The sequence below is a fragment of the Brienomyrus brachyistius genome, chromosome 13, assembly GCF_023856365.1.
Source record: "Brienomyrus brachyistius isolate T26 chromosome 13, BBRACH_0.4, whole genome shotgun sequence".
NCBI classification, from domain to species: domain Eukaryota; kingdom Metazoa; phylum Chordata; class Actinopteri; order Osteoglossiformes; family Mormyridae; genus Brienomyrus; species Brienomyrus brachyistius.
The window spans coordinates 8,455,640-8,730,478 of record NC_064545.1 but is presented as its reverse complement, the minus strand read 5'-3'; the positions used below and the strand labels follow the sequence as shown (position 1 = coordinate 8,730,478).

General features: G+C 45.7%; 12 protein-coding genes, 3 long non-coding RNA genes and 1 other non-coding gene across 45 annotated transcripts; 6 read left to right on the top strand and 10 right to left on the bottom strand.

The window, feature by feature from the left end:
• Positions 1-4,565: 4,565 nt before the first annotated feature.
• On the top strand, positions 4,566-4,658 carry trnai-uau (transfer RNA isoleucine (anticodon UAU)). The gene is given in 2 exon segments: positions 4,566-4,603; positions 4,623-4,658. It is a non-coding gene; the product is annotated as a tRNA-Ile (tRNA).
• A 2,458-nt stretch (positions 4,659-7,116) lies between these two features.
• On the top strand, positions 7,117-9,014 carry fibinb (fin bud initiation factor b). The gene has a single exon (XM_048973768.1). It carries the CDS (start codon positions 7,560-7,562, stop codon positions 8,187-8,189), a length of 630 nt encoding a protein of 209 aa, XP_048829725.1. The 5' UTR covers positions 7,117-7,559; the 3' UTR covers positions 8,190-9,014.
• A 7,499-nt stretch (positions 9,015-16,513) lies between these two features.
• Positions 16,514-38,353, top strand: bbox1 (butyrobetaine (gamma), 2-oxoglutarate dioxygenase (gamma-butyrobetaine hydroxylase) 1). 4 transcript variants are annotated; one of them, XM_048973762.1, is made up of 9 exons: positions 16,514-16,705; positions 16,792-16,845; positions 19,921-20,379; positions 21,179-21,293; positions 28,889-29,087; positions 32,202-32,307; positions 32,896-33,092; positions 33,323-33,489; positions 33,653-34,634. In XM_048973762.1, the coding sequence occupies exons 3-9, from the start codon at positions 19,939-19,941 to the stop codon at positions 33,811-33,813; spliced, it is 1,386 nt and encodes a 461-aa protein (XP_048829719.1). In that variant the 5' UTR covers positions 16,514-16,705; positions 16,792-16,845; positions 19,921-19,938; the 3' UTR covers positions 33,814-34,634. The 4 variants fall into 4 exon arrangements, with proteins under 4 accessions (XP_048829719.1, XP_048829718.1, XP_048829717.1 ...); XM_048973760.1 differs by lacking the exons at positions 16,514-16,705; positions 16,792-16,845 and adding exons at positions 18,075-18,287; positions 38,222-38,353 and having other exon boundaries at positions 33,653-33,717; XM_048973761.1 differs by having other exon boundaries at positions 16,514-16,845.
• Positions 38,354-45,938: 7,585 nt separating this feature from the next.
• On the bottom strand, positions 45,939-59,996 carry LOC125706894 (synaptotagmin-9-like). Of its 2 annotated transcripts, XM_048973758.1 has the most exons (7): positions 59,526-59,994; positions 55,573-55,939; positions 54,453-54,993; positions 50,188-50,308; positions 48,667-48,838; positions 48,395-48,524; positions 45,939-46,383 (listed from the first exon to the last, which is right to left on the bottom strand). In XM_048973758.1, the coding sequence occupies exons 1-7, from the start codon at positions 59,671-59,673 to the stop codon at positions 46,309-46,311; spliced, it is 1,554 nt and encodes a 517-aa protein (XP_048829715.1). In that variant the 5' UTR covers positions 59,674-59,994; the 3' UTR covers positions 45,939-46,308. The 2 variants fall into 2 exon arrangements, with proteins under 2 accessions (XP_048829715.1, XP_048829714.1); XM_048973757.1 differs by lacking the exon at positions 45,939-46,383 and having other exon boundaries at positions 46,628-48,524; positions 59,526-59,996.
• Positions 59,997-75,688: 15,692 nt separating this feature from the next.
• On the bottom strand, positions 75,689-82,184 carry LOC125706783 (spondin-1-like). The gene is made up of 11 exons (XM_048973604.1): positions 82,139-82,184; positions 81,609-81,741; positions 81,194-81,267; positions 80,963-81,082; positions 79,816-79,964; positions 77,994-78,058; positions 77,479-77,680; positions 76,908-77,048; positions 76,511-76,583; positions 76,209-76,412; positions 75,689-75,760 (listed from the first exon to the last, which is right to left on the bottom strand). The coding sequence occupies exons 1-11, from the start codon at positions 82,182-82,184 to the stop codon at positions 75,753-75,755; spliced, it is 1,215 nt and encodes a 404-aa protein (XP_048829561.1). The 3' UTR covers positions 75,689-75,752.
• A 21,072-nt stretch (positions 82,185-103,256) lies between these two features.
• Positions 103,257-138,996, bottom strand: LOC125706565 (UPF0606 protein KIAA1549L-like). 2 transcript variants are annotated; one of them, XM_048973298.1, is made up of 23 exons: positions 138,510-138,996; positions 126,514-126,876; positions 125,778-126,275; positions 125,579-125,694; positions 124,222-124,441; positions 123,778-123,911; positions 123,178-123,346; positions 122,291-122,350; positions 121,680-121,831; positions 121,341-121,512; positions 120,435-120,586; positions 120,313-120,348; positions 117,929-118,104; positions 115,837-115,955; positions 114,582-114,703; positions 113,392-113,579; positions 112,623-112,755; positions 111,416-111,781; positions 108,486-108,577; positions 108,181-108,326; positions 107,643-107,785; positions 106,599-106,672; positions 103,257-106,482 (listed from the first exon to the last, which is right to left on the bottom strand). In XM_048973298.1, the coding sequence occupies exons 1-22, from the start codon at positions 138,688-138,690 to the stop codon at positions 106,643-106,645; spliced, it is 3,768 nt and encodes a 1,255-aa protein (XP_048829255.1). In that variant the 5' UTR covers positions 138,691-138,996; the 3' UTR covers positions 103,257-106,482; positions 106,599-106,642. The 2 variants fall into 2 exon arrangements, with proteins under 2 accessions (XP_048829255.1, XP_048829254.1); XM_048973297.1 differs by having other exon boundaries at positions 103,257-106,418.
• A 10,514-nt stretch (positions 138,997-149,510) lies between these two features.
• On the bottom strand, positions 149,511-156,686 carry LOC125706277 (transmembrane gamma-carboxyglutamic acid protein 4-like). 4 transcript variants are annotated; one of them, XM_048972891.1, is made up of 8 exons: positions 156,611-156,686; positions 156,216-156,321; positions 152,696-154,015; positions 152,258-152,347; positions 151,693-151,856; positions 151,582-151,609; positions 151,280-151,421; positions 149,511-151,159 (listed from the first exon to the last, which is right to left on the bottom strand). In XM_048972891.1, exons 4-8 carry the CDS (start codon positions 152,334-152,336, stop codon positions 150,880-150,882), a joined length of 693 nt encoding a protein of 230 aa, XP_048828848.1. In that variant the 5' UTR covers positions 152,337-152,347; positions 152,696-154,015; positions 156,216-156,321; positions 156,611-156,686; the 3' UTR covers positions 149,511-150,879. The 4 variants fall into 4 exon arrangements, with proteins under 4 accessions (XP_048828848.1, XP_048828850.1, XP_048828849.1 ...); XM_048972893.1 differs by lacking the exon at positions 156,611-156,686 and having other exon boundaries at positions 149,511-150,439; positions 150,983-151,159; positions 156,216-156,320; XM_048972892.1 differs by lacking the exons at positions 156,216-156,321; positions 156,611-156,686 and having other exon boundaries at positions 152,696-155,596.
• Positions 156,687-159,285: 2,599 nt separating this feature from the next.
• On the top strand, positions 159,286-186,848 carry LOC125706274 (liprin-beta-2-like). Of its 16 annotated transcripts, XM_048972877.1 has the most exons (29): positions 159,357-159,594; positions 164,137-164,224; positions 167,967-168,127; positions 170,449-170,477; positions 170,514-170,535; positions 171,036-171,149; positions 171,854-171,985; positions 173,084-173,176; positions 174,339-174,450; positions 175,124-175,185; positions 175,586-175,658; positions 175,938-176,017; positions 176,137-176,207; positions 176,316-176,366; positions 176,494-176,554; positions 177,807-177,848; positions 178,161-178,284; positions 178,377-178,488; positions 178,565-178,693; positions 178,785-178,935; positions 179,154-179,265; positions 179,364-179,452; positions 179,550-179,672; positions 179,758-179,883; positions 180,467-180,655; positions 181,130-181,291; positions 183,130-183,210; positions 185,402-185,464; positions 186,052-186,848. In XM_048972877.1, exons 2-29 carry the CDS (start codon positions 164,161-164,163, stop codon positions 186,073-186,075), a joined length of 2,652 nt encoding a protein of 883 aa, XP_048828834.1. In that variant the 5' UTR covers positions 159,357-159,594; positions 164,137-164,160; the 3' UTR covers positions 186,076-186,848. The 16 variants fall into 16 exon arrangements, 15 of the variants coding, with proteins under 15 accessions (XP_048828832.1, XP_048828836.1, XP_048828834.1 ...); XM_048972875.1 differs by having other exon boundaries at positions 159,286-159,594; positions 170,449-170,535; XM_048972876.1 differs by having other exon boundaries at positions 159,358-159,594; positions 170,449-170,535; positions 176,140-176,207.
• LOC125706278 (uncharacterized) lies at positions 161,279-163,020 on the bottom strand. Of its 2 annotated transcripts, XR_007381962.1 has the most exons (4): positions 162,818-163,020; positions 162,317-162,467; positions 162,137-162,172; positions 161,492-161,518 (listed from the first exon to the last, which is right to left on the bottom strand). It is a non-coding gene; the product is annotated as an uncharacterized LOC125706278 (long non-coding RNA). The 2 variants fall into 2 exon arrangements; XR_007381961.1 differs by lacking the exon at positions 162,137-162,172 and having other exon boundaries at positions 161,279-161,518.
• On the bottom strand, positions 181,310-181,868 carry LOC125706279 (uncharacterized). Its single transcript, XR_007381963.1, has 4 exons — positions 181,789-181,868; positions 181,502-181,624; positions 181,379-181,460; positions 181,310-181,337 (listed from the first exon to the last, which is right to left on the bottom strand). It is a non-coding gene; the product is annotated as an uncharacterized LOC125706279 (long non-coding RNA).
• On the bottom strand, positions 186,491-194,168 carry LOC125706782 (ovochymase-2). The gene is made up of 15 exons (XM_048973603.1): positions 194,145-194,168; positions 193,923-194,020; positions 193,657-193,829; positions 193,104-193,199; positions 192,406-192,557; positions 192,138-192,333; positions 191,984-192,038; positions 191,618-191,680; positions 189,557-189,690; positions 189,294-189,434; positions 188,892-189,022; positions 188,713-188,806; positions 188,048-188,179; positions 187,857-187,922; positions 186,491-186,549 (listed from the first exon to the last, which is right to left on the bottom strand). Exons 1-15 carry the CDS (start codon positions 194,166-194,168, stop codon positions 186,491-186,493), a joined length of 1,614 nt encoding a protein of 537 aa, XP_048829560.1.
• A 4,175-nt stretch (positions 194,169-198,343) lies between these two features.
• On the bottom strand, positions 198,344-208,344 carry LOC125706465 (dickkopf-related protein 3-like). Of its 2 annotated transcripts, XM_048973177.1 has the most exons (8): positions 208,236-208,344; positions 206,608-206,776; positions 206,248-206,373; positions 205,549-205,629; positions 200,826-200,918; positions 199,954-200,098; positions 199,446-199,602; positions 198,344-198,905 (listed from the first exon to the last, which is right to left on the bottom strand). In XM_048973177.1, exons 1-8 carry the CDS (start codon positions 208,325-208,327, stop codon positions 198,815-198,817), a joined length of 954 nt encoding a protein of 317 aa, XP_048829134.1. In that variant the 5' UTR covers positions 208,328-208,344; the 3' UTR covers positions 198,344-198,814. The 2 variants fall into 2 exon arrangements, with proteins under 2 accessions (XP_048829134.1, XP_048829135.1); XM_048973178.1 differs by lacking the exon at positions 206,248-206,373.
• A 5,662-nt stretch (positions 208,345-214,006) lies between these two features.
• Positions 214,007-237,311, top strand: LOC125706459 (anoctamin-9-like). Of its 2 annotated transcripts, none has more exons than XM_048973168.1 (24): positions 214,007-214,491; positions 219,838-220,020; positions 220,626-220,748; positions 221,087-221,226; positions 221,332-221,387; positions 221,488-221,549; positions 222,684-222,763; positions 223,108-223,242; positions 224,777-224,870; positions 224,988-225,048; positions 225,300-225,382; positions 227,054-227,158; positions 227,722-227,886; positions 227,977-228,013; positions 228,612-228,723; positions 228,814-228,871; positions 229,282-229,379; positions 232,332-232,528; positions 233,345-233,497; positions 233,587-233,734; positions 233,970-234,092; positions 234,512-234,605; positions 234,832-234,944; positions 235,305-237,311. In XM_048973168.1, the coding sequence occupies exons 1-24, from the start codon at positions 214,474-214,476 to the stop codon at positions 235,351-235,353; spliced, it is 2,487 nt and encodes an 828-aa protein (XP_048829125.1). In that variant the 5' UTR covers positions 214,007-214,473; the 3' UTR covers positions 235,354-237,311. The 2 variants fall into 2 exon arrangements, with proteins under 2 accessions (XP_048829125.1, XP_048829124.1); XM_048973167.1 differs by having other exon boundaries at positions 219,838-220,041.
• On the bottom strand, positions 232,857-233,300 carry LOC125706467 (uncharacterized). 2 transcript variants are annotated; one of them, XR_007382001.1, is made up of 3 exons: positions 233,196-233,300; positions 233,085-233,158; positions 232,857-232,899 (listed from the first exon to the last, which is right to left on the bottom strand). It is a non-coding gene; the product is annotated as an uncharacterized LOC125706467 (long non-coding RNA). The 2 variants fall into 2 exon arrangements; XR_007382000.1 differs by lacking the exon at positions 232,857-232,899 and adding an exon at positions 233,005-233,047.
• Positions 237,312-237,955: 644 nt separating the features above from the next.
• sigirr (single immunoglobulin and toll-interleukin 1 receptor (TIR) domain) lies at positions 237,956-250,187 on the top strand. Of its 2 annotated transcripts, none has more exons than XM_048973176.1 (9): positions 237,956-238,163; positions 242,936-243,137; positions 243,888-244,018; positions 244,976-245,116; positions 245,331-245,474; positions 245,923-246,025; positions 246,909-247,059; positions 248,530-248,772; positions 248,990-249,119. In XM_048973176.1, exons 1-8 carry the CDS (start codon positions 238,103-238,105, stop codon positions 248,734-248,736), a joined length of 1,140 nt encoding a protein of 379 aa, XP_048829133.1. In that variant the 5' UTR covers positions 237,956-238,102; the 3' UTR covers positions 248,737-248,772; positions 248,990-249,119. The 2 variants fall into 2 exon arrangements, with proteins under 2 accessions (XP_048829133.1, XP_048829132.1); XM_048973175.1 differs by having other exon boundaries at positions 237,957-238,163; positions 248,530-248,713; positions 248,990-250,187.
• Positions 250,188-253,720: 3,533 nt separating this feature from the next.
• Positions 253,721-273,729, bottom strand: LOC125706461 (plakophilin-3-like). 2 transcript variants are annotated; one of them, XM_048973170.1, is made up of 14 exons: positions 273,574-273,729; positions 268,890-269,070; positions 265,015-265,100; positions 262,360-263,072; positions 261,056-261,170; positions 260,400-260,604; positions 258,990-259,164; positions 258,713-258,830; positions 258,312-258,476; positions 257,887-258,066; positions 257,557-257,713; positions 256,959-257,154; positions 256,288-256,375; positions 253,721-255,439 (listed from the first exon to the last, which is right to left on the bottom strand). In XM_048973170.1, the coding sequence occupies exons 1-14, from the start codon at positions 273,574-273,576 to the stop codon at positions 255,398-255,400; spliced, it is 2,424 nt and encodes an 807-aa protein (XP_048829127.1). In that variant the 5' UTR covers positions 273,577-273,729; the 3' UTR covers positions 253,721-255,397. The 2 variants fall into 2 exon arrangements, with proteins under 2 accessions (XP_048829127.1, XP_048829126.1); XM_048973169.1 differs by lacking the exon at positions 273,574-273,729 and having other exon boundaries at positions 268,890-269,414.
• Positions 273,730-274,839: the final 1,110 nt, after the last annotated feature.

Sequence of the window (274,839 nt, the reverse complement as noted above, 5' to 3'; positions counted from 1 at the left end):
ACAGAGACTGTGTCTCACTGACCAAGACCTGCTCTCGAGCTGAAATTTAAGAACCTCATTTATGGCTCTAGCATAAGTAAGTACATCTGTGTATTTAATAGTATTTTCAATCGCTAATGTAAGCTTTCCTAGAGCTGCATACATAAAATACCTGCTGCAAATGGACCTGGCTTCCATCGTCTACTCATTCTGCCAAGAAGAGCGATGAAGTTTCAGTCACTGTGGAGGGTAGATGTTGGCCAGTGTTCCAACTGGAGGTGGGTCTATGTTTAAGAATGACAATTATCTGGCCCTGTTCTGGACTGTAGTATTTCAGGATGGTATAAATAGATTTAAAAAAAACTAAATCAACTTGTGCATTTGTACCCTCTGTGTAAGGGTATATAGAAACATCAAGTCTTACAAAGGAAAATGCCCACAGACATGATAGATCAGCAAGCATGCAGAGGTTTGGGTAAATTCACCCCCTCTCGTGTCGGATTAGGGTGGCCCTGTGGCTCAGGGGGGGGCCCTAATGCCTCACACGTCCCGGCTTGACTGTTTGTACCCTCCCCCAGGCTCCTTGTGGGGGATCCTCCCCATGTCCACGCTGTCCGCTCTCTAATGCATCATGTCCTCATCATGTCTGTGCCAGATTCTCGGTCCTCTGCGTGCCGCTCATTCTGACCTTGTATTGCACATGGATGTCAGATCAGTGGATGTGCTGGAACACATGTTCTGTCAGGTGTTTGTAGGCTGAGCACTTTAATGACTTTGGTGAATGGGGGGAAAATGCCATAGTTATTGTTTAAAGACATTGTAGTGTTTACAGAAACCCTGATGTATGTCTGCAGCCCTCTATGTATGTATGTAGACCCTTGTGTCCAGCCTTTCCGATTTGCATTGTCCTGTGTTTCGTATTCTAGCCAAGTTTGTATTACAGTAGCTTGGTTCTCTTAAACCAGTGTCAGAATGCATTCACTGGTGAGACGTCTAAGCGCTTATGTAAGTCACTCTGACTAAGGGCGTCTTCCCAATTCCGTAAATATAATGTATTCTCAGTCCCCCAGTCACTCTCTGTCTCTGAGTGGCACAACGGTCCTGGGGGAATGTTATTTTGTGCCGCTGTATACCTGTATGTGTATGGTATGATAGTAATGCCTATTCGACTTGACTTGCCTAGACCAGTGTTTCCCAACCTAGACTGCAGACAGTCCACGTTTTTGCTGTCTCCCAGCTCCTTGGGAGGAGGCAAAAATGTGGACTGTCTGACAGGGAGCTGGGAGAGAGCAAAAACGTGGACTGGATGACAGGGAGCTGGGAGGGAGCAAAAACGTGGACTGGCTGACAGGGAGCTGGGAGAGAGCAAAAACTTTGACTGGATGACAGGGAGCTGGGAGGGCGCAAAAACGTGGACTGGCTGACAGGGAGCTGGGAGAGAGCAAAAACTTGGACTGGATGACAGGGAGCTGGGAGAGAGCAAAAACGTGGACTGGCTGACAGGGAGCTGGGAGAGAGCAAAAACGTGGACTGTCTGAGAGGGAGCTGGGAGGGAGCAAAAAAGTGGACTGTCTGACAGGGAGCTAGGAGGGAACAAAAACATGGACTGGCTGTGGGTCCCCAAGGACCGGATTGGGAAACACTGGACTAGACTAATGTTCTTTGGTGGCTTCCTGCTGGGTAGCAGGATAATCAGGGACAGCTGCAATTGCCATACAGTTTGCTGTATAGAGTGCTGTTTCCTGAACTGAAGGCCCATCCTCAGTGCCGCCAATGGGGGGAGGGGCGATTAACAGCTTCACCCCCCCTCAACCTTCCTCATCCAAACAAATAGCTGCTTGTGGTTATCCAAAAGCATCACACACCAAAGAATGGTTTACAACATCCATCCATCCATCCATTTTCCAAACCGCTTATCCTACTGGGTCGCGGGGGGTCCGGAGTCTATCCCGGAATCAATGGTCACGAGGCAGGGAACAACCCAGGATGGGGGGCCAGCCCATCGCAGGGCACACTCACACACCATTCACTCACGCATGCACACCTACGGCAACTCCAATTAGCCTCAGCATGTTTTTGGACTGTGGGGGGAAACCAGAGTACCTGGAGGAAACCCCACAACAACATGGGGAGAACATGCGGGTCCCAGAGGTGTGAGGCAACAGTGCTAACCGCTGCACCACCATGGCTGCTTGTGGCTAAATTGTGGAAAATTGTGTCTGTTCAGCCTGATGTGGTTTTATGACGTGTAACATTATAATTATAGCACAACCGTTGCCTGCTAGCGAATCCTCGGCCAAATGCGTACTTGAGGTAAATACAATTTAACTTTACCTCTATTACCAGCGTTATATATTTGTCCTAGTTCAATTAGGTTTATTAATTGGTGTTAATTAATTACAATGCCCGGTTATAGCTAATTGGCGAAGGTCATTAATTAATCAGCGTTATACAGTATTAGCCCCAAGTTACTGTGGCCTCTGTGAGTCACTGAACAATTCTCTATTGTTCAGAGTATTAATGGATTGACCAATTAGCTAAACTGAGGTATGGGCTGGAGTTTTGGCGGTTCTAGCCTGACCCCATGCCGTTCAGGATGATGTCGAGTCTGCCAGATTGTGTAATGTGTGTGAGTTTCATAGGTCTCTGGAGAAGGGAGTGCTTGGCAGCAGCTGGTCTGGATACCTACCTGCTAATTAGGGAGGAAGCCAGTGGTGCTAGAGGTCACTAAAAGCCTCTTCTGTTTGGCTGTACAGCAGAAGCCGGTCTATAGGCGTCTGGTTAGAAGCCAGGCCATGAAAGGAGGCCGGTTTACCCAAAGTTCAAGACAGGGTCAGCAAAAGGTTGGTAATAAATCCTACAATTCAGCAGATTGTCTGATCTTGTTCTTAGCAGATTACCTGAATGAACCATCTGGATCACCTTCCTGTCCGGCATTCTCGCTTTCCGTAACATTAGAGCGCTCTTAAAACTGCTTCACACCTGTTATTTTCATCACAGATGTATGTTTATTTGTTTTAAACATTTGGTTCATTTGCACACCGGCCTCCATGAAAGGAATGTATAAATACCACCACTGGCAGATGCCTGCTTCCAGATGGTCACCGTCGTCGGTCGTAAAAATCGATAAATAGTTTATGAACATGCTTCGTTTCCTCTTGACATTTCTTTCTTTATCAAAGGACCTACAGTATAAGTAGACTTAGAAGTGTATTTGGAAACAAAGGTATGATGATGGGTATAGAATGGCAGCTTCTGCAAGCGGCTTGGGGTGTGGTCCTACAGTGAGCTCGTTCTGCTCTCTGTGCCACACAGTGTTATTCTTCTCAGTTTGGGCACAATGGGCAGGGTCTCGAGCCCCATCCAAATGAATGGAATTGGAGTAGGTGGCCTCCACGACATCTCTGTGCAGAACAGTCTGTTCAGTCTGGCTACTGCACACAACGATGTCTTGATAAACTGGGTCCCCCCCGGTTTTGTCTTACGAGGATGACATCAGTGCTGCTGATATCATCCTGGCCTTGCTTTACGCATACCACTCCCCCAGAGTGCGGATTTTAGTGGCTGGATGGAAGCCGTTTAATGTGTGCCTCTGAATAGCTGCGTTTATAGGTGGCACTGTGGCTGACTCCTAAAAGTCTGATGTCACTTTTGGAGCGGGCGCAGGACCACATTCTGAAAGGGCTGTACGCACGCGATACAAGGCCTGAATTAGGCACTGCGTAAATATACTGCAGAGATGCTGCTGGCCATCCCCGCTCCTCTGCTGCTGTAAACTGTGTAGGAAGAGCGCATGTTTTTATTAAAGAGGTCTCCCATTGCAGGGATTACAGCTCTAACTAAACATGGCTAAATCCCACTCAAGCTACACTCATGGCTCCGAGGAAAGAGTATTTATAGCGGTGAAGATTTCTAAACCAGAATAAAGTTTCATTCTAATTGTCAAAGCAGAAGAAATCGGAGTCAGGGATTATTTTGCAAGATGGCTTCTTTCTGCCACATTTATACTACTTTTAAGTAAAGCACAGTTTATACTAAGTCTATGTATCATTATGTACAACATTTGGCAAAGTTGCTGACATGTACAGAGTTTAGGGAATGGAACTTGTGTTTTTTTTTTGGTTGCAGTGGTTTTGTAGCGTGGTTCTGCCTGTGCATTGTATTGCCCCAGTCCAGGGGTGTTTCGTGGTGACATCATGTTTAGCAGACACCTTCATCCAAAGTGAGGATCAGAGAGCAGGGTCAGCAAATGGGGGTTAAGGGCTTTACAGTAAAATTGCTTAGCTGGGATTTGACCCAACAACCTTCTGATCACTGGTGTAGCATTCCAACCTGAAGGAGCATACACTGCCACTGGAATTTTTATTTCTGTAGCGTCTCATATCATCTTTGTATACGAGTTTGCACCTACTAGCTATGATCTTATTTACTCTTTTTGTATATATCTTACCCATATTTATCGTTTAGTTAGTATTGATTAAACATTACTGACCTGTACTTGTTATGTTCACTGCTCCTGGACATGCCACATTGTGTGGGAGACTTGGTTCAATCCCTTGGATTTTAGCACAGGGTGCCTTTCTAGAGCTCCAGTGGCGCAATCGGTTAGCGCGCAGTACTTATATAGCAGTGCATGCGGAGCTATGCTGAGGTTGTGAGTTCAAGCCTCACCTGGAGCATCATCTTTACCTCTATGACCCCAAAATGCTCTTTATATTGGGAGCCGGTTCCATAGGTTATTTAAAAAAATAATAATAAATTTGGGAGCAGCATGTGGCTCTGTGGGCTATGCCTGTGTGCCTGTAATCAGAAGGTCGCAGGTTCAAACCCTGCCTCAGATTGTGGGTCCTTGAGCAAGGCCCTTAACCCCCAGCTCCCTGGGCACCACTTCGGGTGGCAGCCCTTCACAGACAACTTCCTATATGAAAAAAGAGCAAGTAAAGGAGGCGTAAAGACAATTTCCCTACAGGGATCAATAAAGTATCGATGATTATTATTAGGTTTGGCCCCTGTGGCTGTAATTGGCAGAACAGGCTCATCCCTGCTAGATCCTTGAGCAAGATTGTCTGAAAAATTCCCTAATGGCGTCGAATAGACGGCTGACCCTGCACCCATGCCTCGAGTATCACTCTCGCCTCTGTATGAGATTGTGTGGGGAAAAAACACATTCCAATGTACCTGTATTACTTGTACAAATTGTTCATAAAGCTAAATTTCACATTCTGTTTGGGATACGCTTTTCATGCTTAGGGAGAATCTGAGTCTGATTTCGATTTTACTTCACTTGGCGCCGGATTTAATGATGAACGTCTGAGATCATCTGGAGGTAAAGGGCACAGCGGACGCCGGGCTGCGTTTCATTGCGCTCTTATTTCAATCGAGCCCATTTCTCCATACTTTATAGCTTAAAATGTGGCAAAAGCTCTAACGATCTAAATGTTTCTGTTTCTTTGGAAAAAGTCGTAAGCGACACTGACCGGTTTCTTTGTTGCTAGCTTAAAAAAGTCCGTTTTAATGGTTAAATAAATGCCTCATGGGGAAAGAATTGGCTTTCAGGATATTTTTCATGCTCTGGGTTCATTTAAGGTGCAAACAATTCACTAAACAAAAGGTCGGGAAGCTTATGTCTCACCTTTCATCTGCTGCTCTCTACCAACCACCAACAGGGAGGTTGCCAAGGGGGTTGCATGCTAGCATTGATTAAACATCATCATTCCGCCTGTATTTATTGCTGCTGGGAAGACCAGCAGGAGATAGTGGGCATTGCTGATGCCAGGGTTCTCTGTCCCTCTTTCTCTCCAGCTCCCCTCCCAGATCAACCGGACATTTTCTCAGCCGGGGGATGTTTTGTTACGCTAATGAGCATCAAGGCTGTCAGTCATCAAAGCAGATTTGTGCTCCATATTTTTTCCAATGTACATACCTTTGGATGAGAGGATGCCTGATCACACAAGTTTAGAGTAAATTAATATGTATTGTTTATTCATTTGTCTCATTTTTCGCAACAATATCCACCCATCTCCCTGGCCCACCTCCTTGCGAGGGCAAAGGTAATTGCAGTTAAATATATGCTTACCCAGATGATTATTAATTTATAGCCACTCCAAAATCATGCCATGATTTTTTAAATTTTGTTGGAGTTTGTCAATAACGGGGAATTACTAAAAACTCTGTGCCTGAAAAGTCCTGCCTGTCTCCCATAGAGAAACATCTCTTAATAATGCAGCTTATATAAAGCTTATATAACGTGAACTGCTGCTTATAAGGTACTTTATATAATGTTTTATTAATCATTAAACTAATTTGGCCTCCTCCAATTTGTACTGCAATGTTTTTACTTGAAATGTCTGTTTTGCTGTCTTAAATAAATGTAGCCCGCACGAGTGATTCTATAGTTGTAAAAAATACCCTGAGTGTCCTCAAGGGGGCGCCTCATCTGCCACTTTAATAACGGTATGTAGGGGATCATTGCTGCAAATTATTATGCTGTACATATTAAAATCCACTGGTGACTTATTCATAATTTCAAATGAGTAAAGACAATTCAATACCCTGTGCTTCAAACCACGCTTGACTAGACAGTGACAAGATCAGCTCAGCCCGTCTCCAGCAGTTTCCGTTTTAAAATACACTAATACAGTTAAACTGAAAAGCATTAGCACTGTTTAAATTGAAAATCGAAAAGCTTAAGATATAATTTAAACCAGTCATAACAATAATAAATTCAAAGTGTTTACTCCACAAACTCACCCATCAAATGTGTAAGTCAGGGATGCCATTAAAGACTTTGTGCCCCATAAAACACATCATGTCGGGCCCCAAACCCAGACTAGCCCAATTATGTTTTAAAACTTTGGAATCGTCCTAACTTTTCCCGGCTGTAAGGCGCCCCTGGTAGCTTATCAATAATGGGTGAATATAAGAGACCTATGTTTATCACATCACACATATATGTGTATATTTATTTATCACATTTCGTATATATGTATGTGTATATGATGCGACTGTTTAATTAAATCATGTCTCTCCTGGATGCGGCTCGTTTTGCGCGTTTCGCTGCGCGCTCAGCGTCCGTCCCTTTTAAACTGCGCGGCGCGGCTGTAATATGAGCGTCGGAAGCGCGGTTTAGGGTTACTGCCATCATTATCCGGAGCGGCCGCCGAGCCTCGTCACTCCTCACGCTGAAATAGGGGTGCAGAAGGCTGCCGGGAGCGCTGCGAAACCTCGCCTCTGAACTGAGAAATGCACACATAACCACGGGCGGCGTTGGTAAACTTTTTATTATATAAATATATGCATTTTTATTGCCTGGACTAGAACCGGGCGTAAAATGGGAGGTTTATAGTAAAAATAGTTTAAATATCGGTGTACATTTCAGTAAACGTCTGTTAAATCCCGGCTTTGCTTGGAAATGCGCATAACGGCGTGAGTAAAGCGTGTCTGAACCTCGCCGCGGACCAGGAACGGGACCGGGCCGTAAAGGGGGGAGGAAAGCACGTCTGAGGTTTGCCGCGGACCGGGACCGAGACCGAGACCGGGACCGTGGTGCTTTCCGTGCGGACTGTTCGGACTCCCTGGATATGGCCATGAATCCTCTCAGCTTTATTCTGGCACTGGGGCTGCTGTCGGTTCCCCTCTGCGGCGCTTTCTTCACGGGACCTCTGCATCCCGAAATGTCTAACGGCACCTTCCACCATTACTTTGTTCCGGACGGTGATTACGAGGAGAACGACGATCCGGAGAAATGTCAGATGCTCTTCAAGATGACGGACGAGCGCAAATGCGGACTGGATGAGGACCAGGACTCCGTGATCCGGGATGATTTCACCATCATAAAGCGTCACATAGAGGACGCGGCACGGGTGCTAGAGGGCGTCGGCAGGAGCATCTCCTACGACCTGGACGGCGAGGAGAGCTATGGCAAGTACCTGAAGCGGGAGAGCACACAGATCGGCGAGGCTTTCGGTAGCTCGGAGAAGGCGCTGCTGGAACTGGAGGTGAAGTTCAAGCAGAGCCAGGAGAGCGACCTGAAGGAGGACCAGCGCATCAACGATCACTTTCTCACCATGATGGTGCACACACGGGACGTGCTCAAGGAGACGCTAGACATCTCGCTAGGTCTGAGGGACAAGCATGAGCTACTGTCCCTCATCATCCGCAGTCATGGGACGCGGCTAAGCCGCCTGAGGAACGAGTACATAAAGGTGTAATGTTCTCAAAAAATACACTGATATGCATGCATACATGCATGCAAATATACTCCACTACCGTCGGAGTAGTAGCCTAAATAAGTTTAACTTATTTTTAAACTGACGCAGCGTATCGCGTAGTATTCGGATGGTATTCAGATGGTATTCAGCACGGATCGTGTCCCATATCCATGTTCTTAGCCTTCGTGTAGTTCCTCGGAAACCCGTAAAGCAATTACAAACGTATTAGAAATATTTTTTTATGCATATGAAAAACTATACAACGAATTTGTTATATAATAGTACTGACGGTCACTTCACGTTATTGCGTCAAAACTTTCCGATTTGTTTTATACAAATGCAGGACAATGATTGATTTACCAAAGAATTAAGCATTCAGACATTTTTACTTGAATTTGTTGCGCTTTAATCTATTTCTACCCTCGGATCTATTGAATCTACATATTGATAAAGCCATGTAAAAATTAAATATTAATATAAATAGCAATCGGCACCGCGGTGTGCTACAGTTTTGTTTTATATATCGAATTTTTAGCGCGTATTATTCATTTATCATACAATAATTTAATACCTTGTGTGTTTGCAAGCATATATTTAATTAATAAGAAACTGTAATGTTGTATGATATTTTATAAGTACATTATATCTTTGTGGTTCTCTTTTTATAGCTTGTAAAGTTAACATCATTGGGATTAATCCATGAACAAGAAAAAAAACTGCTGGCAGGAAAAAGGGAATTCAGACGCTAACGAGGTGTATTTCCGTCTCATTGGCGCTATTTGTCTTTCTTATAATAAAGGCGTTTATGTATCCTGGTTTACACCACCTACAGTGCTACGCAATTATTATTTTTTTTTTAAGAAAGTATTATCGGAGATTAAATTAAAAATAAAGGTAACACTTTAATTGAGGTGGTACAAATAACTTACTCAATTATTACTCAAGAACAAATCATGAACTAATATATAGTTCCTGCATGAAATACATGAACCAAGTGATTAATGATGAATGAACGTGGGATCGGTATGTAATTAACACTGATTAATAGTTGTGATTATAACTGTGTTGTGATAACACAGTTATAGTTGTGATAATTAATAGATTAATAACTGATACAGTAAGTAAGAATGTACTACTACATTATTCGTGTCCGCTCAAGTAAAGTGTTACCAGAAGGATAATAATGGTGAGGGAATAAGGGAACCGGTTTGCTGCAATTTTCTACAAATCAGTGTTCATTTAGAAAGCATTGACTTTTCCTTCCTTAAAATTCAGTAATAGGTACTCTTCATAATAACTATTAACTCCCCTGCCTGCGTCGCATGCAGCCTCTGTACTCGGCTACATCTCCTGGCAAGGCCACGGGCATCAGCAAGCCGATTTCGCAAAGCACAGGGTGTAGACCAGAGCACACGTTCAACAGGACATTGTCAGAGATGTCACACACAGTAAGGATAGATCATCGATTCTTTGGAATGTGGGTGGAAATTATACTACCAAGGTGAACTCAAGGAGTACCGTAAAGATGCGCACGGCTCGCGGCCAGATTACAGCACGCATCTCTTAAAACGGTGAGGAAAAAGTCCCAGGAGATACGCTGCGCGGCCAGGCGAGTCTGCGGGAGACCGGCAGCTCACGTGCTGATTTTACACCAGCAGTGATCTGGTGATACCACGGAGTCAGAGTTACCGCCGATTGGATGTAGTGCGATTTACCCGTGTAACTAACCAATTAAGGGTTAAAAACTCAGTGACTCAGACAGGGACCAAAAACAATATTAGGATTATTTACAAAAGAAGGAGAGTATAGAATCCACAGCTGTCACCTAAATGTGAAGCACATACGTCAAACTCCTCATTCTTTCCAGTTTTCCATATTTTTTTTATCATTAAATCCATTTTATTGTAATCATCCAGAATTCTCCTGTTTTGCATATTTGCACTCCCAGTTGTATAAAATAGGCTGGCAAAACTTCTCACAGCCATGAAGGATTTTCATCTTACTTTCCTTGATATATTTAAATTACAGAATATTAGTAAACATTTGAAAGACCTTTGTTTATCTTCCGAACAAGTCTGCGGTTTTCCTGCAGCTGTGTTGGATGATGCTTGTTTCTGACTGTATCAATACCAGAAAGTGTGATGCAGTATTGTGTCAGAGTGGGAAAATGACAAAAGCTCTACAATGATTTAAAACCCAAAACAATTACTGCTTTTTGCAAATCACATCTGTTTACCTGGCAGTGCCTGATCTCCGGCTGCAATCCTCAGGGCAGTTCGGATGCTGTGTCTGTGATCAGGCTGAATCCCGGGCTGAATCTCTGTGTTGCCACAGTAATTTTGTCTCTGGGCCCGTAAGCAAGTCCCGCAACCTCAACTCCTCCAGGAACTGACTGATCCTACTTTCTGAAAAAATGTGTTCCATTTTGGATAAAAGCATCAGCTAGACAAATAAAAACTAAAGCGGCCTCATAAACAGCTGGCATATTTCAACAAAGTGAAATATGTTACTAAAAGCCGCACAAAAGAGCAATGATAAGCTTGGCATGTGTGCACAGAAAGAGAAATTCAGATGAACTTCTGGCTTTCGGTAATGAACCATATCAAACACAGAGCACTGCTTCAATCAAAAAATCATGGTGACGATTAGTACTGAGTTTTGGTATTGCATTTTTTAATAGACATTAATTTAGCAGTAAACACTCTGGGACCCCTGGCAGGGTGTCACGGTTGGATCCACGCTCAGTAGGACCGTCCGTAAGACAAGCAGGTATAGAAGATGGATGTACCTCTTCAAACATCCATCCATCCATCCATTTTCCAAACTCCATTATCCTACTGGGTCGCAGGGCCTCTTCAAATAAAACCTTTAAATTCAACTTTCAAAAGCAAAAGAAGATTCTTTCATTCAAGTGGCACCACAAATCAGAAAGAAGCTTTTGAGCAGTTGCAGAGTGCAGTCTGCTGTACACGCAATAACATAAGCATTGAATTACAATAAATCACCATAATAAAATTAGCATGACATTATTTCATATAAACATACTTAATTTCAATAGAATATTTGACCACTAAATTTATAAGGAAAAAAACTACTGTATTCATAACATTGTCACTCCACCCCAGCAAGATTTGGAAATGAAAAATATGATTCTGATTTAAGAAATAAACCACTCAGACAGATTTGGCATGGTGGCTCAGTGTTTGGTACTGTTGCCTTGCGTCTGTGTGACTGGGGTTTGAGTCTCTGCCCTGGCTCCATGTGTGTGGAATTATGTTCATCCTGCATTGCTGTGGAGAACCTTCCCCAACACACACACACACACAGTCCAAAGACATGCTAAGGTTAGTGGGTGTCACTAAATTCCCTTTAGGTATGAATGGAATGGTGTGTGTGTGCACAGTCTGTGATGAGTTGGCATTCTTATCTAGCTTGTTCCCTGTCTTGCTTCTGGGATAGGCTCCAGACCCCCGCGACCCTACATAGGAGAAGCAGGTATAGAACATGGTTGGATGGACCACTTTAAGCAAAACCTTTAAAATCAACCCTCCAATGCAAACAAAAAAATTCTTTTATTTAAGTGGCAGTAAAAATTAAAAAGATTTTTTTGGCAAAGTGTAAAAGCGTGAAAATGCCATTATCCTCATTTCATACACTTGAAAGGAAATTGCAAGCAGCCAATCCCAACCAGGGGAATCCCCCGACGCCCGTGTGATTAGGGGGGCTCCTTGAGATGAGCAGCTCGGTATGAATCCTCAGCGTGACCCTGAAGGCCCTGACCTGCTGCAGGGCGTGCAGCCTGGCGCTGAGGATCTCTTACTGACGCTAGAGCGCTGCTGTCAAATATCCAGACAGGATGCTGTCAGCAGTCAGAGACCTTGGCTGGATTCTCCTAGGAGAGGCAGAGAAAACGAAATGCAGAACAAGTGGGTTACGTGTTGCGGTGAGTTGCGTCTGTGTGGTGGAAGAGCTAGACTGCTGTTAAAGCCAAGGATCCTTCACCAAGAAGACACTTGTGGAAGCTTTGTGTACAGCGTCGTTCTGGACTAAAGGACTCTCACACATTTTTAATTTGCACGTGTTTATTGACTATTCTGTTCATATTGTTATTACGTGTCTCGTGTTTTTGTTCGCTCAGGACGTTGCTAGCCAAGACTCATTGTGCTGTCGTGTGCGATGACAGCGAAGAGCTGAATCTTGAATGTTAGTTCCAGAAGGAACTTTTGCTTTTGAACGAAAAAACAAACTGGGCTGTTCTATCGCTAATGTAAGAGCCACTGTTCACAAAAAAGGACTTTTTCATATCGACTCATGGAGGATCCCAGCTGCACGGCCCTCTGTGAGCCAAACCCTTGACCACAGGCCCATCACAAAGAGAAACATCCAAAATGTCATCACCTTGTGGCCCTCCCTTTGAATGCACCCCCCCCCCCCCCCCCACACCTTCACATCCAATCAGCACGTCTCATAGGTGAAGAAAACGTCCTTCCTAATGATGTCACCTCCCTGCTCATGGCTAAGACTGACACAGAAATAGCACATTCTTACTGCAGCTGATAAGGGTCTAAGCCACACGGAAGTCGCTGATCCCTTAACGTTATGATATAATCCAATTAATAACATCTAATAGCGTCGCAACATTCACTGGTAAATAAATTCGATGTTTTGACACTTTATTAATGGCTGCTGTAGGTTACTGGCGCACTTTACAGACACGCACACTGCAGGACAGTGATAGCCCACAAGAGGCCCAAACAGCTTCCCTCAAGTGAGACCAGCCTCCAGGTTCAGGGTCTAACAATCTCCTCTATCATCAATCATTCCATCTGGCATTCTGCCCCCCTAGGGTGACCCCCAAGAACAACAACACTAAGAAGCTATTTACAATAAAAACCACAGCCCTTTCCAGTGACCGGGATGCTACTGTATTAAAATGATGCAATAATGTCAAGCATTTACCGAGCCATTGTGAGTTTTCTGAATCACGCACAGTGCAGCCTGCGATCTGAGAAGCCTGTGATGTGAGCAGCCTGTGATGTGAGCAGCCTGTGATGTGAGCAGCCTGTGATGTGAGCATCCTCACAGGGCTCCAGGACGTGCAGATAGAGGATAAAGATCAGCTGAGCCAGACTTTCCAGTGCAGGTCAAAGTGCAGTGCTGGTCTCTGTCAAGTGAAATTCCTGAAAGGGGCCTTTGGAGCTTATGCAGGAGAGGAAGGGTGATGAAGGTGGAGAGCAGGATAGTGGGGGGGGCGGCATGATAGAAACAGGAGCTGACAACATCAGTCCCTGGACTTCCAAAACTGATCAGAAGAAAAGCGCATGACATTCATAGATATCACTGGGTTCAGCTAAAAATCTATAATGGAAGATACCGATAGCTCAGGTGACATCTTATTGTGGGGATATTATGTTAATCGGAATCTTCATTTGGAGCATTTTTAAAAGATTTTGGTTTTATTAAGAGCAGAAATTAGTTTGTGGTTCTAGTTTGTTGTCGTCACATCCCACATGCCTTTCCCCTGTTCTCACTGTTGCATGGTGCTAACGAGCCACACCTGTTCCTCGTTTAACCCTTCCTCTCGTAACAGCACTCGTGTGGACGATCCCAGGGGCCTCTCGTCTGCTCCCTCATCTGTGGTGTATATAGCGCCTCCCCGTCCTGAGCTCCCCAGTCTGGTCATTGTAATGTTACTGCCTGCATGTGCTCTCCTAACTCTCCCTACATAGTTTTGACCCCTGGTAGTTCATTACCTTTTGCCGTTTTGTTTGAATAAAGCCCCTTCACTTTTTCCCACATCTGCCTTGGCTTTCATCCTTCCCGCATCATGACAGTTGTTCCTTTGACAAGCGATGTTGTCATAAAAAGAATTTTGCTTTTGTTCCAGCTAAGCTCTAAATTTTTCTCTGTTTTCAGTTCGTAAATAAAGGATGTCTTCACGTACAAATATGTAAGTGAAAGGTGTGGTAACCGTGGTAATGGCTGATTAATGATCACAAGCCCTGCCTTATACATTTTTAAACACATTCCACTACATATCAGTCGTTCTTCACCTTATGCAGCTCTGTGTTATGATATATGATGCATAGCTGTTGTGCATTAACACTTAGATATCGGTCAAACAAACAGATCTGACAGAATCTGGCATTCAGTTGTGTATGGGTTGGGGGGGGGGTTATGCTCGGGTTGATATATGCTTTCCTTATAGAGATGGTTATACACAAACTGTTAAACTTTAAATGTGTTAAACATTAACACATCCCTTCACACTGGACTAATTCCTCTCAATTTCATGATGACTGCTATTATATTTGTCTTAAAAAAAAACTAGCCTTAACCCTGCAGATTTCAGAGAGTGCTGGCATATTTCAAACTCACATTTCACAGTAAAACTCACATTTCACATATTTCACCTTGCTTCAAATGGTCTGTTTGAGCAGTTTCAGTCTGGGTTCATGGCCAGTCACAGTACAGAGACTGTCATTAATGATCTCATAGTTGCAGGTATCCATGGTTTATTAACACACATGATTTTCTTGACCTCAATGCTGCCTTTGACATAATGCATCATAATGTTCTCCTGTCTTAACCTGAGCATGAACTACATATCATTAGAACTGCCCTTTCCTGGATCAAATCTTACCCTACCAAACGATATCAATTTGTCACTGTTAGTGGGTTTAGGTCACACCCATCCAGGCTGTGTTGTGGAGTCCTTCAGGGATCAGTTTTTGTCCCTCTACTATTTGGTATCCATACACTTCCCCTAGTCACCATCATCAGACATCATGGATTGCACTTCCATTGCTACGCCAATGATACTCAGATCTATTTACAGGATCCACGCAAACAGGTGCACTTGCACTGGCTAATGTAAAACAACGGCTGGCCAAAAATATCCTCAGTTTAAATAGCGAAAAAACAGAAGCCATGATAATTTCATCCCCAGGTGTTTTACGGAAAATGGGCAAACTTTCCTTGACATTCCCAAGTTTTATTACATCTACAAGTTAGAAATATTGGTCTTATACTTCATCCCATACTCCCACAGACTGCGAGGTTGTGTCTGCCTCTTCCCAATATCATAGGGACCCTTATTCATGCCTTTATCACCTTGAGACTTGATAACTGAAACACGGTTCAATTTAGTGTCTTTGCGCAAAACTTCGGCAGCCCACAGTATTTACAGCAGTCAGCAGCAAGAATCTTCGCACTTTCAAAAGCCTGGGAACACATCACTCCAACACTTTGGCAGCTACATTAGCTCCCTGATTACTTTTGCATTCATTATAAACTCCTCTTTTTGGTTTTTAACTCCTCTTTTTGGTTTTTAGGTCCCTTCACAGACTGCACCCACCCAACCTGTCTTTGTTATTTAAACCGTACACCGCACTGCGTTCATTCCATTCCTCCGGCACCTTGCTGCTTAACGCCTCCTCCTCCCGGCTCTGTGCCCTGGGTGACACTAGTCATTTAGTTGTAATGCTGATGGATGCATCCATCCATAACAACAGTTTCTGCAAATACGGACCCACCTTCCAGGAGGCCCAGAATAAAGTTCAACTTAATCTAAAACTTTCATGCAGGCACCTCTGAAAAGCTGATGTCTAAACATTTGTATACATCTGGTATCATTTAGGTCAGCTTATATTGCAGGAATAGTAGATTTTAAAAAGCTGTGATGTAAATGATCTACTTCCCTTATTCTGGGGTCACCTTTGCTCCTGCCTGAGCTTGGCTGGTATTCATGATTTACACTCTCTTCAAATACCTTGACAGTTCCTTGAGAAGTTTCATAGGAATTTGCTCTACAAGACTAGCAGAAGACTTGCAGGAGGAAATTAAGTTCAAAAGTTCGGATTATTTTGCAGGAAAGAAAAATTTAAAGGTGTCATTATGGGTACTAATGGCTCTAGCAGTAGACTGTAAACTGTACGTAGCTACAGACATGCTCTGGTAGGTCTCTCTAATCTTAGTTATTTCACCATTAAAAGATGTAATAAAGACATCACTCCTAAGAGCTTCTGAGACTTGTGAGTTTAACATTGAAGAGTTTAAGAACTGTCTAAAGAAGACCCATACATAGCAAAGACGGATTCTGGTCTACTGCAGACTGATGTGGATGTAAGCAGCAATGGAAAGGGTTCAAATATCACAATAACACGCACGATTCCCCCAAATGTTCATGTACATTATTAACTGGTTTATAAACAATGTTCACCTTAAACTGGTATCAGCTCTGTAACATTATGCTTAGCCATTAATCTGCATCCAACTGAGCAAGCAAGCATAACAGGTATTAAACTCCAAGTCTGTGCCTTCCAGAGACCATTAGTGAGCCAGCCGGGTGACACATTGCATGGGATTATAATTCTGATTCTAAACAGCCAGGGAGAAGCAACCACTGGTCCCATTGTTGGGAAATGGAAATCATTTACCTCTGAATCCAGTCCAGAAGGGGGAATGTAAACCCACCAAATCATGAGCAGGTGGTGTACTCAGCACCTCCTTAATCTGTAAGGGTCATCAGTAAATCAGTAAGATTAAGAGATTATATAAGAATCCAGGTCCTCAGATACTGACAGCAGTTTTATAAATCCAGCAGGAAGCTTCTGGATCTTGGACTCCTTGGATTTGTACAGAACTCAAAAGTCAGGTAAGTGGATTGATGAGAAACTACCTCAAATATATAAACACCTGAAGAGCAGCATCAATCTGATGCAGCAGATAAACGCCACGTTTTTACAACAGGGAAAGGATAAAAGTCTCACTTCTGAGCCTAGCATATTGTCATAAGAAAATTAAGAATAAAAATCGCTCCATTCATGTGCTTAAATCATTTTGTAGGGATGATGTGAATTCACTTTTATGAACACTGAATACACAGATGTTCTGTTTGATAACTGGAATGTACTGGAAGCCCGCAAAACCCGGATGAAGAGAATGACTTAGACAACTAAATGATGTGAACTAAGTTTTGAACTAAACATTTTGTCATCACTAGGACTCAGTAAAGAAGCTGATGTCTTTCTAAATAAAATATTTGTTCAATGTATACAGTTACTCTAAAATGCTAGGGAACATTTGGTGCTGGCATACATTACTGTAGTTAAACAGGCGGACTTTGTTTTATAAACTGTGCCTTTTAAACATTTGCATGTGTTGAACATGTGCAGACTATTGATGCATGTTTATATTTTAAACAATAATAAAGCAATTTGAAATGATTCTGGGATCCAGCACTTGGGGGAGTGATTATGAGAGATTTGAGGACAGGATTTCATTCCCTCCCGTTTAATGTAATGGATGCACAAGCTTAAACATTTTATGTGCATCGTAAGTGTAACAATGGACATGCTTAAAAGTTACAGACTGAAACATGAACAATGACAAAATCAGAATGTCTTGATCCTTTAGAACATGGTACAGAAAGGCTGTCTACATAGAACATGTTGAAGATAAACCTTATATGTGTGTGTGTGTGTGTGTGGGGGGGGGGGGGGGGGGGGCATAGTTACAGATTAATGGATAGGGGCTTTACTATGGGGTGCCTTAAGCAAAGACTTAAGAAAATAAATACATATTTATTTTTTAGGGCTAAAACATATTTTAAAATAGCCTTAACGACTATATATATATATATATATATATATATATATATATATATATATATATATATATAAGTGTGTGTGTGTAATATGTGTATGTTATACTATAATGATGTGACCTCAAAGGGATCGAGCGCGTTCATTGGCTTAAAGCAGGAGCCCTTGGGTTGCCAGACATGCCGCCCTAGCCATCTTTTCCTACGTTATAGACAAGCTACTTGTATATGTGCATGACATTTTGTAATTATATTTCGTTGTAGGGAAGTGTTGTAATCGTATTTATCTATATGAAACATCTAATCAGTATAGTACGTGTTTGCCCTTTTGGACCACGGTGTTATTGATGAAGTTTTTAGGTAATTCAGCGTTATCAGCTTTAAAATCCCTGCGGAACTCTGGAAACCCTCCGTGCCCTTTCTCCTACTTCTACACCCTGTCCCACGTTGTATTGTCATTAAAGACGAATTTGGGCTTTCAGATCTGGACGAAGGTAATATGAAAATTGGTTATTAATATAAAAATTTATATTTACTAACTTTTTGAAATCTCGTGCGTATCGGTGAAGTGCATTTCAATAAAAGAAAACCGCTTGTCTGAAAGGCAGAATTTTTTTATCGTCACTCACCATAACTCTGCTTCACAACAGTACAGACACGGGAAGTCAATAATTTACTAGACAGATTATGCATTCAGGTTACTCGGTAACAAAAACACTGAACGATTACGACAATTACTATTTGCAACTTAAATACACGAATTCACATGTTGATTTGCAGTATTACAGATATGCTGTGCAGGGCATGCCGGTAAAGTGCAGGATCGGTCCTAAGGACCAGCTCCGCGGCGTCGCAGTATTTATTCGCAGTAGTATGCTGGCAGGTCACTCCGCTTTGGCAGCCCGGCGGTCAGGGCTGCGCGGTGCCGGTCTCGGTCTCAGTCTCAGTATCGGTCCCAGCTGCTGTTCGCGTATTTACTGCACTTTTTCATTGAAAGCACCCGGGTGGAAATCGCCCGGAAACAGAAAGTAACGCCGGCCGGTAGTTTTCTAGCTTCTGACTTTTTTCACATATCCCTCAGATGAGCTCGTCAGTAAACTAAATAAACTTGGGTGTCCGTGAATGATGACGCTCACCATCCGACCGTCCTGTGATTAAAAGCCATTATTATGCCCGAAGCAGATGGCAGAATGAGCTAATGTTACCCGGCACCAGGAATGCTTAGTGTATTTTCATACATGCATGCATGCATACATACATACATGAAATTAAATTAAAGTAAAATAAGAAATTAAGAAAAAATGTGTATTTTCAGCATACCTCTGTCCCTGTTAGTGTGTTTTTTTTCTTTTAACAAAAAAACGGATTATTATTATTATTATTGTTGTTATTGACTGCATAAGTACCCATGTGATGGTAGATAGTTTTGACAGTCTGGAGTGTTTATACATGCAGTTAAAATTAATGTTTGCACTGTGTTGTAAGTAGAGGCGCAGCAACAGAACAGGCAAGGCAGGCCATGGCCTGGGGCCCCAAGCTGGGAGGGGGCTCCCGAGGGCGGCCGATTACATAGTACATTGCAAGAACAAACCTGCTTTATTTGTCATTCTGTTTTTCACAGAAGTGAAAAGAAAGGTCTTGTGTTTATTAAATTCTCTGTTAAATATTATAACTTTACACCTCATAATAATTTAAAGGTAATACATTTTACCATGCTGGGGGAGTTGGAGGACCCCGCAGAATTTTTTGCCTACTGCCCCCAGAGTCCCTAGAATCGCCTCTCGTTGTAACTGACACAAACTGACGTATGACAGCATGTGCTTTTTTGGTGATTAAGGCTTGTTTTAAATCCACCCCACATGCTGCCCCTGCTAGCTGCGCTTCCTCGGACCTTGATTAATGCCCTGTGACGTTCCTGTCCTTTAGTGTAAACCGATTAGTCACATAATCACACGCGTTTCTTTTTAAGGGTAATTTATTACTTTATGGGATCCTACAAATGACACAACGCCCCGGAAACCATCTGTCCTAAAGGCACAAAATTTGGTTTATGTTCAGCTTATGGCTTGGTTAATTCAGTGGGGGTACCCTGATAATAGCGTGCTTTCCTTCCCACCCCCCTCCAAGGCTGCTGAGCACCATTGCATGGTTTGGGGCCCCAGCACTGGCCACAGGATGTGGACGGCAATTCGCAGATGCTTCCCAAGGGCCATGCTGAACCCGAGGGGCTTTAGGGCCCTGCGGCAGCTGTCTGGCGGAGGTCAGGCCTCTCTGGAGATCCCGGTCTGTCCCTCCTCACGGGGGAGGTGCTACCAGCACACCCTGGCGGCTCCGCTGCCTGTGCCCCCCCAGCCCATGTGCACCCCCAGCCTAGGCATCAAACGGGCCATGTACCTGGAGCGAGAGCGCCAGCTGGAGGTAACATGGGAGGATGGCAGCAGCAGCCGTTATCCACTGATCTGGCTCAGGGATAACTGCCAGTGTGCCCAGTGCATGCTGCAGTCGGCCAGTGCCCGCAGCCTGCCCCTGTCCCACCTCGATATGGACACCGGCCTTGAGAGGGTCCTGATCACCGAGCCCTCAAAGGTAGGTGGCTTCTTTAGTGCCTGCTTAGTGTGAAACCCTCAATCTCCAGTTGCCCATCCATGTGTGGTTCCTCGATGGTGGACTGAGTTATCCATCCTCATGAGGTCATTAGAGTACCTTTCAAGGTTCGAGAAACGCCTCAAGACCCATCTGCTCCACCAGCACCTCAAGTAGCTCAGCCAACCACTGACCTGCTGCATCTTCATCTGCTAACCCGTGGTCATAGTCTCTACTGGCTTTTCTTATGTTATTGCAGTTGTTATGTAGTGTGTGGGCAGAGTGGTGGCTCTGAGGCTAGGGACTGCCAGGAGTAATTCTACTCCATTGGTCCCTTGAGCAAAACCTTTAACCTGCAAATGTTTCATCCTGGGTATGACGTTAATCTACATCCAGCCCTGCAAGCAGTTCCTCCAGCTTCCAATGAAAATTTGGGGGTTGGTGGTAGGGTTGGCATCACCTGCTGCACTCAGGTTCTCACCCCTGAAGTGGTTCATCGTGTGGTTGGTGCTGCAATGTGCTGTATCAGTGTATGCTCCTTACCTCTTCTTATGTAGGAACCTCAAAGTCCTTGTGCTGCCATTCATCTCAGTTGCTCATTTTAGATTCTTGCAGATTTTAAATATACTGTATTGTGTAGCTCTTGCTCCAGCACTAACATGCTCTCGTCACTGCTCACTCATTGGGTGCTCATCCTTCCTGTACTTAGCCCTAACTGACTCCAGGTCAGGCATGTGGTTGTGATATCCCATTGCTGCTGGAGATGTGCTGACCCGTATGACCGCCCTGCCTGCTTTCCCAGGTGTCCCTAGTGTGGCCGGACCAGCACATCAGCGAGTTCCACGCCTCCTGGCTGAAGAAGCGGTGCTTTTCCTCCAGGGCGCGCCAAGAGATGCAGGATGAGCTCTTCCTCAACCGTAAGCCTCTGACGCTCTGGGCCCTCATCACCGTAACAACCTCCCTCAGACTCTCCTCCATCCAATCATTCTATGTCTCATCTTTAGTAGTGCCTGGATATTAACACTTAAATGTTCCTAAGATGTATCCATTTATCAGCTTCATTTATTTGCTCATCCATTTTGTGCTGGATACCAGCAAGCCACAGCAGATATCCCTACTTGTCGTGGACGGGATGGGTGACTCTTCAGTCCTGTCCGCTTATTACTGGGGTAGTGTGCAGCCCACTGGGTCAAACACCATAGCAGCAACTGCTTACCCTCCAAGGCCAAATGGGAGGTGAATGGAACGAGGAAGAGCACGTCTGGGACAGAATCGAACCTCCATTCAACCGGTTCAGTTTATTTTTATCTAGCGCGTTTTGCTACACGGTTGCCCCGAGCCACTTGAGAAGAACGAGTGACAGGCCATTATTATCTTTGCCAGATAAACACCCTGAAATGTGGACCTGCCTAGCTGCTGAGTGACTCAGCTCTGGTTACAAAAACACATTTTATTTTATAAAAAACACATAACTCTTGTCCTGGAGAAGCAAAGGGTATAATTTGCCAGCCTCCGTAATCCTGCGCGTTACTCCTACCCAGTTTCTGAGCTGTGGCTGCCGTGGTTTTCACAATCACAGGGTGTTCACAATCTGCATGTGTATCAAGTTCTCATAAATTAAATGATAGAATTTGTGACCGTAGCTTAAATTTTTCCTCCTTTGACACTTTGTGATGATAAACCTCTGACAATAACACCCGCAGATTAGTTAATTTTGCAGCAACAAATAAAAGTCAACTAGTGAGACTAACCAGTGTTGGTTTTGTTCTCTGTACGCTATACAGGTACGATATGAGCGATAGGGTTGATATATTCAGACCTTCACAAGGATGCGTCTGTCTTCATTTTGGTACTGTGATGCCGTCAACGGCAAATGAGGTGCTTGGTTGTATGTGTTTGCGTGACTCAGTGGGTTACAACATTGCCTGTGATCGGAAGGTAGTTGGTTCAAATCCCAGGGTCAGCAGAGTGACATCACCTTTCGGTGCTTAACTAGATCCATAAACCTAATTGCTTCAGGGGTTGTCTGACCTTGCTTTCTGAAGATGTATGTCACTTTGGATAAAAGTGCCTGTTAAATAAATAAATAAATGTGAAAATTATGCTTGAAGAGTTGGGCCCATAAACACCTGAGAAGGGGAAGGATTTAAATGTACTATGAAGGCAGATGGAAAGGACCTTCCCAAAATGATGGCTTGAGTTACTGCTATGAGGCAGCGGGGCTGCGGCATCCAGCTGTACCCTCCGAGCTCGGGCATGTTTTACTCCTCATTATGCACTCAAAGAATTATCCGTCCGTCCTGCTTACGTCATAAAAGTCCAGAATTGCGTCGGAGTGTGTTTCCCTGCTCACTGATTTTAGAGCTGTTGTTCTGTGCTTCATTAAATCCCGTCCGGTGAGTTACAGGCCAGACGCGTCTGGAAAAGCGATTAACGTGAGCAGCATAATTCATGGAGCTTTTTGGGCAGTGGGGAATGTAGCGTGGGGGCGTGCTGGTGATGGACAAGCCCGTGAGGCCTGTGGGGTTTGGCTCGGAGCCTACAGAGGGGGTGGGGGCTGTCCAGACACCATCCCCCCCCCCCCCAAAAAAAAGCAGGATTCCTAGGGCTCCCTGGTGGATCTGCATAGCCGACTCAAAAAGCAGAGGCAGTTATCTCCATGAACCTGAGGTTGTTCAGTAAGAACGAAACCTGGTTTCTAACATCTGAGGTTCAAATCCCAATTGGCCTGTAGTGGCTGCTTGGTTTCGGGGGCAGTATGTGCTCTGTGATCAGAGGGACATCAGATATAATCGCAGACATATGTAAACACTATAAACACTATATATGACAAACAAAAAAAAAATGCCCTCACACGCAAAGAAGTGCGTATGTTCACTTAGAAGTTGTTTGCAGAACTGCAATGGAAGCAGAATTTGCCAATGAATAGATACATAGGAGATGGTAATTAGACATGGATCTTAATCTGGCGGAATGATAAATGGAAAGTACTATTTGCATGACACCCATTAATGGAAATTCACCTTATTCACAATATCGACTTACAGAAAATGTATTCATAATTAGCTAGTGTGATCTCCACTTGGGGACACCCCCTCGCATTGGGTCCGTCGGCGACGTCGGTGTGGAGCGGGCCGGGTCTCGATGGGCCTGGTTACCAGCAGTGTGGTGATCCCACAGGCCTAGAACTGCTCGCCAGCCTTTCTCCATCTGCCGCTGATTTGCATTGATAAGCATGTAATCGTATTTCACGCTGGATCAAAGGAAATGCGGTTTCAGTAGTGAAACACATTCGACAGTCAGTGTTTTCCATTTGTGCAAATTGTTCTGCATAAAAGAATGTGTGGGTTTCTGTGAATATGCATTTTAGGGTGAACAATATGACATCACCACATGTATTTCTTGGGGTTTCTTCTGAATTCAACCATGTGACTTTACTTTTCACCATCAAACTGTGGCCCAGATCAGGGCCGATATATGGGTTGTGTGGCCCCTGGGCAAAACGTTCGCGAGGGCCCCCCACCACCACCACAACCACCACCACAATTCAAGGGCCCTTGGCAGCCAAACGCCCTCCCTATAGGATCAGGGGCCCTTGTAGGCAGAAGATCAAAGACTGTAGGCCCTCTAAAATAGACAAACGAAAATACATTGTTGATAAGCATTGCAAATTGTTTTTGGGCTAGGGGCCCCACGGGCCCCCTGCACCCCAAGGGCCCCTGGGCAGCAGCCCCGCTGGCCCGGTCCGTAATCCGTCCCTGGCCCAGATAGTGGTGTATGTCCCAAATGTAGGGTTTGGTGTGTACCCTGAGTTGGCCTCTTTAATTCATCCCGTGCAGACAATCATTTTATTGGATGTCATGATGCCAGTCGACCGGTAGGTGATATGGCAATTATTGAGTCACACTAAGCTGGAGGCGTGATGCTAGGGCACTCTTAGTCAAGCAAACTGATCAGAGATTGTGAAATATCCAGATTTTTGGAGGTGTGATCCTTCCAGGCCTTTTATGTAAGTGCTTTGGGAATAGCACCTCCTGCTGTATGTACTGTAACATGCTCCTTGATTTCACTACTTGATTGCCTTCCTCACTTCCTCCATGCAGCTGATTTTGGTGCTCATGTGACCTGCATACAGTGTATGCTCCTCAGCTTTGCTTTCCCCTCATCCTGGCCCCTTTTTGGGGACGCTCCTGTTTTAGCTGGTGTTCCCTTCTGTGACTGGCTTATGACATCGTGACTTGGTCATCCCACGCGAGTGTCGCTGGGGAAAAACACCCTACAAAGTGTTTTACAGATGTCTGTGCAAGGGGCCATGCTGATTCAGGGGATTATGGCCCCCTGCTATTCAAGCTTCCTTCCCCAGGCCCCCAGCAGGCCCCCGGGCCACCCTCTCTAAGGGACTCCCCTCCTTCTGTCTGCGGTTCTGCTGGCGGCTGAAGAGAGGGAGAGAGAGTCTTGCAGGACATGTTTTTCCTGAGTGAATTTTCTTGTACATAATTAGACTTTTTAGTCAGACGAAACTAGGGCTGATTTACAGTGATGTCAGTGTCCCTAGGGGGCCACAGTGTGAAGGGGAGGGTGGGCTCCCCGACGGCTCCAGTCCTGTTGGGTTGCCGACGAGCAGCCGCCTGCGGTCTGCACACAGCCTCCGTGGCTGCGGTAATGTGCCGCTGGTTTCTGATTGGCTACTCAAACCCGCAGCTGAGCCCTTGGTGACCCAGCCCCTTTCCCAGGCAGCTACGCTCACCAAGAATCAAACTGAGTGAAGGCTGAGCTCCTGTCAGGAACGTGTTACATAACAAGACGTGTGGGGGGTCGTAAGACCAAATACTCTGTGTGTCGTGTCTGTTTACTGGCTGTGATCGCTTCGTTTTCTGTGCTTCTTGGGAAAGCAGCTGCTGTCCATCACGAAACACCTCCCTCATCTGCAGCTGCTCCTCCACATCTTCAGCACATATACACCACGCCCTCCACACCTCCTCCGCGCTCCTCCCTACTCCTCACACACCCGCATGCACGCTTAGCACACAGGTGTGTATGCGCTTAGCGCACGTGCCTCTGCTTAGTGTCTTAAATTAAGTCATGCGGGGATTTTTCACAGTTTTCCTGTCTAAATAAATCAATTTTCTCTGTATTTGTATCGGCAGTGTTTTAAGGCCAAGTCTCCAGTTTAAAAATGTAAACAAAGCCAAAAGAATTTCAGCAATAGCCATTATATTTATGTTTTTGGTTTACAGTTGTCAATAAAACTGATTTTTCTCTGTTTAGGAGCCACTGAGGTGCCAGTGTTATTGACAGACAGTGACTGTACTCAGTAACTGCGCTGGTAACATTTACAGCTCTTAGCGGCTGATTGGTTTGTAATGAAATTGCGTGTTTTGGCCACTGCGCGTGCTTGTTGGAATCTCCCATGCTGAGATTGTCTTTAAGTTTTATAACCAAGTCGAAAAGGAAATCAGGCAGTTTCTTTGGGGAGGTAGTGTGAGATCCAGAAGGGCTGTAGGTCATGTCTGACCTATAATGTAGATCAGAGTTTAATACAATTAAAGTTTGTGGATATAGGCAGAACCTTCATGTTGCATCCTGGCTGGGGACCTTACCGTTGGCAATATACTTTAAAATATGTTTGTTTTCTTCCTTTAGGCCTGAGAGTCGTGTCAGTAAAACTGAAGTTAGCATCTGTGAGCAATTAGGCTCCGTTTTGCGCTGGTGATGCATCATTCTGCAGTCCTACAGGAGGACGCTGCTGATTTTGAGACTGCAGGCGCTTTTAATAAGGTTATGCGAAAACCACTCTGGCTTACGTCATCAAAGGATGCTTTTGTAGGAATGGGGGTCAGTATTAATAATGTGGCCTTGGTGATCAGCTCATTATTTAACCTTTTGTTGGCCATTTGGTAAAGACCACGCTTTCCAGATTAAGGTGGGTTTAGGTAAAGGGGAGGGGTTCTCTTTAAGTTCATCACTCTTCAGTAAACTCACGTCTCTGACTATTCTTGTGCTTCACTTGACATTTTATTTATTTAGCAGGTGCTTTATACAAAATGGCGTACCTTTGGGCAAAGCAGGCTTAGCCAGTCCCCGGGGTGGAGTTAAAGACCAAGGCCGAGGGCGAAATCCTACTGCAGGCGCTGGGACTTGAACCTGCGGCTCAGGAATCACAGGCACAGAAGCCTAAACCGCTGAGCCACGCGGCGCCCCTGTGGATGCTGGGATATCTTAGATATGTGTCATTAAAGGAAGTCGAGCCTTTAAGGGATTCTCTCACTCCTTCACCCATTATACTCTGGCCTGCCCCCCCTCGCTCGCTGCCTCAGTGTAATATTATTCAGGACTTTTCTCCTGGAGTCTGTGGACCGTAGATAAGCCAGATCTTGATGACAGCTGTTTGTAAAAATGTGTCCCATTTTAAACCTTGGCGTCGAGTACTTTCAGTATCCACTGCTGTAGTGCAACATTAGGAGAGTTTTATATATATATATCAAAGCTTTGAATTCTACTTTAGTTCTTTATTGACTTGGATATTTATCAGGAGAAATTGAGGTTAAATGCATAATTTAAGGGTACGACAGCAGGACCTGCTCTTGGGAACTGAAAGCAGTGTTTGTGCAAGTCTGTCCTTAAACTTTGCCTGGGCCTCAAAAATGCATCAGAGCCGAAAGCGAAAATCACAAAACCGCTGAGAATTTATGTGCCGCTGATCTACATGATTTTGTTTTTCTGCCTCCAGAACATCGACATTGACAACTGGAAAAAAATACCCTTGATGATATTAACACCATTTTGACAAATTAGATTTTCCAGTCTTTCTGGCTTGACGGGAATTTGGCTCCTGAATTTCAGCGTTGGGAGACAACGCGGTCTTGTTCGATTTAACATGGCAAGTGGCGTGAAGGTCGCTGATTAGCATAGGCGAGGCATTCGGAGGGCCTTCTGCCGCCGGCTGTGGGTGCGAGCGACAGGCAACAGCCCTGGACTGTGTGTGTTCAGTTTAACCTACATTTTGAGGTTTTTTTCAGTACATTTCCATGAAAAGTGTCTGAATTCGTCCTGTGAGGCCCCGGGAGAAAGCGGTTGGTGTTCAGGGGGGTGAGGGGGGGCTTTGTGGAAGCCGAAAGTGCCAGGACCAGTGTGGCCAGTGAAAGGGGGGCTTGTACCAGGAGAGAGTAGCCTGCATGGAAAACACACCCACCCCCGCACGCCGAGCGAGTGGAAGGATCGATTACACTGAGAGTCAGCTCCGACGTCCTCTCAGGAAATCTCCACATCTCCCTTTGAAACGCCGCGGGGGGGCGGGGGGCGGGGGGGCTCTAATGCTTTTCATTTGTCTTACTGCTGAGTTTGAGAAATTTCAAGGAGAGGAAATGCCGAAGTGCATTCTGGGAAAATGGCCTGTCCGCCCGTGGCAGAGCTGCACAACCGTCACATTTTTCTGCGTCTGGCTTCCCTGAGTGCCCCAATCCCCACCCCACCCCCCCCCTCGCTCGGAGACTGTGGCCCCGGCTGCTCACTGTTTTGATGGGAAATGCTTCCCAGCTGGCCTTCGCTGGGATGGGGGCACGTGACCATGCCACACGTCTGCTGTTATGTAAGACTGAAAGCTTGCTGCTCGTCCCTTCGGGCGAGCGAGAGGACGATCCAGCGTGGGTTTTTTGGGGATTGTCTGTCCCAGCTTCTCGCCAGACTTTCGGGAATTTCCTGCATCCCAGGACCGATTAACAGGGAGGAAAACAAAGGCATGAACCTGACGCTGAAAACACAGCAGGGAATCCGGCAGGGATTCCAGGGGCCTGTGACAGACTGTCACCGATTCACTTCTTCTGGGGGGTTTTATTTGCGTACAGATAAAAGTTATCATAGTGCTTATAAAAGTTATCGGCATCATTATCTGCCCTTCTGAGGAGTGTAGCCCTGCCCACTGCACTGTACTGGCTGCCATCTGTGCTAAAGGCAGATGCTAATTAAAAAGTGTGAAATATTACATCGTTACTTATTTACATAAAACCACGAGTCCAAATTGGCAGGTTTTGAATGCATCTACAGTCTCCATCATCTCTCCAGAGCTCTTCTATCCACAGTCTCCTTTAACTTTTCAGATCATTATGAAAATCTGTTTTCCACTCCCACGTACAGTCTGAAGGAACTCAATAACGTCCCAAATCAGCAGTTTGGACCACGTGCCACATCATCTTGTGCCTCTTTAAACAAACGTGCAGCTTGCTGTTACACAGAATGCTGTCATAGGATTAAGTGCCGTGTCAGATCCGAGTAAGATTCTTATCCATCCCAATGTGGTTTTATGGAAGGCTTCATTCTGCTGTGTCAGCTTCCACGAGCTGCTGCCTTTCCCCACAGTAATATCCTGTCGCTCTTTTTTTCATTAGTAAAACATGCTGTTCTGTATGTCCCTGACCGTGTGATCAGTGTGTGTTTCTGTGATGGTTTTTCTGAGTGCCTCTGATGACATCGCCGATGACTTTCCTGACCGTCTCTCTCTTCTCCTTCCTCCCAGAGCGAGTCTACTGGGGCTCCGAGCTGCAGCTCCCCACCACCAGCTTCCAGGAGGTTCTCCATGATGACAAAACCGCACTGGCCTGGCTTGCCACCCTGCGACGCACTGGCATAGTCTACCTGAAGGGGGCATCGCTGGAGCAAGGTCAGGTGGCCAAATTGAGCCAGAGGATTGGCTACCTTAGGCTGACTTTCTACGGGTGAGCGTGCCCTTCTGTTTTACACGGAGCTTGTGAAATCGGCCACTTTGACCGGCGTCCGCGGTTTTCCCGTCTGCCAAAGAACTAAAAAATATATATATTTTTTTAAATACCAATAGCATCTTGTTGCCTTTGTTTTTTTTGTAGTTAACTGTAAACCTGCGCAGTGTCTGTGTCTGCTACATACCAACTTTGCCAGAGCTGCTCGGTTTTTGCGTCAATGAGCTCCATCCCCACGGCCAAGATGCGTCCAGGCCTGTCGGTGATGTCTGCCGCTGCGATCGCCAGCTCTGGCGTTTCCTCTGACATGCCCTTTGCGGTTAATTTGTAGATTTCCGTCCTGGTAATAACGTGCTTGTAGTTAGCTGGTTTTTGACAGGGTAAAGATCTTGGGGTGACAGTTGGAGCCAGAAAAGTCCATAATTTTCTTCCTGCTACTTACACTAAAAATATTTTTATAACAATTTGTACCAATCAAAAAGTCAGTCACAGCGCAACTAATCTTGGCATGACTTATGGACTTTTTAATCACCGAATTTGAACATTGTCCTTTGGATTTAACGTGCATGTTTTGAAATTTACCCACAATGCTTCAGTGGATACGGTGATGAGGTTTCAGTTGCCTTCACGGTGCATGATGAACTGCCCTGTTGGCAGGATGTGTCTCACAGCGGGGAGACGTTCGCAAAGGACCTCTGTGGGGAAAAACCTCCTTCTGCCATGAAGAAAAATTTGATTTATCTCCTTATGTCACTTCAAAAAAATCCCGTGTTTGCATGCCGTGAGCCGACCGCTCTATTAAGAGCAGATGTCTGAAGCTGTAGGTGAGCCGTGTGTGTTTCTGTTTGGTCATCGTTGCTAGGTGTGCGTCTGTGCGGATTGATGGCATGTGTGTGGAGATTCCGGACACCTGCCCTTTGGGATAGCGACCCCACCATGGGCGAGTTCAGGGATGATGTTTCCCCCCCCCCCCCACCCCCCCGGACCTGTCAGCAGCAGGACCGTGCACCACTAACAAATCGCAGTCTTCACAGTTGTTACTGGCAGCTGGAAAACGACGTCTGTCTTTTCCGTTTAAAACGTCTGCTGTCACATTACCTGAGTTTCGTGTGCTTTTCCTAGTTCTCTTTAATAGTGTCTGACAGGAAATCGGATGTTTTTCTGCTCATTCTTTTACATAAATAACTCCCTACTGCAAACCTGCTCCCTTTCCAGCATTATCTGGCATGGAAGTGATTTCGGAATGATAACCAAGAAAAACTGACATCATGAGTAGAACATATGAGAGTAAAGCTGTTCGGTTCTTGTTTATTTAAAAAAGTGTCTGCGTTTCTATAGCATGAGAAGGGGCTTTCAGCATATCTGTGTATTTCTGTGTGTGTGTTTGTGTTTCAGTGTGTGTCTGTCTGTGGTGTATGTGTGCGTGTCTGTCTGTCTGTCTGTCTGTCTGTGTGTGAGTGTTTGTCTGTTTTTTCGCCTTCTGTTCATTCTGATCTACCTCTGAATCCGTGTGAGGGACTGAGTTTCCTTGCGGAAAGCGGCCCACAATGCACTGCATGCCGCACTGAAAAACACCAGATGTTACGGCACGAAAACACAGACGAGCATAAACAATCAGCAGGGTTCTCAGAGTGTGGTGGAGAGCATCCAGGCTGGGGACCGTCATCATCATCAGTCAGGAGTCAGAGATGGGACGTGTGAGAGCGCTGGGAAAACCTCAGAAGAATCCGGAATAAGTGACCGGTGTCCCTGTCATAGACCCTCTGAGGAGCGGCACGTCTGATCTCCACGAGGCACGTTTGCGCAGAGCTCTTGTTTTGCAGGAACAATGATCATTCCGACCAGCAGGGGGAGGCATGGCGGAAGCGAGTGGTGAGGCAGGCAGTGTTGGCTGTGGTACCTGTGGCTGCAGTGGGGGGGTGGGTGGCACTCTGCTCCCACAGCACGTTAAAGCACGGAAGCTGTAACGGGGGGGCCGGGGAGCAGGCGGAGTCTGGAGGCAGTGGGTCTGGGTTTTATTGCCGGTCTTCGGTTTGTGGTCAGAGCCCAGTTCAGTCACTCTTGGTCAGCTTTCTAAGCATGACGTTCCTTCACAAGTTAATCTCTGCTGTTACAATCCAGCAGTCACGCCATAAACCCACATCATCCATACGCTACAGTCTGAAGACAGTCTGTGAAACATGTTGTCATGCAGATTTTTTTTGTTTAATTTCAAGTGCAGGTTTTCAATACAAGTTTGTCCCAAAACTTCCTCTGTACTCAGTTGTTACTCTTTGCTACTGTTTACTTTGTGGTGCATTGTGGGTAACTGAGAGGTGAAGGTGTCTCATTCCTGCCTGCATTGTTTTCGGTCCCTTCGCTTCTGGGATAAGGCACGGAATCTTGCTCATGGCTGTCTCCCTCCAGGGGGTCCCAGCCAGCTCTCAGGTCCAACGGCAGGCTCGCTCCATAAAGCAACAGCGCCCCCTGGCGTCACTGCCTCTTTTCAAAACTCGCTTGGTTTTCTGCTCTCTTTGATATCTTGAGATTCGTATTAGGGGATGATCTCTCCAAAGCCTCAGAAGTGATAAAAACTGAATCACCGTAAAGCGAAGGCTTGAAACTCACAGCCGACCCATGACGCTTGTGTCTGAGAGCGTGTGTTTGAGCTCTGTTACAGTCATCTGGAAGAACATTTAATCCACAGGGTCTCTGGGAGTTTAACATGAGTTTGCAGGGGCGCCATGTGTGTCATTAGCAGTTATATCCACTGTGAGACAGCTGTAGCGGCTTAACACACAGCACAGCGCTACTGTTGTCCACAAAACCACAAGTGATCTTTTAAAACATCTTCAGCTCTTGGCATTACATGGCTGCCTCGCTTCGCTCCCTGAAAAGCTGTTTGCGTTGTTAAACGGGGATGTTGAGCGCTTAAGCTCTGGGTTTAAGGTGCAGACTTTTGCATGATTAAACATTAAAATGGCTGAAAGCTGTGGGAGAAATCACACCGTTGACGGATCGAAGCAGAGGCAGAGGGAGAAAGTGAATTCCCGAAACTCGTTTTATACCCCCCATAAACCCTGCTGGCTGTGGGATATCGTTTTGGCTACATCTGTCTGTCGTTTCTGTCTGCAGGCACACGTGGCAGGTCCAGGACAAGCCAACAGCCAACAATGTAGCCTACACCTCTGGAGACCTTAGCCTGCACACGGACTACCCCGCCCTGCACCACCCACCGGGCGTGAGTGAGCGTGCGAACAGGCTCACACACGCACACACTGAACAAAACATCCTGTTCTTAATCTGTCCTCCATAAAGCAAGAAAACATCTTGGAAAACCCAACATAGCATGATTAAAGTAATTTATTTTAGCAGCTAAAGTAGTATTTCCCAACCTGGTCCTCAGGGACCCACAGCTGGTCCACATTTTTACTCCCTCTGAGTTCCGTGTCAGACAGTACACATTTTTGCTCCCTCCCAGCTCCCATGAGACTGTGGGTCCCCAAGGGGCTGCATTAGGAAACACCGCTTTAAAGCCTTAATGTCGCATATAGTTACAGTACAATCGTTTTGTTGAGCCTGTGCTAATTTTGCTGAGCCTTTGCAGTCCAGCTCTAACCGTCATCCCTTCGAGAAATGAGCCTCTTAAGGTCCCAAGCCTCCATTCTGCTGTTTGGAAAATGGCTATTAGCTGTTTTGATGAGGCACATGATATGATACAAACTGTTATAGTCTTTGATATTGTAGTACAGTCTATAATACTGTAACTTTCTTTAAGAGCCACTGTGTTGTTATTCACCATCCCCCCCTCCTCTGCGTGGGGCTCCAGGTGCAGTTTCTGCACTGTCTCAGCCAGGCCCAGCAGGGCGGCGACAACGAGGTGGTCGACGGCTTCCACGTGGCCTACCAGCTGCGGCAGCAGAACCCGGAAGCCTTCCGGATCCTCTCCTCGCTCCGGGTGGACTTCACCGACACCGGCTCGGATTACTGCGACTTCGCCGTGCAGTCGAAGCACCGCATCATCGAGTGAGGCCCCTTTACCTGCCCGCTGTTTATTCGCCTGCCGTTCTCATACTTTTGCTCGCACGTCAGTGAGACTCATTGACTGATTTTCTGCGATCGTTTATAAAAAAACCCGACTGCTGTAGAACTTGGTGAGAATGTACCTCTTTGACTGTTTTGAATTAACGGCAGCTTATGCGTATATGTACTATATGAACTCAGGAATGCCGTGATTCTGCCCCCTCGCTCCGCAGTGTCGACTCTGAAGGGCAGGTTGTGAGGATCAACTACAACAACGCTACCCGAGACTCAGTGTTGGACCTGCCTCTGGAGCAGGTCCAGCCTTTCTACTCGTCCCTGAGAGCCTATGTGGACCTCATGACCCGGCCCGAGAACGTGGTCACCTACAGGATGGAGCCGGGTCAGTACCCCCGCCTCTCGTGAAGCGTGTCTGATTTTAGCCGTGTCCCTCCGAACTTTAGCTCCTGCTCCTCTGAACGTCGGCTGAGACGGAGCTGCGTGGTTAGTCTGCCTCACGGCTGGATACCCGCCACCTAACCTACCACTCTCACCCGTGTTCACAGGAGACATCATCACCTTCGATAACTGGAGGCTGCTGCACGGACGGCGCACCTACACGTCCGATCCGGTGAGGCCGCGACACCTGGAGGGGGCGTACCTGGACTGGGACGAGGTCATGTCTCGCCTTCGACTCCTGCGTAGGGCCGTCTACGGGGGGTGCTGACAGGTTGCTTTTAATAAACAAGGAGATCCCACACCCCCATGCAGGACACAATGTTCATTTCTAAGGATGGAGCGTTAAGGCCACACCCACCTTCCTCAGTCACCTGCACGCTCGGAGTGCCTTTCCTCTGAGGTCACCCCTCTGCCGCGGATCGGTCCGGACCCCCGACCCCATCGGGCTTGGGGCCCAGCTCCTTACGCATTGCATTGTGGGTGATGCTTTTTGCGTGAATGTATGCAGGATCCACTCCCACTCAAGTGGTTCCCAAATAATAGCATTTTTCTGTATTTCATTAAGGGATTTTGGTTAGTTTTATGGCGTCGTCTTAATACTTAACATGGGCTGTTTGAATGTAGTAGTATGATTTTGAATAAGATGATATGAGGATATATAGGAAATATTTCCAGGTCTTAAATTAATTCTTATAAAATCAGCTATTTTATGCGAGTTTAAAATGCATAATTTTAAAATAACACCAAGTATATTTTTATTTAAATTACGTGAGATCAGTTAAAATATACCATTTTAATTTTCAAACAACAATAATTGTTTCTTGTATGTAATGTTGGAAATCCATGTATGTCTGTAGAACATGACTTTTGTAAATCGAGATCCCTCAGCACATGTACAATGCAATACCTAACAATGCAATACCTAACAATGCAATACCTAACAATGCAAAACCAGAGAATATTTATGGCGTATATATGAATTATGCAATACCTCATCTATTTTTTATACAGACAGAGATGCACATAAAGACTCGTGGGTGAAATGTGTCGTATGATGTATAAGGGTCATTAAAATCATTTACTGTTGAATTCTTGATTCTGATTGGTCACATAGGTGTTGATTAATTGTCCATAATCGCACACGTAGTGCTGGCCAGACAAGACAGAGTAGTAAATCAACATACTATTATAATCTCCAGCTGTAATGCATGTTGCTGAATGGAAAGAATAAAGACAGAGAAATGACTAAAAATCACTTAGACAGTAACAGTGCTTCAGACACTAATTACACTAATTACGCTGGGTACTGTAACACAGCTGAAGACCAGGAGGTACTTAAAGCGAAATTAGTTAATTACTGAATATATATGTACAGTTCTTTTCCTCCGCAGCTGTGTGTTTAAAACATGTAATGCACGACTTGGGAGCTCATTTATGCTATTTATCCCACGATTACAACACATTTGGCTTGAAAGTTTGTATCTAAAGACTGGCTTTTGGGCTTTCCCACAGAAAACCTGTGCCCATGGGTGTTGGACGAGCCCTGTGTTAACTCTGTACCCTGCTATGGGTGTGGGATGAGCCCCTATGCTGACAGCTCCTGGCGCCAGTATGGATGTAGGACGGGCCCCTATATTAATTGAGCTATGGGCGCTGGTATAGATGTAGGATGACCCTCCCTCTCTCTCTCTCTCTCTCTCTCTCTCTCTCTCTCACTCTTTCTCTCTCTCCTTCCCTCTACATACACATCTGGCCAGGTAGTATCAGAAAAACAGTATATAAGTCTATTGTGATGATTATTGACATTTGTGCCACTCATGCGGCGCCACCCAGTGGAGTAGCCTGGCATCTGAAACTTGGCTGTGCTTGGTAGCTGAAGCTGTACTGAGCTGTGGCTAAAATGGTTTGTCTTAGTACAAATCCTACAAAGGACCACAAGGTGGCAGCATTACAATATCAAAGAAAGTAGTGATACTAAAAATGTGTGAACATGAACCCATTTGCCTTCACCCTGGATGGGATGCCAGTCCATCACAGGGCACGGGGCTGGGTACACCCTGGACGGGATGCCAGTCCATCACAGGGCACGGGGCTGGGTACACCCTGGACGGGATGCCAGTCCATCACAGGGCACGGGGCTGGGTACACCCTGGACGGGATGCCAGTCCATCACAGGGCACGGGGCTGGGTACACCCTGGATGGGATGCCAGTCCATCACAGGGCACGGGGCTGGGTACATACTGGATGGGATGCCAGTCCATCACAGGGCACGCACCTGGGTACACCCTGGATGGGATGCCAGTCCATCACAGGGCACATTAACACACTAGAGGGTGGTAAGCCAAACTGCATGGGGAGAACATGCAACCATGTAAACTCCACACATACAACCACACAGTCCATTTGCTCATATATTTATGGCGACTCTCCATTCATTTAGGCATAATCCCAAGAATAACAACCTCAACCATAAGTAGCCAAACAAAATACAAGACTATTTTATCTCTTTGATCGCAGTCACAGATTACAAGGTAAAAAGTATCAGTCCCCACAATGTAATATATAAAAAAATCACACACAGACAGGATTCATGCGCACAGCCCTTGTAACGTGGTCACAGCACTACTCACTGCCACTGTGACACCTTAAGCTCCAAATGTACACATGCAAAGAGAGCAAAGGACCGGGAAGTTACTGTAAAACCTAAATGTTCAGAGACCAGAGGGGATAGCAGAATGTCTGACAGATCAGTGGTCACTGTCTTGTCAGAGTCTTATCTGGTTATAATGGGGTGCCTGGGAGTGGAAGGACGTTGGGGTTAAATCCCAGAGTCAGCACATGTGATGTCACCATCGGACGCCTGAGCAGGACCCTTATTGCCCAAGTGCTCCAGGGACAGACTGACTCTGTGTCCTCAAACCTGTCACTGCTCCCCACAAAGGGCTCTCAGACGCGCCTCCATGGAGCGATCAGCAGGCCTTTGGCCCAGTGAGTTTTAAAGCCTTGTTTTGCTCTTCCTTAGTCAGGAAGAGTGACAGCTTAACAACACACCCCTTCCACACGCCGGAACTCTCCTGCAGCCCCACCTGACCTGTTATCATCATGCTGGGTACATCTCTGGTCGGCATAGCAACAGAATCACATGACCCGGGGGGCTGACAGTGAGAAATGGGTCGATTGACAGAATGTGCAATCTGCCTTCGGAAGTTGGGGGGGTGGGGTGGGGGGGGGGGGCAGGACTATGGTGACACAAAGAGAAAGAATCTGCTGGATTCGCTGAGGAAGTCAAACATCAACAAGTTTAGGGGTCCGGGGATTTATGCAAATAGGATTCTGAGTCATACGGCTGAGACCAAACAGGGGACAGACACAACTGATGGATGTTTACATTCACAGTGATAGTGTGACAAGTCCTGTGCTCTGACATGTAGGGGCAAGTTCCATGCTGAGGCTATGACAGTCATGTAGAGGGGATGAGGAGAGAGAGGAAGAGAGGAAGGGAAACAGCAGTCAGACGAGGCAGGAAAGACGAGAGCGAGCAGCAGCTCACTCCAAACGTGCTTCTTACTGCTAGATAACAGCAGCTGTTGTCATGGCCGCCTCTTATGCTGTCGTTGCTGGAGTCTGAAAGAGCCGAGCTTTTGCCTTCAGGTTCTCCCTGCGGATAGAGCGTTACGCTGCTCCTTCAGCGAGAGACAGTGCATCCATCATGTAAGGAGGAAGGCTTTCACAAGTCCTTCATTCTGTCTGCCATTACACTTCGTAACGGTCGTCCGAAGTCAATTCATTTTTCCAACTGACAGTATCTACTGCATAGAAGTGTGCAGCTTAGGTGGTTAGATCGGCTGCCTAGTAAATAGGAACCCATGGGTTTGAATCAAAGAGGTTCCTGGGTCATTTCAATGTGGGAATGAAATGGTTCAGTGTTCCCTTATGTGGAAGGTAGTGGGAGTGATGTCTGGATTCTCCAGTCCGGGGGGGGGGGGGGGGTGAGGGGCTTGGCAGGCTAAGTTTCTGCACTCGTAATCTGGGGCATCTGATGTGAGATGGGAGTCCACCAACCACAGCCTCAGTCCTTCCCAGCTTGCTAATTGCTGTTCTTGGGCACTCCAAGGATTGCAGGTGAGATGACACATCCTTCTAGGCCTTCAGCACACCCTCTCATTTGTTGGTAGATGCCTTCACAAATATGCAGCTGCTAGATTGTTCTATGAACTGGATGAAGCTGCAAAGCATTTTGGGCTGGTACTGTCCGCATGGACCCTTTGGCAAACCGTTTGAGTTTCCACCCCTTAGCGATCCAGTGTTTGTTTCAAAAATACTTTTGTTTTCTGTGTTTGTGTTGGTGCTCCAGAAAATCTTCAGCAGATGTTTCCACACCTTATCAATGATTCAGCTTAATTACTAATGACGCACGTTTCTTCTCCTCGGTCACATTGTGGGGCACTGTTTCAAAATGTGCTTGTTGTTATGCTTTGTGTCTGTACAAATGGTTGTGTAAGACTCTAGCTTAATCCCAAGGCACCAAGATCAGCTCCAAACCAGCCTGTAATGCCAATAATCACAAACAAATCACATGTCAGTGCCACTTCTCTGCCCCTGGAAGGCATCACTCCTCAGTTGCTCTCAGGCTCCTCCCTGGATCCCCCCAGTAACTCCTCTGCTTCCCCCATAGGCTTGCTGTTCTTCTTCCTGAGCCGATGCCCCATCCCACATCCACCTGCGCTGGACTGTGGGCCGTCCTACTTGCCTCTGGACAATTGCACATCCATCACACTGCATTGTGGGCCACCCCACTCATCGCTGGTACGTCGTGTATCCACCTGCACTGCATTGTGGGCCGCTCTCCTGCGTCTGGCCAATTATACATCCACCTGCACTGCATTATGGGTGTAAAAGGTGTCTAATCTCAGGTGTCTGGTAATCGTCATTGGAGACCAGGCTGCTGATGCTTGGATCCCAACAGATGGCCTTAGAGTGTTTCTGATCCGTAGCCCTCGCAAGCCACCAGCAAGCTTAAATATCATCCTGTCACAGCCATTTATTGAAGAGTCCTCAGACTATATCGTCTTCATACTGGATTATTAATCTTAAATCTCATGCGTAAATCATGTGTTTTACGAGGGGCCCCCTATTGGCCATAAACAGTTCCTTCACTAAACATTAAATAAACAGATTATTTATTTGGGAGATGCTGAAGCAGCGTGTTATGCTAACCAGCTAGCTAGCTGACTGTACTTGCTAGCAATTTATTTTGTTTTTGAAACATCTGACTTTTTCAGTGAGGCTCCAGAAAGATGATTGTGTCGTTCACTGTTTGGGGATGCAGGGACGAAGAGGTTAGTGAGGTGGTGTGAGATGAAAAAACTAAAAATGCAAAAACTCTTGTATTTTGCTTGGTTACTTATGGTTATGGTTGGGGCAGGGTGGGGGTTAAGGTTGTCATAGTTAGCGTTAGCATTTTTCCCATAGAAGTGGATGAGCAGACCCCATGAGGATAGGTATACCCTACACATGCGTGCGTGCGCGTGTGTGTGTGTGTGTGTGTGTGTGTGTGTGTGTGTGTGTGTGTGTGTGTGTGTGTGTGTGTGTATGTATACACACATAATGCTAAATGCAGTATGCAGTAAGATGGACCAATTATGGCTATTCTTGTTGGTGTATTCATACATTGTGTATACCTAAAAATATGACCATATTAAATACTGACTGAGAAATGATTTTCTGTATGAGTGAAGTTCCAGTTACTAAACACAGATTAAAAAGGTGGAGATACCCTGTGTGAATATAAACATTTCATAGTAAATAAGTTATTTGCAATTGCTTAGGGATATGAATGCTTCATGATGATGTTGCTTTAATAATGTGAGGATGCTTCAGTGACCTTTACAAAAGCGTTAAAGCTCACGAATGACAACGTCTTGAACACGGAACCTGCTCAGTCCCGCTGGGAGTTAATGAGGCGTCTCTCAGAACAGACGCTGGGCCATGATGGAGGGAAGGAGGCCTCAGGATGGGGACAGGAAATGAGCGTGTGGAGGGGGCCGCTGAGCACGGAGCAACCCCAGCCCCAAGCCCGGCTCCACAGCCTGCTTCCTGTCTGAGGGACTTGCCGGGTCTTTGCTGCTTAGTGCTGCACCTACAAAGCACATCTTCATGTTAGCCTACATCCTCAAGCCTCGTATTGTAGCAACAAAAATATCACTGTGATTAAGCTACATGACTGTTCACACCTTCACCATGTAGCCCTTCAAAACTGCTTATATAATTTAAAACAAAGCAGCACATGTATATTTTAGAAAACAGAGACAGAAGAACAGGGACAGACAAATAACTCACGGTGACTCAGACTGTGTCCCGTCCATCATCCCACTGCTTTTTACAGTCAAAAATGGTGGCTGATTGTTCCTCAAAAAAGCGGCCGTCTGTTGGCTCTTCTCTGCTAACCTTGCTTGATGGCTGATCTCTTTTTCTGTAATCCTGCAGCGGACTGGCAACAAAAAGCAACCTGGGAATTTGCTGTCAAGCTCCCCCAATTTGACTTTTCGCCGCCAACTGTGATGGGGGAGTAGCCTTATTACATTGGCCCACCAGGACATTTCCCACACCTGTCCGTCTCCAGTCATGGGCGTGTATCACTGTTACGTATCGATCTTGTCCTCATTGCACTTGGACTCAACTCAGAGAAGGTGACCAATGATTCCTAATCAAGTACTGGCCATAGAAAATAGAGCTTGTGTTTCCTATCTGGCAGAAAATACTTAAGTAAACTGTGGCAATTAACCTTTGGCATGGTTGTAAATGCAGTAGATTGTTCTCTCTGGATCTAAAAGACCTTCATATTAGGTCATATACAGTGTAATGCCCAGGGGTAACATCTCTGCAAACAGAACAGGAAGTGAATTGACTTTCCAGTCATGAAAGTAGTATCGTGATCATCTGAATATTTGGTTAGATGAAAGTAAGTGCATTCGGCAGCCGGTTAAGCAAAGTGCAGACATACAGGTGGTGTAAAAAAAGACAAAATGCAGAGACAACACAGTGCAGACAAATTTTAATATAATAATAACTATTCTGTAGCTAAGACTGCTTGGACTTCTAATAAATGAGCCCAGTCGTTCTCTCTAATCTCTGCATCATGATCCAGCTGTAAGTTAGGGCTGAGTCTCACTGTGCCTGGTGTGTGGCAATGAAACACACACCCCTCTAATTCACTGTTTCTATCAGGACTCAGGGCACCAGGCTTCTCTGCCTGCAGGAGCCTTCAGTCTGGAAGTGTTCCAGAAGCTTCCAGAAGCCTCCAGAAGCCTCCAGCCCCACCGATGTGCCTGGCCGAGGCACCAACCAAAGATCTCGGTTCAAAAGATGTTATAGATAAATGTCAGAGGTCAGAGCACTGCTCATTGCTGATATGAAATAACATGCATCGGGTGTGGGGGCTTTCCCAGGAAAAGGGGGCCAGAGGCTGGATTACGAGCAGGTGCCTGGATCTCTGCCCTGTGACGGGCTCCATGTGCGGCTGGAGGTCATCGTACATCTTCTCTAACAACCAGGAACCCAGTGCAGCTGTACGATGTAGAATGTTTCATTTAAAGCTGAAGAAGTAGATATTTCATACTGGTAATGGTTTCCAGCCCTGAGAACGTAACATTTTTTTTATTGTTCACTTGAATTTCTGTTTAATAGGCCTCCATCCTGGGCAGTGGTGGTATTTATCAGCAGTTAAGTGGGCGCATGTTTTGGGTCCATGGTCTTGGGTCCCCCGTTCACTACACTTAATATACACGTTTCTTATTTAGGAGATTCTGAAGCTAACCAGCTAGCTAGCTACAATCTTCTGAAACTGCTGACTAGCTATTTATTTGGTTTTTGAAAGACCTGGGGGGGGATTTTTGAATGAGACCATAGAAACATCGAACCAGCACAGGAATTCCCCGAAGTCGTTCTGAACTGATAATTTCCACAGAAAACTAGAAGCAAGGCCAAGAGAGTCACTACCTCACACGCCAATAACTCTTCCCTCCAGCAGGGGGTCATTGTCTGAAGGAGACACGCCTGTTTAAGGAAGGATTTGCACATATTTCATCGTGTATGAATTCTGCTGGAGTGAAATGCCTCCGATGTGTGGACATATGGGGAATATGGTGGTTTATTTATGAGAAAAATAAAAGAAAATTTTTTGACATCAAACTACATCAACAGCAAATGGGCTGATTTATTTCACGCTGATTTTATGCAACTTTATACAAATAAACATATATCAAAGCCAAAGTTTTAAAGATCTTTACTTTACATAAGGTCATGTTTTTAGTAATTTATAAACACATTCATAACAAGTAATTATGCATTCATAAAGCATTATAAGCATGCCTATACCTATTTATCAAAAGGCATAACATATTATAGCCATGTTTATTGTGCATTATAACTGCCTTATGAATGTGTTTTTTAAAAATTACTAAAAACATGCCCTTAAGTAAAGTGTTACTGTTCTATTTTTAATTAATAATAAGCAGTTAATTAAAACAATAGCTGAGATTATTACTCATCTTGGGTTGCCAATAATCGTGTTACTTTATTGGTGACAAACGTAGGAGTTATGAAAGGGATGAAGCGCGAATAGCGGATGTAGCGAATCCCCACGCCTTCCTTGCATTTAGTGTGATCAGAATCACGCAGCTGAGCCGCTCAGTCAATGCCAAGTCGTTAAGGACTGGAACGATCCTAGGGGGCTCGCAATCACAGGCAACTTGGGCATGAAGAACAATGGCGGGCTGTTGCAACATGTCCGTCACATCTGAAGAACGTCGACAGCTGCGTTTGCTTCCAGTGCGAAAATGAGAAGCATAAATCAGGCGCTCATGTGTTTTGAATTTGACTAATACATTGTTGTTTGTAACTCAGCTCAAGGGGAGTGGGGGGTTTGGCACAGTGGCTCGACGGGTAGCGCCACTGACTCACACTTCCAAGGTTGGAGGTTTGAATGCCAATTTTGTTTTCTCTGTGTGTGGAATTTGCATGTTCGTCTTCTGCTACTCAGGTATGCCTTCTAGACTGAAAGGTATCTCCAAATTGCCCATAGAGTATTGATTGTGTGTGTGTGTGTGTGTGTGTGTGTGTGTGTGTGTGTGTGTGTGTGTGTGTGTGTGTGTGTGTGTGTGTGTGTGTGTGTGAGCGGGTATACCTATTCTCATGGGGACACAATGTCCGACCAGGAAACCGGTCCCCATAAGGGAAAATAAAACTATTTTATAAAAATCTGTGACTACAATGAAAAAACTAAAAATGCTAAAACTCCTGTATTTTGCTTGGCTACTTATGGTTATGGTTAGACCAGGGTGGGGGTTAAGGTTGTCATAGTTAGCATTAGCATACTATGTTATTGATATGTATATTACTTTTCTTGTGATTGTTTACACATTTAGCATTGAGGCAACCCAAAAGTAATGGAAAGCAATCAGGTGCTTCTTCCTAACGGTTTGATGAATGTTCACGTTCACTTCCCTGCACCAAACATATTTTTTTTAATCAGAAATATGACTTGAAAGCGAGAGCCAGTGAAACATGTAAGGATGTGCTGTAAGCAAGCTTTTCATTGGCTGGAAACTAAACTCGCGACTGAACATATAGAGCGACTCTCTTTTTCACCCACCAATTCGATCATTCCTTTGGGTCTCTTGTTCTCATTCTGACTGACACCAACAGGGCTCGCTCTGAGGACCGTATTGGTCCCAACGAGTCTCATGACCTTGGTGAAAGGACCTTGGCTCCGTGCTCCTTGACTTTACAAAAAAAAGGTCAAGGTCTGCAAGTTGCTCCATCCTGGTTCCATCGCCCTGAGCTGCATCGTTTGATTTCAATCTCCCGAAGGAGATCGTAAATACATGCTGAGAGCTCCTACAGAAATGCAGGGCTCACAGAAGTGTCCATTCTGACCACAACTTTGTTGTTGCTACTCTGAGGATTCAACTTAGATCCAGTAGGCTACCACCTCTTAGGAGAATGAGGCTGGACCTGGCCAGACTACAAAGCTGTTTATAATGAGTTTGCATGCAGTTTATGTTTGAAAACCTGCGGACTAGGGTGCAACTGCTGATCCCAGTGTGATGTAGTAAACCTTCCACGACAAGACCCTGAACACCCTGGGTATTATTAGGAAGAGTTGCAGCATACAGTTTGATGGCATCTCCAGTCTGTACAGGAAGGATGGTTGCCTGGGTACTGAAGGCAGATAAGGAGATTTTTGTTGGAGGAATCTGTGACTATCTGTGGTCTAGCAACCCACATCCTGCTTACAGAGGAATCGAAGCATTACGCATCCGAATCTGTTCCTCAGTGTCACAATCATGGCAGGTGATAGAACGGTCCTTACGGATGACACTGCAGTTGTGACCTGCTGGGGCAACTATTTTGAGCAGCTGTTTAAGGCTGATCTTCGACTAGGAAGTCAGAAATCTCTGGGTACATGGTTCATGCGGTTGATCCTTCAATTAGTTGTAAACCCCGTCTATCACTGAGATTGCGTAGGTGGTGAACCAGATGGAGTAGGGAAAGCCACAGGGATCTGTGACATCCCGGTTGAACTTCTCCAGGCTGATGGTGAAGCTGTCCGCCTGGCATTGCAAGCAATCTTTGCTTTCATTTGAAAGACAGGCATCAACCAAACCAGCTGGAAAAAAATGACTTGTTACCCCTACCTGGAAAGGGAAGGGTGATCACCTGGACTGCGACAACTACGGGGGATAACTCAGTGCCGGACAACGTCCTCGCTGGGGTCGTCCCTGGGTCTCTTCTCTGGATTTGTTGCTGTTGTGCAGATGGAGCTCTGGTTGGGCCCATATGCTCAGTCAGTATCGAGTGAACATCTGGCTGTCATGTGACCAGTGCACCTCCTACTTCTGAGGCAAGGCCAAGATGTGCGGCTGTAAGTGTCACCGGCCAGCGCAGAAACTGGGGAATCGCAGCTACATTCCTGACCAACTGGCTTTCTTACTTTTCACTCTGTTTTTGTTTGTTTTAAATGTGCAGTGTTTGACATGGTGTACCACAAGAAATGCCGGTCAAAGATCATCAAGCACTGCTACATCCCCAGGAAGGCAAACCTTTAAAGCTCGGCCTCCATCAATAGATGGTACTAGAATCTCCGCTACTCACATTACATCATCTTAAAAACGACACTGCTGTCATTGGGATGCCATCTTAGCAAACCTGCCTTCTGTACTCTCTGGTTGTCTTGCTTAATTGTTTTTATTAAAGTAAGTCCTCCAGCAATAAAGAATTCATCGCCTCTCTTTGCATTGCTCTCATTACCCAGCCATCAGAATAATGCACCTTTTCCATCAATAATGATTGCGCTTGAAACTGAGGAGCAATTTTCCAAAACTCAAGCAATCCACAGGATTCATTTTTCACAAAATTTCTGTGGACTTTCAAATTCCATTTGTGTTTTAAATATCATTTAATTAGTTTTCTGTTTTTTTTTGTTAGTCTGTACTTCTTGATCACCTCTTCATTGCTGAGATCTTCACTAGGGGGCAGTAAAGAGCCATTTGATCATCTAATCTTTTGAGTGTGGCTAGAAGCAGTGGATTGTTTTTCAAATGTTGATTTTAGAACTGATGGTTAAAGAATACTTAATTTTATTTCTTTATGTAGTATATTGACAATTTGCTGTGCAAACATGGACAATGTTCAGGGCTGTTTAATAGTTAATAGCTATTTAACCCAGCTATGCAGCTACCTTTGCAGTCAAGCACACTACATAGTAAAAGAGATTCAAACCTTTTGCCTTTCAGGTCTCCCACAGTTGATTTTGGCTGAAGGCAGCAGTAAAGTAAGTATATACTATCCAGTATTAATTATTAAACGTAATAATGTTAAATCTCATGTTGAAACTGAATGGCTAAAATGAATTTTACTAAATATTCCTGTGATGTATAATGGAGTGACCTTCAGATTGGGCCAGCTTCTCTCTGCATGTTAAGCATCCTCCTAGAGGTATAAGGGCTGTTTGCAGGGGGAGGAAATGTCATTTCTGAGCTTGTTTTCATCAAAAAGCCACAGTAAAGAGCCTCCCACCTGTACGGTGACATCCTGTGTTTGCCAGCGAGCAGCGAATGATGTTTTTGTACGTCTAGTCAAAGGGGTCATAGCGGGTACTTCAGAGCTTCAGGGAAAGGCTTCCTAAGCTAAACTTCAGTTTTAAGGTCACTGCCACTTAGGAAAGTGAGACATCTGTCACACATCATGGTGACTGTGAGACGTTTGGAAAGAAAAGGGCTCCACTTGTGCTTACACAAAGGTCAGGCCTTGGAGGGCGTGATTGTCTGCTGGTGGAATTTTTATGTACGGTTTTGCAAGTAAAACTGCATCTTAAATATACTGCACTAGAGTTGTGTTCTCCTCATTTTATTTCAAAAGAAAGCCATACAGAAATAGAGAAGGGGGAAACAGGTCATGCACCGTATTCAAATTTAGACGAGTGTGATGTGTGATATAAAAATAGGGACAAAGTAGAAAACTTTCACTTAAAACTAAAGCTCTAATGAAACTATAACAAAGTTTAGGTACTTTCGTTTTACTAAATAGAAAAGAGGGGGGATAATTACTAAACATGCCATCAAACAAACATGCAAACAAACAACACAGAATGAAACCGCAGCAAACATTGCTCAGCTCGAGTCGTATCCCTCTGGAAAGCCGTTGAGGTTTTACGATCTTGTCGAGATTGGAGCCGGGGTCGTGCCCCAAGCACTGGTGCAGTTAAGGTGACGGAGGTGTTTTTAGCGAGCTGCAGGAGCCCCCTTGACTCCCACCTGAGGCCTCCGGTCCCACCCACTGAAGGAGAGAAACCAACAGAGCCAGTTAAAAACAGAGGCAATTACAACAGGAAAGCACCTGATCAGAGGATGGACAATTATATTTACATATGCTAACGAGGTCAAACAAAAGTGAAACGGTATGGTGGGGGCAGACTCTACTCGATGCTGGGATCTGGGATTCTGGTGAATGGAAGCAGTTTCTGTTCTGGCTGCGGAATAGCGGGGTAAATCTCCCCCCCCCCCCTCACAGATTTTGGGAATTTTCTTACACCACTGACATCCATTTTGTGTCCTTGGAGATGCTGCATCATGGTAACTTGTTCAGAAGTGCTTGGAAGAGGGAAGATGAGATTGACTTGTGAATAGGTTTGGTGGCTGTGGATTTTAAAACAGTGAACAAGTCAGGTGAAATGACTGGACAGAGCTTGCGGTTTACTGGCCAATCAATGTCCTTATCCTCACCTATGGTCATGAGCTACGGGCAATGACCAAAAGAACAAGGTTGTACAACCTGACCAGTTCTTGGATGGGCAACCAACTCAGAAAGCTGGGCTGCTGCTGGAAGAGGCGTTGGTGTGGCCAACATGTTAGCCTATCCTGTGGTCTGTGTGGATCCCAGATGCTGTGCTGTAAAAATGGTCCCATCCTTCTGATTAGACAAAAAACAAAGGTCTTGACTCTCTCACTTATAAAAGGTCCCTGGGCGTCCTTTGAAAAAGTAGGGGTGGTAGACCGATGTCCTGGCTAAAATTGCCCACTGAAGCCCAATCAAATCTGGCCTCCTAATCATCCGCTATAATTTAACTGGTGGATTCTCTCCTGTCTAATCACCGCCTTAGCTATTGTGTGGTGAGTGTACTGTTGCAGAATGGCTGCTGTCTCACCACCCAGGTGGTTAAAGTGGCTCCCCATTCATTCTGTAAAGTGCTTTGGGTGTCTTAAAAAGCACTATATAAACGGAACATTCATTCATCCTGAGGGACCTTGAAATACAGCTGCTGCTCTGTTGTGGTGAAAGAGAGCCAACTGAGGTGGTCTGGACATTTTCTAAGGTTGTCCCACCAGGAGGAGTCCCTGAGACACGTTAGAGGGATTATATCTCCCAGCTGGCCGGGGAACATCTGGGAATTCCGCAGAACGAGCCAGAGTCCACGAGCTCGATAGAGGAGGCCAGACCTGCTTGGCACGCTGCTGCTGCAGCGACCGGCCAGGAGAAGCAGCATGAAGACAGAGAAGCGAAAAACGTCTGTCTGCCGGTGTGTTCCGGAGGAGGCGGCTTACGGCTTTATTAAATCTGCGTTACCAGAGAGATCCTGCCATTCCTATAATTTTTTTTTTCTGCATTCGCCTGAATACCAAGCAGTTATGGAAAGCAAAGGTGCGCTTTTGAAAACATTTACCTGACCAGGAGTCAAAAGTGTCAGTATCATTTTCAACGTTTTTTCTAAGAGCGAAAGCAGCCTTTTACCACTTATCCACAGCTGATAAGTAAGCTGGCGAGGGATGAAAGGGCAGCTCACAGGCGCCCAGGCTTTCAGAAACAGCCTGACAACATGAACACATTTCAAAAAGCAAATTTCACCTCTGTTGCAATGGCTCTCTCTCTAGCGAGTGGCTGGACCCACGATTTGAAAGACCCCCAAGCTGCAGTAAAATCCTTTACGGAAATGAATCCCAGTGACTGTACTCTCTCTATTTTGTTATTTCTGCCACCTCGACAAGGACATTTCTGAGCATGTGGCAAAATGCTTCTCTACTGCAATGTGAACTGAAGCTCCTACATCTGTTTTTATGTTTTTTACTGTTACCCAAAATGCAGTGCCGACGTTTACAATCACTCAAACCGCTCATTTGCCTGGGGTCCCAGAGGTTTGGGGGGCCCCTATTGGTTACGAAGAGTCACTACACTGGGGGGCTGGTGGCCGCAAATTGACAGTTTCTTCTAAAAGACGACATGGGATGATTAACAAACCTTGATGTATGGCAGAGCTAAAGGATAGGAAGTAAGACATGGGCTTCAGTCTTACCTCCACCAGAGGGTGCCAGTGAGCGATGGGCTTGCGTGGGTACGCCATCATCTCGCACCAGTGGTCATAGCCAAGCCTCTCGGCTTCACTGCCCACCCGGCACACGCCTATGACCTCATTGTGCCCTACACTGTAGAAAGGATGAAGAAGACGCTTTTCTCAGTGCCGCTGATGGATCAGTACTGTGATCACGAGCGCTTCTCTGAAAGGAGTCTCTCGTTTTATCCTTGATGTTATACAACAAAGCAGGTTCACCGATGCAGGATTCTCACCGGTCATAGTCCATGACGGCTATCAGGAGGCTGATCTGGTCGATGTTCTCAGGAGGGACATCAAAGACTATGGCTTCATTGTAGATGGGGTTCAACGTGTTTCTTTTCGTGGAGGTTTTCCTCTTCTTTAACCTCCGCCCTTCACACATTAGAGACACTTTCACATAAGGATCTGGAAAGAAACACAGTGGATGGATGTGTTGTGAGGAGACAGGGCAACAACAGCCTTTGAGGTGCAGAATATAAACAGGTCTCAGCCCCCGGATCACAGGCACCTCATAGCACACACACAGCTCTTTGCCTGCATGCTACACAGCAGGTCCTCCATATAAGGGGTACAACACTGACTTCTATATACCAGTCATTAGGATTTACCAATACACACCTGTAACCTTGCAGAAAATACACTTTATAGACAAAAGAACGGGGACACACCTCTTAATCATTAAATTTGACAGACCCATTGCCAAATAAACTCGAGCACCTAGCCATGCAGTCAGGTTTACAGACATTTGTGAAATAACTGGTCATTTTGAAGAGCTTAATGATTTTGAGTATGGTATTGTCATCGGATGCCACCTTTGCGATTCGGTTTGTGAAATAATTGCAAATGGAACTGTTTAGGAACAATAAAAACCCAGCCATAAAGCGGCAGGCTTTATAAAATAACAGACCGTGGTCGTCAAATACTGAGGCAAGGAGTGCGTATAAGTCACCAGCACTCTGTTGACTCCATAACTGCAGATTTCTGTGGAGTGACGAATCTTGCTATCTAGCAGTCTGATGGACGGGTCTGAGTTTGGCAGATGTCAGGAGAATGTTACCTACCTCACTACATTGTGTCAACTGTAAGGTTTAGTTGAGGAGGGATAATGGTATCGGGTTGTTTTTCAGGCCCTTCCAAGGAAGGAAGGAAACCCTTAATTGTTCAGCATACCTAGACATTTTGGACAATTCTATGCTTCAAAATTTGTGGGAGCAGCTTGAGGAAAAGCCCTTTCTGTTCCAGCATGACTGTGCCCCAGTGCACAAAGCAAGGTCCATAAAGACATGGTTGGAAGAATTTGGTGTGGGAGAACTTAACTGTCCCACACAGAGCCCTGACCTCAATCTCATTGAACATCTTTGGGATGAACTTGAACAAGATTGGGGGCCAGGCCTTCACATCCAACATAAGTGCCTGATCTCACAAATGTTCTTCTAAGTGAATGGGTATAAATTCCCACAGACACACTCCAAAATCTTGTAGCAAGCTTTCCCAGATGAGTGGCAGCTGTTATAGCTGCGAAGGAGGGACCAACTCCATATTGATGCCTATGGATTTAGAACAGGATTTCATAAAAGTTGCCATCGATGTAATGGCCAGGTGTCCCAATATTTTTGCCTGTATCATAACTTTTATCAAAACACAATTACCCTAAAAGTTAAAAGGCAATGGATTAATCCAGCTATAGTTTCCAACTATGAAGTGGCTCAAATTAATCAGGACCAAGAGGACCGAGAACCGACAGACACGCTCACCTGATGCCCCGGTGATGTCCATGGCCTTCAGGTTCCTGGCTTTGATGATGGTGATAGTCAGGCGTCCAGCCGTGGGAAGGTAGCAGAGTGAGAACATGAGGTCCCCCAGGTCCACGTTGTCCTACAGAGAAAAGCACACAGCTCGTCACTTGTGTAAGAAAAGTGGTGGATTCTCCCACGTGATGCTAAACCACCATCATGAACCTGAAGTCCATCATACTGCTCTACCAGCCCAAACACCCTATCCCAGTGTGTCCACCACGCGTCCTGCAACCCAGCCCTGCATCGCCTCAGCCCCAGCTAGGGTCTGTCTGAAGTTCCCCCAGGATGTTTCGCCGTGCTGCAGTTTGGCCGTCGCTGCTGCTCCTGTGAATGTGTCAGGGCAGATGTCAGACCCTCTGCTTCGCCATGGACCTGCATCTCCTCGCACCCTTTTCTCTGGTCTTTCCGCCAATGACATTTCCAAGGTTCCTCCCAGTCCACTAGGGCTGGTCTACCCAGGAAGAAAATTCCCCTGTATTTATCACTGTGCATAAAGCAGAGAGGTCTATATGCCAATTTAAGAAGGTTTTCACATAGACTGCCTTCACCCAGACTTCTGTCCACATGTAAACAGGGGCGAAGTTGTCCTGACGTCCAATCGGTACCCACAGAAACAACCACCATGTGCTGGACTGTCATAGGCACGTAGCAGTGATGTCACACCCTACCAAGCATAGCTACCAAGCCTTCAGTCATCAGTGATTTCTCATGCAGTCATGTTATTTTTGGGTTGCATTCTGTAGGCTGTGTGTGGCCCAGTATGTTACATTGTTGTACTGGTGGTCAGAAGGTTGCTGATTCAATTCTCTGCTTTGACAGAGTGATTTCCCTGAGCAAGGCCCTTAAGCCCCAGTTACTTCAGGTACTGTGTGATCCAGGTTTCTTAATACACTTATATTGTTTTGGATTAAAATGTGTCTATTTAAATACAGTGTATGATGCTTAAATAAGTCAAAGAAACTGCTAATACCTCAAGCTATATGCATCTCTGATCATGAATGAAACAAGAAGCAAATGGCTGTTTTCTCTCCAAGATATATTTATTTATTATTTATTTTCTATTTTCCTATTATTTAAAGCAGCATTTCCCAGAAGCATAACAAACCATTATTTCACTGGTACTAAAGTCTGTCACGTTTCGTTCGAAACACAAAATAAAGAGAGCGTTACCATTTAGGCGGACTCTTATTGTGTCGTTGAAAAATAACCTCATAATGACATCCACTGCTGTCAGTCGTCTTTCCATTTTATTTCACAGTCACTCAACAGAGGATTTTGGGGCAGAATTTGTACATCCAGTAATCTCCTTATAAGGCAGCCCTGCTGAGTAGCTGCTTGGAACCCCTTTTGTCTCTAGGAACATGTTGACAAGTTGTGCATTCAGAAAAGCCTTTCTGCATGCCACCTCTGTACCACTCGCGCTGCTATTTTTACACTTATGGCCTCCTCGTTAGCTTTAACGAGTCTCTCTCTTTAATAAGGTGTTTTTTACTCTCAGAATTGCTGCTGACTGCATGTTTTTTATTCATCAAACCGTTCTCTGAAAACTCTGGGCACTTTGGTGTGTGAAAATTGCATAAAAGTGGCTCTTTCTGAGATGCTGCAACCATCACGTCCGGTAGCACCAATCAGGCTGCATTCACAATCACTCAGATCACGCGTCTTAGCCAAGGGGTGACGGATTTCCCTGCCCCGATGGAGTTCACTGGCAGCACGAACGGTAACTTTTGTGTCCTATAATCTGTGATCAACGTCTAGAAAGTCTTGTAAAATATCACACTTTACCCTCTCATACAATTAGTGCTTCCATTGGTCAACCATGAAACACAATTAAATAATAATAGGGCACTAACTTAGAAGACGTTCTTTGTTAATAGTGATCCACCTAGTTCAGTCTGATTATTGTATATATCATAGTGTATTATCGATATACAAACCCACTGTACTTCTTATGATGCATCAATCAAAGCGAATTTGTGCTGCATTTCAGCTCATGCTACCTTCTCTATCATTTTCTAAGCAGGCAGCATAGCTGCGCTACTCTGTACTCAGGCGTGTGAATAATGTACCGCTGTATGGGCTCTGTGTCGTCTTTGTGATAAAAGTCCTTCAAAGTCATGCCCACTGCAGCCAGCGGGCACAGTGCAGTGAAATATCAGTGAATTTTGATGTTACAAACTTAATTTATGTTATTAAATTTCGGGAGGACAGGAAAAAATGTCATATGCTGAATTTTAGACACAGACACTTTGATAGTCTAAATCGTGTTTATTTTGTAGGTAAAATCCCTCTTTTCATTCGGAGCTCCATGATGCCGCTGTACAAATGCACATCTCCTTTGGCAGCTATTCTCGGAGAGGAAATATGATTAAGATGCAATTATAAAAGGCAGAAGACAGAATAGAAGCAGTACTTAGAAGGATAAGATGAGCCTGGATATGCATCAGATCCATAGCTGTGTGCCTCTTGCCAACTGCTGGATGTGGAACACGGACCGAATCTCACTGCAAGGGTTTATAAATCAGCTTGTCCTGGGCACAGATTTCACTGGGGATTCCAGGTCTGTGCTCTTCGACTTCACAGACTCACATGAAGGGAAACCCCGCCCACATTTACTATAATCTTATTCCGGTTTCACATGCTACATTATTCAAGGAGATACCATGCTATGTAAACAATTATATTTACATATAATCCCATAACTCATGTTATATAGCACTGCTATGGTTACCTAATGCCAATGATGCCTCACACCAGGTTACATCCTTACACTCCATCCTCTATGCAGCTCGATCTTCAGTACCTAACACCAGGTTACATCCTTACACTCCATCCTCTATGCAGCTCGATCTTCAGTATCTAACACCAGGCTACATCCTTACACTCCATCCTCTATGCAGCTCGATTTTCAGTACCTAACACCAGGCTACATCCTTACGCTCCATCCTCTATGCAGCTCGATTTTCAGTACCTAACACCAGGCTACATCCTTACACTCCATCCTCTATGCAGCTCGATTTTCAGTACCTAACACCAGGCTACATCCTTACGCTCCATCCTCTGTGCAGCTCAATCTTCAGTACCTAACACCAGACTACATCCTTACACTCCATCCTCTATGCAGCTCGATCTTCAGTACCTAACACCAGACTACATCCTTACGCTCCATTCTCTATACAGTTCGATCTTCAGTACCTAACACCAGACTACATCCTTACACTTCATCCTCTGTGCAGCTCGATCCTCAGAACCTAACACCAGACTACATCCTTACACTCCATCTTCTGTGCAGCTCGATCTTCAGTACCTAACACCACACTACATCCTTATGCTCCGTCCTCTATGCAGCTCGATCCTCAGAACCTAACACCAGACTACATCCTTACACTCCATCCTCTGTGCAGCTCGATCCTCAGAACCTAACACCAGGCTACATCCTTACACTCCATCCTCTATGCAGCTTGATCTTCAGTACCTAACACCAGACTACATCCTTACACTCCATCCTCTATGCAGCTCGATCCTCAGAACCTAACACCAGACTACATCCTTGCACTCCATCCTCTGTGCAGCTCGATCCTCAGAACCTAACACCAGACTACATCCTCACAATCCGTCCCATAATGACATCAGCAGGTGCTGACAGTCAGTGCAGCCTTAACAGGAATCACACTTCTCAGTGTCACTCAGCTGTGATAACTTTGCAAATGCCTTCCATCACAGGTAACCTCCATCTCTAAATATATCTGCAAGTCACCCCTGCACCAGCCCAGCCACCCCAGATTTTTCGCCTGCCCTCCCCAGCCTCTCTGTTTACCTGTCAGTCTATGAATGTATTTTTCCTCAAGGCTGCTATCACAGAGCATTAGTCTCTTCTGGTTATGGACGTGTTATAAATAACTTAAATATGACAATTCTCCAAACCTGAGGCCATAGATAGATCTGAGAAACAAGCCAAGCTGTGAAGGAGTAACATGCCTTCCCATGGAGACGAGGGGAGAATCTGCTTCAGTTCACAGGGGGCCGCGAGGGAAGCTACAAATGTTAGGGCCAGTGCCAGGTGACCTATTCTCTGGAATAGGCAGCTGCTTAGGGCGCCATCTTCTTAGGGGGCATTGACTAAAAAAAGCCACCCATACCCCCCCCACCAGAAAGATTCACCACCAGCACAGCTAAAATACAAAACGTCAGCTGGGGAAACATGAAAAAAAAAACAGACATACCTTTGTGACATACTGGATGTCCCTGCAGAGTTTAGTTTCTCTGGGGAAGTCTGGCAGTTCCAGGAAGTTCTCCACCACCACCTGACCGATGATGTCATGCCGGGAGAATCTGTCAAAGTCGTAGACGCTGAAGTGCAGCTTGCGCGTGGGTAGCTCGGTGTAGGCCACGGGGAACAGGAAGACCTCATCGAAAACCGGATTCAGAGTCTTGCGGTGCACCTTAGTCTGGTGTTTAGTCTTACGGTCTGGGAGCAGGTAGATCTTCACGTAGGGGTCCGAGCTGCCTGAAAAGTCCTTGGCAGGCAGGTCCTGTGCCTTGTGGATTTTGACAATTAGCTGTTCCAGGTCGCAGTCATACTTGAGGATGAAGTGGAGGCGGCCGCAGTCACTCCCTGGTGGGCTGTCCTCATCACCCATCAAACGCTGCTTGTACAGTTCGGGCTTGATCTGGCCCAGACCGACCAGTGAGTCCTGTCTCTGGAACTGGGCCACACTGAAGTCTGGGTTGGACAGGTTCATTTGTCTGCGGATGGAGCTGTGGCTGAAGACAGAGCAAACAGCATCAACTCTCAAATGTGCCTGATACCCAGTTGGACACATTCCGTCTCAAGGCTGCCTGACACCCAGATGAACACATTCATTCATGAGTCTGCCTGACACCCAGCTGAACACATTCATTCATGAGTCTGCCTAAAACCCAGCTAAAGGAATTGGTTCTCAAGTCTGCCAGACACCAAGCTGAACACATTCCGTGTCAAGGCTGCCTGACACCCAGATGATGATATTCCTTCTCAAGTCTGCCCTGCCACACAGCTGAACACATTCCTTCGTGAGTCTGCCTGACACCAGCTGAACACAACAACTTTGCTCCAGTACACAGTTCTCATTTCAGGAAAAAAATGTTAAAATGATTACGACTTTAATGCATTTCTGTCTTGTCATAACGTCCCTTGTGTCATCTCCAACAATAAACATTAAAAGGTTCATCTGCACTAAGAGTCGAATTAAGCAAAATAGAGTATGTTTTGATTTAACTCATCTGATCTATTTTCGGTAAGCAGTATTTGGACTAGATTTGCAACAACAGGGGCAGATTTTTAGGGGATAGGGTGGAACTAACCGGCTGGACGAGGTGGGCTCTGTGCTCTGCCGCTGTATACGTGGACGGGGTGAATGATTCTTCTGTGCCTCAGCCTGACCCTCCAAAGGGATGTCGGGTGACGTGTGACTAATCTTCATGGCCACCTCATGAACACGGTCAGGTACAGGAGAGGAGGGCTTATTACAATCTTCATGAGTCTCACACGCTGCGGCCCCAGTGTCGCTGGGGGCCATCCTTGGCTGTAAGTCACTTGGCTTGTTGCTAGGGGAGATACCACGTTCCCGCCATGGGAGCCAACATAGCTTCCAGGAGACAAAAAGGGACACACCGAAGAGTGCCAGGCCACATGCTGTCACCACAAGCGACAGCAGGCTCACAGACAGATCTGTTGGGGAGAAAGAGACAGCAGGTTCACAGACAGAACAGGTGGGAAGCGAGAGAGACAGCAGGCTCACAGACATCTGCTGGGATGAGAGAAAACAGCAGACTCACAGATAAATCTGTTGGAGAGAAAGAGACAGCAGGCTGAGAGACAGATTTGCACGGAAGTGAGAGACAGCAGGCTGAGAGACAGATTTGCACGGAAGTGAGAGACAGCAAACTAACATATGGATCTGTAGGAAGCAGAGAGAGACAGTAGGCTCACAGACAGATCTGCAGGGAAAAGAGAGAGACAGCAGGCTCATAGACAGGTTTGCAGGAAAAAGACACAGTAAGCTCACAGATAGATCTGTAGGGGAGACAGAGAGACACGAGCTCACAGACAGATCTGCAGTAAAGAGAGAGACAGCAGGCTCACAGACAGATTTGCAGGGAAGACATAAACAGAAGACTCACAGACATCTGCAGGAAAAAGAGAGAGCAAACTCACAGACAGGTCTGTGGGGATAAGAGAGAGAGATGTCAGACTCACATACAGATCTGGTGGCAAGAGAGAGTCAGCAAGCTCACAGTTAGATGCTGGGGAAAGAGAGACACCAGGATGGCAGAGAGATCTGTGGTGGAGTGAAAGAGACATCAAGATCACAGAAAGAGCGGGACTGAACAAGGTGTGTAGAGGACAGTGCAGGATCAGCTTTGCAGTCCCTACAGGTCTTGCTGTACCTGCTGGATGAGAGACTGAGCATGCTCAGTAGATAGGAGGCAGCTGCTTGTTGTATTTGCTATTATACTGTAGATTATGCCAGATAGCAAAATATCCTTTGTACTGTGAGTCAGTCAGAGGTCATGGGGTAAGAATGTGTGAAGATACAGCGGTTCAAGTCCAGCTCAGCGACGCCCAACGTGATATAACCTTAGAGAATGTCCCACGCACAGCCCAGCCAGAACACGTCAGAAAGCAGATAATCCGGTGCTATTTGTTTGCTCACATACCAGCACACACACCTTCTGTTAATCAAATAATACATTGTTATTCATTATTTATTTCCCTAATATCCTTTTTTTTCAGAATATTCTGTTTGTGCACCGAGTATATTTTAAAATCTGCTTACACTGTTTACATGTTTGCATTATTTGTACCGTCTTTGGACTTCATCTTTGTTTTGCCCTCTACATTCCTCGTTTGTTTGTTTGCACTTTACATTCCCTGCTGCTCTCTGCATCAGAATTTCCCTCTGGGATTCATGAAGTTCATCTTATGTCACTAACTCTCTGAGTGCTGGAGCTTCTTCTGCCGTGGTGACACGTAAACTGTAGGTACAAGCTGACTGCCCGTCTGTCGACTCCCATGAACTGCTGCGGGCTCGCATCGCCGTGGCGACCGCCTCCCGCTTCCTTTGCCAGGATTCATCGGGAATGATGAGCATTTGCACAGGGCTGCCATTGATGACAAGCGGAAGCACCGGCACTTGCAGATGGCTACCCAGAGGCCTCAGCTGTGGCCGGAAAGCACAGGCGACCTGCACACAGGAGGCTGTGTCGAGATCAGGGGCCGCGGAGCAGAGAGCGACTCAGCTGCTATTGAAAGGAGCCTTTCTCAGGCGATCAAAGATGGGATCACCCCTGTACTGCTACGCTCAGGCTACAGAGAGGGAGAGCAGCTGCGTGTAAATGGGCAAAGTTATGCCGCTGCCAAGCGAAACGTTACATAAATATTTAAATGTATTCCTAAGAAGAAATCCATGAAAATAAGCGCTATGCCATTCATGTGGCATAAACTTTACACTCGGCTTGTGAATAACAAATGTGTTTATGAGCCCACTGTACACCACACGAGTTTAACGTAAACAATGAAATAAACCTAGGAACATATAATAGCAATTTCCTTCTAATTCTGTGGCCAATAATAAAGTGTCTATATGGTTTTGGTGTCTTACCCAGATGGTAACGTGGCTGTGTGTGTCACAAAAAGTCAGAAGATGTTACTGTAAGTCAACATTGATAATATTTTTAGCCGCATGACTAACGGGCTATTCTGACGAGAGGAGCCGGTGGAACTTGCCAGGGCTGCGTTCTGAAATATGGTCGTTCCACACGGGAGCTGAGTCGCTCTCATGCCAGCATCCAGCTCAGGACCGAAATCTTCACACGTCGCGGAACGAACGCGGCGTCACTGACTAACATTTCATGTCAGCGGCGGCCCCCGCTTCACGCCTTCACTGTGGGAGGGTGACATTTAGGAAAGAGGCGTGGTTCACACCAGCCCACGTCTCGCAGAGATGCACTGAAGCCGTGAAAACACTCTGTGGGATGTCATCAGCCTCCCTCCCCTTCACATACGGATCACTGACCTGGAAACTCAGGGCTGGCCAGTGTGCACCTCTGTGCATCCCAGCTGCTAAAGCTTACTGCTGCATCTGCGTCTTGCAGCCATGGTAATTGAAGACTCTCCTGAAACACTCCAGAATACCTTACGCCAGTCAGCAAGTGTTTCCTACAACCCAAGGGGCCACAAAGGGTCACTACAGGGGTCCCAAAAACTGCAAACCTACCCCTGAGAAGAGTGACTACCCGAAGCTTTGAACCAACACCCTCCCGGCAATTTTAGAACTGTCATCGACCATTTCTAAGGATAATTTATTATTATTATTATCCATCCATCCATTTTCCAAACCGCTTATCCTACTGGGTCGTGGGGGGTCCGGAGCCTATCCCGGAAGCAATGGGCACGAGGCAGGGAACAACCCAGGATGGGGGGCCAGCCCATCGCAGGGCACACTCACACACCATTCACTCACACACCATTCACTCACACATGCACACCTATGGGCAATTTAGCAACTCCAATCAGCCTCAGCATGTTTTTGGACTGTGGGGGGAAACCGGAGTACCCGGAGGAAACCCCACGACGACACGGGGAGAACATGCAAACTCCGCACACATGTGACCCAGGCGGAGACTCGAACCCGGGTCCCAGAGGTGTGAGGCAACAGTGCTAACCACTGCACCACCATGCCGCCTATTATTATTATTATTATTATTATTATTATTATTATTATTACTGCTATTGTTATTATTATTTTTTTAATCCACGATAAAAGGACTGTCAGATTATGTATGCTAACTCGCAACAAATCGCAGAATCCTAGCATATCCTTTGAGAGTCCCAATCTGGTCCAGCACTGGTAAGCAGTTATTTGTAATACAACCTTAGAGCATCTATCTCCGCAACAAGTTAATCTGCGTTACACCCGAAAGGGAAACGAGGATTTTGATGACAGAAACCTCATGCCTTCTGGACATCAATGCGGATTTTGACACAAACTAGCGCTATCCAAACAAAAGTTGCGAACTGCAATGGCATGCAATGCACTTGAGAAAACACCAAAATGCACCCTTATAGTGAACCCGTCCGACCACGTCTGTAATACACATCTATCTATCTATCTAGGGGACCTTCTGGCTACCTTACATGACACCCAGGTACCGGACCTCCCGGGCGCAAAGCCTGACACCGTGATACCTGGCACAGGTCCCATTAGCTGCAATACCTGACACTCGAGTACCGAAGCGCCCGGCTTTATAATTACCTGAGTCCGTATACCTCGGCTTGGCGAGATCGCGGAAAGAGTAAATGAAATCCAGGCAGCTGTCGCTTTGCACTTCGCCCCTGGAGCAGAGCTCGGACAGGACCTCCAGCGCCCTGTGACAGACCCGGTCCTCCGTGTCGCCAGGCATTGCCCACTCGCATCCTTAAGGGTGGGAAGGGGTATCCGGCGCTTTAACGCTGCTTCAGCTGCATGCCTCCAAAGCACCAGACGCGCACACGCATTAACGACGAGCTATGGTCTCAGCGTAAATCACTTGTGGCTGTTGCTCCGTAAAACAGTAAAGGCAAGGGTGGTACGGTGGGTGGAGGGGGGGCTGTGGGTCAATCCCATTCAATGCACATAAGCAATCATCGCCGCTGTTCCCCAAACTGGGTGCTGATCTGCGGAGATTCGGTAAAAGAATCCCGATCGCCGATCGTTATCTACTGGGATCTTCTGCTCTCCAGCCTACAGCTCGGCATCAGCGCCACTCGCTAACAGAGATCAAACTACTGCCCACCTGCCCTTACAGAAAAGTCGCCGTCAGGGAAAATGCCAGCACTACTTGGATATATACTGGCAATACATTCAGTTCAATACCAAAGTTTATTGGCATAGGCACGGTAATCAGTCAGGTCCTCTATGCGATGGAATCTTACTCTGCATGTCCTTCGTGACTGCATGATTAAACACAAATCACAAATTCTAATTAATGTGCTTACTGTACGACAATAAATAGGAGTACAATTATGACAATAACTACGTAAACACAATGCAAAAGTCGCAAAGGAGGTTCATTTATAAAAGAATTCACTCTTTTGCGGAGCTTTGTAATAGTTTCATTGTAGGAGGCTGCAGCCGAATGGCCAAATACTCTCAGGGATTTGTGGACTCCCACACTGCTCAGCATGGACGAGCCAAGCTGCCCAGTCTCAAGGACGCCGGATCGGAAGTCCTCTGCAGTCACAGGTCGGGGGCACAACGGCACAAGCAGAGACTTACCGTTAGGTGTCGTCAAGCCAGATTCGGATTCAGGCAGACCTCTTTCTTGCTAAAAGCAGCCGGAAAGGCACCTTCTGGACGGCGAAGTCGTAACAATTCCAGTGTAATTTACTAAACCTATGTACGGCTTGTGTGAAAAATGCTCTGTGTGAAGAAAAAGCTCAGACATATAAATAAATAATCTATAAATAATTCATAGGTAAGCTTTCACCAAGCCAGATGCCATTTGGGGCAATAAACAGATATAACAGGGGGCCCATTTTGCTACAAGTCTGGGGTCTCAATACGAGGTTTTCAAAAAGAGGGTAAATAATGAATGACCGATGGGTTTGCTGTCTCATTTCAGGGCGAGTAACGTCATAACCCAGAATCAACTGTGGTATAAATCCACAATGAAAAGCAGTCTTATATCTGTACTCTGCTACGTTCATGTATCCCCCATGCAGTCGCTTATCCTACCCAGCGTGACTGGAGCCCCTGGAGACCTACGCTTCACCTAAACTTTGGAGGCTATCCCATGAAACAAAGGGCACTGGGATGGGGACACCCTGGATGGAATCCCAGTACATGACAGGGCACACACACAAAGAAACACCATGGCGATAGATAGATAGATAGATAGATAGATAGATAGATAGATAGATAGATAGATAGATAGATAGATAGATAGATAGATAGATAGACTGAAGGAGGGATAGATAGATAGATAGATAGATAGATAGATAGATAGATAGATAGATAGATAGATAGATAGATAGATAGATTGATTGACTGACTGACTGAAGGAGGGATAGATAGATAGATAGATAGATAGATAGATAGATAGATAGATAGATAGATAGATAGATAGATAGATAGATAGATAGGCTGACTGAAGGAGGGATAGATAGATAGATAGATAGATAGATAGATAGATAGATAGATAGATAGATAGATAGATAGATAGAGTGAGTGACTGACTGACTGAAGGAGGGATAGATAGATAGATAGATAGATAGATAGATAGATAGATAGATAGATAGATAGATAGATTGACTGACTGACTGACTGAAGGAGGGATAGATAGATAGATAGATAGATAGATAGATAGATAGATAGATAGATAGATAGATAGATAGATAGATAGATAGATAGATAGATAGATAGATAGATAATAAACAACAGTAAACAGTAGCAATGAACTGCACAGAACTCCATAGTAAATAAATAGAAATAAGTAGTACTGGACAGTTGGCAGCACACTGAACAAATGAATGATCTGTGACTGTGCCAAAGCAGTTCTGGTCTGTTCAGACAGCTGGCCTCCCCCGCCGTCATCGGGTGACTTGTTAGAGCGTAATGGCCGACGGCAGAAGCAGCCTTAGATAGGTCTCCTTGGAGTCTAACAGCACACCTTCAGATCTTTAGAGTAACCTGCGTGCCACAGAGATTGCATGCAAACTGGTGCGGCACAGCGGGGGCAGGATTAGCGGGCCAGTCGTGGAGATGTGAGGCTGGCGACAGCGCTGCCCACGGAGCCGCCCGCGCCACACAGCGCCACTGCGAGTGAATCAGCACTGTGCGGAGGGCGCCGCTGGCAGCGGGCCCAGATTCACCTCCTCCTCTCGTTCGTGCCGTTTCCGGATCACAAACACATCGTCCCTGTAATCGGGCACTTAATTCCAGCTTCTGTCTGCCGGGACGGGACAGGAGACCAGCTGAAGCGATCGCGGCCCGGAAGCGGAAGGGGTCACGTGGTTTAGAGGGAATTCGCACTTATTTCTAAGGTTTGCATGATACACCCCTTAGCTCAGCATTAAATTCAAACGGTTTTGAATTTGTCATGTTCAGAACGTGGATAATCGCGTAGTGGCGTGAAATGGCGGTGGAGGGGAGGGGGTGTAAAATGTGTCACTGAGATGCTGGAGACAGCTGAGATTTCACCAAAAACCAGAGAGCCAAGCCATCCGCAATACGCGCCACCTGGGTAGACTCTGCAGGGGGCGCTGTGGGGCTCCAGGTTAACCCGCAAGATGGCTTGCGCTCCATAGGTCCAGGTGCCAGGTCGCATCCTCTCCGATGTTCACTGCTCTGCTAGCGGCGTTGATTGAGTTGTTTCAGTGCCACACTGACATGGGAGACGCCTTTCTGATAATGCGGGTGGATCGCAGTGCCTGTGGCAGGGAGTGGGCTGTGGTCATCATGAGCCCCCTGGAACAATGACATGGCTTAAAACCATTCAGCATTTTTAATATCAGAGTGATCAAATCACAGAGATTGATGTTTGTTTAATGTATGAATTACAAATGTAACTGTCTGATCTGAAGTAATCCAATCTGGACATGGGGGACTAGGTCGTCTTTTCCAATCATCTCATATTACACATACTGTATACTGTAGGAGTCCATCAGAAACACAGACACACAGGGGTCCTGTACACAAACAGGGGGCCGTCACACACACATACAGGGGCCCATCACACACACAGGGGCCCGTCACACACACAGGGGCCCATCATACAGCCATAGTCACTGTTACGCAGGGATAATCGCCGTTCTTCCAGTTTCTCCTGGCTGAGCTGATGCCTCTGCATAAATACAGAGTATGGTAAGGGGCCCGAGTTGGTTTTGAGGGGATGTACTGGTCCAGTTAAAGCTGCAGTTCGGTGGTATAGCTCTGAGGAGTAGGAATGCTAACTGTAGTGAAGGTTCCATTGACCTCGATTTTGCTCATTTTGAAGATACAAACTGTGAAATCATTAACAGAAACACACAAATTTAAAAAGCCTCAAATACTGTCAAAAAATGTTTTTAGATTTGCTTCATTTGCTTACTTTTCGTGGTGAGTCAAAAAATAATTAATTCGCAAAACTTCAATGGAGACGAAGAGTTCTTATAGAGCTACTAACTCGTGGGAAGCTTCTCTGTACTGTATGAGACAGGTACTGTACGTAAATCCTGCAAGATGACTAAAGTCCAGAATTATTCACATCAACGGAAATACACCATATTCACAGTTTCACCTTGTCAAGCCAGAAAATTTGCTCTGTGCATAACTTCAGTGGAAACGGTGTGTTAGAGAAATCAGAAGCATCGGCCCCAGTAGACTGCTGAGAGTATGAAGAGAAGCTGAAATAACTGCAGAGTATTTCATCTGCAGAGAGACAGCGATAAACCATGCTGTGGAGATCTTACCCTGCTCCTCATATCTAGCTGCTCCTCAGAACTGACGATTATAGTACAATTTATGGATCTGTTTGCTGTTTTTAAACCTTCAGCAGTGTGTGACAATCTTCAAAGACGGCTTAAAGCATTTTTAATAATCATGGCACGAGATGCTGTCACTAAAACCCTCTTTAAAAAGGGGATTAATTACCGTAGGGATAACAGAGACCTACAAACAAGCAAATGAGTCTGTTTCGTTAAGTCAAAGCATCCTGCTTTTCCATTAATGCATTAATGCAAAAACCCATGTTCAGCTTTGTTCTGTTTGAAATTCAACTGTCTGTTTGTCTGAGTTCTGAAATATGAATGTCCTCATGCCCAATGCTATTGATAAACAAGATTTTACTTAAGGGAAAAATGGAACATTGTATTAATATTTGGGATGGAATAAGGAATCGTGCCACCTTCTGCTTGCAGAACCACTTCTGACCTTCTTGAAATTCTGCCTTGCAAAATCCTTCACTATGTCTGATGGGACAGTGTATCATCCTTCAAGAAGAAAAGTCAGACAGATCTTCAAGAGATAAAGGAGGTGGAAGTGCCTGTGAACTTCCTGTGAGCTTCAGTGATATTTAGGTCCGGGCGGTGGGGGGGGGGGGGCATCTCTCTCTTGGGGGCTGTTTTTGAATCTGTGCATTGCATACGGCATACTGCATACTGTAACCAGTATATACTGTACACTGTACTGGTAGTCAGTGTAGTATCCAGTATGCCCGCTATCTTGTAAGAGTTTTGTGTCATTCTGTGTTTGTACATGACCTCCCCGTGAACCTTTTAAACCCGTAATGATCATTCCCCACCGGTGTGCTGCAATAACTCGTCAGGAATACCGTGGGAAAATGATCAAATTCTGCAAAAAAAGCTCATTGCCAATCAAATAATTGGAAATATTAACTAATAGGTCATCTTATCTGAAGCATTGCATCTGTTAAGCCCCGTGTGTATTGAAAGGACAGGCCAGTTGAGATGTGCAGTCATTTACATGTCCGAACAGAACTGTAAAGGCAATAAGGGCAAGCAACTAAACATACACAAATTGCAAACAGTGTAATACTTTAATAAATAAATTACAAATTTTACACAGGGATTATATTGACACATAATTAGACCTACATAAAATAATTAAAATGACATTTAGTTCATCCTCTTGCAGGATGTGATTAGAGGGCAGTATTTGGGGTTAATTCCCAGCTCTCATACCCTGCGTGTTTATCTGAAAACTAAACAACCTGTAACTTGCCTGTGGGAAATGTAACAAGGAAATGTTAGCAGTGAAAGTCAGCTCACTGATCCATATAGAACTGGCGACTTGTTCGGCCAAGTTAGTCTGATGCTGGTTCGTTGTACTTTGCCCTCCCTTTTAAAAATGAAAATAATAATAACAATAATAAAGAAAACTGAATGAAAGTTTCAACAAATGATTTTTATTCTGAAGCTGAATCAAGTACAGCATTTTTTCCAAATTTAACCAGCCGGAAGGAGGCTGTGATGCTCTGCTGCTTTGCATTGTGGGATGCAGTAGGTGATATAGGCTGTTTTTGAAACGGCATGCTATAAATAAGACCAGTATATACCAATTAGGAATAAAAGCAGTGTGTCGTATATAGAATGTGAAAAATATCAAATTTGCAGTACGGCAAAAATACTTGGATGTTGAACTGACTTTTGAAAACAGCAGCATGCAAATGATGTGTCCACCTCTCCTACTGCATCCCGCCGCTCAGCAGCAGAACGTCACATCTTCAGCTTCGAAAAAAAATGGCGGATCTGACTGCCACTGGGAAGAGCTCAGCCTGATATTTTCAAAATTGGTACAACATTTTGATGTCTTTGTCGACCCAAGTGGTTGGACCCAAAATCGAATAAAATGGTTAGTAACAACCAAATGACCTGCACAAACATACCCAAACATGTTACTGTTTAAATCGTAACATTCAGGATACTAAGCAAACACAAACTGATTTTTTAAAAGTTTTACTTACACAGATAAACTCAAATTGTAAATGAACTTATATTCACAGACATACTTACATTGGCTTCCCTGGCTATTACAGTATAAGCATTTTAGAGACTTCTATCCCCGGTTAAGCACATTACTTAGAAGCTCTGACCCATTAGTTCACTGACTACAGCCTTAGGCCAGCTTTTCCCACAGGGTCTCCAGTCTCGAAAACGGCACATAGAAGCGTTAAAAAGTGCCTTAGCTGTGTTTTATTGCTGTTTTTTTTTCGGCTTAATTCCATTCCTGGCTTTGCATCCTAAGTTTTGTATCCTAAGCCATTCACAGCTCCCTCACCCCCCACTATAGCTTTAAAATAAGGGGGGGCTTGTGATGTTGATCTTTTTCCAGTCTGCTTGTTTCTTCCTATTTCAAAGAGCTGCTACTTATCAGGTGTTGAGGTCCATCAGGACCATGTTATTAGACCCTTGGTTGGAAACCCTTGCAAATCAGGACAGGCTGGATGAATAGGCTCCTATGCAAGCTCATTTTGTTAAGTGGGCCGAGAGAAACATATTGAACCCCATGAACTGTGTCCAGGCGCAGCGTTCGTGCTGAAATCCATGGGTGAAAACTGGTGACATCATCGATGCCATATTTCCCAGGGGAATGACTGAGTTTGATCTTTGGACCCCATTGAAGACAAGAATAGTGAGATCAGCAGACTTTATACAGTGAGTGTTATGTTAGTCCTGTATACAAACAGGAAGTGCACTCTTTCCGTAGCCGCCATATTGAAAGGAATCCATCCATCTATCCATCCATCCATCTATCCATCCATCCATCTATCCATCATCCATCTATCCATCCATCCATCCATCCATCTATCCATCCATCCATCCATCCATCCATCTATCCATCCATCCTTCCATCCATCTTCAATGTACTTTCCCAGTTGGGGGGTGGCTCTGTGTATAACACTCTCCATGTAAATACTCATAAATCTGTATGTAAATACTCATAAATCTGTATGTAAATACTCATAAATCTGTATGTAAATACTCAGAAGCCTCATATACACTCACAGTCTTTCTTGGTCGTGTCACATTTTAAAACCGCAGCTTTTTACTGCACAGGCTGTGATTCTCTTTTCTTGTAAGTACCTGCCGCCTTTGCTGCCTCTCAGGGCTTCTGGCTCTACCAACCTGTCAGGCAGCGCTTTGCTGCTCCCGGCGCCCATTTTTAATCACCCTGCTGAAGGCCTTCCAGGTCTCCCGCTGTTGAGAAATCATTTCCTCTTATTCGACATAAACGTGACCTATTGGGGTTTTCTTGTTTTCAGACAACCATCTGTCTGATTTTCTTCTGAACTTTCCCTCCTGCTGAGATTCACACTTGGACTTTTCACTCTGATGATGCAGGTCTCCTTGGATCCATACCAGACTATCACTTTCTTATTAGAATCCCAAGCTTAAGTTCCTTCTCCCCTTTCGTAAACACAGCATGCGTAGAACCCAAAACAAAGCGTGTTTAAACCTCCAGATGATTCCGGCTTATACAGACATTCCCGCAAGATGTTCCCTGTCCTCACATGAATCTACACTTCTCTGATGTCCACTCTCCGTGTTCACGTCACCATCTGCTGGGCTGCAGACCCAGACCTACGCGCTGAACCGTAGGTCACTGAACGTACTCAGGCAGCCTATGAAACGTACAAACGCCCAAAAACGATGGAAAACCCCCCCAAAACGAAGTGCAGCTGCAGATTGGTTATGTTAGAACGTCAGAAATGGGTTGAGGCTTGTTCAGTGCCGCACCTAGCACACAGTCCTTGGAGATACTGCCCTAATGGAGGCTTTATGGCTTCTTCATCAGCTAAGTGAGGAGATAAAAGAACAGACCGGTGTCCTTCTCAATAAATCCTGCGTAAGTGTGAGAGACCATTTTCCCTGTAAGTAAAAGCAGTAACTGTGATGGTAACAAGGAAACGGATGGAACCGCAATGTGTTTAGTCCCAGTGCAGCATGAAGAAATTACCAGAGTTCCCCAGCACCTCGAAAGGGCTGTGCTGACCTCATACAGGCCCCAAGGAGAACATGTCTGCTCCTACAATGAAGAACTGCCCGTTTTTCACGGGGAATGTTCATAAACAGACTGGCGGAACGCACCAGTGTTTGGTCAAACCGTTCATTAATGTTTAAAGCTCCCTGACAGCGATTTAAAAGCCTTTTCCATCACTGAGCTCCAGAAAATGCACAGGCTGCAAAGGCTGCCAGTGTGAATCTCTCACACACAGCTGCCACGTCCGTCCTCTAGGGTGCTCCATTCGCCCTCTGACATCACTACGCGTCCCTCTCAATGCTCCTCGGCCTCTTGGAGGTACATACCAAGGAGAGCACCTGTCTGTGCCCCCCTAGGAGGGTAAGAAGCAGTGGAGGTTCTAAACCAGGGATCTCAAATTCCATTCCTGGGGGGAGGCGGAGCCCTGTGTAGCTTAGCTCTTTCCCTGTTCAAATGATTCAGCTCAAGAGCTGTGTGGTAATTAGCACAAGGAGTTGAATCAGGTGTGTTAAATGAGGGGAAACTCAAAAATGTGCAGGGCTCCGGCCCCCCAGGACTGTACTGTAGTTGAGACCACTGTTCTAAACCATTTCAACGGTGGGGGGCAGACTGGGGCAAGTTGTTTTGTGAGTGAGACCAGATGCATTTGATCTTAATGTCCTCCGAGTTTTACTTACCCTAGATTGTCAGCATTGGGAAGCAAAATACACTTTTGAAAACCAATAAGTTATTTATGTAGTGCTTTGCAGTCACACTTTACAGCTGTTACAAATACTGTCTTGCTTCCACAATCTTGACTATAATTTTCTGTCACTTTTCGCTACCTGAAGCGACTCGACCCATGTTAAGAGCCCGTCAAGATAATGTGCTCATGTTTTGCCTGCTCCCAGTGCACAAAGCCCTCATATGTCAATGTAAATAATAATAGTGACAACTGTCATGCCCGGCTCGTCCGCTCCTCGTGTGTGCCACGCCCCCTGATTACCTGTGTGTGCTTCCCTGATCGTCTCCAGCTGTGTCCGATTACTTTTCTCAGTCTTGTCCTATTTAAGTCTTGCTTGTCTCCCTTGTCCGTCATTGTGGCTAGGTGTCTGTATCTCCCGTCTAGTGTTTCCTGCTCCCTGATGAGACTTTGACCTGTTTGCCTGTTCCTTGCTCGCCTACCCTCACAATCGCCGCTTTGCTCGCGCCTGATCGTGACAGAATGACGGACCCAAAGAAAAAAAGGCAGCAGGGGAGGAAGAGGATCCCTGAGGAGTCCATCAGTCTGGGTGCCTGCTCTCTCTCAAGCCCTTGGCTCCCTAGCGAGGGTGAAGAGAGGGAGCTCGTCCTGAACCCAGAGTCAGAACCGCCCCGTTTTGGAGCCCGTTTCCTGGCCCGACTCTGGGACAGCGACGACGAGGAGGAGAGGCAAGTTTCGTTCCCGGACCTCGAGCCCTTGTCCCCAGACCAGCCACCACTCCTCGAGCGGTATAATTACCGGCCCGAGAGACTGTAGAATTGGGGAGGAATGCGAGCGGTTAGAGACTGGATCCCGCGTGTGCCCCGCTTCCCAAAGGGAGCAGGGATCGTCTCTCCCTCGCCGGACTTGCCAGTCCTGCCTTGTGAGGCTAATGCCCCTTGGGCGCCTTCCTCTCCTCTGTCAGGAGGCAGAGAGTGGCTGGCTCACAAGTTCTTCGCCCTCCAGGGGTTATATTGGAGGGTACTGTACAGTTTCCCGACTCCAAGGGACCCAGAGGTAGAGCACCTCCTATTCCAGCTCCACAAGGACTTTGAGGCATTTAACCCCGCCTCTGAGCCGGCGGTCCTCGCAAACCTTGCTAAGGGTTTACAGAGGCTTCTCCAGCTCCGGAAGCCGGAGGATCCCGCACCGGAGCAGCCACCTCTGCCCACGGATCCTGTGCTGGAGCAATCGCCTTTGCCGGCGGACCCTGTGCCAGAACCACCGCCTAAGCCGGCAGACCCTGCTTCCGGTCCGACGCCTGTACTGCTCGTGGCGCCTGCCCCCCTGCAATCTGCACTGCCGGACCAGTCCCCACAACTGCCCATGAGGACAGCGCAGCTTCCTCAGCCAGCGACACCCACACAGGTGCAGCCGCCAGCTCCTGCGGTTCCTGTGCTGGAGCTGTCGCCAGTGCCCGTGGTTCATGCCCGGTGGCAGCCGCCTCCGCTGCCTTCGCAGCCGCCTCCGCTGCCTGCGCACCCGTCCGAGCCATTGACTCCAGTGGTCAAGCACCCGCAAGTGCCAGCAGCTCCCGCTGTCGAGTCGTCCTGTCTGCCTGCAGTTCCCGCGCCCACGCCTGGGGTGTTCTCGTTCCCTGCAGCTTCTGTGCCCATGCCTGCGTCATCTGTCCTGCCTGCAGCACCCGCGCCCATGCCTGGGGCACACCCGCTACCGGCAGCTCCCGCGCCCACACCCGAGGCGCCCCCTGTGACTCCCCTTGTGACTCTGATCCCTGACCCCTCTCCAATTCCCTCTGCCCAGGTCCCCGAGGAGGTCCCGGAGGACCCCACCGCTGCTCCTCCCTCCGTGGAGGTAGAGGAGCTAGAGTGGGACCCCTCGGGGATCCTCCTTGCACGTCCATCGCCCAAGCGACCTCGACCCCGAGCAGGGGTAACTATGTCTGTGTCCCGGAAAGGGAGGGGGCACAGACGAAAGACTGGGGTCCCGCCCACCCTGCCCCCTGGCTCGTCCTCGCTCACCTGCGCTAGGGCTTGGTCGGCGCCTGTGGGTCCTGGCCCTCCGGGTCAGCTGTCGCCTGCGGGCCCCCCTCCACAGCCTCATCGCCCTGCCTTACTCCCTCCTCTGGCGTCTCGTCGGTCGCCTGCGGGCTCCCCGACGGCGGCTCCTCAGTCGCCTGCTGGTCCCCCACCTACCTCCTGCGCGTCGGAGGACGTCTCCGCCTATTGCGGCTCCCCCCCTCTCCTTGCCCTCGCCTAGGTCCCCTCCAGCTCCCTCGTCCCCATCCCTGGGTCTCCCTCCACCTCTCTCCTCGACCCCTCCGTCAGTCCCTCGCCCTGCCTCCTCTGCCGCTCCGAGGTCCCCTCCTGCTCCGGCCTTCCGGCCGCCTGCAGCCCCTCCGGCTGCCACCCGTCGCCCTCTGGGGCTCCCTCGGCCTCCCCTTAGTTCCCCCTCCTTATCTCCCTACGCTCCAGTCTTTGTCCCGCTGTCGTTTGCTCCTCGTCCTTCTGTTCTGCCCTTCTCTGCTCCTTGTTCCCCGATGTTCCCTCCGTTCACTCGTACTCCTTTTGTCCCGTATGTTCCCTCTGTTTCTCCCTTTCTTGTCTGTCTCTCTGCATTCCCAGTCCTTTGCCAAGTCCTGTCTTATGTCCTGTCGCTTGCTCTGTTTTGTGCTTCAGTCCTGTTTCCCGTCCTTTGTTAACTTTGTTATTCTTTTCCAGGTCCCGGTTCCCGTGTCCTGTCCGTGGCCTCCTCCCTGGCGTGCCCGGAGAAGCGCGCCTTTGGGGGAGGGTTCTGTCATGACCCGGCTCGTCGGCTCCTCGTGTGTGCCACGCCCCCTGATTACCCACGTGTGCTTCCCTGATTGTCTCCAGCGTTGTCCGATTTCCATGCAATTTCATCATTGTTACATTTCCTGACGGGTCAGGTGTCTTTCAACCTGATCTAGGCCTGTGCCACCAGAGTTACATCATCATATGTAGGAAATTTCATCATTGTTACATTTCCTGACGGGTCAGGTGTCTTTCAGCATGATCTAGGCCTGTGTCATATGTTGAGTTAATGTTGAGAAACCTCAAGGTACTTTACTGGCCTGGAAACTGTGTGGCGTTAAACCCTACAGAGAATCTGTGGTCTGTACCACAAGACCTTATTCAGGCCATATTATATGAAATATGGTACTGGGACCCCAGGATCATCAAAGGCTGCTCAAAATTGTTGAATTAAATCACATCCAGGTGCAATTAAAAAACCAAGGAGGTCATACAGTATTATATATTTAAATGCTGATATGTTTTTCAATTAATTTACACCAGGGAGTACTGCCAGTCACTGTTCAGGACCACCTGGATGGCGAAAATTGGTGGTCTTCTTTTAAATGTGGTTGCAGTATTGTTAGCAGTGCTGGGCTACTGACATTCTGAAATACACCTTGAAACGATCAGGATAATTCCGCAGTTCCCGTATCAGCAGGTGAAATTCTCCCTGCACTGGGCTTCTGTGGTTATAGTTGTCCTTGAGTGATCAGAGTGCATTCAGGCTGTACACAATCATTCTGTACATAGAGGGGGATGGGGGGGGGGGGGGGGGGCAGAGCCCCAGCTGTACACACCAGCTCCTGTGTCTGAGTTCCCCACGAGCGCTTTGTAAAAACAGTATGCGCTTTTTATTAGCTTCTACCACCATGGGAAACATTCAGAAAATTGCAGAAACAAATCCTGCGGCTTTATAAAAAGTTGTAAATACTTGGAGAAAAGCTGCCGCTCCCTTGACGTGATGCACAAGTTCCCCTCCAGCGAGAGGAAGAAAGCCTCAAGACCCTCCGCTGACCCGTGAATCTGCGCTCCGCACCGGCACTGCGGAGCATTCGTATCACAGTTGCCATGACACTGTGCACCCCGAGCCAGACTCCCACGCACCTCGGCGCTGGCAGGGTATCACAGAGCCCACACTGGTACTGAATCGCTACTCTGTAGTAGAGCAGAGCCCAGCCGAGGCCCACACAGGGGGTAAGGTCCTGCCTAAACACTGAGGACCAGATGGGAATTCAGTGATCAGTTATTCTGCAGATGTTCACTAGCCAGCTATATGAAGACGATGAGTAACAGGCATTGATCATTAACACCAATGTGCATTATTCAGTAGTATTTTGCAGTATGAATACACTTTAGCAAAACCAGAGTAGCTATGACCGAGAATTTTTCCATATCAGAATTCACCTTATTGGCCAGGTTCAACTGCATATACTAGGGATTTGTTTTGGCGGCGCTGATGCCTCCTTTCACAAATAACACAGAAGAACAAGAAACATAAATTAAGAGAAAATAGAGAAGTTGAAAAAAAAATGAATATAGGAATAAAACAGCAGCGCAAGCTGTACGATATACTGAAAATAATTATAGGGACATTAAAGGGAATATCGGTATATTGAATATTAGAATATAAACTTATGAAAACATATGATGTCGAACAGATGAAAAGGATGACCAGAGATGCGTGCAAAGTGAGTGGGGAAGCGGCAGCGTCCGGCGGTCGGGGGTGGGGGGGCTTGTTGATGAGTTTAACTGCTGAAGGGAAGAAGCTGTTTTTGTAGCCTGTGGTTCTGGTCTTCATAGAGCTGAGTCTCTTGCTGGAGGGTAGTTTTTTGATCAGTCCATGTCCAGGGTGGGAGGGATGGGCCACAATCTTACCTGCATATACATTTAGAAGTATGCCTCCCCCCCCCCCCCCCCCCCCCCCGATGTGGAAACATGGTCTGTTTCCGTGGCAACTCCCTCCTTCTGCCCATAGCTGCGTTCTCTGCCATCTGGTATGAGTAAGGGCAGGACTACCACCTCACACCGCCAGCTCTGGAGGGGTTCGGATCCCAACCCCTGCTCTGTGCGTGTAAAGTTTACATGTTTCCCCAAAGTTGAATCACGCTGCTCTCACAGGTCAGCAAACTAGTATCCCTGACTGCTTGTGTGTGATGTGATGGACTGGCAACCCTGCCTTTTGCCTGTGCCGTCTGCATTTCCGTGTATGCGTGCTCTGTGGCTCAATGGGTTAGGACCTGCTATCATAAGGTTGCTGGCTCAGATCCCATGGCCGGCAAAGTTATCACCATCTGGGGTCCCAGAAACAACAATCCCGACCCTTACTTGGCCCCTGCAGAGAACCTGTGGACCTTGTCAATTAGTCAGCACATGCCCTGGCCAAGGACTCACCGTCCTGGCCAATGACACGCCGCCCTGGCCAATGACTCACCGCCCTGGCCAATGACTAGCAGGCTCTGTCACACTGGAAGGTGCAATGAATGCAAGAAGGACAGCAGGTTGGCAGCCTGACGTAACCTAACGTAAGGGGACATTCGTGTGGCTGTATTCCTGGGTCAGTCACCTCAGACCTGAGAGAGCGGAAAATGGAGCAGGAACATGCTACGTACTTGCATAGCTGTTCGGAATATGTAAAAAGCTCGTACTTGGCTTGATCATGCGGTCTGTTCGGCTTTGAGTTACTTCACAGTTACCAAATCCTTACACATGCTGCAGCACAGAGCACACATTACACTCGCTCCTCATGATGGTGACCCCTGCTGTTTGTTATTCACACTGATCATGCAGTGAAGCGGACATGAAGGAAAATACATGCAGGCGAGACACGGTTCACGGACCACAAACACAAACGCCTCCTCAGAATCCCTGCACTATTCTCAGTCTTACAAAACTGCCGTGACAGACAGTTCTTGTGAAAAAGAAATACTGCTTAACCTGTAGCGCAATGACCCAGTGTTTTGCACTATTGCCTCACACCTCACGGATTTTCTTTGCCGTGGCTCCATGTGTGGAGTTTGCATGTCCTCCCCATGTCGTCGTGAGGTTTCCTGTACTGTAGGTACTCCGGTTTGCCCCCAGGTTAATTACTGAGGTTAATTGGTATTACCAAATTGCCCATAGGAATGCATATGTGAGTGAATGATGTACTGTACAGTATGAGCGTGCCCTGCGATGGGATGGCACTCCATCCTGGGTTGCTCCGCAACACTGAATAGGGTGAAGCAGTAGCAGAAAATGGATGGATGGATCGAAGGATGAATGGACTTCCCCAGTTAAATGGACACACCCCTGTTAAAATGCCAGGTTTTTGGGATGGAAAAAAATGACAATAATAAATCATTTCAAAACTTTTCCCACCTATAATGTGACCTATAACCTGTACAATTCAATTGAAAAATTGAAGGTGCATGTCGCATGGCGCCTACTAGTGGTGCATTTGATCTTCACACTGACATTTGATCCGGATAATCATGCAGTTTACGGAAATACTTGCTGTTAAGCGATTTTAGGAAATTGGCCCCATCTGCTGGACATGTTGGGAAATACGTCGAGCTCGGAATTACAGCGAATGACACTATTTCGTTCATAATACAGCAAACAGGATTAAACAGGCACACAGATCTCGCCACAAGCACATTTTCTCTAGTTTCAACAAAACCCAGCCATGCAAACAGCCCCATGCTGAAGGATATCTTAACACCTGAAAACAATAAGGAATGTAACGTTCCAGCCACACTACAGACAGCACGTTACTTGATACTGTGATTGTTTTCCACTCTGCTGTCCCATATTCTCATCCTTCTGACAGGTGTATGGTTCACAAGCCCTGCCCTGCAGTCTGACCTGTAGGGGGCGCCCTGAATGTCAGGTGCTGCCATGAGGTGGGAGCTGCGGGATCACGCTTTGAAACATACTGTAGGTTTAATGTGCGTATGCTCTGACTCAGTGCCTCATTTAACCCCAAAACCTTATAATGAAGCTCATGAGGAGTGGGTTAAATCGATCGGTGGCTGACAGCTCACAACATGCCCTCGTTTCCCCACTGGAACTTCCCAAAACACATTATCGATGAGCTAAACTCCGTAATCATTAGCTCCATCGGATCATATTACGCACTAGCGATTACGCTTAATGTTTATTGAGTAAATAAGAAACAGGAAATTAAATGTCTGTAAAACAATACTGTATTACATGTTTTAAAAATGGTACAGGGAAGAGAATCACATTTTAAGCTGCACAGGAGAAAGTAGCTTCTGCAATCAACTGCCATCAAACATGCACCTTTCATCCTGTCTGGCTTCATACAGAAAGCACTTTGATCTGAAGACCAGATTCATCACAACAGCTCCAGTGTATCAAAGTGGCCACTGGGTGCCAGCTGAGATGGGCTCCTCGCCAAAGGCCCCCCCCCCCCCCCCATGGCGGGCACCACTGCTGGTCCGGCTCTGTGCTGCTTTCCTCTTCATCCCTTCCTGCCGATTTCTCTTCCTGCAGTTTCTAGCGTCAGCCTCTAGTTTGTCTAGTTTTTCAGGGAACTGTTTAAGACAATATGGTTTTCTCTTACTGACCTAAATAACCAGTCTGCTGTCACAGCTAGTTAGTTAAATCATGCAGTCAAAATTAGTTTTAAATGGCTCTAGATCCAATATGTCATTATTATTATTATTATTATTATTATTATTATTATTATTATTAACAGGGAAAAGCTATGAATATGAGTGTCCTGAAAACATTGTAACACCAAGCTGATGCTGCTCTCTGCCCGCAATGCCACATGATAACCAGTAGGGGGCAGCAGAGCAGCAGCTTGCACTGAGCCTCTGGTCCTCTCATGACAAGTACTTCTCAATTTGCTGAAGAGGATGATGATCCTGCTACTAGATTGAATGAGGTCATGAGGATGTTCTTGTTGCTGATGAGCACCACACTGATGATGATGATGATGATGATGATGATGATGATGATGATGACTGGTTGGCTTACTCCCCACTGCCACGTCCTGACTCCTCGAGTTCCGAGCTCTGGGAGCCCCAGCCACTCCAGGACAGATGCCTCCTGTTCTCAGTGCCAGGGCACAGCGTAGCTTGAGAGCGCCACCTAGTCTGTTGCCCAGGATGCGGCGTGCGGCGTGAACCCCGGGGAAGGGGCTGCCGCACCCAGGTCGGGCCCCCACCCTGCAGTCTGCAGCTGGGGTGAGGGAGGCAGGTTAATGTGACTGCTGTGATTGCATTAATCATTCAGATATATCAAATCGCATGCCGCTGGGTCTGAGTCTGGGTGCCGACCTTCCTGCCTCTGCTTGCCATCCACTATGACGTCATCACCAGTATCCTGGGTGAGGCTGCACTGCTCCCCCTGCTGACAGGAAACACGCCTTCGTGTAAAAGCCAGCACCCAAAAACACACAACAGCGTCCCTGGTCCGGTACCCTGTGGAGTATTAATACTGCTATAGAACGGTCACACTCTTGCCAGCCTGGAGTATTAATACTGTCATAGAACGGTCACACTCTTGCCAGCCTTGAGTATTAATACCGCCATAGAACGGTCACACTCTTGCCAGCCTTGAGTATTAATACTGTCATAGAACGGTCACACTCTTGCCAGCCTGGAGTATTAATACTGCCATAGAACAGTCATACTCTTGCTATGAGTGTCTTTGCAGTGAAGAGCAAAGCACTACCTTCCAAGCGATTCTCTCCAGCAGCACGCGCGCGACGGGCTTCAAGGGTCTGCCCTCCGGGTCGTAGAAGGGGCCTGCTGGGTTTTCCTGGCTGGTCAGGGGTCGGATTCTTTCCCGGGGCACCGTGGGCATGGCGGGGGACTGCAATATAATGAGAAGCAGTGAGAAATGTGCATCATGTAGCGGCGCCAGCTGTCAATTCACGGGGACTCAAACTGCAGGGAGGTTCGCTTTCATTAGGGAATACTGAGGCTGCTCAACAGTACTGTGAAAAAACCCTGTTTTTGGTAGTATGTGTCTGACAATAAAATTCATTATTTGCATCTGTGTAGCACCGTTGTATGCTAACAGAAATCACAACTAGAAAACTCAACCTCAGGGTTCAAGGAGAGCGGAGTTCTCCCTACAAACCTCCCGGGAATATCAATACGGGAGATAGGAGAGACTCAGATGGAGGATTCTGGAAGAGTCTGGCACGTTGCCTTGGCCTAGTTTCAGTGAGCTGTTCTGAGCGTGGGAGTTGATGCCCGATGACAGCAGTGCCATGGCTGGCGAGGTTCCTGCCCCTCACCTCGTAGGAGACCCCACTGTCTACGCCAGCGTCCCAGGGCAGCAGATCCCGCACGAGCCTCTGGACCCAGCTGCACTCCTGGGTACACAGGTCCTGGGCAGAGAGCCCCACCGCCCAGTCCGGACTGGGGCCCAGCATGGTCAAGAAAGACAGCATGTGGTGCACTCTGTCCACCAGGAACTCCACCGTGGGTGGGGGCCTCCTGCACAGATAGAGTGGATGGGGGGGGTGGGTATTCTTATAATTAAATGCATGCATCAGCACACAACAACAAAAACAAAGGAGTCAATCATTGGGCCAAGTAAACAACAACTCATGCATAACCAAGTACTCACATGTGACTGAGTACTCATGCATAACCAAGTACTCACATGTGACCGAGTACTCATGCATAACCAAGTACTCACATGTGACCGAGTACTCATGCATAACCAAGTACTCACATGTGACCGAGTACTCATGCATAACCAAGTACTCACATGTGACCGAGTACTCATTCATAACCAAGTACTCACATGTCCTGGGGCTGCCAGGCCGGCCACAGAGCCTTCGCCTTGATGACAGTCAGGATTTCATCACCCTGCAGGGCCAGAGTGAGAAGTAGACCTTGGCTATGACTGACTGACAGACAGACAGACAGACTTTATGAATCCTGAAGGAAATTACAGGTTTATACATCAATAGACAGTAACAAATAATACGTGACAAAAAACATTTACAGTGCAAGAATGTCAGAGAATTCGGTAGTAAATATATAGAAAATAAAAGGATTGTACAGTGGGTTGCAGAGTGGAGGAATGAAACATCTTTCGACGTGCCTAAGTGGTCCTGGTCTGTTCAGGCCATTATGTAAATGCCCACATGAAAAGGTTAGCTTCACCCTTAAGTCATTATCCACAGGGTAAAACATGTCTGAGTAACTCTCTCAATCAGCCGTGAGAGTCCCAGCCCAAAACGGGGGCATGTTATCGGCATTTGTCCGTTCGCCCGCTTTGGTGCTTTCTGTGACGATTCTGACAATCAGAGCAACTGTTTTAAGTCAGAGGCTTCAATCTAAGGGACAAATAAAATGTCTTTGAGTCTCCTTCGCTGTTCCATAGCAGCCTTTTTATGTTCTAGCTTATCGGACTTACTGGGAGGGCGTAGCATGCGGCTTGTGGGTGCCGCTTAGCGATAGCAATGCCGGCTCAGATACGATGTCAAGCATATTTTAATTATCCCGCTGCCCAGAAGGGGGGGAGGCTCCTGTAGCAGATCAAAACACACGCTCTCTGCCTGGGGGGTAGGAATTCCACTTTTACGGTGCAAATTTACAGAGCCCTAGGTGCCAGAGTCTGCCAGCTATCAGGGGTCCTGCAGCGCACTCAGCCTTGTACAGTCTTTGTGTTGTCATAGCTGTGTTAATTACCTCTGGAATTAACCCAATTTAATTAGGCAAATGAGCCAGGGAGTTGTGGGGGGGGACAGCACGGCTCGCTTGGGTCAGATGCGATTCTGTCCTCTCACACCACGCTGGAGGAGGGCCAGGCTTCCCCAGCACCAGGATCCAAGACTTGCAGAAGATCTACACCCTCCGAAAGACACGCACAGTCTACATCTGTGCAGAGTTATGCTACCTCCTCGGAAATGCACTGCAGTCCTTCCTGTGATCACACCCATCTGTGAAATTATGCAGAACAGCTTTTCTGTTGTAAACTAGAGGTGGAGGAAAGTATTGGATCTTGAGAACTGAACTATGCTGATCTCCCCAATGCAAATTGGATTTCACAGAATGGCATTGATTATTAGAGAGGAAGTGGGATTTGAACCCCAACAATGCAGGACTGAGATATCGGTACTGCCCACTGAGTAACGCTGCTGTCCTAACATAACGTTACCTGTTTCTTTCCCTTTTCATATTTTTCCTCAATTGTATGAATATAGCAAACATTTGTGAATATAGCGAACATGTGTGAGTATAGTGAATATGTAAGAGTATATATAATATATATAATTTATATAATATATAATATATATAATATAGTGGATATGTATGAGCATGCAGAATATGTATGAGTATAGTTAATATGCAAGAGTATTATGAATATATATGAACAAACTGAATATGTGTGAGTATATTGAATATGTGAGTATACTTGATATGCAAGAGAAAAGTGAATATATATGAATATAGTGAATATCTGTGAGTATACTGAATATGTGTGAGTATACTGGATATGCAAGAGTGTCGTGAATACATATAATTATAGTGCATTTGTGTGAGTATATTAAATGTGTGTGAATGGCTGCTGGATCTTTGCACTGGACACACGCTGGGGTCACACGCTCACACATCACCTTCTCTCGGATCTCTTCCTCCATCCTGATAGGGGACCCCTGTTCTGCGAGCTGCTGGACGCCTTCGCTGGCGTAGCTCCCATACGCCCACAGCCGGTAGCTCCTCGAATGTGATGCCCCAAGGATGGCCGACCAATGGCTGGAGACCTCTGTGCGGGTGTGTTAAGAATGTAGCACACATTTTTAGGCAGGCTTGCCCAGGTGCATTCTGGGAATGGTTGGACAGAGACACTCAAGTGGGAGAAGAAAACTATACCTTGTTAAGGCTGGATTGGGTTGTGTTTTTAAGAACTAAAGGAAAAGTTGATATTTTTACTACTGTTTAAAATTTTAGCCATTAAATGTCATATTTTACAAAGTGATTTGGAATAGCAGCTCTGTTCCTGGAGAAATGCCAAGAAAGAGCTTATAAATCATTTCCTAATTAATCTGGAAGGCAGAGCCAGTGGGCTTCATCGATGGTTTCACAAAGGCTCCGTGCAGCATTGTCTTCTCTCTTTCAATTATTTTTTATTGTCAGTCATGATTTTCATTAATTACTTATTTTTCATTATTAAACAGAACAAAAGGCTAGGCTGTATTCTATTGCGGAGAACAGAAAAGATTTTTGAACTTATTTTCTTAGAAAAATTTCACTTCAACATCAGTCACTCAGGTTTTGATGTGAAGTGTTCAAAGAGTTCAAATCAGGCAAAATTAGTTCTAAGCTCCTGAAAGCGGGTGCTGACCCCAGAAGATGCTGAAAGGGTATCACTCACACGATCTTTCAGGAGCTGAACTGGAGCGAACGCAGATTTAATTTACACTGAATAGGTTTATAATAAATGCAGTAACCATGCATCTCAATGAAATAACGAGGGGAGGTTGGAGCAGGGGTTGGTTTGTTCTTCATGGGACCGCGTTCAAAAAAGTGATTTCAGGTCCCTCTAAAATCACACACAAATGACCCCCCCAAATATTAAAAAAAACAAGAGTCAGAAGATCATAGCAAACTAGATGGTTAACAGAACATGCTGCTTCTGGCATCTTCTAAATAACAAACACATTTATTTAATATTTAATGTAGTGACTGTTTGTGGCCAACAGGGGGCGCTACGGCAATGCATGAAGTGAGTGGTGGTAAATACCGCCGCTGGTTGTAACTCACTGGGGTAATCTTTGGGGTGGAGCTCCTCTGACCAGTTCCCGTAGAAGGTCAGTCTGTACATGGCCGTCCCACAGGCACAGCATGATGGAGTGGCCTCCTCCACGACCCCCTGAAGCTGCTCTGCCGTAGCACAGAGTCGTAGGGAGTCATCAGCACCCAGAGGGAGCATAATTCACCAGAAGGCCAACTTTACGCGGTATAGTGCGTTACACTCTCTGCACACGCTCATACCTTCCTCACACATCCTCTTGGTGACTAAGGCCCCATCCCGGAAAGAAATGACCCCCTTCCAGAGGACATTCGCTCTGCGAAGAACAAGGTCCGGTTAGTACAACAACCAGCTTTCTTCTAGCTAAGGAATCATCTAACCCTCTGATCCCATCACATTCACTGGAATGATGGTGTTTTCATTGTTGTCAACTGGATGGGAAAAAAAAATCTGTCTTTGATGAAACCAGGACAGTAGGGTGTGAATGTTCAGTAGGTCAGGGATTCCCAACCCAGACCTACATGGTCCCGGGTCATCAAAAGATGGGAACCCCTACTGAAGGTCAGCACCACCTTACCCTTGGTGTCCAATGGTACCACATCCTAGAAACCCCCCGGCTGGTCTCACAGAAGGTACCAGCCCTAAATGATGACCTACTTCAGGATGACACAGCCACTTCCAACAGGGGGCGCCTTCCAGAGCACGTGGACCTTTGTGCGCCTCCGGGGCGATATCTCGGTCACGGCGGTGGGACAGCTTCTCATTAACTGAGAGTCGTCCTCATTATCACCTGTGGATAAAGATGGATTCCAGCAGCAAGAAGAGTTACGTAGCTTCACCAACTGAACTTCTTGTTAAAAAAATGAGACCTTGGGCTGTACTGTAAGTGATTTGAAAAGGGAGAAGACCTTTCACAAGAATGTGTTAGGAAATTTGTGAAAAATTGTGTTCTACGTCTGGAATTTTAAGTACCATTAATTAGAATTGGGGCATATAAACGCACGCTGATTGCTGCAATATGTGGGGTGAGATACAATCTGAAATTCTGCTGGGAGACCCGGCTCAGATCTTTCCCATAAGCCATGTGACACAGACCTGGAATCACCATCTGCCTGGGCATCCAGCCCACCAAAGAGCATCAGTAAATTACAGCGTGTCTCGGTGTGGAGGCTGGCGCTGATTCTCACCGCGTCTCGCAGAACCAGCCGGAACCTTCTCAAGCTGCTTCCTCATTCCCATCCAGCCCAGCACGTCAATCACTGGGCCCAGAGGGTCTGCTGTTCACTTGGAGCAGAGTGGAGATCATTCTCCCCATGATATTGGTGAAACTTCTATAAAGTTCAATAAGGTAAAAGGCAGCTGGCACCAAAGTGCAGCGCGAATGAGCTTGTCTGCCTCTAGGGTGATGAAGAGCGACATCTACAGACAAGAAGGTTCCAAATTTCGGCATCCGGTCAAATATCCAGTCACCCGAACATCTTTGAGACCAAACAGATGACAGATTTGCTGCGAAAAATCATTAGCCATAAAAGTGTGTTCCCTAGTGTGATTATCAAACTCAGAGGTCCTCACCGGCTAATAAAAATTTTAAGCACAGAATGGTGCTGCGCTGAATTTAAAATCTCACATCTTACTCGGAAAACAGGCCGCGCTGGTCAACACATTTCTGAGAAGCTACTCAGAGTTGCAGGGCAGCCTGGACATCTCCAAACATCTAAATAAGTAATTGGCTAAACGATCCCCTTTTCAATTCCTGATCTTCATCAGGGTCTCAGGGGGTCTGGAACTCATGCCAGGCAGTAGTGGGGGGAGGGGCAAACAGCCTGAACAGGACACCAGTCCACCACGGGGCACCAACACTATGGGAACTTTAGAGACAGGGGTTTGCCTCGCTGAATGCCTTCGGACTGTGGCTAGGGACTGGAGCATGACACAGGCAGGGCATGCCAGCTTCACACATACAGATCAGGGAAGATTCGAACCGGCGTGTAGCATTAGCGCAACCCATTGATACACCCTAAATACACATGCATACAAAGTCAAAACACATGCCAATCAAGCTGGTTAATCCTGAAGCTGAAAAGCTCACGACTTGATCATCATGTTCTTGATCTCCATATAATGCCTTATGTTTCTCTAGGAGGCTGTCATCCACCGGGGCTGGTGTACATGCAGTCACAGCACACACACCAGCCATGTGCCGCCGAAATCTATGCCTGTCAATCTAGTATTAAGCAGAGCCAGAGCACTTATGTATTTAAGAGTCGCTTCTGGGTAGGGATGACAGTGTTTCCTGTGCATCAGGTTTGGTGGGGGAAAAATGAAATGGGGGGGGGGGGGGGGGGGGGATACTACTGAAAAAAATGCAGACATCAGCTCATTGTTATTAATCTTTTTATTATTGTTTAGAGATGGCATGTTCCCCTCTCTGTCTAAGGAGGGTAAACAAACAATAATTATATGAATTCATATGGGCTACTTATTTTTAGTGACAGCTATACTACATTTTTAGTGGTTGTTAAATGAAGTGCTCAACACTCTGCCCATCTACAGTGATGTACTCAATAATGTAACAACAGCTTAACTGCACTGTGCATATCCTAACTGTAAATGTGACTCAGCCTAACTGCACCGCACACAGCTTAACTGGGCATGTGACTCAGTTTAACTGCACTGCACAGTCTGTGCATATGACTCAGCCAAAGTGCATTGCACACAGCTTAACTGTGTACAGTATGTGACTCAGTCTAACTTCACTGCACACAGCCTAACTCTGTATGTGACTCAGCCTAACTGTGTACTGCATGTGACTCGGCCTAACAACATGGGATATGTAACACATTTTCATTCCCACTCAGTTTTCCATGGTGGTAAAATAACAGCTGTTGTGCCCTCCTAACCGATATTGGTGCCAGTTGAATAAAGAGGGGAGAAGGTGTTAGGTTTATAATGGAATAATTTAGATTTGCTGTAAGATGTCTTGTGTGAGAGTCTGAAAGTGTCACGCCAGATGCATGAGAGTCAGGAACCCTGTGGGTGGGAATCGAGCTTCCAAAGCAAGTCAACACCAAGGCACTAGCTTGGTTGATTGGTTAGACAGAGGTGTGCTTTTTTTTGGTGTGGCGGACCGTCACGGCAAAATGTTACCTGCGGAAACACTGCAAGAGCACCCTCTGTTTGACGGGAGAACCTTATTGGTTCCAGATGTATGGCTCTGAACTTCATTCCGCTATTTCCCTGAAACATGCACATTCCTCTGTGTTACTGCGAATGGCTACAGTGAACGGTTGGAACGTAAGGTGTAGATGCTGAGCTATTTCCTCTCCAAGCAGGAAATGGGGGGGGGGGGGGGCATACTCTCTGTATGAGGCAGGGAGGCTTGTCATGCACTCAGAAATATGTCTCCATTAAGAGCTGCCATCCAGCCATTCGGTACAAAGGCAGCTGTAACAGTCCTTACCAACCTAAACAGTGTGAATATATCAACCCTACACTGGCCTCCCAGCAGATTTACAGCTAAATATAAAAGATTGCACTGTCCATCTTTATGATTTAATGTGAGTGCATTAGCATAACCACAAATTAGAGCTCCTTGACTACTTCGAATTTCTGCTGCAAGGCAGCAGTCATTTCATACGGAGCTCATGTTTAATCTGAACTATCTGCTTAATATTGACCTAAGAGTGGACCGAGCAGAGGTTAACTGTATATTTCAAGGACAAATGAAATATAGCTTAAATAATGTGTAAAAGTGATAGGTTGTTATGGAGATGGGAGGTTATAATGTAAAAGTACTGAATCAGCAGCAAATCGGCTTTTATTCTTTCCCTTTCCACGTTAAGTACTTTTGGGTGGCAAAGTTAGGTAGTATATAGGATCAGAATTATTCGTATTTTAATGATCGTTTTTTGTTGAAATTTTGTGCTCCGGATTATTGCAGACCTGTGTCGCATTTCATTATTGCCACTGTGTTCCTTGGAGATGCCATCGCAAACTGCGCGCATTTTTGTATTTTTTTGTATCTTACCTGAAAGGAACCGGCATAATCGCCCGCATTTTCGCCCTTCTTACCCTCCTTCAAAGCAAATAGAGTAAAACCGCTGAAATACGCGGAGCCGGACGCTGATAAAGTCACTGGAAATAAAAGGAGACAAATCAAGCGTGTGATTAAAATGAGCGCATAATGTCAACCTGAGACTGACAGGCTGCAAACACGGTGCCACTAAAATGCCAGAGCCATAAGTAACCTTACAATTCTTCTTAATCTTATTGTTTTATAATGCATTATTGAAATAAAGAATAAAAAAACGTAAACTCTGAAGTGCATGCATATGGTCCTTAGTGGCTGGGTAATTTTTCAGCTTTTAGTTTTATAGTTCTACCCAACTAAAACACGATATACTTGCGACACACGAATTAGCAAACTTTGTATAAAGTTAAATAAAAAAGAAACCCATGGTAACTTATAACCTGATGGAGACGAACAAAGAGAGAAAAGGAAACGCATCCATCAATTCAATACATTTTATTAATTTAACTAAAATTTACATTTTCTCTATCTGCCAGAAATTTTAGAGAAATGGAGATTTTCCCATCTAAGTGTGGCTCAACTTGTCTTTTGTTCAAAGTACTTATCGTCATGAGTATATGACCGAAGAGTTAAAGCAATTCCATGGGCTGATTTACAGCGCATTACACTAGAATAAACTCATAAATAGAGATGCGGCGGGTCGTACTTCTAAAGTTTATATGAAATGCAAGATTACCTCTGTATGTGCTTCCAGGTCGGTAATGATGTCGGTTTCCCTGCACTCTCATGCGAAACCCCTTAAATCCTCCTCTAAAAGCCGGAGCTATTAGGATTTTACTACAAAAAGCATCCTGTCGTGCCGGCTCTTCACTTAAAGCGCAAAAAACGCATGCAAAAAGAGAGAGAAGGTACAGGAACCGCACGTTTAACCCACTTTGGCTCATCGTGCAGTATTTTATTCTCCAGGAACTTAATGCAAGAAAATCGAGAGTGAAAAACAAACTGGGAACAAAAACTCCGCTAGAAAAACCATCAGTTTCTCGGGCGTCTTTCAATTGTCATAAAAATACCGAAAACATCTCGATGAAAGTGCTCCTGAATCCACTGCACCTGTAATATGCACACATACTGGACCGATACCGTTGGTAGGCGAAGCACAGGAGGAGATCGCCAGTGTCCCTAAATGTAAGGAGTTGGGCATATTTAAGCAGCCTTATGCTAGTGAATTTCACAAATTCACCAGTCAAATAGTCCGATTAATAATGCATGGAAACCGCCTCTTTGCATGGCTCCCGCCTTTGGTAATTTGTTCTTGCAGTTCCGTTGGAGATGCTGACGCGAAACAGAGTTCGGGTGCTTGGAATTAATACACTTTTACAATGTAATGTATACACAAAATCAATAAATATTAAACAAAACTATTATTGCAACTAGTAAATTAGACTCCAGGTGATCACACGTTACCCCAGAACATTCTGTCTTATCCTGCTCCCGGTTCTTCAGGATTCTCAATAACAGGTTTCTTGCTCTGATGACTGACTGATTCTGGGAGCTGTTTTCCTTTTTTAATTTTCAGCTTTTACAAACATTATGGTATTTCCCCCTGCGAAAGGCGTTCCTAACATGACCAACATATGCCTGTTTCGTTTTAGCCATTTTGTGCTTCATTTGATTTCTGGATTTCTTTGTTTTGTTTTGTTTTAATCCACTTTTTTTGCAGTCTATCTTTATCGGACACCCGATTTTGATTTCTTATGCCCTAGCAGTCTGATAAAGTGGATTAGGCATTTTGAATGCTTCAGAATCGTATCTGGCCTTGGTATGAGGCTGGAAGTGCACCCAGTATTATACACCCCAGGGGATAAGCCAGACAGCATATTGGGTGTCTTGCCACCATCAAAGGAGGGCAGAGAAAAGTATGACAGAGTGTAAGAAGCTTTGGGAACATGCTGGGCTAAAAAAAAACACAATTTCATGTATGAGAGGGATTAATTTAATTTGAGAAACCAAGAATAGGGAGGGGTTCTAATCTTTTATCATCGCTGTTAATGCCCGAGCTGAACACTGCTAGCTTGGTGAGCTTCATGAAGAGCTTATTATGGACAGAGCTGTGGTTGGGCCTTCTGGAGAGAAAGAGCTTCATTTAAGTGCAGACCTCACCTTGGCCATAGCAGGTGGGCACAGCAGAATAGGCCTGACAGACAAATATGGTCAGGAGTGCGTGGCGGAGCGGAGAAAGAGGCTGAAATTACTCACGGTATTAGGTCAAAATTCAAGGAGGATATTCTCAAAATTGACAGGAGAACAATATGGTTGATGTATAGCTCCGTGGAATGTGTGCTCATGTCTGGAAGGTTGTGGGTTCAAATCCCATGTCCAACAGAGGGATCCTGTCACTGTTGGGCCCTTGAACTAGGTCCTTAACCCCAGCTGCTCCAGGGATGCTGATTGACCGACTCCAAAATCTTTCCTCAATTTGCATATTTCTTTGGGCAAATGTGTCTGCTACACACACCTGGCCTCTCAGGGTAGCAGCATAGAAACAAAGACTCTCAGAGAACCTGGAGATGAATGAATGACATGCAAATGCATTTCAGTAGAAAGGAAGCAGTCGGTGTATGTATTTATACCCTCTCCTGGGGGAGTATGCCAGTGCGTACGCAGCGACAGTCTCTGAGCCATGTGACATAGGTTTTCAAGAAGGCATGCAGCCAATTATTAGACCAGGGGAAACGAATGCTTTTTTCAGTCTCCCATTTTAACCTGTCCTCCTATGTCCAGCCATGGGCCTCTTCAGGTAATGGAAAGCACAGCAAGCCAATCAGGAGTTATCTGCTAGTTGACATCATTACTATTGGCGTTCATCTCATTGGAAGATCAAATGTGGGAAAATTTAACCCCCCACAAATATGTTTCAGTGATGCTTGTAATGGCATATAAACCAATGAGCTGAAATATTATGTCCTCACTCATGTGAGGCGAAAAATGTTGACCACGTCTCTAGTGACTCTTCCTATGAAGTCAGCAGATGGATTGGAAGAGCATGGGGGGTCATGAGGTCGCTGGAAAGGGGTGTGTGGCGCTCCTGATATCGTTGCAATAGGTCCAAGTCTTTAGAGTCCTGCTGCTCCCTGTCTGAGAGACATGGACCCTATCCAGTGAACTGAGACAAAGACTGGACTCCTTCGGTACTGTAGAATCCTTGGGTACCGCTGGTTTGACTTTGTGTTGAATGAGCGGTTGCTAGAGGAGTCCCGAATGAGGCACATTACCTGCATTGTGAGGGAGTGTCAGTTACAGCACTACGACCATGTGGCATGTTTCCCTGAGGGGGATCCGGCTCGCAGGATCCTCACTGCTGAGGACTGAAGTGGCTGAACCTGGCCGAGGGGACGCCCACGTAACAGCTGGCTGTGGTAGTTGGATGGCCATTTCTGGAGGGTGGGACTGGACCATGTATCTGCCTGGGGGGTCGCTGGCTGGGATCCCGAGAAGTTTCGGTGTGTGGCGGGTGTGGAATGCACTGCATCAGTGCATGCTCCCCGACCTGACCTGACCTGAGTGTCATTAATTTAGCATTTTTAATAATGGACCCGAGTATTATTCTCGAATTTTCACATTCTTAAGGATTTTCTATCCCTAACATTCACGAATGTGAAACTTGACCGTGCATGCAGTATAAAATCCATTTTGGGTGTGGATGTCACACTTTGGAGAGCTACGTCCAGTTCGCGTGATGGATTTCAGCGGCATCTGGGAGAAACCAGCTTTGCGTCTCCCACCCAGCTGAGATGATTGTGCTGCTCCCAGCACCTCCAGTGTCTACGTCTCCTCCTACACCCTCGTATATTTTTCCTGCTGAAGCCCAAGGATGAGAAATGAAAATTTACTTCAAGTAACTGCAATCCAGATAAATAAATTCTCATTATTCCATGTTACTCTCCTCCACTTTTACATCTGCATGGTGATATTTACTGATTTCAGGACATGTACAGCATCTGAACCCCCAAATCACACTCTTGAGTGCCCCCCACCCCTCATATGCATTCCCCAGGAATTCCTCTATTCCTTAAATGTCTCTTTATGTTAAATCCATCCATCCATCCATTTTCCAAACCACTTATCCTATTGGGTCGCGGGGGGTCCAGAGCCTATCCTGGAAGCAATGGGCACGAGGCAGGGAACAACCCAGGATGGGGGGGCATTGCAGGGCACACTCACACACCAGTCACTCACACATGCACTCCTATGGGCAATTCAGTAACTCCAATTAGCCTCAGCATGTTTTTGGACTGTGGAGGGAAACCAGAGTACCTGGAGAAAACCCCACGACGACATGGGGAGAACATGCAAACTCCACACACATGTGACCCAAGCGGAGACTCAAACCCGGGTCTCAGAGGTGTGAGGCAACAGTGCTAACCACTGCACCACCATGCCGCCCTTTACAGTGCTAACCACTGCACCACCATGCCGCCCCTTACAGTGCTAACCACTGCACCACCATGCCGCCGCTTACAGTGCTAACCACTGCACCACCATGCCGCCCCCTTTATGTTAAATCTGTAGGTAAAAATGCACAATAGTAATAATGCAGCAAAAATGCATACGCTTCTGTACTGTACTTTGAGCCAATGAACCTGAGAAGTTGAGCAATATTTTCACAAGCCATTTTATTTAAACTGAATTTTTATGATAGTAGGCTTTATGGTAGTTCATCAGTAAGCATGGGTTGTCCGTTAGTTGGACGTTCCTAACCCGGGGTCTGCCCGGACAGCGGAAACGCATCCCAATCTGTAGCTCAGATCAGCAAACCACCCCAGCCGCAGATGAGAACCTCATTTATCTGCTGAACAGACCAATGAAACACCTACCGGAGAACACCTCGAACAGTGATCGCGTTGTGGCTCTGATGGAGAACTCTGCCACTGTCTGCCGATTAGCTGGAGAGCTTCTGAGGAACGGTACGAAACGTACGGTCGATATAATCTGTAAATCAGTTTCCTGAGGAAAGTTGCTTCGCCAACATTCAGGAGTGTGCTCAGGTTGGAAAAGGACCCATTTTAAGGTTCTATTTGGCTTACTTACACATTGCTTCTGAAAAGAATGTCTGCTAAATGAAAATAATGAAATGAATGAACATATATAAATAGTAGAGGAGATGATCAATCAGACTATGGATGGTCGACGATGGCTGGACCAAAACATCTCTGCAATGTCTGACTCGATTGACAATGAACCCTTTCGTACTGTTCCATGTAAAACTACATTTCATAAGAGACAATACATATCTTCTGTTGCTAATAATGAGTCTCGTGCAGTTAAAATAAACTGACACTTTATTTGCCACAAGCCACAGGCTACTGAACTGCTGAAATACTGAACACTTTGCACATCCCTTCATTGAACTCTGTTCCTTCTCTGACCTCAGAACTACAGTCACTTTAAAAACTACAGTCACTATATAACAATAAACTTCAATATGAAACTTGAAGACATTTGTGCAAGTATATGTACAGGTACATGGGAATGTAGGCCTTGCATCTCACATCATGCCCTCCTTTTAAAACATACACACAAGTAGGTTAGATTGAAGCTTGGCATCTGAACGCAGGGTCAGTCATTCATCCAGCACAGCAGGGTGGCGACCTTCCAACCACATGCATAACCCGCTGAGCCGCGCATCACACCGCCCCCGTTTTCACAACAATGCACTCGTAACAGAGAACACGCCATTCGCACCAGGCAAGCGGGTAAAACCTGACTGAGCTCGAACACCTCCCTCTTCTCAACTGTGACATTAACGTGATTCTCATTATTCATCTACAGTACATTGCATAAACTTTGAGTCATGTCGTTTTTTGAAAAAATTACAGTACAAGCTAACTAACATGTTGGCTTGAGGTAAGTAGGCCTACATGTGCTGTAGAAATAGGTTTGGACCAGAATACAGATCAGCAGCATAGTCTTCAGAGACCTTCTGAGCACCATGTACTGTGTTTGATTGACATCTGAATGTCTGACAACACACGTCAAACACAAAAAGCTGCTTTTCTCCCCTGGTCCTCCTTCACTGCTACAGAAACACACATACATTACAGCAGTTTAACATATAGGGAATCAAATTTTATATAAATAAAATGACATTTTACTTATCTAAGAGATACTTTCATCAAAGTGATATACACCAGTGATTCTTAACCCATGGATCATGACCCAAATTCTGAAAGGGTTGGGAATGTCATCATTTTAAATTTAAGTTTCTATGCTGATCTGTGATCAGATTTCCCAGCCCCAGTCTTAGAATGAACCTATATAAAGAGGTCTTGGGTCTGCAAATGCTTACTGCAAAACTAGCGGACATTCAACCAATCCAAGAAGCCAAACACCAGATGCTTAATTTAAAATTCACTGGCACATCCAATCAGATTTGTGCGACAGGCATTGATTGGTGTAAATTGCAGAGTGCACTGCGTGCGTGAACATAGTGTTAATTCAAACCTATACATGATATTGGGTCACGTGTGAGCCGGCATGGTAAAGCAATTAGGGTTAAAGGTCTTGCACCGGGACTCAATGGCAAAATTACTCCACCCACTGCTTTTTAATGAATAAACTGCACCCTAATCAGCCTAAAACAATGACACCCCCCTTGTAAACATTGAGTCCCACCTCTCAGCATGGATATCCTTATGTCCGTGGTACATTCACACGTTTTCTCTTCCAAAATTCACCACCACTACTGGTGCCCCCCCACATGAGCAAAACTTGCCCCACACCTGCCATCGCGTTTCTGATGCTAATGTAGGGTGGTGCACAGCTAGAGAGTTACTCAGGAATTAGATCAGAGGCATCAAGGCCAGGAGGCTTTGCCAATTACTGTGTCCCGATTTCACGGATAAATGCTTCTCTTAACGAGCATCACAGAGATGGTTTTGCATCTGATATCTGCTAAGGCAACCTCGAGCCAAAGACCTTTCCAAACCTTCAAGCACTGGCCAGACCTTATCTAGCCAACCAGTATGTTGGACTGACTGGTTGGTGGAAAAGCATCATCCTTAACTTTAAAGGTACAAGATACAATATAACATAACATTTTTTTAAAATCAGTTTTACAAAATCGCCCATTAAATCTTTCCATTAGGTAAACTACAAATCTGCCTTATATAATATGTTTGTCCTACAGGTGTTTGCCAGCCAATGAAGGCTGGATGTGGATGTGGAGCCCAGTTCTGCTCAGTAAGGGAGGGGCAGGTGGGAAGAGGAATTTTAAAATTTAAGCGAATCTCTGCCACAGCTTAATGATCTACTGCCAGCTTGGGGAAAATATATAGAACCAAATTATTCATAACATTATAATATCTCGTTCTAGTGATACTTAAATAATTCAAGGGTTTATTTAAGAGATTAAATGGGAAGAAAATGTTAGGTTAGCTCTAATTAGAGAGCATTATTATTCTGTAACTAACGCGGCATATTTGACTTTTCTGGTTTTCTCAGATTCGGAATTCCCCAAAGAGTGTGATTTTAATAACGATCAGAGCCGTGCCTTTGGGGTGGGATCCCAGGGGGCCTGATGGGACCATTTCACTCTTTTTTTGTATTGAGCAGATGCTTTGAAGCATAGCAGCCCATATTTTTGAGAATGAAGGGTCAGGCAGCACCTGGAGCAATTAATTAATGGTCCTGCTTGGGGGCGCAATGATGAAACCTCCAATCCCAGGACACCCTAACCCAGTGAGTCATACAACCCCCCCCCCCCCCCCCCCACACCTACTTCTGTTCTACCAATGAGAGAAAAGGTGACTATCAGCTGATGACCCGCCAGCGATCGATGTCACCAGTGAGGTATGACGATGGCTGTGTCCTCCAGTGTTGAGACGTCACGGTCCAGCGGACATCGACGGTCAATGGATTGTATCAAAGCACTTGCAGAAAACTGGTCGGTCCATCTGAGTTTGTAATTGAATAATGGAGCGGAACACAGGTACAGTATGTTATAGGCATATACAGATCTGAAGGGTAAATGTCTAGTTGGTAAGGGGTTCTTTGGAAGATGTGTGTCGAGCAGCCATTAATTACAAAGGCTGTGATGACGGTAACATGACGGAACTTCAGAGACCGACTTCAGCGATAGCAGATATGCTAAAAGAGAAGTGGAGCTGCCTGTTCTTCTTTACCGTGGGCTCTTGTGTAACCCTTTGTGGTGAATGTGGTGCTTGGTAACAGTTGCTAGGGTAAAGATGCAATTTGAGCTTGATATCTCCTTCCAGAATAAAAACATGCTTCCCGTTAATGTTAGCATCTCGACATTAGCATTTTCCATTATCACCAAGCACTGATATAAATGCCAATTTAGGTTTTAATAATGCAAAATGCTTAAGGACAATTCTCTGACAGAATTCTAATAAATTTAAAGATCTAGAGGAAAACTCTTTAAAGTAGCAATAATTAGTCTAGTGTGACTGTCTATCGCTGGCCCAAAAATACAATGTATGTTACCGTCCAGCTTTGTCCAGATTTGATAATGGGAATGGTGCTGAGAGAGAGCAGTGCAGAGATGGGCTTCCTGTCCAGCAATAACAGATAGACATGAAGAGATTGAACCCTTTTCTTGTGTAGGTACCATGATAAGGCTCTGATACTGATTTAAAGAGGCTTTAAGAGACACACATTAAGTTAATGGTACCAAGGTCTTTAGCCTTATGCTTGTGATTATTACTGTCTCCACCTGATACTGTGGATACCTTCCGTTCTTCGCTTTTAATCACCATAGTAACCATCCCAGTTAAGCCTTTTTGAGTTCAGCTGGGCTGTGTGAATGTCTGTCTCAGACTCAGTGAGCTAAATTATATGTGCATGAATGTCACCGCTCTTGTTTGCCAGTGTGGGTCCAACACGCCTCACATCACGGAATAATTGGGGTGTAAAGAGGAAGAGGTGAAAAGAGCCAGTGTGAACAATAATGTCCATCCAAAGTGTCACCTGACTAATAATCACATCCAGAGAACGAGAGCCTATAGCGTTGGCTAAGGCTGGTTGAGGCATCTTTCAGGAAGAGAGCGGCATTTACGGCCTGCGCATTTTCCCTCCTACATGCATCGTTTACCTGATACATAGCTTATTATTTACATGCATTTATGTAATGTGCTTTTTAAAGCCGTGATTGAAATGTAAGCATAGCTGAGGGTATGAGAAGATGCTTTTGGAGCACTGTGTCATGGATAATTACGCGCTTTGGTGTGAGGAAGAAGGTAGCTGCACTACAGAGAGCAGCCGCTCGTTAAGGGAAACACGCTGCAAACATCCACACTTCCTCCTCCTCTCCGCTTCGCTTCTCAGTGCTGACAGCAGCAGTAACATTTTTGTTCTAAATGCTAATCCTGTCTGGGGGGAGGGGGGGGGGGGGGTTCAGAATCCAAACTCTGAAGGTTTGAGGCCAGTGAGCCCAACATCAGTATACAGGAAATATACTGTATGTACAACATCTTTCTTTCCATTCTGAATGAATGTCAACAAAAATATCCACCAGCACAAGCAAAAACTGAGAAATATTCTGAAACTAATGTGTACAATAGCTGTTTCTTTGTGTCTGCACCATACATAGCCTGTGCCGGCTCCCTGTGTCTACACTGTGCATAGCCTGTGCCGTCTCCCTGTGTCTACACTGTGCATAGCCTGTGCTGCTGTGCTGTCTCCATGTGTCTACCGTGTGCATAGCCTGTTCTGTCTCCATGTGCCTACATTGTGCATAGCCTGTGCTTTCTCCATTTGCCTACACTGTGCATAGCCTGTGCTGTCTCCATTTGCCTACACTATGCACAGCCTGTGCTGTCTCCATGTGCCTACACTGTGCATAGCCTGTGCTGTCTCCATTTGCCTACACTGTGCATAGCCTGTGCTTTCTCCATGTGTTTACACTATGCACAGCCTGTGCTGTCTGCATGTGTCTACACTGTGCATAGCCTGTGCTGTCTCCATGTGCCTACACTGTGCATAGCCTGTGCTGTCTTCCTGTGTTTACACTGTGCATAGCCTGTGCTGTCTTCCTGTGTTTACACTGTGCATAGCCTGTGCTGTCTTCCTGTGTTTACACTGTGCATAGCCTGTGCTGTCTTCCTGTGTTTACACTATGCACAGTCTGTGCTGTCTCCATGTGTCTACACTGTGCATAGCGTGTGCTGTCTTCCTGTGTCTACACTGTGCATAGCGTGTGCTGTCTCCATGTGTCTACCTTGTGCATAGCACAGAGGTAATAACATCTCTTCACTCAGCAGAGAGCATTATGCTGACTGGAAACATGCCCATTGGGGCTGACAGATGACACGTCACCACAGGGCACTGAAGCAGATGCATGTTAGGTTCATTTATTAGCAGAAATGAAACAGAGCTTTGACATCTTTCTGCTAACATTATTTCCTCATCATTCCACTGAGCAAACATAAGAAGCTTTAAAGAGGTTTAATTTTTAAGTTTAAAAGTTGCCTTGTGTGTTTCCCACAAAAAAGAATGAAAGGCATATCTCTGCTAAAGCTGAATCATTATGGGGTTTAGAATATGGTGGGGGTCCATATTCAGCCCTGAAGCCCCTGCTTCCCTGAAAACAGGTAGTGCTTCCACTCAGAAAATGTCCTACAATCCATACCCAAATCTACGCCTTTGACAGACAGACAGACAGAGAGACACACACACAAACATACAATGTACACAACCACACGCCCTCAGATGGCAGTGCATTCAGGACGAGGCAGTGCACAGGCAAGCCATGTCCACATACCTCCCAGAAGGCCTGAATCAGCAGGAACAAGCATCAACACCTGCATCTGCACCTGCTTCTGTGTGTGGACCTGCATCTCTGTCTGCACCTGCTTCTGTGTGTGGACCTGCATCTCTGTCTGCACCTGCTTCTGTGTGTGGACCTGCATCTCTGTCTGCACCTGCTTCTGTGCGTGGACCTGCATCTCTGTCTGCACCTGCTTCTGTGCGTGGACCTGCATCTCTGTCTGCACCTGCTTCTGTGCGTGGACCTGCATCTCTGTCTGCAGCTGCTTCTGTGCATGGACCTGCATCTCTGTCTGCAGCTGCTTCTGTGCGTGGACCTGCATCTCTGTCTGCACCTGCTTCTGTGCGTGGACCTGCATCTCTGTCTGCAGCTGCTTCTGTGCGTGGACCTGCATCTCTGTCTGCACCTGCTTCTGTGCGTGGACCTGCATCTCTGTCTGCACCTGTGTCTGTGCACGCACACCTGTCTGTGCGGGTGTCTGCATGTGTTCCTGCACCCACATCTATGCCTGCTCATGTGTCTGCACCTGTGCCTGTGTCTGTACCTGCATCAGCCCTCATCACACTGAACCACCGTACACTCTCAACAAAGATAAAGCTTCCCCTGGTATGAAGCGTCAGCAGTAAATCCAGGTCATCCTGTGTGTCCTTAGTGTGTCTGACTGTCTCCCACGCACTGTTAGTAATATGTCCAAATGGGGGCCTGAAATTCTGCTGAAGGTACAAATGCTTCACAATGGATCCATATTCCTGCGCCGTATGGAAGAAGGGAGCTGACAAACTAAGAGTCCCCCTCTGAAAAGCTTGGGGACTCTTAATTTGGCGGTGCCCTTCAAAGAATTGTTCAAAAACAATTTTTCTTTCTGAATATTTTACCTCTGAGGTGTACTATGCAACCTTCAACCTATTGTTCAATAGCAGAAAGTGATATGAAAATATTGTAAATGGTTTTGGTATTAAAATTGCTGGAAGGCAATGCAAACCAGCCCAGCTCAGCCTATAGTCTCCCCAGGCATTTTATATTGGTAAGAGGTAAACCTGTGGGATGGGCCACCATCCCAGAGGCCATTTCTGCAGCCATTCATGTTGACTAACAGCTTGTTGCAGCTATAACAGACTGACTGACAGATGTCACAATAGTGATGCGTAAAACATACAGCTTTGCCAGAGAAAAAGTGATGAATCAGGGATCATTCAGAGCGGCGGTGATTACCACCACAGAAACCATACATTTGCGTTAGGCCCCCTATTGGCCACAAACAGTCACTACACTGAATATTAAATAAACATGTTCATTATTTAGGAGATGCTGAAGCAGCGTGTTCTGCTAACCAGCTAGCTTACCTCTACAATCTTCAGGACTCTACTGACCAGCTATTTATTTAGGGATGGGGGTTTAGGGGCAAAATGGCTTCAGGAGTGGGGCTCCTGGAACACCAAAGCAGCCCCTGGGGATTAATGAGAGCTTGTTTACTAGAGGACTGTCACCCTGGATGGCTAAGCAGCCATTGAGCATATAGGGATGATTATTTTCCATTATAGAATGTTCCAGTAAAGTGCACGCCTGTTTTACAGCGGGTAATATAGAACAAATATTTGATCATGATAACCGCGGGAGTAACTGTGAATCCAGATGGCAAACCGCATCGAAAGACACGGGAAAACATGAAAGTGATCGGAATTATTACTAGGACTGGGACTGAATGGGATGAAGCGCAAGGATCCTGTTTGGTAAAGAAACGAAACTGTTCGGACTCCGATAAAAACGGAGAAAAATGGTGAATTTGGATCTTTACTAGGGCTCAACGCAGAGCAGAACAGACTGATATATACAAACAGCGAACAACATTTATGGGAAAAGTAATCAGTACCGTCATTGACTCTGACCATGGGCAGTCACCCCCCCCCCCCCCAACCTCATTAACATCCAAATTTAAAATCTAAACAGTACTTCAAAACGGAGGAATGTGAATTCTGGAAGGCAGAATGCACCCCCCCCCCCTCCGAGAAACAATGGGCATGTGCCCATCTTGACTGGCACAAAATGATGAAGCTCGGCACTCCAGGAGGCACAGTGGATGGATGGATAGACGTCCGTGAGGGAAACCGCAGCCGGCAGCCTCATGCGGATTCATAATGAAGTGAGAGTCGCTCCGGCAGAGAAGGGCGACGCTGAGCTGGGAAGGAGCAGCGGTGAAATATTCATGCGTTTATGTTCCACTGACATTACTGTTTAATTGATGAAGGACCTCAAGGGGGCGCTGGACACGGCGGCATGATAAATGCTGCCATATTCAAAGTTCTCTTGACCCAGGACTGAAAGATCCAAACAAAAAGCTCTTGGATAAACTGACATTTTAGAAAAACGATAGATCTCTATAGGTCTGAGTCCCATCACTGCTGGGTCAACAGCAGAGACCATTACGGTTTCGGTGGCGTGCACCAGCTTACAGGCTCAGTCCTTCACGTAGGTGCCGGCTTGAGACAAGTGCAGTCAAAGTAGTGGATTGATTTCATTCATGTCATTCAGATGCTTCACCGAATCTGTCACACACCTAACAGCCATTAAAACCGAACATTTTCTTGTGAACATTTCAAGTTGAAAGAAATCTCATAAAACATGCTATTTATTTAGCAAATACCTGTGTCCAAAGGTTTATACACTGTGGAAAAAGCATTGACATGACTATAAAGAAAAGTACTGCACACGGATGTAATCTTTATCTCTACATAAATTTGCGTTGTCCAGAGACCACAGACAATAGATCCAGTGCAGGCAGTGATAGTTATGATGAGCTGCTGCTGTCAACTGAGCCAGGATCCACTGGAGAAAATGTGCTTGTGTGTGTGTGTGTGCGTGTGTGTGGTCCAGGTATACCTTACCTTGTGGGGACCAAATGTCCCACAACGTGATGAATACCCTTTTTTTTACCTTATCGTCTCAGAGAGATGATCCTTGTAGAAGGCTGATCCTCTCAGAGGGATGATCCTTGTAGAAGGCTGATCCTCTCAGAGGGATGATCCTTGCACAGGGTGGTACAGTATAGTGGGTTATGGGGCCCTGCTGGAGGAGCGAGCGCAGCACCAGTCCTGCTGACACACAGGTGATGTATGCCTGTGGAAATAGCTCAACAGAGTGCCCTCCGTCTTTCCTGACAGCTTCAGACCGCGACAGAAGAGCGAGAGGCAGCTGAGTCCATGAAACATGGGCCGTGCTTGAGGAATGACAGCTCAGCCATAAATCAACTGGCACACGTATGAAAAAAGGCTGCAGCCTGGGGTCAATGGAACAAGTCAGATATGAGCCAGACGTCAAATCTGAAGACAGGAACTGTGACTGGAAAAACACTGGTGGCTGGTGCAGCTCACTGGCCCTGTGGGCACTGTGTGTGAGACTACAAAAGAAAACAAGAAAACTAAAGAGGTAGGAGAAAAAATAAACGGCAAGAGAAACAGGACAACCAAACTGGAGGGGAAAAAAACAGGAAAATGAAACTGCACAACGGGAAAAGGAGAAAAACCTTTATACTATAGTATAGCACCAGTAATGAGGCACATCTGAAGTGGAGGAATGTAACCCTGCCTCAGGAGCGATGTAATTATACTGGGATTTTTATTGGGTCATATTTTATTAAGTTTAACAAATTAGTTTTGCTTTATTCCGGGCATGAAACAGTCAATGCGGCTGGAAGCATGAATTATTTAACAGGCCTTGCCGAGGAAGAAGAGTAACTGTGGAGCAGCGTATCCAGTCCATTTCCCTGCTCCCCTACTCATCGTTTACTCCCTAAGTATATCAGAGCGAAGAAGCCAGCGCTTAACGGGAAGATGATAAATGTGCGAAAGAGCCAAGGTGAAGGATGGAACTGCTCTTACTGCTCCACTTATGAACAAAGCCGGCCACAAAACACAGGGAACTCGCTCTTCCCAAGCCCACTGCGGTTTACGATGCTGCACCTGGGAATCTGATGAATGATTTTTGAGGGTGACCTTGAGGAAGCAGATGCAAAATCAGAGAGAGTGAATGAATGAATGAATGAATGAATGAATGAATCACCAAGGCAACACCAGGCCATTTTATTGGTCCCCTGGTAAGAAGCTTTGATTTCCCATGACACCATACTCTGGACCAGTGTAGCTGTCCTGCTTAACACTTGTATCTTATTGCCAGACTGGTTAACAACTCACTTGTGTTACAGGACTGGTTGAACCCAGGCTCTTGTTAATGTTCTTTTGTATCTCAGCCTTGAGGACTCATGGCGTGACCATCCCTACGCCTGTGATCCCGTAACGGCCTGCGGCACCTTTCCTGACTGCTACAGCAAGTCACATGTGATTGAACTCGGTGTACAGAGACCGACGTCCCTCGGGCGTGGATTTCCATTCAATTCAATTCAATTTATTTTTATATAGCTCCTTTCACGACAGAGATGCCCCAAAGCCCTTTGCACGGATGTGGTGTGATACATAAAACACCATTAGAGAGAGATTCATAATGGGAAAAAGGAAGGAATGAAATTGAATAAAGATAGCCAGAAGACAACGGAGGAGAGGAAGCAAAAAAATCTCTTGGGGTCCAAGGTCAACTGGCTTCCCAACCCCCCCTGGGCGTACTACAATTACTGAAAACAGAAAAGCATGGACAAGCTTGCTAAAATGAAGGTATAAGCTATTCCCTGGACATATGGGAAGGCAGAGAGTATGGATGGTTAGAACATGCTTTGACACATAAATGAACCAGCATAGTAGATAAAAATGACATGTACAGCAGCATCAACAGCTATAGTTATGGTGTGTTAGGTTGCAGATAAGATAAACTGAAGTAATGGGTCTTCAGTCGAGATTTAAAGACCAAGACCGAATCGGCATCCCGAACATATAGGCTGGTAAAGCATTCCTCAATATAGAGACCCTACAGCAGAATGCTTTACTGCTCACTATCACTTTATTTATATTTGGAACGACAAGAAAACCTGCATTCTGTGATCTGAGTGGATGATGCGGCTTGTAAACTTGAAGTAATTCTGTCAGGTAGGAGGGAGCTAGACCTTTAAGTGCCTTATATGTAAGTAGGTGAACTTTGAAGTCAGCTGTAAACCTAACAGAAAGCCAGTGTAGGGAACTAAGAACAGAGGTTATGTGTTCAAACTTCTTGCTCCTGGTGACAATTAGAGTTGCTGCATTTTGAATATGATAATAGAGCATTTCAGTAGTCTAACCTGCTGTATACAAAGGCATGCATCAATTTCTCTTCTCTCTTGAATAGTAGGAAATTGTCGCAGATGCCAATGTGGCGTTGCCTTAGGAAGTATACCTTCGATACTGAATCCACATGTGATTCAAATGAGAGGCTTGTGTCTAAGATGACACCTAGGTCATGGGCTGAGCTGCTGAGGGAAAAGTTCAGCCATTTAGTGATAGAAAGTTTTCCGCCATCCAGGTTTTGACTTTGTTAAAGCAATTAGCTAAGGTGACAATAGACATGGTGTAATCGTAGTTAAAACTGCGTTTTCTCATTATGTTTCCTAATGGCAGCATGTACAGAGAAAAGGATAAAGGACCAAGCACTGCCCCCAATGGTGCTACATATTTGACCGGTGACATGGATGATGGAGTAGAAGTATCTGACACTTGAGCATATTGATAATGATTAAAACCACTTCAACACCGTTCCACACAATCCAACCTGAAGTCTTTGTAGTGGATGTGGAAATGCACTGTGGGATGGGGGTCTAGAGAGAATAAGGATGGGTAGATATAAGCATGTTTCAGCAGGGGGAGGGAGCTCATAGTCGCCTGGGCTGAGAGAGAGAGAGAGAGAGAAGCAGCAAGAGTGGCAAGAAGCATCACTGAACTTGGGGGGGGGGGGGGGGTGTAACTGTACACAGCCAGGGTCCAGATCAGGGATGATGAAACGACGAAACCACACATATTAACTGAGATAGATGACATGATGACATGAGTTAGAATATTTCAGACAAAACCTCAAAAAATCATGAGAGGAAACTAGAGGGATGAAGAGAGCACAGCCAAGGATTCTGTGTCTTTTAGCCGACCCTCTCTCCTGTAAATGCCATCTTTCATGTTATTTTCCTGAACAAACAGCAGAAGCATTGTTCTGTTAGCACGGGACATGACCCTCAGCTGACTTAAAACACAAATTAGAAGGACCGGCCAAAAAGACAGCAACGGTAAATATCTACAAGAATCGTCTGTAAAGCAGACTGTTCCGATAGAGGCCTGCATTCCCAATCACCTAATCAGGTGACGTACAGTGTTTGGGTCAACAGCCTGTATGTTCCATTTGAATAAGCTCCATTAATTAAAGTGTGCAGTGGTGAGTTCTGTAAGAGGAATTCAGTGCAAGTGAACAAGTAAGTAATGTAAGACAATAAGCAAACAGCAAACAGGAGCGGCTGAACAAATGACAAATGGAGAGACAAGAGAAATGAGTGTCTTTCCTGCCTGAACTGGGGACGGAGAGTGGTGGTTATACAGTAGTATAGGCCGTTTATGGGAACAAAGCAGATCAAGGGTTAAGGAGATTTACACAGAGCTCGCTTCCTGCCACAACCACGCCGGTGGGTGACAAAGCTACATTTTCACCTGCGGGGGCCTTTGAGTATGTTGGGAAGAATAATGAAAAGCTCATCACAGGAGCACATCTGAGCACAGTCCAAGCGCACAGATGCATGTTGTAGGTACATGCACAGATGCATGTTGTATATTTATATTCATATATGTTTTTGTCAGTTTTTTTAATTGAGAAATGTTTCCATGGTGAAAAATAGGAGCAGGAATCTACCAGCTTTACTAGGGACAGCTAACCAAAGACGGCAATAGCCATTCCTGTAGTGAGTATTTCCCCAGGCATCAGTGTTTCAATCATCATTCATCCTACCTGGTCATGTGGCCTGAAGAAGAGTTTGTTTAGCGTCAGCCATTTCAAGTAAGACAGTGGGTAGATCTTGCAAACATGTTTGTTTGTTCAGCCCTCATCCACTTGTCAGAAACGAACAGCCAGATACTCTGCAGAGCCGAATCTCGCACTATGGATCGACTCCTAAGACCGGTAGGACTGGCAGCTTGGGGGCGCTGTGTGGTTCAGTATGTTAGGCTGCTGCACCCGCGATCAGAAGGTCACCGGTTCAAATCCCAAGGTTGGCAGAGTCACTGTTGGGCCCCTTAGCGAGGCCCTTAACCCCCAACTGCTCCAGGGCCTGTCTGACCCCTCATTCTCCATAAATGTACGTCACTTGTACGTACACAATATAAGTATCAGCTAAATGAATAATAATGTAAATGATGCCAGTGGAGTGACTTCTAATGACACTGCAGTGCTGTCATCCCCGTTCACCTGTTCCTCTCATTCCTGGTTTTCCGTCACCCACCTATGAAACAAACCAGACGACCAGCCTTACCATGACTTTTGCCATGACAACACTGCAGTTTCACCATGTGCCTGCATGTGCAATTCAAAGCCGACACCGAGCCGAGATCTACTGGTTTATTTCGAAACATACAACTCAACAGTGAAGTCTTATTCGCACGAATGAAACTGGTCAACATCTAGAAAACGAAAGAGGTTCTCAATTTACAGTACATACGATGGCTGTAAAGTGGCAAGTTTAAACATCAGCAAAAGAACGACCATGCCAGACACCAACGGGTATCGGAACACTTAATTTCAAGTAAATCCATTTTTCTCATTTACACATATTCACATATTATGGGTTGGAAATTCCTCCCCAAGGCTGTGAAAACACAAGTACTATACAACATCCCAGTAAAATGCAGATGTTTCAGGGAAAGCAATGTGGCGTGCAGAAAGGGGTGGAGAGGCATCCTTTGGCTGGTTGTCTGAACATGAGAGCACTTTTTGATGTTCTTACTGATATACCCTGGGGCTCATCCCTGTAGCTCCACCTAAAGGATGGAGCAGGAGCCTTGTGTGGTATTGCGCACATCCAGAGCTACAGCCTGCAATACTGGCAAAATCCAGAATGCAAAAAAAAGTGCATCCATAAATCAAAAAAATAAATGAATAAAATCATGTGCTACTCATACAGAACAGTTCTACCAGAACGTTCTATGGTTATTGTGAGTCCAGACAGAGACGAACACCATCATAAAACAGCAGGGTAAGTACAGACATCTGGGGGCAGGTGGATTAATACGTCTGTCACGATTGCCGTGCCACTCAGTGACGCTCTTTGCCAGAATCTGATGTGTCTATTTTTACGCACTGCACAATTGAAGGAGTACACTCTCTGGGGGTTCAGGCTTTGGAAACTCATTGCTGTAAGGGATTGTGTTTCAGATTTATTTTAAATCCTTAAAAATAAGTAAATTTAACAATACTTGCATTGATTTTGCAGATTATGTTTTTAATCTGAAGAAATTCTGTCATACTCAAAAACACCAAACCGAATCGATGAATCTACCTCCAACTCAGAACCTTTGTCCCTTCTGACCTGTCTCTCCACTTGCACACACCATAATCTTCTATCCTCAGGTCACACTAACCAACCATAACTAAGCCTAACCTTCCCTGATTCATCAAAATCTCATCACCATAGCCTGCTTTTCCCGGCTGACTAAATCACCAGCACTCCCTACGTCGTCCAGACCGATGCTCCCGAGATAAAGTGCATTTCAGTAGATTCATCAATGAGTCACAGTACGATTTAACAACAAAATAAACTTTCACAAAAGACCTTCGCAGTTCGCTGTAACTGAAGTAGTGCCTCACTGTAAGAATTATGGGTGTTCTAGCCTGTCAAAAACATACTATACCACACTTACAAAAAGCCCTTAGATCAAGGAGTCCATCATTACATGCATCAAAAGCATATTCTTCTCCAAGATACATGCCAGCTGCTTGAAAATATGTAATTTATGGCAGACGGTCCACTTTGTGATGAAGACCTTTAGATATCACCCTTTTATTGTTGCTAAAAATCTCAGCTTGCACCAGCAGAGATGTGGACTGTTTGAGCTGCTACCTTCTGAGCTGAAACCAGGATCACATTAGCAGTTGGTTCACGAGACATTGCAAGGCATCTCTGAAGAAACGCGTTTAGGTTAAAAAAAAAATCTGCCTGTCAGATGTTTCCAGATGTTTCAGCTCAGTATTTATTCCCGCAGTGTTTTAAATATAAAAACGTTTATGATCATATATATTACAATGTGTACAATTTTTTAGAAATTTGAAACCTTTCAAAGTGACCTGATGTGAGTATAGTCTGCTTATTCAAACAGAGTTTTTTAAATAGACTTGAGACGTTCAGCAGATGCCTGAACGTTGATAAGACATGGCTTAGTTAAGCATGGGACCATGAAGCATCTCCGCACTTACATCCAAGGTGTAAACGGAAAAAAAAAGGGAACAATCTGTAATAAGAAAGTCACCTTCAGACTATCCTGCTTCAGAAGAGAGAAAAAGCTCAAAGACTTCCTGCAGATCCCATGTCATGTGCAGGACAGATCTGGCCCTCCTGAATCGGGCCCCGGAGTGCTAAGCAGTCTAGGTCCCCCAGAAGCTGAACACGCACGTGAAACACGCAGAAGCACGGGGTATATACAGAGAGAGAGAGCCACCGATAACGACCAAGGAACATGGCGTCTGCAAGCTTCATCCCAACCCCATCCGCATCACGGCACAATACCGACTCGATAAAGACACGCAACTGCTCACCAAACTGTAGCGAACGCCAGAATCGGGCCACAGAGGAAAGAGGCAGCTCGCCAGTGTTCGAAAGCGCTGAGGGATTCGATTATCCTCATTTTGGTTTTACACAGTTTAAGTGATAACTAATCTTATCACAGATAATCTGGTCTTGAATGGTACACCTCAGCAGTGTACTCTGGACGGTATATCAACCCACGAACCCGGGTAGCCAGTTAATGAAACATAAATTGAGCTACTGAGGAAGAGGGTGCTTTGAATGACTGGTTAATATAAACTGTGCTGGAGTGTGACGTGTTTATCACACGCGGCTCTATGGCCATTTAAAAACACGTGTGAAGCATCAGACCACGTTTTTCTATAAACAGCTGCACACCTCCGCTGCAGGCTGCGGGTAACTCCTCACACATGTACACCGCACACAGCACTTTGCATCTCACAGTTAGACGTAACCAGAACACCTTCAGCCCCCAACGTAACTCCAGGTTCCCTCCTGTCCATTTCCAGCGGAGAATATTCCAGAAGACGGACCCCCCCATCTTGCACCCATTCCGTGAGGTACGTCTGCTCGTGATTCTGATCGGGCGGCATCGAGAGCCCCACTTTCAGTCGCAGAGACTTCTTTAGTTAGTTAAAACTTCACATAATGAAAATAAAAAAGAAAAAGGTTTTAAAATAAAACTTTAATTGTAGATCCAGAGACCTCCGAGGTCGTTCAGTGAGGAGAGTTTCAGGCGCTTCTATGGGCAGCCCTGCCCTGCCTGAGTAAGACGGCCATATTCAGGTCCTCGATCCCATCCCATCGCAGGGAGCACAGACCCAGGGCTCAAGTGCGTCTATTTGCTTCACGGTGACTGTGGTGTCCTCCTAGTGAAGGTCCTGTCCAGGATTGCAGTGGAAGCTCTGCCTGGCAGACAGAACAAGAGGCGGCTGGGTGGCAGGGTCTCCACACATCCTGGCAGGACCCCTAGAGGCGAGAACGGTACCAATGTCATCGCGGCTCCCATTGGCAGCCACCTGTGCTCAGTCGCCTGGGTCAGCAGATCGAAAAGAGGCATCCGAACAGCTTATTATAAGACGATCAGCGTTCCGCAATCTCAGCGGGCAGGCCAGCGATTGGCCGTATTCCGGCATCTACTCAACCTACCTGCTGCTTGGGTGAACCCACACCAATCCTCTGGGGAATCCCTCTCAGCAGATAGTTTCCAAGTGACACTGATTCTGTAAAAGACGCACAGACACACAAGCCCAAGATCTCATTAATACATACGTGAGACTCTGTAGGCATATTAAGGACTGAGGCCACAGTGGCGGCTATAACAGAGAAGGGATGCTTTAAATAATAGGGTTCAATTAAATGCTCTAAGGGTTAATTGATTTCTGTTATTAATTTTAAGTAAAAAACGCTACTCATAAAAATACGTTTGCGGAGGTAGACGTTAACTAGGTATATGTAGATGGTTTCCAGGGAGAGTGATGTGATGTTGTGGGGTGTAATGATTATTAACCTGGCTCATTCATCCAAATAACATAAAAATATGAATAAATGCCTGGCACCATATGACTCTTTTTGCAAATATATGGTGCTACGCATTAGCAAGATACACAGCGTTAGCACTTATGTGCCCAGAGAACGTTTGTCAGGGAGTGGTAAACAATGTTTAACATATCCTGATGATGAGTGATACGCCGCTTTAGTAATAAGAGCGACTCCTCAGCTTTTGCGGTTTGGGCTGTGAATCTCCTGCCTGTTTAACGAATATCAACAGGTACCTCCAGGCTTTTATTAATGCAGAAAAGATTAAGCCAAAGCAATGATGAGTAACTGCACTCTCACACAAGAAGAGTCACAGCACTCGCCACGGCGGCTTCAGTCTAGACAAGAGAACACTCTCACACGAGATGAGTCACAGCCCCTTTTATGAGTCACACCTCTCTAACACCAGACGAGTCACAGCGCTCTCACGCAAGATGAATTGCAGCACTTTCATGAGTCACTGCAATCTCACACAAGACAAATCAAAGTGCTCTCACACAAGATGAGTCACAGCACATTCATGAGTCACTGCACTTTCATACAAGATGAGTCAAAGTACACGGAAGTGAAGGGAAGTCAATGAACCCAAAGAAACGGCACCGCAATGCTGCTCATATGGGAGCCGGCCGGCGTGTGGTAAGTGGCGCCGCTTACTGAGCCAGCCCACTGGCGAGGGAGGTCCTCTGGCTCCGGGGGGTATGACATCCAGGACGGACTCCTGTAAGAAGTGGGGGGTGTGGCTGCAGAGTAGCCTGAGCAGCAGGGCCGGCTGGCATAAACTGCTGTGATTGGGTTTCCTGTGGATGATTGACAGTGAAAAGGCCAATTCAGATGGAGCTTTTTGGGGTGTCTAAGCCACACATTTCACCTTAGCGTATGTTTGGACTGGGCAGGGAAACAGGAGTACCCAGAGGAAACCCCATGAAGACATTGGGAGAACATGCAAACTCTACACATGTGAAGCAAGGCAGAGACTTGAACCTCAGTCCCAGAGGTGTGTGGGAACAGTCCTAACCACTGCGCTGCCCATTATTGTTCCTGTGATTGGCAGATGAATACGAGCTGATTTTTTTTTTTAATGACATAATCATAAAGGACCGAAATTTTCTGATCCAAATCCCTACTATCTGATCTAAGAGCCGTTATGTATCTCTGCAGATCAGAACAATACTGGACTGCAAACCAGAGTCACCTGAGTAATTTGCTGCATGCTGATCGACGGCGGCTCCAGGTAGAGGTGACCGACTCATGGGCACACGGACGCTGTCGTACACACTGTGCATGTCTGCCATGGAGCATTCCGAGGACCTGGCCTTGGGCCCGATGTCCGAGGTTGAACTGGGGTAAAAAAATGGTCAAGTTAAATGCAATATTGTCTTCATGCCACTAGGGGGACCACAGCACCAAAAAGCTATAGGTAACGTTGATAAAATTGTACTGGGTTAGACAATGTTCCTGAAGTCCTATAAGTACGTGAGGAGTTATAAAGACTCATACCGCAGCAGCGAAGCCCCAGGAGTGTGCCCTGTCCGAGGGGGTACAGGGGGGGGCGCCATAGCCATGTCAGGCAGCTGGGTGAAGCGGAAAGCCTTCATGGAGTGGAGAAAAAGAGGAACAAAAGTGAGTTCAGAGATTATGGGGATTACATAGAACACCACCCTACTGAAGTCAGGGATTCAGTGTCAGTGCACAGAACACCACCCTACCGAAGTCAGGGATTCAGTACCAGTGTATAGAACACCACCCTACCAAAGTCAAGGATTCGATGTCAGTGCACAGAACACCACCCTACCGAAATCAGGGATTCTGTGTCAGTGCACAGAACACCACCCTACCAAAGTCAAGGATTCAATACCAGTGTATAGAACACCACCCTACCGAAGTCAGGGATTCGGTGTCAGTGCACAGAACACCACCCTACCAAAGTCAGGGATTCAGTACCAGTGTATAGAACACCACCCTACCAAAGTCAAGGATTCGATGTCAGTGCACAGAACACCACCCTACCAAAGTCAGGGATTCAGTGTTAGTGCACAGAACACCACCCTACCGAAGTCAGGGATTCTGTACCAGTGTGTAGAACACCACCCTACCAAAGTCAGGGATTCAGGACCAGTGTATAGAACACCATCCTACCAAAGTCAGGGATTCGATGTCAGTGCACAGAACACCACTCTACCAAAGTCAGGGATTCGATGTCAGTGCACAGAACACCACCCTACCAAAGTCAGGGATTCAGTACCAGTGTGTAGAACACCACCCTACCAAAGTCAGGGATTCGATGTCAGTGCACAGAACATCACCCTACCAAAGTCAGGGATTCCATGTCAGTGCACAGAACACCACCCTACCAGTCAGGGATTCAGTACCAGTGTGTAGAACACCACCCTACCAAAGTCAGGGATTCGATGTCAGTGCACAGAACACCACCCTACCAAAGTCAGGGATTCAGTACCAGTGTGTAGAACACCACCCTACCAAAGTCAGGGATTCGATGTCAGTGCACAGAACACCACCCTACCAAAGTCAGGGATTCGATGTCAGTGCACAGAACACCACCCTACCAAAGTCAGGGATTCAGTACCAGTGTGTAGAACACCACCCTACCAAAGTCAGGGATTCGATGTCAGTGCACAGAACACCACCCTACCAAAGTCAGGGATTCAGTACCAGTGTGTAGAACACCACCCTACCAAAGTCAGGGATTCAGTGTTACTGCACAGAACACCACCCTACCAAAGTCAGGGATTCAGTGTTACTGCACAGAACACCACCCTACCAAAGTCAGGGATTCGATGTCAGTGCACAGAACACCACCCTACCAAAGTCAGGGATTCAGTACCAGTGTGTAGAACACCACCCTACCAAAGTCAGGGATTCGATGTCAGTGCACAGAACACCACCCTACCAAAGTCAGGGATTCAGTGTTACTGCACAGAACACCACCCTACCAAAGTCAGGGATTCAGTGTTACTGCACAGAACACCACCCTACCAAAGTCAGGGATTCAGTGTTACTGCACAGAACATCACCCTACCAAAGTCAGGGATTCAGTACCAGTGTATAGAACATCACCCTACCAAAGTCAGGGATTCAGTACCAGTGTATAGAACATCACCCTACCAAAGTCAGGGATTCAGTACCAGTGTATAGAACATCACCCTACCAAAGTCAGGGATTCAGTACCAGTGTATAGAACATCACCCTACCAAAGTCAGGGATTCAGTACCAGTGTATAGAACATCACCCTACCAAAGTCAGGGATTCAGTGGCAGGACAACTGTGATAATATGACATAACCATATCTGAAAACAGCATATTATGCATTCTTATTCACCACAAGGAGTAGTAAACATCACATAATCAACATATGCTATATTTACTAACATTAACACAAATTTGCTTACAGTTAACATGATGATGACCAACTTAAATCTTTATGAAGCCAATGAGCCAGCAGGCTAAATTGATCACTTGTGTTGCTAAGCAGCTGGTTTTCTGTGTGAATTTCACCCAACGTCAGACAAGACACCTTCACTCACAGTCTGCCACCTTCCGCTGAACACCCAGTGTAGCTGGCACATTTAAAAACAGTCACAGTTGCATCTGCTGAAGAATCTCCTTGCTTTAAGGTATAGATACTCTACTGCTAGACCAAACATATTCTGGTGTTTGTGCTGTAAAACTGAAAATAAAAATATGAACTTAAAGCCCATGTAGAGCCCCTTAAGACTGCCAACCCAGTGTGTTGTTATGGAAACACCAAGAGCTCACAGAAGGTATTGTGTGTGAATTCTGTAAGGCCCACAGACAACACAGCTCATGTGGTGTTGTACTATTCACACTTGGCTAGAATCACAAGAAGATTGATAAGGTAATTTTATTAATTGGCAACAAAAATGAGACACCTGTGATCTCTCTACCTCTCTCTTTCTCTCTCCTTCACATTCATCCACTCATGTTTGGAGGGAGTTGTCCTTTACCAAAGGCATGACATGAAATGGTAAATATTGCAAAAAAAAAAAAAAAGTTCATTTGTGTTTTTCTGTTTGTAATCGAACTGGTAAATGACACATGGGAATTTTCTGCTGTTTGGCCAGGAATAGGTCATACCTATCCAGTCAGTCACTCAGAAGGTCATTCACTCTGTTACTCAGCCATTCATGCAGTCACACATTTGCTCAGCCATTCATGCAGTCACTCAGCCATTCATGCAGTCACACATTTACTCACCATTCATGCAGTCACTGGGCAGATCATTCACTGTCACTCAGTATGTCCTTCACTCAGTCACTCAGCCATTCTTGCAGTCACTCAGCAAATCATTCACTCTGCTACTCAGCAGGTCTGTCACTCAGCTAGTTGTCCTGTCAGATAGACAGATGACAGAGGCGGAATCCAGAGACCCGAAAAGCCGAGGCGCTCACAGGCTTTGGGAGGCTGCAGGGGAACAGGTCGAGCGCGTAGGCCGGGGCCCAGTGCAGCTCTCCACAGGGCCGGGCAATGGAGCCCGGGGCGCTGGTCACCACCTCGGAGCCCGGGCCGGGCCGTGAGTGGGTCACATGGGGCCCCTGGGGGCCATGGGGACGGCCTCCACCCGTGGAATGGCCGGACGAGGCCAAGGTGAAGGCCTCATCCAGAAGCAGGTGCATCTGCTGTCGCACCTCATCGATGGAGGGCTGGGAGCTCAAGGTGGACGCCTCAGAGTGGCCGGCGAGCGGCGGCCCCCCCGCGTATCCCATCAGCCCCATCAGGCGGTCGATGTCGGTCTCCTCCAGCAGCTCCGGCTCCGTCTAAGACACATGTGCAGCCAGGCACGTGTGCGTGCAGGTATTGCACACGAACGTGCGCACAGACAGCGCACACGGGTGCACAGTCAGCGCACACAGACACACAGAACCACAAACACAGTCAGCGCAGACAGTCATTGCATATGGACACACAGACACACACACACACACACACGGACATCCGTACGGACACATGCATGAACATGGGCATGGACAGCAGACACAGACACACACACACGTACACGGTCAGAACACAGACACACATACAAACACACACACTGACGCAGACTCACACACGGACAGCATACACAGACGAACACACACACACACACACACACAGATGGATGCATAGGCACCCCCCAGCACGCACACATGCATGCACACACACCCAGATGGCCACATATATAGAGCGAGAGGAAGAGAGAGATTTTGCTCTTTTAATTTCTGTTGCCTTTACGTTTGAATCGCTGCATGTTGCCAGTCATTCGCAGGTGCACAGCTCCTGTCCGAATCGCAGAGCAGCCCGGATGAGAAAGTGGCGTCACACAGGCACGGCCCATTCAGCTCTACGCACCCCCACACCCAGACACCTCAACCCCCCAGGAGCTTGAGGGCATACTGGGTAAAACACGTTGCTGATTGGCTGTGGGATCTGTGACGTTACTGGTTCGGAATTAACTAAGCATGGTTTAGAGAAGAAGGAAAAAGATAAGAAAAGCCAGGCAAATTCTCTCTCTCCTGCCCTGCCCCCCCCCTCTTGGTCATCTCCCCCTTTCTTTGGTCCATGCCCTTCCAGCGTTGGGGTGACGGCCCAGTGTAAGCGTAGCTGGCGGGCTGCTCTTACGTCATAGCCGCTGTTGCGGATGCCCCGTCCGCCGCGGTCCCCCAACACCAGCAGATCCATCTCATTGGTGCCGGGGCTGGGGCTGCTCAGAGACTGCCGGCTTCGGTACGTGGGGTTCCTCAGCTGGGAGCACCTGCGGGCAGGCCATCTTCATCACCACCACCACTATCATCATCAACATCATCATCGCCTTCTTCACATACTGGCTTTATGGGCAGGCCATCTTCATCGCCACCAACATTATGATCATCATCACCTTCTTCATATACTGCCAATGCTGGCTTTACAGGCAGGCCATCTTCATCACCACCACCACTATCGTCATCAACATCATCATCATCACCACCATCATGAAGAGCTTCACATTCTGCCACCGCTGGCTTTACAGGCAGGCCATCTTCATCACCACCAGCATTATCATCACCTCCATCATCATTGACGTCCTGGTACAATTTCATATTTACATTTTTATTTTTTCAGCTGATGCTTTTAACTGGGGGGGTGGAGTGCCTGCCTGCCTGTCTGTCTGTCTGCTTGTCTGTCTGTCTGCTTGTCTGTCTGTCTGTCTGTCTGAATTTTACCTTAAATTAGACTGGAAACAAACATTTGCAGCAGCACAACTCCTGAATGGTTCTGAGTGTTAATACGTCTCACATCCAGATTAGCTGTAGCACGCCCCCCCCATTCACGATGGTCTGCTATGCTGTCCTGCCCGGCCTGTGTTTACAAACACAAAGTCAGACTCAAACACGCGCTGCGCTGCTCTCACCTCGCACTGGACTTGACGTATGTGGATCCCTGATTGGCATCCAGCGGCGCCCTCTGGTGGCCGTGAGCCCTGGAGCGGCCACTGCTCTCCACAGCGGGTAAGTCGCAGTGAGCTCTCTGCTTGGCCTTGAGACGCAGCTTGTTCCTATAGCGCTCAATGTCTGACTTCTGCTTCAGGGCCATGTTCACCTGCACATGTGGGGTTTACGCTCGCTAAAGCACTTAATCCCTCTTCACCCGGGAGGTCATCATGAATATCCTGCCATTACCGATGGTAAACACTGCAAATCCGTCTCTGCACTGTACGGGGGACCATGCTGTAAGGTGAACGGCTCAGCGAAACACCAATGGCAGGACAGGAGTGTGAACGAAAAGCCCTGAACTACTGAAAACAAGAGGCCGGGTTTCTCTTTAGTACCACTGCATTAACCCAGCAAGGACAAGACCAAGAGTCACTGTAAATACATGGAGGAAAAGGGCTACTGATAATATTAAGCATTTATTTATTTTATCTGTTTGTTTGTCTGTATGCTTGTTTGGTATTTTATTTCCCTAGCTTTTTTCAGTATGATCCATTCTTGTATTTTTACATTTTTTTGTATTATTTACGTACAAGCACAAAGTGTGCTGTATTTGCAAGTCCAGTGTCACAGGTTCTTAAGCAACTTTAAAGGTCAATAACTGACATTTGTTGTCTGACGCTGTCATGTATTGCTCATATAATCACTCTTATTTAGTAAAACTGATAAATGCCGGGATCATGTCTACTTGTTTGCACTATGTATGCTGCCTTTGCACTTTCTTCTGCATGGTTTGTTAGTTTGCACTTTACATTTACTGCTGTATGAACCAGAAGTTCCCCAGAAAATCAATAAAGTTCATCTTATGTTATTTGATATGCTTCTGGGGGAGCCAGTGGGCAGCACTCCTGCCTCACACCTCCAGGGTTGGGGATTGTGTGCGAGCATGGTCAATTTGCATGCTCTCCCAGTGTCGTATGACATATCTGAATATCATTTTTTTTTCCATCCTGAATGGCTCAAAGTGTGTGGTCTGTAATGTGGTCTGTGACGGGCTGGGGACCAGCTGCCTCGTACCCTCTGCTTCCTGAGACAGGTGAGTATGTAGCTATAATAATGTGAGAGTAATGAAGCACTAATGTGAAACGCCAGTAGCGGTCAACAATCTCACCTCCCCATTAAGGATGCTGGAGTCCTGGCTGCGGTCTGAGGAGGGCGGGTGCGAACAGCTCTGCGGGGGGGGCGCCGGCTGAACAGAGACCAGCTGCAGGGAGCCTGAGGAGTCGTAGGGATCTGCGAGATATCAGCGTGCGTGTTCAGGGCAGCTACACGCGGCTAGAGGGAGAAGATGCTGAACACCTGTGCGCTCAGCGGGGGCTCCGACAGCACAGTTAATGCCCCGTGACACAGGACACCAACAAATCACTAAACAAATGTGTACACGCTGCAAGTAGCCATGGGACAGGTCAAAGTAAGAGTTAACCAAAGGGCACAGAGCCCGGTAGCAAATGAAGAACTCCTGCACACTATTATTACTATTGCTATATTATTACTACTACTACTACTAGTTAAGACATGCTGTCCAGAATACCTGCACACACACAGTCAAAGGAGTGACTACATGCTGAACGTCATTATTATTACAGAATACCTGCACACACGCAGTCAGGGGAGTGACTACATGCTGAACGTCATTATTATTACAGAATACCTGCACACACACAGTCAGGGGAGTGACTACATGCTGAACGTCATTATTAGTACAGAATACCTGCACACTTACAGTCAGGGGGTTGATTATACACAGTACATTACTATCATTACTACAGAATACCTGTACAGTCACCGTCAGAGAAGTGACTAGACACAGAACACTATTATTATAACTACAGAATACCTGCATTCTCATAGTCAGGGGACTGACTACAAACAGGATATTATCATCATTACTATAGAATACCTGCACATTCACATTCAGGGGAGTGACTACCTGCAGGAAATTATTATAATTTGTTTCTCTTTTAGGATTTTGCTTGCCTGCTGTCACGTGTTGTCTATGCTGCAGCCAGTACTGTCATTGTGAGATAATGGTGTTTCAGGTTATATTCCCTGTTCTCATTGTGTAATGACAGGTATAAAATGTTATGTTGATTTCCGTGGGATGTACAGTGCTGTGAAAAAGAATCCCTCCAAATTCCCCCTTCAGAATACCTGCACATTCACAGCCATGGGAGTGAGTTCATGTATGACAATACTGTTAGTCTATTATTATTATTATCATTATTATTATTATTATTAGTAGTAGTAGTAGTAGTAGTAGTATTATTGTTATTATTATTATTATTATTGTTATTATTATTATTTCAGTGATTGTCGTTGTTGTTCTGTCATTAAATGATTAAGTACAATGTGTATCAAAGGCTCACCAGTCCTCTTGGGTGCTTCTTCTCGGGGGGGCTTTTGCTGGGCTGGGACCCTCTGCGCTGATGTGGCCCTGCAGGAGTTGGCCTTCCCTGATTCGCTGCTGATGACGGAACCGTCCTCGCTGTAACCACAGCAACAGAAGAGGCGCTGAGCTGTGTGGTATCCGACCCCCCCCCACCTCCCCCATTAATGTCCCCGGTACAGCCTGTTATCCTGACACATGCCCACAGTGAACACAACCGAATACATTTACATGCAGTTAAATACACAAATAAACAGATGTGATTATATATCAGGAAATAATAATTTGTGCAGGAGCCAATGGCCGCCTCCATCTCCACGGAAACCATAGAGGCTGCTCCTATACCTTCAGGGTTCACAGATTCACATAGCCTCCCACACAGGATTAAAAAAAACACTGAATTCAGAAAGACTAAAAACACAACAGAAGACAGATCCACATTTATTGTAGGATTTTTATATCAAGGTTGTCAGACTTAAACAGGCTTTTAAAGTTAGATAAACCAAGCTGTCCTGCGTGTTTCACTTACATTTCTTAAGGCTGATCTATGTACCGACAGTCTGCCAGTTCATTTATTTAAGATATTTATTTAGTAAAGTAAATAAGTGAATGGGAACTCATGCTAGGGTACTGATTTTAGGAACCAATTGTCTGCTAAAGGCCTGAAACTGCTTGCCTTTATACTCACATTCTAACCAAGCAGGAGACATGATTTCCGGAATTGAGGTCAACTGAGGTCTATTCCAGAATCTGGGATATTCATTACATATATTCGGTAATTTAGGACATACGAGGTATATTCCGGAAACCAGGATAATCAATGTTTATTCCCCGACCGAAATGTCAATAATCACTTGAGTACCTAAGAGAATATTCACTGAGGCTGAGACCAGCCTCCCCTGAGCTTGTGTATCTATTCAAATAGATGTTTTTCTTGTAAAAATTTGGCTTATTTTCTTTCAAAGACAAACTGAACACAGAAAGATGTAGGCCACATAACTTCAGTCTGATACAACCCACCCTCACGGGGTCATTAAAGGCCATCAAAGCAGTGTCACATGATGTTATGTCAGGATCATGTGATACACACTTCTGTCTCGTCAAGGTCAATAAGTATCACTTCCTCGGTTCCAATACAGCAGAAAGCCATCCAGGGTTTTGTGTAACAATCCATGTCCTCCAAGTTGATCTGCATCCAGTCGTGCTTCCCAAGCTCCTCAGGGTTAAGGCTAACTGAGACCATGCCCACTCATGCAAACTCTCCCAGCTTGACCTAGTGCGGATTTAACATGCTGTATTACCACCTAGTAACACCGTGATTTAACCAACACTGACTAGTTGACATGGAAGCCATCAGCCTCTGGTTCTGACATTAAGGAAGGGGCAGCATCACAGTCTATAATAACAAAACTGACTGGTGCAGGAGGACAGATGTGGTGCACACTCGCTAACTACAGTAGCATGCTGCAGTCGGGGGGGGGGGGATTAGGACCTGCTTGGTCGCTAGGCAACCAAGCAAACACACAAGGAAATCGTGGAAGGAGCCCGCTGCTCAGTGACTGATCAATTATACATACGATTGATAAATTATGAACATAGTTAAGGAGACTGAAATGTTTTTTTTCTTTAACAGAAAGGCCATCAAAGCAGTCAGGACTGTTTGAAAATTTGGAATTCATCTTTAACACTGAATCACACCGTGATTCACCATGAAAGAACACATGATGAAAACATGTTATATGGACAAGGTTACAAAGAAACTTTTTTCGATTAAATGTTGATCCAATGAAGTGTCCTGACTGGCAGCAAAAATGCGCTTGAGAGAATTACAATCTGTGACACCAAGACTCAGTTACAGGGAAAAGATCCATTTAAGATTTAAGATTCAGCGTTTACTACTGTGTCAATAACACCTCAAAAGGCGCTTACACATTTCTCGTTTGATAGTGATGCTCCTCCTCTCTTTCAGCTGTCAGCCTCTTATAGATTTCTGCTCTCCCACAAAATGGCTTTCATGACAAATTTGCAGCTTCCAAAAGCCTCGCGGGCTAGAACGATTCTCCGAGTCTCACCTCCTATGGACCTCATTGGGCAGGGTCCTCTTAGACGCAGTTCCATTCTGGTGCAGCAGGGGGCCATCCCGGACAGACAGGGGGAGGACAATGGTTTCCTGGGTAGCGGGAACGGCTTCCTCATTGCCGCCCTGCTGCCCGAGGTGTTGCTTGGCGTAGTCAAACCCTTGCACAGGCTGTGGGGGAAGCACTTATAAAATCATACGTTTCCAGCAGTAGACTGAACATCGTAATACATAAAATCCAACAACCACCCATCCGTGACGCAAACCAAATTCAACACATCTCTAGAATCTCACATCTTCAGCCTTGGGCATCCAAATTTGTGAGAAGTATGGAAGGACTGATGTGTATGAGACGGCTATTCCTCCCTCTGTCCCATTTGTCCCTCAGCGTGACGCTTCATTTGTGTGTCCAACAGTCAGAGATTCTGCTTCTATTCTTAGCAGTTCAGTGAGCATTAAATTAACCTTGAACCAACCTGCTCTATAAGAAGCAAGGTCATCTCCTTGATAAAGGCCACTTTTGTAAGTGCCTTCAGTTTGCTTCTTCGTGTCTCACACATGCCGGCAGCGACTGACCGACACTATCCACTGATCAAGAGAGATGCTGGATTAAGCCCTGAATGCTTCACGTGCTCTTTCCCTATTGGCTGTTAATGTGCCCCAGTGGATTATGGGACAAATGTGGTCTGATCTCCCTCCTGATCTCTGGCCTGCTTGCTGCTCTGACGTCAAAGGGGATAAGATTATCTCAGCACTGAGCATCACAATATCCCCCGGCTACCTAGGACAGGCTACAAATCCGCAGCAAAGACGTCCGGGGTCTCAGCCGTCTGGAGCAGCCCTCAAATCTGCAGCGAAGGTATGTGAGGGCTCAGGACAGGCCACATATCTGCAGCAAATCATGTGGGCCTCAGGACGGGCCGCAAATCCGCAGCAAAGGCATGCGGGGCCTCAGCTGTCCGGGACAGCCCTCAAATCTGCAACAAATATATGTGAGGCCTTAGGGCAGGACGCAAATCCGCAGCAAAGGCATGTGGGCCTCAGGACGGGCCACAAATCCGCAGCAAACTCATGTGGGCCTCAGGATGGGCCGCAAATCTGTAGCAAAGGCATGTGGGCCTCAGGACGGGCCGCAAATCCGCAGCAAAGGCATGTGGGCCTCAGGACGGGCCGCAAATACGCAGCAAACTCATGTGGGCCTCAGGACGGGCCGCAAATCTGTAGCAAAGGCATGTGGGCCTCAGGACGGGCCGCAAATCCGCAGCAAAGGCATGTGGGCCTCAGGATGGGCCGCAAATCTGTAGCAAAGGCATGTGGGCCTCAGGACGGGCCGCAAATCCGCAGCAAAGGCATGTGGGCCTCAGGACGGGCCGCAAATACGCAGCAAACTCATGTGGGCCTCAGGATGGGCCGCAAATCTGTAGCAAAGGCATGTGGGCCTCAGGACGGGCCGCAAATCCGCAGCAAAGGCATGTGGGCCTCAGGACGGGCCGCAAATACGCAGCAAACTCATGTGGGCCTCAGGACGGGCCGCAAATCTGTAGCAAAGGCATGTGGGCCTCAGGACGGGCCGCAAATCCGCAGCAAAGGCATGTGGGCCTCAGGACGGGCCGCAAATACGCAGCAAACTCATGTGGGCCTCAGGACGGGCCGCAAATCTGTAGCAAAGGCATGTGGGCCTCAGGACGGGCCGTAAATCCGCAGCAAAGGCATGCAGGGCCTCAGCCACCTGGGATGGACCGCAAATCCGCAGCAAAGGCACGTCCCACTGACAGACTTGTTCCTCTCACAGATACCTGGTACTCTGTCATCTTACAGGAAGCCTCTGCCCAGGATGCCATAAACTCTGCATTTTCCCTGATACAGCTCAACCAATGTGAAACGTGTAAGCTGTGAGTGGTAGCGCAAGGGGTTGTCATCTCTGATACAGAGTGACACGTTCAGCTGGAAGACAGAAAAGGTTTTATTCTGGCTTCTCTACCAGCGAACTAATCAGGATCACGCTGGAAAAGACAGAGGCTTGTCACTGGTCCACCGCCGGATCACAAGCCTGTCACAGCAAATCCTATAGCCATCGCAATGCACTCACACTCAATGGCATAGGAGAGAGTCTGATATTGGGGGAACACAATTAATCTTTTAAATACAATGGTCTGTTTATTGAGGGGATGAAGCCAAATTAAATATTGGGAGGGACATTCCCCCCCTGTAGGATTCACAGGATTGTAGGTTCAGGGTCTTGGATTGTCATCAGAGTGAGTATCTGTATATATCACGCCCCAAAAAGGCCTGCTTAAAACCACGCTTCCCGAGGCTCATTATAGTTAGTACAAGAACATGAGTCACTCCAGCATCCACCCAATCAGAAATCCGGGGTACCTGGTGGTAGAAACTGGCGTCCCTCCGATACGACGTCTAAACAAGCAAAAAGAAAATCCTGTCAGCAAGGAGAAGCCACAACATTTTGTACTACAATGATCTGTCTGCAGAAAGAGCCACACCTTGGTACGAGGGTTCAGCTCCACCTTAAAATCCCCTCTGTTCCTCCGACACAGCACGGCCGTGATGATGAGGACGATGACCATCACCACGGCGATGGGTACCAGCACCGCAGGGATGATCCAAAGGTTGCTGGGAGGGCTTTTCACCACAGCTGAGGCAGCACATGGCAAATCACATGAGTGAGTACTGCAGCCAATCAGCTTTCATGGAAATGTCTGCCTTCTAACTCGTAATTGGTTAAAGGCTGAAATGTCATACAATCACAGTAAGTATTTAATAAGAGAAGAGTGTTTAACACAGGAATAGTTTAAGTTTATTACTGAATTGGTGATTTTCAGATAATATTACTTAGGTAAAACAGTTAAGCCTTAAAGTATAAAGTCAAATAATTTATGCAACACAATTTACAGGGGTTTGATAGAATCCCTTTCGAGCAGTGTTACACAATCCAGTCCTCAGGCACCGGCAGCAGTCCAGGTTTTTGCTCCCTCCCAGCTCCCTCCCAGGGAGCAAAATTCTGTGTGTATGTATAAAGGTTTGCCTTTATGTGTGTGTGTGTGTGTGTGTGTGTGTGTGTGTGTGTGTGCATGTGTGTGTGTGTGTGTGTGTGTGTGTGTGTGTGTGTGTGTGTGCGCATGCGTTTGTGTGTGTGTGTGTGTGTGTGTGTGTGTGCGCATGTGTGTGTGTGTGTGTGTGTGTGTGTGTGTGTGCATGTGTGTGTGTGTGTGTGTGTGTGTGTGTGTGTGCGCATGCGTTTGTGTGTGTGTGTGTGTGTGTGTGTGTGTGTGCGCATGTGTGTGTGTGTGTGTGTGTGTGTGTGTGTGTGTGTGTGTGTGTGTGTGTGTGTGTGTGTGTGTGTGTGTGCGCATGCGTTTGTGTGCACACAGGGTCTGCAGAGAACGTACGCTCAGCCTGGAGCTGGACAAAATAGCCCAGCGTCAGGGCCATGGTCTGGGAATCCACCGTGTTGAGAATCTTGGCGGCCGAGGTGCCCAGCAGGGGTCGGCCTTCCAGCTGGGCGTAGTAGGTCATCTCAGCGGGGTTTTTAGGCCCTGGGACCCGCCGGACTCCGACCATCTGAACCACAGCACGGAGAAACTCATTAGCTACGGTTACACTTACGGGCTGATCATGTGATCACCACAGACAGCCCCTCCCATGTACCGAAACATCACAGCACTGTGGATATTTACTCAGTTCAACCAAAATATTCCTGTCTTGACCCCCCCCCAGTGCCGGCCCACCTGCACAGTGTATCCCCCTACGGTGGTGGCTCTCCGAAAGCGAGCCCCCTGTTGCTGGGCGACGACAAACAGCTGAGCCAAACGCTGTTCCATTAAGCGGGCAAAGTTCTGATAGCCGCTGTCCAGAGATGAGCTGTCGACGTATTGGAGCACTGCCGGGGGCATTAAGAGACATTACTACTGAACTCCATGAAGGAGTCTGGTCCTTTAGCCCTTCCCATAATCCTGAACCAACCACAATGCAAACAGTAAACTCGGCTGGGAGCAATTCCTCTAGGAATTTACATCTGTTTTAGTAGTGACATGTGATTCAGAGAAATACAGATGTATGGCTGTCGAGGAGTCGACTAGACATAAGTCCAGCTAGGCTGAGCTTCTGACGGACGCCCAGATACAAGAGTCAACAGAACTGGACCAGAAGCCACACAAACAACTTCTAACATCGCAAGAACCTAATAAGACGACATTCAAATCAACAGAGTGCCACACTAAGAGCATTCAGGGAAGAAAGTCAATGTATTCCTGGAACAGACAGAACCGGCTTGTCCTAACTATAAGACATAAATAATATAAGAAAGGACACAGACACAGTCCTGATAGAGGCTAATTACCTGTGATTACCCAGAAGTCCTTGGTGGCTATGGAGGTGTTCAGGTTGTGGTACAGTAATGCTGTAAAGGGGAGAAGAACAAGCCTCAGACAAAGAACAGGGTCCTCTGGAGGGCAGGCGAGATCTGGTCGACCTTCTCGCTAGCAGGGGACAAAACTGTCAGTGACTGAGTGCTTGATGTCACTCAGCATTTACACGTCAGCTGGACCAGCACGGTGTAGTCAGCACAAACATACGCTAAATGTTTACAGCGTCACTGGACTGAACTACCCAGATGAATCCCAGTCTCATCTGTGGTAGAAAAACTGCAAAATAAATGACAGGACGAAATGTACACAGAGAGGAATGAGTCACCGAAAGAAGAGTGTGGTCATGGGAGTAAGATGGTTCACTGAAAGCCCCAAACGCATGAGTATCGCGATGGATTTATCCCTATTAGTAACCTGCATCTGGGGAAGGGTCTCTCCTGCAGAAAATATTTAATATGGTAATTTTGCATGCTATACTAATCAGTCTGGATTGTGAGCCGTCGTTTGTGAATATAAAGTTCAATCACAAATGTAAACAGAAGCAATGAGGTCTCAATTGCAAACTGATGAATGTGGGTCTACAAAATGCCACATGTTCAGAGGTACGTGACACGCGCGTCGCGACAGAGGGAGGCTTGGCGGCGCGCCATTGGCCAGTCTGCTGTCCACATAAGACCTACAGACAGGAGGATTGTGGGTGGCCTGCGAGCTGAGCAGATGCTGCCGCTAATCGACAGAAGGCTGGTGAGAAAATGCGGAGCGAGCGGGAGCAGGACGCAAGGGGCGAGATCGGGCCTCAACAGCGAGGCAGCATCGCTAAGGAGACGGCACGTGTGACTGGAGCCGCGGGGACACCCACGCTCAGCGATGCTCAGCGGAGGGTAGAACAGGAAGTAGCCGACCAGCTCAGCGCTGAGCTGCCCCAGGAGGCCGCTGGCGACGGTGCCGTTGAGGCTCTCGTTGCCATTCCTCACCACGTAGGTCAGTGCCACAGCCTGCGATGACGGCAGCTGCCAGGCGGCCAGGACCTGCAAGGACAGACACACGGCTGGCCAATCAGAGACAGACCATGGGTGGAGGAGGTCTTCAAAAGAGGCAGCCTTCAAAAGAAGCATCTAAAAGCTTCAGAAACAGCTTCAACTCTTTCCATTCTTGCAGGATAGGGCCCACATTTAGTTACCTGTCAGCAGATCGTTTGTGTGTTATGTGAATCACAGACTTACAACAAATAGAGTCTTTTTTAATAAAGGACATGTTCAAATGTGTTTAATAACCTAAGGAAATATGATTTCTAAAAAGTGTTTACAAAATGTAATATTTTATAGCTGTATTCTAGTTCAGTTTGCTGCAGATTTGCAGTTATTAAACCTCCAGGTGATAAATATGAGGCAGTAGGCCGGTGCAGAGGCAGCTCAGGACTAGGTGGGTTTCGCTGAGCTTTCGGGGGGGGGTCAGGTACCTGAACAGAAAGCTTAGCAGAGCTATTGAGGACTTTGGACTGCGCCTCCATGAAGACGCTCTCCAGCCTCTGCTCCATACTTTGGACGAAAGCACAGGAAGTGATGTCATCGCCCGGGCCCACAAACCTGAGAACTGAGTTAAGACAAGCAAGGTCAGGGGGTCACGCGTCTGCATACAGAGATGCGGAACTGTCCAGCACTGCGGCGAATTCAGTGCCTGCAACTGTGGAACCTGGCCGATCATCAGCCACTTATCTAAGCATCTAAGAAAATTACTGAATCAGAATCGGGACTCTTGTCTTTATTGTCATATAACACAGGTGCACATTATGAAAAAGTAAGTTAATTTATGCTTATAATAATCATCAGGACAAAGACAGTGGGCTGCCTGTATATGTTTTGCTTACTAGTCAGACCGTCACCTGATACCACGCCGCTCTTACCTGTCTTCACCAGCAGGGTGGGGTCAGGTGGTGGCCTCCAGGGCTCGCCGGCCAGCAGTATGGCCTGCACCAGCGGTACTGCCTGCTTTACGTCCCCCAGCAGCCGGTCGGCACCATATGCGGCCAGGGCCTCCGCCACCGTGGACGCTGTGAGGACGGCCGAGCCGCTGACCGCGTAGTAACCCACGGTTACGTTCCATGTGCCAGTCACATTGCCAATCTGGGGGTCGAAGGTTTGGGCTTCTGTTAAAATGAGCATGATGACTTACAGCGACCCCTAATCTAAACAGGCCCAGCCTCAGAGGGACACGTGCATCACGCAAAGATCATGGGCTTTACTGTAGATGTAGCTGTGTGAAGTAAACAGCATTAAAAAAACACACAAAACAGTCATATGTCTGAGAAAAGGACAGACAGCAAAACTTGACGCAGTCATTTCAGAGTCACTGATGGGCATTTTCACATATTTCTCATTTGACAAGAAAGGAAATAACCCAAAATGTCCCTCCTGTACATAGCTGATAGTGACTGGTTTGCTCCTTCTCCCCTCATTCTCTCCTCCCCTCTCTCTTCCTCACTCCTTCTCCCCCCACCCTTTCTTTCCTCCTTTTTTCTTTCCTCTTCATTCCTTCTCTCCCCTCTCCTCTTTCTCTCCTCCCCTCCCCATCTCTCCTCCTTCACCCTTTCTCTCCTCCGCTCTTCTTCTTCCACCTCCCGATTTCCTCTCCTCCTCTCCCCCACTTTTGTCTTTCCTCCTCTCTCCTTCCCCTTCCCTTTTTCTCTCCTCCTCCCCCCTCCTTCATTCCCCTCCCCTCTTTCTCTCCTCCTCTCCTCTCTCCTCTCCTCTGTGGTGCACATGCCCTGAGGCTCAGCAGCTAGGAAGGGAAGGCAGCGTTTAAAATACCAATGAGACAGTAGGGGCTCAAGGCTGGGGAAGTTGGGGGGGGGCGAGGGAGGGGAGGGCTGCTGTGTTGGCATTCATGCACTGTTCGGCCCCTGAGCTGTGCGATGCTGTGTGGGAGAGAAGCAAGGACGGGTCCACATGGCTCATAAACCCATGATGACATGAGAACCTTGTGGTCCATCTGACCAACCAAACCCTAACTGTGAGTCAGACCCTAACCCTGACCCTAAAAGGAAGAAGAAAACACTCATTAAGTATAAAATACACCAACAACCTCTTAGGTACAAGGCAAAAACATTCTAGACATCGCAATAAATAAATAAAATATTAATGCTGTATATTCTGAGCTGTTCCTTTTCAATATAAGCTAGTGAAGTGAACTTGCTGGAATTCATTCTGGGCTGTTTCTCCTCGTGATGCACTCCCCCTCGCCAGTCCCCCCGGGAGGCTGACCTGAGCTTGTACGGTGCTGAGATTCAGCGCCTTCTGCAGGGCACGGCTGAGCCCGCGCGGGAGGTTCTGTCTCAGTGCACCATCCATCCTCTTCCCCCTGAAGTGGACGGACAGCACTGCGGGAGGGAGGAGCCAGAGGACGTCAACGTTAGCGGCCAATGAGGAGGAGCCACGTCACAGCCGGCGGGGAGCCTCTCACCTGTCTTCACCCACATCTCCTCAGTGACATTGCATTGCAGCATGGGGCTCTCTGTCAGGGAGGCGTTGTACACACTGACTGCGGTCTTTGTGGATGTGAAAGTCAGTGGTGTGGCACTTGTTGTGGTCTGCGTGGAGGTTAAATCGGTTGTAGTCGTCTTCATTGTGGTTTTCTCCAAGACCTTCCCCTCAGTCCTGCTCGTGTGGGTCTGCGTAGTGCTGGCCAACCGCGTGGTGGTGTCAGAGGTGACGGTGGTGGTCCTCGCGGCATCCGTGACCGCGGTCGTGGTCGTGATGGTCGTGGTGGTCGTTTCAGGGGAAGCGTCTGTCACGGTGAGTGGCGGCGCCCCAGAGGCATCTGTGGTTGTGGGGTCTACAAGCAGCGAATCGCTGGTGCCCATCGAAGCCAGGCCGCGCTCCAGGTGGGTGGCATCCACTTCGCTTGGCGAGGAAACGGGCGTCGCTGTGGCCGGAGGCGAACCGGAGACCACCGCCTCGTCTGTGGCGTAGGGGCAAGAAGAACCATAAACATCACTACAGGTGCAAGTGGGGAGGGGAGAAGGGAGGCTGTAGATGACCGATCTGAAGATATGCTTGAAGGAGCGGCATCTGGCCTGGAGTGTCTGTCGGTGCGTGAGGTGGGTCTAGGTCTGGGCGGATGTTCTAGGGTTGGATTCTGGGTGAAGTGGGTAACAGAAGGGGATTCTGGGTAAGTGTGAGCTGAGCCTGGGACTGACCTGAGCTGTAGGCGGGATACACGCTGGTGACCAAAGGGACAGAAGATTCAGCTCCCTTCAATGGGTCTTCTGAAGGCTCTTGGTTTGTTTGGTTTCCATTGTAATTGTCAGAGGCGGCCGGGGAGGCCAGCGTCTGCACTAACGTCTGGGGCCCTTCGACAGAGCCTGCCAGCATGGTGAGTATAGAGGCAAAGGCTGGCTCCTCACGCAGGCTCTCTGCTGCCCCTGCTGGATGGACACGGCTGCGCGCGAGCTGTCCCTCCTCCACCAGCAGAACGCCGGCCAACAATTTGGTCAATCCCGCTGATTGCGTATAGTCAGGGGGGAGGGAAGTCGAAGCCGATCCCTCATAAGCACCTTCCCCTGGAAAAGTAGGGAGAAAACAGAGAGTGCTCACACGTAGTCACTTCAACACTCACATCTGATCTGTCATTCCCCAATGCTAACGCCTAGAATTACACATTTACATTTGTTCATGTTAGGTGTCAATGCAGGATGGTTATACTCAAGCATGTCAGAGTTAAAAGCTCACATATGGCAGCAGTGATGTTCAAAGCTCCGAAGCTGATTATTCACATATGGTCATGTGATGGTGCCGTACCGTCCACGAAAATAGTCACAATAATATTTAGCATGTTGTCCACAGGGGTTTCTTGGAAGACACGTATGTACTGTGAAACGGACAGGAACTGAACACTCGGAAACTCAGAGGCGGGTTGGATTTACACGCGTTTCACATTCACCGGCATGGGCCTGGCAGTCGGACAGAAGGACCGCGGAGGGTTTGCTTTCAGAAGTTTGCTCTCAGGATGCAAAGCAGAATAATGCTGCGTCAGAAGATCTTCATTTCAAAAGAGAGCACTGAGACCTTCCATCCCGCAGATCATCTGACACTAATTCTCAGTCTGTTAGCTCTGCTGCGACACTCTTGAAAACTAATACACTTAAAAAAAAACGTTGTGCTCCTTGCTGGACCTGATGCCGTATAAAGAATGAGAGACCATGGACTGTACCTTAACTCAGACCCAGCTGAATCCAACTTAATTATTCGTCCAGTGGGGTCTGTGAACAACTTACGGATGGAAGGTACTGAGCAGAATTTGGAGCAAGATTCAAGATTCAGGCATTTATTCTGATATGCGCAGGAAACAGTCCTTACACCACATGATGAAAGTGAAACACAAGCAGAGATGAAGGTGCTTATAGTTAGACATTAAATATGTAAATACAGACAGATAAATGCCAGACAAAAAGTGCACAAAATCATTTTTTAAAGTCAGTATATTCAGATTAAGTAAATATGTTTCTAAGTGTGTTATAATTGATGTATAACAGTCACCCGGCGGTTTTTATAAACTGGAAACATATGAAAGTACGAGTATTTAAGCATGAACAGCAGTCAAATGTGTCTGGTCCTGCACGCCTGGCTGCTGACTAAAGGAGGAGAGAGTCACGCTTGAAGCTCTACATTGATGAGCTCAGAGCATTAATAAAAATATCAGGACAAAGTGTAAAACTGCACTTGGCCCCCTCCAGCTGAATTTTGACAAGCAGCCTCGTTGAAATGCCCTATTTTCTTCGCTAAAATTGTGACTCAGTGATAACATTAAAGTGCTATTATGAATACAATAAACTGTTTAACTACATCTGTATATTTGCATGAACGTGTAAGAACCAGGCAGCCCCCCCTGTGGATTAACTGGGTAGTGCACAACTGTCCTTGAGCCACAGTGGAGTGCATTTTCAAAACATATTTTCTGTGGAAATTTACATAACTATAAATTTAATGTCTGTTCATGAGGCCATTGCCTGAAGTCAGAGACTATTCATTTTCATGATTCACTTCAGCATATGCTGTCAATAAATCATAAATTGCAGAAATCACCCGTTCAAAGGCATCTCCAAGCGATTATTCATAGTCAGTGTTATCATTCAGGAAGTTGAGGTCAGTTACTATGAATAAATCAGCACCATTTCCCCCTCCCCACGGTTCACTGACCACCCATTTACCAGAACTGGGGATTCAGGACAGGACTGTGGCGAACCTGGAGTCAGTCCCAGGAAAGACAGGGCACAAGGCGGGGATACCCAGGGTGGGCCATGCCAGTCTATCGCGGGACACACACACACACACACACACACACACACACACACACAGGAGCCAGGACGCTAACCAACAAGGCCTGCTGTTAGGCAACAGTGCTATCCAATGAGCTACCTCTCCACCCTGCTGTTACACTGGTGCACTAACCAACGAGCCTCCGCTCCACCCTGCTGTTACGCTGGTGCACTAACCAACGAGCCTCCGCTCCACCCTGCTGTTACGCTGATGCACTAACCAACGAGCCTCCGCTCCACCCTGCTGTTACGCTGGTGCACTAACCAACGAGCCTCCGCTCCACCCTGCTGTTACGCTGGTGCACTAACCAACGAGCCTCCGCTCCACCCTGCTGTTACGCTGGTGCACTAGCCAACGAGCCTCCGCTCCACCCTGCTGTTACGCTGATGCACTAACCAACGAGCCTCCGCTCCACCCTGCTGTTACGCTGGTGCACTAGCCAACGAGCCTCCGCTCCACCCTGCTGTTACGCTGGTGCACTAACCAACGAGCCTCCGCTCCACCCTGCTGTTACGCTGATGCACTAACTACATTTTTCATGATGCCTCTTTCATAGCCGGGTCACAGGCGGCCTGGATCCTACCCCAAGATACAGGGCACAGGGTGGTGCACCTTATTTAAAGGTTCCTAAAGTTTCCTAAAGTGGCATGCCTTGGGAGAAAACCCACAGAAACACAGAGGCCAGGCACAGATCACATGTACAGAGCCTGAGCGGGAATCAAACCCAGAACCTTGGATGTTCTTAATGTTCAATACAGAATAACAATACAGAATAACGAACAATTCAGAAAAGATGGACCATTTTCATAAAAAAATAAAACATTTCTCAGCAGTAAGGTTCCTCAATAAACATCTCTGTAATTATCTCATCCAGTAAGCAAAGATATGTTCGATAAGCCTGTCCAATAAATAACAGGCTGTGCAATATGTTCTCCCAATAAGCAAAGGTCTGTGCTGTAGGCTTGTCCAATAAATAAGAGTTTGGATAGTATCCTCATCCAATAAACAGCAGTCTATGCTGAATGCTTGTCCAGTACATAAAGGATTTGGGCAGTATGCTCATCCAATAAGCTATGGTCTGTGTTGTACCCTTTCCAATACATAAGGGTTGGGCAGTATGCTTGTCCAGTAAACAAGGGTTTCAGCAGTAAATTCATCCAATAAGCAGGAGTTTGGTAAGCATATTCATCCAATAAAAAAGAGACTACAAATTAAGCTTAGACTTATTGCTCTCTACAAATGAATTAAAAGTGACCTGTTTGTTAATAAAGCAATATACAGGAAGCACAAAAATTATCAGGCGTTTTGACAAACACAATATTAAAGCTCAGTAATAAAGACATTAATAAAGGGAACATACACATGATGTATGAGGTGGCATCAACTGGATTTACGACACCATTGATTGCAGTTCCTATTAAGTAGACAGACACACACAGAGAGACTCTTCGGGTTTAGATTTTCAGCAATGTATAGCTGTCACACGCACCTGCCACATCTCCCAAGATGCATCAGCAAAAGCCCATCCACAACCCTCCATAGTAACAACGCTATTCGCCAAGTTCTTTGTCTGTTGGCCACACCCACCATAGCAAATGCTCATCAAGCCTGGCATCACTGCCACCCACACTGTAGCATGCGCGGGATGTATAGGCCCCCAGCAAACATCTGCTCCAGGTTCATTGAGATGCGGAGCTTCTCACCCACTTATTAACCACAAGCAAACATTTACCCACCAACAGAAGGTACATAATGAACTTCTTGCCTGATCAACATGCACAAATTGCGACTACTCATTTATAAACAGGACGTATACAAATCATTTCAACGTCCCCTACCTATGGAAGAGGTCGCTGTCCCGCCGTACCTTGCTCTTGGCTGAATAAAAACCGTGTCTGAACTGCTGGAAGCAATCCCCAGAGTTACGGAATCGGGGACACGCCACAGGTGGGGCTGGTGGCATGGGGGGCGGGGCCTCGCTGGAGCCACGCCCTCCCACGGCTTGCCCACCTGGTCCCGCAGGGCTCCACCCGCTAGCCAAAAGCCAAAGCTTAAGGGAACCCAGCGGGCTGTGGCAGAGGAGCGGCGGAGGCTCAGAGGTCCAGGTGGTGTAGGAGGGAGGGGCGCGAGGCCTCCATCCTGAGCGGGAGGAATACAGAGCGTCGGGGGCTCAGCGCAGGTCTCCATCTGTCCCCACAGCGCCTCCTCCACCCCCTCGGCTGGAGCAGGGTCCTGCCAGGCTCACTGTCACAGGCAGCTTTAAATATGGAGAGGAGGGTCATTGGCACCAAGCCTGGCTGCTTTACCCAGAACAGAGAGGCTGGAGTCCCAGCGAGAGCTGACACTGATTACGGAGGGGTTTGGAGCATGAGGGACAAACAGGACGCTGAAACCGAGCTTTGTTTGCCATTTGCACAAGTACCAGTACAAAGAGATTGTTTTTGCATATCCAATCATACTATCCTTTTTATACATTCACAAACAAACACACACACATACACACACACAGTCCATGTATTCATATCTTTATGGGGACTCTCCATTCTTCTGTGGGAAGAACCTTAATATTAACCTAACCCTAACCTAACCCTAACATAACCCAGTCATAACCTTAACCACAAGTAACAAAAAACAAAGCACTCACTTGTAACTTTTGGCATTTTTAGTTTCTCTGATTGCATTCACGGACTTGTACAAAACATGATGTCACACTTGCCCCCGCAAGGTTAGAAGTTACAAGTTGTAACTTGTGGAGAAATCTGGTCCCCACAACGTCATTGCAAAAGCACACTCAGAGGTGAGAGAACATAACCAGCCATGCCTCCAACACCCGGGAGCATTGTCCAAGGGGTTAAGAGCCCAAAAGACATCAGACTACTCTGTGGATTACGGGATTCGAACCAGTGACCTTCTGATCACAGGCATAAAGGCCAAACTCAAAGAGCCACACAGAAGCGACAAAGGCTACAATGCACCTCTTGAAACACAGCCAGGAAACCAACAATAAAAGCAAAAAGACCGACTTAAAACCGGCCTCGACAGATCGAATAAACAACGCTTTCACTGGGGTGTGATGCCCTTTCACGCTGACTCTGCCAATCAATGAGAAAAGGTTACTTTAGGCCAAACTGCTTTACACATGGATGGATGGATCGGGACCGGCATGCAGGTGCAAATTCAGTCCTTTGGTCAGACTTATTTCAGGTGCCTGTTGACTGGGGCTGAAACAGTGAATCACTGCACAGCGCCTGTAGGAAAATGCACCCTAGTGGGCAGGACATTGGGTTCTTCATTTTCAGCATCTGCTCACGACTGGTTAAGCGCGGCTCCGACTGTCTGAACTTCCAGCATAAACAGGCTGTAGTCAGCCGGCCCTGATCTTCATCACAAAAGGGCAGAGACTACGAGGGCGGCGTCAGAGGTCCGAGTGACGGGCACGGAGAGGAGCCTGCTGGCCGCCCTCACGCGCTCCCGCAGGTACCTCCCTGTCCGGGGCGCCTCGTTCCCTGACTGGATTTAACACAGTGTGGCGGGATGTACTCATGCTTAATTAGGGGCCTCCTGGCCACTCACGAGTGTCTGACCCTCGCGGCAGAGAGGGATTAATTAAAGTCCAACGGCTCTGCAGATAAAAGCAGAGGGAACGCGGTGCTCTGGAGTTTCTGAAAGAAGCAGTGGCTGTTATATATTAATATGGTCTAACTGCCACCATCCCCCAAAACCAGCCATCATTACGACATCACAAGCTCTAAATCCCCAGCAATAAAACATCAGCACTCCATTTTACCACACGCTATGTCCCGGTCCTATTTTATCACTACCTTTTGGCTTTATCTGAATGTGCCGTGTCTCTCTGCTGACCGTCAAATATTCATACGCAGGCCTAAATCCCAACGTTATCTCCGGCAATTAAAATTCAATTATTTCAATTATTCAGAGTGGTGATAATGATGTCATTAAATATGTTCCTCTAGAAGATTCAATCAAGCCTCATCATCTCGATTCGCACTCAGAGTGACAGATTAAAGCATGTTATCTTTTAGCCGGGCAGAGAAAAGACCACTACGGATTATGTGCTTAATTATTGAAAATCCGTACATGCATGAACAACACAACTGCACTACAGTGAGAGAGAACAGGTATGTGCTTCAGTCACCAGCAGGCTTTAGGCTGGTATCACAAGGCACGCTATGCAGAATCTCACTAATTTACAGATCAATAGCACGATCGTCACCTCAGCTATACACTCGGCCGCACTTGCTGTTCCCAGGGTCTCCTGTTTTTGTAAAGTTTGCCCCATCCTCATCAAACATTGTGATGAAGAAGCATCTCAGCAACACAAAACTTCCTGGGAAATGATTATTTCAAGGTTTCATACAACATTAATGTTAGCTAACGAGTAGCTAGATGATCGTAGCTAGCTAGCTGGTTAGCAGAGCATGATGCTATAGTGTCTCCTAAATAAGGAACGTGTTTATTTTAATGTGGTGACTCTTTGTGGCCAACAGGGGGCCCCCAAACCCCAGGGTCCCATGCAAATGATAAAATGAAACCATAAATCTGCCAGCTAACAGTGTCAGAGGGAGGAAGTGTGCCGGTGATGGCAGTCTAGGGAGAGGTGACCAAGAGCCCCTGAGGGAAAAGGCAGAACAGGAGCCAGGCGAGCATTTTTCCATGGACGCATGGTCAACACGGCCCCCCTGCTGATTATCTGGAGTTGGAGAACCCATCAGAAGCAGGCGATGCCAGAACGGTGGACTCCGGCGCATTCTGACGGAGACGCAGCTTTGGGCGAGGACGACAGCTGACATGTCAGAGTGCTACAGGAACGTCACGGGGAGACAGCAGAACCACACAGTGGGCAGCATGCAGAGAGAGTCATGGTCACACAGCAAGGTCATGGCTAGGAGCGCTAACACAGACACGCCACGCTGAGTCACATCTTCACACTCAGGGAAAGTGTTACCAAGCTGAAGCTGTTAATCCCAGCTCACTGCCCGGCGCAGTCGCAGTGCAAAACGCCCCGCGGTCCAAATCCCAGCTGCAGCACTGGGGTGGCAAGATGCACACATGCCAGGACCGGTCCAGCAGGAAGGCCGAACCTCACCACCGCAGGTCTGCATCAGGCCACTAGGTGGCTCCAGATTATTCCTTCATTTTACCCACAAGGGTCAGGAAGACTAAAAACGGAGAATAGAGCAACACAGGCGAATATGAAATGCAGTCTGGTATCAGTCATCAGACAGGCAGAACTGAACCTTTTCAGTTCACAAACATAAGACCCACCTGAAACCCATCCTTCATGTGAATCTACCCAGAGAGATGAGAAGCACATGGTCAGGTATGCACCTTAATTTCAGGCAAAACACTACTGATTAAAAGCAGTTTTGACTAAAGGCTCCGTCCTCCAAACTGTGGCCCACACCCTCCCATCTGTACCTACACAATCCTCCCTACACTCCCCCCCGTGGACCTCTGCAGTACCATGCATCCACATGGCCTGACCTTCTTAACCAGCCCACCCGCTTGCTTCACCCACCGATGTCAAGCTCTTTACGTTTCATGTCTCTGCGTCCTGCAGGTGCATCAACTCCCAGGGTCGGAGATGCACAGATCGGGGAGGATCAGTGACATCAGCTTCGACCGAGCCACCATCGGCAGAGCAGGACTAGGCCACCATCTCACAGCCCAACACGGGAAACAGGGTGACGTACGACCCGGGGATCCTGTTACACTGCAGTCTCATAAATAAACCGAAACCCCTTGGAGGATGTCCCTCTGTCGGATGAGAAAGATGGAGGCCTGGGTGATCAGCCGGGCAGTTACAGATCTGTGATTTTCTTTGTGGTGAAGAATGATTCAAGGTTACATTGAGGGACTGGAGAATGGCCTCCATGCTCACTATATAAGGAAGCCTTATGAAGTGTCAGGTAGAACCTGCTTTTATCTTCAGAGCTACTTCATGGGCTGAGACGCTTGCAGGCTCCTTTCTGCTCACCACCTCTATACCTAGTTGTTATTTTTGCACTTGTGTCCTTCTTCTTAGCGCGAGCATTCTCCTGTGACCTCTCCCATTAACAAGCTGATTTGGCCACAGACCTGATGCTGACTGCATGCTTTTTGAAGACATCAAACCATTATTTTCAAGCTCTGCAGTATATGAGAAGCGGCACCAAACATATCCGGTGCCAACAATCGCGCCTCATTCAGAATCACTCAGATCATGTGCCTTAGCTGCTCTAATGTTTAATCAAACAGTAGGCGAGCCACTCGCTCCTGTATGCGTGATTCTGTTTTTATGCAGCCACAGCCACACGATTGGCTGCTTAGAAGATCAGGCAGTTGGTGTCGGCAAACAGGTCTACCTAGTGATACTGTAGAGAGCAGAGACCCAAAGAAGAATCAAGCATGAACTTCACTAGCACAAGACGATCTAAGCATGCATCACATGACCGAGCACACCTTCAAATGCTAAACTTTCATTTGCTGAGCATGCTGGGTAATGACAACTTCCCCGCGAGGGCACTGGTAACACTATTAGGCGTGTGGCGCAGTGATAACGCACTCCAGGCAGATGGCACTGGATGCTAATTAGGGGCTGTGTTCAACTGGCTCGGCTACAGATGGTTAGCGCTGTGAAGGCCCAGCGACCGAGCCGCTGGAGCAGAGCCAGCCTGATGGAGATGCTGACCTTACACAGAGACAGCAGGCGGGAAAAGCCACCAGAGCAGAAGGAGCCGCGGCAGCAGCGGCTTCGCTAACGTCTCACACAGATCTTGCTCAGGGTCAGAAAAGGAGCACCTGGACATGACCACAGACAGCGGTGTAGAGACCCATGAGTGACCAGGTTAGTGAAAAGACACGGTGATGGGTGAGGCCTCGGAAGGTGTCCCCAAGCACTGGTTAGTGGGAGGAGCCTCCTATTGGGGAGGGGCAGTGGGAGGGGCTTATGGCATATAGAACAGTGACAGAAATCGGTTAGCTATGCATTCTCAACCTTATCATGTTCATGGACTGTTTTACGTCATGCAAAAATTTCACTGGAGAAACAACCAGGGGGCTGGGAGAGTCAATGGCCAATATCATAAGTTCATTTATTTCAATTTTTACAAATAAAACACACAAATGTGAGGGGTCATAAAAAAATAAAAAGAAATAGTTTATGTTTGGAAATTACCCAACCCCTAAGCCAAACCCCACAGTGCCCCACGACCTGGGGGTCCGGACCCCCTCGTATAGAGCTGCCAAACAGCTTGGTTTACCGAGGTAACACACATCCCGGCAGAGCAGTAATCCCAAAGCAGCCCTGCGGGGCAAGATCCAGGGACAATGAAAAAGGCTAAGGATCCCCAGGAGTGACCAGCAAACGGGCCGCGATCCAGCTCCTGCAGCCACCGGACCCGCGGAGCCACCCAAGCAGTCCAGTGAAGGAGCTTCATGTCTCTGTTTCCCAGATACTGACGCCTCACTCAGAACAAAACAAACTCGGCGGATAACAGTTAGAATCCATTGTGAAAGAGCAGTGTTCTAATTCCATCGCTTTTCTGGAGTTTGCCCAAATTACATCCTAATGATGCAAAGAATCCAGCTTTCATAGAGCTGGGGAGGGCACTACACTCTATTTGTGTCGGCCCCCAGCATACAGTTTAGTAGCTATTTAAAACGTATTCATTCATTATTTTATTTTAGACAAGAGCAGGATTCGGGTATAATCATGTCTACTGGCTGCGGTATTACACCTGACGAAATCAGGGATGAGAGAGAGAGGGGGAGAGAATAAGCACTTTCAATCCATTCAGTGCTGAAAATGATCCATATAACAATTTTTATTAAGCTGTGTCAAAGGGATTAGAACTATTTTGATGTCGGTTGGTTTCTAACAATGCGTTCATTTGTTGATTTTTTTTTTTACTTCAACAGATGTAAACAGTACTTTATCCTTCATTTCGTGAAGGGTGCATCACGTTAGCAAATATTCAGGAAAGACACAAAGAGCATAGACACTGGTGTATTACTGCAGGGGGGCACTGGATTTTACACGCACTGTGTGTTAAGGATAAAGGCATGGAGATCGCTGCTGGGATGAACCCGACCCTGTGAGGTACAGCTACGGGACACAAGCCTTTCCGACACCTAGAAATCAAAGCCTCACAACCAGCCCACACAAGTGTTACTAGCAAATACACACACACACGACTCCCAAGTTCAGACGCGGAGCTGTAATTAACCCTTCCGTCAGCGCAGTGTGTGTCCAGCACCACTGCCAGTTCTGCTCTCAAATGGGGGTTTTTTGTGCCAGCAGATCACTGGTGCCGTCCTGTTACACAATGACTCACAACAGGCCGATCGAATCCAGAATCCGACACCGACCCCACAGGCCCATCTCAGACACGGTGTGAGTGTGCGTGTGAGCGTTCCTGTGTATGAGGGAACTTACTCTTTGTAGATAAGACGTTCAGTGTGCAGTGGCTTAGTTGGCATGCAGTGCCAGTCACACCACACCAGATGGTTAAGTGTTCAATTCCCACTGAAGGGCTATGCAGCAGGAATCCTATAGGGTGCTTATGTGCTGATCTCGTTTCAGTTACAATGTGTGTATCTGCATCTATATCTGCCTCTTGTGAATGTATCTGTGCGCTGTGTTTACCTGAGACTGGCTCACCTTGTGTTATAGGCAGATGTTAGTTCTTTTTTTTCGCACAGCCCATACGGGCCTTTACAGCTTTACGCATTCCCTGTGCACTATGTTTGCAGTGTTGCAGTGTGATTATTTATTCTGTTCAAACCATGCCGGAACCATGGCAGAAAGTCTATGCCTGTAACTGATTGGCGTTGGTGTGGAGCGTGCCTGCTATCACAGTACCTTCAGCTTAACCGTTCTTGCTCCCCTGTCCGAAGTCGACGTTTGCATTACAAACATACACCTTAACACTCGTTTAGGTCTTTGCTGGGCACCAGGAAATCATGCTCCACATCCTTTCTAAGACCCAGAGTAAATTACAATACTACAAGCGTATCTAAGCAAATTGCATATAACAAAGTGCTGAGATCCTTCCGGAAAAGCCTATGGCTGGGGAAGACAGACCACCCTCCAGTGACAAATGATGTCACCGTGCTACAGGGGCTTTTTTATGAATGCTGGTAATGCTATCCAACATCCTTTAAACACTGAAGTCTGGAGCATATTACCCTTTGCAAGGAAATCAGCAGCTTAATCGGTGAATCGTGTTAGAAAACGTGCAGTACAATGACACTGTGGTAGATAGATAGATAGATAGATAGATAGATAGATAGATAGATAGATAGATAGATAGATAGATAGATAGATAGATAGATAGATAATCAGAAGTATAACAAACCCAGGGTCACGTGTTCCGCACGCGAAGCGTCTCCAATAAAATTATAAGTTTAAAGTTTTGCAACTTCAGTCATTTAGGCGGCCGTAAAAACTACTGTGGTAAATATGCGAATTTGCAAACGAGAGTGACTGAGGGATGGGATGTATATTATTCGTTTATTCAGATGAACTGGCATGATGTTTGTTTTTTTCCTATCTGAGTTAATTAAATAAAATGCATATTAATGAATTTTGCTCCGTTACTGGGTCAAGCCAATTAAATTAACATATCCAGTTTAATGTATTTTATCAGTATCAGACGCCCTTGTCTAAAAATTAACAATATTACTGTTGTGTCAGTTGCATCTAAAGCATTCATTATAGCAGTTTATGTAGTTTCAGTGTTTCCGTTTTTTTCTCTCTTCCACAGATGGCCGGCTTTTTGAATGTGGTCACCCGGTTCAGATTTACACAGCAAAGCCGAGATTACATTCCTCCCCCCCAAAGCCACATCAAACTAACAAATGACATTTCCCTTACCTTCCGCTGCAAGAGCCGATTGCAAAACAAGTGCCACCATTTCTAGCAAAAGCAGACATTTCATGGGCGCCCCATCCAAAGGTATCTTTGCCTTTTTGCGAACACATACCGAGGCTCTCACACCTCTCCATCCATCCGAAACGTACAAATCATTAAGTCCGCCGCTCGCACCAGACGCCATTTGTGTGTCAAAAGGATGTATTGCAACCGTCCTCCCGAAAAAGACATCTGATCATTGTGGCAGCGGACGGAGAGAAGATCCCTTTATCTCCGGTGGTTGCGCCTTTTGCAATCATGCCATGTTGCTCCGGCACATAGAAGCGGAAACGCATCAGACGCTTTCAGTCACTCTGTCCCCATGCTGCATGTGTGCAAAGCGACCCTCTGCGGCTCCCCAAACACAAGGCTGATATTGCAGTTAGGAGACGTCATTTTATTATGAAAGAAACGCCGGATTTCATGCGCAAGAAGGATCGGGGCGCAGGCGACCGGCAGCGTGCAATTTAACGCCACATAGTGGTTATAAAAGCTATTACTGGCCGGTAGGATAAGTCAGTGTGTAGCCCTTGTACTTTGTGTGAGACGCAATGATTTTTTTAAAAAAGATTCAGTCTTTATTGCATGTATGCATGTGAGGATGATGCTGTTTGCATAATATTTTGCCAGTTTCGTGTTGGGATGACAAACCTCAAACCCTATGGAAATCCAGGAAAAAAAACAAATGAAATGTGAGTGGCACACGTATTCAGGGTAATGCAAAGGTACTCGCTGCCTTGGTATGGGGTATGGGGGAATACAGTCTGACAGGTATGAGTAAAAGGGTGTATAACACACGCTGAAGCTGTATTCACTGACTTACATCTATCTGTTTAGCAGACACCATTATTCAAAGCAACACACAACTGAGAAAGGAGACAGGAGCAATTGGGGTTAAGGATCTTGTTTTGGGGCCAACAGTGAAATTACTCTGCTGACCACAGGATTTGAACGAGTGACCTCCTGATTAGAAGTGCAAAGACACACATCGCCACCCCCTTTTAGTTTCTGATGAGATTTTAATCTAGCCTCACTGCTGACAGGACTAAATTACATCGTGTACAAGGTTCGAGTTCTATCCAGGGCTCTGCTAGTACATTTTTAGTTAGATACACAGCTGTTTAAACAAACTGCGAACTGCGTAACAATACGACAGGTGCGTGAGGAATCCTCGGCTAAGGAGATAAACCATATAACACGGTGCAGGGGGTTTGTCCTGAGGTAGATTTTCAGGTTCAAACAATCTCAGTAAAGCCCAATTACACTCATCACGGGCAACTCCGTTCCGTTTCCATACTTTACGACGTGACACATTGGAGAATTCAAGTACATATCAGCACGGCTGGGAGCCAAGTGGGAGGGGCAATGTCAAGTGGGAGGGGCAATGTCAAGTGGGAGGGGCAGTGTCGAATAGGAGGGGCAATGTCGAGTGGGAGGGGCAATGTTGCTCCTCCTATTCAACACTGCACCTACTACTGAACATCACTCTTGCCACTCAACATTGCCCCTCCCACTCAACAATCTGCTGCGATATTTCTCGTTTTAGACGGGGTATTTTTTGTCTTGTCATTTTGAGTTGGACTGTATAGGTAAAAAAAGTAAATGGGAAATGCATCTGCACTACAGAATGCTACTTTTGGGGAAATGCTGACTCTCCTGATATATAATATTCAATGTATGATTTCGAAGTATTGCAGTACAGCATATGAAAATCTAACCTAGAACAGCACTGGGAAATTACACTGGCATCAACAAAACTTTACTTAGGGAAAACTCAATATATTTGGGGGATAGGAAGCAAACCTGTATGTAATATAAAATTATGTATCTAATTGTTGTAATCATTATGAATATTCAGCTATTATTCTATTCCCCCTGATATGATAAATCATTTTGGGATATCCTTGTCGGAATTGTCTTGAATTATCTCGACTCCACTTGCTAGCTATTAATTTAGATTTTGAAACATCAGAGAGGTGGTGGAGCTCCTGAAACATTAAATCTATACATGGTGTTGGTAAGGGTCTTTCCCTGGTCGTGCCCCTTTTTATGACTGCTTCATAAAAAGTCTCTGATGTAAGTCCAGTGCACCAGTGTGTTGCAGGGCACACGGTAGATATCCCAGAAGCCTTCCTGACAAGTTGGCCACCCATATTGCCATCTGGACCCTCTCATTTCATAGGGACTAGGTTTCACCATCTCATCATTTTCTCTTCTGAAACATTAGAGTGATGCTGTTAGAACTGGCCCGTCTGAGGCACTCTTTCATTATGTCAGTTCCCCTGTTGGCCAGCAGATGTCACTGGTCATCCTAGTGTCCTTGGCTCCTGCTGTGTTCTCCTGTTCCCCAGGGTGTTGTGCGGCTTAATGGACTGAGTGTGTGGTTGCCATTCACACTCCCCTTTATTGTCACCGGTTTGAGGCTGGCCAGTGAGCAGCCTGTACCAGGTTTTTAATGTAATATTTATTTCTCTTGTAGACCTGTGTTAGTCAGTTGTCTTCATTGTGGTTCCTTTATTTTATTTTATTTACTCGTAATGGTCTGTTACCTTTGTTGTTTTGATCTGTCCAGGTGATTGATCCTTTGTTGATTTCCCCTCCTGTCTTCTGAATGCTTGTTAAATGCTAACATTTCCCGTTCCTCTCATTGACCAATCAGTTCAGTTCAGCTGTTTTGCATGGGACGTCCTTGTGCTAGTGTGTGTGTACAGTTCCTTTAAGTATCACCTGCCCATGTTTCTTGGTTGTCACTGGTGTTTATTCCCCTTAGTTAGTTGTAGTTTCTGTTTCTGTTTATTTTCTTGTTTTGACCCTCATTCTTCCTTTGTTTACCGGTCATCCATTTGCGCATGTTACCTAAATAAACCCCTTTCCCTGAAACCTTACCATGGATTGTCCGTTCTTTGCCATGCCCTGTCATAACAGATCCATCACAAAGGGTCATCTTAGAAACAGAAGTGTGCATCTTATTCACTCCAAATGTAAAAGAGTTCAGCTTTTCGCATATCCATCCCATAATGGGCTATTCAGACTTGCATATGTGGAAACACTTTCATATGTGTATAATCATTATAATCATTTTGACATTTTTTATCAAAAATTCTGAAATGCTGCATAACCCCCCGCACCCCCCACCTTATACTAATGGATATTTTATACAAACATCCTGAAAGCCCATGTGCTCCCTCAGCTGGCCATGTCACCTGCGATCAGATCTGAAACTGTGCTAGAGGCCCTGTAATGATGAGGCTCTGCAGACAATCAACAGCTCAGTCAGGGAGTCCTGCGGGAGGCAAATCAGCACCTCCCCTGCTAACCACAGGGACCAGTACAGCCCAGTACAAGAACCAGCACCCAAAAATCACCGGCCGTATATATATATATGTAGTAAACTACACAGTGATGAAAACCCTCTGGCTCTGCTCCTGTGATTTAGCTGCTGATCCTTTTGTAAAAGCTGTAAGTTGTATAATAAAGTCTAAATTAAGTTGGATTAACTGAGATGAGAAGCAGAGCTCTATATATTCTGCTATACTGTGTGGCACAGCTGCCATTCTACAGCCAGGTAACAGTGAGGCATGCGGGCAGGAAATGGCAGGTGAGCTGGGAATAAGAAATCGGGCAGTTTGCCATGAGTCACACCGGGAATTCACATTCCCCCCGCTTTCAAACGGTTTTGCCCACAATGCTAAGATTTTGGTTTAAACGAACAACAAATGCAATCGTTGTACATGTGAAAAGATATATATGGTCTTGTGCATTTAACAGTGAAGTACATAGAGTACAGGCAAACATACAGTGTAAAACAAAAAAGTGCATATACAGCATACAGTGCAGACTAATACCCTGTACACAAACAATATGATTATTATTATTCTTTTCTTGTTATTGGTATTATTAGTACTATGATGAAGGAAACCCCAAATGCCCTTTTGAATGACAATCTGATCAGACACAAACTGAAGAATATATAATTAAACACATTTCCTGTTGACAGCTATCAATCTAAACTCTCTGCATTGTTTGCTAATATCACAACTTATCCAAATGTCCCAAATCATAAAACACTGCATAGCAGCTCACTCAAGACTAACGGCAGCTCTGTGCTGTAAAGCTTTTATTTAACTAAACACTGATTCATATTATTGCGATGGGCTGGCCCCCCCATCCTGGGTTGTTCCCTGCCTCGTGCCCATTGCTTCCGGGATAGGCTCCGGACCCCCCGCGACCCAGTAGGATAAGCAGTTTGGAAAATAGATGGATGGATTGATGATTCATATTATGCATGTAAAAAAAAAATTGCCGAAACAAACGTGTTAAGTGTGTTTTATTTACTATGTTTAGACTCAGTCCAGCTACTGCACTGGTTTAGCCTATAGGATGGTAGCAGGTCACACTGCACATCCACATCAAGCAAAGACCATGATTCATTAATTTCGATCAAGATAACCAATCAGACTGTAGAGGTGATTGGTCCAAGCAACTGGAGAAGGACCCGGTCTTGGTCCCACCTCCTCTACAGTCTGATTGGTTATCTCTCAGAACCAATCATTTTTCGTTCTGCGCTCAGAACATGTTTGCGCAACTAAAACATGCGTGAGTTAAAAAATCTTAAGAGCAGATCTCACTCAAAGAACTTTAAACGGGCGACAGAATTTGCAGCAATCATCTTGTCACAGTCCTTGTGTTTCTATGTCTTCGTTTTCATAGATAAGAATACTGATCTAAGTCAGACTTCAAGGGGTTGACTTACATTTGCGGGAAATTACACCATCCTTGGAGATTTTCCTCCAGCTAATCCGGAGGACCAGTCCATCCACAGGTTTAATCGGCATTAACAGGAAACGTGAACGGACCCTTACCTACACACGGCACTTCCATTGGATTGAGCACAAGTTGATTTCCACGTCTCAGTGGAAGTTGGATGCATGCCGGTGGCGTCTGTATTCCCTCCACGTTTCCCCTCAAGCTGTATAGATTAAATGACTCTGATCCTTGCTGTGTCCTCCAAGGAACCGCATTGACATGCAGCTAGCGCGTCCTGCGCTCTCACCGCGACCCCCGCCTCTACCGCATTTCCTAATGGTACACATTCGTCAGTAACTTGTAGCAACCCATCAAGCGTCTCCTAAATTGAGAGAGCAAAATGAAACGCAGTTAAGGTGCTCATATCCTTATTCTGCTACCCTTTCGTTCCATCTACATGCAGACTTAGACGCTCAGTAATTCGCCACACTGCGTTAGTCATATGAGTGCTTTTGAGTTGTCATTTTTAAAGACTGATACTGAACCTGCAGATGAAAAAAGACATTTTCTGGCAAGTTCCGTAATTCGAGGTGTTGACTTTTAGGCTCTCAGCAGTTTGTGTCAGTACGTAGTTAGACAAGAAAAACATTTTCTCGCATTGCATATTTATAAAATGAAAATGAAATTAATTGTCTAAATAAATGTAGAGGCTGTGCTTCACTGTAGAGCCCAACAAAGTGGTTGCTGCATTTCTGTGGGTATCAGGCCATGATGTCGATCACTCACACTGCGCTTTTGACCGCAAACAGTCACTACATTAAATATTAAACAGAAGCATTTCATATGTAGGACATGGGATGAATGTTTTGCTAACCAGCCAAATAGCAATGATCTTCTGTCTTTACTCACAAGCTATTTAGTTTTTGAAACATCTGAGGGGGACAAAGGGGGGGGGGCAACCAAGGTGATTTTATAAGTGGGGCCCAGAAACAACAACCCACCCCTACACCCAGCTGCAGGTGAGAGCCCCCTGGGGGCTGGTCCCTCCACAGGAGAGCTGAGAAGTAGCCCTCCATGCTTACGACGTTGAAATGCCAGGACCCACCTCCCTGGCAGGGTTACATTTGCTGAAAGTGGTCTAGGAGAAAACCATTGGAAGTGTGAAAGCCCTGAAGAGGAGAAGGGTGGAGCTGGTTGAGCAAGCATGCCAAAGGGGCAGGGAAAATCCGGGCAGCGGGTGGGCATGCGGTGGCATAGAGACACTTGGCATCTGCCACATCTATGCTTGGCAGAGGACACACTAGCACAATATACATGATGCAGACAGATGCATAATAACAGAGACCAGTGCTGTGTGCGATCGGCGGGTGGGGGGGGGTTCCCCTTTGGTATATTTCGCATTAGGGGCATTCAGAACCTCAGAAATGGGCAGGGAGGACACTTTGAGCTAGGACAGGATTTGTAAGCTGCCATTTCAATTTAAAGGACTTGGATTTCACTTACAGTAAGCAACTGAGTTCTTGCTGTGCGCTGATTGGTCAGTCTAATCACGCATGTGTCACTAATGTTAATGTGAAACAGCTGGATGAGTCTTTCAATCAAGAAAACAAACCAATAAAAACGCAAGAGAAACTGAGCTACTTAGCCAAATACAGGAGCCTTTCACATATGAAGTAGTTTGTAAAACCTGAAGCAGACATGGATTATCTGCTCACCCTAGTGCTCAGGCACCCTCAGCCCCCCCCATACCCGGCTGACAGAGAGAGAGGGGTAAAGTCCCTACCCACCTTATTCTGGAGGATCATGAAGAATCTCATCACATGCCAAGCCTGACTACACATGGTGCGAGATGTAAATTACACAGGGCACAGGCTCCACATCACCCTGCTACACTCGGGGTCTGCTGCGGAGTGGCACATGCGTCATGCTCTATCCGCAGCGAAAAAGCTGGAATAGGTTTGGGGAACTAGGTCACCCTGGATGTTGGACGAAGTGACAGGGAAGGCAGTTAATGGCGAGAAATTAGAACTGAAAGGTGACCCACTACAGAAGACTTTGACTTGGATGCATAATTATTCAGTGCAGCATATGAGGGAAATCGGTGTCACACATTTCTGAAGAAAGCGGCGAAGAAAAAGAGGGGATCTGCTGGAAATAGAAGGTGAATGTTACTGAGGCTCAGAGAACAGCAGTGGTGTGGTCTGGAAAAATGCAGGAGAAGGCAATGAAGCTAGTTTACCTACAATGCCCAGTGCCGTGGATGTTAAATAATGAACCTTGAACTGTTCCATTTACATTGTGCTTAATTAGCAGGAGCTTTTTCTGAAAGAAATGCACTTTTCTCTTTTGAGAAAGTAGGGCCAGCCAATTCCTGGAGTGACTAGAGGTTAGAGGTCTTGCTTAAGGGCATTGATCTGTGAAATCACTCCTAACCGTGGGATTTGAATTGGCAACCTTCCGATCACCGGCACATTGCCCGAACCCTCACACTGCCTGCCCTAAAGGCAAAGGTCAGCATGGCCCTGAGCTTCTGCAGTTGACTTAAAGCATTCAAAGGTTCAAAGCCAGGATCACTTGTCAACTAGACAGGCGTGTTAACCAATTAAACCAGAGTATCACTTCCCTGTTCTTCTGTGCAAAATGAAATGCATTTCCTGAACCTGATTTAAAGGGACCCAGTGTAAAATATCATCTTTCAATTTTCAACGAAAGAAACTGAAAACCTTTAAAAGAGAAGTAAAGTCAAGCGTTAAAAATAAGACCATAAAAAGTTACATCATTTAGGAAGTTATCAGCGAGTGTGTTATTAAACGTTAGTGTCTCTAATGATGCTACACTAAGGAAAGTCACCCAAATCACCAAGATTTTACTTGTTAGATACCAGACTGTGTGTGATCAGACACCAGACAGAAAGTGATAAATATCCTGGCTGCTTCCATTTAGAAAAACCCGTCTCTGTTCAAATGCTATTGCAGGCAGAAATGAACACAGAAATGAATGTAATTTAATACCATGCAATATATGAATCTGTGAGTGTGATGTAAAATTATACAGCAGTTGGTTCTGACCAAGAAATATGATTGTACATGTGGCGTTCTAAGAGTGACATCTACGAGTGACTCTACTTTTTCACATCAGTAGTTACAGGTATATCTGAAAACTGTCACATTGCCTCATTTCCACCAACATGGAGGCGGTGCTGGGCTGGTTCTCGCCTGGTGCCTTTCGAGAACCTGCCCACGTTTCCACCGGTTCCAAAAATGATTTCGGTGGAAGTGAGAGTAAAGTAAAGGTTCGCATGTAATCCATTTTGTTGGATTAATTTTGATCTATTTCAGATTTGAAGTTTTCATAAGCTGCCGAATCGAAAGAATGTTTCAGGGTATGACTCATTGCGATATCACAATGCGTACAACTGCTCAGAACAATAATAAAAAGTTCTGCGCTTATAACATCACACACTTTGTATCTGATCATGTTGGTACATGTGTACCCTGCTATGTCTGCAACTGAGTATGTGTTTATGGAGGAAGGAAAATAGGGTTACGGTTAATAAGGAGGATAACTTATTAATATTGTTAGTTTTGGCTGCGGTGGGAGCAGGAGTAGATCTTAATTAAAATGCTTACCCACTTAACACACTGAATGTAGTACATATGTATTCCATCCATCCATTTTCTGATACCACTTATCCTGTTCAGGACTGGAGAACCTGGGAGAATCCCCACAATGACAGGGTGAACATGCAAACTCCACACATACAGAACCTACAGTAGGTGGAGACTCAGTTCCCACAGGCACAAAGCATCAGTGTTAATCACTACATCACCACTTCAATACATTTACTTAACTTAAATACATTATTTCAGCATCGCCACTCTAGTATTTACTTACGATTACTGCATTTTATCACTTTTTCATTTTTTCTTCTCTGTGCTTATGCTATCCTTTATTATTATTGCTATTATTATTTTGTCATTGTTTGTTTGGTACTTGTTTGATCTCTGTCATTGTTATATTTACCCAGGAAACAGCAGCTTTGCTATTTTGTTTGCTCACTCCTTTGATCGTTTCTTTCTACACTAGTATGTTTATATTTAAATGTATGTTTACTCACGGTCGCGGCAAAATTTTGTGCCCACCACCCACATGTTATTATTATTATTATTATTATTATTATTATTATTAATCATAATAATAATATTACCTTCTTTTACAGTTGCACCACCTCTCATTGCCCACAACTGTTACATATATATGAATATTTTTTCTTACGTTTTCACTCTTTCTCTTTCCTCCCTTCTTTCTCTCTTTCCTTCTTTTTTCCAAAGTTAACTTCGCCACCCTCTAATCCCGCTATTTCCAAAGATTCTAGTTTGTTCCGCTGCCTCCCCTCCCTTTTGCCCTCTGCCTCTAGGAGGTTGGGTCATCCGGTGCACTGGGGAAGGGTCTCCAAGCTGGTCTGGGGAGGGTGGCCCTCTGGCTGCTTCCCACATGCGTTTCCTCTCCTGCTCTGGGTTGGATGAACCTGCATGACCTGCTTCTTTCAATGCATCATACCAGACCAGTACTTTCTCTCCCACTCATACAGACTAAAGGGGAAAAAACAACAAACTTTATCCTAGCATAGGGGAGGCATGGTGTGTGGGGTGGGGTCTGCCTGGGGTGGGGTGTCATGGATGGGGAGCTGTCCTAGGGGCCGCCATGCCTCTCCCTCTGGCCCGCTGACGGTGTGCGGAGGGTCCCAACTGCCTTGGTGAAGGTGCCCAGCACCCTTCCTCCAATCTATCTTCCTTTTGCTGACCTCTCCTCTCTTCCATCTCTACCTCACAGTGTATCACTTCTATCTTCCCCAACACACAAAAAGACACACACACACACACACACACACATATGCCCACCGTTAAGGGGAAAGGACAGTACGCACCCTCAGCAGTCTGTACATAAACACCTCATAATAACACCAGATGGTTCTGTCATTGTATGTTTTGAGTTGATTCTTTCCGTCTCTCCTTTCCAACAATTTGCTGCCACCTTGCTGTATGGCTTTTGTCCCTCTAATAAAGAGAAATAAACAATAATAATTTCTTAAAATAGTGATGCTTCATTGAACCCTGGGGGAGGTTGCTTTTACATACCCCATCTTGCTCTCCATGAGACAGAGAGTTTAAAGCGAGAGTCACAGCACAGGGGTCAGGCAGTGCTCTTGGGGCAATTGGGAGTTAAGGGTTTCAATCAAGAGCCCAGTGGTGGATTTAAACCAACAACCATCCAAGCACAAGGACAACACTCCAACCCACTGAGCCACATACCTCAACGAAGCGGAGACCGTGACTGGATTCAACCGAATCTGGCAAACATTGGTCTCAGTTTAACGTGGTTGCCTGTGTAAGTGTTGCTCTGCAAATACTGGCAAACCTGCTACCCTATGTCCTGTATCCAGGGCTTTATTGGGATCTGAGCCTGTATGTGTGCCCTGTTTGGCTGAAGGAAGCGCTTTCCGATACAAGCAACTTGTGTCACACGCCCATATTCTCCTAGGCATTCATGAGCCATCAGCCCGAACAGGATCTAACAGCTGAAAACATCACCTTTGTCCTGGATCTGGGAGTGGTGAAGACTTCGAAACTCACTGAGTCACACTTCGGCATGTGCAGGCCCTTAATGGTTATGCATGGAAAGATTGTACATCCTGCCCTTGCGCAGCTAGATCTCATTCAAAAAACAAACAGGAAAAACATGGAGTGCTTCAGACCGCCTGCACAATGTTTAGCTGCATCATCGGTAGTGAAGGAGGCGGGGATCGATTGCTTCTGCCTGTCATTCATTCATTGTTTGACAGCATTCTAGACCTCTGGCCATTTTCCTCCCCCTATGAAAAAAATTCTTTATTGTTTTAATTAATATATAATTTAATAAATGCAAAACAAGCCTTAGGTTCATTGTAAAATAATTTTTTTTTCTCCTGTGAGGCTTCATGTGTAAACATGAACGTTTTGCTTGTCCACAAAGAGAGCAAACTGTGTTGTAAATTGTGTTTGCAGCACCACAGCAAGACAAATTAGAAAAATAAGAATGATCTCAGCGAGACCAGAAACCAGAAGGGGCAGCTGTACTTCTACAGAGCTGTACCAGAAGCAAACCGCATTCAGCTTCGTAGACGAAGACGAAAGACAATGCTGTGGTCGTATTTAATAATTTCAAGACAACCGCACTGGATTATACTTCAATGGACATTTATTTATTGTTAAACTTGCCAAGGCTCCTTTAAAGCTGTGTGTACGTAGGTTTGGCTACGATGAACACCCTAATTGAATCAGCAAGATTGTTCTGAGATGAGACCGTTTGCTTTAGAGATTTTTAAAGATGTTTTCCACGTTAATGTTTTATTGGCATCAAAACTGTAGCTGGTACAAAAGTGGGACAGTTGGTATAAAGCCAAGAAACAGCTCAATAGGAGCTGAAATAAATAAGGAGCTGAAGAGATAAATAAGGCTTCTGCCGTTTGACCCTCTGTGACTGAAGCCAGAACTTTCTGTGTAAAAGCTGAATTTGCCTGGCAGAAAACAGCTGCCTTTGAAACTGCCCATGATCTTCAGTGTTAATACCTTCAGTAGAGAAATAAAGTCATGGGAATAACACAGATATGATTAAAAACAGCTCCACCGCGTTCATTATGGTGCCTTGGCCTGCAGAGAGTAAAGGTGTGTTCTGGGTCAGGTGGGATTCTTCTCTGTGAGGCTTTCATTGTTCTTTGATGCAACTCAGCAAAGCAAATAATGTTATTCCTGATTAAATACCATTTATATCAGAAGAATTAAATACATAACACTGTCCCTGATTTTCATTGTAAGGGGATTTCAATCTATAGCAACATCTACAGATGTTCCAACCCAGAAACTTTTATAGTTAATGTGCTAATGGCTAACTACAGCCATTATGAAGCACATTTAACATTATAAAAATCTGCAGAGCGATATCTCAACTGAAAAATAATCGCAGAGATTGAGAGAGGACACACTGTACAGAGACAGTAAGATGTAGTCCGAGTGTCTTCACCAAACTGAAGCAAAGGGGAACCTTCTGGAAGCTTAAGGGAAGTGGTGTCTTCTGGTAGATTTTACCGTTGGAAGGTCCCAGGCTTCGATCTGAAAGTCAAAACGACAGGAACCTCAGTAAGACCTTCACTGCATCACACACACAGTTCTCTCCTGAGTTCCTGGGTTCCTAAAGGAACTACACTGATATCAGTTATAAGCATTACAAAAATACCAGATGATTCGGTAAATACTAGACATATATGGAGCTGCAGAAGTCCCCTCTCTGTTTCCACTGAGTTCAGAAGGGTGATGTATGCCTCAGCAGGTTAGCCCTCCGTTCTTCTGATCAGAAGGTTGCTGGTTCAAATCTCATACTGGGTAAGGTACACATCTCAATTGCGTAGGGCCCTTAAGTTGCTGCAAGGGTACTCAGAACCCAAGATTTGTGGCTTAAAATGAAGAGCAGGATGAAATAACTCACAAATTCTGATGTAGCCAAACTTGTTCCAATATCAAATGAAACTTCAATCATTAACAGAGAGATCTGTCTAATGGAACCTGGCCCCTATGCAGATAAAGTCATTGACAGCAGTGCGGTGTATTGTAGTGGGGGGAGGAGCGACTGCAGGAATTTTAATGGTGTGATCGCACCCTGGGTACGGAGGGGGGGGTACATCTTGGGGCCCGGAGCTGGCTACAGCCTCCTCGTAGGTTGGCAAGCCGGAAGGGTCCGAGGCGATCTCATCCTGCTGTAGGCGCCCGGGCTGCATGGAGAGCTCCTCCAGGCGGCGGATGATGAGGGAGGCGTTGCTCCTGCGAGGACGGGCCCTGCAAGACCATCCACCCATTACCCACCTTCTACATCTTCTCAGGAGGCAATTGTCATGTAGGTCTTTCCCGACTAAAGGATCAGCAGCACTGGGGCCTAGACGAGGTCGGTCCTCTTACCGGGAAGATCTGTCAATCTTCCATCTCATCGCATTCGGACGGCAGCACCAGAGCAGCGCGATGATGACGATGGCCGCGCTGGCCGCAATGACGCCAATCAGGAGAGCCGGCACGTCCAGCTTCGACGGGCGGTTAACGTGGCCTGGCGGGACGTGACCACAGCGAGCACTGAACCCTTACGCAGCGTCAGGCAGTAAGTGTGCAGCGGCTACAGCATGCAGATGCAGATGATCACAAATCGCAGGGCTTTCCCTCCAGTGATGTTCTCACTGGAATATTTACAATATTACGACGTTTCATACCCTTGATGTAGTGCTGCCAGAAAGCATCCTGAAAAACAAACGTTCATTCGGTGATCATGGTGCCACAGTAAAAATGACGATTTGTATATTTTATAGAGCAGTATACTCAACTGTTTCAGGAATATTCTCTAAGATCTCCCGGGATTCCTCATAAGTGCAGACCTCCTCCAAACACTCCCGCTCCAGGTCCCCAGCAATGAAAAGCTCAAAGTCCAGACTATTGAACAACAGGTGTCGACCAAGGAACTTATTTGGCGTGTGGTCCTTCAAAAAAACTGCCAAGCAGACATTTATGATTACAACACAACACCCATTCATGATATCTGACAAAACCTACGGATAAATAGATTTTATTTCTTATCGTTTATCGGATATGAATTACAGCGAATGTATGTGGATGCACGCGCTTGTACGCCGGCATCTTCTAAATCAATGTAATATAATACAGTCTATTCATACAATATATGAATGTGTGCTTATGTTGCCTCTTATCCATCTCAGCAAAACCGTTTCACAAACAAATAATTGGATCTAAAGGTGTACAGAAACTGGGGTAAACACGGATATGTATACTACAATACTCGTAGCTGTAAACGGTAAATCTGCATAAATGATGTGTGTGTGTGTGTGTGTATATATATATATATATATATATATATATATAATTGGATCTCACCTTCACTAGTCGCTTGCGTTAACCTCCTCGCAATTGCACAGGGAAAAAACAGGCACAATAAAAATGAGCATAAGAACATTGCTTTCCCACCTACGGCAGAACAAAACGGTGATTAGTAAAAATAAAAGCTCGCCATTCATACGTAGATACAAAGCAGGCTTGCCTGTATGAAGGGCTTTCTGCGGCTGCTCACTTAAAAATAAATAAATCAATTAATTAAAAGCCCACTTACTTCGCCGTAGAGCTATTAAAATACCCGCGGCGTTGAAGGTTTACCGTCGGATAATATAGTAAACTAACGATTTACGGGTAAAAATATTCCGGAGGAACCGTGGCGAAGAGCCGGGAAGATGTTGGTGATGAAATGCTAGGAGGCATCATGGGCGCTTTCGCTTTTCCTACAGCAGCTGCGATCGCAGCGCTTTTTGCGCAACCTACCTGGCCGGGGCTGCGCAATGGCGACGGGAAGGGAGCCCGAATAAGCCCTATGCCAGCCGGGTATCCCTCTACGACACGATCACCAAGCCCCAAACACTGAGCATCGGCCTGACATGCTGGTTTTCCTCCTCAGGCTCTGTACGGTGAAAGGGGGGCTTCATGAAACCTCAGCCTGCTGTTAGAGGCACGCCCCCCCCCCTCCTCCCCCCACTGTACGGCAGCAACATCAGCTCCGGTCAAATAAAACGCTGATCTTGGTGGTTTGTAAGCTGCAGGGACAGTTTGGGGGAAATGGGTAGATGAAAGGATGCTTCCCCACAAGTATTGGGGCAGTGTTATGTTACGTCCTGAAAGACTTGTTTCTGCATGAGCTGATTTACATATTCATAGGTAATTAACTCTCAGACCTAATTCCGGTGACCCAGTTTTTAAGTCACGTTTTCAATTCTCCTTATAACTATTCATCGCCTAGATACAATCTCGGAACTTTCCTGGAATTCAGTTACTACGCTGCACCTAAGCTGCCCATACATGCCTTGAATCCCAAGAGGACAGAAGCTCCTAATTAAGATCCTGCAAACATCTGTACTGTGTAACTCCTGACGGATGAGACACTGTAACACATCCATCAAGCGTAATCAACAGCACGACAGATTGCAACCAGCATTCTGTTTGATGTCAGGACCAGTTTCAATAATGACAAAGTAGGCGGAGTCTCGACTATCACATATACATGCATAAAACAGGACTGGTGCAGTGGTGCAGAGGTTAGCACTGCTGCCTCAGAGCAAGAAGCTCCTCGGTCTGATCCTGTGGAGTTTGCAAGCTTCTCCAGTGTTCACGTGGGTCTTCGCCGGGGGCTCCGGTTTCCGTCCTAGGCTCTGCCCCCTGTCCCATGCAAGTGGTTATAATAATGGATGGAGGATGGATAGACATGCATAAAATTAATATAGCATTTATTTTTAATATTATTTGGCAACAGATACAAATTGATGCTCTTCCGACATGGTACATGACACTGGGGAAGCCCCAGTTAAGTTAACACACGTGGGAAATGTAAAGTTTAGATCGAAAGCTTGCTTGATTTCTGTGTAAGGTGCAGCGTGGCCACACCTGAATGACTGCTGGGCATTTAGTGGGTTTGGCAGCCTGAGTGCTGCATGGCAGGAATTGGTTCGCTGCCACCCCCATGGAGGTAAGCGGTCTCACCTTTGCCATGTCCTGCTCGTGTGACAGGCCCAGGAAAGGATGGGGCCCAGTCACCCACGAGGTGTCCTCCTACCTGCAGCGGTTTCCATGGATACTGTTTCATTCATTTAGCTGCAGAAGTCAGAACCTCATTTCATCATGCAAATCACCTAGCAAAGGAATCTACAGAGTCTTTGTTGCTTTGCTAGAACCTGACATAAGCTGCCAGCTTGGTACTTGCAAAAATGGTTCAGGGCCAAGATGACGCAAAGGAAAAATGCATTTATTTAACAAATACTTCCGTCCAAAGCAACATACAAGTGATAATCAGAGAGGACAGTCAGCTTGATGCAGCTGGGGACCTTACTTAAGGGCCCAATGGTGATTTGATTACTCTGCCAGCCATGGGATCCGAACCCACGACCTTCTGACACGAGCACAGAGCCTTAACCTTCTGAGCCGCACAGCGCCCAAAAGCAGTACATTTTCACCCAGTAGATTCACCATTCTTATATCCACATATACCTATATTATTTTGTTCAAAGCGATGTCCATTGGGACAGATGTTGCATGCAGTTAAGGAACGTTGAATTGTTAGCTTGTGCCGATCCATAAAAGTCAGCAGAGAATAACAAATCGCAGACATACTCCTGCCAATGTTGACTCCTTGCCATCATGGCATCAAGCCCTTTTGTTTGCAGGCTTCGGAGCCAGAAGGTGGTCAGACCGGAACGTGTCTGGGACTCTCAAAGCATGGATGATGCGCCTGGGGATGTCACTACTAGGGTCACACAATGCCAACCCGGCATGGAGGGCGCACATTTGCCTGCATGGGGCACTGGCCACCTGTGGGTGTCAATGCCACCCTGCTGGACTTAGTCCTCTGTATGGATGATCCACCAATATTTCATTTGAAACCTGACTGCAGACTCAGGGCAGGCAGGAAGAGCGACTACCATGGGTGCAGCTGCACTCTGTGTCGGGGATCTAGTCTGTAAACTACCGCTTGAATCACCAGCAGAAGCTGAACCAATCAGAACCTGCTCTTTGTATGACATCATCTCTCTATACCAGAGGGACGCCTAAAATGGTGTGTAGGTTGGAAAACTGTCTCTGATCAAAAAGTTGCTGGTTCAAAGCCCAGGAGTGGCAGAGTGGTTCCATCACTAGGCCCCTGAGCAAATCCCATAGCCCCAAATTAATCCCTGAACTGCAAGATCCGTCCCTTTTCTGAATAAAAAAAAATCTCCCAACTAAATAAAACATAAAACCATAATGTGTAACTTTCATGTTTCCATGGAAACCACAGGCCCAAGTAAGCCTTACACACAAGGATGCTGTCGTGTACAGGCTCCAGGTCAGCCAGAATAAAAGCATTGGCTTATACCCTGATGAGACTGCAGTACACGAAGTACCTGATGGGGGGCGCCTTTTATGATGGAAGGAAACAGGCAACATCACAATTGAGACGTCCTGCTGAAATCAGGAAGGATGCCAAAAAGATTTGGCAGTCAGAGAGGATCGACCAAGAAACATCTGCTGCAGGTACGGCAGCAGTGTGCAGAGGGCGCCACAGAGCTATAGCCCCACCCTGCTTCAGCATACTAACCGCTAGCCCTCTCATGTCAGGGTGCCTGTGCTCTGTAACCTCGACATCCTGGGGGTGGGGGGCAATCAGCTAGTAGTGTGACTTAGTGACACTTGCGCCCGGGGTGACAAAATGGCAGCCACCGCCACCCCCCATGCCCCCCCCCCCCCCCCCCCACCACCACCACCTCCTATACCCCCCTCCTAAAATTCAAGCTTCTCACACAAGCTTTCAGACAGCGCCCCCCCACACACACACACATCTCTATCTCCAGGATCAGAAGCTGGCATCCCACACTCTTCATCACGCTCCCCTACCCTGGGGGGAATGATACGGGAGATTAATTAAAATCCAATTAATTAAAAGAGTGGGCAGATAGATTACATAAGGAAAAAATAGTCTATTCATGCAAAGCCAAATGACATTGCAAACTGAAACGGAATAAATAACTCAGCTCCATAAAAAAAACGTGATTCAGTGGAAGGACATTTTATCTCTTCAACCGGATTTCAGATGCCAGCCAGACCACATGCTTTTGATAGACTGATAATGCCCTTAAAGTTTTTTTATAGTATATTTCTACAAATATTATAATCTGTTAACCCACGGTTGGTATTTCATATCATACATTTCAGGAAAAATATGTGTTTAAAATTAAGGGCATTGAATTAATGACAGTAACAGTCTCCAGTTGTAATCATTCAGGCATAAGAGATCCCACTCCGCTAATGGCAGGCTACTGACCCCTCTTATCATTCACGTGTCTAAGGCTTCAAGGACGATCTGCTCCAAATTCACATGGTGACCTAGAGAATCTCCTGCCGTTTGAGTCTACTGTGGATTTGGAGCTCTGAAAGCAGAATACAGACATTCAGGTTCAGTGTCACACTGTCACAGCCCCCCATCCCCTCGGTCCACTCCCGTCGCCAAATTTAGAATTTATAATCAACTTCAGTGTCATTGCAAAAAGTACAATTACCCAAGCAACGAAATGCTCTTTGACACCGGCTTCGAATGCGCAAACTTAGTGCAAACGTGCTAGACACATCTGTACAAAATATATTTTCAAAAACGAATTCACAAGCTTCACAGCTAACGGAGCAGTACGTCTAAATAAGATATGACGGAGAGATGCATACAGACATCCAGGTCCACAACCTCAGTTAAAAGTCCGGCATGCATTCCGAACAGATATCGGCAGCACCAATTTGGTCGCCGGAAATGACGCGAGATGACGACCCTCGACTCCGTGTCCGAGATCCGTGTCGGACTTTTCGCCTCCGATTCGGTGCCCGATGCGCCCCCGCGTGGCTCTCTGTGGCAGTGCGGCCCCGTTCCCATACTTACTAAAACAGTGGGCTTTCTGTTCTGCCTCTTACTCCAAATGGTATACATAAATAAACATAAAATTAATGACCCAACTGCAGGAAGAACAAAACTTTCTGTTCTAACATGCATAAATCTGTTGAATGTATTGTGTAAAATGTATCGTGCACGGTAAATAAACGTCTCTATAAGCGGTAAACGAATACGCCTGAATAAGAAAATTGCGTGACGATAAAAAATAACACATGCAAGCACTAACCATTCACTAGCTTTTTATTCAAGTATTTCATGTAGTTTTAGAAATACCATTAACATAAATTTCCATTCGAGAAAAGTCTGCACACACATGCAGACGCATTTACATGTATGTAAGAGTTTTATTACCTTGTAAGTAGTTGGTAGGGTTTGCAAACAGCCCCAACGATTCTGATGTAGTTTTGGGGGCTTATAACTGAAAAATACAGATTTGTCGTAAGATTTCCTGCAGGATCGTGAGAGTCATGAAGCATGAGTGCCACCACAGAGGCATGAGAGTTGGCAACCCTGTAACTTTAAAAATACCATTACAATCTGTCCGAGTCTTCCAACTCATGTCTGCTCCCAAAATGCTCTGCACCTGACCCCAATTTTCACCTCTTTGGCGGTGACCCCCCCTAGATGGTTCCACACAGCCATTGCGGGCTGGTCAGGTTACGTGGGTGGGGCACTTGCTCACCGCTGGCCGGGGCCAGATCAAAGCATAGGCAGCTGCATGGCGAGGGGGACCATCGGCATTAGTGGGCCCAGAAAGGGGGATCCCAGAAGTCAGCGAAATATATTTCTGCAGCGGGGTGTGTCTAGGAGCTCCGTAAAGGCAGATCCGCCCGCCTCTGACTCGGCTGGCCCCGGTTGCCCTATTCCTCTCCTGGGGGGTCGCTATTGCTCCGAAGTACAAGTATGCGATTTGACGATATACGAGGTAACGTCTCCACGATCGGCTTTACAGAGAGATCGTCAGTATCCCACGATAGTGCACATTCTGCCAGTTGCAGTTCAATGGCTTATTCGCGCATCTGAATTTCTTAGTCAGCAAAATACGCTTCTACACAGCAGTAAACCGGTAATAGCAAGCAACAGGTCCGTAGACTGCCACCAGAACCCTGAAATACCACTATAAACTGTACTCTACATATCAGAAATTGCACTGATTTATATTTGCAGAGCTTACATTAATATTAAAATATATGTTGTCAATGACATTAATAATGAAACACTTAAACTGAAAGACCCCAAACCGTGTTAACATAAACAAAATGTTTCGTGTACATTAACAAAAACTCAGCACAAATATTCAATAAACCCACTAGGATACGGTTTATTACTAAATGAAAAGTTGCGATCAGAAGATTATACGGAATACACATTCTCTTAAAGAACAACTGACAATTAATTCATAACAGTTTCATGATGGTCACTGTTAAACCCTCTAAGTTGTACTTCAAAGGATATTAAAACTTCCTGAAGTTGTGAAACGCTGTAGTGGCATTAACCGTATAATTACCCTAATAATGTTAGGAATTGAGGATTTTAATACAGAATAATGGCGGACACGTGTGCTTTTATAGCCTGCTTCTGTACTGCATAATTTCTTTGAAGTAAATTACCAAGACATGGTTGATTATTTAAAACAGCAAATTCAATAAATTCAGGCATCAGCCATTGTTTAGACAGTCTTAGAGACGCTTGAGCTCCAAAATTGGCTAATTAAAGATGAATCACAATTTCTTCTTATTACGCCTATATCTAACAGTAGAAAAATCTTCAAGATTCATCGCATTGAGAAAAGTATGGGAAACTCACGGATCATTGGCGCAAGGAATGAGGTAAGAATGACGTACATAAATAGCTAGGTTAACCGCTTATAGTGCCAGTCACTGAAACCAAATGTGGGCGAGGTTGTGCTGTTTGAAGGAAATGAATGGAGCCCTAAGTAGATTGGTGTTATATATATACACACTGTACTGTGATTTTAGAGAAACCACAGACTAGCTGATGGTTGAATCAAATGTGTGCATGAAATGTCAATATACTGAAATTTTTATATAATGAAAACTAAATCGCAGCGATATTAAACTTAATACATAACAAATCACGTTATTAAAACAGATTGTGCACTTTCATTTAAAATGGTGAAAATCGTATTTTATTAAGCATTCTACAAGACAACTAAGTACCGTTATTGCCCCTGGGAGGCACGTGTACTCCAATAATCCGTTGTTCAGGCCTGCACCAAAATCTATCGCTTATCCGATACCTTTATTCAGCAGTGTAATAAATGAACAAGCAGGTTTGTGCCTGAAACATCAATAAAGGTAGAAATTCATAGAGAGAATCCAGCTTAGCTGTGACTCTTCATGAACTCATATTCTTGTATATTACCTTTTTTTTTGAAGCTTCTATTGCAGGGTCCAAACGTCATCTCACTGTATTTGTACTGTTAGAGTACTGTTAAAGTTTGGATTGCAGAGCTGCGTTCAGCATCAGCAGGTAGGGTCTGTATGCTCCGGTAGGGGGACACGGAGGCGCCGGGGACACGTGACGCGCGGCTGAATGAAAGGCGCTGCTGTGTGACAGCGGTGCGGGACACCGAGCGGCCGGGCAGCGGCGATCATGCGGCCGCCGGCGTGGGAACCGAGCCAGCCAAAGTGTGCAGAGGACGGGAAGCCTCACGCAAACCGTGCTCGTTATTAAAAATGAAATTCAAGAATGCTGTGAACGCATTACAACTTATTATCGAATAAGTATTTCACAACGTAAGGTAAGGACAAGCAAGTACATATATGCATAACTAACATTTTGTGCATTTAAGTTTTTGCATTTTTTTTGCAGTATGTGGAGGTAGCGTTGAAATTCTTTTGGTTTGCACTATTTATTGCGGTTTCACTTTCTGATGGGATAGTGAGCGCTGTTTAATTATGGCTAAACTTTGTTACGGGCACTCACTACATGTGTCATAAATTCACAATGCCGTATTTGCTAGTTGAGAAGAAAACTCAAATGAACAGCTGGAAAAGTGAGCTGCGATACTTAATGCATTCTTGTTCCCTGGTTACTGATCTCTCTTGATATTGTGGGATGTCCTGATTACGGAGAGTTAACCGGATACATGACATTCGATACGTAACATGCCGTTTACATACTGTAAGGATGAACTTAGAAGGTGGATTTAATATGATTGGCCAGTAGGCCGTTTATAGTCATTCAAAGACCGAGTTGTAAGTATATTTTCTGTTTTGTGCATATATTCTCTGTTTTTATTTTAAAAAATTGCACTATAAATCAGAACTGGGAAATTAGAGATTTTCAGTAAATCTGCTGCTGGGCTGTGTGGTGGTGCTTCTTACAGCCCGTGGACCTCTGCTGTTTACTAGTCTTGCAACTACGTATGGACATTTGGGGTGTTCCACAAAGCAAGATTTCTCAGTTAGCTGGATTAACTTAAGCTAGAAGTCCAAGAAGAGTTTAAGTAAGGAGCATTCCTATTGCACTTTCATGACTTCTGTCTTAAGTTAACCCAGTTAACTGAGGTCTTGCTTTGTCGAACCCCCCTGCAGTTTTACTGTCTTTTTACCTGTGGACTTACCTGTGACCCCAAAAAAAGTGGTGATTTCACTGTGTATCATAGTACTGCTGCAGTTTCATGCACTATAAAACACAGGTGAAACAGCAACAGTTTAGAAAGTTCAGGATGTGATTGGATCAAAGCCCAGGCTAATGAAACCTCATACATCTTAAATTATTCAGATATACCTGTGTTGGCAGCAAAGCCATAATTATAATATATATTGGGGGAACACATTCTCCCCAGTATTCAGATGTGTTCACAATGTCCCCCACAATATATATTATAATTACAGCCTTGGTCACCCCCAGTGTTTATTCCATGGCTACAGCCTTAGGTGGCAGTCTGGCTCATACACTTTTATGAATCCTTTGCAAAAAAAGTGTAAATGACTGGAGAATTTATTAGGAAATGCTCTCGTAGAGGTCTAGATTGGAGTGACATGCAACTGAGTGTTTGTTCGCAAGACTGTGTGGTTCAGGCATGAAAAGACCCAGAGTCCCAGGACTGTTGCGATGTCACCCCCTTAGCAAGCTACCTTTGGCTAACCGCTGCAGCGTTGTAGTTGTTGACGTTTCGAAGAATGGGGTGGAGATGCACTGTTGCTTCCTGCTGGGCGTCTCTGGCTGCGCGGACAGGGAATTGCAGTGTGTCTATGTGATGACATCATGCAGCAGAAGGCCACAGTCAAAACACACCAAGTGATTGTTAGCTCATTTGCCTACAAAGGAGAAGCTGTTGGGTGTGCCAGCTGTCGTCAGTGTCCTGCACATAGCTCTTCTACAAAACACAGTGAGCTGTCTCCTGTACTCCATTCATGTGCTGTAGATAGTGTGTCTGGATGTTTTTTTTTAGGTGAAGTGGTTTCCTGGTTGTTAGTTAGGAAAGCGATGCAGAATATTAGAGAAGCCTTGGATTCTACCTGAGAGTGTAGAAATTGTGGAGCTGCCATCATAGGTTACGGGGGGGAGGGGGGGGGGAGCCGGACCCGGGCGTGTGCCGGACCTCACACTGCAGCTATGGGGCGTCCAGTCAGGCAGCTCCTTTGTCTGGATGTCGGTAATTTAATCTGTTTCCTTGGTTTCCACCTGTAACTGCTGCCCTCTAAGACACAGGCTGCCTGGAAAAAGCACAGCCAGTGTGAGAGGCAGTGGAGAAAGACACCTCCACCTTGTCCACTGCATGCATGCATTTTCCACTGCATCTACGCATTCAGCACTGCAAGTACAAAATAATTTTTACTGTACATTCTCTATTACATGTGCACAATCACCACTACATCTGTACATTATGTACACTATATGAACACATGCTGCCTTGACTACCATAACCATGAGTAGTCAAACAAAATACACAACTTCTGCTGTTTTTAGTTTTTTGATTGCAGTCACAAATTTTTATAACATTGATCAATGGCCGTTACCTTAAAAATGATACTGTTTTATTTTTTGCCGGCACCCAGCTCTCATATTGCACAATATTGCTGTGTGTGGTACCATTTTAAAGGTAATACATTTAAAATCTTATTTTGTACCACTTTTGTGCGGTTCATATCCCAGTATATCTTTAAATATATACAATTTATGCTGTATATATAAATATAGGAGACTGAGTGAGATTTTAATAGACAGGTAATGCAGAATGAGAGTGTTTTCACTGTTTTTGACCTGCTAAGTGTGTGGGTTTCTCCTGTGGTCCCTGACCTGCTAAGTGTGGGGTTTCTCCTGTGGTCCCCGACCTGCTAAGTGTGCGGGTTTCTCCCGTGGTCCCTGACCTGCTAAGTGTGCGGGTTTCTCCTGTGGTTCCTGACCTGCTAAGTTTGCGGGTTTCTCCCGTGGTCCCTGACCTGCTAAGTCTGCGGGTTTCTCCTGTGGTCCCTGACCTGCTAAGTGTGCGGGTTTCTCCCATGGTCCCTGACCTGCCCTGGCTACGGCGCTGACAGCATTTCACAGGTCTAAGCGTCCTCTCTTCACCCTGGCCTGTCTCTGGGTGTGGTCCTTCTTCATCCAGAGGACACTGCATGTACTGCGCTGTGCTGTGCAGTGCTGGTTCCATTCTGCTGGCTGGTGCTGTGAATGCACAGTGTCCTCCTGTTTAACTTAGGAGTTAATTGTCTGTGAAGGAATGGTGACTCCATGGAGATACATGGGCTATATAATCGAACCCATTTATGCCGTGACCTTTCAGCCATTCATTAAAGTTGCCTTTTGTATGATGACCCCGTCTGTGAAGCAGGCAGCTTATTGAACAGCTCGTCTCTCCCCCCAATGTCTGACACTGAATGACTCAGAGCCAAGTTTTTCAGTTTGCATCTGATATTGTTCTGCTCTGAGTTACTCTGCGCTGAGTTAGATGCACTTTCAGGAGAATGGAGATTTAGGGCAATTAGTGTCAATCAAAAGTAGTGTGGAAAAATTACCTGAATGGTAATGGATTGGTAGGGGAGTGATTTCCAGCCTCTGTGTGGAGTTGGTGTGCTCTCTACGGGTCTGCTATAAGATAAGATAAGGTAAGATAAGATAAGATAAGATAAGATAAGATAAGATAAGATAAGATAAGATAATATTCAGGCTCATACAGCAGCAGGCTGTGGATAGTTGAGGTCCAGGAAGTAAATATCCAGACTAGGATTTTGTTTCAACCAACCAGTTGAGTATATAGCGTCACAGCGACAGAGGACTCAGCTGATTGGTTGAAACAAAATCTTGGTCTGCACTTCTGTTTTCTTGAACTGAACTGCACACCTCTAGCAGCAGGGTAGGTACACACAGACAAACATGGTATGTACAAACAAGTATGTAGCGTGAAACAAAAAAGTGAAAATGCTCAGAACTATTTGTCTGCATACATAGAGCAGACAAATTTAAAAATGAAGAAAGTTCACAAGCAGAGCATCCTGAAAAAAAGAATAAGGAAATAAATACATATAAATAAAAAATACATTAAAATAAGGTATATGTACAATTATTTGTTTGAACAGATAACACCGGTTTGCTTTGGTTTGCCTTGACTAGCTGCACACCTGTGAATGTCTAAATTGCCACCTGTGTGTGCGTGTGAGTGTATGCTCTGTGACTGACTGGCATCCCACCCAGAGTGATCCCTAACTCCTGGCACATTGTTACCCTCTACAGAATAAGTGCTCTGAAATACAGAGAGATAGAGAAAGTGGTCTCTGATTGCACAATGGACAATACCTACAATACAAAGCATGCTGTTCGGATCTGGGATTATGGAATTTAAGAGCTTTTAATGGGAAGGAAGCAGCAGCACAAAACAAACCAGGAAACCTTAAAATGCACAGAGATGCAAAGAAATGGAAAAAAAGCCGAAAAGAGTTTAAAACCGCGGTGGGAAGCATAAACGTCACAGGGCCACTTTTTACCTTTTTGCTGCCTCCACAGTATAGCTTTAATCCTGCACAGCTGGGCTGTTCGCATAGCTGCTGTTGGCAGTAATCCTGGGGGGTTAGGGTTATGCTTAGGGGTAGGGTACTGTGCAGCTCATGGTGACATTCATTCCAGATATACCGGCGACTCAAGACCACTTTGGTTTAACACTAGTGAAAATGAAGGTGAGCTCTCGACCCAGTGATTATGTCATCAAGGATTGGCTTAATCCAAGGAAAAAGTTAAATTATTTTAGCTGGAGTTATTATTGCCGTCGGGGACAAAATAGGTATTATGGGATTATTACAAGGATATTATTGTTGATTGTGTGTATTGACTGGGTTTGCAGGCGATCCAGAAAGGTGGAGCTGTCATGGCCACACAGGCGAGTCACATGCTGGAAGCAGCCCTGGAGCGGATGGATGACATCATCGCAGGTGGGGGAACACCAGTGTTTTAACTGGCTTTTCAATTAGGCCTCCTGTCGGTGAAAAAAACGAGAGTGACATGAAGCTTTATTTGCCATTTGCACAGGTACATGGGAATTCCTTAGTTTTCCACATATCCCATCATGCCTTGAGTTTTAAGACACACACAGAAATACAGGGGTGAGAGTGAAACGTGGTGTTTGAGTGCAGGGTCAGTCGTCCATCCAGTACCCCCCTGGACCATTTGTCAGAGTTAAGAGCCCAACGGTGATGTGGCTACTCTGCTGAGCACAGGATTTGAAGCGCTGCTCATGGAATCGGAGTCCAGGCATTAATAAGTAACGATGCTGATCCGTGTCATACCAGCTCTCCTCTGTGATTGGTCAGGAGCAGAACACTCAATCGCCAGGTATCACGTTGTCCGGTCGTCCCAGCAGGATCATGTTGTGCTGGGATAAGTTGTTATTGTATTTTGTTATATTTTTATTATACTCTTCTTGGACACCATTTCTCCTTTTTTATCGTCTCTTTATGTGTTTAACAGTTTGTTTGCCAGTCCAAATGTAAATGTTGTCCTCCACTTTTATCATCTGTTAGATGCCATTTCAGACACATACATACAGGACATAGACATGAAAATATGCAAAAAAAAATGAACAGCTATACTTACTTGAATATTAAAAAAAAGATTCAGCGGATGTAAGATTGGTGTCAGGGACAAAGAGAGTCATTTGACTGGGCTCCGGAGTGGGTGGGTGGGGGGGGGGTGGGGTAGCGGGGTGTTTCCTGGGTCTGTCGGGATACTGAAGGTTGGTTGTGAGGATAAGACACCCAGACAGCTGTCCGGGCCTTAAGCAGAAGGAGACCAAGCCCAGCAAGAAAGTTGGGAGGGCCAGAGTCTACACAAATAAAAATACTTCATATTCAATAATAGGCGTAGAGGCAGAAACTGAAATAGTGCAGCTGTACTCTGGGTAGTTCTAGTAAACCGAACCAGTAAGGTCAAGTTATAATAGTACTGTGACAAATTAAGTATGTCAAAACTCAATACCTTTTCTCTGAGTGCATCTAATTAACTCACAGGTGTCACAATACAGTTTTTCTCGATTGCTTTGGCACATTATGTGAAACATACCCAACATTCTCAGGACTATAAGAGGATTTCTCAACACACTTCATGCACACAGCACAACACTGTGGTTTAGCAGCAAAAACCTGTAACTTACCCATAATGATTAACTCATGTCTCAGAAAAAAATAATTCCGGCATTGAATCAGTCAGAGCCGCCAAAATGAAAAGTACAATCGGCATCGGCTTAACCTTGAGAGTCAAAGTGCTTAGATATCCAAAATGTCAGTGTGAGTGTGTCTCTGAGCTTCATGATTCTGAATGATAGTCGGGTTCCTCTTTCTTATTGTCACTGTCCGATCCTCCTTCTTCTTCTTCTTCTTCAGGAAACTGATACTCATTCATGCCAAAGACTCCATATTAGAGCACGTAAGGTTCACTGTTGAAATAACGCACTTCCATGTATTTTTAAGATCTCGAGACACAGTACAACAGCAAACAAAAAGTCACGCAGCACTGTGTAGCACAAAAACAGCAAAACACTAATACAAGTACAAAATGTCAACAAAATCATGTAGTGTGGGAACCAAAAACACAATAGTGCCGTATCACATTTTTAAATCATTGTGAAAGCTTGGTTATCTGTTCTGCATGTGGTGACTGACACGATGACCACATACATATATAGTTTTGGTGTAAAATTATTACAATGGGAAACTACATAATCTATTTTTACCGACAAGACTTAAGCAACTGAAAATTGTGGCAAATGTTAAGAATTGTACAAAACCGTGTACAAAACAAGTGCTTTAGTATGTATATATGTACTAAAACGTTTGGAAATTTGCGCGAAGCAATAAGAAAATATGTTCTGCTGTGCAGAAGTGGCACTATGGTATGGGGATTACAGTCGTTGTTTTTCAGATGTTAATTGTCATTTGAGAAATGCTCCAAAGCAATCGAGAAAACCTAAAATAGTTCATTATTAGCTGTTATTAACTTCTTTGCTCACATAATGATAATTATCTCAAAAGGAGCTGATAGAGTTTGTGCCCCGAACTGACTGAGTATGGTCTTGCTAAGCTAACAGTTTTGGTTCATCCGCTCTGGCACGGCTCCCTCTAGTGGTGCCACCATGCATGGCGCCTCTTCCATCCTCTCTTCATATTCACTGCGAGCTGCTACTTTCTCGGCAGCACAGTACATTCTGTCTGCTTCGGTTTCCCAGGTCTCACCTGTGTGTGACATTGTGCTGGACGTGTGAGCCGTGATGACATGTGCTATAATTAGGGCTGGTTAATCATTCCGAAATGCAGAAGGAACAGAACCCACAGTGACTGCACACCATGCACCCCCTGCCCTCACATTAACACGGTTACAGTGTATCTCGGTGCTGTTTCATTTTACAGTTTGACACATTCCTGAGAAGTATGCATGAAAAGCAAGTGCTGCGTCTCGAATGCAGTGTGTGTAAGACCCTCCCTGTGCCTCTCTGTTCACTTCTTAGTTGAGGATCTTCCTGTCGGTTTAATAACTGATAACGTCCCCCGTGGGCAGTCAGGACCCCATATTACAGTTTTTCTCGATTGTGTTGGCGTATTTCTCAGATGACAATTAACATCTGCAAAACAACGTGTGTAATCCCAACACCATAATAACCGTTTCTCATCGCTTCACACAAATTTCCAAATGTTTTCGTAAAAGTATGCAAATGGTTTTGTACAATCGGCATCATTTGGGAGAATTTTCTTTTTGCTTCAGTGTTTTTGTACTAAATAGTTTTGTAGTTTCCCATCGAAATAATTTTACACCCTAAACTTTAGGTGATTAGCCATGACATGCAGAACACCAAACTTTCAGAATGATGCACGAATATTTAGCATAAATTGCAGCGATATGGCATTCCCATGATTTTGTTGTAATTTTGCTATTTTTGTGTTATGCAGTGCTGTGTGACTATTTTGTTTGCTATTGTACTGTATCCTGAGATCTGAAGAAGTTGCATGTGCATGCAAGTGTTTTCTCTTGCCAGTGAACTTTACATACTGTAACGTAGAGCCCTGCAATGTTGAAACTAGTGTCTCTGACATGAGGAAGTATCAGTTTGCTAGTGAAAAATGATGGCAGTGACAATGAGAAAGTGGGAACCGACTATCATTCAAAATCGTGAGGCTCAGGAGCAGACTCACACTGTCAAACTGACAGTTTATCTAAGCATCTTGACTCTCATGGTTAAATGATGCTGATTGTACTTTTCATTTTGGTGTCACTAACTAATTCATTGATAGAATTATTTGCTTTTGAGATGAATTGATTGTTTTGGGTGAGTTACTGCCTTTTGTAGCTTAGACTCACTGTCATTCAAAACGTATGAAGTGTTTTGAGAAATGCTCTTATAGTCACTGGAATGTGTAAAGCTCAGAGGATTAGGACCCTGTGCCTGTGGCTGGAAAGTTGCTGGTTCAAATCCCAGCAGCAGCAGAGTGGTTCCTCCAATGGGCCCTTAACCCTGAATTGCTCCAAGAACTGGCGGACCCCAAGTTCTTAAAAATGTGCATCATTTTGCTTAAAAGCATCTGCTAGATAGAGATAAATATTCCTGAATCCTGCAACACCTGTGCGCCCCTAGCAGCCCTCTGCCTTCAGATGGACCTTGGCCCATGCCTTCCGTGTCGCCCCCAGGTTCCGGCAGCTTGGGGGGGCAGCCGGAAGTGCTGCGACTGGCCGAGGAGCTCAGCTTCGCCCTGGAGGCCCAGCCCAGCATGGAACAAAGAGACACCTTAAGGAAGCGGGTCCCTGAGAGCACAGCTCGTACCCTCAAGGACTGGCTGCATGTGTGCACGGTGAGCTGCATTACAGCAGGAGCCACCAGGGGGCGCTTCGCTGGCCCTGATTGGCTAGCGTCCCCTTGGCTAGAGCACAGTAGGCACTTTACCTGAGCTGCTCTAGAGGAACAGCTGCCATGCTGATGGGATACAGACTGAGAGTAATGACAGATCATAAGCTCTTTAAGGCAGTCTGGGTGAATTAGTAACAGCAGTATATGAACACTTGTGGTGGAATCTAAGGTACTACCTGCTTAGTAGTACAACAGAACTTTTATTTTGAAGCCTAGTTGAGTTTCTTCTCATAACGTTGCTCCCTCCTCAACCCTGACCTTGACTGAATCTGGAATAAATGTCCATGCAGAAAAATAGCTGAGAAGCAGAAGTCTGTAACATGTTCCTGGTTGACGTTACACCTCTGTACTCCTCCCACTTCAGAAGAATATTCTGGAGTGCATCTTTCTAAAGAGCATCCATGTAAAGCGTGTTCTTCTACAGAAGATCGGGCTTCAGTCCTCTCATTCACAGCAGATGACACTGCCGTAATTGCAGTAGGTCGATCTATAAATGATACCATGCTCCAGATGATGACTTTACTGCAGCGTGAACCGTTCAGGATGTTCTAGAAGTCTATTCCAGGTCATGGATAGTTTCAGCTGGTCCACCGGTCTGAGGGAACTCTCTGTTTTCAGCATCTGTGTGAATTGCACTAATGAGATCCAGCTTGTGTTGACTCTGAGTCAGCCGCTCCTCCGTGTGGCAGGTCTCCGAAGAGATCATGCACGTGGAGCTTTTCTCTTTTTCTCCAGCTGAACTCCTGCCATCAGACTGGAGTCGAGAGCCGTCTGAGGTAACAAGAGCAGCTAGTTTCAGGCAGTGCTAATGAGGGTGTTCATCGCCTTCTGGCAGCAGAGGAGGGACGCCGGGTGGCCTGATTTGTGTTCCAGGTCTGCTGGACTTGCCTAGCCTGCTGTGGAGCTTCTGCCTGGGTTGCGGCTGGGGGGAGTGGGGTGGTTTATGCAGCGAGCCTCACAACAGCATAAGATAGAGTGGCTTCCTGTTGTGGGTCGCATGGTGGTGCAGTGGTTAGCACTGTTGCCTCACACGTCCGGGACCAGGATTTGAGCATCTGCCATGGCTCCATGTGTGTGGAATTTGCATGTTCTCTCATGTCGTCGTGGGGTTCCCTCTAGGTACTCTAGCTCCCCCCCCCACTGTCTAAAAACATGCTGAGATTAATTGGAGCTGCCAGGTTGCCTGTAGGTGTGCATGTGTGACTGCATCGTGTGATGGGATGGGATGGCACTCCATCCTGGGTTGTTCCCTGCCGTGCATCGTAGCCTCAGGCTCCGGACCCTCCGAGACCCTGAATAGGATAAGTGGTTACAGAAAATGGGTGGAAGGCTTTCTGCTGCAACGCCACCTACATTGAGCTGCTTCAGATATGAAATAGACTCTCAGTATGGACTCTCAATGACTTTCAGAAATATTTTACTTGGCTACACAAGGTAAGCACCGCACTATTTTTTGTTTTTCAAACACTTCGCTTGCCCTCTTAGAAAACAGCAGAATGTGTTGATATTCTCACAGAGACAAAAGATCTTCTGTTGCAGTAAGAATTCCAGTCCCACGCCAAGAGTGAGCGTAGGGCTGCCCCATGCGGATAGTCGTCCCGCTGCCCTGAGCTGCAGTGTTTCTGTGAACGTGCAGTGAGTTGAGGGAGGAGCACCTCAGGTTCACAGTGTAAGGTAGGAGCATGGCATTGCTGCCTGGGAGAACAAGGGGTTGCATAGTAAACAAAACAAGATGGACATAAGTGAGAGCTCGGCAGGCTGCATCAGAGGAGGGGCAAAGTCTTCAGGAAAACCGATAGCATTTTAAGAGCTTGAATGCGTTGATGTTTTATTTCTTAATGATTTGAAGTTACTTGAGATGGTCAAACACTTTAACTTCTAACATCCCAGATTTGAACTTTGTGACTGGAAGTCTCTGAGCAGGCTTTGTTGGAGCTATGTGTGCGTGTCTGTGTCTGAGTGCCTTTACGAGAGCTTAAATATGTCGTGTCTGAGAAGTAATTCCACCCTTTGCTGGTTGCTTTATAGCGATAAACTGGCCCTTTGTAGATAAAAGTTGCAGTCATGGCTCACGGAGAGTTACGCACTTTAACTTGGATTCCTGACACTTCATGCTGTTTCTATGTTAACACTGTGTTACGGCTTCCAGCATGAAACAAAATGAAATCACACTGAGTGGAGAGCTTGGTAATGAAGGTTAATCACATGCTTTTCATGCCCCCCCCTTCCTCCCCCAGCATCAGCCACCTGTTTGTGTCCCTGCAGGTGAACCACAGCCCTCCTGTCTCCAGCGAGACGTGTCAGGAGTGGCTGGTGCACCTCGAGAGTGACCGAGCGTCCCTAGTCCTCCAGGTAAGTGCAGGCATTTGTGTGTGTGTTTCTGGGTGTGTGGGGGATATGTATGTATTACGTTGTGGGGACTAAGTGTCCCTACAATGTGATAAAAACCTGTTATTTATACCTTGTGGGGACATTTTTCCAGTCAATGTCCCCCAATGAAAATCCAGCAAAAGATAATTGCTGGCATCATACATCCCATAAGAATCTTAATGGCTGCATAAAGTCCCTTTGGGAGGTACTAATAATCAGAGCGAAGAATGTTTACAGACAGGTAGAAATGCAGATTCGAACGGGGGAACAACCAAACAGGGGGAAAGGGGACATTCAGAGACTCATGGACACAGTTGAGGACGGCGTGATTCGCTGCAGAGGTCCCAGACTCTCCCCTATACCTCATACCTGTTGGAGCTGTTTACCTTATTTGGAGGTTTATTTTTTTCCTGTTGTGTCGAGGCGTGAGCCAGTGTGTCTCTGCAGAAGACGCAGGTGAGCGTGAGCTTATGCCCCTGCAGGTGAGCGTCCTCACAGACCAGGTGGAGGCCCAAGGAGAGAAGATCAGGGACTTGGAAAGCAGCCTGGGTGAGCACCAGCACAAGCTCACCTCCACCGAGAAGATGCTGCAGCAGGTAAGGTCTCCTCTTTAGGGGCGTCACGCTACAAGAAAATCCCGTAAACATGTTTGGTACCCTTGGTCCCCCCGGCAAGCGGAGGAAAGCGAAGCAGAAGGATACGAGAAACTTGACCTTCAAAGATCACCGTGAAAAAATACCCATTTATTTTCTTATGCCGACTCCAGAATATATGGAAACTGCGACGGGGAAAGTCAGGAAGGATTGACTGTACAGATAAATAGAACTTATATACCAGTCCGTCAAATAAGTTGGTGCTGTTACCATGAGTTACATCAGCAAATCACTTACTTTTAATCAATGTCATCCCTATGGAATACAGAATATTTCCATACAGCAGATGGCACATTGCTTTTAGTGACCACTTCTTGTTTGCTTTTCTCCTCCGCACTCATTTTCTTGAATTGCATGTGAGAATTGCATGTGCAGAACATGCAATGTCAATATTAATATTGCCCTTCGCCCAGTTCTACTCACTAGCAACACAGTCCATATATCAAACTAAATTATGTTACATCAGTCTTGTATTTTGTTGTATTTGGTTATGTATGGCTAACGTTATGGCTGGGTAGGGGTTAAGGTTGTCATTGTTGGGATTAGGGTTTTGCCCCTAGAGATGAATGGACGGTCCCCACAAAGATATGAGTACAGGTCTGTGTGTGTGTGTGTGTGTGTGTGTGTGTGTGTGTATATGTCCACAGGAGCTGCACAGTCGGACATTGCTTGAGTCGCAGAAGTTGGACCTGATGGAGGAGGTCTCCTTCCTGAAGCTGAAGTTGGAGGGTATGGAGGAGGAGCAAAGGGGCAGCAACAGCAAGCAGCACAATGCCAAGGTGCAGAGCTGCTGCAGGGCGGGGCATAGGGGCTAAGGGTTAGGCTCTGTGTGGGTTAGAGTTAACCTGGATTGGGTACACCCTGCACTGGATGCCAGTCCATCACAGGGTACAGGGCTGGGTATATCCTGGACGGCATGCCAGTCCAACACAGGGCATGAGGCTGGGTACACCCTGGACGGTATGGCAGTCCATCACAGGGCACGAGGCTGCGTACATCCTAGACGGTATGCCAGTTTATCACAGGGCATGAAGCTGGGTACACCCTGGACGGCATGCCAGTCCAACACAGGGCATGAGGCTGGGTACACCCTGGATGGTACGCCAGTCCATCACAGGGCATGAGGCTGGGTACATCCTGGACGGCATGCCAGTCCAACACAGGGCATGAGGCTGGGTACACCCTGGATGGTACGCCAGTCCATCACAGGGCATGAGGCTGGGTACACCTTGGACGGTATGCCAGTCCATCACAGGGCACGAGGCTGCGTACATCCTAGACGGTATGCCAGTTTATCACAGGGCATGAGGCTGGGTACACCCTGGACTGGATGCCAGTCAACTGCCAAAATGCCACCCAACAATGGATATGATACTGTCTTACAAAGCAGAAGACTTCAGGAGGGGAGGTTTTATTCTTTATCAGGACAGCTAACCATAAAGAATTTAGGGAACGCTGTGGATCGTAAGCACCACTGGCATCTCCACAGGTGCTTACACATCAAGGATCACAACAAGCTCCACAGCTTAGAAATGCAAAGCCACTGGGACCTAAACAGCTTTGGCAGGAAATACCATTGAGAACACAGCTCAGACGGCAAAGACCCCAGGGAAATGTACAGCACAGAGAGCAGAGACCAGTGGGTAATCCTCAGTATACAGAGCAAAGACTCCACTGCACAGAAAGCCAAGATCACAGGTTACCAGGATAGACCCCCTTTTTATACAAGTTCAATAGAAATTTGGCAAATCTGTTTTTTTTTTTTTTTACCAAAGGACCGTTTCAAAATGTATTATTTAATGGTGAAGAATCTTCTTCTGAACTATGTCTATTATGTGGTAATATTATGTATCGCTGTTGCTCTTTCATGTTCATAGGTCTTACAGCAGCAGCTGCAGCTTTTGAAGGAGAAGGTGGAGGAGCTGGAGGCTGAGAAATCCCAGTGTGAAAGAAAGTTATGGGCAACAAAGGTAGGAGGAGCCTGAGTTTCTCATCTAAGGCCCTTGATTTGTCTTCACACGTAATTCGCTCTGCAGGTATTTGTCTGTATCTCATCTGAACTAAAAATCATCTTGAATCGGCTGCTTTCGTTACACCCATCAGTCCAGCATTTAGACCATAGTGATAATAGTTCATGTTTTCTGGATTGCCCTGCATAGCATCTCGTGACTTGCTGTGAGTCAGATCCAGCCTGAGTCCTCAGGCCTAGCCGGTCTGACTCACTCCCCTGGCTCTCTGCCCCCCCCTCCCTGTATCTGTCAGTGGTCACCAATAGCCCAACTCTAGCCTGGCGCTGTGGGTCAGTCTCATGCAGGCAGAGAAGCTGCCCTCTGCATGTCGAAAGCCCGCTGCCATGCATCTTGCCCTGCTCAGATCTTCGTTGTATTACCCAATACAACCGTGGCACAGTGACTTCTTCCTCAGTCTCTGGTGCCTCAGTTGAGAAAGCGGCAAAGTAGTCATGCATTTTACTCTGAGTATCTTTGAATACAGGATCTCCACAATAAACATCACCCACGCAGCTTCAGCCTGTCACCACAGTCAACAAACATTGCTTACTGATGCTTAAAACAAACAGCAACGGTCAACAAGCATTAACCACACAGGCTTCCCAATGACCAGACGGTCAACAGACATCAACCATGCACTTCGCCCTTCAACATGCTCTCACGTCAGAAACACACTTTTTAAGAAGGAGGTTGCATGACATGCTCACTGGAGAACATATCCCAGGCCATCCCCAGAATCTGACCAGTTCCCAGAGGTACCTGGCTAAGCACCCGTCCCACTATAACTGGTTTGTTTTCTAATGTATATTGGGACTCTGCTAATGTTCTGATACATACATTCCCTTTACTTACCCTCGATGGTAGTGGAGAATCCAGTGGGTTTGCTAAATGTAGGAGCCATAATTACAACTGACTACAGGGAGTAATTACAGTAAATCAAAACACTGTAACCACAACTGGCAGCTGACTTCAGCATGTTATTGCATTCAGTCATAATACTGCAAATTGTATGGTAGTGGCTTGGTTATAGTTTCCTGTGGGTTTCCCTTGAAAATGCTGTCTGATAACTGCACTTAAGAGGCTACTTGAGTAGTGGCCGGAGTGACGCTGAACTGCTCCACAGGCGGAGGTAAGCAGGCTGCAGCAGCTGCTAGCTGACAAGGACGTGGAGATACAGGGCCTGCAGAGCAAACTTCTGTGCAGGTCTAGCTGGTCTTCAAAAGCTAAAGGAACAGGTATTGGCTACGGGTCCATAATCTGTGCCCTAGGCAGTTCTCAAACCCCAGCATGTTGTCCAAGGCACTCAGTATGCAGTCTGAACCTAGCAACCCCACTCCAAATTGATACACACATTACTTTGTTCCCTAAATTGGAGGACACACAAGCATAGAGTAGATATAATTATCATAGAGTAGGAATAGTGAGCATAGAGTAGGTATAGTTATCACAGAGTAGGAACAGTGGGCATAGAGTAGGTACAGTTAGAATTGAGTAGGAACAGTGAGCATACAGTAGGAACAGGAGTAGCAACAGTTAGAATGGAACAGATACAGTCAGCATAGAACAGGTAGTAGTTAACAACAAATCAACAACTAGTGCTTCCCCCACCACCTCTCAACAGCATTTTATGGGTGCATTCCTTTGTGAGCCTTATTCCTCCTTTATGGAGTAATGCTAGCATCCTAGCTAGCACTGAGCAGGTACAGTTAGCATACTGCTAATTCACTACTGTGAATATATACAAGTTGTAATATATGGATATGCTTATAGCCTGTTTCTTAAAGAAGCATGTGTAATCTTCATCCATGTGAAATTGTGTCGTACTTACATCTGTAGGTAGTTTGCTAAAAACAAACTAAATTAACAAAGATCAAAATTATCTGATAATTAACAGACTTCTGTTTTTAGATGAGGAATTCGAAAGGCTGAAAATAGGAATGGAGGCACTGTTAGCTGCAAATGACAAAAAGGTATGTTGAACTATCCCTTAGAAATTGATTGGCTGAGAACACAGATCTCTGTTCATTTGTAGCCACACCCCCAAACATGGCCATACTCCCAACCACAGCCACACCCCCCAATATGGCCATCTTCCCAACCACAGCCACACCCCCCAATATGGCCATCTTCCCAACCACAGCCACACCCCCAAACCTGGCCACCCTCCCAGCCACAGCCTTCAGCTGTTGCCATGCTCACTGGCACCCGCTGAGGATTTCACCCTTGCCGCCATTTTCTTCATTTTATGGCCTAGCAACCAATGGGTGTAAATATAAGTCCAAATGGGTGGTTCATTAGCCTTCCAGTGTGAAACCGTGGTATTTAAGGTGACACAGCAGGAGAAAGCATGTCTGCTATGTCCCGACACAGGACCGCTTCATAGAGGAACTCACTGCACTGCTCCGGACATACGGCAAGAATAAGGTGGTGAGTCTTGCCCAAGGTGAGTCCCCCTGCTTTGGCCGGTACTGCGTCAGAAATTTGGTTTAAGATATGGTAATGATATTTCTTGATGATTATGTCAATGGATCAATCTGGGGTCTTGCTTAAGGGCCCAGCTGTAAAATTACTGTGTTGAATCTTGGGAACTGGCAACCTTTCAATCAGAGGCTAATATATATATACATATATTGCCATATGTCTACACATTAATAATTGTCTGTAATTAATGTTCACTGTAATTAATGACCTTGCACTGCTTCGCTCGTTCTGGCTTCCCAAGGGCAAGGTGACACCACTGTGACTGGAAGCAGTGAAGAGGATCTAAGTGGAACCCGAGGGACATGGGTCCTCCCTGCTAAGGTAGGAGCTGCTGCACTGTTCAGTCCATACGGCACCGCACATGAGTCGCTCGGCCCGTACTGTGATCCACATAATCCGTTCATGGTGTGCTATGGTTTACTTGATTACCTTATTCCCAGCAGAGCCCTTCCAGCACATCTTCATCTAGCCGACATGCCTACCCACAAGAGGAGCAGGATCTGGGCTCCAGGTAAACACACTGATAACCTGACACATGCCATAAGGCACATGTTCCCTCTGTGCTGTGTGTCCTCTACCGGTTGACTGGCATTGATGCAGTGCTCTGTCCCAAACACAGGAGCTCTCCTGTGACTCCTGGCAAAATCAGCCTCCAGAACTGCATACGATGGTAAATACAACTGAAGTCATTGCAGTACAGGAGAGCTTCTTATTGGTGTGCTTGAGAGATATCTGCAGCTGTTCCTGATCAGCTGATTTTTGTTGGGCCTTCTGATTCATTTGCTTTAACTTGCCAGGGTACAACCAAGGATATTGTCAAGCAGTTTGGATAAACTTCAGAGTGGATCTTCACCGAAGGTTAGGCCAATTTGTTGTTTTTCTTTGTCTGTTGGATCTTGTTTGTTGGATCTTCCCAACCACAGCCACACCCCCAAACATGGCCACCCTCCCAACCACAGCCACACCCCCAAACATGGCCACCCTCCCAACCACAGCCACACCCCCAAACATGGCCACCCTCCCAACCACAGCCACACCCCCAAACATGGCCACCCTCCCAACCACAGCCACACCCCCAAACATGGCCACCCTCCCAACCACAGCCACACCCCTAAACATGGCCACCCTCCCAACCACAGCCACACCCCCAAACATGGCCACCCTCCCAACCACAGCCACACCCCCAAACATGGTCACCCTCCCAACCACAGCCACACCCCCAAACATGGCCACCCTTCCCAACCACAGCCACACCCCTAAACATGGCCACCCTTCCCAACCACAGCCACACCCCCAAACATGGCCACCCTCCCAACCACAGCCACACCCCCAAACATGGTCACCCTCCCAACCACAGCCACACCCCCAAACATGGCCACCCTTCCCAACCACAGCCACACCCCCAAACATGGCCACCCTTCCCAACCACAGCCACACCCCCAAACATGGCCACCCTTCCCAACCACAGCCACACCCCCAAACATGGCCACCCTTCCCAACCACAGCCACACCCCCAAACATGGTCACCCTCCCAACCACAGCCACACCCCCAAACATGGCCACCCTTCCCAACCACAGCCACACCCCCAAACATGGCCACCCTTCCCAACCACAGCCACACCTGCCTCACCTGCTTTTACTAATGTCCTTTATAAAGTTTTTTTTTAATCCAAGAGGAAACAAGCATTCAAATAGTTAAATGTTGTGCCGCATCATCAAGACAACTTCATTGTATCTGTAAACGCTGTTCTGCATGTCCGGTGCGATGGGATATTGGATTCTTGTTATAGTCTTGAATAGTGTGATGAACACAATGGATCCGGTTAGTGCCATTTTGGCCAGTTACATCCCCCTGCCATCTCGTCATGTAGAGCTCCGGGGGCCTAATTGAGCTCCATAATAACTGAAATGTCGGGCTGATTTAACCTTCAGGTTTTTCCTTTGTTCTTGACAGTCCCCAGTTACCTTCTATTAAAGTGGGGGGGGGTACAAATATAAATGCCTGACTGTGTAGATGCATGTGCCTCTTGTATCTTCTCCCTGTGTCCCACTAACCACGCCCTCTCTCTGTCCCGGACCCTGATCCCTGCTTGACCCCTGACCCCCACAGCACATGGCAGGAGAGTCAATACAGCCTGTCCTCTCGACGGAGGTACTGACCTATGCCACAGCATGCTGACTAATAACAAACAGTGTCTTCACTGCTCCAGTGTCTAACTAAAAAGTGTCTTCACTGCTCCAGTGTCTAACTAAAAAGTGTCTTCACTGCTCCAGTGTCTAACTAAAAAGTGTCTTCACTGCTCCAGCTGTCATAAATGCCTGCAAAGTTACTCCAATTCATTTTGCCATTTTATTATCCTGTTTTATTAAATAAGTGTTTATTTTAATTCCTTTCCTATGAAATGTTTTTGCTACCTTGACAAAGCGGCTGTCAGCATGTCCGTTGCTGCCTTTTTTGACACAGAGTCACCAGGCAGATGGCAAGAAGTGTCAGACCCTCCCTGGGCGACTGTCCCCACCTGAATACCCTGGAGGGGGGGCCGAGAGCCTCTCCTCAGCCCCGAGCATGAAGGAGTGGAACATGAGCTGTGAGTTAGCCCCCCTACACACATTTTATTCTGTAAAATGATAAAATGATAAAACACATGCATGTGTAGTCTGTTGCATGTTTGCTCTACAGGTAAGGAGTTGGGCGACGTGACCTCTGACCTCGCGTCCGTGACCTCTTCACTTGACTTGGGGCGTCAGTCTCCCGTGGATTACTCCTCCAGCTTGAAGCGGCTTTGGGGAAGGTGACTGCACAGAGCAGGCCCACCGCCAGCATGGACAGGCCTGCCTCACCTAACCTGCCTGCTGGTCTTCCTCCAGGATCCGCAGGACGCAGTCCGGCACTCTGCCCAGTGAGGACCCAGAGCCGGCCCTCCTTCGCAGGGGGGGGCTGCGTGCCACAGCCGGCCCGAGGCTGCTTGGCAGCAGCGTCACTCTCTGTTCCGACCAGTATGTCCCGCTCCTGCCCCACTGCGATGGTCCGGTCCATGTGGGATCTGCATCAGGTGTTTTGAGTTCTCACCTTTCCTCCCACTGCCAGGGTCAAGGACGTGCCCTTCGCTCAGTGGAGTCCGGAGCAGGTGTCGAAATGGCTGGACGACGTGGGTCTGGGCCAGTACCGAACCATGGCCAGTCACTGGGTCAAGAGTGGCCAGACACTCCTTTCTGCTACCCCCCATGACCTGGAGAAGGTGTGACACCGAGAGCGAGCGTGTTTCAGCCTCGAGTGTGGGGGCATCAGTAATAGTGCGTGACGCGATGCACGTGTGCAGAGTCTGTGTGCTTTTCACTTTCTGACAATGTGTGTTAGATATTTGAGTGTATGTGTACACGTCTGTTTGAGTCACTCTCTACGTCTAAGTGAGTGAGTGATGTCAGCAAGCGAATGAGCGTATTGCGTCTGTTCTAGGAGTTGGGTCTCAAACATCCCCTACACAGGAAGAAACTGCAGCTGGCCCTCCTGTCCCTCAGCTACCCGGCGGCCGAGAGGTCCTCAGAGCTCGACCACACTTGGGTAACACGTATGTACCATGTGCTCTTAAAGCCTCATTAGGCATCCGTCAGCAATATTCCCGGAAGGGTAGTGATCGAGGCGCCCCCTGCTGACTGACCCTCGTAGGTTGGCTGGATGACATTGGCTTACCGCAGTACAAGGACCAATTTAGCGAGTCGAGAGTGGACGGCAGGATGCTGCAGTACTTAACTGTGGTAGGACACACCTAGATCGCTCATGCCTGCATCGCCTAGAATTCTATCCACTCCCTTGTTACCATAGAAACATGACTCCTGATCACTGTAATCCCAGAACGACCTGCTGTTCCTGAAAGTCACCAGCCAGCTGCACCACCTCAGCATTCGTTGGGCCATCCGCGTGCTGCATGCCAACAAGTTTGACCCCCACTGCCTGAAACGTCGTCCCAGCGACGAGGTCCGTGGAGAGACAGCCGTGACTCACCGGGGTGCCTGTGTGTGTCTGTGCGACTCACCTGTGTGTCGGCGTCTCTCCTGTGCAGACGCAGACTCATCCATCAGAAGTGGTGCAGTGGTCCAACCACCGTGTCATGGAGTGGCTGCGCACAGTGGATCTCGCAGAGTACGCACCCAACCTGCGGGGCAGTGGTGTACATGGAGGCCTCATTGTGAGTAACCTGTTCTGTAAACAGTCAGGAAAATGCCGATTGTCAAATTCATTGAAATGTAATGAGTCGCAGTGAGGATGTAACAGCCCAGTTCTCACTGTGCCACGCCCAGGCTGTAACGCTGCGCAGGTCTCGCTGGCTCATTCCAAGGGTCTCACCTGGTCTCACCCAGTCTGTAACACTGTCCGGATCTCACCGGGTCACGCCCAGGCTACAACGCTACCCAGATCTGACTGGGTGATGCCCCAACTGTAATGTTGCCCCGGTCTCGCAGGGTCTCACCCAGGCTGTAACATTGCCGGTTCTCACTAGGTCATGCCCAGGCTGTAACGCTGCTCAGATATCACTGAGTCTCACCCAGGCTGTAACATTGCCGGGTCTCACCAGATCATGCCCAGGCTGCAACGCTACCCAGATATCAGAGGGTCTCACCCAGGCTGTAACATTGCCGGGTCTCACCAGATCATGCCCAGGCTGTAACGCTGCCCAGATATCACTGGGTCTCACCCAGGCTGTAACATTGCCGGGTCTCACCAGATCATGCCCAGGCTGTAACGCTGCCTGTGTCCTGCTGTGTCCCCAGGTCTTGGAGCCACAGTTTAATTCAGATACGCTCGCAGCACTGCTTAACATTCCCCCCCAGAAGACCCTGCTGCGGCGCCACCTGGCCACCAGCTTCGCCAGCCTCGTGGGACCCCACGCCCAGCGCCAGAAGCAGGACTTTCTGGAGGGCTCTGACCACACACCCCTTACTGCCACCACCAAAGTGCGGGTAGGAGCCTCCACCCTGGGGCATGCTGGGAGAGTTTCCGTCTCCCTCTAAGAAAAGGACAGCCTGTAAGTAGCTGCAAAGCATGCTGGGACTGGTGTATCTTCACACATGGCTCCAGAGCACGTAGATGTCGCCCTTCATGCTGACAGAAGTGAATGGCTTCTGGGAAACTGGGAATAAGAAAGACTACAGCTGCATGTGGAACCTGTTGTATTTGAAGCAGTGTGTAGGTGGTGGTGATTAATGAGCAGACTTGTATTATAATAGATCACATGTAAATGATTAGCAGTCTTTCTGTTGTACCACTGTGCACAGTATTGTATATCTGCATATCCAGATATCTGTACATCTGTATATATTGCATATCCAGCTGTAAAATAAGTGTGAAGTGTAGACACTTTAAAGCTGCAATGCTACTACAAAATAAAATATTAAGAATTAACAGTGAATGGATGGTAATGATGTCGATTTCAGCCCAAGAAGCTTGTCTTCCCCACCTTTGGAAACCTGGGCAAGAAGAAGTTTGATGAGGGTATTCACTACATTTGCCCCCCGGATTTGCCTCCACTTGCCCTGAATGGGGCTCCTAGAGGCCAGAGCCCTCTGATGGACAGGGGGGCAGGGAGGCCAGAGCAGGTGGGCTGTGAAAGAAGAGCCAATAGTCCCAGTGTCTCTAATCCACCTGCCACAGCTGTACCAGTAACCCCAGTGTCTCTATTGGACCTACTACAGCTGTACCAGTAACCCCAGTGTCTCTAATCCACCTGCCACAGCTGTACCAGTAACCCCAGTGTCTCTATTGGACCTACTACAGCTGTACCAGTAACCCCAGTGTCTCTATTGGACCTACTACAGCTGTACCAGTAACCCCAGTGTCTCTAATCCACCTGCCACAACCGTATCAGTAACCCGAGTGTCTCTATTGGACCTACTACAGCTGTACCAGTAACCCCAGTGTCTCTAATCCACCTGCCACAGCTGTACCAGTAACCCCAGTGTCTCTAATCCACTTGCCACAGCTGTACCAGTAACCCCAGTGTCTCTATTGGACCTACTACAGCTGTACCAGTAACCCCAGTGTCTCTAATGGCCCTACCACAGCTGCACCAGTAACCCCAGTGTCTGTAATCCACCTGCCACAGCTGCACCAGTAACCCCAGTGTGTCTATTGGACCTACTACAGCTGTACCAGTAACCCCAGTGTCTCTAATGCTCCTACCACAGCTGTACCAGTAACCCCAGTGTCTCTAATGCTCCTACCACAGCTGTACCAGTAACCCCAGTGTCTCTAATGGTCCTACCACAGCTGTACCAGTAACCCCAGTGTCTCTAATGCTCCTACCACAGCTGTACTAGTAACCCCAGTGTCTCTAATGGTCCTACCACAGCTGTACCAGTAACCCCAGTGTCTCTAATGGTCCTACTACATCTGTACCAGTAATCCCAGTCTGTCTAATAGTCCTACCACAGCTGTACCAGTAACCCCAGTTTCTCTAATGGTCCTACCACAGCTGTACTAGTAACCCCAGTGTCTCTAATGGTCCTACCACAGCTGTACCTCTAACATGACATCAAAACTATCTCCAGTTTGTCTACGACTACCACACCAGTAACCTCTGCTTTTCTAACAGTGCATACCACAGCTGCACCAGCATTTCCAGTTCATGAAGCTAATTCTCAAATTGTGCGGTTTACTTTGCTCTCATGCAAACATCTGAAAATTAATGTCATTGTTTAACTTTCATTTGTGTAATAACGTGCTGTATCTGTTCCAAGACAGTGTTGGTTACATAGACACATATCTTATTTCTTCTCCAAATATGAAAACTACTGATTACACATTTTTATATTTTATTATAAAGTAAATTATTTATAAAGTTACAAAGGCTGTTATGAGTTTTTTCTTTGTTGTCTTTCTCTATATCAGATTGGGATAATTATTAAAAAATTTGATTGAAATGTATGTTGAATATGCTTTATTACGTATTTGATGTAACAACATCTTATGTGATGAGTAGGATATATATTTCAGTTTCTTTCCCAATTATGAACTACATTAAAACGCCAAAATAAATCTGTTGGTAATAAAATATTATTGACCATATACCCATTAAATGAATTGTTTTTGGTAGCACACAATGACCAGGCGAGTGTTAAGATGGTAACATCCAATCATGAGTCTCGGTTGGGGGCTTTTTCCAGTATGCATGCCAAGCTCTTCTAAAGAAGGGAAACCATTTTATTATCTCATGCTGCTGGGTGACACAGCTGGAGAAAGCAAAAAACAGATGAATGAGTTTCTAACTAAGATCACAGGCTTATGCTTGACTGATCAAGCGGCTGTGCAGTGATATTACTGTGGTCATTGTGAAGTAGCGTTTGAGGCCTGATTAGCACAAGTGAGAAGCTTTCTGGATGAAAATGGTGTAACATTGGGTGTGATCTGTGAACCAGTGATGTGGTATGTGATGCAGGACCAAACTCCACAGCTGACAGAGGTGAAGAAATCCACAGTGCAGTCACGGGCTCTCTCTCAGAGGACCAGCACTCTCTCTGTGAGTATCCACATCTCGTCCCGTCATCAAGACACTCTAACCTTCAATAACTCAGCAAAGTCTCAGCTGCGAATCTCACGTGGACACGCACTGGTCAGCGTCTAACCTGGAGGAGCTGGCTTCACGGAGGATGCGTCTTTCTGATTCACACTAGAGTACTTACCGTCTTGCAGGCATGAAAATCAAGCGCTGTAATAAAGCTTACTTTGTGTAATATTTAACCGGCTGCCAGCCATCTGTGCCTGTGCGTCACTACCAGCCATGGCCCAGCCATGACACAGGGGATGTCAAATGGCCACACTCTGAGAGGAACCAACAGTATTTCACACTAGTAACCTTTAATCAGGGCTGAACTTTACTTTAGCATAGCAGGAGGTATAGGGCCTGGTTTTACATCTTTAGCTTACCAGACAGGACAGGACTTTAGTCTGGCAGATAGCACAGACTCCAGTGTTAGCACTTTAGCCTAGCAGACTGCACAAGCTTTAGCTTTAATGCTTTACTCTGGTAGGAAGCACAGACTCTAACATTAGCTCTTTAGCCTAGCAGACTGCACAGGTTTTAACTTTAGTGCTTTATTTTACCAAGAAGCACAGACAGTAACGTTAGCATTTCAGCAGACTGCACAGGCTTTAGCTTTAGTGCATTATTCTGCCAAGAAGCACTGACTATAACGTTAGCATTTCAGCAGACTGCACAGGCTTTAGCTTTAGTGCATTATTCTGCCAATAAGCACTGACTGTAATGTTAGCATTTCAGCAGATTGCACAGGCTTTAGCTTTAGTGCATTATTCTGCTAAGAAGCACTGACTGTAACGTTAGCATTTCAGCAGATTGCACAGGCTTTAGCTTTAGTGCATTATTCTACCAAGAAGCACTGACTATAACGTTAGCATTTCAGCAGACTGCACAGGCTTTAGCTTTAATGCTTTACTCTGGTAGGAAGCACAGACTCTAACATTAGCTCTTTAGCCTAGCAGACTGCACAGGTTTTAACTTTAGTGCTTTATTTTACCAAGAAGCACAGACAGTAACGTTAGCATTTCAGCAGACTGCACAGGCTTTAGCTTTAGTGCATTATTCTGCCAAGAAGCACTGACTGTAACGTTAGCATTTCAGCAGACTGCACAGGCTTTAGCTTTAGTGCATTATTCTGCCAAGAAGCACTGACTGTGACGTTAGCATTTCAGCAGATTGCACAGGCTTTAGCTTTAGTGCATTATTCTGCCAAGAAGCACTGACTGTGACGTTAGCATTTCAGCAGATTGCACAGGCTTTAGCTTTAGTGCATTATTCTACCAAGAAGCACTGACTGTAACGTTAGCATTTCAGCAGATTGCACAGGCTTTAGCTTTAGTGCATTATTCTGCCAAGAAGCACTGACTGTAATGTTAGCATTTCAGCAGACTGCACAGGCTTTAGCTTTAGTGCATTATTCTGCCAAGAAGCACTGACTGTAACGTTAGCATTTCAGCAGATTGCACAGGCTTTAGCTTTAGTGCATTATTCTACCAAGAAGCACTGACTGTAACGTTAGCATTTCAGCAGACTGCACAGGCTTTAGCTTTAGTGCATTATTCTGCCAAGAAGCACTGACTGTAACGTTAGCATTTCAGAAGACTGCACAGGCTTTAGCTTTAGTGCATTATTCTACCAAGAAGCACTGACTGTAACGTTAGCACTCCAGCAGACTGCACAGGCTTTGGGAAGGCAGTGACGCAGCAGAAGAGCAGCAGCTTGCATCCATGGTGCATGGCCTCTCATCTCTATGCCCAGGCCGGCATTATTTCTTAGCTATCATTTCACAGCGAAGGCTAACAGCCTCAAGACCATTTTAACAGCATTGTCAGTATTGGTAATAAATAAGAGTGTTCCCCACAGGCTTTTTAGGTGTTGAATAATAAAATGTAGTGTTCATCTAGTCAAACTCACTGTGTTTGCTGTCCATAAGTGGTGTCAGACCTATACATCACACACAAGCCGCGAAAATCACAGATATTAGCCACTCTGTGGGGATTTAGCAGTAAGCTATTGCATTGCATATCAGGGTATTATGGTTGGTCCCAGCATAGTTACTGCCTGTGATATGACTGCTCCCTGTGAGTAAACACAGGCACGGCATTTCCACCAAGCAGAGCCCTCAGTTTTGCCTTTTTCCTTGGATCCATATCGCTAAATCATATTTTATTAGGTTGCTAAAGAGAGACCTTGCTGGACTCCTAATGGTGGCGCCAACAAGAACACGGTGGTGCTGGTGAGTTTACCTGCCATGCATTCAGATCAGCTATGTAATTGCTTATTATTTAATACTTTAAAGTCATAATTGTAGTGCTATTTATTGCAATTTAACAGAGTGTTTCTTTGCAGCTGTTGCATTTTCTAGACGTATTGTAGCTGCGTTCCAATTCATGGGCTGCATCCGACGAAGGACACGTTGGGGCAGCCTTTGTAGGCTGCATCCTTCTACAAACCCATGCAATAAATCTTGGTCTGTGAAGGATCGATCGGGCGGTTCCTTCACAGACAAGAAGGATGCATTCGTAGACTGCTCTAATGCACTCGATTTGAGAACGCAGCTTTATGAGGCTGTAGCCCTTGAATTGGGACAGAGCCATTAACTCTGAGCAGCTACAATAAGAAAGGAAAGCGCTTTGGCGTTAATGAGAAATGGTGCGATGTGTGACTCAGAGAGAGGATAGGATACTGGAAGAATACGTGGTCAAGGGGTGACATCATCCCTTCGAAGGCACCTAATTGAACAATTGTAATCAACTTTGTGATGCATGTTCTGCTTGTACTGAGATCATGAATAATATTTATATATGTGTGTGTTTTTTTCAGTGCATTAAGGAAACCACACTCTAACCGATCCCATCAGAGAAGTCTAGCTGGACCTGAACTGTTCCTCTCTATCTTCCATGATTTATTTTCTGCATCTCGCTCTGCTTCACCTGCACCCTACATCCGTCATACCTCTCTGCAGTGTTACTCCCACGCAACGTTACCTGTTACTCCTGCATGTAGCGGAACCTGACCCTCGTTCTTCTTCCAGTGCCAAACGGTACCTGTAGCTTCCCCTGCTGCAGTGTTATCCTCACCTGCACCGAACACGCGCACTCAGCACCACCTATGCTGCCAAAGCCGCCCCAGTTCTGGGACTCGCAGCAACGACACTGTGGAGACTAACTGGGAGAAGCCTGGCCGTGCCTGGGCCCCATGAATAAGGAGTAAGGAGGAGAGTGATGTCACAGGTCCATCCATCATGGCTCACTGGGACACATCAGCTGACCCGATCCAGAAACTCTTCTTCATCCTGGACCATGAACGTCCAGGCAGGATCTTTTACAGGAGAACGGTGACATACATCTGTCAGTACAGACTTTGCCATTATGTACTAAGTGGGTAACTGACTGATGCCACTTACAGTTTAAGTAACAAGTAGTAGAAAAAAAATATATGTATTGAAATAAGTGTCTCAGTGACATCATATGCTGGTACTAATGTGCTGTAGTGCTGTTCTGTAAAGTGAGCAAGTAATATCAGTGAGAGGGTAGATGTGATAACAGAAATAGCATCTTTTTACAGGAAAAACTACTGGAGAGCTTATTTTTCAAATAAACACACTAATATATACTTTTTTTTTGTAAAACGGTTTCATTACGCTTCTTTTAAGCTTTTAACAAGAGTGGGACATGGTCTTTACCATGCTGTTTAAAGCATTAACAGTTAGAAAAAGTACAGCTTATGTTGGAGATTAGCTAGCAGTATCATACGGTGAACAAGGATAGTGTGTTTGCATTGCTTTCATAAGGACTTAATTTTCACAACACATGAAAATAGATTAGCCAAGGGATTTATGCATGCATACCCCAGAAGTGGAGGTTAGATTTGTAGCTATAATTTTCACACACACAAAATAAGGCTTCTAAACTCGCAAGTAAATGCTGCCTCAGATAATTATAACCAGCGTCAGGCTAACTGAGTCCAAGTTAACCAGCTACCATCCAATCAGGGGAGTCTTCATCTACGTCACTGATTGGCCAATCATCCAGGACAGGACGAGGGGTGGGGTCATCATTACCTTCATCAGACAAATCATCTAGGAATACAAACACCACATGTTTGTCATCTAGCAATACAAATATGAGGAAATACGCATAAATGATATACAGATTATTCCATCTGTCTTCTGTAACATCTGAAAGTGCTGCTTATAATGGTTAATAGACTTAAACCAGAAGGCCCAGGAATTGGTGGATGAGACAAAGGTCAAGTCACACTTACCATCATATTCACAGTTACTCCACGACGTGGTAGCAGCAGCAGTATAATAAGTTGTATTTGTAGTATTAGTAGTGTCAGAAGGGGAGGTAACAATAGTAATGTCAGCAACAGGAGTATTATTATTAGTTATGTAGTCATACTTGTAGTAGCATTACTTGTAATCTACATGGGAGGAGTATTATTGCTGGCATATACTAATTGCTGGAGTAATAGTTGTGGTAATATGTTTTAAAAGTTTCATCTTCATTCCAAATGAAGTCTCAAAACTACGGTGTTTGATTACAGCAAGTGCATAAGTTTTTCCTAGGAACACGTTTGTATCACATCCGAGATACGTTTCCTAAGGGTCTGTGCATACATACCGGGCTGGGAGATCTCCAGAGATGCATGTCTGCCAGTGCCAGGCTCCTCATCACCCATCAGCAGGTCTGATCGGGTCAGAGAGCCCAGATCAGGACACAAAGGGCCCCAGGCATCCCGGTGCCGCGCGAGACCTCAAATCATTCATCAGCGACGGCCGAATAAGCCCCTCCCCTCCGCCTGGCCCCCTCACCCTGTCGGCTGATGAAGGACACACGGGCCTGGAAGCCACGGTGCTGGACGCTACCGTCAGAGTGGAACTGAAGGACCATGAGGTTCTCGTAGCTGAGCACAGGTGGTGGATGGGAGCCTCCACAGAGCACAGCTGGGGGGGGGGGGCATGTCAGCAGTACCTGGAACCACTCGATAACGGATGCTGTTTCTGGATACCCTTACTCTTAATATCCTTACCTTTAAGATATCCTCACCTTTAATATCCTCACCTTTAAATGATCCTGTGTCACAGTACCACACATAGCGCATCACGTATATGTCATACTTACCTACACTCTGATTGGCCGCAGGTAGCCTCTCCCCCAAGAAAGTGCAAATACATACAGATGCCAAACAGACATGTTTTCAGATTTGAATCATGATATTAATGACAAACAGGAATAATGACCAGCTGAATAAATACATGTACAGGTGACGACATTATTCATGTGATTGTAATGTCATTTTATTTTCATTCAGTAGCATTTTGAGTAGATGAAAGGTTAATATATGATGGATGGATATAAATGTATCTAAGAAAGCCCAGTGATCATAGCTAACTGGGGAATTAGAAAGGTGGGAACAGTGAGACCAGGGCTGCCTGGGCTGGGGATTAACAGCCTGAATGTGTCTGAGGGTCTGTACCTATCTTCTCTGTTCCATCAACGTCAGCCAGCACTGTCAGCGAATCGTACACACAGCCCTCCGACTGCTCCACGTCGAAGTCGGTAAACTCCAGCTGCAAAACAGCACGGCACTCTAGCTCTCCACTCTGCCAAGCCGCGGCCCATCGCCCAGAACACGGCCATCTGAGGTGCCCTTACCTTGATGACATAGGCCTTAGGGGCTTGGATGACCCAGTGGCAGCGAGATTGGTTGCCATAGAACTCAGGGTACCGGGGCGTTTGGACCAAGCCTTCATCTTGGAGAAGAGCTGTGACCCCACAACCTGAGCCTGAGACAAGCAGGAACAATTCAAGCACAGGAGGCCCCAACTTTAGTATTAGCCAATGACATGCTTTGAATTGTGAGTGATAGGGGAGGGGCATTCTGGTGGCCAATCAGCTTTCAGCTTGGGAGTTTGGCCACACCCCTCTATACACACCTGACCTTTTCTGTGTACAGTACATGCCAGTACAGTGGCTAAAGTTGAAGCTAAGAATCAGCCCTTCCCAGCAGGGAGAGGGAGAACTTCTAGTGCAGTGCGGATGGCCATGACAACGTACCCATCCCGGGGTCTGGCTTGACGGCAGTGAATTGGACAGAAAAACCTCGGCCCGTAACGCTGGTGTCTGACGTGAACTGCAGAGTGGCTCCGTGTGTGGGCATGAGCAGCGGAGAGGGCAGCTCACGGCCGCAGAACCGTCCTGCCATGACACCAGGGTTAAAGGTTAACGGTGGGTCATTCGGATGATGTCCTCTGTCCGGATGCTGGGTATTAGCGCCGGTCTGGGATTGTTTCTCGTTTGAAAGTACACTGGCCCCTCACCGACAACCTGGCCAGAGCCAGTGAGGACAGTCAGCTGATCGTGGGAGCAGAGAGGGACCGACTCCACATCAAGGTTCAGGAACTCCAGCAAGACGGCATGCTCAGGGGGGGGCACAATGACCCAGGAACACAGCCTGCACAGGGGGAGACCGGAGATCCTGAAATTAGGAATCTACTCAAAATGTCAATTGCTGATATCAGAAATAAAGATTTTACTAGTTCACAATCCAATTTCTGATATCAGGAATTTAATTGTATCTAATTGTAATTCAATTTAGGGGGCGGCATGGTGGTGCAGTGGTTAGCACTGTCGCCTCACACCTCTGGGACCTGGGTTCGAATCTCCGCCTGGGTCACATGTGTGTGGAGTTTGCATGTTCTCCCCATGTCGTCGTGGGGTTTCCTCCGGGTACTCCGGTTTCCCCCCACAGTCCAAAAACATGCTGAGGCTAATTGGAGTTGCTGAATTGCCCGTAGGTGTGCATGTGTGAGTGAATGGTGTGTGAGTGTGCCCTGCGATGGGCTGGCCCCCCATCCTGGGTTGTTCCCTGCCTCGTGCCCATTGATTCCGGGATAGGCTCCGGACCCCCCGCGACCCAATAGGATAAGCGGTTTGGAAAATGGATGGATGGATGTAATTCAATTTTAATGATAACTAGTTACAATTGATATCAGAAATCCGGATTTTAACTACTTCAAATTCCAACTCCCATTGAAATGATTGAGAAAAATGTTTTAAATCTCACTAGCTAAAATAGAATTTCCCATGTCAAGAATTGGCATTATAATTAATTAAAGCTGAATCTGAGATATTCTCTACAAATGAATGAATGATACAAGAGATTGCCCTAAGCCACACTCGTGTTAGGGTGGGGAGGAGGACCATATGGGGAATCGGAAGGTCGGCGGTTCAAATCTCAGTGTTGTCAGAATGATTTCACAATTGGGCCCCAGAGCAAGACTCTTCCCCCCAAATACTCCTGGGACACTATCTGATCCCGCTTTGAATAAAAGCATCTGCTAAGTGACCAAAATGCACTGTAAGATGCAAAGGGTGCATCTCTAGCACTTTGGTGGGGCTCAGATTGGGCATCAGGCTTGGAGGCACTTCTGTGAAGATCCACTTATAGTAGATGCGTATCTAGGGCTGCGTCCCTATACCACTGCCGCAACTCCCCATGCTTACAGGCTCTTTAGCTTGTGCACACAATTTCAAAATCTGTATTTTATATATTTATGTATATTGGCACTAATAAGATTAACAGCAAGGAAGTCATGTCTGTCCATCCATCCATCAATCTATCCATCCATCCATCTTCCAACGCAAGATCTTGCCCTAATACTTCTTAGGCAAGGGAATCACATTACAAGATCATCTTCCTTTTCAACTAAACCTGCCATAAATGTTTGCTGTTAATATTTAGTAACATTTACTACTTTCCATTCTTTATTCTTATAACACAAACTTATGTTATGCATTAGTACTGAAAATTCATTGAATGACGTTTCACATTGCCATGTGTGTTTGCTACTGTAATCCCATAAATTTGATGAGTAATATATCTCACTTTCCCTGCTATATATTTTAGAATACAATAAATTCATTATTATATTCAAAAACTGTGGCTTTGGCTCTGACCTGAACTGTGAATCTCAAGTTACCGCCAAATGACTGGTGTGTGTGCGTGTGTGTGTGTGTGTGTGTGTGTGTGTGTGTGTGTGTGTGTGTGTGTGTGAGGTAAAACAGCCAGAGACATTTCAAACAGCTAAGGGTGCAGTGAGCCATGCATTGTTACTTCGGAAGGTCACCTACTCATTGTTGCTGTAGTTTTTCCCAGAATCCCCTGGGTAGCTAATGACACCGCGGTCGCTTGTCAGAGCCCCATCCGGGACGCCACATGGCCCTGAGAGGTGGAGCGTGTCACAATACTGGGTAAGTCTGACACGGGTTTGAGATGAAACACAAGGTGAGGAGGATGATAAGCCGAATGTTGACGCTGAATGAGAGTTTGGAGTCACACAAGGCACTGAGATAATGTTCACAGGCATTGACCCACTAACCTGATGATGAAGATGACAGTGATGATGCTGATGAGGATGGTAATTCCTTGTTCGCTTGCACATCTAAAACAGCATATAAGTGTTACTGAGCCTATTGATAGTAACTATGCCATATTTAAAGAAGAATTCCAGCAACATTGTTAATTAATGTCTTTTATTATATGAATCTGTAATGGCCACATTGTGAGTAAACATCCCTTTGAAATAATCTGGAGACAATCCTGATTTAAAACAGAAGGCTTCAGAAATGCTTGTTTTTTTCTGAATTCAATGTCAGTGCCTAAAAGGTGTTCAGGAAGCCCTATTTGTTATTTTAATGTGACCTTTAAATGCAGTAACCCTACACTGTCACATCTGCAGTGTCACATTGTGCTGTGCTGGTTTCCGTACAGCTCGGGTAGTATCGTCCTGGGAGGCAGAGCTGCAGGGTCTGGGGCAGAGCTCTCGGGAGTAAATGAGGGTCACTTTCAAAGGGCTGGATCTGTGAGGCAGCATGGATGGCACCAGTGGGAAAGCGTACCTCGTCTGATGATGCTTTTGATCCAGGGCAACAGGACCCGGGTGTCAGTGAACACCCCAGGGGACCCTCGCTTTGTTGGGGGCTTCCCCCCATTACTGGCCCAGTTCCGCCCACAGCCCTTGCCCCAGGATGTGACCCCCGCCACAACCCAACGGCCATCCACCCCAGGGCAGGCCAGTGGCCCTCCTGAGTCTCCCTGAACACAGAGAGAGTCATGTGACTGTCTTCTTCGCCCAGGGCCTCGGTGCCGTGGGGGGGCACCTCTTACCTGGCAGGCGTCTCTTCCCCCACGCTCTGGACCAGCACACACCACTGTGAACCCGTTCACTACTGGCCGTACCGTCTTCAAGACATGCTGGCACCTCTGTGCCTCCAGCAGCTCGAGATCCACCTGCTGGAGGGTGGAGGGAGTGCGTCCCCCTGCAGGACCAATGAGACGAGAGCATTGGTCATTTGGCCAACCTTAGTGAGGCCTCAGACGACAGAGTGCCTTCTAGCATGCAGAATATAAAACTTGGCTGGTATAAGGTACTTTAAATGCCCTTGGAGGATATCCTGGGGCTTGTGTGTGTGTGTGTGTGTGTGTGTGTGTGGATTAGGTTTATATTACATTTCGGGTACCAAATGTCCCCCACGATGTGATATACAATGTGTTATTTTGACGTTGTGGGGACCGTTTTTCAGGTCCCCACAAAGATCTGTGAATGTAATCAAAAAACTAAAAATGCCAAAAGTCTTATATTTAGTTTGATTGCTTATGGTTAATATGAATGAATAGAGAGTCCCCACAAAGATATAATGACAAACCTATATGTGTGTGCATGCGTGTGTGTGTGTGCATGTGTGTGTGTGTCGCAGTAGTCCAAATGCTATTAGAGGATACAGGCCCTTCATTGCAGTCAGTCATACACGGCTTATGATTGGCTCCCACAGTGTCTGTCTCGGTACAGAGGGGGTGGGTCCTACCTTCTTTAATTCGACCCCATCCAGCCACAATGCAGTTTGTCTGTGCTGGAATGATTTCACTGGGCAGAGGAAGGCAGATGGGCTGGACCAGTGGCCCTGTGGCAGAAATAACTTCATGAAACAGCATCAGAAAAACACAACATTAACAATGGTAAAATTTCAATGTTAACACTGTTACTGTGAACTTTTAACACAGTTAAATCCAATATGTGATGACGCTATTGCACTTTAGTTCCCTCTTCAGCTAATTGTCCATATGATATTAATATTTTATTATTTTTCTCTTTATTCAAGTTTAATATGCATATATGTAGCATTGGTGGTGAAAGCACATTGAGCACATGCAATGACAATAAAGATATTCTTCCACTTCCAAACAGGATTAAAGACTGATCTGAGAATCAGCAGGTTTGAAGGACTGTCTGCTTTTTGCTTTGAATCACCATTTTCATGAGGCATTCTGCCTCCTCCACACTGAGGTAGTACAAGGGGTCTATCATGGGATCCCTCTCAGCGCAGTTCTTTGGGTCTCTGTACTGTAGAAGGCACTTACCAAAGTGGATTTCTTTGACCAGCAGCAAAAGTGCAATGTCATAGCTCATTGGGCTAGAGTGGTGGAACTTCTCATGAACTTTAATGGCCTCAACACTGATAACTTGCTCATCAGCATCAAGAACTGTCTGGTCATGCTCCCCAACCACAAGGTCGATGTTCTTAAGGGAATCCCTATAAAAGCATGCAAAAGTATATTTCAGAAGTCAGAAAAGGAGTCTGAAGCTGCCTGTGCATGTCCTGCAGAAAGCAGGAGGTTCTACTCACTTCGAATGAGTGGAGAAGCAGTGAGCGGCGGACAGGACCCAGCGGTCAGTGAGGATAGCACCTCCGCAGAAGTGGATTCCCTTTGACCTCACGGAAACCTTGAAGAAGCCAGACAGACTACACTCATTGTAACAGGAAACCCGGTTTCAAGAAAGCCTCAGTGGCATCTAAACAGAATCACACCCATACTGGCTCCGATGCACATCTGATATGAACACTGACATACCATCCAGGGGTATGATCCATATTTGGCTTCTTTCCCGCCCACGATTCTTAACCAGCGGCTCAAAATATTCTCTTCCTGGGGAAAACCACACTTCACACCTGAGAATTGAGACAGACGACAGAAATGTAGTTCCTATTGGAATCTTCACTCAGAATCCAGTTTCCGCTGGAAATCCTTCCCCAAGCTCACCTGCCGAAACCAGGGAATTAGCAGCAAAGAGATCAGCCCAAACGCAAAGCAGGGGCAGCATTTGCACCCAGGGAAAAAGCATCTCCAGTGAGGATCCTCTCATCCTACAGAAGGCTGGCAGCCTCTGACAGCCCCGGGCATTTGTGAAGGTGCCCGGGTCTCTCCTTAAAGGACGGGGCTGTCACAGGGGGCTGCTGGTTTATAAGGGTCTGCGGCTATCAACTGGGGTTCTATCTTTCTCCGCCACCCCAGACAAGAATCTTTACAGACCAGACTGATACTGTTCTCATCAATGACTCCTGCTGCGTTTGTCTCATTCACAGCTCAGGGACAAAGAAGACACAACCTGCACAGGACAGGATGAGGAAACCAGCAATGAAAACAGCCCGTAAAACCAAATGGCTGCCTTTAACCTTTATCTTCTTTGTGAAACCATAAGAAGTGCGATAGAACCAGATAACAGAAAGGTCACAGAGACGCAAATCTGTTGTCATAGGCAGTGATGGTGATCCACGATACGCAGATGAAGTAACAGGCCAGACTAAGCACATGGGGTGTTTGTGTAGTTTGGATGTTTAAAGTGGCATTTTGATTGATTTCTTGCCAATTTCGTCCTCTTTATCTCAGATCCATCTTGTTATGAAAAGACAATTGAAAAACCCTAATTAAGCGTAATTTTTGCCTTTTAAAACAATGCATAAGGCACCTGCAGGAGAACTTTCCAGAAACATCTTTGTGATTTTTCTTTTCTCATGACCAGGGTATTTTGCATGTCTTTAAACATGATGAAAATTAACAGATTAAAAGGTATTATAACGGCATGTATAAATTGAAAATTGAAAGGATATAAAAATGAAACAAAAATTAAGGCTGAAATAAAAATCTGAAGCTATAATTTCCTTGGGCCATTCAGAACATCCTGCCCTGTTTCACAGCCATGTCAGGTGAGCTGCTTTACGAGACCCTGTGAAAATGGGCTTCACAGAGGGAGGCTTTCATGGTTATACATTGTGTTCAAACAACCGCGTCTTCCTCTCCAATTAAACATCTACAGCTGTCGGTGAATGGGAAACACTGTGCTTTAAGCCACAAAAGGAGTGTAACATTTATAACAAGAGGGGGTCCCACTGCCACTAAGCCAAATTTAAAGAATCCCTGCCAAAGATAAAAATGCCGTCCATAATTAATATAATTAAAACATGTTTACATCCCACGACATTGTGCTGATAGGTGTAATTATTTCGTCTTTCCCTAGAAAACATTCTAAAGGCATCCAATGTGCAGCAGAAATATATTCAACCAACTTTCATTCATTTAATCCCCCTTCATCCTTTCTTTTTCATCTCTCTATTTCCCTCCCATTGACCTTAATTCATTTTTCTATCTATTATTCATTCATCTATCTTTGGACTTATGAAGAAATGCTGGCAAATGTATTTCCAGTATCTATAGTGGAGGGTAGGATAATGCACCAGAACAGAGGATGGTTCATTCTGTTTCCCAGAACATGCCACAGATAAGTAAGGCCATGTTAACTGCTGATCTCTTTTGGCAAATTACACTGGTCCAAGAAATGTAAACCCCCTTATATACCCAAGACGTGGTTATAAGGCCCATTCCAGCTCCTGTGTTGCTGTGACTTGGGAGATGGGCCTGGAATGGCCTGTTCTGTGTGCTAAGGCTGTAAAACACCCCTCCCTGACTCCTCGAGCAGCCCACAGGTCAACGTCATGATGCCATGAGGGAAAACCCCATAAGAAAACAATACAACATGCTGAGAAAATTAAAACCGACGGTACATGAAGACCGAGCCTCTGCTGACTATATGTGAAGCTGAAGCGTCATTTGTGAGAGACTCTGCGTCGATCTGGAACTTGAGTTCCGTTTACTTTCTGTGTAGTGTGGGCCTGAAAGTGTTTGTGGAGCAAGAATGATTCCTGCATTAAATTATTCAAATGAATTAATACATGAATCAAACTCTTGTCGTTAGAAGAGCCTTTATGGAGGATTATTTTGGCCCAATGTTCTTTACAGAATTGTTTTAAATCAGCCCCATTGCAGAGTTTTCAACTATGACTGTCCATTTAAGGTCCCACCACAGCATCTTAATGGGGCTTCAAGTCAGGACTTTGACTAGACTAGTCTACTTCTGAGGTGGATCTGCTCTTATGCTTTAGGTTGATGTCCTATTGCATAACCCAGTTGTGCTTGAGTTTCATATCACATGATGATGACTCTCACAGCGGTTTGCTGGAGTCCAAGGGATTTTAGAGAGTGCATTAAACCCCTCTCTTGACCGACATAACTTTCTTTCTTAGGTCTTCAGGAAGTTCTTTTGATCAAGGCATGGTGTTAAATGTATTTCAAGAAGGAGGAAGATGGAGAAAAGCAGAAAGTGACAACACAGCCTGCACTCACCGGACTTTAACCCCTCGGAAATGGTCCGGGGGGGGGGGGGGGGGGGGGGGGGCTACACAGACAGCTCATGCAGCTCGTTTGCGTGTAATTCTCCAGCAGGGTCAGAGTGAATGTAGCCGAAAAATATCTTCACAGCATTTTTATGAATCTAAGATTTAGACAGTTTTTTATTAGACAGGATGTGTTAATCATTTAATACACTGCCTGGTCAAAAAAAAAGTCACATACTTTACTAATAAATCCCCATGGAGAGACTCCCTTTATCCTCCATCTTGCTTTCAGTAGGTGAGAGTAAACTGGCTGTAAAGCCCCCCCAAGCCACACACTAACATTCTACTGGACCACCTTTAGCTTTGATTATGGTGCACATTCGTCAATGCATGTTTTCCTTGTACTTATGCAACATCTCAACATTTTTTCTCATCCAGATTTGTATTAAGATCTTGTATTGATGATAGATGAGTTTAATCAATCTATAAACTTTTCTTCAGGCATCTTAAAAGACTTTCAGTGGGGTTAAGGTCGAGACTCTGGGGTGAAAACTTTGCATGAAAACATTTCTTCATGCTCCCTGAACCTCTTTGACAATTTGAGCCGATGAATCTTGGCATTAGAAAGAAATTCATCCATTGGTGGGATAACCTCAGTAGATTCAGGTACTTGCTTTATTACTGCGTAATGATGCTGAGCTGTAATAATGATCCAGTACTTGATTTAAATTCAAACAGTGACCAGGCAGAGTATTTTTCCTTAATAAATTACCAATCTTTTTAAAATTTTTTATAAACTTTTTAAAAATCGCTTTATGCTTCTGATAAGGTTTAAACTGTGTTATAAATGTGGGTCTAATAGTGTACAGAAGTTAAACTCAAGAGTGTTCAGTCGGGAATAAAAACTGACCTCTTTTTGTTTTACATGTTTTGTTGTATTTAACTTAGGTTATGTTCACTTGGCCTGTTCCACATATAGCTGGTTAATTTTTGTTGAGCCCGGCTATCAGGGGAACATTCAGCCCCATTCCGCTGCCTCCCATCCATGCCATCTGGCCAAGAGCTGACAGATTATCTACTATCTGGCCTGATCAGGTGTTTTGAGTACAGCTTCTCGTTTTACCACGCCCCAGTCTACCGACCCAGGGGTTTGAACCTTTCACCTTAAACACAGGCAAAGCATCTGAACATACTGAGCCTTTTCCGACCTGCATGTTTTTTCCAGTCATTGATATTTTGTGTGTTATCATCATCAAAGGGAACATCCAGACAGGTGCGGAGCACTGCCGCCACTGTAACACGGGTCACACACCCGCATGGAGGTGAGGAAGCAGGGGGCGGTCCCCACACACGTCTGCGGGGAAACGTGGTGGGAACACGGCAGTCCTGATGTACGGCTTCCTGCCAAAACAGGCGCTACAACCGTAGCATTAGCCAGTGAAATGTTACTGCAGCCTATTCACTCACATGCAGAAGAACATTGAATTAAACATACATATTCTCTAATACCTCTGTCTGCCAAGAAGTTGGGAACAGAAAACAGTATTTAAAAGTTCACTTAACGCTTTTAACTCATTTTTTTCAACTTTCAAAGGCCATTTGAACCTGAGATTCTTTTATTTGACAGATTATACAGAGCTAAGCAGCAAATGTTATTAATCTCAACTACCAGTGTGAATTACCTACCGTGCTAAGCAGCCATGCGGCTCTGGGGGGGGTTGGGTTCTGTTGTGGGGCAGAAGCCGCGATTAAAACTCAGGAGCTCACTAGATGCGCAGAGCAGAGGCTGAAGCTTCAGCACATACAGCTGTGTGGTCCACAGGGACGTCACATCATTCTGTGTACACTGTGTCTAGTCTTAAGATTTATCTAAAGCAACACACTGTTTTACTTGTTTACAGAGCAAGATATTTTCATGGAGAGCAAAAGCTTTGCTGTTGGATGAATTAAACCAGTTAATTGAGGTCATAAACCACTTAAAGGTGCGTAGAAATTACAGCCGTGGCATGGAGGATGACAGGATTTGTGTGGGAAACACGGAGAGGTGCGTCCCATCGGCAGAACTGGCATCAGATGATGTAATCGATCTCGGCGTAGAGGGATTCGGTCAGGTCTTCTTCACTGGAGGAGTTTTGGTGCTGGATGCACACAGAACCTTGGCTGTCAGCACCGGGAAAGAAAGAGACGTCTGCTCGTGAACATCTGTCTGGAGAGTTCAACCTGCCAAACATCTAAGGGCTTCGCTTTACATGCAACGTCTGCATGTCCATGAACAGAAACCTCGAGTCTGTTATTCTCAACAGGAACAACTGGAAGCTCCATATAAAGCCATGATCTCTAACTACTACAGGCTGCTCTTTGTGATGAACTGCTATGGACCCTAGAGAGAAGGTTAATGGTCCACTGGAGCAGAGTCACAATTTGTTAATGTCACTCACTGCTCACACTGTCACAAATGCTACGGGCACCTGGTTTCTGTCGTAATTAACAAGATTCAAACTACTGAGAAGCAGTGTTTTTGAGAGTTATGTACGTGATAACTGTCGTTTCATGAGATTTGTAGATTTATGCAGCTTTTCAAGAATCCCCAAAAGTCATATTTATCAGCTTCATTTTCAATGAAGAAGGAACCTACGAATCCCAGTTTGACGATGTTTCCGAATTTACTCTACAAAAAACTGCAGAGAGTAAGCATCTCACCCACGGGACTGACACCAAAGGCCAGCTGCACAGGGGCACTGATCCAAGGGGCCTTCTCCCACCGAGATCGAATTCAACTGCACCACCAAGTGGTTGGAGTGAGTACGACAGTGCTGTTGCTCCTGAAGCCGGTTCAGGCACATGGGGAGGAGGTGGCCTGTGAGGGGTGTTAAGAGCCATTATAAGGGAACATTCCGGAAACTCTCAGCTACTACATCCTTGTGCTCCAGGCTGGGATCACATTCCATGATTTGCATCTTAAGTCTCTTACTTTTGATAGATGCAATCAGACTGATAAATTCCACCCTGTACTGGTTAAATTACTGTACTGAAATTACAACATCTTTATGTATTTTGATTAAATAAAAAAAAGTTGGTTTTATTTCTATGAGACAAAAATATTTCATGATGAATGAATTATTTTGTAACTTCTGTAGCTTTGTTAGTATAATGTTAAGTCTGCATTCACTTCTCCAGTCACTCTCAGTCAGGAGCTGATGACCTCTACCTTCATGATATGCACAGCAGAGCTCAGCACTGCAGTTACTCTGGTATTGACAGATGCTGCCTGCCGTGCCCTTGGTGGCATTTTCGGTACACCGACCCCACACACACAGCTGGGCACCACAACACTCTTCATCTTTGGTGCAGGTCTGAAACATAACGACAGAAACTCAAAGGTACACAAACTCAGAGATACAGAGAGAAACAGAGAAGTACAGAAATATGGAGAGAAACGCAGAGATACAGGATGATTAAGGACAAACACAGGAATAAACACACACACACACACACACACACAAAATGACAAACATTAAGAAATAAACACTCACCTAGAAACACAATTGCACCTTCAAGAAACTGCTCAACACCCATGAAATCCTTTACTAACCTGATGCCTTTTTACATTCCCATAATGTTCTAATGTTGCACTTCTGGTCTTAGTTACTCAGTTAGGTACTTGCTGTGATAGAAGTTGTTGTGTAGCTCCTCCTCTAATACTTCTTACACCTGTACCTGGGAGCTGTTCACTGGAAGCTCAGCTTAGCTGCACTCATTTCTATTTGTCTCCTTGACAGTAGTATGTCTGTAATGTGCTGTTTGCCTCACCTGTACGTCATTTTGGACAGAAGTGTCAGCTAAATATGCAAAATGTAAATGTGAATGTAACAAACCACAAACACACGCATGTACAACACTGCCACTAAATGTCTCCTACGTCACGCCAGAGAGCTGACATTTACCATGGTACTGAACACACTGAGCACTACTGCTAGTGCTGCAATCTCTGCCTGTCCCATGCAGTCTGCAGCACTCAAATTAATCTGGGACAGCTTTTCACACAACACATATCTACGCATTGCATGACGCAGCACTCACCGCCGGTGCAGTCTTGCAGGGCAGGCATTGGGATCGCAGCATCTCGTAGAGACAGTAGCAGTCAGTTCCACAGTCTTCATCAACCCGGCACTCCTGTAGAGAGTCAGCCCTTACGGAAGGTTCTGCCAGTCTATACATCGCACCCATCTCAACCATATTCCAGGCAGACATCTCAGGCCTTTTTTTAACCGAAATGAATATAGGATGGAATTCCTGAGGGATGGAATGATTGACGGATAAAGCACTTCTGGTAACACTTTGACAGGGCACACATAATATAGCATTATGTTATTACTTATGTATTAATTACCCATGAACTAAGCCTTAGTTACATACTGACCTCCATTAATGAATCATGACGCATATTTTTTCTCAAGCAGATACTATATTTTAGTATATCTGTTAATTCTATAACCCTTTTTGAACTATTAATGGAACTACCGAAGGAAGAGGTAATGAATAACACAAGTACTGTACTCATGTTTGTTCATCAATCATGATGCATCTTTTATCTCAAGTAGCAACTATATTTGTTGATGATTTGTACTTCAACTGGGTTATTACTAAGCATATGAGTCCTGTCAAGTAAAGTGTTACTGCATTTCAATAAATGAATGACAGTGAGGCAGTATTATGCAACATGAAAGGATCTGAGGTGGAGTATTTCCAGTATGAAATGATCGGTATAATAAAGTCGGTATATTTCCGGCATGGAGTGAGTGAGAGTGGATGTGTTTGTCTGTCCCATTGACAGCTGTCTTCCTTGCACTAGGTTACATTACAAACACAGCTTGGACTCTCTGGCATATGAAGTGCTGGAACAGGTTTTAGATCAGAACTGAATCTGGGCGAGAGGTAAAGCAGCCGCCCAACAGTCAGAACTCAAGTGGCCTCTCACACTCAGCCTCAGGACCTACAGTCTTGTCTTCTCTCAAAGTCCTGCATTTTACCAGCATTTTAGTGTCATGGAGACATGAAACTCACAAGTTATTTCCATCCATCCACTGCGTTTGCCTATTTATCCTATACAGGGTCGCAGGGGGTCCAGAGTCTATCCCAAAAGCTACAGCCACAAGGCAGGGAATAACCCATGACAGGGTGCCACAGCACCGCAGGGCAGACATACCCACTATTTACTCACACATGCACACCTACCAGCAATCTGGTAACTTCAATCAGCCTCTACATGTTTTTGGGCTGCGGGGGGAAACTGGAGTACCGGAGGAAACCCCACAACAACACGGGGAGAACATGCTAACACTACACACGGAGCTATGGGGCTACTCAAACCCTGGTCCCAGAGATGTCCGGCATCTGTGCTAACCACTGCACCCCCGAGTCTGGTTCCGAACATTAAATTGCTGAAATCAGCCGGGCGTAGGAAGATCGGGGTTGGAGACAATCCAGGTCATACAGCACAAGAGACCCCAGAACAGACAACTAACACTCAGCCCACAACACAAGAGAGACGGAACTCATTAACAAGGTGACAATCCCAAGGGTTTAAGTTAAGTATCCTAACTGGTAATGAGACACAGTGTGCAGACTCAGGAACCCGCAAAGACCATTTTAGTACTGGAGCTAGCGGGACTGCAGGCTAGTCTGCGTGGGTGAAGCTGAGGTCTGTAGCATCATGGCATCTAGGCTTCTCACTCTGTTGGCACTGCATTGTCTATATGCAGTTCAGTTCATGCAGAACATCACGTTAGTAACTTCACCTCCACCACTGCGAGTTTTATAGTTATATGCATTTGCTGAAGTGATTTTCTGGGTTCTCTGCTCCTCTCTTTCTTAGGTATTTTTTCCTCCAGCCCTGCGCCAGATTTAGGACTCAGCGATCCGTCCTGCACACTACCTGATTCCGACCCAAAATTTTGACGCACCCCAGATTCCTAAGTCAGTGCCTCTGCACTACTTATTTGCTATCAATTTATCTGCAACATAGATGGGTCAGTCTCACAAGCTCATTACTGTAACATATGAATTTTCTCATTTAAAAAATGTGTTTATTACAAGGTGAAATTATACAACTTCATTGTCTAAATTGTCGATTTTGCCTCTGGGGTAGTTAATCAGTTTTATTATATTACCATTTATTTCTGTAATAAAAGTATTTCACCCAATCCAGGGCAAGAGCTATGGAGATTAGAAAAAAATGAAAAAAACTAACAAAAAAATTAAGCAAAAATAAAAATACAAAACACACAGCTTCTTCATTTAATGTGGGCTACATGCAATGAAAAACATTTCAGCTAATTCTCTGTTATTCAACCTTTAAACTGTTACAGTAATGATATTCTTGGCTACTTATCTGGGGATATGGTTTAACAAAACATTAAATCAGAACAACAAATTACTTCATTGTAATATATCTAATGTGATGTTAAAGCAAACACGCAGTGTAGTAATTTTTTCTCCATAATATTTTTTTTTTATAAATTCTCAGGTTTATGAAAAATGACCTTGGTGTTTCCATGACAACTATGTGACAGTGTGAGCAGATTTTGGTTATAAGGATCTCAAGTCAGAGCGTGAGCCCAAGCCAAAAACCTAATTCCGGCTTACACAGCCTGCATTGCACCACGGCCACTGCAAATATGTGTGCTGCATAATACTGCTTAGCTTTTGATGAGGAGAAAAAATAGAGTAAGAATCTGATAAACAAACGCCATGGAAACGATACAGACTGAAATGATAAAGAAACGAAAGTATTTCTGAAGATACTGGGGAGCTAAAAGGAGATTGATTGAGTTCCAATCCTCTGAAGAGGCAGCTCTATCAGAGCTGTACACACAGAAAGATCTTCAGGTCACCACTAGATCTGGACGACAGAATGCCCACACTATTACGCTGTCCGTCATAGTCTGAACAGTCCTCTGGGACTGAACTGCGGATTAAAAACTGGTCTTCATTGTGGAACCCAGCCACAGAATCAGCTTCCTTGCCCACCCCCATCTGAGTCATGGGTCCTTCAGCAGGCCAATCACGGGAGACATGTGTCTATGAGGAGCCTGCATGTTCTCCATGTGTCTATGAGGAGTCTGCATGTTCTCCCTGTGTCTATGTGGAGTCTGCATGTTCTCCCTGTGTCTATGAGGAGTCTGCATGTTCTCCTTGTGTCTGTGAGGAGTCTGCATGTTCTCCCTGTGTCTATGAGGAGTCTGCATGTTCTCCCTGTGTCTATGAGGAGTCTGCATGTTCTCCCTGTGTCTATGTGGAGTCTGCATGTTCTCCCTGTGTCTATGAGGAGTCTGCATGTTCTCCCTGTGTCTATGAGGAGTCTGCATGTTCTCCCTGTGTCTATGAGGAGTCTGCATGTTCTCCCTGTGTGTATGTGGAGTCTGCATGTTCTCCCTGTGTCTATGAGGAGTCTGCATGTTCTCCCTGTGTCTATGTGGAGTCTGCATGTTCTTCCTGTGTCTATGAGGAGTCTGCATGTTCTCCCTGTGTCTATGAGGAGTCTGCATGTTCTCCCTGTGTCTATGAGGAGTCTGCATGTTCTCCCTGTGTCTATGAGGAGTCTGCATGTTCTCCCTGTGTCTATGAGGAGTCTGCATGTTCTCCCTGTGTGTATATGGAGTCTGCATGTTCTCCCTGTGTCTATGAGGAGTCTGCATGTTCTCCCTGTGTCTGTGAGGAGTCTGCATGTTCTCCCTGTGTCTATGAGGAGTCTGCATGTTCTCCCTGTGTCTATGAGGAGTCTGCATGTTCTCCCTGTGTCTATGAGGAGTCTGCATGTTCTCCCTGTGTCTATGTGGAGTCTGCATGTTCTCCCTGTGTCTACGTGGAGTCTGCATGTTCTTCCTGTGTCTATGAGGAGTCTGCATGTTCTCCCTGTGTCTATGAGGAGTCTGCATGTTCTCCCTGTGTCTATGAGGAGTCTGCATGTTCTCCCTGTGTCTATGCGGAGTCTGCATGTTCTCCCTGTGTGTATATGGAGTCTGCATGTTCTCCCTGTGTCTATGAGGAGTCTGCATGTTCTCCCTGTGTCTATGAGGAGTCTGCATGTTCTCCCTGTGTCTATGAGGAGTCTGCATGTTCTCCCTGTGTCTATGAGGAGTCTGCATGTTCTCCCTGTGTCTATGAGGAGTCTGCATGTTCTCCCTGTGTCTATGTGGAGTCTGCATGTTCTCCCTGTGTCTATGAGGAGTCTGCATTTTCTTCCTGTGTCTATGAGGAGTCTGCATGTTCTCCCTGTGTCTATGAGGAGTCTGCATGTTCTCCCTGTGTCTATGAGGAGTCTGCATGTTCTCCCTGTGTCTATGCGAAGTCTGCATGTTCTCCCTGTGTGTATATGGAGTCTGCATGTTCTCCCTGTGTCTATGAGGAGTCTGCATGTTCTCCCTGTGTCTGTGAGGAGTCTGCATGTTCTCCCTGTGTCTATGAGGAGTCTGCATGTTCTCCCTGTGTCTATGAGGAGTCTGCATGTTCTCCCTGTGTCTATGTGGAGTCTGCATGTTCTCCCTGTGTGTATATGGAGTCTGCATGTTCTCCGTGTGTCTTTGAGTACAGGGTACCTATGTGATGCTGAGCAGGATAAGAGGTTGGAAGATGGATTATTAGACCAGCCATGTACATTAAAATTAAGCCAGAAAAACCGCATGATTAAAGCATCTCTGGCCTAATAATTTTGTCCTTTCAGGCTGCACCACATGATGCTCTCAACTTCAAATGATCTCCGATGATCTCAGCTTCAGAGCATCATGTGCCCAATCATACTCACACGGTGGATGACGTCTTTGTGCGGGGTGGACTGGGTGCTGTTTCTGGGGCCATTTGCAGTGTCTATCCTATTGTCCATCACCTAGAGACAAAGAAGAGCTGTGATCACAAAGGATCCACGCCTTTTCTGAAGACATGTATAGATTGATTTAAATGTCGATACCACACACACACACACACACACACACACACAGACCTGTACTCATATCTTTGTGAGGACCGTCCATTCATTTATATGTGCGAAACCCTAATCCCAGCGATTACAACCTTAACCCCCACCCAGCCCTAACCATAACTGTAAGTAACCAACCAAAGTACAAGACCTTTGGCATTTTAAATACAGTCACATATTTTAATAAAAATTAATTTAGTCTTGTGGGGACCGAAAAAATGGGCCCTACAGCGTCAATTTAACCGGTTTGTATCACATTATGGGGACATTTGGTCTCCACAATGTAAAGTGTATCTGATCCACACTTATATATGCACAAACACACTGATATACCTCACACACCATCAAATGTAAAAACATGCATACATACATACATAATACATGACACTTAAACTCACTGAAGCCATCATACTGTACTATGCAGGCATCTAACTATGCCATACACAGAGGAACGGGCTTAATACACACTCAGAATGACGGCTACGGTAAGTTTATGGTCTCATCCAAGCCAGTAGCTCTTCTCTGTACCTTGTCAAACTTCTCCATAGTGTGATTCGAAAGATTTCCAACTTTGCTGTCAGAAACACTTTCATTGCGGTAACTAGGAGGAAGGTCCTGCGAGTATCGTATCGATTTGCCGCTCACATTGTCAATCTGTGCGGCAAGAATTCAGGCAGACATCCTTAGTTAAAGCAAAAAAGAAGCTTGATTTTTTTTGCCTTCGGGATTAAAAGCATTATAGAACATTTACATATACAAATTTTGAAGCTTTTCATTATGTGTAATTATTTAAACTAACCATCGATACACTATTTTGCATTGAAATCATAATGGGATGTATTGTTTGAAAGAGGATGACTCACTTATGCAATATGAGTCCTAAATTACCTGTTTCGCTGGCTCTTCCAGTCTATATGGAGGGTCCTCCGTCAGCCTCTGCACCTCCCGAAACACACCGCTTAAACCGGCACTGGATGGCGCAGGCAATCCGCCGGCCGGCAGGAGAGCCGGGATCAGCGCGGCCAGATGCGCCAGGTTCACTGCGGCAGCGGGCATCCTGCAGAAACCCCGAGACACGGCGTGCAACACCACCGAAATGAAAGAGCTATTAGGGGGAAAGCTGAAGTGCTACAGAAAAAGAAGTGCGCAAGTTTTAGGATATCACTATAAAATATTAAGATTACACCCATGCACACTCAGAGTTCTTCTATAATGCTTAATAAATCGCAAGCATTTGCGAAGGATGACAGGACGGCTGATGGAATGATCGCTCTAGCCGCGCTGCCCGCGTATCCCTGGGAAGAGAGACAATCTAACCTTAGTGTGAAGGGCGAATGGCGACGCAGCGACCGCATTATTCATAGGGGGCGGGGGCTGGGGGGGTCAATGAAATATTTAATCGAGTAACCGCTTATATCTGTTCGGTTTTTGGAGACTTACATTTGTTACCTTATTTCATCCTATTTCACCGTAACTTACTGTAACATAGAAGTACATTCTAATAACCCACTATGAAGGATTTTCCGTTACTTTTATGTGAGTCAGAAGTATATTGGGGGGAAGAAAAATACACGAACAGTTTATTACGGCCATAAACCGTTTAAACCGTGACTCATCGCTGCGAAGCAAAACTATTCGGTTTTATTATTAGTAAACGTCTCCCTCTGCTGGTTAAATTAAGCTTGATCGGTCTTATTGGGGTCCGCGCTGCGCTTCTTTACCACATAGATCAGATATCCGGTGGTTTAGAAGATCATACTTTACGATACAAATTAACTCATTTTACCTTGATCCACTAGATGTGAAAGATTAGCGCCCATTGCATTGTTTGGTAACTTAATTATTGTGAATACCTTCGACACATTACACCGGGTACCCCAGTACCACCTGCACCTTTTTGTTGGATCTACCAATGGGCGTGGCATCCACGTGACGTTTTTATTTACTCCAGGGACTTATTTACTCCTGCCTTAATCTAGACAGGTGCCAGACTCTGGTTTATATTTAGCTTTGCCTTCTAGTCCAGTTCTTGTGGTTCCTGCATCCTAATTATAATCTCCTGGTCCTACCAATCATTCACCTCTTTCCAGATCCACCCACCCACCCACATCTTGCATCATTAAAAAGGTAACTCCTTCGTAATAGACAATTATAATAAATCAAAACAAAAGCAACAGGCCATTAATGGATCCCTGTGGTATTCAACTGTTCTTTAGTTATATTTTCCGATATAGATTCACCCAAGGGAGCCAGCAGAATGGGGTGGTCAAGGGGTGGCCGATGATTTTCATGGGGTGACACAAACACCAAGACGTAACAATAATAATAATAATAATATGAAGAAGAAGAAGAATGGTGAATAGATAGGCCTTCTCAAGGCTACAGGCAATTTATTTCCATGCCAATTTATCCCAGATTTGTATTAATGCAGTGTTAAATTTCCTGTCTTGGAGCTGCTGATGGTGGCCAGTTCCCCGCCTGCCCACCCAGCCTCCCTACACATCTGCCGTCCTCACCTCATTACTGCTGGACCGCACCACCCCTCCATCCCGCCAAAGGAAGCAGAATCCTCACCTGCCTGTTCCAACATCAGCTGGACCGTCCGCATTTATACATGAACTACACACAAATTTACTTTATAAGTCGGGAATTTGCACTTCCTTTGCCGTCCCCAGGAGGTTGGGCTCCCCCTTTGAGTCCGGTTCCTCCAGAGGTTTCTTCCTTTTAGAGAGTTTTTCTTTGCCTCTGTCGCCTCTGGCTTCCTCTCTGGGAGCTTTGGGCTGGGATAATGCAAACCGCTTTGAGACAATGTGATAATACGCTATATAAAATCTGAATTGAATATAAGTATTGTACAGTCAAAAGTATCACCAGTTGTGCCCAGTATGTAAAATGAGCTTAATCCTTTATTGCATAGTTAATGGTTTACAACCTTCTTCAAATGGGTTATAGAATATCATAAGCAGTTTTTCAATAATACAGCCTTTAGCAACAAAATCCCAGTGGCTCAAAACTGGCATCTCTATAGTGTAACGGAAGAACGAGGAACATGATATGGGTTTAAAACAACCAAAGAGTGAACGGTCCAGGCTGCTTAATGGAATCAGGAAGTGTTCAGTAGCAGAAGGTCACTTCGGTTTCACTGCTGTCAGCAAAGAGCAGGAAACTGAGTCTGCAGTGAGCTCAGGTTCAGCAAAACCAGAGAGCTGAAGACAGGAAAGTGTCGCGTGGTCTGACAAATCTTAATGTCTACTGCGAAACCCAGATGAGAGGGTCACAGTTTGGTCCAAACAGCATGAATCTATGTACCTGACGTCCTATGTCAGCAGATCAGGCTGGTGATGGTGTGAACTGAAGAGTGATCCTCATCACATCCCCAAATCCGTTCTCACTATTGCAAACGAAAGAGAGTATTGTCAACTGTGCAGCGTATGCGTTATGATGCTATATTTTATTTCTCTGTTTAGACAGACACCTCTCATCACTCATTCTTTTCAGTTTCAGGGACTTCACTAAGATAGAACTTAGAAAAGTGTGAATTTGGCTGTGTGAGTTATACGTGCTTCGGCAAAGAAGTAAGACCAGAGCTGAGATCACAGACCTCACAGGATTTGGCAGGATTCCTAGATGTTGCTGGCTATTATCTATGCGTACCTTTCTGCTACCCCCTGCATGCTAAGCCTGCCTTTGTTGGACTGTGGACTGGCAAGGAGTTTCAAGGCAATCAGCAGAGGTGGGTAATCCAGGTGCAGAGAGTAAAAGTCCACAATGACAGAGTATTCAATGGGTTAGTAGAAACTAAATCTTGGTCTGGACTTTTATACTCTGGACCTGAACTACCCACCTCTTGTAACCAGAGCACTGCTATGCTTTACCCCAGTTCTGTCTGCCTCCAATTTTAGCCGCCCTCTCAAGTTCGAGGCGAACGATGATGGTACTGTCACTGGAGCAGCTAAACTGACCACCCCCTGGCAGTGAATAAAATTAATTGCGCAATGCCAATCAGCACCTCATGCATCGGTCCTTTAATGATGGTGGATTTAAGTATAGTACGTACTGTATGTAGGGAAATGCGAAATCAGAAAACGCGAGTTGAAAATGTTCGTTCTTGTTGGTGAATTAAATTATGTGGAGGTGATCTAGTCATGGATGCATGCAGCTTTCTGCTGTCGCAGGTCACAAGTTAGTCAGCTCCTCACTGCAGTACGTGCTCCAGTCCCGGCACTGACACCCATCCTCCTGGCCCTCCGCTGTGACGGATGTCCCATCTCAAATCCAGCGCTCAGTATCTTGCAGTTTCCCGTATTCTATCACTTACACTCTCCAGGTGTTCCTTTAACCCCGATTTTGCCATGCGTCCGTACGGTTGCTAGGTCTAGCTGTCTAGCCCTTTTCCAGTCTTCATGTGACAGAGAATCACTTGTTGATCCTGCTCGCTGTCTTAGATCATAGTGAATAAATCCCCACACAATAACTTTGTGACGCTGGCTTGCATAGGCAGCTGCAGGCTTCTCAGCCAAGGGGTGCAAGGTGAGAATTTCTGAGGAACTCAGCACCTCAAAAGCAGTCGTCTGGGCAGGTGTTCAGTCCCTTATCCTGCCCCCCCACCACAAGTGCCTGATCCAGATAAACGATAACAATAAATGATGACACATTCATATACAATTTGATTTTATCAACCTTAATATTGTCACTGTCCGATGAATAACATATATCTCCAAAAAAAATATTTAAAATTAAACCAAACACACTCTTAGCACCACAAACAGAAACTCTTTACACAGCCTTTAGTGAACGGCTTAATGTTTTAAATGGAGTTACATGGATTGTTGTCAGCGAAGCAAATATGTCGAAAAGATACAAACTAATCTCACTTTATATTCACAATTACCAATGATGTTAGTTATCCCTCAAACTATCAATGCTGATAAAATTAACAATATAAAGTAATCCATACCAACCATCAAGAAATCAAATGTTACCTACTACAAACATACATTGATCGGCCGTAACATTAAAACCACTAACAGGAGAGGTGAGTAAAATTGATCTCATCACAGTGGCACTTGTCAAAGGTGCCAGTACATATTAGGCAAGTGAATAGGCAGTTCTTGAAGCTGAAGTAAAGATCTGAACGACAAGGGCCAGATTGTGATGGTTAGACGACTCAGTCATAGCATCTCCAGGGCTTGTGTGGTATTCCCGATATGCAGTGGAAGGCCAACTGGAAAACTGGACGCCCAAGGCTCATTGATGCACATGGAGAGCAAAGTATAACCCATCTGGTCCAGTCCCACAGGACAAATTGTTGAAAAGTTAATGCTATTGTTTGAGGATATATTGAGAGGTCCCCGAAGTTAGTAATCTCTATAAATTCGTTGTATCCAAAAGTTTATTAAATTCGGTCGATGGAGCACGCCATACTGTTTTGGTGAAGCATGGAAGTGATTTAGATAAGTGTGAATTTGGTTGTGGTGGTGAAAAAAAGAACAGCTTAACAGCTACAACGTCTTTGAGAATATGCTGTGGATAAACAAGGTAAAAAGGCGTCAGTGGTGTGGCGGTACGTTCATTTTCAGTTTAAAGTCCGACATGTTTGTTAAACATAGGGATGCGCTTGATTTATACAGATTACTAATTTACGGGCGTCACATTACGAATCTCATTAATATTTAAGGCGCACTACTAATCTGTTTACCTAATTGTGGGTGTAAATAAACATCTGTACAGTACCGAAAAGCCAGCGTCCGTACAAATGTTTACGCCCCTCACCTAAAGCACTGGGGATTATTGAGCATGCGCCACACAATCGCGAGGATATCGAGATCTGATACTGGGTAGCCCTGGTATTCAGGCTTTTTCGGGTAAACAGAACTGTAACGTGATCAGTTTACATCTCACCTGCTGAACCATTTACTTTATCTGATTTTACGGCATGAGAAAATGTCACTAGAATGAGGAAGAATCTCTGTCTAATCACTAATAATCAATCTCTCGGTCACAAAAAGAAGTATTTTAGTGACGTAATTAACAAAAGATGCAAATGTAGCAGTTAAACAACAAAACAGGAAGAAGCTCTGATTCACACGGACACTGATACTCAAAGGCATTTTCCCCAGGTAAAGCACCAAATGTTTTTTTACTGTAATAGATTGCTCCCGGAGACTGTTGTCCAAACTGATAATGTTAATCCGATCTCAATCGCCAGCTATTTATATGTGTTCAAATTTCACTACCTCCCCTTAAGCTGAAAAGGGAGCTACTGTAAAGAAGTTTATAATCTTGCAGTTTAAGTTCCATAAGATGTTTCCCTACCGTTTGACTTCTGATAAGGTTTTACTTTGCCCTGCATTAGCTGTGAACTCACTCGCATAATTTCACACCTACTGTACATAAAACTCAAAGATACAGGGATCATAACTAAACTTATCCAAAGATCACCACAGTTGCATTAAAGCTTTGAAAACAAACTAAATTCCAGGAAGATTTTAACAGTGCACTTAACCAGACAAAGCTGCATGCAGTAGCCAATAAGAAGTCCTATGAGAATTCCAGACATAATTCCCAAATAGGCTGATGGCCACATAAACATGACAGTGTCACTTGTGTCCCATTGTACAGTTTTTCTTCGATTGCTTTGGCGCCTTTCATGAAACATACTTAACGTTCTCAAGACTATAAGAGCATGATCTCAAAACAGTTAATACATAAAGCATGACACTGTGGTTTAGCTGTAAAAGCCGAAACAACTCATGTTTCCAAAAGCGAATACATTCCACCAATGAATTAGTGCCACCAAAACGAAAAGTACAATAAGCATCGTTTTAACCATGAGTCAAAATGCTTAGATATATTGTCAGTGTAAGTTTGCTCTAGAGCTCCAAAATTCCGAATGAGAGTCGGGTCCCACTTCTTTATTGTCACTGACTGATCATAATTCATTAGCAGACTCATACTAATTCATGTCAAAAACACCAGCTTCAGCATCGCAAGGCTGGAAAGTTCATGGGAATGAGAAAGCAGCCGCATGCACCGATAAGCCAACATACAAAGGCAAACGGTCAACAGCAGCACCACAAGTTCCACAAAGCAAGATTGCTTCGTTAAATGGGTTAACTTAAGGTAGAATTCATGAATGTCCATTTTGAGTGCTCCCTACCTAAACCCTTATTGGACAATCATAGCTTCTGGCCTTAGTTAACATAGCTAAATGATATCCTGCTGTGTGGAACACCCCCTAGGACGACTATACTAAGATAGCAGGGAATCAAAAATACAAACAGAATTACAAATGAACCGGACACAAGCATGGGAAACCTAAGACAGGAAAACAAATAGAAAATACTGTAATAAGAAAACCAATAAATACAAAATCACAGATGACCCTGGCTTCTGGTCCACCTACAACCCATGACTAGAGGAATGACAATCAAAACCATACACTCAACCCACTGAGCCATGCAGTCTAAGGAACAAGTAAAACACACTAGGGGCTTAGTACAAAGACAGAGGGGAACAAAGCACCTGGGACAGGCACTGACCCTGAGAGAAATTTGTGTGAAGCAATGAGAAATTATGTTCTGCTGTGCAGGAGTGACATTATGGTGTGGGGATTACACACACTGTTTTGCAAATGTTGATCGTCATTTGAGGAATGCTCCAACGCAATCCATAAAAACTGTAAAAGCACTGTTAATACACTGACACCTGTGACGGAGATTTTAGATTACACTTTTAGTCTAGTTCCTGGATAACAACATACCTTATTGTTATGTGTGCATACTATGTTTCCTGCAACTGAGTGCGAATAATTACAGTATTTGGTTGGGTTCATCCAGCTCTGTTAAGTCGCTAAATACTTGTGTGTCGCTGTTGATGTTGGAATCGCTTGTCGGAAGTGAGCCTGTATCTTTTGCTGCTGGTCTGGCAGGAACTTATAACAACCACAACATTACTGGCACACGAACTGCTTTTCCCGAGGTTATTGGCTTATAAACGGACAAGCAAGTGGCTGCATGAACGTCAGACAAAACACTCGCACTGCATCTTCACTCGTACCGTAATGTTGTAAAAAGAAAACGATCTTAATGTGTAACACTGACAGGTTCTGAAAAAATCGGGAAAGGATTTTTTTTTTAAATACCTTCCACGTACTATATCAGTACATATAGCATAACAGCATAACAAACGTTTTGTATTATTTTTTACAAAAAAAGCGGAATTATTTGCGGTAGCTGATTTTCAACATAATACTTTGTTCAAATGAAAGAGTAAAGAGGAGCAGGGATGTGCCAGTATACTAACGTGGACAGTGTAGGAAGCTCACACGCAGTAATGCATGTGATAGTTCTTCTATTTTATGGTACAACCAAACGTTTCACAACAAGCAAAGCGCTTTTCGTAAGCCGATGCATCGGTGTCACGCTGGGCTTTCACTTTCGGTCAGTTGATTTAATCCTATCAGCGATTCATTGACTCGATCGGGTCTGGAAGCAAAGCAGCCGGCGGCTCTTAGCGGCCGTTCGCCGCTGCCGCATATTTGCGCTGCACCTCCGTGCGCAAACCTGCCTGTGAGGCGCGGGACGCGGAAGTCGCTCGGTGCTCAAACACACTCGCAACTAGAAGAAAAAGCGCATTAAAGTGCTCTCTGTGGAAGTCCATAGCAAATGGTAATGAAGGAATAAGGCGGATTTAAGAACCCAGGCTACTTTCATTTCTCATCTGAAGTGGAATGATTGTCATTTCTTCACCGGCATGTTCTTCAAGAAGCAGGTAAGGAAATATGAGTTGAAATACCTTTTTTTTTTGTTTTATCTGAGTGTCTGTTTCAGAGGGTGAAGATAGTTATTTGTGCGATTAGTTTTTATGCGCAGGCTGTTGACTAAGAACTTTTATTGGAAGCTGAATTATTCCAGGAAAAAAAGTGGTTCTTAAAACCCACATTTGGGCGCTTAAAAAAATAAATCTTTTTTATTTCATTTCATTTATTTGTCGTTCCTGCTACACAAATGGACACAGGGACATTATCATAGAAACAACACTATTGCTTTCAAAGACTAAAATACTAATCTCCACATTTCATTTGGATTTTAAAATTAATCGCTTATGTAAGTATTCCCGCTTGCCCCACCTTATATTTTTGACAATTAACAAAATAATTATTTTAATTAAATGTAATGTGAAAGACGAAACCACAGATGACCGTACTAGAAGACCCGCATAATATCAAATGTACAATGGCTGCTCATTAATCAGGGGTGACTCAGAATTAAAATAATAATTAATTACAAGCTGCCTTGTCGTTGGCAGTGGAAGCAGCCCAAACCCGAGTAGTAAGATGCGTTGGTCATTCTAGATTTACCATAGTATGAGTGTTTGGCCAGTGATAGACTGGAATCCCATCCAGGGTGTACCCAGCCCCGTGCCCTCTGATTGACTGGCAGCCCATCCAGGCTATGCCCAGCCCTGTGCCCTGTGATGCCCTGTCATCCGGTCCAGGGTGCACCCAACACTGTCCTCACTGGGACAGGCTACAGTCTCACCACAGCCCTGCCTGTCTCTCTGTCTGTCCCAAGTTCAGCTCGGTAGGGACCTGTTTCTACAGTTTGAACATCCATTTCTCCATCTATCTTCAAGCTGCTTCTTCTGGTTGGGCTTGGAACAGCATGTGTGAGATCCTACAGTCTTCAACAAAACACATCACTGAATATTAAAAATGGTCATGTCATTGAAATCTGCAATGCTAATGGTTTGGTGTGTCACAAGCGCATTTGTTACCTTATCCTTGATGCATCTGATCGGAGCAGTAAATCTGACAGCCTCTCCAGGTACCAGACAACATTTATATTTGTTTACCTTCCTTTAAGGATAGGTGCGAATAAGGTGGACTAATGAGATTGTACTATCTCGTGTAGTAATGCTATGACCTTTGGCCCTCTATGTATGATCATTTACTTGTGATTTATGTCTGGGGTAAAAGTCTCAAAGGCTCAGGAGAAGCAGATGACGGGGGGGTCTGAGCTTTATTTCAGGGAGGATGTCATGAATCACTCACTGTATGCTGCCCGTCTGGCTTTGTCTGATCTACGTACTGAACAAGGAACAGGTAGGAACAGCAGGAACAGGAAACAGAATAATAGGAATAATCTCAATGCTTCTGGGTTCCTCTCCAAGATGCAGGTCCCCAGTTTACTGTTGCGTTCTAGAACAATCTGGCTCGCACTTTGATTTGACGAGCAAACAGGGATACAGGGCTGCTAACTTTGGTAAAAGTTACAGGTGGGATTAGCTGTCTGACAGCTCTTTAGTGCCCCCCCCGGGGACAGCGGTGTGACAGTACGCGCAGGACAGCAGTGAGCCGGGAGTCTGTTTCAGGGGACATACCTGTCACAGAGCATACATGACACGAAACCCCAAACAGTGATGGGCAGTCCAGAGAGAATGAAAATGTCACACAAAGCAAGCAAAATAAGCTGTTTGGTCACAGTCACAGGTTGGCATAAATTAATTAAATGCCACAGAAGGCATTACAATGTAGTGACAATTTTCAGCGAGAACATCGTGCCACAGCGTGTGACCACCCGTCCGTGCCCCTCACGGGTAGTGACACTGTGTCTTCTCTTCCCAGCTGTCACAAAGGACTGATGGACATATAACCTCAAAAAGGGGGTGTAACCGTCCCCAGCTCTGCATCCTGGTATTCAAATTAGCGACATAACCACCCTTAGCATGTAAAGTAGTGCAGAGACTGGATATGTATCGTTGGGCAATCTATCTTTGTACTTCTTTTATAACATGGGTCCTGGGAACTAGTTTAGAGAGCAAAGAGAAGTTAGGGTGAGGTCTGTGATGGGATCATTACATAAGACACTCAGCAAAAGAGAAGTCAGAAGATTGCAAACACGTGGAACACTGACCTACGGCTTGAGCTAAATGACGCAACCTTGGCTGTGATCTGCTCAGGACAGATCACACTGCTCAGGAATCGCTGTTGATGAATGGAAGCAGCACCGCTGCAGCCCCAGGTGGCGATAATCAGCGATGGCAGCTCCAGAGCAGTGGGGGGGGGGGGGGGGGGGGCGTGGTCCGAACCTCACCCTCCTGATCCCTCAGGTACCAGATGTCAGTGCACAGCTTCCACCATTGAACACACATCCCAGATGTGCCCCCCCCCCCCGTGTTCTGAGTGTGCTGTAGCTGATTTTACCCCAGAGGTGGATCTTGACACGGGCAAGACGGGAATTCTGCGGGGGTGCCCTCCACCCAGCAGTTTTGATTATTGTGACCACCCTCCCTGGTTGACAACTTTTATCATTGCCCCCAGACACATAGCATGTAGCTACATAGTAAAGTTAAGGGCTTGAACCACCCATCTCCCCCTCCCCCCCTAAAAAAAAAAGTTTGTTTGCTGCCGATCAGTTATACAGCCAGTTATGAAAATTAGAAATTTGACCCCCCCCCTCTTTGGTTGCAGCCCCCCAGATAGTGAAATGTACCAAGGCTGGTGAAACCAACCAATACAGAAGACCAAAGCAACCATGAAATTTATTACTGGCCACAGTCCTGGTCACCATCGCACTCCCCAGTGCCCTTCCACACCCCGTATAGAATTCTTTAACCATCCATCACACTGTTTTCACTGCCGTTGGGTTGACGTCTATGCCCAGAGATGAAGTAAAATTGGAATGCAAAGGAATTACGGGTGTGGAGGGAGGTGTATGTTAGGGCTGCTCAATTATAGTAAAAATCATAATCACTATTCTTTTGGTTAGAGATGCACCGATTGATATTCGGATTGGTATCGGCATCAATGCACTTATTAGACGCAGTCTCTATAAAAGATAGCTCCAGTTTCGCGTTAAATCTATTTATACAATCAATCACACCACAGCTCTTTCCCATTTTAGATGCAGTACTATAGCATTCAAGCTGAGCGCTAACACTGCCACTCAGTTTTTTTGCCACTCAGTGGGTGTGAGCGCAGTGAATTTCACCTGCTGTGACATCACGTGCATACTCTTCGCAGTACTAGAAGTGTAAGACCGTCAGCTAAAAGGGTGATGGCACTATTACCTCACACCTATAGGACCGCGGATCCATGGAGTTTGCATGTTGTCATCATGGGGTTTCCTCTGGGTGCTCTGGTTCCCCCCCCACACAGTCCATAAACATGCTGTGATTCGTTGGAGTTACCAAATTAGCTGTAGGTGTGTGACTGTGCCCTGCGATGGATTCCCCCCATCCTAGGTTCTTGCCCGCCTTGTGCCTGTGACCTCTGGGATAGGCTGCTGATCCCATGTGACCCTGAATAGGACAAGCAGGTTTCAGAAAATGGATCTGGAGGTATTTTATGCTTTTAACAGCAACTAGTAGCACAGCAATTCGCCATCTTCGTAAAAACAAAGTTTTGAGAGATGGGAGTATCGTTTAGGGGAAGATCCACTAACCAAAGCGATCGCGGCGAAGAAAAATTGTGGGGCTTTTTAAGCATTCGCCATTCGCGTATCCTCACTTGCAAGATTTTCAAACTAAACTGCAAATGCCTCAAAAACGCTTAAAACAAGATGAACAAACGAGGTGTAACAGAACATTATGTATGTTTCTAGTCAGGCTATTTAACGATTTTTTTTGTCAGATTGGAATCGTATTGGAATCGGTATTAGCAGTCGCGTATCGGAATTGGAGTGGAATTGAAAAAATGTGAATCGGCCCATCCCTACTTTTGGTCAGTACCGAGGTCACGATTATTTGACGCAGTTACTCATTGACCTTGGAAATATGCCTTTATTGAACTTTAAAAAAGATTCTCTTTTTAACAATGGATTTCCAACATAAAAAGCGACTGGAAAGGTGGGTGCTTATAACGCAAGTCAAAACAGGGGCATCATTGTGAAACAAAGTGTGGCACCATAATCATTTTATCTCGATTTATAATTGTTGAAATTCAAAATCAGTCCTGGGGTATGTATCTGAAATCTCTAGACTAGAACCACCACAGAACCTGGTGAAATAGGACTGGATCTATTCAACACAGCAGTTCAACGAAGTTTGTCTTTAAACGTGCAGAAGGACACAGTGGTGTATAATGGAGACATGAGAGTATTTTGAAATAAAGTGAGCAGTAGCCATTGATTTTCTGATTCATTCAAGGCTAGACTTGCTTGATAATGTTAAATGACAGGAACCTGTAAATGAGAGGCAGGCAGGTTGCTTCTGTTACCATCCAGCTCCCTTTGTGGGTGTGTGAGCTACATGTAAATGGCAGGCATGTGTCCTTAGAGAAAGGCATCTGGTTATCAAATTAAGCACCAAGATAAGCACAGCGACACTTTGTGTGGCTGTGTGTACCATGTTGGCATGCGAAGGAACCGTCCCAACAAGAATGTCAGGATTGAGCACTATGGCTCGCTCCAGTTTGTAGGGGTTAATGAACCGGTAGCTTTCTCTTGGCTGAGACTCAGCTATAGAATTCCTTTGAAATTCTTGGAAATGCTCTGGAATCCGGAAGCTTCCGCAGGTGGTCAGGTAACCAAAAATTCCTGTCTGTTAAGTTTTCATATATAACCAGTAGGTCTTATTTTTAAATGTGACAACGATATCATATTACAAACGAAACATATTTATGAATCATTATAACATACAGATAAATGGCTTAGAAGTTCATTGAGCCATTAGTGTACTTTGTTGAACCTTTAGTGTATTGTCTTTGTTGTTGAACGTTTTCCACTTGAATGTTTCTGAATGTTTACCTCTAGTATAGGGTTAATTCAGCAGTGTTCAGCCACTAGACACAAATGCAGTGGGCCCTTGTGAATATGTGTTGAAGAATTCCCAAACAAACAGGTATCTTGAATGCATCCTCAGGCAACTATTGTTTTAGAAGAAATGGATGAAAGACGCTGAGGTTATGGACTCATGGATCCTCCATGGATACAAAGCCCTTAGAGCAGTGTTTTCCAGTCCGGTCCTTGGGGACTTGCAGACAGTCCATGTTTTTTGTTCCCTCTTAGCTCCCGAGCAAAAACGTGGACTGTCTGTGCTCCTCTGTACCCCCTCTAGCTTCCAAGAACTGGGCTGGGAAACACTGCCTTAGAGTAATTACCGATGATCTGGTTTCAGGTTCAAGAAACTAGCCATGAGGCGTGTGGATGTGGTCTACCTCAAGGGGGCACCATTGGTGCGGATCCCCTTCTCCATCCATGGCAGGAAGATGACCACTGCTCCCTGCCACAGCAGGCTTGTATCGAGCTGACTGGCCGGCCTGCCGAGAATGGCAGCGAGACCCCGCTGCTGCCCCCAGTGGTAACGACACACGGAACATCTGTATGCAAATCAACACCTCCGTCCAAGCTAAGATAACGTATTTACATTTATTTAGCAGGTGAATTTTTATCCAAAGCAGCATAGATTTACAGAGAAATCAGGGTCAGACAGTCCCTGAAGCAATTGGGGGGTTAAGGACCTTGCTCAGGAACCCAATAGTGAAATCTGAACCAGGATTTGAACCGGCAACCTTCTGATCGCAGACCCCACGCCACCCTTAACATTGTTACTCTGCTTACAGATGTCTGCACCTCTTAAACTGTAACATTCCATGCATATCTCTAACCCTAAAACAGGAAGTGTTCATTAGCCATTGCAGGTTGACAGCTGAGGCCTGTTATTTTAAACAGTATACAGACTTACTACATATTACACAGTATATTCTCCTTCTGCTAACCGGATTTGGGCCAGTTACTTTCTGATCACAGATGCAGTGTCCTAACCCAGTGATCTACATACCACCTCGCCCCCTCCAGCCAATGTCACACTTTATAAAACTGCATAATCTGTACAGGTTCTCCTGGCTTTGCATGGCTCAAAGGTATCTGAATCCCACTTACTGCCCCTTCTCGCTCCCTCCGCAGCGCAATCCACCCTCGTACGACTATGTTCTGGTTGGCAAGCATATTGAGGATCCAAATAGTGCGATACGTACAAAGCAGAAGGAGTTCATATCTGCTTTGAGGCAGAAGGACATTAAGGTGATGGTGAGTTGCAACGGTTCCGTTCGTCATGCAAAGTACACCCACGTATCAGAAGCTGTGGTAAGGTAAAGCTACACTCTGAATGCACCCAGAGTCACACCGCAGAAGAAGCATTATTACTACACTGTAGGCAGATTAAGAGCGTGGGGGATGTTGCCGTTTGATTTTAAAATGCATTCAAATTTGAGCCCTATTCAGTCCAGCTCCCATCATTTTAATCTGGGATTCATTTGCTTTCAGTCATGTCATAAATAAGGAATTAAATTTCATAATGTGAAAGGTATTAGGAACAGGACATTGAGGCTTCCTTTACGCTATAAATAGTTGCCGTTGTTTATCAGGAAATCGTGGACGAGCAAAAGGTGTTTTACGGGATCCGTGCCCCGAATGAGATGTTCGAGAAGTACAGGTACCTGCTGAAGGTGTCCGACGCCTGCAACTGGAGCTGCGAGCAGCAAAGAGAGGTCATCCTGTCCACCAGGTAGTTTGAGCGTGGCCGGTCCTGCTCGTGTGCCTCAGTGGCGCCACCCTCAGGCAGGCATGTCTTACAACAGAAGGCATCCCGCCATCTCTCTTTGCTTTCCAGGATAAGAATCGTTCACTTCATCCTGGATCACACATACATAAACGTAAACTCTGAAGGTGAGGGCATTTTGTGTGTCAGCTTTGTGCAAAACATCCCTAGACCTAGTATTCCATCCACCCTGCAAATATGTGTGTCTTTTGTGTTCTTTCTCTGCAGAGGAGAATCTTGACCAACTCATCAAGAAAAATGTGTTTGAGACCAAATTCTGTCTGCACGAGGTACGTTCACTGAGTAAATCCCACATGATACTCTCTTGTCATCTGGCCGCTTTTCTGTTCCTCTTTGCTCTCGGTGGTTACATACTGTGGGCATCGTCATGGCAGCGGCGTCGCCATGGCAGCACTGGTCCAACCTCCATGGCTTGAGTAACATGCATCTGCCTCAAGCAGGCCGTGGGATTGAGCCATGACGATGAACGCTAATTCAAATTCAGACGGCAGACAATGACTGGCTGCAAAGACCTGCCCAGTAAGGGTGTCAGTGATACAAATCCTGGGTTAATCCTTGTTTTGCATGCCTGGGCAAGAGCAGCCTTGACAAGCATGTCACACCAAACACTGTGAAAAGCCCTGCTACATTCGCCGATGGGTTCTAGAGAAAAAACAATAGAAGAAATAGATATTGAAATATGTAAAGATCTACTTTATGGACGCTTAAGAGGAGTGTTCTAAGAGACATACACGCAAAACAAAACCGTCAAGGCATCCAAGAAGCTTTGGCTTCGCCGACTGCTCATTGTTAATTGTTATCAGGCTTGTTTTGTTCTCGCAGCCAGCACTTAAGCAACTAATACCAAGAAGGACACACCACTATAACTGACAGAAAGTATGTTAACAGCAAGGTTTATTTCAATAAACACCTAAAACGTATGGCCAAGTTATGTTGGCCACATAAAATGCCATTTTCTAATGTATATGTCGAAAAGCAGATTTGAGATTAAAAATCTGGTTGAACAGTTCTTTGGACGTATTGTTTGGAAGATGTAAAAGTTTAGTGCGTTCTCAGAGCACATTCTTGGAAAAGGCTTGAAGTTCAAAAGTTTAAAGTTGGGACGCAAATGGATACCATGCATTCGTTCCTCTGGTATTCCCCTGCTCTCACGGCTGGCGCTTTGTGCGGTTTCTAAGAAAAGCTCTCCTCCACCGTCACATAGACACGCCCCGGAGAAGCGGGACATTCCATTGCTTTGGTAGCAGCAGCTTTTCATGTAGGGTATTTCAAGGCGCTGCATACCTGCCAGAGCCTGTCACTGTATATGTAAACACTCAGAGCTGGCCTTTAATCTTTGGTGTCTTACGGTCACGTGCTTAAATGCATGAACCTCACCTCATGGTCACTGCATTGTCCTGCAGAAAAAGAAGCAGAAAGAGCTGACCCAAAGTTGGGCTCGCTGGTCTGCCTGTTTCCAGAGACAACCCATTACTGAAGTGAGGTAAGACCCCAATCAAAGTCACTTAGAACTTTATGGCCATCAAGTTGGGTTCCTAGACAAGCTCTTGTAGGGAGTCACAGTATCGCCTGCTGTAGGCTGGGGCCTTTCAACCTCAATAGGAACCCAAGTTCACAAATAACACAAGGATCGTACACGAGCTTCTGTACTGTTGATTTTACAGCCTTGTCTGTCATGACTTGAAATGACAGTCAATTGATTTTGTAATGTTTATGTGTCAGGAAGCTGACCATAAATCAATGTATAGGATGTGGTGGAGCACTGTCACATTAATCCATTGCCTCCTGTTTGGTGTGTGTGTGTGTGTGTGTGTGTGTAACTGTCAGGAGCTACTTTGGGGAGAAGATTGCCCTGTACTACCTGTGGCTGGGCTGGTACACCTGCCTGCTGATTCCTGCGGCCATCGTGGGGATCGTTGTCTTTCTCTACGGTTTGGCGTTCTTCAACACCAGCCCGCTCATGTGAGTGTTTTGTTTGTATCCCGTATGGCTGAGGACAAGTCAATACACCCCAGTAAAGGAAACTCAAACCTCCTCTTCCTCTTCTTGATACCGCATGTAAGCTTCACGGTTCCTTCCTGCCCCCAGTGCTGCTGATATACTTTTTCCTGCATCTGTTTTCAGTACATGGTGCAGCTTAATAGCTCCTCAGTGTTTGGCATATTGATGGTATCGCGTGGAAATGAGTTTCAGACGGTGGTCTTTGGGGAACGCCCACTTGAACATATTGATAAACATTTAATTATAACCTGGTCAATATAATGCAAAGGTCTGTGTAATGTCACATCAATAACGGTGATGAGATTTTATGTTTTTCTAGCATGTAAATTAATATATGACTTTTGAAGACTTTATTCAACCTAGGAGGTTCATGAAAAGATATGAAAATTGACTGATATTAATCTTGTCCATGCTCTGAGGCATTTTGTTAGCCTGTAGTCTAAACCCATCCACCCATTTTCTGTACTCGCTTTTCATATTCTAATAGGAAATCTAATAGTTGAAATGTCACATGCATAAGACCGGAATTTCCCATAAATCATATTAAAGTGAAATGTCCAGAGGACATGTGTGCTAGATAAATGTGTTTCATGAATGACTTCTACAAACTATACTGTAGCTTATTTAGCACGTTTTAAAGTGCATATTTCTGTCCCTTAATATGCTTTTGTTATACATGCTGAAGGAACAGCTGCAGTTGAAAGGGTATTATGCTGAACAGCATTATGAAGCATCTACGCCTGTCAGTATTCAGCTTGTATGACTGAGTCTGGTGTAAAGGCCTCGGCTGAGGTCCTGCCCAGAGGAAGGGTCTCCATCGCAGTAATAAGGTCACCATGGGTTAATAGCAGACACCTATGAATATGGTGTAAAGCTGCAGTCCCCTTGACTTCTAACTCAGCTGTGCAAAATATATTTAAAAATGTTTGGATGAAGAAGAAAATAATCTTTATTCCTTTACATATAGTGTGTACGTCATGTACATATACGTCATAGTGCACGGAGGATAAGAATTCTGCCTGGTTTTTAAGTATAGACACAAAAAAAAATACTTCATTGCTACAGGCACCAGTAAAATTAATATATTTGAATTAATTGAAATGTTATCTTCTTGTTAGTCGCAATCCTTCCCTTCTATGCCTCTCACACTCCTGTCACATATTACATGAACTGCACTGACTTGGTAGTTTAGTAGTTGCATGAAGACGAGATATGAAGCGGTATGTTTGTCCTGATTCCTATCTTGAGTTTATCAAGATTGACCTGGACTGTTTATCTAGACAACGTGTAACTCATTAAGGATTTGAACTGTGTAATACTTGGTCAACCAAGTCAGTGACAGTTAATTAAAATAGAGGTTTGCTGTTACCAGACCCACTTAGTGTGGAGTTAGGCACAAGTTGGGGAGTTTTTTACCATTAAAACAAACTAGTGTTTATTTCTCATAAGTCCATAAGCTTCCTGTATTTATTGGCTGTCATTTGCTTCCGTGCAGAAAAGAGGTATGTGAGGCAGATACCATCATGTGCCCGCTGTGTGACCGTCAGTGCAAAGTATGGAATCTGTCAGACACCTGCACCTTTGCCAAGGTACTGCCACACCTTCCCAATCAGAGGGAGGTAGAGATGGGGAGGGCGTGGCCAAGGGGGCGGGGATATGCAGATTACACCAAGTCAGAAATGGAAATGCTGTGGTGGTCTTCTCAGGTGAGCATCCTGTTCGACAATGAGGGGACGGTAGCCTTCGCCATGTTCATGGCTATCTGGGGTGAGTATTTTGTCAGTTTTTAGTCCAGCGATGCCATTTCTTTGACTTTCAACTTGGCATTTCCTTGTGCACAACATTTAAATCAAATCAGTTACATCTCTACTTTGCATTTGATTTTTTGATAGCTAGTTCATCACTGGGCAACTTTGTCTTGGGCAGGTGAAGAGAATTTGAGTAGATCATGCTGGCATAGCTGATGTGCGAGTGAGCAGGTTCCCACATCTCTGATAATGATCTGTGAACTTCCCCAGCCACCGTCTTCCTGGAGTTTTGGAAGAGGCATCGAGCAGCATATGTCAGCGAGTGGAAGGTGTACGACTGGTCTGAGGACGAGGTACAAGTTTTGAGTTGTCAGCAAAGCAACCTTTTGTCTATGCTGAGTATATCTGGAGTATTATTAAAGTAATGTTGAAATAATGGAGGTACTCCGCAGGGGGCATATGAGTAAGCTTCCCATTGTACTAAGGATTTCTCGTTTGGCTCTCATCGGAGGCGGTCGCACTTCTTACCCTCTCCCTCCCCTTATCTTCCCTGCTTCGCTCCTCTCGTCTCGTCTAGTCTACTGTCTTATACTGTGTCTGTGAAGAGACTCTCTCAGCCCTGCTCTCCAAACTACGAAAAATTATGGATTTGATCAGCTGGTCTCTCAACGCAATTGACACCATCTTCTCGACGAGAAGCCTAGGGTCGGGGGAACCTGACTGTCCTGCAGGAACGTACGCAGCGGGCTACACGATGGACGGATGGGAGCGGTGGAGGGTCGTGTGCCTGGCAGCTCTTTCCGTGGAGGACATTGAAGACATTTACTTATTCGGAACCATGATTACAGGTATTATGCTGATTGGATTAGGCATTGCCCTGGTTTATCAAAGATTGAAGAAGACGGTGACAGCCTCTCAAAGCCCCACTAGGCTGGCCGGAATGATTGATGGAGTGGGCAGAGCTGTTAGCACTCAGACTGTGCAGATGGATCGCAAACTGGATAACATCGTGGAGAAGCTAACAGCTTTGCAAAAATTATTGGATGGCGGAGATCAGCGTGGACATTAGAGGAGCTGGAAATTTCAGCTCCCCGCATGGAAACCCAAACAACCTTATTCTATCAAGTATTTGGCTCCCCCATATCAGCACTGGCCTTGGCCAAGGCTGCTGCTGGAACTAACAACTCCCCCAGAAGAACAAGGCAGTGAGACTCTCTTGCATTCCTCTCCCCCAATCCCAAGGACTTACCCTCACCCCATCCCACGCCTCCGCCGCTTCATACCCCCAGCGTGAACAGGCGGGTCTGACCAGCGCCGTTTCTATGGCAGCAGGACCGGATGGCTGTCTGTCTCTGCTGGGTCACCTCCACACCCCCTTCCGCTACCCGTTGCAAGTCGTGTCATTTTTATGTAAGGTGTAGTGCCCATGTGCTTATGTTGCTGAGGTGTTTTTTTCGGTTCCCACAATGTACTCCCTACTGGAGTGCATTCTGGGGGGTGTTTTTTTATTCTCCTCCTCTCCCACCATGTTATCTTGTTTCTATTCTTCTCACTTCCCCTGTCTCCCGGCCGGTCTTCCCCCTACTGTGATGTCTGTGTATATGTAAGGTCGGTTGATGGCCTGCTCTTCACCGGTACTTGTGACTGGTGCCATGGTATATTGCATCAGCAATAAAGGGTTCCGATGATGATGATGATGATGATGATTTATGAAAATAAACTTGAAACTTAAAAACATGAAGAAAGAGACTAACTATGGAACTGTGGAGGGGAACCAATTACTGGTAACTTCTGATGTAACACAATTATTCTTACCATCCGAAACTGTGAGAAAGAGAGGTGCATTTTCTGTATATTCTGTGATTCTAGGAGAAGTTGCTCTGCAGTAATCATTCAGCAGAGTGGTTGTGACAGTTGGTCTGATGAAATTCTTGACCATTGCCAAAACTAAGACCCAGACCCACAAAGAAGGAGAAGCATTCACATTTTCTTTATTTCTTAATCTCTCCTGTCCCCCCTGTCAGGAGGAGCTGATTCTGGAGATTATAAATGATCCGGACTGTGAGACCAAGAAGTACCGGCACTCCTACCTGCACAGCACCGTGGTGCTGATCCTCGTCACGCTCATGGTGGGTTCCTGGTCTTCCGACCGAGATGCTGTGTCCTCGCTTTCTGCATGGGCCCTGTGTGATCACCATCTTACCCAGAACAGCTCAGTATTAACCTTATATTTGATATTTCTGTACGTCGTGCCTTGATTTAACTGGATATATTTTACTGAAGCAGTTGACCTAAAATACCATCATTATAAAGTACAAGAGATATTATTAAAATCTTAAAACCATTCATACTGCAAACTGTGTGTGTGTGTGTGTGTGTGTGTGTATATATATATATATATACATTATATAAACTAGACATGCACTGTCACCTTGAAGGCTGTATGATGTACTGTACGTGGTGTTTTCTTCACTGTTCACCCTAATTTATCTACCAGACGCTCTTACCTAAAGCAGCATTTTTTAAGAAAGATCTAGAATTAGATATTTCCCAGAGCCGTTAGTGGTTAAGGGCCTTGCTTATCTGTCCATCAGTCACTCTGCCAACCTTGGGTGACCTTCCAGTCTCAGAGAGAAAACCATAATCCGTCACACACCTTTGGGGTACATGCAGTCTATCTGTTTCTATGTAGCTGGTGCTCATTATCGGCTTGGCTCAAGCCTTGGTGGTCTTCCGTGTGGTGGCCCAAGTCCAGCTTTCGGAGAGCAAATGGGAGTTCCTGAGCGACAACGCCAACACTGTCGCCATCATGATGGGAGCCGTGGTACACTACTTAACCATCACCATCATGACCCGGGTGAGCTCACCATCGCCGCCCCAGTGGCCGGTCCGGCGTGTGCTGCAGGACTTGCTCTTAGTCTCTTTCCCTCTCCCCAATATTCCACAGGTCAACAGGAAAGTGGCCCTCAAGCTCTGTGAGATTGGTAAGTTCAGGAGGAGGGCTGTCAGCATGCATCTCACATTCAGCACCTTTCACTACTTTCGTACTTTAACCTTTAGGTGTAAGTTTTGCTTTCAGAGGGTGAATCTCGATATGCATACTCGACAGTACTTGTGTTCCCTGGGTGCTCATCTTCGTCCCGTGTTATCATCTTCCATTGCTGAAGGCCAGTTCCAAAACAAAGAACCCAAGTACCGAGGATGGTAAAAATCCCGAGATCTCGGCTCTTGCTCCGCCCCAAATTTCAAGGATACCTCAGTTGCATCTTCCCCAAATGAGACCAATCCCATCATTCATTGCACCCCAAGTTTGTTCTTGGAAGGCAAGTTAGCAAGACTGGTCTTGCCAAGACCACACGTACGGTCTTTGCATTCTTGGTATTGAGATTCGCCCAGATTCTCAGAGTGTAGTGCAAAAAGTACGTAATTATTTCACATCGGTGAGTGATTCTCCTCTAGGCTCCAAATAAACGTCGCGTTATTGGTGCACAAGCTCTTTGCTTTTGCGTTACTGTAATTCATAACTCATGGTCTGTCACTGTCTCCATTTCTGTTCCAACCTGCAATTCTTCTCCCCTGCAGAGGAGACACGCTCAAACGCTGCCACTGAGAGGAGCTTCACCGTCAAGATGTTCACCTTCCAGTTCTTCACCCTCTTCTCCTCACTCATCTACGTGGCCTTTTTTCTCGGCCGGTAAAGCTCTCCCGCCGCCTTAAAGTCTCATTAGTGTCACGTCTAGACCAATCTCTTCATGCAATGAGACATCTTGTTTCACGGCCGTAGGATAAACGGACATCCTGGGAGCTACGTGCGTATCTTAGGGAAGTGGAGGCTCGAGGAGGTGAGTGGGCTCAGTCAACACAAACCGAGTCTGTGGACTGAAGGAAGGAGTATGTCCTGTGTAATATGTAGTAGGCCCGTATTCTGTGTCAAATAATCAGCCTCAGCTGTCAGCCTGCAATTGCAAAAGAACGCTTCCTGTTTTTCTGGTTAGAGATATGTATGGAATGTTAAAGTTGAAGAGGTGCAGACGTTGGTAAGCAGACAGTGTTTGAATGGTGCGTGGCTCGGGGTTGGTGGAGCGATTTCACCACTGGGCCCTTGAGCAAGGCCCTTAACTCAGACACTGGCTAACCTACTTCCCCATGTTCCTCACGGGGGGCTTCTGCGATAAGGCGGCTTCCCCCTCATGTTGGGGCGTCGGTGTTAAGGCCATACGTGGGTGACGGCTGTTTCTTCTGTGTGCCTCAGTGCCATCCCAGCGGCTGCCTGACGGACCTCTTCATCCAGATGGCGATCATCATGGTCCTGAAGCAGATTCTGAACAACATCTTCGAGTTCACTGGGCCGTGAGTCTGCTCGCCATGCTCCTTAAGTCACTGTGATATCAAAACGGCGTCGTGTGGATATATTCTTAATTTTTTTCAAACTCGGTTAAACACAAATCACAAATAAAGGTGCTTCAGAGAATAAATGCGCGATATTTATGGGAAAAAGATTGTATGATACAGAAGCATAACGTGGTATAACAGCTGGGTGGAAGAACCAAGAAAGTAAGGGAGAATTCACAAGGAGGCGTGCAGTAATATGAGAATAATCAACCACAACTTGGACGAACACAGCCAGAGGCAAAGCAGAATTTATTATCTTGGTTTAACCGCACATCTCAAAGTGGTTTATCTCGCTTATACCACAGATAATTAGCATTTCATAATGTTCCAATGTGCTCTTAAAAATATAGTCCCTATATGGATGGAACGCCTGGTCTGGCTTTTCTCTAGAAGCAGCAAGTTTGTTAGGTTACCATAGAAACCATCAGACCATAGAAACCATCAGGCGAATGCATTTCAAAAACCAAGGGAAATCATGCTGATAATAATGGCTGCTTATTTATGAGTAATACGTTACACAGGTTTTAATATTAACATGTTTAATAAAATATTGAAACAGGGGGATATAGAACTGTTATTAGGCTGCTGGAATTACTAATCGACACCCACGTCTCTGGACCAGTAAGAATATAGTGTTTGCCAAAGCCATGGTATAAAATCCAATAAATCATACAAACCCCATAACAGCTCATAGTTTACACCTCATAAGACCAAATGTTCTGTGATTACTTCATTCATTGACTTTTGCTTTGAATGAGCTGTTGGTAATTGTTGATATTGTAAAGATATTTTTAAAAATTATTTCACCCCTTGAAGGATCCGCATTTCATTATCACTAAGGATAACTTTATGAATAAGTATTGATGACTGCTAAATTTTTCTTAATCATTTAACTGAAATCAGCCAATTACACATAAAATAAATAGCAATGTGATTTTGTTTTGGGTTCACAGAGAACCATGCCTAAGACCAAATATAGACAATTGATACTTCTTATTGATCCCTGTGGGGAAGTTCCCTTTACACCCCTCCCCCAACTTGCTCTCTGTAGATGATAGGAAGCTTGGCAGTGAGGGGCAGCCACCCATAGCAGCACCCAGGGAGCTGGGGGTTAAGGACCTTGGTCAAGGACCTGCAGATGTACTGAGGCTGGGCTTGAACCAGTAACTCTCTGATGACAGACACAGTGGCTTAACCCGCTGAGCCACACACTGCCTCCGGTAAAATCAAAACAACCACAAAAATTAAAACATACAGTTTAGCTTTATTTAAATTTTGTGATTCACTGCGACTGCATCTCAGTGAAAATAAAAATGTTTCATAAATATCTCAGCTGTAACCAAAACCAGCACCAGCACGAGTCGATACGATTCACGATTCTGACTTCACGATACAATTTTCACACGATTTTTTAACAGAATGAGCTGCAGACAAATTTATTAAAAAATATTCCTTTATTTATCTTTCTAAACTGTGTAAAACGTGTCATCTTCTTAACAGTGCAACTGAAATTGAATGAAATACTGTTTAAAAAAAAGTCTTCAGATAAATAAACGGTAACACATTTACATTAACTGCACCTTCATAATGCTTCTATATTGAATTCATAAAACGTTCAGTACACCTTCATAATGTATTCATTAAATATTCATAAACATCATCTATGTATACCTGAACATCCTAACATCCCTTAACATCTGTAATACACATTAATAACAAACATTTAATAATAATAAGGGGGCGGTATGGTGGTGCAGTGGTTAGCACTGTCGCCTCACACCTCTGGGACCCGGGTTCGAGTCTCCGCCTGGGTCACATGTGTGCGGAGTTTGCATGTTCTCCCCGTGTCGTCGTGGGGTTTCCTCCGGGTACTCCGGTTTCCCCCCACAGTCCAAAAACATGCTGCGGCTAATTGGAGTTGCTGAATTGCCCGTAGGTGTGCATGTGTGAGTGAATGGTGTGTGAGTGTGCCCTGTGATGGGCTGGCCCCCCATCCTGGGTTGTTCCCTGCCTCGTGCCCGTTGATTCCGGGATAGGCTCCGGACCCCCCGCGACCCAATAGGATAAGCGGTTTGGAAAATGGATGGATGGATATAATAATAACAAACATTATAATTGTATAATCATGTAATGTTTGCTAATAATGTATATTAAAGCTGTTAAGGGACGTTAGGATGTTGAAGTGTATGCTGCTTATGAATGTTCTATGAATGCATTATGAAGGTGCACTTAATGCTCTATAAATGCATAATGAATGCATAATGAAGGTGCACTTAATATAAAACATTACCAAATAAACTAAGGCTTGCATGTGCAGCTTTTTAGCGTGATTTGCCCTTTTAATAATCTTCTCTCTGGCGGTGGTGAATTGAGCTCACTGTGGTGCCGGTGGACATGCTGAAGCATGTTCGTTGCACTATTTGTGTATGTTATCATTCTTTTATAATGATTGCACGCAGTTTTTGTCTTGTCTGTGCTTTTCTCGCCATTTTCGGTTGTGATTACCGGAAAGCTAAAATGCTGCCACACTGCCGATTTAAGATCAGGGGGGAGGGGGCGTGTCTTCAGTTTCAAATTCGCTCGGCATCTCGCGTTCGGTCAAAACTTACGTCGTAGACGTAGACATGAAGACGCAGCGACATCTGATGTCAAATTGTAATATTACACCAGTTTTTCTGTTAAGTAAAGTGCCATGAAGTTCCCCTAAAGTAGCGATTTTCCGCATCAACCGGTTTAAATCGTCATACATTTACATCGATTTTTAACCGATTCGCGATTCATCGTTACATGCCTACTTGTTATCATACATGAATGCAGGTTAGCAGGAAGCTATCTGGTGAAATCAAAGAGCAGGTTCCAGCAGCGGCCTTTCAGCCGAAACGGGGGCCCTAATTGTGTCTCTCCCGGCAGCTGGCTGAGGCGGTATGTGAATAGAAAGACGACCAAGAAGCTGCAGAGGAAGTGCGGCCACTGCTATAAAAAGGAGTGCAAGGAGACAGAGGAGGGCTCGGAGATCTGCGAGAGCTGCAAGCTGCAGAGCTGGCTGCGCAACTACCGGCTGACTGACGTCAACGCCTTCAGCCTCTTCGAGGAGTTCCTGGAGATGAGTACGTCCCATGGCTTTGGGGCCGCTGCCGGGGGAAGGGACCAGTTTGGCCCTTTGGCTTCAGGACCACAGTGACCACCACTTTTAGTGGAACTTTTTCATGCTTTGGTTAGAATGACAGGGACTGATATGAGATGGAGGGTGGGAGGACAGCGGGGGGGAGGGTGTAATAGTAGCTAATCCGGCTGGTCATTGTAATCTTTCAGTTTTCTCAACATTGTCTGGAGGCAGTTTTCCACACTCAGCTTCTCCTGCTTGCTATGGGGCTCCATGTTCTGCTTCAGCTCTTCAAGTTCACTTTCACCCTTCTGCTCTCTGCTTTTGGTCCAGGTTACCTTCACCCCTCTGCTCTCCGCCTCTGGTCCAGGTTACCTTCACCCCTCTGTTCTCCGCCTCTGGTCCAGGTTACCTTCACCCTTCTGCTCTCTGCTTTTGGTCCAGGTTACCTTCACCCCTCTGCTCTCTGCTTATGGTCCAGGTTACCTTCACCCCTCTGCTCTCCGCCTCTGGTCCAGGTTACCTTCACCCTTCTGCTCTCTGCTTTTGGTCCAGGTTACCTTCACCCCTCTGCTCTCTGCTTTTGGTCCAGGTTACCTTCACCCCTCTGCTCTCTGCTTTTGGTCCAGGTTACCTTCACCCCTCTGCTCTCCGCCTCTGGTCCAGGTTACCTTCACCCCTCTGCTCTCTGCTTTTGGTCCAGGTTACCTTCACCCTTCTGCTCTCCGCTTTTGGTCCAGGTTACCTTCACCCCTCTGCTCTCCGCCTCTGGTCCATCTTGACTTTCTCCATGTCAGCTTCATCTCTCGGCCCTCTGCAGTTCTCCAGTTCAGTTTCACCACCATCTTCGTTGCGGCCTTCCCACTGGCTCCGTTCCTGGCCCTTCTCAACAATGTCTTCGAGATACGTCTGGATGCCATTAAGATGGTCAGCCTGGAACGCCGGCTGGTGCCTAAAAAGACCAACAATATCGGTGAGCTTGTCAGTGGAGGGAGGCTTGAGTGTGGGAGAGAATCCGCTGAGCACTTGGTCCCAGCAAACTGCGTGTGGATCTGCCTCCAGGAATTTGGTCAATTATTCTGGAGGCCGTTGGTGTTCTGGCAGTCATCGCAAATGGACTTGTCATCGGAGTAACTTCTGACTTCATCCCCCGACTTGTGTACCTCTACCGATATGGCCCGTGTGCCACTGGGACTGTCACAGACATCAGGTAAAAACTGCACTAGAACAGAATAGCTGTACCTTGTTGTCATAGGAAAATTACATAGCTTTCACGCATCCCATCTTGCTCTCCATCAGAGATACAGACACTTGTACTGTATATAAGCAAGTGACAGTTTTGCGGTCAGCCAACACCCAGTGCTCCTAGCGCAGCTGGGGTTAAGGACCATGGAGATAAGATGGGTGTGTGTAAGGCCTCACCTTTTATTGTCTGTCCTTTCCAGCTGCATGAGTGGATACATCAACAACTCCCTGTCCACCGTGTTCGTGAATGACCCGAACGTAAGCAAAGACTTCAGCCAAACACAGCTGATCACACATAATGGCCTCTCCGTCAATCATTGCAGGTAGGAATCTGCAACCTCACACTGCTGTCTGTACACCTTTGCACTAGCTTTAGCATACTCTATTGGAGACTGTGGGAATTACAATTATTCTCAGAGACGTGTTTTAAGCACATTTCAGTGTCATTATTTTCCGTTCCATCACAACTTAACTCAAGCTATATACATTATTTTACTATCATTTTATGCCTACAAGCTTCAGAAACTCACAGATAGTGAGGAATGCACATTTCATAAGATCATTACAGGGGAAAACAGCGTCATTATATTAAATGTTTGCCCTACATAAGCTTTTGAATGATGTTTTACAGTTTTTTCATGTACTCCTAAATCACAGATTGCCTGCTTGTCGTAAATGTGAGTGAATACCAGGGCTGCTGGGTATTGTAGTCCTGGACAATGCATGCACTTTGTGTTCCCAGTTATAAAGACTACAGGAACAGTGAGGACTACAGTTTCACTTCACAGTATTGGCTTATCCTGGCCGTGCGCTTTGCCTTTGTCATCCTTTTTGAGGTAAGGCTGGAGTTGGCACGCTCCGATGTAACATAGCATTATGCAGTTATTGTAGGCATATAATAACAGCCATGTTGGGTTTGGTTCCGCTATGTCTGTGTGAATGCTTGGGGAAGATTCCAGACAGGACACAGAAATTAATCATGTGACAGAAGAAAATGTGTGGTGAGGCTATACTGCCCCCCCCCCCACATGGCTCATTAATGTAGGATCCCTGTCTCCACAGCACGTGGTCGTCATCTGCAAATTCATTGTTGCTTGGTTTGTCCCGGACAGCCCACACAGAGTTAAAAATGACAGACTGGAGGACAAGTTGAATAGACTGAAAGAGGAGCTCAGGTGAGTGTGAACAGGTGGAGCACAAGGACTGAGAGATTGAATAGATAGGTAGGTAGTTAGCTAGATAGATATGTACGTAGATAATTAGGTTGGTTGGTTTGATTAATCCTGAAGGAAATTTCTGGATTGTAGTAGCAGAACACATATCTAGACAGTAGAAAGACTTTTACATATTGACTGGTGTTGATCAGAATCAGCTTAATCTGGGGGGGCAGGGGCTGCATGTTCTTTCCTGACCTCTGCTGGTCCATTCAGTGCATAGTGTTTCATTCCTCAATTATCAATCAATATCACTTTGATTATAGGCTTAAGCGTGACAAGCTTGGCCCCAGGTTAACCCTTGAATTGTCTTGAATGCAGCTTGTTCAAAGAGAGAAGAGCGCAGTGGCAGCAGAGCTCCGACGTGTGATGGGGGGAACGACCTTGCAGGACACAGGGCAACAAGGGGGAGCAACTTGGGAAACAAGGAGACGAGGCTCAGTGAGCGCAGTGTGATTTCCCATCATGCTCCATCGCCTCAACACCAGAACACTTCCTTACCTAGACTGTGAAAATGAAGCCTAGTTCAAGATGGAGTCAAGGAAGAGGTTCTTAGTTGTCTCCTATATAAGAGGAGGTGAACATAGACGAAAGAAAACAAACACACAATCCAAAGACTTGACCATTTGTATTCACACAGGGTCTTACTGGTTGTGTTCAGACTGTTCCAGGGTGCTGTAAAGAGAGGAAAAGTTAGGATGATTCCAAGTAGGGAGATTACAAGAATCCCTGAGGATCATAAAAAATTTGGAACATGATTGGATTGGTCTGGGTTGGGAACCCAATATGATACGCTTTTTTGGGGCCCAAAATCTCGAGCAGAACCCCTGAGTCTATCTACTGTAATTCCCGTCCATGTCGTACAGCTGAATGAATGACCAGGTGCTGCAATGGCTTAAGTAACAGCTCATTTCCTGAGCCCAGGATCATGTGCTGGACTATGGCATCGCTCAGGATGGGACCATGCGGATGGAATCATGAAAGTGGACCTATGGTCTCCTCAAAACCTCAGGAGGCAGCTTCTGCAGAAAAGGGGTGATGGACTTTGGAACGGTGTGGGCAAAGGCAGCTTCCCGGGAATGGACACCATTTGTGCTGATATTCTATCTTCATGTTCTGTTGAGCACATCATGCTCCTGACGTGTCCGCCTCATAACATTGGAATCACCATTCATTATAATTATCATTTATTTCGTTTGTTGTATAACGTTGTGTAAAAATGTAACACTTGAATCGTGAATGGTCAGAATGGGTCATTGATTTGTATGTATTTTTGTCCTTAACAACAGGTTAATTTTGAAACTATGCCGTCATGAAAATTGTGGTATATCCATCCATCCATCCATTTTCTAAACCGCTTATCCTATTGGGTCGCGGGGGGTCCGGAGCCTATCCCGGAATCAATGGGCACGAGGCAGGGAACAACCCAGGATGGGGGGCCAGCCCATCGCAGGGCACACTCACACACCATTCACTCACACATGCACACCTACGGGCAATTCAGCAACTCCAATTAGCCTCAGCATGTTTTTGGACTGTGGGGGGAAACCGGAGTACCCGGAGGAAACCCCACGACGACACAGGGAGAACATAATTGTGGTATAGATCCTCCTTTTTAATTTATGTTTTACATTGGGTGGGTGGGATATTTCAGCGCGGTATCGCCCATCCTTTAGGACGCCGAAATTGTGTTGTCCGGTGGCTGAGTGATGAGCATCTCCCTGTTCTGGTATCAGGGTGGACTCTCTGCTAATTGCCATTCGCCCATTTCACAAAAAAATGAAACCACTTCTTTCTTCATTCCTCTTGGTACATTTTAGGGAAATGTAAATACATCCAGGACATGTTTTCATAAAAGAATAAAGAAAAACGGTGAACCAAGCACCGAAAACATTTAACCTGCAGATGCTGAAAACCAGCTTTCATCGTCACAGCAAATCCACGTGTAAAAAGTGCAAAAAGTTTTTAATTAAACCATATTGGAATATTTCTGTAATAATAATGTCTGTAAGTAAACTGTGGTGGTATTAGTGCTGAATTTAGTTACTTGTGAGCCTTAGCTGATTTATCACATCATGACATCTTGGGGGCTCAGTGGGCAGGGCTGGTACCTCAAACATTATAGCTGGGAGCTGGAGTTCGACGACTCCTGCTGTCCTTTGTTGCTGGAGTGCTGCTTATAATGTGTTCTTGCCAATTATTTAACAATTAGAACATAAACAGCCATGTAAGGGGATCTCTGGGCTTGGAGATGGCTGATCTTTCTGGGTAACAAATAAGTGTAATCCATTAATTTTGTTAATAAAAATACTACATCAAGTCTCCAAAGGTGTGGTTAAAAGAAGTCAAGTTGCAGCTGCTGTAATTAAGTTTTATTTAGTTAACAAACAAAAATAGTGGTGGACACTTCCGTTCTCATTTATTCATATCTACACTGACTTGGACTAATTTACATTCACTGTGCAGTAGCCATAACTGAATGGTGACGACATAATTCGCTTGTGATGTTGGTTGCATCACATGTAGTACATGTTGCCTGCTGATTAAATACGTCTTCTTAGGGCACGGGGTGTGTACCCAAGCATGCATAGACAGACGAGGTAACTACAGTTTACAGTTGTATTCACAGTTTAATGAACAAGTCCCTTTTGTGTTTTTTATGACTACTTTTGTACATTCATTATTAAATGAAATCCAAATTCAAATATATACATTTACAGAGGAAAGTTGAGTTAATTTATTGTTAGAAAACGCAACATATCAAACTCCCTTTCAATGAGTTTTTTTTTTTTTTTTTACTTTATTCACATATGCCCCTGTATTTAATATTTCAACACGTATATTCGGGATCATATTAGGATCCATATTTATTTTTGAACACGCTCGTGCAGCACGGCAGCCTTTACCGCGAGCACTAGACACCTGGGCAGGTGCGCGTCCCTATCACGTGACCCGGGCAGGTGTCCCCGTCATGTGACTCGTTTCACTTTCCCCTTGCGCTTTGGATCTGCACGCATGATAGTGATCGGTGCTAGTTTGCGGAAAACAAGAGAGCTGCAGGTCTGGTCCTTTTAAAACTGGCCCTAATACTTTATAAGTTCCGGATCATAAAGGTGACGATGGGAAGGACTCTGCTCCTGGCGCTTATCTTGTGGAGAAGCGTTTATGGAAATCCTGCAGGTAAGATCGAACTTTATATGTCCTTTTCCCCGCTTCATGGTGCTGGATACGATGAAATAACTACCCACCTCCGGACTGGAAAGTTTTAGTTAAATCGTGGTGATTTGATTTGACGTGCTGTTTTCATAGTTGTGGACGATCTACGGTCGTAATTAATACGTGTCGCAGAAAAAAAATCCAATCTTCCAATGACAACTGATACGTAGGTACTTATGATGAAAGACTATTAATATTTAAACTGATGTATGAAGTCAGTCGGAGAGGTGACTACAGTATCTAAGGTCTCTACACAAACAAATAAAAACGTTTTATTTTTCGTTTTTGTAAAATTGTCCTCACTGTCCAGCATTTGTGTGGTTTACTACAATATAGACACTGGGGTGACTGTGGTTCTCATATGACCTTTGAACCTGGCAAAGCTTCAGTTAATAAATCACTCTTTTTAAACAAACAGGGTAACCAAGAGTAAATCCAGGATATGGCCCCCTGTTTATACCTCTGCAGGCTTTCTCCCTAAACAACATGTCCGAGAGGCTGACTGGTGCTGTCCCACTGTCCTCTGAGGTTGCCAACATATTCCTTTTCAGCCTTATACCAATGACCCTTGTGAACTGCTCCCCTTTTCAGGGCATGAACTCAGGTGCACCTTAAGCCCCATAAAGTTGGGGAAAAGCAAAACAATTCAGCTGAAAGAGAAAACGTGCTGGTCTGGGTACAGTCCTGTTGTACCAGCCCACCCTGCCAGTGATTTTCCACAATAGTGCCATACATTTAAAAGGGGCTGAAACACTGGTGTTAATGTCAGGAGCTCAACATGAAGCTTTCAGCAACATCTACAGCTGAGCAGCGTGTGTGTGTGTGTGTGTGTGTGTGTGTGTGTGTGTGTGTGTGTGTGTGTGTGTGTGTGTGTGTGTGTGTGTGTGTGTGTGTGTGTGTGTGAGTGAGTGACCTCACCGTGTTTGCACAGCAAACATTAGCTGTAGGCTGTGCACTTAAGCCCAGTCCTTTCCTGCTCCAGCCCACATGTAAAACTGCAGGGTGAAGATGGACATACAGTAAGTTTTTGGTGATGGGCACACAGGTTGGGATAAACGGACTTATTTTTCCACTGGGCAGGAGAGGAGCTCTTTCTGCTGGAATGTGAGAACAGAAGATTTCACTTCTGAGTTTGGTCTTCACAGAGCCTCCTAAGAGGCCTTGGAAGGAAAAAAAAATCCCTTTACGAGATCTTACTCGCCCATTATCTGTCAAAACATTAATTCTATCCTTTGTGCTTTGAATGAACACGATGCAGTTATTAATGAATGTTATTAATAAAAGTTGTATTAATCTGGCTGTAATATCTTTCAACAATAGCCAGCAACACCCTTTAGTTTTTCAGATTTCTTTAAGGGCAAATTCTTTATAATACATGTGACATAAGTATTTGAATGGTGACAATGACACTTCACGCTGAATAGCTATTCTGCATAGGCACTGTAAAAGTGGCCGTAATGAATGGAGAGATAATGAACTTACAAAAATACATAATCTGAAAGTTTAATGGTGTGCGTTGTCTCCCCCAGTCTATTGCTTAAGCCATACCTTACTTGACATGTTTATATGTCATTTAGTTTTATAGTTATTAGTCCATTCATTCTACCCTTTGTACTTTGAACAGACATAATGTTATAGTAATGCAAAATTATCACGAGATCTCACAATTTAATTCTCTCAATTCCCCTCCTTCCATTTTTCTCCTCCCATTAAACCTCCCTCTGCTTGCAGTGTGACAATTCCAGGCCGCTGGTTGTTTCTTGTTCTGTGTGGTTTGCATGGAAACCACAGGTCTAAAGGCTGCACATCACTATGAAAGTGATTGGCCGCAGTTTTCTCAGCTTTCCTATATATTTCTTTGTCACGTGCAGCAGATCTTAAATGTTTAGAGGGAGGAAATGCAAAGCAGCGTGTTGCGATGCGGAGCGGTTTGTCCTTCTGAGTAGCCATCCTCTGGGTTGGTCAGATTAGTAAGTTAGTCAGTAAGCCGCAAGCCTCTCTTTTGCCTGCATGTCGTCACTGATCCATTCCCAGCACAAATAGTCATGCATTTACATCATGCATAGCTTGCATTATTACATTTCCGTCCATTTAAAGCTTCATAGAAGTTCTTTCTTAAGGGTGCAGTAACAGGTTCTTCTTTCTGTAAGGTTTTGGCTGGTTACAAGCGGCCCAGTGCTCCTCCTCTTTGTGAACGTGTGGTCAATGTCCTCTTTGTATTATTGGACCAAGCCGTGTGGACAAGCTCTGTTTCCCGGAGGCAGTGGCGGTTCACCAGGCCCTGCTCTGCTCATTTAGGAGCTTAGATTAAAAGCCTCACATCGCCTGAGGTCCATCCTGTTCAGCAAGGCTGTGGAATAAACGATCCGCTTTATTCCAATGTGCACTAACCATCACAAACTGAACTGATACTGTCTGTAGGACACAAGAGCAGCGTTCTAACAAATTGTAACCGATGACATCACAAGTCTCTGCTTAGGTCTCTAGTTACTTTAAATCACTTCATCGTGAGAGTAATTGTCAGAAATTAATGGCTTCTCCTGCACATTAGTTGAGAAGCAGAGGATGCCTTTGTCAATTGAAAGGTAGGGTTACCTGCCCAGGCACCTGGCTGCACTCTCGGGCGACCTTCTCGCATTGCAAGGGCAGATGACTCGGGCCGGCAGCCTTCTCTGGGTTTGTAAATGGCGCTGTGGGAGGTATAGCCCATGTCTCCTGTCTTCCACAGCTTTTGCTTTTTTCCTTAGTCTCAGACAGTCCCGCCTTTTCTGTAGAGCAGGAATTACACGGAATTATGCCGGTTCCCCGTTTACTCATTTTGAACCTGTTCGCTTTTCCGCTGTCTGACTTTGGCCCAGGTCTGATGGCTGGACCTTTTACACCCTCTGTTCTTGTAGCACGATTGGGGATCCCGCCTTCACGCTAAAGTCTGGGTACAGAGGACACCGTGGCATTTCTTCCTATGAATGTCCTGCGAAGGTTTACAGCTGCTGTCTGTATGAAATCCCATAGGATCCCAACGTGAACTAGAGCCCCTGGGCTTTCCTGATGACACAGCATTAGTGTGTCGAGTGGTTCCTAACTGCGGAGGTGCAGTGGAGCGTTTCTGAGCTGCTCTGGTCTGCTTGTAGCAGGAAAAGGTCATAGCATTAGGCTTGTTGGTTAATGATTGAGCTGTGAATCCAGTGGGGGCATTTGGTTAACTTGGAATAAACCTGTAAAACAGTTTTTAAAGGGGAATTAAGCTCAGAAGCTACTGTTCCTACTGTGACCCTATCAGATCTGACATTCTAATTGTCCCCTGTATCTAATCAGTGAATTCTCTCCTGCTCCTTCGTCACCTTAGCTACTGTGTGGTGAGCGTACTGGTGCAGAATGGCTGCTACTGCATCATCCAGGTGGGGGCTACACAATGGTGATGGTTGAAGTGACTGTCCGTTGGCTCTGTAAAGCATTTTGGGTATCTTGGAAAGCGCTATATAAATGTAGCATTCATTCATTCATTCATTTATTCATTCTTTCATACTAGACAATGCTTTTGACATACTAGCATATCATCACTGTCCAATGAGAAACATGTATCTCTTAATTATATCAGGAGCATGAGAAAACACATTTTCACTGAAACTTTTTATAGCATAAACTTCAAACAAGCTTAGCACCGCAAATGGAAAACTGTCTTTACACAGCCAGTGAACGGTTTCATGGTTCACGTTACATGGATTATTGTCCACAAGGCAAATATGTCAACAAGATACGTACTAATAATAAGTTAAGATACTAATCACGCTTTATATTCACAATTAACAATGATGTTAGTTAACTGACTAATTAGCTATCAATGTTAAGGTGTTAAAATTACAGATATACAGTAATCCATACCAACAAGCATCAAGGATCCCAATGTTACCTATTATAAACATAAACACTTGTTAAGTAGATGACTTCATAAAACATCTTTTCTTTGGACAATTGTATGTCAAACTGTGCGCATTCCATCAACAGTAACCAGTCACCATCGTCAAAAAGTGAACATTCGCAGTTTTCATCAGACAGCGACGATGTGCAAGGCGGTCTTTATTCTTATTGTCTTGTCACTATTCCAGAGTCATATGTTTTTTGCATTTGTGCAGGAACCCAAATTATCAAGGCAGAGGTAACATAACTTCTCTTCCGCTTTGTCCTTCCGTGTAGCAGTGCAGACTAGACTGGTTTTGATAGCTCAGATTAGACCAGCTAAAGGAGTGAGTCATGCTAGCAAGCAAGCTAACCACAAACATTCCTTACCTGAAGGGAAACGATGCAATGGTACATTGTTTAAAGAGCTTGGTACTGGGGAGCGGCCTTTTGTGTCTTATCAGATTTTCTGAAACCTCAGCATTGAAATGAAATGAAGGTTTATATCCATTTGAACAAGGTGGAGAGCAGGTACACTGGAATGTGTTGATTTTCACGTATCCCATCATGCTCTTCTTTTTAAGACACACACACATATACATATGGAGGTGATATATATATAGGGGTCTGAGTGCAGGGTTGTCCATTTACCCAGTCACCTGGAGTACTCTTTTAGGGGGTGGGCAGGCTTGAGAGTCTTGCGATTTGAGATGTGATTTGAGATCGGGATTCAAACTAGCAACCTTCTGATTAGAGGCACAGAGTTCTAAACCTCTGAGCCACCTTCTGCCCCCCAAATGTTGTCTTGCCACACTGACAGAAATCATCTGCCCCCACAGAGTCCGCATGCTCCCAGCCCCCTGTGTTTGTGCCCACCGACACCCTTAGGGATCAACAATCAACCTTGGGCTTCACCGTGACCCTGAACTGCACTGCCCTGCTACCTTGGGACCCCCAGGAGCCACAGTGTGACTCCACCCTGCACTGGAGCAGAGATGGGAGTCTTCTGTCCAACCTCACCAAGCAACAGAACTTCTCAGAGTAAGTGACTTTCATTATATAGTCAACCCCCCACTTCTTGGGGGTTAGGGAAGCAGGCCTACTGCGATCTGTAAAAACCTCATGAAACTTTTTGGAAGATGAACATGAGATGCTAACATCACATGAGTGGATGCCAGAAACATGCTTGACGTCCTCCAGACCAACACTGCACATATATTTTATGCATTTCAGTTACTAAACTTCTTGTGTCTTGTCTGCTGACCTTTGCTTGTGGTCTATGGCTTTTGCAAAATTCCCCAAAACGCTCCCATTCAATTTCTTGTGCCGAGTCTGGGATGTATTGAAACCGCGTTGGGGAAAGCCGCACTGCAAAAGGGTCGACTGTACTGATTATGCTGTCCATGTTCTCATGTATGAAATGAGGTTTAATGGCCACGATTATACAGTGCTAACTTCATGCATGTTGGCCTCTTGATCATACTGAAGGTCTTTAAAGTAGACATATGAGAGAGAAGCGTTAGCATTGATGGTTGATGGCCAAAGTTGTAAGTTCTATGATGAGAGTCACCTGGAAGAGGTGAGAATCCTAACCTGGATAAAACATCAGTCGAAGTTTACTGATTAAAGGAATCTATTTTAGCATATGTTGACATAGATCCTGCTGTTGTGTGCTTTAGCAAGTCTTTTTGTAGAAGTTTTGCAAGCGCGATTCTGCAAGCAAACTCGGGTCATGTTTTGGGAGCGCTGCAGACACTGACCCCTGTCTTAAAAGTCACGATCCGTCCTCAGGTTCCTCCACAACACGTCTCAGAAGGTGGCGAGCAGCCTGCTGGAGCTCACGCTCCGTGAGCCCTCTGACTTCGGCTTGTACATCTGCACCGTGAGGAACATCTCGGCTCATTTCCAGCTCCAGGAAATGCGTAAGAAGACATGGTGACATGCCGGGAAAATGCTGAAGATGCATAGGAATTTTTGGGCCTTTAATGTGGACAGATCACCAACGTATATGTTGTACAAGACTTTTAATGAATCTGTATTATCTTCTACTCTGCTTTGACAAACATGTATCGACCAGGATTGTTAATATGGCTGGTAAAAAAAAAACAGAAAATAAGCAGAAGCGGTTATTGGATCTGTTCCCTAAGCAGGTGTTGAGCATTAAGCTTTTAAGTTCTGCACCTAGGTAAAGTTTACAAGTATTAGGAATTTTTGTATTTTTTTTTTTATTCATATAGTTGTATTTAAGCCTATTGAATGTCAATCAAATTGTCTTCAGGAATTGAATACATCGACTTGACTTGAAAGACCAGCTATCTGTGGAGGATGGGGCCATCCTCCGGACATATTATAGGGGGGGGGGGGGGGGGGGGGGGTTACACAAAGTTCACAGCCATTCGGTGGGGGAGGGGGGTATCTACACATACTGTATGTGCAGATATGTTAAACTGTATCTTCCACACAGACATTTAGGGCTGCTGTGATTAGTCGATGTTGATGACGTCAACACTGAAATATTTAAAATTAACACATCATTATAAAAAATAATTAAAAAAAAATTACCTTTTTGATTTCTAACCTGCCAAATTTTTTCCTTCGTATCACTATTCTATATATTTTTGCAAACAAATTAATAAAATAATGATTTTTGTTGTCAAACATAATAAATTATCAATATTTTTACTGAATTAAGCAACTGTCCCAAGACCTTCTGTGAGCACTGTATCTGCACTGCATTTCCTGTTTGTGTGTTTAACTGACCAGCTCATCTGAAGGGTTCATGTTACATTTACTAGCTTTTAAATCTTAAATACTCTTTTGTTGGATGTTGTATGCAGTTTAACATAACTATTAAACATGGGTAACCTCTGTGTGTTTAGGAGCTGCCAGTCACTTGGCAGTGGTCATTGCAGTGATGGTGCTCCTCCTCATCCTGGCTTTGGCCATCCTGATCTTCTCAAAGTGCCACCTTGACATCAAGCTGTGGTATAGGAACACCTATGGAGACTTTGAGATGAATGGTGAGCATTGCATTTCTGGCAGGAGAAAGACCTCCCCCGACCTACTGAGTCATCACCCCCCAGTCACACACAATCCCAATCTTTCACTTGACATTTTGGTTAATCTCATTTACGTCATGTTTGCTTCACTTTTGTCAATCCGGAAGGTATGCCTGTGGCATCTGTGTTGAGGATCGTCCAGGGCACTGATCACTTCTCTGTCCACATTTATTAGACGGCAAGTTATATGACGCCTATGTGTCCTACGCCAACAATGAAAATGACCGGAAGTTTGTCAACTTCATCCTAAAGCCACACTTGGAGAACAAGCAGGGATATAAGCTACACCTGGATCATGGGAACATCTTACCTGGTTCAGGTAATATGAATGAGCTGTAGGACAGTTTGAAGGTGAAGCAAGGATTATTTTTTAATCACATCTTCAGCAGTTGCAGACCCACCACTGTGAAAATATTTGAAGACCTCCTGGAATATTCCTGCTGTGCATCTGCTTAAGAGGTTTCCTAGTCGATCAGAATGCACAGCTTTTAACATCATTACTGCTTAACTAAGCTTAAATTTTGCCCAGTTAGTTCAATCAAGAGCTTAGGAGGTTTGGTTGCTTTGGTTGACCAAAGTTGACAAGCCCCAATTTCGAGAACCTCAGGTTAGGCTTCGCCTTCCCTTCCAGGTGACTCTGATCACAGAGGATTGGTCACCAAGTCCTAATTTAAGTACCCCACATTATGATTGGTCACCAAGTCCTAATTTAAGTGCCCCACATTATGATTGGTCACCAGCTGATGCTAATCGCTTCGTGCCCACAGAGCCGTCCGCAGAGCTGCTGATGAACGTTAGCCGCTGCCGGCGCCTCATTGTTGTGCTGTCCCTGTCATACCTGGAGCAGGACTGGTGCACCAGCAACCTCCGGTAAGCAGCTGAAAGCACAGAAAACCACCCTCTTGCATACTGGTGCAGTGCATCAGTGTCTGATGCTGAGGAGGAACATCAAGTGTTTATTAGGTTTATTTTTATTGCTTTTCATCAATTCTAGCTCTACTTATAAAATGTAGGTATGCTAATACAGTGTATGTGGTATCACTTCCTATGAATGCCATGTCCATAAGTATCTATAAACATATTCATAACACATTATACTGCATTCATAAAGCATTATAAACATGGTTTTATTTATATATATATATATATATATATATATATATATATATATATATATATATATATATATATATATATATTAATAAATAAATAAAATATGACAATGCATTACAGCCATGTATATTATGCATTATGACTGCTTTAGGAAGCTCTTGTCTACTGTGTAATGCACTATAGATACTTTCATAATGCAGTACCTAGGATCCTTAATGCCTATACTGAGCATTGTAAAGCATTATGAACGTATCTATAATGCATTATAGATGCATTATAAGTGTCACTGTGGTTTATTGTTTTGCAAAACATTGAAGGAGTTTCAGCCAATGATACCAAGAAAAATCTGTCAGATTGGGGATTACTGAATGCCGCATTCAGTTAAAGCCTGTAGATAAAACACATGCGCGTTTTGTTTTAGCTGTACACTGCATCTTTCTACCTCTGCATAACATCCTCTGGATCTTAAATTGGAGAGAATTAGCAGGGTCCAGGGTCTCGAAGCCAAAGATTGTTCGTTAATATCAATCTTTCATGCAACAGCACATTTAAAATCAAAGAAACTAAATGAAGCCTCCTGTGCTTTTTCTTTCGGGCCTCGCGGGTCGCCCTCGGGGTGATGATGCTCCTTTGCGCACAGGGAGGGCTTGTGGCGGCTGCTGGAGCTCTCCCAGAAGCCCATCCTCATCACCTGGGAGACGCAGAGGCAGCACATGGGCCCAGACACGCTGCGGCTGCTACACGACAGCAGGCAGCGGTTCACCCTCCTGACCTGGAGCTCCTACTCCATGGTGAGCCTGCTGTGCCGAGGAGACGCCGAGAGACTGCAAAGCACTGAGGGGGCTCCACAGTGGGGACACACAGTAACCCAAAAATAAGCAGTCAGACTGCCTTCTCTGCAGGTTGCCATATGGGGGAAACATGCAAGATGTGTTAGTGTTACATCACTTTCAGTAAGGTTGCAAAGGGGGTGGAAAATTTCTGGTAAATTCCCAGAAACTTTCCATGGGAAGTTAAGCTGGGGAATTTTGAGAAAATTCCAAATAAATGAGCTGAGTCAGACCATTTCACCGAGCTGTGGGCCTTCACACAAACTGATACAGCAAAGAAATCAAACTATGAATATAACAGCATAGACTGTGACTTATAAGCAATGTGTTTTGATGCAGATGCTTATTTCGGGATGTTTTTGCACACAGTTACTCACAAGCATCTGGTTACACAATGATATCATTATTAGCACTGTCAAGTTCGGCTTCTTGCGATTCTGAGGGTACGTATGTGATTTCTGTGCGTCAGAGGCTTCATGAATTGTTTATACACTCAACGCATTGTGCATCAATCGGGTTCCAGAGGTTAAATTGTCAATCAAACGGTGTTATCTGGCTTACATTTAGGATATCTGATTTACTGGATAGCAAGCTACTGTATAAAAACATTTTGATTTAGTATTTGCTTGTTAAACTTTAATACCACAGATCAAATATATTTAACCCAGCAATATTATGAAAATTTACTTAACTGGATGCATTTCTGGACTCAAATGCAGTGATGTGTCTTCAGAAGTCCTCCTCTAGTATGCAGGATTCTAGAAATTATCTGTGGATGTGATGGAGGAATGCACAGTGCAGGGTAAATATTCAACTGCATTTGCATTAAATCTGTTTGTTTTAACCAAGATTATGCTGCAGGACATTTTTGTCAACTACATTTAAGTTCCCTGTTATAGGCTAACCTGCAATTTCGCATTTTATTCCTGTTACTTCCCATATATTCCCATTAATTCCCATGGAAAGTTTCCAACTTTGAAAATTCCCAAAATTTGCAACCCTTTCAACTAATTAGCAGGTCGGCTCAGCAGATGTTACAAATTCGCTATTAAGCATGTGCACTGAGAGCAGCTCGTGTGATGCAGTGTGGGTGGGTGGGTTAGGCCTCAGTGCGTGTAATCAGATGATTGCTGGTTGAAATCCCAGAACAGTCACATCTCTGTTAGGCCCTTGAGCAACACCTTTAACCCCCTGAAAAATGGCCCAGGGCTGCTGGATGGACGGCAGACCCTGTGTTCAGAACCCAAGCTTCACTCTTACCCCTATATATGCGTGTGCCTTAAAGAGTAGAGCATGATGGTATATGTGCAAACTAAATTATTATATGAACTTGTACCGGTGGCAAGGAAAGCACTGTTTTCTTCATGTGGTATCAAAGCGGTGTGACTGTACCCACTAAACATTAGACGCTTCTGGTTCTGCGATCCCCAGACTCCTTCGTCAGCGTTCTGGAAGGAGCTGTCCTTAGCGCTGCCCCGGAAGATGGCCTATCACTGCCCCCCCATGACGACCCCCCAGACCCTGCTGCAGGATGACAGGGACCCCATGCTCTCCTTACACCCAGACTACCTCGACTGCCACCCCGATCCCGACTGTGACCCATCGGGTGACCTTGGTACGAGTGCCGAACCAGTCTGACTGTGGCTCAGTCATTGATGGTGTCATCTGTTACTGGTCAGTGTCCTTTATGTGCCCATACCTCAAAGAACTGGGTTTGGGCTCAGGCGGGTCCAGTGTTTATGTTTAAATCCCAACAGTTAACGAGCCTGATCACTGATCCAGTGACTTCACTAGTCATCTGTTTCCATGCTGAAGTCCACTAAACACACTGATCAGTAGACTCAGTAATAGTGCACTACAGTATTGTAATACACCTCCACTTCCTGTCCAGGGCTACGACTCCCCGTCTACAAGACCCTGAAAAGCAGAGCTCCCAGCCTGCCGGCTGCCCCCCCTCAACTGCCCCCAGTGGCAGAAGCAAAGCCCTTCGATATAGACGTCTCTGACTTGGGCTCCAGGAACTATGGTGCCCGTGCTGACTTCTACTGTTTAGTCACTAAGGACGACGTTTGAAAGCTGACGAGCTGAGCTGCCAATCCTGCCCTCGCCTTCATTTTTCTAACTGTGGTGAGACGCAAATTGAGCCGTCCAGGTGACCACTGGTGTACTTGTACTCCTGCATTACCCAGAAGAAGAATTGGGAGATCAAGGATTGATGTTGAGGGAGGGAGTTGTTCCTAGAACCCTTTTCAGACTGGTCCTGAATCCTCATCACCTCTGCTCCGGTCTGAGTTAAGGCCTTTTTCCAGCTCACTCCCAGCACCTAGAGCTCTTGCCAAAGAGCCAGATCTGTGGTGCATGTGATGCAGGTGTTTGTCACTGCACCGCCTTGATCTTGCACTGGGTGGTGCTATGGAGCAGAAGCATATCTCCTGTAAGAATCAAAGGTATTAGAAAGGGCAGAGTGTATGCAGGATTTAACATTTAATTCAGTGCTGAAAGGACCTGGAACCTACATTTAGACGTGTTTTGTCTGAAGATGATTTGAAGAATGATTTTAATTTAATTGATAATCTAATTTAATTACTGGAAGTTAAATAATTTGTAACATAACTTTTGACGAACTGAAACCCTTTTGGAGAGATTTTGTGAATATTTATGTGTATATCAAAATTTTTAAGTTATATTTCCATATTGATTTCTAGTTTAATGTCATATTTAATGAAGAGTTTAAACACAAAATAAGCTTTGGTTAACATTTCTGTTGGTTAAATGTTAGTTTGTAGTTTTGAAGTGTGAATATTTTGCTTGTTGGGAAAAAACTAACATAACTGAAATTAAAAACTATTTCTTATGTTTGTTATAATGGAATCTGAGTCATTTTCATCAGTTATGTGTCAACTGGCTTGCAAATCTAGTGGGGAAAAAACTATTTAAGAAGGTCAATTCCCAGCTTAGGAAGCTATGGAAAAATACTGTACATCTCTGTGAATTTATCAACCTTGGGATTCTCATTACATCCACCAGAAAGGTAGATACTGTTTACTTACTAGTTGTAACTAAAATAAACATATTCTTGCAATTGTGAATGCTTTTCAAACGTGTTGCGTTAATTAACTATTAAATATGTATGAAACTACAGCCAATTTGGCAAAACCGAAGTCATATTGTTAATCAGCACCATAAACTTAATACAAAACCGTTCAGACATCGTTGGCACCAAAATCACTGTATAACAGTGTAATCAGATGTTTTCTATTTTAGTTATCAGGTTAGACAGCAGGGGGCAGCATAAGCATGTATTTTAAAACTTGATCGTCAAGCTTAAACCTCCACAAAGGGATAAACTAAAACATACTGTGTTCTGTTTATGTCAAATGAATGTTTATTTCCATTTTTTACAAGTATATTGGAATGTGTTTGCTTTTGTGTATCCCGCCTTACTCTTGAGACACACACACACACACACACACACACACACACACACACACACACACACACACACACACACACACACACACACACACTGGTGACAGTGCAGCACACACACACAGGGTCAGCTGTCCCTCCGGAGCATTTTTCAGGGGGCTAAGGGCCCAGCGGAAATGACGTTGCTCTGCTGAGCATGGAATCCAAACAGGTAACTTTTACAAATACAGTTTCCACACCGATAAGGCAATTTCGTCAGAAGTGACGTACAAGTGAGGTAAACAGCACATTACAGACATACTACTGTCAAGGAGACAAATAGGCATGAGTGCAGCTAAGCTGAGCTTCCAGTGAACAGCTCCCAGGTACAGGTGTAAGCAGTATTAGAGGAGGAGCTACACAACAACTTCTATCACAGCAAGTACCTAACTGAGTAACTAGCAGAACATCCTGGGAATGTAAAGAGTCAGCAGTCTAATAGAGGATTTCATGGAACAGATGGGTCTAGAGGTGTTTCTTGAAGATGGACAGGGAGTCTGATGGACGGACATGGTCCAGCAGCTCATTCCACCATTAGGGAACCACACAAACAAAGCGTTTGCAGTAGGGCTGCCCTGATCAGGGTTTTTTGGGCTGGCCACTGATTGATTGTGGAATCAGAATTGGCCAATACCAATGGCCGAGCACCGGATAAGGTCACTCTTACTGCCACAAAAAAGGCTCTTGGTGGCAGGCCTATGTTTTTCCAAGAAACAAAGGTGGATAGATGTAAGCATCTCTGCATTTTTTGTAGAGAGTCTTTTCCTCCTCTCATCCAAAATTTGCACAGCTTTACTCAAAAACCGATCACCCTCCACACTCATACAGTCATACAGACCGTAAAGATAAACTCAAGCACTCATACTCCTCTCGGTGAAGATTCAAATTTCTAATGAGGTTCATGGTGTTAACAGATTGTCTCTTAACTTTTGGACACATGCAGCAAATTGCAAAACTTTTATCTCTAATAGATATCTGGTAAAACTGTCAGACCTAAGATGACATAATGAGTCTGGTTCCTCCCAAGGTATCTTCCTTCTAGGGAGTTCTTGCTTGCCACGGTCGACTCTGGCTTGCTGTCTGGGTGCATTGGGCAAAGACATTGTATAGCACTTTAAGCCAATGTAATATTGTGAAAATGTGCTATATAAATATATTTGGATTGACTCAAATAATTCAGCTGCTGTGTTTGAAACTTCATGCACATACTTCAAGTCATTGACGCACATCTTGAATGTCACTTACCAAAATTGGCATTTGAGATCGGTCGAATTAATGGCAGCTGATCAAGTAATTAAAAGTTAAAAAGGCTAATTAAAATTGGCTGCAGATCGCTCAGAGTCTGGTGGAGAGAGCTCCAAGTGGCACTGGCTTGCCGACCAAATGGGGTGAGTTGGGATGTAAGTCTGGAGCAGCATTTTGATGGAGGCGGGTGATCGTTCACTGATGGACCTGCAAGCCAGCAGAGTTCAGCAGGCTTAGACAGGTTGGCACTCCCTGGCATGTAGCGACCTGGGTGAGGCTATGCACCGTTACTCTGTATGAACGGGGTGGGTTCTGGTTGAAAGGCAGCCTGGCCAGACAGGCCATGCTCACTGCCTCTGGAACCTGCTCGCTGATCCGTTACATGAGGATCCACTCCTTCTATCCGCTGGGCCTGGCATCGCGGTGCCGTTCGGTTTGAACTGGGTGTAGGCGCCCAAGGCAAGGCTCAGTAGCATGGCATCTGGATTACCAATGCGATGTCTGGCACGGCATCCCCAGGGTCCATAGCTCCGCCGAATACCGTGCTGTGCAAGGTCGCGTCAGCTGCTCTGTGACAGAGAACTGGACTCTCCCTTTATGATGCCATTCACAGCCCTGTAAACGCTGAACGGAGTTCTGCTTAACACTGAACTAAATGCTGTTTCTCATTCCTCAAAGACAGAGGGCTGAAACGGTAAATAATTTTGCATCTCCTCAAGAACCTGTGGCTGTAGACCAAGGATATTATTGGCGATGTATCGCTCAGCAGGAAAGACGTCTTCAGTTTTGGTATTAAAATGGACACTAAAATTACAGATAAAATGAATTCAGGTATAAGGCCATGAATTAAAATCCCAGTAAAACAGATGGCAAGCAGAGGGACGAGTTTCCTACTCGCAAATGTGAAGTGTTCTGCAGAGAGATTATCCATCCCACATGCCTTATTGACCATTAGACTCAACTGCATCATTGACCTCTTGGGGAGAGACTCTCACATCTTCATCATTGTCAGTGTTTTCCACTACAATGGGGTTACTTTTAACACTGGAGAATAGCTCACAATAATGTTCCTGCCACATCTGAGTAATTTTCAGCTGAACCACTTGCACCATCAATATTAGCTAGCAGGGGTGTTTTAGAATTACAAATTTATTTTGATTTCCTTCCAGAAATCATTTTCACATTTATTTTGCAACTTCCTCGCAAGTGTATCTGACCTCAGGGTGTCTTCATTCATTTTAATAAAACGTAAGGCATATTTAAAATTGGCATTTGTCCATTTCTTATGATCAAACAGAGGACCATATTTTTGCCCGCCTGTCTCCTTAAAGGCCCCTCTAGCCTCAGCATGGAACTCTTCAACATATTCATTCCACCCTGGTTTGGCTATTTTGCATGCGCCATATAATCATGATTATATCGCGACAACCCTAATCTCCATTACAAAACAAAAATGGAAAAGGCGTCTTCAGCTTTGGTATTATCACTGTATGGCCTTTTTAAAAATGAATCCACTTAAAAATAGATCCATTCCATACTGCTAATTCTCAAATACCCAGAAGGTGGTGATGTCTTAAGTATGGGCTGTGATGTAGCATTCCGCGGCTACGCTAACCAACTGACTGCTGGAGAAGGTGAAGCAAATCGGAAGGAAACAAGAGTCTAACTTGGGATTTCTTTAACAATGACCCTGTTTGTGTCATCATGGACAGCGATAATAATTCTCAAGCTCGCACAAAGAAACTAGACCAATTTTAAACAAATAAATACTACAACTATGTGTGCACCGAACACAAACTGCAACTAAAGGCAAAAAAATCAAAAAGGCTAGATACATTTTTTTAATAACCCTGCTTTAGACAAACAAAGAGCATTGGACAACACATGTAAGTAAAGGACGAGTCACATATAAACCAAAGATGCCTTTATTATTGCCAGTAAAAGGAAAAATGAAACCAGACCATTATTACAGCTGCATGTACATGATGTATGTATGCTGATGTGCCCGAATGCCACCCTGGGTTGGGGGCTTCGTAGCGGCATGTAGCACCGCCAATACTGTAATTCTGCAGGATTAAACATGTCCCTGGCTGCAGATTACTTAAACCAGGAAATCAACATGCTTGTCTAACAGATACTGCAGTGAAACTACAAGAAAAAAAAACATTTTGTCTTTTAATGAATTGACTTATAAAAAGGCGCACGGAAATATCAGAGAGGAACCCATTTGGCAGTATTGAGCAGGTCAGGCACTAGGTAAAAGATGAGTAGGACAAGAGATAAAACAGTAATGAACATGTCTTTGGGAAGCCAAAAGACCCAGACTGGGGACAGAACATTCCGGAAGAATGGCTCTATGGTCACCACAAGCTGACAGTGAATAATAATAAAATACAAATAATAAAAGTTACCTGCCTGCAACAGGACAGGAACACGGCATGTGTGCAACATCACATTCATTTTTTTTATACTAAACAAATCTTAAACAAAATAAAACCCCTTATGCACAATTCTAAACCATCAGAATTTTGGCTTTTTACTGCCAGCTCACCACCATCAGTAGTAATCTCATACTTAGTTAGCACGTATTATATTTTTACACTATAACTTACAGGGTTAAGGCACAGGCAATCAGTTTCACAAATGCTTTACAGAAATGCTTTACAGTAGATGGATCAGTGGATGCGGAGCAGCGTTCTGTAAGAAGGCCCTCCGGTGCCGGTAGATGGATCAGTGGATGCGGAGCAGCGTTCTGTAAGAAGGCCCTCCGGTGCCGGTAGATGGATCAGTGTATGCGGAGCAGCGTTCTGTAAGAAGGCCCTCCGGTGCCGGTAGATGGATCAGTGGATGCGGAGCAGCGTTCTGTAAAAAGGCCCTCCGGTGCCGGTAGATGGATCAGTGGATGCGGAGCAGCGTTCTGTAAGAAGGCCCTCCGGTGCCGGTAGATGGATCAGTGGATGCGGAGCAGCGTTCTGTAAGAAGGCCCTCCGGCGCCGGTAGATGGATCAGTGGATGCGGAGCAGCGTTCTGTAAGAAGGCCCTCCGGTGCCGGCTGCAGAACGCGCTTCGATGCTTCGGTAGAGCGGAATGGGGGCCGAGAACTGCCGTCCATCAGAGCAGCATCAGCACGGTTTTCCCAACGGGAGCCCCAGCCTCATCACAGCTCCAAGTCCAGCCCGGTTCAGTCCTTACTTCCAGCTGCCGATATGTTTCGGAAACTCTGAGAACATCGCAAGTGGAGAGATTTCCTGCTGCTCTGGACCAGCTACATGTTTGGGCCATCGGAGCAGTGAAACAGTCACACACTCCAAGGAATAAACTTCAGGATTTTAAGTGAATGATAAACAGAAAAAGTGATTATTATGTTCTTTTTGGAAGAGTGAAGCAAAAGCAGATTTGCATGTGAAGTGAAGCTCCCAATCAGACTGCACAATTCACCGCTGCCATTGGTTGACTGCCTGTAGCTTTCAGCCTATCACAAACTCCGAGGGAGGTCACATGGGATAATCACATGGCCTCTATACATGACTCCTCTATGGCGCTCAAGTCAACGTGGCCAGTCATTCGGGGCAGGGGTGGTCCTAGCTTACATAGTAGTCTCAGCGAAGTCGGTTCTGTTGAACCCTTTCTGCAAAACAAAAATGAGACAAGCAATGAGCCGTGCAGAATGTGGTATAAAGGCTAAGCAGGTTACCCAAGCTCAGTGCAGGTCATCACCCCGGACCGTATGTAAATACTAAGCCACGGACATGCTTGTGTGTGAGTTTCACCAGATAACTGCCTTTCTGATGAGGACAGATGGCAAATGCGAGCAAGGACATGCATCTGTGGGTGTTTCAAACAAAGTGCAGCGCAGCCCGGGGGTAGGATGTGGCCGGTGTCGTCGGTGTCAGCAGACGCCCTTTGGTGCAACAACGCTGGCGTTCCGGCACTTTCTCGCACGTGTGCATGTTTGCGTACATTCCGACAAATAAACGCGTGTGTCGCGATTTCTCATGTGTCGCTGCGTATCAAATTACAATGAAAAGCTGAGTAGGGAGGGAAAGCGTGAGAGAGGGAGGAAGGCATGCTGTTCGGGTGGTGGTTGCTGTCCTGCTCTATTTCAAGCCTGCAGATAAGCTCCATTCCAACGGGGGGTTTGGTAAACAGGGCGCACTGCAGCTGAGCAGCGAGATCCGAGGGAGAGGTCACTGATAGGGAGTCAATCCAACACCAGGTTCCCGACACTCAGAAAATTCTTCTCACTCTTTCCTGCCGCATCCCGACCACAAACACATGCTGGTTACTCGTCCAAAGTACCACCCATCAGCAGACTGGCTTCCTACACAGCTGCTGTCTTTCTGGGAACCTTATACTCAACTGTGCCGCACCCCCATACCTCCCAGCACCCCCGAAACCCGCCCACTGCACCCCACCCCAACATCTACTCATACTGCTCTGGTATGTGCTCCGCCCTGCACCATCCTAGTTACTTACGTCTTTGTAATCCTTGTGTAACTTCTTGTACTGGAACATGTTGCCAAGCACTGTGGATGCTGACTTGGCTGTCTTCATCTTCGCAGAGCTTGGGGGCGGGGGGGAGAAAAAGAGGCAGGTTGGGTTACAGAGGCAGGACGTGATTCAGAGGCAGTTCGGGCTACAAAGGCAGGTTGGATTATAGAGGCAGGCAGTGATACAGAAGCAGGTTGGGTTATCGGGGCAGATAAGAGTTACAGGGGCAAGTTGGGTTATAGAGACAGGTCGGGTTATGGAGACAGGCCGTGATTCAGAGGCAGGTCGGGTTATAGAGGCAGGACGTGATTCAGAGGCAGGTCGGGTTATAGAGGCAGGTTGGATTATGGGAGCAAATCGAGGGAGGCTGACTGGGGTATAAAGGCAGATTGGGTTATGAAAACAGACTTTCATACTGGGGCAGTTTGGGTTATGGAGACAGGTAGTGGTACAGAGGCAGGTTGGGTTATAGAGGCAAATCATATTGCAGAGGCAAGCTGTAATACTGAGGCAGGCTATCATACAAAGGCTCCACAAATGTTTCCCACGCCTGAAGATGAGCATTCTCAGCTACTGTGCCAGCTTCACCTATAACAGACCTGATACTACAAGCTTGAAGACAGTGAAATGCCCTGCTTCTCCTCTATCCTGCCCACCTGCCGTCATTAGAGTCCTTGATGGCCATCAGCTTCTGCAGCCCATCGAAGTAGGTGATCTCGCGGGCAGCGTTGGAGCTGACTGCCACCATGTTGTTGAGGGCCCCGCAGATGTTGATCACCACCTCGCTGGAGGGCTCCTTCTGTCGGCCGTCATTCGGCAACCGCGTCACCAGGGGGCTCACAAGCTTGGTCACTGTATGGGAGAGACAGACCTGTCAGTGTCCACATCGTCCCTGGTTGTGTTTTCCAAGCATTTCCACATGATACAAATGCATTCTCGAATTTCTGACAGGTCAGCATTTTTACTTCACGGTTTGAAAGTAGTTCCTGTCCTGGAATTCAAACATGTATCCCCCCCCAGGTCATAAGCCCAGCAGCACCACTCAAACCACGCATTTGGGTGGGGTCTCTTAAGTTTACCCCTTCCCCCTGTTGGTCACAAACAGGCACTACACTAAATATTAAACAAAAATTCAGGACATTCTGAAGCAGCATGTTCTGGTAACCAGCCAGCTATGATCTTCTGACTCTGCTTTTGTGACATCTGAGGGTGGGGCAGGGGGGCCGCGGCAAGAGCAGACCTGGTCATGCTCACCCATGGTGTCTTTGCTTCCGCACTGGCGAGTCAGATTCCGGAGGAGTCCTGTTATCGAGCGCAGCTCCTGATCACTGCTAGTGGAACGGAGACGGTCCACCAGAATGAGCAGAGAATGCTCCCTGTCCAGGGCAACGCGGCTCAGCACGGACGCCCACTGCGGAGGAGAAGAACGGGGGAGGGGGGGGGCATGGGGCAGGCAGCTCTCATTAAACCCTACAGTTTGATGAAGGATCAGAAGGTTGCTAGGTCGAATCCCAGGACCAACAGACATCGAGGCCTAAGAGTAGCCCCTTGTGGCGATAGGCAATGGGAGGCCTTGAATCCTACCCTCTGGTCTCCGCCCGTGATATTATGCAGGGCCCCCGCGGCCGCCTCCCTCGTGGTGCTGCTCTCCTGGCACTTCTCTAGCAGGCCATTATACAGCGGCACCACCTGGGGGTGCCACAGCCACTCCTGTCCCTTAGGCTGTTTCGCCACCTCCGTGAAGGACACATCCGAGCTGAGTGCCTGCAGGAAAGACAGCACGCATAGGAGGAGGGAAACTGCAGGTTTACAGTAGCATAACACATGTTTAATAAGTAAAAAAAGTCATTTCGACATTAATAGAAAAGAAAAACAACCAAGAACAGTAATTTGAACTGAAGGCACGGCTCCCGCCGCTCATTCTAGCAGCATTTGCGCTATACACCATCGTGTGATTGGTACATACTGACAGTACAGCAGGTCCTGAGAAAGATTAGGAGGCAGCGTACGTTTTTGGCCTTGCGGCTTTGGGGGGTGAAGCAGCTAATGACGGGGTTGATATTTCTGTCCTCAGAGCGTGACGGCCCTTCCAGCCGGCGCAGGGTGGAGGGCTGCATCTCGCTGTACACCTGATAAGACAGGTTCCTCAGGACACAGATGGAGTTCTCCACTCCCTGGAAGACAAGCACATGGAGGTAAGCAGGGAGAGGTGGCATGATGTTTGATGCACATGCTAACTCCAAATTACATGGGGGCTGGAGAGGGAGACGCTGAGGTGTGGATTTGGTGAACTGTTGCCTGTAGATGACCCTGAAACCTTACAGTCTACAGAAAAATCGTATCAAGGCACTATCAACCCTGACAGCTATGCTCAGATCTGGCCAATCAGCAGTGAGGAGTGGGTGCTGACCTTGCCGTTCACGCTGTCATCCTGGAGGCAGCCCTGGATGTATCCCACCAGAGAATCCACCAGCCCGGGAGTGTCACGCATCTGCTGACGTGTCTTCTCATTCAAGGAGCTCAGATTCCTGCGGGCAGCCGGAGTAAAAGCAGGTCACCGCCCAGTAAACGTGTAGAATGAGAGCTAGGTTGACACTATAGCATAATGAGGAACACTGCTGCCCCAGAGCTAAGCGTTCAGGTCTGAAAGGAAGGCAGGAAGGGGGCTGTTACATCTGTGCCAGTACCTGAGGCAGCCTGTGGTGTTGCAGAAGATTTCCACATCAGATGCACTCTGCTGGCTATCCTCAGAGACATTGCCAGCAGAGAGAGGCACCAGGATCTTCTCGGTCAGCGGGGAAAGCGTGTCCTTCGCCACCTTCTCCTTCAGGTTGTCCTTGGAGGACAGGTTCCACAGGATCCCTGCAGATGCAGAGGGGAGTGGGCGCTCAGGCATGCAGAGGGGGGGCTTGTCAGACACCACCAACACCTGGGGGTGGTCATGTCTCAGGACCGAGACCACAAGTCACATTTAGACAGAATGACAGCAACTCCGAAACAGAAATTTCAACCAAAATTACAATTATTCTCCTCGGATGTAAGGCGTTCAAAAACCCATTCCTTTCTTATCCAGCTCAGTCGAACATGTACAGTTCAAAACGCACTCCCAGACAAAATGTGAAATCATTCTGGTAACACTTTAATTAAAGCAGCCATCATAATGCATTATAGACACCTTATAAATTATAGATAATGCATTATAACGGTCAGTATAAACCATTATAATACATTATGAAGGTATTTATAGTGCATTATAGATATGAGCTTCATAAAACATTCATAATGCATAATGAACATGGCTATAATGTGTTATGCTTTTTGATAAATATTTATAGCCGTGTTTATAATATTTGAATGCATTATAATGTATTATGAAGGTAGCTATACTTCATTATACCTGAGTGCTTTAAGTATTACCATAATTTTAAAAGAATTTAACTACAAAGTGTTCTATTAGAGAGATCCTAGTTTATAGAACATTCTGGGTGTCCCCTTTGATGCGCAGAAGTTGTTCTGCCTTTACCTACCCACTCTTACTGAGGTACTGATCTCCCTCAGGAAAATATATTGGGAAGGGTGCTGTATATATGAACTGAACTGAACAGAAATCTTTTAGTCAGCTGCAGGGAATGTCTAGGATTGAAGTGACTGTATGACTCACATGGCGAGGTGATGTGAGTTATGTCTGATACGAAACCCCCAGACCTGCTCCCCCCCCGCCACACCCACCCAGTGAAACCCTTCCATTTCCTGTAGAATCCATAGGGGTTCTTATCACTGAAGGAATCAAGTCACCGGGTGCTGACTTTGCAAAATGCCTGACTCATAAGACCAGATAAGTTGAAAAAAGCAGATGTTTTTCCAGATTATCAGAAGGTCTGATAAGCCAGCTTCTGATTCCTTTTACCAAAGCATCACCAAGTTACTTGGCAGCCTGGCAACTATCTCTATAATTGTTTATATTTATTTGACATTTTCCCACAACGACTCCTGTTGAGCAACCTGCCATTTGAGGGCTGAACGTTACTCACTAGCACCCTGGAAGTGCTCCTGTCACAGCAAAAACACTGAAGAGGTCTTCCTAGGTGGCGCCTGACCTGTGATGTTCTTGCGAAGGTCGCTATCAGGCTCGTTGAGCGCCTCCACCATCCGGGGGATGCCCCCTGCTTCTAGGAGAGCCGCCTTGTTCTCCATGTTCTCGTAGATGGCGTTACGCATGGCCCCCGTGGCATAGCGCTGCACCTCCAGGTCCGGGCTGGTCAGGAGTTTCACCAGGGCAGGGATGCCCTTCAGCTCCCGCAGCTGGGGGGGCGGGGGGGCACATGAGTATGTGTGTCACATGGGAGGTGAACAAGCCAGAAAAACCTCATTTGCGTTGAGATCATGAATGTTAAACATGCATATACAGTATATCCATTCACAACTGACTTATATCCCAGTTTTTTTGTCAGCAGTACATTAGTTGTACATGCAGATCATGTGGACTGTCACACGGTCACATGACTAATAGACCACCCAGCAATAATTTCTGGCTATAATTATAAGAACAGGTAAATTATTACGACTAGCAAGCAACCGGTGGGATGCAGGGTTGAGTTTAATGCAGGACTTTATATTTCAGCATGAAAGGCTTCAGCGAACTTAACACAGGAATGATGTAATATATATGTATATATATATATATATCAGTGGAAACACAGTAAGAATCTTCTGTAACAGAGTCAGACTATGTGGAAAGTCAGCGGTTAGTCACCTTAGTCTTGGCCTGATCCTTATGGTAGCACTCGTGCTGGATGAAAGCAGCGCCTTGGACCTGTACCTCTGGTTCCGATACGTTCAGGTAAGAGACTGCAGTGTCCATGTCAAGCCTACGACAAGAGCAACCAAAGAGTCAGTGAGCAGGCAGAGAGTGACCAGGGGGAAAGTGAGCGGGCAGAGAGTGAGCAGGCAGAGAGTGACCAGGGGGAAAGTGAGCGGGCAGAGAGTGAGCGGGCAGAGAGTAACCGGGGGGAAAGTGAGCGGGCAGAGAGTGAACAGGCAGAGAGTGAGCAGGCAGAGAGTGACCAGGGGGGAAGTGAGCGGGCATAGAGTGAACAGGCAGAGAGTGTGCAGGCAGAGAGTGACCAGGGGGAAAGTGAGTGGGCAGAGAGTGAACAGGCAGAGAGTGAGCAGGCAGAGAGTGACCAGGGGATAAAGTAAGCGGGCAGAGATTGAACAGGCAGAGAGTGACCAGGGGGTAAATGAGCACACAGCGAGTGACTAGAGAGTGAGTCAGCAGACAGAGAGTGAGTAGAGAGCGAGTAAGCAGACAGCGAATGACCAGAGAGTGAGTAAGCAGGTAGTGAGTGACCATAGAGTGAATAAGTAGACAGCAAGTGAAAACAAGGTGAGCAGATTGAGAGTGACCAAACAGAGAGTGACCAGAAGGTGAGTGAGTAGATGGAGAAAGAACAAACGGAAAGTGTGTGGACACAATGAAGAATTCCCACCTCCCACTGGTCATCAACCCAGCAGCAATTGGACAGACAGACCTATCATCTTTACTCTGTTTTATTAATTCAAACATCTGGATATTTTACAGAAAGGGTGGTACTGTTATACTTAAACCCACTAGCCCGCCTTTAATGACTAAACTACCCGCCACACCTGAGTATGTGACACAGGATGACTTGGGTTCCCTTTTTTACGTTTATAAAGATGCCAAACTTTTGACTTTTATGTGTGAACATTTGAACACCTGCATAAAGACCAGGCTATGGCAAAGAAAACAGGTCCAGACACTATCCCAATGCCGCACCCAGACCGGTTCTGCAGCTACGGTGATATCTCCAAATCCCGCTGGGGTGAAAGTTTTCACACGCTTACAATTCACTCCCACGGAATTAACCACAAATGCCACCGGCCAGCTGGACATCCAAGTACAGGCATGGATAGGAATCCACTCCAACATTTACAGACTGCCCCAATATCATTATTAAGAGCTTAAGTAACCCTCTCGGAACCAGATGCCAGTGTGACTTTTGACCTGTGCGGTTCGGGCCCCCATCAGCGACTCACCCGGTAAATCCTGGTCCATTGTCCACGCCATCCATGGCACCATCAAAGACATCGGCCCCCTTTAGGCTGGTGATGCTCTTCATGGAGCCGCTGCGGGGGAGGCTGCAGCCACTGTGCTGCTGCTGCATCAGGATCGGCGGCGTCACAACCGTCTGTCCCACATGATTGGTGAAGCCTTCTGAGTAGCGCTGGATGGTGCCTCCGGAGGATATCTGCTGCCCTGGGGGAGGCCCGGGGCGGGACACGCGGTTGATGCGGGTCAGGGTACGGTAGGCAGGGCCTTTGAAGGAGTATTGGTGGGTTTGCTCCATGCCGCCGATAGTGCCTCCGCCGATGTTGCCTCCGCCGATGGTACCTCCGCCGAAGTTGCCTCCGCCGATGGTGCCTCCGCCGATGTTGCCGTTAGCCATGCCACTCCCAATCAGCGTCCCGCTCAGACTCCGCTGCATGGTCTTCATCTGGCCCGACTTAGCCGACTGCATGGAGAAGCCGGTGTCCCCATAAGCGGACTGGCGCTGGAGGGTAGTGCCGCTGTCGTACCCCACGTTGCCGTTAATGAAGTCGATGTTCATCAAGGCGGAACCCGGTGACTGGCCTTGCAGCCTCATAGAGGCTGAGGAGAGGGTCCCCGCTCGTTTTTGGTAGAAGTTGCTACCCCCTTGTGCGTCCATCTCCACCATAGAGCGTGAGCTGTACTGTGGCGTCCTGTTAATCTGCGAGACAAGAATCCTGGTTTAAGCTTATTAGCGTAGCATCCTCTAGGACTACAAAGTCCTACGGTTCTTTGTTCTACTCGACCATGGCAAAGGTTTTCATAATAAGTCCCCTTATGTGCTATATTTGGGACAGACCCATCCAGATACCTAATGTACCAAGTACTGTGCCTCTGAAGCTATTTACGCTATTGTATAAGACACTCATTTTATATGTTGTTAATTTATTTAGTCACTAATTACACACTTTGTACAGACAACTAAATAAGAGGTAATAATAGCTAGCCGACTAGACTAAGACGTAAGCTGACCTCTGTTTCTTTGGATAATTATGGGTGACAAACTGCTTTTTAGTTCAGGAATGGTGCAGTGAATTCATCTTGATAGTTTAATGGGAACGATCCAGGACCTTCACGCTGTACAGTCAGCGGATCTGAAGACACAATAACTGCATCACAGCTATCCTACACCTGCAGTCCTTCAGGAGCACTGCCCCCGAAAGCTTAGACAGAGGAAAGTGTAAAGAGCTCCAAAAGTTCCACAACAGAGGACGGGTGTACTTTAGGATCACTCGTCCAAAAGACGCAAGACCTCGGCTGCATTGATTACTTCCCCATTTCAACACATGCTTCTTGATCAGTCATGGTATAGGTTGTGCAGAACTGAGATTCACAGTTAAATGTTGGAGTTAATCCTTTTCACGCCCTCCATTCCACACATGGAGATAACCTGCTCAGCCCGGCTTTGTCCATCCCTCCGTAACCCAGAACGGCTCCATCTCCAAGACCGGTATCAGCAAAATTCCTCCTTTGTTTTGTCTCTGCCTGACACGGTTGAGTTTGTTTTTTCCCCCCACCCCAGCCAGATCGAATTCCTTATTTTATGTATTTACTTGCACCCTGTCCCCACTTTTTGCAATAAACATGTCAGGCCCCACCCAAGGCCAGTTCGTCGTGTTCCTGTTCGCTGTTCCGCCCCGAGATGCCGTCACCAAAATGCTGCCACTCACGCTTCCAGGACCTGCACCACATCGCCGGCTTAGCTTAGCTCAGTCTCCTGCATGACTGCTGTAGCCACACCATGAAATATTCTGGAATATTCACAGCAAGATGTGGAGGCCCCTTGTGAAATACCTCAGCGGCCCAGCACTCCGAATACCAGTCCGTCAGACATGCTATTATCATTCCCTGTCAGACGCTTTTGTACGCTACATTTCTGCATCTTTTATCTAGTTGCACAGATGCATGTTTCACTAAAACTTTTCCGGTCACAGTCTGGGTAAGGAGTGTAGTACAGCAGGTTAGGAATCTGTTGCCCTAACTTGTCGGTTGTGGTTTTGAATCCTGTGGTTTCTGGACGAGACCCTTAACCCAAACTGCTGAATGGCCCCCGGACGCTGGCTGTCCCTCCCCTCTGATGACCTCATATGCACGTATCTGCACCTCTGTGGACACCAGGATGGGGTATATTAAAACTACTCATTCCCTAATCACTACACAGATCTATAGTACTTTCCTTTGGTGTAAATGTCGTTTCTCGATCTGGGATTTTTGTATAATTCCCCCCATTATTCATGTATCTTTGAAGGAGCCTAAAGTTAATCAAATAAATAACCACATGTGCATGATCATTGTAAGAACCTGCAGTTTTTATGTTAATCCCACTGTTTTGTATAAGAAGCACAAATAAATAACAATGAATTGGACCGACAGACTGGAGCAGGATGAAAACAAACTGACATCTGGATTTCCATCTCTGCTTTGGACCTTGAACTCCAACAGCAGGTCACATGACTTCAAGGGAGCCCAGCTGCCATGCTAGGCCAGAAGTGGACGTGTGTCTGTGACCATGGCGACCAGTGACTTCGCACTGGGTGTTATGGGGTCAGTAGCTGAACTTTGCAAACACCTGAGAAACGCTTAGGAGGTCGTGTCGCACTTACAGTCTGGTTTGCAGATACCATCTGAGACTTGGTGGTGAACGAGGGCTTGTAGGTGGCATACTTCATGGAGGTGGAGTTGCCGTAGTCTACGAAAGAAAGCAGGAAGGACTTGTTAGAAAAGGCCAAACGTATAAAACGTCGATTTTCTTTGGCATACAACAATCAAAAGAAGAGCTTTGTGTAGAAGTAAATTGCCCTTAATTAATCAGAAGTAATGTCCAAGGTTTAAAACCCCTGGGCCACGGAGGAGTGTCGAGACCAATATTTCGTATTGTTTAAATCCACAAGGGTGTGGTGTGTGGCTCAGTGGGTGGGCCTCTGTGCCTGTGATTGGAAGGTTGCTGGTTCGAATCCCATATTAACCACATTTCTGCTGAGCCCTTGAGGAACGCCCTTAGCCTCCCAAAGAATGCATCTAGTTATATGGCTGATCCTGCACTCAGACCCCAAGCTTCATTCTCTCCTCTATATGTTTGCATGTCTTAATAAGCAGAGTAAGATGGGATATGTGAAAATTAACACAAATATGCCTGCTTTCCTGCAAATGATAAATAACGCATTATCCTACAGCATGGCAGCGTTTGGCTGCACAGGGCACCTACAGACCAATCCTCCTGCTCTGCAGCAAACATGGAGGATGCCCTTGATGATTCCTTGGTTCCGTTCCCCAGGCTGAGGTGGCTCTGCGCCTTCTAACAGTCATCAGTATTGTTGCCTTGGCAGGGGACAATGAGAAAGAGGCACGCCCAACTCCGCCCTGCATTTTGTGTGAATCGAGGGCACATCGTGTCCCATCCTGCCTGGGGAGGCTACAGCCACGCCCACCTAGCAGAGCTGCATAGCTGAGATGGGTCACTATGCCAGGGGCTGCGGTTCAGGTACAGAGACCCAAACTGTCAGCCTCACCAGCGTCGCAATGACGGCTAACAGCTGCTAATCGCTAGAATCCAGCTCCCAGATGATTCCTACCAATGCAAACTCAGCCATTCAAATTTAAAGGGTTAATTAATGAGCTTGAAAATGACTTTTTAATTTAAATTACTCTGCAATGCATCTCATGCGTTGTTGTTGCTATTATTGCTGTTATTCTTGTACTATTTGCCGCATCCAACTTTAACTTTACCTCAACTTGTCAGCTGATTGCCGATTTACCTAAGATGCCATTAAACTGACAGTTATAGGAAGTCCTTCCAGCGTTAAGGTATTTTGCCAGAAAAAAAACACTGTTTAGGCATGTCAGCCTCACCGATAGGAGTTGCGGTACGAGTATATTTACAGTAGTTATGGGCAGGTCCAAAATTATAGGTGTTTTGTTTATGTTCTTTGCCAGTACCGAGCTGGACCTCTCCCTGCCCCATCCGGGGTTTGACAGCGATCACTCGGCACATGCGAGAAAGCTCACCGACCTTCTTCTGGAATGTCTCCTGGTTTAGAAGCAGTGCCAGATAAGAGATGCGAGCCGGCAGCCAGAAGAGATGATAAGAAAAGTGACCCTCGCAAAGGGACACGCATCCCAGTACAGGCACACTTCAGGACGCCAACAGAAACAGAGAGAGGACAGAAACTCCCCAAAGTGCAAGGAGATCAATAACACAATAAGTCATTCTTAGGAGGCATGAACACCTAAATGCACCTAACGACACTTAACACTTTTTCTGGTGCAACATTATATGCCTCCAATTAAATTATGTTCTCTCTTACTTTCAACCTTTATGATCAAATAAAGAGAGAATAAGCCACAGAGGTCCCAGTTGGGGTGTGCCAGTGGCATCCACCGTACAAGCAGGGGATTACGTCCCGTTACCCACTACGTTCAGGGATTACGACCCAGGTTCCAGCTGGGCTTGATGAACAACACGGGCAGGCTGCTTATGTAGCTGGTACGCTCAGGAGAACACAGCCTGGGAGCAGGACGGGGCCATCGGAGGCCGCTTAAGCCTGGCACACACAGCATTTACTGCTGGGATCTCAAGGGCACAAAGGTGTGAGGTTATTTTATGGAGGAGTGCCACTCCTAGGGTCCAAAAATGTCTCATTAAGTCAGAGACACCAGTCTTCCTTGTTCAGAAACACTGTCGGCGAGACTGTGTGACAGCAGGCCAGGAGCTCAGTGTGTCGGCCTAGAGGCAGCACATCGTGTGCAAAAACCACTTATGATTTATTTGTTCGACTGATTCATTAATATTGTATTTATTAATGTTCCAGGCCCTTAAATATTTATCTCTGGGCCAGTCAAGAAAATACATCCATCCACAAGTTTGCCAAAGTCACAAACCTCTCACGAAAAACATTACACCTGAGTAAATAAGATATCAAGTAAAATTTGTAGAATTAAATCTAGGGATTCTTGAGGTTGGTTGCAAAATAGACCTAACACAGTGCTAGGGCTCTGAAATAAAGACTGTTTCTAAGAAAATTGCCAAGTGATAAAAAAAAGTACAAATTTTTAGGCTTGACTTGCTGCTGTATCAGGGACTGTTGTTTAGGCAAGATTTGCGGTTGTGAATTTTACGATGTTTCAGGATTAATACGGAAAAATCTATAGCTGTTTTAATAACGTAAAGTCTTTTTGAATTGACAGTTCTACAGTCACACGCACTTCAACGGCATGTATTGTCAAACAGGACAAACCGCCCATGAAATTGGGAATAAACAGCACGACATTCCCCTTTCTATGTCAGCTGCTATTTCAACTCGTAAACAACTATATCATCGTTCACAACACACGCTGCATATTAAACAGGGTTCCCAGAGGAAAACCAGTTTTTCTGAAACAGAAGCGTTTATGTTTTTGAGGCCCGAAAATCAAATTAAAAAGATAAGTTAACAGAAACATGACACGGATAAGGCATATTTCCCGAAAACAGGTCAGGTTTTGTTTTTGCGCAAAGTTTAAATAACATTGCGGGTTTTTTTAAAGAGACAGAACAGGCCAGGTGAGCGTGACTCCCCTGATTTCTGGTGCTTTTAGAACAAAATAAATACACAGTTGCTTCAAGCTATAATGTAAGGTACATTCTACCCGGGCCTTTGTGCTTGAAAGTAGCCCTATTACTGCGGAACTGTTGTTTCGGGGACAACTGAGCGAGTTTCTGTGTGTGGAAACTATACAGTACATGTACAGTGAAGTAATTACTCCATTTTTAAACAGTAATTGCTCTGCATAATCGCCGCTAACCTCGGCGACACGCCCCGCTCACACTGGACCGAAAGACTCCCACAAATTCCCACAGCATATCAGCAAAGTTCACAGCCGCATTCAGGGTCTTAGGTTCACATTCCTCCCATTCAAACTACAAAAAAAAGTTCAGGGTATGAGAACGGGATAAAAAAACGCATCAAAAGCCTGACACGGTGTTTATCCTAGCATTCTGATTTTTAAAAATACCCCCCCCCCCCATCCCACTCCAGATTTCATGTTCTGTGGAACTATGGAGATCTTCTTTAGTTTGCTTTGGATAAAGACCTAAACAAATTGATAATCCGATGTGTAAACACCAGCAAACACTTACAAATTGACTTTAATCACTTTACCATTAAAGCATTCAAAAGTGCTACAACATTTATAATAATAATAAATACTATTGTTATTATTAGCAGTCACTATAGGCTACTGAAATTAAATGGTGAGAGAGATTGCTGCGTCCGAGGCAATGAAATATGTTTGCCTTTTCCATCAACACTCAGCACACAGTTATGATATTGAATTCCTCTCGTCCGCATTCACGTCAAACAAAGGCTGCATTCATACGCGGGAGGAAGCAAAGAGCAGACCAGCGCCGCGCACTGCGCGCGTTAACGCCTTGATTCCTGTCGCCGTGACTGGAGGCCGCGGCTGCGCGTCTATGACCGCGCGCGCCGGGAGCGGCTCTCACCTGTGGCCGCGTACGACGCCGTGCGGTTCATCTGCGGCAAAGTGTTGCTGAACTTCTCCGCCATCCGCAGATGGACCTGCTGTTGCACCCGGCTCTTCTTCGCCTCCTGGTCCGCCCCGGATCCGGCATATCCCAGCTGCAACTCCGAGGGGATGGCATAGGTGGTGACGGGGGATTTGGGCTGTAGGGTGGACAGAAAGGGCTTCTCAGCGGCCGCACTGACGCTCATTGCGGCTCCGGCGCGGTGCGACACTCCGATCTAGCAGCGCAGACTCCCTGCTTACAAAAAGCACTTTTACGAGTTTAAGCTCCGCTGAAATCCCAAGTTATCCGTCTTTTCACCAAGATATGGAAGTGCTGTTCGAAGTTCTGATTTCTTTACGCCAGCACAGTAAGACGTCCCCGCAGGACTGTAACGCACGGCTCCGTTTTGCTGTTAAATGCGCGTCGGTCTGTATGCTGGTGACTAAAGCTGGGCGGGGATTCAGGTTAGATCTGTACCGGTAATCTCTATAATAGCTGTTCATATAACTGTCCAAGCAGTATAGTTGCTGAATCTCTATTGATTATAATAATAATAATATTTATCATTGTTATTATCGCTATCATTATTATCAGTATTATTGTTGTTATTTTTATTATTATGATAATAATAATCATAATAATAATTATTATTATTCCTTGTGCGATCCTACCTCCCCATCATGAATATTAACACAGTATTTGTAGTGTATAATATTTCATAGTGTATAATGTTTTATGCTGTAATTTTTTCATCGTATTGTACTGGTGATGTAATGTTTTGGTGATTTTACGGTCCTTACCTGTTTATCTGCATGACTGGCGGTAACGTGGCTGGACCCCAACAACGTTATTTCTCATCATTAAATACCCCTGGTTGCTTATGTATTGAACATGATTTATGACTTTTCTAGCTTTTACCCAATTATGAATAGGTACATAAATTACAAAATGACTGTTATGCGTGACAGCGGCATCACAAATAACTGTCATTTGTGCCATGGATAATTACATAAACAATTGCTTCTTCCACAACTGCATTCAAATACCAAGCCTTTTGTTGAAGCTTCCATGAGACATGAGAGTGAACAGTAAACACAGCCTTGATCCTGATTTGGATTTGGGCCTTGCCTGAAAATAATCACGCAGACCTGCTATAAACTGTTACCACATCTGATAAAAATATATACTTTCATGCACACAGAAACACAAGCTTCATATATTGAATCCACACCTCAAATGGTTAGTTCCCTCTTCTAGTTATGCTTATTGAATATTATAGTCATTGTGACTAACCTAACTGTTCCGGACCTCTGACTGTGCTGATCATCCTCACCCACAATCGATCTACGTCCCTCGGGGCCAGAAGAGGGCCGAGTCCTTCATCTGTGATCCCAGCCACCCATGCAGCTCACACCCTCCTCACACTCAAGCCTTCTCAAGAACGCTACCAGTGTATCAGCATCCGCACCACCCATTTCACCCGTTTCCTCCCCCAAGCCATCAGGTTGCTAAACAACCAGGCATCAGCCTCTGTTTCTTATTGGACACTGTTACGTTCCACTGCCCATGTTCCACTCAGGCACTTTATCCTCTGTGGCTATTTGCACATCTACCCCCAAGGCGTCACCTGTCTATTGTATATTTATTGTCACTTCTTACATTGCATTGTCTTCCTTCTCATTGCAATGCTGTTTTGCTGTATATTCTGTATCACACCGCTGTCTGTCCTGTATCACACAGCTGTCTGTCCTGTATCACACTGCGGTCTGTCCCATATCACACTGCTGTCTGTCCTGTATCTCACTGCTGTCTGTCTAATATCACACTGCTGTCTGTCCCATATCACACTGCTGTCTGTCCTGTATCTCACTGCTGTCTGTCCTGTATCTCGCTGCTGTCTGTCCAATATCACACTGCTGTCTGTCCCATATCACACTGCTGTCTGCCCTGTATCACACAGCTGTCTGTCCTGTATCACACAGCTGTCTGTGCTGTATCACACTGCGGTCTGTCCCATATCACACAGCTGTCTGTCCTGTATCTCACTGCTGTCTGTCCTGTATCTCACTGCTGTCTGTCCTGTATCTCACTGCGGTCCGTCCCATATCACACAGCTGTCTGTCCTGTATCTCACTGCTGTCTGTCCTGTATCTCACTGCGGTCCGTCCCATATCACACAGCTGTCTGTCCTGTATCTCACTGCGGTCCGTCCCATATCACACAGCTGTCTGTCCTGTATCTCACTGCTGTCTGTCCTGTATCTCACTGCGGTCCATCCCATATCACACAGCTGTCTGTCCTGTATCTCACTGCTGTCTGTCCTGTATCTCACTGCGGTCCATCCCATATCACACAGCTGTCTGTCCTGTATCTCACTGCGGTCCGGCCCATATCACACAGCTGTCTGTCCTGTATCTCACTGCTGTCTGTCCAGTATCTCACTGCGGTCCATCCCATATCACGCAGCTGTCTGTCCTGTATCTCACTGCGGTCTGCCCCATATCACACTGCCGTCTGTCCTGTATCTCACTGCTGTCTGTCCCATATGACACTGCTGTCTATCCAGTAACACATTGCTGTCTGCACAATTATCCCCCCCCACCCCCACAATTGTGACATAAAAAATTCTGTCCTCCCCAAACACATGCGACAGTAACCTGCATCCTGAAACTTAATGAAGATTTCCTGAAGGAGCATCTCTCCTGAGACCTTTATGTCTGTCCATCATGATGTTTAGGTCGAAGCCCTAATCTGACCTCATCATCATCGGTTTGGGGGACGTTACCTATTTCTGGAAATTGTCGTACAAAATGTTTCAGAGAATTTTTGGCTAACTGAACCGTTTTGTTTTTCTTTCCAGTCAACTAGTAGTTCATGTCCAAAGTAGCTAGTAGCTGAATAATATAGGCCAGTTCTGTTCATATGGTGCATTGTTGTGAACTGGAATTCCATTCTCATTTGTTCTCCAACCAAAGACTTACAGTGCTTTCCTTTGCACGTTCAGCTGACTGGCTGCACGGCTGGGTTGCGCTAAATTAAATGGATTGTTCGTTATGTGCTGTGGCACAGTGATGATAATGTTACATGAATGAATTATTTATTTGCTTGTTTCTATAGCGCCTGATACAGCTTCCAATTGCATTGTGCCGTTTAAGCAGCTAAGGCATTTTTGGCGTAAAGTACCATAAGCAACACCTGCTTTACCGCGCAGTCGTGGCGGCCCCCATGGAAGGTGATGGTCTAGTGATGTGATAATGCACAAGTTTTCTTGTGAGAACATTAACCTCCGACTCTGGGTTGTGGCTGGTGACATCATCACTGGTGAAAGTCATCGTCGAACAAGTGAACGTGCTGCCTGGGCTTGTGTGAAGCCGAATGTGAAACTGCTGGACCCAATACCACGGGGCGCGGCAGAGAGGAACCTGGCTATTAAGGGGAGTGGCACCTTGGCTGTCCAATTCATTGCCAGGGTGGGGCTGAAGGTGTTGCTCTGAAAAAAGCTGAATTTTAGGTGCCCCCCCACTTCAGAGATGCTGTCTGTCACCTATTAACTTAGGAGGAAAATATGGTCATCCCTTTGAAGGGCATGCAATTGCACCCTGTTACATGAATAACACAAATTATTTGTTTTGTTTGTAACATACTTAAAAGAATCAATGAAGAGATCGGAATGTGCAGTATATTAAGTATAATAATAAATAATAAGTACAATTCGTAGTTCATCTTTCCCTGCTTCCTAACATTGTCATAAAGTGAGAGGGACATTTGGGGGGGGGGGGGGGGGGGGGGCTATGTTCTCCTCATCCACCGTCCTCCTCAAGTAATGCTGGTCCCTCTTTTAAGGATCCATTTCCAACGCTACACCCTCGGCAGCCTTATCGGTTCCCACACTAATACCCATCGCTGACTCTCAGATGTCTTGGAATTCACACCGAGTTCTAGGAAATTGTTGGAACAGGTGCTAGATGTCACAAAAATGAGCTTGTTCACTTCTCATGAGATACTTTTTTATAGTATGGAAATAACACATTTATAATGCTTGGTATTGTAGTTATTTTCTTTCTACAGACAAAATTTGGCTTACTGAAAAATTCACATCCACTACATATTCATGCAGAGTCTGAATAGACCACAGGAACAGACAGCTTTGGTGAAGTGGCCTTTCATTTATCTTCTACAAAAGTAGCATAAGATACCGTTTTTGCATCCATCTTGACATCCATCCATCCATTCATCTGCTACATCCATGAATCCAATACACAGCTGCAATCAAATCCTTTCGACAAGCGTTTCTCCCCCATTGGCAGGTGACTCACCATACACAATACATTGCATTCTGGAAATTCTAAGAAATCTGGGTAATCGCTTTACGATGCCACTTATAAATACCACTTTGCCACTTATAAATGGTAGTAATTCATTAATAAAAAGAAAACTGTGTTATAACTTGTCTATTAATAATTTACAAAGTGTTACAACCTAAGTAATAACCAGATTATAAACCATTCATAAACTCTTTATATGGGTAGCCTTAATGAAAAGTGGCACCGAAATTTGAAATGTTTTTCATGGAATCATGCAAAGATTAAAACACCTATCACTCCACACTCCTGATAAGAGTCCTCAAAGCCACAAGAATGAATCTTCAGATGCTCCTTACCATGAATGCTGGCTTGGTTGTTCACGAGTGGAAACAGGTGGCCCTTGCTTGGAGCTGTTCCTCTAAGCAATATTTATGTTCCAGTCGTCGCCTTTATTTGAGGGTTAGGGTTATACTGTCAGACAGGCCCACGCCCTGACAGCACATAAGTTCACCAAAACGGTAAAGGTATGTACTGAGCACCTGTGGGCAGGTTCCAGGTGAGCCAGTGGGTGTAACTCAACAAAGGGTTTAGACATGACAATGACGACAGGAGCAGATGTTTGGTTTTACTGATCAGAGTTTTTTAAAAGTGCAGAATTGCACATAGTATTTTGATGCTGTCAAGAAAGCAACCATGAAAGACTAAATTAATCCTCCCTTCATACTGAAGCCGAGCAAATTAAACATCTGACCTGATCTCCGTTTCTTTAACTGTGATCTGGGTGATTCTGAATGTAGTGTAATCGTTGGTGCCAGGCATAGTGGCTCCGTTACACTGGGTATGGTATCCCCAGGGGCGCCGCTAGCAATTTTGGGCCCTATGACAAAATATGAGGTTGGGCCCCCCTACCACACCCATTCAGATCTCTGGGGGCCCCTAAAGGGCGTGGGCCCTTAGAATTGTCCCAACTTTCCCCCCCTTAGCGGCGCCCCTGGGTATCCCTAATAAAGCTGATCATATCCAGTACTAGATAGGTATCCCTAATAAGGCTGATCCTATCCAGTACTAGATAGGTATCCCTAATAAAGCTGATCATATCCAGTACTAGATAGGTATCCCTAATAAGGCTGATCCTATCCAGTACTAGATAGGTATCCCTAATAAAGCTGATCATATCCAGTACTAGATAGGTATCCATAATAAAGCTGATCCTATCCAGTACTAGATAGGTATCCCTAATAAAGCTGATCCTGTCCAGTACTAGATAGGTATCCCTAATAAGGCTGATCATATCCAGTACTAGATAGGTATACCTAATAAGGCTGATCCTATCCAGTACTAGATAGGTATCCCTAATAAAGCGGATCCTATCCAGTACTAGATAGGTATCCCTAATAAAGCTGATCCTATCCAGTACTAGATAGGTATCCTTAATAAAGCTGATCCTGTCCAGTACTAGATAGGTATCCCTAATAAAGCTGATCCTATCCAGTACTAGATAGGTATCCCTAATAAAGCTGATCCTATCCAGTACTAGATAGGTATCCCTAATAAAGCTGATCCTATCCAGTACTTGATAGGTATCCCTAATAAAGCTGATCCTATCAGTACTAGATAGGTAT

Coding starts and splice junctions, on each gene's coding strand:
- fibinb (XM_048973768.1), top strand. CDS start 7,560: ATGGCCATGAATCCTCTCAGCTTTATTCTGGCACTGGGGCTGCTGTCG.
- bbox1 (XM_048973759.1), top strand. CDS start 18,141: ATGAAGTTTTTAGGTAATTCAGCGTTATCAGCTTTAAAATCCCTGCGG. Junction 18,288..19,920: donor GCTTTCAGATCTGGACGAAG/GTAATATGAAAA, acceptor CCCCCCTCCAAG/GCTGCTGAGCACCATTGCAT. Junction 20,380..21,178: donor TGATCACCGAGCCCTCAAAG/GTAGGTGGCTTC, acceptor CTGCTTTCCCAG/GTGTCCCTAGTGTGGCCGGA.
- LOC125706894 (XM_048973757.1), bottom strand. CDS start 59,673: ATGCCTGGCGACACGGAGGACCGGGTCTGTCACAGGGCGCTGGAGGTC. Junction 55,940..59,525: donor GCCGAGGTATACGGACTCAG/GTAATTATAAAG, acceptor TCTCCCCAACAG/ATCTGTCTGTGAGCCTGCTG. Junction 48,525..48,666: donor GCCGTCATGGACTATGACCG/GTGAGAATCCTG, acceptor TCCTTTCTACAG/TGTAGGGCACAATGAGGTCA.
- LOC125706783 (XM_048973604.1), bottom strand. CDS start 82,184: ATGAGGAAGCAGCTTGAGAAGGTTCCGGCTGGTTCTGCGAGACGCG. Junction 81,268..81,608: donor AGTGGCTGTGTCATCCTGAA/GTAGGTCATCAT, acceptor TGTTCTTCGCAG/AGCGAATGTCCTCTGGAAGG. Junction 77,049..77,478: donor ACAGTGGGGTCTCCTACGAG/GTGAGGGGCAGG, acceptor ATTATATTGCAG/TCCCCCGCCATGCCCACGGT.
- LOC125706565 (XM_048973298.1), bottom strand. CDS start 138,690: ATGGCGTCTGGTGCGAGCGGCGGACTTAATGATTTGTACGTTTCGGAT. Junction 123,912..124,221: donor CACCCTGCTGGTGAAGACAG/GTAAGAGCGGCG, acceptor GTCTTAACTCAG/TTCTCAGGTTTGTGGGCCCG. Junction 108,327..108,485: donor CCTGGGGCTTCGCTGCTGCG/GTATGAGTCTTT, acceptor TTTTTACCCCAG/TTCAACCTCGGACATCGGGC.
- LOC125706277 (XM_048972891.1), bottom strand. CDS start 152,336: ATGTTCTTATGCTCATTTTTATTGTGCCTGTTTTTTCCCTGTGCAATT. Junction 151,857..152,257: donor AACGCAAGCGACTAGTGAAG/GTGAGATCCAAT, acceptor TCTGCTTGGCAG/TTTTTTTGAAGGACCACACG. Junction 151,610..151,692: donor TAGAGAATATTCCTGAAACA/GTTGAGTATACT, acceptor TTTGTTTTTCAG/GATGCTTTCTGGCAGCACTA.
- LOC125706274 (XM_048972875.1), top strand. CDS start 164,161: ATGGCCACACAGGCGAGTCACATGCTGGAAGCAGCCCTGGAGCGGATG. Junction 164,225..167,966: donor GATGGATGACATCATCGCAG/GTGGGGGAACAC, acceptor TGTCGCCCCCAG/GTTCCGGCAGCTTGGGGGGG. Junction 171,150..171,853: donor CCGAGAAGATGCTGCAGCAG/GTAAGGTCTCCT, acceptor ATATGTCCACAG/GAGCTGCACAGTCGGACATT.
- LOC125706782 (XM_048973603.1), bottom strand. CDS start 194,168: ATGGATCATACCCCTGGATGGTAT. Junction 192,334..192,405: donor GGGGAAGAGACGCCTGCCAG/GTAAGAGGTGCC, acceptor CTCTGTGTTCAG/GGAGACTCAGGAGGGCCACT. Junction 188,180..188,712: donor TGATGGAACAGAGAAGATAG/GTACAGACCCTC, acceptor CCCCCCCCCCAG/CTGTGCTCTGTGGAGGCTCC.
- LOC125706465 (XM_048973177.1), bottom strand. CDS start 208,327: ATGCGGACGGTCCAGCTGATGTTGGAACAGGCAGGTGAGGATTCTGCT. Junction 205,630..206,247: donor CTATGGAGAAGTTTGACAAG/GTACAGAGAAGA, acceptor CTTTGTCTCTAG/GTGATGGACAATAGGATAGA. Junction 199,603..199,953: donor CTGCTGTGCATATCATGAAG/GTAGAGGTCATC, acceptor CACCCCTCACAG/GCCACCTCCTCCCCATGTGC.
- LOC125706459 (XM_048973167.1), top strand. Junction 223,243..224,776: donor TTCAACACCAGCCCGCTCAT/GTGAGTGTTTTG, acceptor GCTTCCGTGCAG/AAAAGAGGTATGTGAGGCAG. Junction 234,945..235,304: donor AGACTGAAAGAGGAGCTCAG/GTGAGTGTGAAC, acceptor TCTTGAATGCAG/CTTGTTCAAAGAGAGAAGAG.
- sigirr (XM_048973175.1), top strand. CDS start 238,103: ATGGGAAGGACTCTGCTCCTGGCGCTTATCTTGTGGAGAAGCGTTTAT. Junction 244,019..244,975: donor TTTCCAGCTCCAGGAAATGC/GTAAGAAGACAT, acceptor CTGTGTGTTTAG/GAGCTGCCAGTCACTTGGCA. Junction 245,117..245,330: donor TGGAGACTTTGAGATGAATG/GTGAGCATTGCA, acceptor CACATTTATTAG/ACGGCAAGTTATATGACGCC.
- LOC125706461 (XM_048973169.1), bottom strand. CDS start 269,118: ATGAGCGTCAGTGCGGCCGCTGAGAAGCCCTTTCTGTCCACCCTACAG. Junction 258,067..258,311: donor AAAGCCGCAAGGCCAAAAAC/GTACGCTGCCTC, acceptor TCTTTCCTGCAG/GCACTCAGCTCGGATGTGTC. Junction 255,440..256,287: donor TACACAAGGATTACAAAGAC/GTAAGTAACTAG, acceptor TTTGTTTTGCAG/AAAGGGTTCAACAGAACCGA.